General features: G+C 42.3%; 6 protein-coding genes across 13 annotated transcripts; 1 reads left to right on the top strand and 5 right to left on the bottom strand.

Moving 5' to 3' along the window:
• The first annotated feature begins 11,252 nt into the window (after positions 1 to 11,252).
• LOC124152777 (whirlin-like) lies at positions 11,253 to 75,469 on the top strand. 2 transcript variants are annotated; one of them, XM_048389035.1, is made up of 17 exons: positions 11,253 to 11,621; positions 21,936 to 22,663; positions 25,724 to 25,939; positions 35,870 to 35,995; positions 37,110 to 37,315; positions 37,696 to 37,762; positions 38,995 to 39,207; positions 39,788 to 39,883; positions 40,609 to 40,716; positions 41,329 to 41,409; positions 42,929 to 43,006; positions 44,483 to 44,725; positions 45,424 to 45,503; positions 45,862 to 45,888; positions 56,079 to 56,202; positions 69,595 to 69,744; positions 71,581 to 75,469. In XM_048389035.1, exons 2-17 carry the CDS (start codon positions 21,959 to 21,961, stop codon positions 71,812 to 71,814), a joined length of 2,754 nt encoding a protein of 917 aa, XP_048244992.1. In that variant the 5' UTR covers positions 11,253 to 11,621; positions 21,936 to 21,958; the 3' UTR covers positions 71,815 to 75,469. The 2 variants fall into 2 exon arrangements, with proteins under 2 accessions (XP_048244992.1, XP_048244994.1); XM_048389037.1 differs by lacking the exon at positions 45,862 to 45,888.
• A 3,718-nt stretch (positions 75,470 to 79,187) lies between these two features.
• Positions 79,188 to 112,774, bottom strand: LOC124152780 (AP-3 complex subunit mu-2-like). Of its 5 annotated transcripts, none has more exons than XR_007219335.1 (15): positions 112,665 to 112,774; positions 110,158 to 110,236; positions 108,697 to 108,802; positions 108,213 to 108,325; positions 106,554 to 106,678; positions 104,839 to 104,998; positions 103,943 to 104,056; positions 103,003 to 103,076; positions 102,086 to 102,191; positions 94,843 to 95,001; positions 94,065 to 94,115; positions 93,047 to 93,115; positions 88,644 to 88,655; positions 80,366 to 80,501; positions 79,188 to 80,291 (listed from the first exon to the last, which is right to left on the bottom strand). XR_007219335.1 is itself a non-coding variant. In XM_046525838.2 (15 exons), the coding sequence occupies exons 1-15, from the start codon at positions 112,697 to 112,699 to the stop codon at positions 80,362 to 80,364; spliced, it is 1,269 nt and encodes a 422-aa protein (XP_046381794.1). In that variant the 5' UTR covers positions 112,700 to 112,774; the 3' UTR covers positions 79,188 to 80,361. The 5 variants fall into 5 exon arrangements, 3 of the variants coding, with proteins under 3 accessions (XP_046381794.1, XP_046381793.1, XP_046381795.1); XR_006863554.2 differs by having other exon boundaries at positions 79,188 to 80,305; positions 80,380 to 80,501; XM_046525838.2 differs by having other exon boundaries at positions 79,188 to 80,365; positions 80,440 to 80,501.
• Positions 112,775 to 115,615: 2,841 nt separating this feature from the next.
• LOC124152737 (ATP-dependent RNA helicase A-like) lies at positions 115,616 to 164,773 on the bottom strand. 3 transcript variants are annotated; one of them, XM_048388851.1, is made up of 29 exons: positions 164,727 to 164,773; positions 162,693 to 162,819; positions 161,876 to 162,010; positions 161,049 to 161,145; positions 159,491 to 159,603; positions 158,815 to 158,954; positions 151,901 to 151,947; positions 151,021 to 151,157; positions 149,217 to 149,306; positions 148,180 to 148,368; positions 145,457 to 145,534; positions 145,212 to 145,331; positions 143,994 to 144,207; positions 143,281 to 143,363; positions 142,263 to 142,419; positions 141,141 to 141,262; positions 129,220 to 129,433; positions 128,642 to 128,736; positions 128,030 to 128,103; positions 127,353 to 127,505; positions 125,595 to 125,755; positions 124,344 to 124,455; positions 123,318 to 123,485; positions 122,345 to 122,429; positions 121,731 to 121,829; positions 121,011 to 121,178; positions 120,109 to 120,224; positions 118,643 to 118,837; positions 115,616 to 118,071 (listed from the first exon to the last, which is right to left on the bottom strand). In XM_048388851.1, exons 2-29 carry the CDS (start codon positions 162,801 to 162,803, stop codon positions 117,603 to 117,605), a joined length of 3,942 nt encoding a protein of 1,313 aa, XP_048244808.1. In that variant the 5' UTR covers positions 162,804 to 162,819; positions 164,727 to 164,773; the 3' UTR covers positions 115,616 to 117,602. The 3 variants fall into 3 exon arrangements, with proteins under 3 accessions (XP_048244808.1, XP_048244810.1, XP_048244809.1); XM_048388853.1 differs by lacking the exons at positions 159,491 to 159,603; positions 161,049 to 161,145; positions 161,876 to 162,010; positions 162,693 to 162,819; positions 164,727 to 164,773 and adding an exon at positions 156,388 to 156,445 and having other exon boundaries at positions 158,815 to 158,891; XM_048388852.1 differs by lacking the exons at positions 158,815 to 158,954; positions 159,491 to 159,603; positions 161,049 to 161,145; ... (1 more) ...; positions 162,693 to 162,819; positions 164,727 to 164,773 and adding an exon at positions 156,388 to 158,794.
• Positions 164,774 to 176,832: 12,059 nt separating this feature from the next.
• LOC124152781 lies at positions 176,833 to 184,014 on the bottom strand. Its single transcript, XM_046525840.2, has 3 exons — positions 183,421 to 184,014; positions 178,077 to 178,287; positions 176,833 to 176,974 (listed from the first exon to the last, which is right to left on the bottom strand). Exons 1-2 carry the CDS (start codon positions 183,948 to 183,950, stop codon positions 178,089 to 178,091), a joined length of 729 nt encoding a protein of 242 aa, XP_046381796.2. The 5' UTR covers positions 183,951 to 184,014; the 3' UTR covers positions 176,833 to 176,974; positions 178,077 to 178,088.
• A 13,518-nt stretch (positions 184,015 to 197,532) lies between these two features.
• On the bottom strand, positions 197,533 to 205,951 carry LOC124152738. The gene is made up of 2 exons (XM_048389835.1): positions 205,479 to 205,951; positions 197,533 to 197,768 (listed from the first exon to the last, which is right to left on the bottom strand). Exons 1-2 carry the CDS (start codon positions 205,949 to 205,951, stop codon positions 197,570 to 197,572), a joined length of 672 nt encoding a protein of 223 aa, XP_048245792.1. The 3' UTR covers positions 197,533 to 197,569.
• A 16,324-nt stretch (positions 205,952 to 222,275) lies between these two features.
• Positions 222,276 to 232,207, bottom strand: LOC124152743 (nuclear receptor subfamily 2 group E member 1-like). The gene is made up of 7 exons (XM_046525782.2): positions 232,066 to 232,207; positions 228,466 to 228,714; positions 225,475 to 225,592; positions 224,811 to 225,190; positions 224,184 to 224,576; positions 223,597 to 223,767; positions 222,276 to 223,011 (listed from the first exon to the last, which is right to left on the bottom strand). The coding sequence occupies exons 1-7, from the start codon at positions 232,094 to 232,096 to the stop codon at positions 222,770 to 222,772; spliced, it is 1,584 nt and encodes a 527-aa protein (XP_046381738.1). The 5' UTR covers positions 232,097 to 232,207; the 3' UTR covers positions 222,276 to 222,769.
• Between the last annotated feature and the right edge of the window lie 22,413 nt (positions 232,208 to 254,620).

Here is a 254,620-nt window from a genome sequence, read left to right as displayed (position 1 = left end):
CCTGTTTAAAGTGTCTTCCTAGAAATGCAGAAACAAAACCATTACGACGCTATTAATTTGAACAAACCCGGAAATTCAAGCAAGTTGCTACTAAATTAGACGGGAACAGTTTGCACAGCAATTACCAGTGAGGAAATACTTGACTGACACATGTTGAACACATAGACGCCACGACCACACCTGGAGACGCACGTGGGCCAGTATTGATGCCTGGTCTTGTTATAACCTGCCTCCATTCACCAGGTGGGCAGGTCAGGATCATTAGCTGATACGGTATGAAGCTGAATCACCAGATATTACTCATAATTATGTGCGACCAGAAGCATTAGATCTCGTTACACCCCTTTGGTAATATTACAACTGAATAAATAGTTCATGTGTGTGCCTGGGAGCGCTATCATCTTCCAAATTAGCCAAATGGCGCGTATGATTATTGTAACAGTCTTTGAAGAAGTCCGTAATCATTTTCCGATATGTTGGTACAGAAATTCCTGGCACCATTCTATATGTATTATGGGAGGGTGGAGGGGGGAGGGGGTGTTTTTTCAAGGAGCTGGAATATTAAAATCCAATTACAGCAGTACATTATAAGAAAAAAAACATTTTGCCTGAGGTTTTACACGAACAAAACGTATTGTTTAAACAAGACAGGTATCCTAAACATTATGTGTCGTGAAAACATAACTCGTTCGGCTTCTCCTTAAAATAATGTACGCCTCCGTGGTTTAATGGTAGAGCGTCCGCCCGGAGAGTGAAAGGTCCGGGGTTTGATCCCCGGCCGCGTCATACCATAGGATTTTAAAAGCTGATACTTGTGGTTACCCTGCCTGGCGCCCGGCATCAAGGGGCTAAAACAAGGACTGGTCGGCTAGGAGTCAGAATACTGTGTCTGAGTGGGGTATTCATGTTAAACTGCGGCATGGTATCTCAGTGGGCTAGCACTTTAAATCGGCATCAGCCCGGACTAGTACAGAGCGCGAAATAAGCATATGTCGGAAAGCGCACGTTAAATTCCTAATTTAAGTAAGTAAGGACTATTACAACCCGCCACACACACACACACACGTCGCTATATAAGTGCAATGATCTTGGACGCGACGTAAAACCCCATTTCACCTTTCTTCACCTTAAAACAAGTAAATAATTGTATATCTTAAAGCGGTGACATGAACCATTCTGTCTCTAACAAAAGCTCCCAGACGTGTTTGTGTAAGAAATTACACCCTGAGACGGCAAACATTATGCTTATAACGCCATGTTAAAACTTGTATCTACAGCGCCTGCCAGAGCATGTTGACATCCACGCAAGGTAAAACCTGTATTTCAGAACGTTTGTGTCAAACGTATACAATGTATGTCAAAATGTGTATTTAAAAACTTGCAAGACAAACTGTTTATGAGGAAGTATATATTCAAACCGTGTACGTCACATGTGTTTGTTTACAAGCGTGTCAGCTTGATGTGGGAAGAAAGCCTGAAGTGATGCAGGTTTTAGACGTTTAATGTCTTGGTGAAACCCAGGAGCAAGGGTATGGTTTTGACAAACTTAAAATCATAATAAAGACGTATCTGGAATTCGAACCATAGGATTATATATTCTGGCACACCTAAGGCACGTAACTCTGCAGGGTTAATTGCCACGGGACCCTGAAGTCACGGGACCTTGACCGTGCCGTCAAAAGCTTACAGGTCACCGCAATATAATTTGAATATTGCTATCTGCGGCGTAAAATACTATTCCCAAACTCGCATATTGAGAATTGTTTCGCTTCTGGTACATCTCAGAACAGTTTTCTATTGTTTTGGTCAGTTTGCCGCACTGAGCAATATTCCAGCTATATGGCGGCAGCTTTCGAGTCTGGATAAGGAAAACCAGTGATTGATATTATGAGCAACGATTCCTGTCGTCGTGGTACGATTACATTAATTAACTAAGCCTGGCCGAGCCTGACCATCTGACTCATAGTTATGTTGTCGCCCCTTAAAACAAGCACGGGTTGCCGTGGAGCAATTCTAACCCGGAATCCCCATGGAGAGACCAGCACAGCTTACTGGGGATCTATTCTAACCCGGAATCCCCATGGAGAGACCACCATAGGCTACTGGGGATCTATTCTAACCCGGAATCCCCATGGAGAGACCACCATAGGCTACTGGGGATCTGTTCTAACCCGGAATCCCCATGTAGGAACAATCACAGCTTACTGAGGATTTATTCTAACCCGGAATCCCCATGGAGAGACCACCATAGGCTACTGGGGATCTATTCTAACCCGGAATCCCCATGGAGGGACAATCACAGCTTACTGGGGATCTGTTCTAACCCGGAATCCCCATGGAGGGACAATCACAGCTTACTGAGGATTTATTCTAACCCGGAATTCCCATGGAGAGACCACAATAGGCTACTGGGGATATGTTCTAACCCGGAATCCCCATGGAGAGACCAGCACAGCTTACTGGGGATCTATTCTAACCCGGAATCCCCACGGAGAGACCAGCACAGCTTACTGGGGATCTATTCTAACCCGGAATCCCCATGGAGAGACCAGCACAGCCTACTGAGGATTTATTCTAACCCGGAATCCCCATGGAGGGACAATCACAGCTTACTGGGGATCTATTCTAACCCGGAATCCCCATGGAGAGACCAGCACAGGCTACTGGGGATTTATTTTAACCCGGAATCCCCACGGAGAGACCAGCACAGCCTTCTGAGGATTTATTCTAACCTGGAATCCCCATGGAGGGACAATCACAGCTTACTGAGGACCTGTTCTAACCCGGAATCACCATGGAGACCAGAACAGCTTACTGAGAATCTGTTCTAACCCGGAATCACCATGGAGACCAGAACAGCTTACTGAGAATCTGTTCTAACCCGGAATCCCCATGGAGACCAGCACAGGCTACTGAGGATCTATTCTAACCTGGAATCCCCGCGGCCTTTTGGGCGCCATCACAGTGGACTATCGCTTTAAGAGAATTACGGGATGAAATTCAGGCGAAATGACAGTACTGGGAATAGGTGCGCTCTTCCTCCAGTGGGTTTGAACCCACCTTATTCTACTGATCTGGCTCCGCCACACTTCCATCTGTTCCCAATCATGAAGAAAGAGATCGCTGTGTGTCGGAAAACATTCCTCAAACCAAACAGTAAATTTTCAAAAGTATGTCTTGAAAGGTTACCCTCTGAAATATACATTGAAATCTCATTTCTATTCCTAAAAGTTAAGATACGGCGGCTGTGTTATAAACTGGCCAGAATATCCTATAAACAAGACATATAATCGCCCGAGCTCGTATTGAATAAATGCAAGTCAGTAATATCCATGCGTGCAGATTCTACAGGCATCAACCTGCAGTTTACAACACACATGTGTAAGTGGGCAATGGTACTTTGTTATCCATTATAACATTCTCAGAGAGCTCAGCTGAATAGCATCGATGTAGCTGCACAAAGGACAGTCTGCATAAATCACATCTTAAGTATGTAAATGTGTTCTGTGGGCTCTACAGTAAACATACGCAATTATCATAGCTTTATCCTGCCGGCCATGTCTGCGGCAGATATTTGTGTCTGAGTGCATGGACAATATGTTGAATGTGTTGATATGCACAGCTGCGCTGTACTCTGCATTGACACAATAGGCGTATTGAACGTTAACGCCCCACATAGCTTTGCTCATTGAGCGCTGTATAATGATTTAATCAAATAGTAGTGCTTTTCATGTCCATATTGTCATGTTAATGGAACGACAACTCATCATGTTGGAATAAAGCGACACTGAGTTCTACAGAACCGGCGTCGATACCAGTTGAAATATACATTGATCAATACCTTTTTTTTTTGCCAATTCAAAGGATTAAGAATTTGTTATAGTTCTTTATACGATGCCATAAAAAATATCAATTGCAACATGAATTTCATGCAAGTGCCGCCCTGTGATCAGGAGTGTACTTGGTGTTTGAATGTACAACCAAGGGTAGCCTGACGCTGGATTTGTACCGTCCGATTAGTACGTTTAAGTCATGTTAGACCGCCTCCGTGGTCTAGTGGGTAGAGCGTCTGCTCGCAGAGCGGAAGGTCGGTCGTTCGAACCCAATAGACGTTTTTGTTTCCCTTCCTGGCGCTCAGCTTCAAGGGAATTAAACAAGGACTGGTCGGGTTGTGGTGTGTGAGGGTGTGTGAGTGTGTGTGAGTGTGTGTGAGTGTGTGAGTGTGTGTGAGTAGGGTATCTATCTTAAACTGCGTCATGGTATCTCAGTGGGCTAACACTATGAAACTGGACGAGTACAAGCATCCACACGCACGCACGCACGCACGTACGCACGTACGCACGCACGCACGGACGCACGTTGAACCCAATTTCACCTCTGCTCACCTTAAGTCGTGTGGACACATTTCAACCTGGTTAGTTACATGAAACCTTTGGGTGATGTTATGAGCAAATTTCCACGCCTACAAGGTAGACATGTGACGTACATGTAGCTGATGTGCCTGGTTACACGTGTGGTGTACATGTAGCTGATGTGCCTGGTTACACGTGTGATGTACATGTAGCTGATGTGCCTGGTTACACGTGTGGTGTATATGTAGCTGATGTGCCTGGTTACACGTGTGACGTACATGTAACTAATATGCCTGGTTACACGTGTGGTGCACATGTAGCTGATGTGCCTGGTTACACGTGTGATGTACATGTAGCTGATGTGTCTTGTTACACGTGTGACGTACATGTAGCTGATGTGCCTGGTTACACGTGTGATGTACATGTAGCTGATGTGCCTTGTTACACGTTAGATGTCCATGTAGCTGATGTGCCTGGTTACACGTGTGGTATACATGTAGCTGATGTGCCTGGTTACACGTTAGATGTCCATGTAGCTGATATGCCTGGTTACACGTGTGGTGCACATGTAAATGATGTGCCTGGTTACACGTGTGGTGCACATGTAGCTGACGTGCCTGGTTACACGTGTGACGTACATGTAGCTGATGTGTCTTGTTACACGTGTGACGTACATGTAGCTGATGTGTCTTGTTACACGTGTGACGTACATGTAGCTGATGTGCCTGGTTACACGTGTGGTGCACATGTAGCTGATGTGCCTGGTTACACGTGTGATGTCCATGTAGCTGATGTGCCTGGTTACACGTGTGACGTACATGTAGCTGATGTGCCTGGTTACACGTGTGACGTACATGTAGCTGATGTGCCTGGTTACACGTGCGGTGTACATGTAGCTGATGTGCCTGGTTACACGTGTGACGTACATGTAGCTGATGTGCCTGGTTACACGCGCGGTGTACATGTAGCTGATGTGCCTGGTTACACGTGTGACGTACATGTAGCTGATGTGCCTGGTTACACGTGTGACGTACATGTGAAATCAAGAAAACGCCGATGACGAGTAAGCCACGCAGAACCATTGTCGTTGCTAAGGACTGTTTTTTTTTATTTCACAGATAATAGATTTTATTTGGGAAAATCGTTGGTCGGTAAGTTCGGAAAAAAAAGAAGTTTCTGTCCATGTTTTTATTCGTTCTTCATATTATTTGAATATGTTGCCACATGCGCGGTATTTATGAACCTGGTGTTGTTCATACAGTTTTATGTGTTGTATATAGTGTTTGACTGGCATCCTTGAGTTGCATGCAAATTTTAATGTGTTTTATTTTTGTAAGCTTAGCTCCGGCTGATCCGTAAACCATTTTTTTAAATCGTGCCTAAATACCATTTGTGCATCGACTCTACAAAAGTTTACTGTGAAAAGAAAATGAGAAAAACACTATCGGTGTCTTACACTGGCCACTGATGATAAATGTACCCCAGGTAAGGTGTACTTATGTTTCAGATGTCGATCGATGACCTTTCTGAGCTCTGACGCCAACACATTCCATGTATTCACATTAAAGATTTCCTGAAAGACTTCATTGACCAGGCGTGGTGCGGCCAAATGGGTACCGAGCTGGAAATCTATTGAGAGGAAGCTGTAATCAAGCGAAGCGGTGTAATGAGCTATGTCCGTGACCCTGTTGGGAGCGCTAATTATAGAGCGTGCGTCAGAGCGGGAACAAAATGGTTGACGGACAACAATATTTTTCAGCCGCCCTGTACTTAGGGAAGTAGTAGCAGCAGCGGCAGAAGGGTGAATGCGTGAGTTAGCTTTACGCTGCTTCGAACAGTATTTCAGTGATAACACGGCGTGTCAGATGAATGTGGGTGGAAAGTGATTCAGGTCTGGGATGCTTTCCATCTTGTTGACTCTACGATCTGGACTTCGAACCCATAATCATAGGCAATCTCATTAAAATCAGATCTTAGTTCTCTACCGCAAAACAAAGATCTGAGGACATCCCATTACGGGTCACAACCTTTCATCCGACCAATCAGAGCGTTGCATGAAAGTGACAGTCGGAATTTGATTCCTAATCATGCAACCTCGAAAACTTTAACACGGGGTATTCCGAACGATAGTGACGGGCTTTACGACTAAATCCATACAATCTAGACCATCATCTATTAGTCATTCCAGAATATTCTTTTGTTCAAGTTTCATTTTTTTTAGTCAAGAAGTTGTCAAAATATGTTTCGAAGCGTGGTCGCTAATTTGACATTAGTGCCGTAAAGCACGAGAAAGCTACCTTCTGATTGGCTAATGTCGACTTCTTGTCATTCATTCCGTTGGTCGGTCAAAGTTCGCGAAAAGTCGGTCTGTCGTGACCCGTAATAGGGTGTCCTCAGATCTTTGTTTAGCGGTAGCGAGAACGAAGATATGATTTTAATGAGATTGCGATCATAGCTTCCTGGTGCGCCTGAGGGACGCAACTCTGCACAACAGTCACAAAAGCAACAGCAGATGTATAAGTTCTTATTATTTTGATAGACGTAGGATAGTATCAAGTAGTGGTTGTTAGGATAGTAATATCAGTAGTGAGTGGGTTTAGGTTTAATCGGGTTTAATGTGGGAGGAAATTCAGTAATGCATGTTTCCTACTATGGTGAAATCATGTTAGCAGTGAGTTTGTGAGTATGGTTTTACTCCACGTTTAGCAGTATTCCAGCAATATCACGGCGGGGGACACCAGAAATGGGCTTCACATATTGTACCCATGTGGGGAATCGAACCCGGGCATTCGGCGTGACGAGCGAACGCTTTAAACCACTAGGCTACCCCACCGCACCTCATGTTGATATAGTTGGGATAGTATCGGTTGTTTTTGCCCTTGTAGTGGGAGTGAGTGAGGGTAAGGCCGAAGTGATGTATGGATATGGTAGTGGCTAATCAGGAATCGAACCCACGACCATAAGATTCTGGCCGCCTCAAGGGAAGCAACTCTGCGTCTTCCAGTATTCACAGTGTGTCGTATGAGTCGATAGAATCGTGGACTGTGTGGTTACCATGTGTGAGTTAAAACATTAGGTGAGGTGAGGTGAAATTGGGTTTAACGTCGCGTCCAAGATTATTGCACTTATATAGCGACGTTTAAAACATTAATTCTGCCCCCACTGTAAGTGCGAGTCAATACTTAGACATCAGACAAAACATAAGCTTTAAAAAGTTTTCTTATTGACCGTCTGTACATTCGGTTCGAGTCTACACGAATTTCAACTCCCACACGAAGTAAACCTCCACCTGAACCACTTTTATTCCACCCGCAAACGACAAGTCAGCACTTTGTGAAAGAAACCCTCTCAATTCGTCAGTTTATTTGTTGACAGAATCCCAAAGCTGCAACTCGACATATGGTTGTTTGTTTGTTGTTTAACGCGCACTCAGCAATATTCCAGCTATATGACGGCGGTCTTTAAATAATCGAGTCTGGACCAGACAATCCAGTGATTGGCATCAGGAGCATCGATCCACGCACTTGGGATCGCTGACATGCATCAACCAAGTCAGCGAGCCTGACCACCCGATCCCGTTAGTCGCCTCTTACGACAAGCATAGTCGCCTGTTACGACAAGCATGGCCGGCTGAAGACCTATTCTACCCCGAATCTTCACGGGTTTCTTCGCGGGTTAACTCAACACATGATGGAGCATTGCCGGTTGCTACACTCTGGATGACACGTCATCGGCTGTTCTCGCAAGCGCCAATCCCTAGGAAGACGGTAATGTCGCCGAACGACAGTTCTAAAATCTTTATTTTGCGCTCGTCAATTCCCGATTGCACAAGTCTTGTTGTATATATATTAAAACCTGGTTACTATGGAAACCTATATAGGTAAATATTTAAGTCGGAACAAATCAATGCTTCTATGCGAAACAAATTGCTCTGAGATGTTGTGGCTGGGCTTCAAGTATACATATAGGCAATGATATACAAATAATATAGAACAGGTGTTTTCGGGTAGTTGGAATTCGATAAACGTTTACTCAATACTGTAACAGAAAGCAAATTCACTGGCAAGGTGCGATTGTTTAAAAGGAAAGTAGGCTCATGTTGATTGGCAGTCTCACACACAACATTGCTGTGTTTTCTGGTCGAGACACACAGAGAGAGGAGGGGGGGGGGGGGGGGGGGGAGGAGTTAAAGGGGGATTGTCATTACAAGAAAAAGACAGCGGAGTAGAGGGGTCGCCAAAATGTATCACAAGTAGAACGGGAGGGGCTTGTAAAATTGACAGTTCTGTATTTTACAAATAAAAAAAATAACATGTAAACATTATTCAGGGGATGTTTATTTATTCTGGGGTGGTAGTAACATAAGCCATATGACTTGTGCACCAATCCTCATTCATTTATTGAAGAAAAATATGATTAAATCATTTATTATAGAGGGCTGAAGAGACATGAAAAAATGTTACATAAAATCGGTCGGGGCCAAAATATGACACAGTCCCAAGAAGAAGAGGAAGATGGTGATTTTTATTTACATGTAACGCATTGTACATCATAACAATTACTAGATATTTCGGGTCGATGTGTGCAATGCCCGGCCAGTATGACCTATGAGACACAAAAGTCTTAAAGAAGCATAAGACAAGTATTGATGAAAAGGAAACATTAAAAATAAAAACAAATTTATACAATGTCCGCATGTCTTCCCACGTGTCCATACTCACGCCCGCATACGTGCGATCCAATATATATTAGCCGTGCACTAGAATACAGCTAGATGACGTCACTGATGCGTGCAGAGACCTTGAGATGGTGACGTCACTTCCTAAACGAGCTATGGCAGCGAATGACCAATATCTATGTGACGCGTGAAAATCGGGGTTAGAAAAGGCAACTATGCTTGTCGTAAGAATTAACGGGGTCGGTTGGTCAGGCTCACTGACTTGGTTGATGCATGTCATCGTATTCAAATTGCGTGGATCGATGCTCATGATGTCAGTCACTAGATTGTCTAGTTCAGACACGATTAATTTACATACAGCTGGAATATTGCTGAGTGCGGCGTTAAACAACAAACTGATATCTATGTTATTCATCATACCAGAATGGAGATATAATACACTGGATTATCCAGTGTGACGTTAAACGTGTCCGTAACACGCCACTGTAAAGACAGATCGGGCTAGCTTGTTGGAATTTGGAGCGAAAAGAAAGTCACCTAGGACAGTTTTTTTACAATGGCATTTCAGTAATCCAGTATGGGTTCATCCTTCGTCCAATTAAACAGTATAGTATATTCTTAATCAGATTGGTTTGGGGCTATGTTTGGTTGATTGTTGTTAACGCCGCACTCAGCAATATGGGATACGATGGCGTCAACCAAGTCACCGAATCTGACCATCTGATCCATTTAGTTGCCTCTAGCTCTAGACATTCATGGGTTGCCGGGGACATGGATTCTAACCTGGACTACACATGGATTATAGTCAGTTATTGTGCGGCGATAAACAACAAACAAATGCAAAATCCTATTCAATCTCATTAAAAACAAATCTTAGGTATACCGCCAAACAAAGATCTGAGGACATCCCATTACAGGTCACGTCAGAACGACCTTTCATCCGACCAATCAGAGCGTCGCTTACCAGATCAGGAAAGTGTTTTCTAATCATGCAACCTCGAAGGGATATTCCAAACGACAGTTACGGAATTTAGGACTTAATCCATACAATCTTGTCCATCTATCAGCCATTCCGAAAATGTTCCTTTGTTCAGTTTTCAATCGAGAATTTGTCAAAATATATTTCGAAGTGTAGTCGCCAGTTTGAAACTAGTGCCGTAAAGCATGAGAGAGCTGCCTTCTGATTGGCTAATGTCGACTTCTTGTCAGTCAATCCATTGGTCGGTCAAAGTTCGCGCAAGGTCGGTCTGACGTGACCCGTAATGGGATGTCCTCGGATCTTTGTTTAGCGGTAGCGAGAACTAAGATCGTATTTAAATGAGAATTGAAAACCTATTGCAACTGTACATGAAGCGAACTTAAAATAACTCGGCTGCACGAGCAAACGCGAATCATGTGACTCTTTCACCATGGGACTTAACTCTTCCAGACCTACCATTGATCATTTCAGTCGCAAAACATCACACTACGTGTTTTACCACAGTGAACGGGGCAGTAGACCGAGGCTTGATTTTCTTTTTTATTTGTGATAAATTAAAAGTATATTTCTAAATTTAATTTTACCTGAAAATTAGAATCCGACTTTGTCTTATCAATCAGAACCTACTAAGTAGACAACACTCTACTGAGAACACAACAGTTATCGCTGTCATGTTAAAGTCAGGCGAATATGCCACCCGTAGCTCGCACTCTGAAAGAAAATATATACTTGCTGTAAATAAAATATACTGTATATTCCAAATATGTTTATTTCCAAATCGTGATACTGTGCTATAACCCTAATCGAAAAACATAGTATATGATTTAAGGACGGAATGTTTTACGCAAGTGTTTTGTAATAATACAACAACAACAACAACAACAACAACAACAACAACAACATGCCAGGATCACCCAAACCCTCTTTGCTGCATTTATTTGATTAAAAATAATTTCATTAATATTTTTTCTCCAGTATTCCATTTCAGAGGTTCGGCGGATCTGTAAACCGATTTTGCAAAAATGGTCCCACATTTCATTTTTATGTCCCATTACTATAATGGATGGCAACATCTGCAGATGAGTGTCTACTAAATAAGGGGACATAACTCCGTCAGACTTTAATGTTTGCACGGGCACCTGTTACACGGTCACGTGATTTAATCATCGAAGTCGGGTCCGTTAGATTGATCGGGAACATGTGTGCGTATAGCACAGCAGATTGCCTTGGTTAAATATTCATCCATCTACGGGTATCGATATTTATTTATGTAAAGGCTTTTGGTGGTGCAGATTTGCTGTAAGCTCCAAACAGACTTTGTTGGCAGTTGTTAAGTTATAATTGCCCTATTCTTGAAGTTGGATGTAAAAGTGGTGTGAAGAGTTCTGGACAATATCATTTGATTGGAGTTTATCAAGTGTTCTGATTTGAGCTGCGACGTCAGTAAGTGTATGGGAATATATATACCATGTTCCGGGAGGACAAACCAACGGATGAGGAACTGGCATCGCCATCTTTGAGAGTTTGTGAACTGTTTCAACAATTCCCATCTGAAGAGCTTGTGGAGGAATGACATTGGGATACACTCGCCGTACACCATAGATTCACTGAGGTAAAATCCAATGTTCTTTGATGTCATTTTTATGCAATATTTCATGTTTATGGTAATATTTCACCATAATGTTTCAGTTCAAAGTGGATCCGGGTTGCAATATGTCTTCAGCAATCCATGCTTGCTGTAAGAGGCGACTAACGGGATCGGGTGGTCAGGCTCGCTGACTTGGTTGATGCATTTCAGTTGTCATCGGATGCCAATTGCGTGGATAGATTCTCACGTTGTCAATCACAGGATTGTCTAGTCCAGACTCGATTATTTACAGACCTCCGTCATATAGCTGGAATATTGCTGAGTGTGACATTCAACAACAAACATTTCAAAGAGCCAACTGCCATTGCTTCTTATACATTTTGATGTTGGATGATTCTGTTCCTGAAGTCAATAGAGTTAGAACTAGCCCCCACTAACCCATGCTTATCGTACGAGGTGACTAAATGCATGATGTGGTTTGGCTGGGCGAGTTGATTGATTGCATGTCATCCTACCTGATGGCATTGACTGTTCATTATGTCAATCACCGGTTCGTCTGGTCCAAATTTGATGATTTACAGTCCATCCTCATACAGCTGGGATGAGTGAGTGACTTTTCCTTCAACCTACAGTGTTTAATATGACAAAACTACTTTAATTAACAGGTATGTATTACAGATAAATATTTATCAGAGGGAAAAAATGCAGTTGAAATATTGACTTTCCTATTCAAAAATGTTCTGAACACAAGCAATGCCGTTTGACAGCCAGGATGGACATTGATTTGTTTGATGCAGTGAGTGTTGTAAGTGTGATGCTGGTATATGTGAAACATTTTGGTTATAGATGTTTAGAATCTTTTTAGGCAGATTTTGCTAGATATTTTTGAAAATACTGAATTCTGTTTTCCAGGAATATAAGGTGTGAGTTTATCAAAGATTTAACCAATATTTTCAAGATGTAGACATAATAATTCCTATATTGAGATTCTGGGTTGGAGAAGGTCTCAGCAACCTATGCTTGTTGTGTGAGGTGACTAACTAGATGAGGTGGTCTGGTTTGGAGACATCTTAAAACCTTTTCATTAAGAAATAATGATCATTGCTCTTAATATGACATGTTCGTCTGGTCAAGAATCAAATAGTAACATGACACTGTCATTGGGTTGGAATATGAATGAATATGGTGTATTTTTCTTTGGAGCCTGAGACCCTTCTTACCAGTATCAGATGGGTGTCCACAAACAAACACTGTAAATTAGAATGTGTAACTTGTTCAAGTGACATGATGGAATATGCCCTCTTGGGTAGAGTGACTGAATGTCAATCACTGGATAGCCTAGTCCTCACTATTATTTACAGACCACCTTCTTATTGTCTGAATATTGTTGAGTGTGGCATTACACAACAAAGAAACAAACAAACAAACATCAGTTGACCCTGCTGGCCAGATAATTGTTTTACTTAATTCTATGTCTGTATAATGGTAAACAAAGTATGGAGACCACAAGGCATGGTATTGGCGCCTCATGCCCAGCTCCTTGCCCTGCAGACTTCTCTTGGACTTAATTGGCAGCATCATGAATAATTAAATACATGTGCAGTAAACATTAGACAACTCATCTGATCGTCTCTATGGGAACCTGCTTGGTGTTTTATTGGTGCACTACTGGAGGTCAGAGTTCACATGTAGCCTTAGGCCAAAGACTCTCCTGAGTATCTGTCAGATGACCTTATCAGAAGAGGGAGGTATGTAAAAAATGAAATAAAAAACAGTTCAAGTGTTTAACGAGTTTTGTGACAGCTTCTTTGAGATGTGCTAAGAGATTCAGTGGAGGGTGAGCTAGTTGGGTTACTATGGTAGTATCTAGGTGTACAGATTGACTTGACACTGACCTTGGGACAACAGAGTGTGACCTTGTCTGTTAAGAATATTGTGACCTTGTCTTGGGCAAACTTGTTTCATGTCATGGTTTACATTGCTTTTGCTAGTCTGTCTCACAGTCCCTGCATCATATTATTTTCCCTTCCCAGCCCTTACACTAATAGCCCTAAATGAATCAAGTCTAGATTTTCCACAGGTTTTCTCACTGGTGATTCTTTCAATATAAAAGTTGTTTCTGTCAAAATTATGTATTTGTTATCTTTTTGCAAACCCAGTGGTTTACCAGATGCAAACTAGAGCCTGATGTCAATTATTTGAACAGTGAATCATGGGGTGTGTCTGTTTGAATCGTTACGACCAAATCAATTTTTGCCATCGTAGCCTGCACATATTTTTAAATGTTGATGTCATATTTTAATTACTTCATTACCTGATCGAAAAATAAATAAAAATAAATAGCTCATTGATGTCCATCATTTATTTATTTAAATGAAAGTCATTCTGACGTGGAGTTAAAAAACTGCCGCTGGCTTCTTGAATCACTGATAGTGATGTAGACATGGAATTGATATATAATTTTTTTAATGTATAAGAGGACCTACGTAACTAGCGGGAGACATACTGTATTCGACGTAATAAGCACCCAGGGTGCTCTCAAAATTAGAAATAGGGGGCTCTTATTAGAATATTATTTTGGTGAAAAAAACAGAGTTGAAAGATAAATATCATGGTTTATGCTGAAAGCCTGAAATGTTTATGTAGGACAGATATATTTTTCCAGAATTTAATTGCCCATAATTAAGGGTGCATATAACACATGAGTGCGTATTATGAGCGAATAAATAAGTCTTGTTGTACATTGATCAATCGGAAGGGGTGCTATTTGGTATTGTTGACTAGCCAATATCTTAGCTTATTAGAGCGGGGCACTTATTTCGTCGAATATGGTAATAGAAATAAATACTTTTATGTTTCATTTATTCCTTATCACCTGCTTTTCAGTAGGGGCAGCGGGTTCGTGAAACGAAAAATATAAAATGTGTGGCCTTAGGCTTTGTTTCAGACCAGGAAAATCCCACCCATGGTCAGGGCAGACATTTGTTTTATGGTTTCTGGTTAGTATAATTTATTTTTTGTTGTTTATACAGCAGTTGGGACCCCCTATTTCCAAGCCTGGGACCCCCTATTTCCAAGCCTGGGACCCCAATTTACATGCATGGCACCCTTAAAAAGCATGACAAAATGTTCCCGGAGTGAGTGAGTATAGTTTTATGCCGTTGATAGCATAAGTCCAGTCATAACATGGACACCAGAAATGAGCTTCACACATTGTACCCATGTGGGAATCAAACTACGGTTTGCGGTGTGATGAGTGAACGCTTTAACCACCAGGCTACCCTACCTCCTCCTTGTTCCCAGGAATCACAGTTAGGAGGGCCATGCACATACTTTGAACACTTTTAGGTTCATCGATAAATATATACACATACATTTGTGTAATTCAGCAATGTTCAGTTATTTTGTTATAATTATATTGTTTGTGCTTATAGTTAGATCAAATAAATGTTAAATCTTTCAATACCTGAAATTCCATCGAAGGAATATTTTTGTCCTGTGAGTTTTCTTTTGTTAAAATCGAAATTTCCATTTTAGGGTAGTATAGAAATAAAGCCAAATAGATTTAGAAAGCTGATATCTGATTGGCTCAAAACCCCACGCTTTATTCATTTCTATTGGGCAGTCAAAGATCGCTCGGGGTCCACCTGATGCGACCTTCTATGGAAGTGTTTTCAGATCTTTACGCAGAGAGCTATTGTGTTAGAGTAATAGATCTGATTTTAATGTGAATGCTCGCCTACTTTGCCTTCCTTCAGTTTTCAAAGTTTTGATAAGTAGGGACAGCATTTGGTGACTTGATTCCATTTGATTGAAGGAGTTGACACCATTGAAATATAACTATGTGTGTGTTGCAACTGTTAGATAAATGATTGCGTATCAGCTGATTGCGAAATTCATTTATTGACAGTTTCATTTGAAAGTGTACATACTTCTATTCATTTGGCTTTAAATGATTTAGAGGGATTATTACGAAACAGGCTTTCGGGTAAAAATACCCAAGATGTTATGTTGAAATTTCAACATACTAAGTTGAAATTTCAACATACTAAGTTGAAATTTCAAGATACATACAAAGTTGAAATTTCAAGATAATCATTTTGAAATTTCAACATAACATCTTGAATTTTCAACTTATGTATCTTGAAATTTCAAGATACTGAGTTGAAATTTCAACTTAATATCGTGAAATTTCAACTTAGTATCTTGAAATTTCAAGAAATAAATAAAAAACAAATGGCCCTAAAAGGCTTCTGTACAAATGTAAAGAAAGGGAAGGTAAAACAATATTGAATACATGTACCACTAAAAATTATGGATACCCAATAAAAATCAAAACCATGGGTAAAATTCTCAAATAACCGAAAGCTTATCCAGAACTGCATACATGAGGAAAACCGTCAGTGATGGGGGATATAGAGGTCTAACATGCTGCTTACAGCCACAAGCTGTGGTCCTGATCAATCTCAGTAAAATGGGATCTGTTACTCCATACCTCCCTGCAAGAAGGTCTGACAAACCTTCCACAGGGGGTGTCAGGTGAACTCTGACTGACCTTTGACCTCCCAATCTAAACGAAGGATGTGTCGAAGGATGTGTCGAAGATGATTCAGCTTCAGTTCTTTCTTGGTTTGGAAATTTTGATCTTAGGACAGACCAAATTATTTACTTGTTTTGTGGGAAAGGATTTTTGAAATTTGTAGATGCAGGAGGGGAAAAAATGATCATAATTTGCTCAAGTGGTCAAGGGAAACAATCAAGAATTTATAAAACCTGCAGTTGTGCATAGAATTAATGTCTGTCACATTTTAAAGTTTTATAAAAGATGGTTCGTGTTTTTCATTGAAAGTACAAACTGATTCTATCCATTCTCCATGTTTGGATTTTAGAGAGCACAGTGCGACAGTCGCTTACAGAGTTATCCTCAAGACCAAATACTTCTATAGATGTATATACATCTTTGCCAAGACATAGGAATTATGCTCCTTGACAAGGTTGAAGGACCTCCTACAATTATTACACTAACGTAACTTGACATAATGCAAGAAGAAATGGCAAAATGAACGATCAAAATGTGCAAGAACAATTTGAGTTTTGTTCATTTGTCCACCATGTTTGCTGCCATTACTCTCTGCTTCAGCAATAGGAGAAGAAACACACAATCCGACTGGCTATTGGTAGAGACATTGCAAATGGCAATAAGGCTTCCACAATGAATACATATCAGTTTAGAGTAGCCTCCCTTACTTGGAATACAGACATATCTAATAGAGTTCTACTTTGAATTTTTACCAGTGGTAAAATAGAAGACAATAAATTGGCCTGGCCTTAACAAAACAGGACACAATCATCATCTATCGGCACCATACCCGTACTGGTGGTTTTCACGAAAGTGTCAGACGGCTACACCTGCCATCTTGATCTATCGGCGCCATGCTCGTACTGGTGGTTCTCACTGAAGTGGCAGACAGCTACAACTGACATCTTGATCTATCGGCGCCATGCTCGTACTGGTGGTTCTCACTGAAGTGGCAGACAGCTACAACTGACATCTTGATCTATCGGCACCATACCCGTAGTGGTGGTTTTCACGAAAGTGTCAGACGGCTACACCTGCCATCTTGATCTATCGGCGCCATGCTCGTACTGGTGGTTCTCACTGAAGTGGCAGACAGCTACAACTGACATCTTGATCTATCGGCACCATACCCGTAGTGGTGGTTTTCACGAAAGTGTCAGACAGCTACACCTGCCATCTTGATCTATCGGCGCCATGCTCGTACTGGTGGTTCTCACTGAAGTGGCAGACAGCTACAACTGACATCTTGATCTATCGGCACCATACCCGTAGTGGTGGTTTTCACGAAAGTGTCAGACGGCTACACCTGCCATCTTGATCTATCGGCGCCATGCTCGTACTGGTGGTTCTCACTGAAGTGGCAGACAGCTACAACTGACATCTTGATCTATCGGCACCATACCCCTAGTGGTGGTTTTCACGAAAGTGTCAGACGGCTACACCTGCCATCTTGATCTATCGGCGCCATGCTCGTACTGGTGGTTCTCACTGAAGTGGCAGACGGCTACACCTGACATCTTGATCTATCGGCACCATACCCCTAGTGGTGGTTTTCACGAAAGTGTCAGACGGCTACACCTGCCATCTTGATCTATCGGCGCCATGCTCGTACTGGTGGTTCTCACTGAAGTGGCAGACGGCTACAACTGACATTTTGATCTATCGGCACCATACCCCTAGTGGTGGTTTTCACGAAAGTGTCAGACGGCTACACCTGCCATCTTGATCTATCGGCGCCATGCTCGTACTGGTGGTTCTCACTGAAGTGGCAGACGGCTACACCTGACATCTTGATCTATCGGCACCATACCCGAACTGGTGGTTTTTACCATAGTGGCAGACGGCTACACCTGACATCTTGATCTATCGGCACCATACCCGAACTGGTGGTTTTTACCATAGTGGCAGACGGCTACACCTGACATCTTGATCTATCGGCACCATACCCGTACTGGTGGTTTTTACCAAAGTGGCAGACGGCTACACCTGACATCTTGATCTATCCGCACCATACTCATACTGGTCATAATGTCACTTGTACTAACAAGTTTTAGGATTAACCAGAGACTAACATTTATTCCCAGAAATATAGCTACCTTATTTAAAAATATATATCTACAAAATGAAAAAAATAAATCAAAATTGTGCCCACAATAATGCATAATTTCAGCCTAGAGCTGAGGCGATCTAGAGTTGCCCAATCATTCTAGACTTGAGTTGGACTCCTTTTTTGGTTTATTCTCTCGGGTCTGGGAGACTAGACTAACCAATGCTTTGCCTGGTACAATACCATCACATGATATGGGACATCACTGGCTTGTCTGCTCCAAGGACTTGATACCTTACAGGTTATGTGGCTGGAATATTGTGGTGTTGAATAACAAACCAACTAACACTGATACAATATCACATTCTATAGTGAGTGAGTGGGGTTTTACGCCGCTTTTAACAGTATTCCAGTTATATCACAGTGTGTGAGCTTAATGTGGGAGGAAAGCCCGAAGTGATGCAGGTCTCAGACATGTACCACTTCGGTGAAACCCACGAGCACGGGTATGGTGCTGACAAACCTAGAAACATAATCAGGGCGACCAGGGATTCGAAGCCACAATCATAGGTTTCTGGCGTGCCCAAGGGACGCAATTTTGCACAGCGAATCGCGGCGCCTTAGACGACTGGGCCACCCGTGCCCCCCACATTCTGTAAGTGCAGTTTCTTAATACCATGAATTAGTCAATGAAATTCCTCTACCAGATCATCCATCTGGGTGAAATTACATATTCCATTCCACAGCTTCTTTTTAAATTTTTGAGTCTGGTTACCAGATAGTTTAATTTCTGTGATGAAATGTTCATCCCCCACTTGGGTGTCACACTGAGATTTCCCACTGATATTAAACTGCAATCACCCACAGCTGTGATATGGGTGAAGCTCCACCTCTCAGTCATGTCATTGATTGCGTAATAAACACGATTTGGAAGTGGACCAATCTCATTAAAGTCAGATCTTTTACTTCGATAGGATACCTCTCCGCGTGGAGACAATCTGACAATCCTCCATAAGACGTTAACACTCCAATCAGCCAGTCAGTGTCAAGGCTTCTAAATTTGGGTATGAGTGAGCATTCAGACCACCTTATCTGATTTCTGTATCTCTAAAATGAACTTAAATGGACAGTCCTGAATGTAAATTGTAAGGCTGTTTCATTATGTTCTTGTGGATATTTTATACACCCTGTCACAGAGAGGAACATCATTTATAATCCAAAAATGGCTCCCACAGGAGATATCGCTTGGGTGAGATCAAGCAATATCTACATTGTAGATATCACTGCAATGAAATTGCAACACATTGCTTTGCAGACCATTGTGACGTCAATGTTACCATGACGTCACAATCAAATGACATTGTTAATGGCTCTGCGACTGAAGCTGCTTATTACTGTCTACAAACTGAAAAAGTTGGAAGAATGATGTTGTATGATAAATCAAATCTCACCCTTGTTTCTTTTGATATAGAGAATCTCACCCGAGTGTATTTTGATATCAAATATATCAACACAAGTTGATAAAAGTGGGAAAACTCTGAGGCTTGCCGAGGATTTTTTCCACTTTTATCAATGAGTGTTGATATATTTGATATCAATAGACACGAGGGTGAGATTTTATTTATCATCCAACATCATTCTTCCAACTTTCAGTTTGTAGACAGTAATAAGCAGTGTCTTCAGTGTAAAAAGTACTGCTAACAGCTTCAGTAGTAGAGCCAGTAGTGATGTCATTTGATTGTGTCGTCATGGTAACCAATGTCATCACAATTGTCTGCAAAGCATTGTGATGCAATGTCAGTGCAGCGATATCTACAGTGTAGATATCGCTTGATCTCACCCAAGCGATATCTCCTGTGGGAGCCAGTTTTGGATGATAAATCGAGTATATCAACACTCTTTGATATACCGTATTCGATGTAATAAGTGCCCCGCTCTAATAAGCACCAACGGCGATATTTGCTGATATATTGGCTAGTAAACAATCCCAATTAGCACCCCTTCCGATTGATCAATGAATACCAGACTTATTTATTCGCATATAATACACACTCGTGTGTTATATGCACCCTTTATTATGGGCAATTAAATTCTGGAAAAATGTATCTGTCGTACATAAACATTTCAGGCTGTCAGCATAAACCACGAAATTTATCTTTCAACTCTGTTTTTTCACCAAAATAATATGCTAATAAGAGCTCCCTATTTCTAATTTTGAGAGCACCCTGGGTGCTTATTACGTTGAATACGTTAAGTGGAAAAGTGGCTTACCGAGGTGTTTTTCCACTTTTGTAAACTCATGTTGATATATTTGATATCAAAAGACACTCGAGTGAGATAATATATATCAAAGTAAAAGAACTTATTTCAGTCACATTCTTCTGAAATCTTCTAAAATTAACTTTATATTGTTTTGCTTTTTATGTCTTAGTGATTTGTCCCAATGCTTACAATTTTAACATTCAACACAATATGAAAGGAGAAATCACTATTTTCTGTGTATTTGTAATTTTTTTTATTGAAAAAGTACATCACAGAAAAGAAAACAACATGATTTGTTAATACATGTATCCCTATTCCAACATGATGGATCTTAGGTGTGTTGTTTGTAATTAGACATGTTTTATGTCTTGGTTTATGAAAACTTGGTAGGTAGGTTAAATTATTTTTATTAAAAGACATTTTTGATTTTTCTGTTCTGCAAAAGTTGACAGAACATCTTGCTAAATGCATCATTTATATAAAACTGTTCTTGCTGTTAAACATTGTATGCAGATCTTTTCGTTCAACATGATATAGTTCATGTTTGGCAGAATAGTGTAAAAATAGTGATTTAAGTACTACTCAGAGAAGGGTTCAAGTCTACTCACTTTCTCACATCCTTAAACACACCAAAACATTCTCCACCAATCTTTGTCCAAAGATATATAAAAAGACAATGAAGCAACATACTGGTCTTGATTAAAGCCATTGTTATACCTCTGTTAAGAATCTTGCAATGCCTTTGGTTAATCCGTATCACGTGATGAAACAAGACATTTCAATGTAGGCACCCAAATCACGTCGTTTCTGACACTGACCTTGCATATTGACTTGTCACATGATCAGTATTGACCTGTCACTTGATATTGACTCTCGTCTGCAAGAAAACAAGATGGCGTCTGGTATTACACAGTTCGTAGGTAACTGTAATGAAACAGAGGATGGTTTAAAGGCTTCATAAACTTACCTAGTCTAGTGGCACTAGAACATTACAGAAGTTTCTATAACATACTATCACTGTCTGCGGTATACCGGTCCACATGTTTACACACCACACTAGCATCTATATATCGTAACTTCCTGATGACTGATCACTGTCCAAACACAATGCAATATGCGTCTACTGAATCTCAACAGTCAACCTGCAGCCTGAGGGGAATGTATATCACGGACTCAGGATAGTATAGGTTCCCAGCACTCCATCATTGTGTGTATGGTTGTAGAAGGAGATGGCTAAATGGATGGGCTGGTCTACTTGGTGACTTGGTTGATTGCATGTCATTGTACCAGACAGCGTTGACATAATATCAACCACTGGTTTGTCTGGCCCAGATTTGATTATTTACAGGTGGCTGGGATATTGCTGGAATATTACCAACTGCAACTTTATATGAAAAAAAGTGGTAACATTATAAATATGGCTCAACGTGTATGAAATGTTTACTTTCAGACAATGCGTCACTGACCATGTAGATGCTACTGATGGGGAGTCTCAAGATGACAACCACGAGGCGTCGTAAAGTTGAGTCAATTCCACGCTTCAAAACCATGTCTGTGAACGTGCGTCGCCTCCATGAGGCCCTGACTGTGCATCTGGATCAACAGGAAGTCAGCACCTTCGTTGATGCCCTAAATCTGTACAACAACCAGCGAGATGTTTTTGAATTTGTCAACACTCTACGAAAAATACTGAACTCTCCTCAGAAACGACAGTTATTCCCCCTTGTTAAACGTGTCATTCCACGTTCTGATATTCAGGCATTCGAGTTACTAACAAAGGGAGGTAAGCGCTACAATACTCTTCCCCGTCCTGTTCTCTATCGGCCCCATGCGGCGGACATCGCTGTGTACAAGAAACAACACAGTCGACCTCCGAGTCTTCATGGGAGTCTTCGAGAGCGACCTCGCCATGCAATATCAAAGGTCAATGGTCTTGGACCACTCTCCAAATCGGAGGTTAAAGGTGAAGCGTTGCAAATCATCATCGGTCAGCCATCAGATGAGGAGGATGGTTTTGGGTTTACAATACGAGGCGGTGTGGAGTATGGCCTTGGGATCTACGTGTCGGCCATCGATGAGGAGGGCCCTGCAGACAACGAGGGTCTAAAGGCAGGGGACCTCATTACGGAGGCTAATGACATTTCGTTTGAGAAGATCTCACACGATGAGGCTGCCAAGGTAGGACATTTTGTTTTTATCATCCAAAACTTGCTTCCACAGGTGATATTGCTTGGGTGAGATCAGGTCTGAAATTGTTAACAGTGACATCATCAGTCACCATGACAACACTTATCTCTCTGCCACTGAAGCTAGTTAGCTGTACTTTTTACACTCAAGACACATGTTACTGTTTACAAAATAAAAGGGTTTGGAGATTAATTTTAGATGAATAGAATCTCACCCGAGTGTCTTTTTATATGAAATATATCAACGCTCATTGATAAAAGTTAAAAAGTCTGAGGCTTGATAACAAAGCATGCTCAGGTGAGACTTGATTTATTGTATGTCATAATCTTCAAATAATACTTGACAATCCGTATATCACCGACCGCCTCCGTGGTCTAGTGGTAGAGCGTCCGCCCGGAGAGCGGAAGGTTCGGGGTTCGATCCCCAGCCGCGTCATACCAAAAGACGTTAAAAGATGGTACTTGTTGTTACCCTGTCTGGCGTTCGGCATTAAAAGGGCTAAAACAAGGACTGGTCGGCTCAGAGTCAGAATACTGTGTCTTAGTGGGGTATTCATGTTAAACTGCGGCATGGTATCTCAGTGTGCTAGCACTATAAATCGGCATCAATCCGGACTAGTACAAGCAGCCCCCTCCCCCCCCCCCCCCCCACACACACACACACACACGTGCACATCGCTATATAAGTACAATAATCTTGGGTGCGACGTTAAACCCAATTTCCCCTCACCTCACCAGTATGTCACCATTCTGTTATGATATATTCCCTGGACACTTTAACAACCACAGTTTCAATTTGAGCCGAATGACATGACACTAAGCAGCCCAGTCAAATTACAGTCAGGGTTAAATCTAGACCCGTTCAGAGTCCGATATTCGGACCCAATGGTCTGCAACAAAAGTCACTAAAAATTCCTAAACTGAAAGTAAAAATTTCCTTATTCATGTTCATATAGTTTATGATGGTGGCATCACTGGCATCGGTTAATTGATGTATGAATCAAAAAATCGATGTGTAAACTGTATGATTCTATGTAGCAGAAAATTTGAACATAATTTTTTTTATTCATACCAAAAATACAAAAATAAATTTGGCAATAAAAACGTGTTATCTACAGTAGTTTAAAAACAAACAATTATATAGATCAAAATTATAAATCAAAAGCAGACAAATATGACAAGATTGATAAACATTCCAGGCGTAACAATACTTACTGTGGCGTGACATGAATCAGGTGATTGTTAAATTTATAAACATTTCTTGACACGCCCACAAACTGTCCTGTTTGGAGTGAGTGAGTTGGGTTCAATGCCGTTTTTAACAGTATTCCAGTTATAGCGCGGTGTGTCAGCTTGATGTGGGAGGAAAGCCCGAAGTGATGCAGGTCTCAGACGTTTACCACTTCGGTGAAACCCACAAGCACGGGTATGGTTCTGACAAACCTAGAAACAAAATCGGGCTAACCGATATTCGAAGCCACAATCATAGGTTTCTGGCGTGCCCAAGGGATGCAACTCTGCACAGCGAATCGCGGCGCCTAAGGTGACTGGGCCACCTGTGCCCCCCCTTTCCCGTTTGTAAATCCTGAGACAAAATTGATATTTCTCAGTATTTTCGGGAACAAAAATATATTTTTAAAAAGATTGCAGCCCCTCCCTCAGAATATCGAATGGTCGTTCCCTTACTGTGCATGGATTACAGCGTGTAGTGAGATGCTGTCAGCTATATAAACAAACCACACTGTACACCAACATCTGTACTACTCCACATGCAGGTGTGTCTGCTGCTATTACAGAAATCATGTGGCAGGCTATTCCAAGGTCACAATAACTTAGATTTTCATCCAAATCTTAAAAAATGATGTCTTCCAAGAGATGATATTCTTTATACACGTGTTGAAATCTGATATTACACAAAGCGATATCAAATGATTTGCTTCATGTGCAGGTACTTGGGAAAATATAGGGATGTCAGGTCAGGTGACAGGCAAGCAGGAAAGTCTCAATATCTATTATGGCCTAAATGATATGAATTTTATATGAGCTCACTGATCCCATTTTCAAAATTTCCATCAACAGTAAAATTTTAAACATTTATTTGTTAATTAATTACACTGTACATTGTTTCTAAATTTTGGTTAGCAGAAAACTTTTTAAACATTTAGTTAGTTCAAAGTGTTATATTTTGTAAACAAAATGTGGAAAATTGTGGAATGCAAAATTCATATTGATGTCAATAACAAGTTCTAGTTGTGAACCGATTGATCGAATTATCGATTTACCAATAATTTGTATGCCAAAATTTTATTATCAATCACTTAATCATAAAATTGATAATAAAATTGAATTCCTTGTATTCCTTGAAAAATTCATACTGTAATGAATAAATCTGTTTGTCTCTGTTTGAGATTATCTCATGTTATTGTCTCATTAAATAAGCCAATTAACAATCAGCTGTACATGCAGTTTTCCCGTCATCTAACAGTGACTCCGTTAATAAGATTCTGGGTAAGAATCGGTCCCCAGCAATCTATGCTTGTGAGAGACAATTAAATTGGACTGGGTGGTAAGCCTGTTTGATTGTGTGTTGCTGGTTCACGAAGATGAATTGTCACTAATGATAGCATCCACTGGTTTGTCTGGTCCAGACATTTAACTTTTTGCAGCGATCCCTGATGTCAGTCATTTTTACACATTTAAGAGTTGAAATTAAAAAGTATATTAAAAATCAAATCATTACACACTACCTCAGTAGCAACATCTATTTCGCTTTGTACCAACATCCCTTGGTTCATTGACGAACATTTAGTCCCAGAAACAAAGTTATCATATTTTAAGATATAATCCAAAAGGAGCCCAGAAGAATGCTTATATTCAGGCCCACCCAGAGCTGAAGCTATCAAGACTTGCCAAAATATTCTAGACTTGAGATGGATTTATTTTGTGATTTAATCTCTAGGGTGTGGGAGACTGACTTCTAGGTTCAATTCAATGAGCTGATAATGTAAACTGTTCAAATATGTGAATTACAACCTGTGATTATTTTCTCCAGATTATCCGTGCAGCAAAGCGCCTTGAGCTGTGCATCTGCCGTGTCGGTAGAATTCCTGGCACCCACGTGGTACACCAGGCCTACAGCTGGGTGGATCCCCGGGGCAGGGCAGTGTCCCCGCCCCCTGAGCTGGAGCACATGGGCCCCCATCAGGAGGTGGGGAGTCTGCGGAGTAGGAGCGGGTTGATGCTGCTGAAGGGGAGTGATGAACGGAAGGTAGGAGTTCTCTTCAGCTCGAGTACTCCAAACTTACCATGTTAAGAAAGTGTTCAAAGAAATTCAATGTCTTATTGTGTATAATACATGCAGACAATGAGGCCTGTTCCTGTTCATAAGACCAAAGACTTACTCCCCTTTAAAAGACCAAAGACTTATTCTGCTTCATAAGACCCAAGATTTATTGCCCTTCATAAGACTCAATACTTATTGCCCTTCATTAGACCCAAGACTTATTGCCCTCTTTAGACCCAAGAGTTATTTTTCCCCTTCATTTAACCCAAGACTTATTGCCCTCTTTAGACCCAAGACTTATTGCCCTTCATTTGACCCAAGACTTATTGTCCTTCATAAGACCCAAGACTTATTGTCCTTCATTTGACCCAAGACATATTGCCCTTCATAAGACCCAAGACATATTGTCCTTCATAAGACCCAAGACTTATTGTCCTTCATTTGATCCAAGATATTTTGCCCTTCATAAGACCCAAGACATATTGTCCTTCATAAGTCCCAAGACATATTGTCCTTCATAAGACCCAAGACATATTGTCCTTCATAAGTCCCAAGACATATTGTCCTTCATTTAACCCAAGACATATTGTCCTTCATTTAACCCAAGACTTATTGTCCTTCATAAGACCCAAGACATATTGTCCTTCATAAGACCCAAGACTTATTGTCCTTCATCTGACCCAAGACTTATTGCCCTTCATAAGACCCAAGACATATTGTCCTTAATTTGACCCAAGACATATTGCCCTTCATAAGACCCAAGACATATTGTCCTTCATAAGACCCAAGACTTATTGTCCTCTTTAGACCCAAGACTTATTGTCCTTCATTTGACCCAAGACTTATTGTCCTTCATAAGACCCAAGACTTATTGTCCTTCATTTGACCCAAGACATTTTGTCCTTCATAAGACCCAAGACATATTGTCCTTCATAAGACCCAAGACTTATTGTCCTTCATTTGATCCAAGACTTATTGTCCTTCATAAGACCCAAGACATATTGTCCTTCATAAGACCCAAGACTTATTGTCCTCTTTAGACCCAAGACGTATTGTCCTTCATTTGACCCAAGACTTATTGTCCTTCATAAGACCCAAGACTTATTGTCCTTCATTTGACCCAAGACATTTTGTCCTTCATAAGACCCAAGACATATTGTCCTTCATAAGACCCAAGACTTATTGTCCTTCATTTGATCCAAGACTTATTGTCCTTCATAAGACCCAAGACATTTTGTCCTTCATAAGACCCAAGACATTTTGTCCTTCATAAGACCCAAGACATATTGTCCTTCATAAGACCCAAGACTTATTGTCCTTCATTTGATCCAAGACTTATTGTCCTTCATAAGACCCAAGACTTATTGTCCTTCATTTGACCCAAGACATTTTGTCCTTCATAAGACCCAAGACATATTGTCCTTCATAAGACCCAAGACTTATTGTCCTTCATTTGATCCAAGACTTATTGTCCTTCATAAGACCCAAGACATTTTGTCCTTCATAAGACCCAAGACATTTTGTCCTTCATAAGACCCAAGACATATTGTCCTTCATAAGACCCAAGACTTATTGTCCTTCATTTGATCCAAGACTTATTGTCCTTCATAAGACCCAAGACTTATTGTCCTTCATAAGACCCAAGACTTATTGTCCTTCATAAGACCCAAGACATATTGTCCTTCATAAGACCCAAGACTTATTGTCCTTCATAAGACCCAAGACTTATTGTCCTTCATAAGACCCAAGACTTATTGTCCTTCATAAGACCCAAGACATATTGCCCTTCTTTAGACCCAAGACTTATTGCCCTTCATAAGACCCAAGACTTATTCCCCTTCATAAGACCCAAGACATATTGCCCTTCTTTAGACCCAAGACATATTCTGCTTCATAAGACCCAAGACTTATTGCCCTTCATAAGAACCAAGACTTACTCCCCTTCATAAGACCCAGGACTTATTGCCCTCTTTAGTCCTGAGAGTTATTCACCTTCTTTAAACCCAAGACTTATTGCCCTTCATTAGAACCAAGACTTATTGTCCTTCTTTAGACCCAAGACTTATTCCCCTTCATTACACCCAAGACTTATTGCCCTCTTTAAACCAAAGTTATTTCCTTCATAAGACCCAAGACGTATTCCTGTTCATTAGACCTAAGACCTATTTTCCTTCATAAGACCCAAGACGTATTCCTGTTCATTAGACCTAAGACCTATTTTCCTTCATAAGACCCAAGACGTATTCCTGTTCATTAGACCTAAGACCTATTTTCCTTCATAAGACCCAAGACGTATTCTTGTTCATTAGACCTAAGACCTATTTTCCTTCATGGTCTGTGGAGTGCATTTAACAAACATTTCATCAACCATTTTACCAGACATTGTTTGTAGAGTGGTATCAGCTGTTGAGTGATCTTAGTCAATAAACATGATTAGTGTCCAGATTTGTTATGAAGATAAAATAAATTTATTATTATGCTGCAGACTTTAATAGGAATGAAGTTAAGTTCTGAAAGTGCTCTCTTAAAAATAGAATGTATTCTATCAACGGCACACAAATGGGTCAAGTTACAGTTTCGCTTATAACAGAGATCAACACACTGTGCAGCCAGTGGGTAATTAAAATTTAATAATTAATCATCTTGAGCCCAGAACTGTTAAATAATTCAGGCCCTAGCAACCATCACATCTCTATACTGGGGAGAGAGGACAACCATTACATGTGGGGGGTCAGGCATATTGTCCGACACAATCAATCTATGCACAGGACGAGCACTGGCCTTGGTGGAGGGGAGGGAGGGGAGGGGGGGGTTGGTGGGAGGTAGAAAGTTCTTGCACAGGATGATCACTGGCCTGGGTGAGGACGGAGGGTGGGGGTGGCAGAGGTGGGTTAGATGATGGGGGTTGGGTTAGGGATGGGGGTTGAGTTAGGGGATGGGGGTTGAGTTAGGGGATGGGGGTTGGGTTAGGGATGGGGGTTGAGTTAGGGGATGGGGCTTGGGTTAGGGATGGGGGTTGAGTTAGGGGATGGGGCTTGGGTTAGGGGGTGGGGGTTGGGTTAGGGGATGGGGTTGGGTTAGGGGGAATGGGGTTGAGTTAGGTGATGGGGGTTGGGTTAGGGGATGGGGGTTGGGTTAGGGGATTGGGGGTTGGGTTAGGGGATGGGGTTGGGTTAGGGGATGGGGGTTGGGTTAGGGGATGGGGTTGGGCTAGGTGATGGGGGTTGGGTTAGGGGATGGGGGTTGGGTTAGGGGATTGGGGGTTGGGTTAGGGGATGGGGTTGGGTTAGGGGATGGGGGTTGGGTTAGGGGATGGGGTTGGGCTAGGTGATGGGGGTTGGATTAGGTGATGGGGGTTGGGTTAGGGGGTGGGGGTTGGATTAGGGGATGGGGTTGGGTTAGGGGATGGGGGTTGGGTTAGGGGATGGGGTTGGGTTAGGGAATGGGGGTTGAGTTAGGGGATAGGGGTTGGTGGTGGGTGATTGTTAATAGTTCAGGCATATTGTCCCACACAATGGCAACTGGCTTGGGTGGGGATTGGGATTGGGTGTGGCAGGGTTGGGTTAGGTGATGGGGGCTGGTGGTCGGTGATGGTGGAGAGCCATTGGCCGGATGGGGTAGTGAGTGTGGCGTGGCGTAGTTGGGGATGGGATGGTGGTAGGAAGCCCCTGCAGTGACTGAATCCATTATGAGGATAAACACACAGCTGCTCTAGATAACTAGGTGATGATGTACTTATCAGGGGCCAGTCATATATATGTTACAGACAATAGTTATGGCTGGGGATGGGGGAAGGAAGTATGTTTTAGGGGCCTCTGGAGAATGGATGGGTTCAAGCAGCACAATGCATTGAAGACCCAGTTCACACATTTGTGGACAAGCACATGGAGTAGAGTCAAACAGAAAACAACAATCTATTTGTGTATTCTTTAGTACACTCATGTAGGCAACCATCTTCCCGAGGCAAAGGAGTTTTCTGACCATGAAAGTCCAGTTTCTACCCTTGCTATACTTTGCTGTTACATTTTTCCTGGACTATTGAGTCTATGTATTCAATCAAAATCACATAACAAAATTGACCTCCAGTTCTTAAACGGCCATGCAGATTTCAGTGGATTGCAGGATTTGTAAGGCATGTGTACCATCAGCTTAGCTTCAACAGATATTTTCCAAATCTTTTCAGGTTTTTATTCCAGGTGCTGACATGATTTAATGCACCTCCCGAAGTAACACCCGTTTTATTACAATTTAGAGCTTGATTATCCATCAGATCGTTTTGATTGAGCCCCGCTATTTTGTTTCAAGCAAATGCAAGTGATATTAGAGGTCGAATCTGATTGGTCAGTAGGGCAGACATAGAAGGGACATATCCCGTAATAGCCTCTGGTGGCGCTACATTCGAGCCCAGAAATTCCAGTCTAGTTCGGCAAGGGTGGAAACTGGACATTTACAGTCAGTTAACTTCTTTTCCTCGGGAAGATAGTTGGCAACATCTCTGACATCTGTCCCTCCACTCTCCCTCAAAATCAAGTTTAGAGGGGCAGTGGGGTAGCCTAGTGGTTAAAGTATTGGCTTGTCACAGTGAAGAACCAGGTTTGATTCCCCACGTAGGTACAATGGGTGAAGCCCTTTTTCTGATGTCCTCCGCTGTGATATTGCTGGAATATTGCTGGAATATTGCTATGAGCAGTGTAAAACAATACTCACTCACTCAAGTAGAAGTACTGAACTGTTGCCTTTTGTGGTACAGGAATTTATCTGACAACTTTAATTCTGAGATTCCACAGCAACAAGTGGTTAGGTTTAAATAAGGGAAGGGTTCCTTTCTGGAGCATGACTAACAAAATGTTCAATATTTCTTTGTGCACTTGTTTTTATTTCAACCTATCATGCCTAATGTTTCTAAAATTCCATGAAAAGACACCTTTTTCAGCCAATGCAAAATGTCAAGGTGAGCTACTGAACCTAATGATATTTTTTCAAAACGACAATTGTTTTGTCTGAGGTAACAAGCACACAATGATCGATGCTCGAGACAGCTGGTTGTCACAGATACTCGTACATGACTCGTCAATAGCGACACCAACTTCTGCTGCACATGTTGCCAGCGTATACAATACCCCACAGTACAGATTGTCAAGTCTAGCTGGAGTACGGGGAGATTGATTCACATGGAGAATATATTTACTGATGCAACAGCAATTGTTATCAATATTTGGTATCTTGATCACTTTGTAAACAGGCTCTCCTGAAGACTACTTAATTATAACTGGTTTAAATTGATCAGTCTTTGGATAAGAAGGTAGAAAAGCAAATATTTGTGGTGTTTATTGAGAGTTAGGGGATCAATCACTTAAATTGCATTTACATATATTAACAATTTTCGTAATTTCACTTGTCTCCCCACCAATTGGTCATATCTAGAAATAGATATTTGAGATGATTTGGGTAAAATAATAAACCAATTAGTAAACTAGCCCTCTGTCAGTGGTAGCAGTTGACTGACTAGATTACTAGCCTGAATAGTAATAACATATGGACACTCCCTAAACAACCTGCAATTCTACTAGTCCTCAAGATGCCTTTGAGACACCTAGACTGGGAACTCTGGAATGTATCCAAGCCAGACGAGAGGCCAATATTCAGCCCAAGGTCTGTAGCAAATCCTGTAAAAATTGCCAAATAGGAATAAGAACATTCCCAATTCATGTCACTATGTATGAAAAAAGCGACAGAAAGCTCTGCAAAAAGCAGAGCTGACTGTACGATTCCGTCTATTGATCGTCAGCATTTGTTTTATGAATCACTATCAAATCAGTGATGATACCAGGTGTTCGCGAAAACGTGAGTGTATCCTGCCATCGTGTGGCACCCATCACAAACACATGCAAAGGCAAGTCAATTGTTCACCGAAAAAACACGGGAACATATGGTACATGTCAAATATGTAATTGCATCGGATATAATCTAATTCATCAAATTTAGAAGTGCCTTCCCATGTCTACCATTAAACTATCTGTTATGGCCTTGTAGAGACTTGTATCTTCCAGATAACTCAGCCAATAAACACGACAGAGAGGAAGAGGATTTGATGATAAGTGTCAGATTATTGCATAGAGATCAATGCTGAGAATGCAGTGTTGAAATACCTCTGAATTTAAGAACTAAGAATTTAGAAATAATCCAAACACTGAACAAACCAATGATATTTCCCCAAAAAATTTGCCGGCCAATGACACTAAGTTAGTAATCCTAGATAAGTCCTCGGATGTTTCTATCCTTGCTCCAGTATTCAAGAGACTGTCAGCTCTAAGAAAGCTTCATGTTCTGGAATTATGATCACAATGAAGTGTTGCAGTAGAGACTAGGGCTGCAACAATATACCTAGGTCACGATACGATACGTATCTCGGTTATTACATCACGATTCGATACGTATCTCGATATGCTACGATACACATAGTGACAATAGAAGACAAGAGATAAATGAATTAAACTTAGTTTATTAGAATGAAACATTAAATGAAAGTGAATGAATGTTCATGAGTTATAAAATATATACTGTAATGAGTATTTTAACTTAATGAATCATCTCGGATGCAGGGAGTTAACACGCCCCCGACGCCATTACGAAACTCAGGCTTCTATCTCTATTAGTTCACCCACACATGATCTGTTTTTGCAGAAGCGCATTTTGGACAGAAGTACTGATATTTCTTATCCGTTTCAGCCTCATTATAATGATAATCACACCCACCCACACGTGTGTATGAGATGACGTTCCATTGATATGTTGGATATTTTGTCTATACTGTATATTAATCAGCCTATATGAAAATTGCAAAAATAGCAGAAAATCTTCAAGCCCAATGGATCAATATTTAGACAATACCTGTGCTTTGAGTCTCATTTCAATACAAAACAATTCATGTTCCGAGAAATTTAAAAATGAAATATCAGATCTGACAAATGTAAATGTTGTTTGACACTTATTCTCCACTACAGTCGACCATCAGCAAAACAGAGCTTTTATTTCAAATGTATTTTGACTATCTTAATTAACAAAACAGTATGTTTTCTTCAGTAAACTTTGATTGGATGACCCAAACAGATCTTGAATTTTCAGAATATAACTCACAAATAGATTTATCAAATTCATCTTTATCAGATATGTTAACAGTAGCTCAGTTCTTCTGGACACCATTTTTATTATGTGAAGCTAATGTATCAAAACCAGAATCTTTCAAATTGCAACTGTATCTTTTACCAACAGTGAAATACATATACCATGACATATTTTGTATGACATGAATGTTAACTGTTGCAACTGACTTGAAAATGACATAATATTTGCAGATACACAAGAGTGCTTTGTCAAAACATTTAGTTTTGTTTGTTTGTTTTGTTTGTTTAACAGTGCACTCAGCAATATTCCAGCTATATGATGGCGGTCTGTAAATAATCGAGTCGTGACCAGACAATCCAGTGATTGACTTCATGAGCATATCCACGCAATTGGGATACGATGATGTGCATCAACCAAGTCAGCGAACCTGAGCACCCAATCCTGTTTGTCGCCTCTTACGACAAGCATAGTCGCCTTTTATGGCAAGCATGGGTTGCTGAAGACCTATTCTACCCTGGATCTTCACGGGGCTCAAAACATTTAGAAACATAATGAACTCGCTGTTTAAACAAGATTTTTTTATAGAAGGCACACAATATATTAAGTTGTAGCACTATCACGAGGGATACATGTGGTTTTATGTGTCCCGAAATAGGTTTTATACCTTGAGCCGAGTGACACTGCTACAATGAATATATCTTACCTACCTGTTTTAATCCGCCATTGTAGAAGAATTAAAACAAATTAAATTTTGATAGAAAACAGCTGTTCGATTGACCTGAGGTTAACTTGTCCAATGTTACATGACTTTCATTGACTTGGAAAAAGTGTGCAGCTTTTTGCTTCGAGGTGGGTTATAAGGGATTTATTCTCCTGCTGAAAAATCTACATACAGCCTGTCTTCTTTGTGGCGGGGTATAAGGGATTTATTCTCCCACCCAGAAATGTACTTCCCGCCCAGACAGGATGCGTAACATTTTTTTCAAGATCGCGTAAACCAATCATGATCTTATCATTCTGACATGGAGGTATGATATAGTTGTTTGTAGTATGTCACAAGAAGAAAATATTAAATACATTATTATTAATAATGATATTAAATATAGTTCTAAAACCGAAACTTTTTCAAAGCCAGATGCGTTTGAACTACTGATCAAGTTAACATGTCTGATCCAAAAATATAGATCACATCAAAATGCAGAGCTTGGAAATCATTTTACAGGATTCATTTGTTAAGTGTGTATGAACAGCCATCAAAATAATTTCATCCTCATCTGTATAATTGCCTCTCTGGCCCTCTTTAGTGCCACAGAGCATCACGATTTTGTCTGCTTACGTGGGAAGGAAAGCTTGATCCGGAGAGGAAGAACTCCTGGATCGTCAGGGATGTTCATAGACTGTTGTCACGGCATCAGTGCAGCTTGAGACAGCATGGGATTGATCTGTTTCGGAAGATTCAGCAGTCACTGCCACATCTGGACGATCAGATATCCATCAATAAAAGGATGTCTGATTGTCCAGAAAAACTTGACTGCACAATTCATTTCTCTCTCACCAATTTGTTTTTCTTCTTTGACAACTCTGCAATCTAAACTCTGTATTTTTATACTCGATCCCTCTCCTGGGCCCCGTTCCACAAAGCGATCTTAGCCCTACGATTGTCGTAAGTCTATGTTAAAATATGGGAGTTACGATCGACTTAGCGCTACAATCGCTTTGTGGAACGGGACCCTGATTCGTTATCCTGGATACTTTGTGTTCTCTGTACTCCTTCTGATACTGGGGGCACGGGTGGCCCAGTCGTCTAAGGCACTGCGATTCGCTGTGCAGAGTTGCGTCACTTTGGCAGCCAGAAACCTATGATGGTGAGTTCGAATCCCGGTTCGCTCCCTTGTTCATTGGAATTGGGCAAGTTTGGTGGGAAGGTGTGTTCTAGTTGCTTTGTGTATTGACAAAGGGACAGAAGCGACAATTAGAGTATAATTTAGTGCACTTTACTATGTAGGAAAGTATTTGTGGCTTAGTGGAGCACGAAATTTCAACAATTTATTTACACTACTTAAATATATTTTTATCAAACTGATGGGGAATGGTTGGCTTTATTATTTATTTTTTGGGAGAACAGTGATGCCATATTGAATTAGTTGATAATATATTTTAGCTCTCTGATGTACATGTATGTAACTTGAATCTGGAAAAATTGTTACATGTTGCTTTGTTCAAAAACATGTAACATCATCTACTGAATTCCATAAAAAATAAGACCCGTGAAGATTCCGGGGTAGAAAAGGTCTTCAGCAACCCATACTTGCCGTAAAAGGTGACTAGGCTTGTCGTAAAAGGCGACTTACAGGATCGGGTGGTCAGACTCGCTGACTTGGTTGATGCATGTCATTGATCCCATATCCGTGGATAGATGCTCATGATGTCAATCACCGGATTGTCTGGTCCAGACTCGATTATTTTACAGACTGCTGTCATACAGCTGGAATATTGCTGAGTGTGGCGTTAAACAACAAACAAACAAACATAAAAAATGAAAAAAAAAAAAATATATAAGCAGGTGCTCACTGCAAAATAATGTTCCTAATATTTTGTTATTGTCCCCAATTACCTAAGGCACGAAGAAAGTCACGATGGGATTTGCCTTCTTTCTTTACTTGAAGAAATACACCAGATGCATAGTCCTTACCAAACTCTGAATATCGACAAGTGGTGATATATTTCAAATTCTCCATATATCCACTACTTGCTTATATGGTTTGTGAAGTGACTCTGCTGTATTTGCAGGTGAACGTCGTCGTTGACAAGGGTGAGTGTCTTGGGCTCATGATCCGTGGGGGCCGCGAGTTTGGTCTTGGCGTCTACGTGTCCGGCATTGACCCCTTCTCTGTGGCGGAGAATGCAGGCATTAAGGTAAAGTTCTCATGGTTCTATTGTCTAAATTGAAAAAATTGGCAAACAGTGTTCCTGTTTTAGATCACATGACTACAGGTCTTGTGAGGTTACGTTGTGGCGAGATCGAGAGTCTGTCTGTCAGTGACTTTTGACTTTCACATTTTCTACATTTCCTCTGAACCCCAATACCTATGAACCTGATTTGTTGTAAACATAATTCCAGTCCAATTTGGGACATGGCTACAATGCCAGCCATTTTGGAAAATATTATTTTTGCCCATTGCCAAGTCATTTCTGCATGTATCATGAAATTGGATATACGAAATTGGATGTACAGCAAGTACATGGTATGTGAAGAGTGAGTGAGTGAGTGAGTGAGTGAGTGAGTGAGTATGGTTTTATGCCGCTTTTAGCAATATTCCAGCAATATCACGGCGGGGGACACCAGAAATGGGCATCACACATTGTACCCATGTCGGGAATCGAACCCAGGTCTTTGGCCTGACAAGCCAACGCTTTAACCACTAGGCTACCTGACCGCCCCGGTATGTGAAGAAACAAGGGACCTTCTTTGACCTTAGATATCATCTTTCCTGAATGTTCCAGAAAGATTCTCAAATTGATTTTCCAGATTTGACTGGTCCTAGCAACACATGATGGATCAAATGGTCAATCTTGGGTACTTGTTGATTTCATGTAATTGTACCCCACAACGTGGATTGCTCCTCACAATATAAATCACTAGATTGTCTGGTCCAGACTTGATTATTTACAGAACACCATCATATGGCTGGAATATTGCTGTGTGTGGCATTAAACATTGACACCATGAGCACTGATCTATGAAATTGGGATCCGATGACATGCATCAACCAAGTCAGTGAGTCTGACACCGATCCTGTTAGTCGCCTTTTACGACAAGCAAAGTCACCTTTGAAGATCAAGCATAGGTTGTTGACAACGTATTCTAACCTGGATCTTCACGGGTTTCTATCAACAAGATGGGGAAAGTGTATGTGATGTTAGATATGAAAGGGGAGCTAACTCTCCCCATCATGGCAGTAGGGATGGTTATTGGGGGAGGTGGGTTACAGTGTGTTGATTACAGTAACCGTCAAATGACCGGTTGTAGGTGGGAGACCAGGTGCTGGATGTCAATGGCCGCAGTTTTCTGGACATCAGCCACTCGGAGGCCGTCAGCATCTTGAAGACAGGTCGGCACATGATGATTACTGTCAAGGATGTTGGGAAGCTGCCATTTGCAAAAACAACGATTGACAAGACACAGTGGTTGCCACGTGACAGGCTTCCCAATCAGATGGGATCAATTAATGCAAGGTACCATATATGGCAGGTTTTGACAAATGTACTCAACTGAACACTGGACAAACGTCAAATTTCTTCAGGACCAGTAAACTTGTAGACTGAAGTGATTACAGATACTTGATTACAGCACCAATTTTGTCCATTTTCATCCACAGAGAATACCTAGTCACTTTGAAACCTGCACAAACCTGTTGCCTGGTTGTGTGTGTGGTTCAGCCTGTAATCATGGAGAATATTATGCTTATGCATGCAAACTGTATTGTACATCCTTTGCTGTTAGGTTCTGAATTTTTCAGCCATCCCTGGTTCTGTCAAGATACATATTGTCCTGCAGCAAGTATGTTGTTACAGCCCTAGTCCACATGCCAGTGTTGTTGTGTTTGTGGTTCCAGGTTGTCGTCCAGCATGAGCAGCCTGGACAAGGTGGGGCTGCAGAACCACCAAGAGGGACACGCCCGGGTAAGTATTCTACGCTGGCTGGTGACACGATCGAGACAAGAAATGTAGGCTTGAAATTGCAAGGGTGGAATCTTGGCTTTGATGTATATAGAATACTAAACGAGCTTCCGTGTAATACAAAATTTATGAAACGAGTGAATAGTTCGGGTATCTGACGAGCGAAAGTTTCATAAAATTGTTTTTATACGGGAGCGAGTTTAGTATTTTATTTATAACTGGCCATTTATAACGTTTTTAGAATTATACTGTTGAGTGTGAATAGGCTGACACCTACACGATCCACGGCATAATCCAATTGAGTTTAACACAGTAATACTTCAAACACATCAAAAGTATGAATTTAATACCATACAACGGTCCACCTTTAGAATTGAGGCGTCCGTTCCACAAAATTATCGTAGAGTTAAGGTTATCGCAACTCATATACTTTAACTTAGACCAATGACTGTCGTTGCGCTACCATACGATCACCTTGTGGAATGGAGCCTTGCACCTCCAAGTTTACAATCACGCCACAATACCCAATGACGTAATTTGTGGAATTTTGTTGCAAGATCCTTCTGCGAAACAATGCCATGTGACGTCAGCCTAGCCACAAGGTTTGCTGGGGTCATCGAGTGTGCATAAGCTCCTCTCATTGATCTATCATCTCCATACGCAATGTCGTTGAATAAGCCAAGGGATGTTGAGAGCTTTCAATATTTGTTCGTGAAACGAGTTCCTAGAGTACATAAGCATGCGTTTTGGTATTACACAATGTGTAATACAGCTGTATGTTTATTAAACGGGTGATCTCTTCACGGGCAAGTAATAAAGGCTAGTAGTACCCCATGCTTGTCATGTGATGAGGCTGGATTTCATGTAGGTATACAAATTTTACCAGGTAGATTTGGCACATCTGTTTAAGCAACTAACATCTCACCAGATTTTGTTCCCATGGGAGGTAACCTTGTTTCCATGGGAGGTAACTCAATAGCCATGGGAGATAACCCATTCCCATTGGCGATAATATCCATATCCCATATCCATGGGAGATAACCCTATATCATAGATTTCCACATTTTTCTAACCAAACCACATAAAAAGTGATAATTGTATATAATTTTACTTGTGGTAGAACTATGTGCTCACAATGTCAATCATCGGTTTGCTATCACCTCGTTTATATCTGGATGTATTACTGCTGAGCATCCTGTAAATGGCATTCACTCACACATGTGTTCTGTCTTCAGATCGGCTTCAGCAAGGGAGCAGGGTCACAGCTGATGAGGAACACAACGACATCCTGGCCTCAGAACGATGTCATCGAACAACATGCAAGGATCCTGCTCAACAGCAAAGAGCAGACAACTCTGCGCTACTATCTGAGTGAACATCAGAAGGGTACCATCCAGACAGATGGCCTGGTGTTTGCTCTGTTTGAACTACTCAACACACAGGCCAAGGTAGGACACAGTTAACATGTGGATGTAGAACTGGCGATAGTATACATTTATAGACTTTATATGAGGTCAATATCTGTTTTTATGGACCCCAAAACATCGACCTCCATAAAAACAGGTATGAGGTCATATACACTCTATAACTGCTTTATCATACGATAAAAAGACAAAAGCAGATTCAAAATAATGCTAGCTATGATAACAAATGGAGACATCTAAATGGCTGAGGTTTGGGAAATACCGTCTCCAAGTAATTCCAATTCAATTTTTAGTAATTCCAATCGATGTTGTAAAATATCAGACAGAATTTGGAGTCAATTTGCTGTGAACGTGTAACCAAGTCTTGGTCAATGAAAATCGCAGAAATCTTTCCATTATATAATAAATTGTATTTATCATATTATGGGTATATTTTCTCAGCAGGATAACGCAATGGGGAAAAAAAGGTGTTTATATGATGAGACTCTGCAATGGGCTGCTTCACAGTGAAAACAACAAAACAAATAGTATGAAGTACCAATTTTATTCAGCGAGACATGAATGTTATGATACTCAATAAGAATATTTTTTCATTTCTCCAAAGTTTACTTTACTGACTGAAATTCGCCCCTTGATCAACCTCCGAGATTTGTCACGATATGACAGACTGGTCCGCAAGAAAGAAGCCCAGATGATCCGGGTAGGTGCCGAATTCATGAGTAAATAAGACCACCTCTGATGTGGAGTGGATAGAGTGTCTGTCCAGGGAGTGGAAAGTCGGTGGTTTGATCCCTGGCCGCGTCCTACCAATAGACATGTAAAGATGGTACTTGTTGTTACCCTGCCTGGTGCTCGGAATTAAGGGGATTAAACAAGGACTGGTCGGCATACTGAGTGTGAGTCAGTATACTGAGTCTGAGTGGTGTATTCATGTTACAATCTGTCATTGTATCTCAGTGGGCTAGTCTAAAACAGGCATTAGTGTGCACTTGTACAAGCAGACACACACACACGCACACACACACACACACATGTCCCTGTGTAAGTGCAATAAACCACCACATCAGTGAGAGAGGTGGGTTTTATGCAGCTTTTGGACACTTTCCACATCACAACACAGAACACAAATTAATACCCTTGGCATGGTCATTATGGAAAACATGAACCCAGGGACTTGAGCTCTGAGGCGTTCTGACAATACCTGGGCCCAGATGGATCAGGAATTCAGACTCGCTGAATTGGTTAATTGCATTTCATCACATCTACCTCGTTGTGGTCGAGATGTCAATCACTGGAATGTCTGGTCCAGACTTGATTGTTTACAGACTGCCGTCATATAGCTGGAATATTGCTGAGTGCGGCATTGAACAAAAAACAAACATACATTGCATTCTGATGTTTTGAAAGTATTTTGTTGGTTGCCAGGACAACGATGACTGTGCTCTGATTCCTGACACCTTCTCCATGTTGTCCTTCGAGAGCACCGAGGCTTACCTCGAGGACCGGTACCGGAGGACGCTGTTCTCATCAGAGGTAACGTCATCAGTGTTCTAATCATCCTGTCGAGTTATGTGTGCACATCATTCTTTATTACACACATTACAACACATGTTCCTTCGTTGTTAAGGACGAGTAAGAGTGTGGAAGTATCACGAATACAGTATCTCCATCAAAATTCCCCAAATCATATACTGTATTCACCGTAATAAGCGCTCTGGTGATTAGAAAATTAAATTGACTAACTGGGCACTTATTAAAATCATACACGAGTTAAATTTGTTGTCGGAGATCGTGTGGTAGTAGACAAACTTAGTTTGATAGGCTTTCTGTAAAAAAATAAATAAATAATGATTTACTGATTCGTCTAGAAGTTGGTTGGGGGCGCTTCTTTGAACAGGGTGCTTAGTACGACGAAAACTGTAAATTTCTAGTTTCATCAATTTTTTGTGTTAATGCACCAGACAGGAGATAAAATACAAAATAAGGTGTTCAATTTCTTTAAAAAAAAATTATATACAAAAAATTTCATGTTTTTGAAACTATATAATGGCACATTTTTAACCAAATATTTTTTTTCTTGTGAAGCTCAGGGTTAGTTCATCCATAACCAAGACAGTTATCTCTCTGGCCTTGTTTGTATTACAGAAATCAGAACGGCGCCAGTCCGTGACAACGATGGAGCCCATGATGCTTCATTCCCCGATAGATCACTTTGACAGAGACATGGTAGGTGACACTGGTGTGAGGGCCGTCATGTAGGGGTAGACACAAACATACCCTGGCTGATAGAAGTGAAACGATACATCTTTGCACTGGTGCTTTGTGAGTTTTCATGCGCTGATACGATACATGATACATTTTTTTCTGTATCAATACAAGACGGTACACTTGCTAAAATACATTACTACTAATTCAATCACCCCTGCATTTTTGTCAGTCAGAAAAAGCCAAATGTGTCACTAAAAACAGCCACAACGAACACGTGTCTACAGCTAGCTTTTCCTTTTGAACCTGCTCTGAAATATTTATGGTCAAGACATTTCCACACTTATTTGGCGTAAATATGATTATATGCGATATGTATCGCATTGTGACCTTTGTATCGTGATACGTATCGTATCATGACCTTGCTGTATTGTTTCAACCTTACTGGCTAAAATCAGAACACACGACTGCAGTCCAGCAATGGAGTTGTACCCCATGCCAAGCTGGGTGTGAAAAAGTCCCCAACAAGCTGGGCTGGTTGTAAGAGGTGACTATATGGATCAGGCTCGGGATCTTGGTTGATTGCGTGTTATTGTACACCCGATGGCGTGCATCGTTGCTCACAATATCAATCACAGGATTATCTGGTCAGGACTTGATTATTTAGGCCGCAGTCATATGGATATTGATAGCTGTGGTGTCAACAACACACAAGCAAACAAGCTGTTTTCCATTCATCCAATAGTGCATACGGTTATTGCAACATCACTTTTGTAACTTTGTAACAATCTATGAGATGAATACTGAAATGACATCACATTGTACAGTTACTGCTATGACATCACAGACACATCAAACATTTTGATCTTGCAATCACTACCAGATAACATAATTTTGATGGTTATTCGGCACAGTCTGAAAGTAAGTCTTGAATAGTATTGTCACAGCGGAATATGTATACCGTCAAGAAATATCCACCTCTATGTGGATTCAAAATACATAATCACTGTCTAAGATGCAAAATAATACTGCCTTATAGTGTCTTTACAAGAATGTTTTTTGTATTATATGCTATAGTTTATTGTTTTGAAATGATCTTTATATCCCACAGGGTTAGAAATAACCAATTTCATAAAAATTGTATGTGCACTTGTGCAAATATCATTTATCGTGCACCAGTGGAGTGTTTCCACCATCCCGACGGCATTGTTGACGTGATTTGAATCTCACTGTGACATAAGGACGGAATGATGTCACACTAGAAACGACGTCATAGCTGATGATTGTGACTTTGACAAATTGTGGCTTTCTAGGACAGCGGTCGTGATCAGTGCATTTTTTGTAAATTGAAGCTCAAAAGGATGAAGAAGTAATGGATAATAAAGAAATTATTAAATTCACATGTGTGTCATACTGATTTTACGGAACTTGTGTAAGAATTCATATATTACCCTCACTCTAGCTTAGGGAATTTCTCACACTCGTTTTGTAAAACCAGTATGACACACATGCTAGTATAATTATCTCTATGTATGTACAGTCCCCACAGAGACGTGAGGAGTCCCTGAGAGATGCTCTGGAACAGCTGCATGGGGAGAATGGACATGACCACAATGAGGTGAGTGACATTGAGATATACGTTATAACGAGGTGAGTGACACTGAGATATGCGTTATAATGAGGTGAGTGATGCTGAGATATATGTTATAACGAGGTGAGTGACAGAGATATATGTTATAACAAGGTGAGTGACAATGTGATATATGTTATAACAAGGTGAGTGACACTGAGATATACATTATAACGAGGTGATTGACACTGAGATATGTTATAAAAAGGTGAGTGACACTGAGATATATGTTATAACAAGGTGAGTGACACTGAGATATACATTATAACGAGGGGAGTGACACTGAGATATACGTTATAATGAGGTGAGTGACATTGATATATACGTTATAACGAGGGGTGACTTAGGGCATCCTCACTGTTGTGATAATTAAAAACACTATACACAGAGGAAGGGTAAAGATACTTAATAAATGATATGGTTATAAAGGTATAATTGCAAAAACAACGGGGGCAAAGTACTGTCACAAGTCAAGTAGGGTTCAATACGTGGCCAATCATACCAAAAGACGTTAAGAAATGGTACTTGTTGTTACCCTGCCTGGTGCTCGGCATTAAGGGTCTAAAACCAGGACTGGTTGGCTCGGGGTCAATATACTGTGCCTGAGTTGGGTATTCATGTTAATCTGCGGCATGGTATCTCAGTGGGCTAGCACTATGAAATAGGCATTAGTCCGAACTAGTACAAGCAGCCACACATACACTCACACGTGCATGCACGTCTCTATGTAAGTGCAACAATCTTGAACGTGACATTAAACTATATATAGTGTCTTTTAAAGAACACAGTCAAATTCTGACGTGATAAAAATATTTTTTTTCTCAAGTCCAATAAATAGTAAACATGTGAATAATATTATATTCACACAAACCCCTTGTTTCACTTCAGGAGTCTGTGTGAATTGGAGGTGAATGCTACACAGGTGGCAGTGTTGTATAAAGTGTATTGGTTGTTGTACACTATCAAGATATAGCTTCATCATCTGATGAATAGTGTTATCGATGCTATGAACCAGTGTGATAAACTTGGGATCACAATCTGATAAATATGCAAATCAGGTCACCGGACATGAACTATGTTTTATCTCCAAACATCGTTGTCTTTCTGCTCACTAAGCTTTTGAAAAATGTCCCCCCTTGACATTTAGATAGAACTTTCCCAGCGTATGGATGATTCTGTAGACAAACATGGCTGCAGATCATTTGGTGCTAGATGATAAATGTCACTTTAACACAGTTTCTAAAGTTAATTAGTTTAAGAATGACATTATGTTATAAAGAAATTATTACCCTATGCTCTGTCCTGATGTTCAAGTCCTTTGAGAAATCCTGTTGAATTTAAAGTTGACAAATGCACCAGGAACAGGAAATTTTGAAAGGAAGATCAGTGCAATATTCTATAATGGTTAATGTTGTTCCTTTGTATTCTGTAAACTCCCAAAACTGTTTATCTTGAATATTTCAGGAGGATAACATCAGTTTTCAAAGTCAGTCAGACTCCCATGGCCCTTACCTTCACACGCCAAGGAAAACCATCCACAGGTCAAGGTCAAGGTCAAAATCTCCAAGACCATCTGTGAGGTCATTGAACATGGAACCCGTCCCTTCAACCTCAAAAGCATCACAACAAGAACACATCGTCATGGCACAGGTTCATCAACCAATGAGACTCGCATCTCAGATGTATCTTCCTCCAGTTAAACACAAGGTGAAGGTGAAATAATGTTTTATTTTCTTAACCCTGGACCCCTGGGCCGCGGAGAGCGGAAGGTCCGGGGTTCGATCCCCGGCCGCGTCATACCAAAAGACATTAAAAGATGGTACGTGTTGTTACCCTGTCTGGTGCTCGGCATTAAGGGGCTAAAACAAGAACTGGTCGGCTCGGAGTCAGTACACTGTGTCTGAGTGGGGTATTCATGTTAATCTGCGGCATGGTATCCAAGTGTGCTAGCACTATAAATCAGCATCAGTCTGGCCTAGTACAAGCAGCCACACACGCACACACGTGCATGCACGTCGCTATATAAGTGCAATAATCTTGGACGCGACGTTAATCTTCATTTCAATTCACCTCACCTCTTATCCCTTGTTTACCCAATGGTTTTATTGTGAATTTCTCAATACAATGTAAGTCCTTCTGCAGACTGCGTAAAGTTCTCCCTTACGGTCTGGCCATTACATTTTCTGGGTGTGAAGGTGTGGGGGCTCTTCTTTAAAAAGTTTGTTCAAGAAAAAATAATTTTGTTTACAAAAACAATAATAATAGTGTTTGCTGGACATGTTTGATGGCTTGAAAACTATATGTGTTGAACAGAAAGTTTATTTGTGTGTCTTAGAGCAGTGTCCGAAAAAAATGAATATCAAATGCTGATTTCCTTATTTATGCTTTCTCTTAATCTGTTTTAGGGAGAGGACAATCCAAGTGATGATAGCGGCGTTGAGCTTTATGCACATCTTAACGGTCTTCCAGTAAACAGTACCGACAGGTATGCCATTAAGTATGCTTTAGGAAAATAGCATTTTTAAGTGATGATGAAAAGTTATCATACTTCTGCTGCTTGGAGAGAGTGTTTTAAATCGTATTGAGAAATCAATCAGGTTTTTTATTAAAGGAACTTGTTTCAAAAGAAATAAAACTTTTATGTAATGATTGCTAAAAAGGTTTTGAAGAAATTGCCGACATTGATTTATTTTTTTGTAATGTAATGTTTTACCTTTTGGTAAGTGTTACAAGAGAGTTCTTCACGTGCTCTCCCTTGACAGGACTGTTGCAGACTTTACAACAGATAGTATTTCAAGCTGATTTTACTTGTAAAATGAGAAATTTGTATTTAAATGTTAAAGGCATCATGGAATGGAAATCAGAAAAAGGTTTGATAATTTTCCTTCACTTTTTGTATTTTCTTAGTGTGCTGACTAGATGTTTCATTGTTATCAAAAGTGGAACCTGCCTAAACTGGACTGCAATACAGAATTTGTTGTATAGTTCAAGCATTTGTTAGCAAGTCTCTCATGAAAACCCTGAAACAAAATCTTAAAACTATTTTCTGTTATAAGTTAAAAGACAAATTAACAAAGACAATCTTGAAATATTTTCATCGCAGAGACTAAATGTTAATCTATAGTGAATATGTCATTACCTTAGTTCTTGAACAGACATTTTACACCCTTAAGTTCCGTTGAAACACACAGCATGCAATCTGAAAGAAAGCTGTCTCTCCCAGTTGTTAGCTCACCTGCACCTAAAGGTTTATCTGGGTTTATGATGCAGTGCTTGGTCCATCAGTATATCGGTTCATTTTCAAACTACAAAACCTGTGTTATGTGTACAGAACTTTCATGTTATGGTGTCTCTTTAAACTGTGCTGTTGGTTCTGTATTGATTTATAATGGCTGCCCTTTTGAAAATGTCTCTTTTGCAATTAATCTGACATTTATCATATATGAGTTGGAAAGTATGTAGTAAAGCCTAAAACGCTCACGGCGATATTTGCTAATATATTGACTATTGAACAATCCCAATTAGCACCCCTTCCGATTGATCAATGTACACAGGACTTATTTATTCGTGTATTATACGTGTGTTATATGCATGCTTAATTGTGGGAAATTAGATTCTGGAAAAATACATCTGTCGTATATAAACATTTCAGGCTCTCAGCATAAACCACGAACTTTACAATCTTTTAACCCTGTTGTTTTTCACCAAAATAATATTCTAATAAGAGCCCCCTATTTCTTATTTTGAGAGCGCCCTGGGCGCTTATTATGTCGAATACGGTAATAATTTTACGGGGGGTGATTTTTCAAATCTATTATGACCATTAACCTTTACACAATCTCTTATAAAGCAGATTTACAAAATTCAAGCAATCTGTGTATCTGAAAAGAATGTTTTCATTTTCCTTTGAGGTCAAAGAATTTGATAGGTACGTTCCAAACAGATTAAACCTCTGGTAAGCTACTTATAAAGACTCATTACTCTAAAAACAAATAATGAAATCATTTGTCAGAACTTCAGTTTACAAATAAACATTCAGTTAAACAATTAAAAACATTATTGCTAATAATCTTTAGCTTGTTACTTTTTAGACATATTTAATAAGCTGACATTAATCTTCCAGTTGGTAGCTGATGCCAGTGTCTTACTGGATGACCAAGGGAGATAACTGCAACTTTAATGTGGTTTATACAATGGGTTCAGGCTGTTAACACGTACCACAATGGCAGTAAACTGTCAAGTTCAGACAGATTCCACTGTACTTTTGTTGTTGTCAAGTGTTCCCCACTGTGTATTTGGTTTTGCTTTGAGTATCGGTAAAGTTCCCAGTGATGCCAAGACAGCCATATCACAACCGTCCACTCCACAAGCTTCGGACAGATTACATGTTCCCTTTTGTTGCATGAGTTTGTTGTAAGTTTTGCAACGTGTTTATGGATTTACCTTACTCGTAAGCAGAAAATGTCGCCTACATATGCAGACCTTAATTGGCTTGTCTTCTGTTAATCCCATTGGCTTAACATTTTAGTGTGTTAATTTTTATAGAGATTTTATGTTTAGATATTTAGTATCCTGTGAAGATCCGGGGTAGAATAGGTCTTCAGGAACCCATGCTTGTTGTAAGAGGCGACTAACGGGATCGAGTGATCAGGTTTGCTGACTTTGTTGATGCATGTCATCGTATCGCAATTGCGTAGATCGATGCGCGTGATGTAAATCACTGGATTGTCTGGTCCAGACTCGATTATTTACAGACTGCAGTCATATAGATGGATTATTGCTGAGTGTGGCAGTAAACAACAAATATAAAAACAATCAAAGATATTTCATTGTCTGTTCACCAGTCCTTCTCATGTAACTAATTATCTCTGAATAAAATATTGTTTAAAACAGACAACCGCAATCTTGATACTGGGACCTGAGCCAGACGTGCTCATGGCTGAGATACGCTGTCAGACTTGACTGACAGTATTACAGTAAACATGGTGGGATAAGTCTCTTTTTGGTTCCTGGGGCACGGGTGGCCCAGTCGTCTAAGGCGCCGTGATTCGCTGTGCAGAGTTGCGTCCCTTGGGCACGCCAGAAACCTATGATTGTGGGTTCGAATCCCGGTTCGCCCCGATTATGTTTCTAGGTTTGTCAGCACCATACCCGTGCTCGTGGGTTTCACCGAAGTGGTAAACGTCTGAGACCTCCATCACTTCGGGCTTTCCTCCCACATAAAGCTGACACGCCGTGATATAACTGGAAATACTGTTAAAAACGGCGTTTAACCCAACCCACTCACTTACTCTTTTTGGTTCCAAAGAAATGTCACTTCTGTTTATGGTAAAGACAAACTTTGAAATAGTTACGGAAAAATGAGGAAGCCTTTGACCCAAGATGTGTTTTTTACCAATGTTTTTGCTGTTGTTCTTCATCCAGGGTTGCTCATCTTCAAACATTATAACAGTGCTTCTGGACGCCTCTAGTATCTGTTGTCTTTATGGCACATCTTAGCCTAAATTGCACATGCAGTGATTCTATTTTTGACATGCAAGTGTTGTACTAAAAACAAATTAAATTTTTATTCATCTTATAAGTTTCATGACAGTTTCTAGTTTTGTCCAGGTCTTAATTTATGATGCAAATGCCATGATTCAAAGATGCCCCTTATAATAAGTTTACAATAATTTTTGTCCTTCGAATGCTTTGAGCATGAGAATAAATGAACATTAACTAATTAAAGTTCAGTAATTAAAGTTCTTTGATCATTAATTATAACAGTAGATAGTTTCAGTACTTCCTAAATACCCCACATGTCCTCTAGGTGACCACATCTACATCCTTACCCCACACGTCCTCTAGGTGACCACATCTACATCCTTGCCCCACACGTCCTCTAGGTGACCACATCTAGATCCTTACCCCACACGTCCTCTAGGTGACCACATCTACATCCTTACCCCACACGTCCTCCTGGTGACCACATCTACATCCTTGCCCCACACGTCCTCTAGGTGACCACATCTACATCCTTACCCCACACGTCCTCTAGGTGACCACATCTACATCCTTACCCCACACGTCCCCTCGGCGACCACATCTACATCCTTACCCCATACGTCCCCTCGGCGACCACATCTACATCCTTACCCCACAAGTCCCCTCGGCGACCACATCTACATCCTTACCCCACACGTCCTCTAGGTGACCAGGGCGGTCGGGTAGCCTAGTGGTTAAAGCGTTCGATTCCCGACATGGGTACAATGTGTGAAGCCCATTTCTGGTGTCCCCCGCCGTGATATTGCTGGAATATTGCTAAAAGCGGCGTAAAACCATACTCACTCACTCTAGGTGACCACATCTACATCCTTACCCCACACGTCCTCTAGGTGACCACATCTACATCCTTACCCCACACGTCCTCTAGGTGACCACATCTACATCCTTACCCCACACGTCCTCGAGGTGACCACATCTACATCCTTACCCCACACGTCCTCTAGGTGACCACATCTACATCCTTACCCCACGAGTCCTCTAGGTGACCACATCTACATCCTTGCCCCACATGTCCTCTAGGTGACCACATCTACGACCTTACCCCACACGTCCTCTAGTTGACCACATCTACATCCTTACCCCACACGTCCTCTAGGTGACCACATCTACATTCTTACCCCACACTTCCCCTAGGTGACCACATCTACATCCTTACCCCACACGTCCTCTAGGTGACCACATCTACATCCTTACCCCACACGTCCTCTAGGTGACCACATCTACATCCTTGCCCCACACGTCCTCTAGGTGACCACATCTACATCCTTACCCCACATGTCCTCTAGGTGACCACATCTACATCCTTACCCCACACGTCCTCTAGGTGACCACATCTAGATCCTTGCCCCACACGTCCTCTAGGTGACCACATCTACATCCTTACCCCACACGTCCTCTAGGTGACCACATCTACATCCTTACCCCACACGTCCTCTAGGTGACCACATCTACATCCTTACCCCACACTTCCCCTAGGTGACCACATCTACATCCTTACCCCACACGTCCTCTAGGTGACCACATCTACATCCTTACCCCACATGTCCTCTAGGTGACCACATCTACATCCTTACCCACACGTCCTCTAGGTGACCACATCTACATCCTTACCCCAAATGTCCTCGAGGTGACCACATCTACATCCTTACCCAACACGTCCTCTAGGTGACCACATCTACATCCTTACCCCACACGTCCTCTAGGTGACCACATCTACATCCTTACCCCACACGTCCTCTAGGTGACCACATCTACATCCTTACCCCACACGTCCTCTAGGTGACCACATCTACATCCTTACCCCACATGTCCTCTAGGTGACCACATCTACATCCTTACCCCACGAGTCCTGTAGGTGACCACATCTACATCCTTACCCCACACATCCCCTAGGTGACCACATCTACATCCTTACCCCACACGTCCTCGAGGTGACCACATCTACGTCCTTACCCCACACATCCTCTAGGTGACCACATCTATATCCTTACCCCACATGTCCTCGAGGTGACCACATCTACGCCCTTACCCCACACGTCATCTAGGTGACCACATCTACATCCTTACCCAACACCTCCTCTAGGCGACCACATCTACATCCTTACCCAACACCTCCTCTAGGTGACCACATCTACATCCTTACCCCACACGTCCTCTAGGCGACCACATCTACATCCTTACCCAACACCTCCTCTAGGTGACCACATCTACATCCTTACCCCACACGTCCTCTAGGCGACCACATCTACATCCTTACCCCACACGTCCTCTAGGTGACCACATCTACATCCTTACCCTACACGTCCTCTAGGCGACCACATCTACATCCTTACACAACACCTCCTCTAGGTGACCACATCTACATCCTTACCCCACACGTCCTCTAGGCGACCACATCTACATCCTTACCCCACACGTCCTCTAGGCGACCACATCTACATCCTTACACAACACCTCCTCTAGGTGACCACATCTACATCCTTACCCCATACGTCCTCTAGGCGACCACATCTACATCCTTACCCCACACGTCCTCTAGGTGACCACATCTACATCCTTACCCAACACCTCCTCTAGATGACCACATCTACATCCTTACCCCACTTGTCCTCTAGGCGACCACATCTACATCCTTACCCCACACGTCCTCTAGGTGACCACATCTTCATCCTTACCCAACACCTCCTCTAGGTGACCACATCTACATCCTTACCCCACACATCCTCTAGGCGACCACATCTACATCCTTACCCCACACGTCCTCTAGGCGACCACATCTACATCCTTACCCCACACGTCCTCTAGGCGACCACATCTACATCCTTACCCCACTCGTCCTCTAGGTGACCACATCTACATCCTTACCCCAAATGTCCTCTAGGTGACCACATCTACATCCTTACCCCACGAGTCTTCTAGGTGACCACATCTACATCCTTACCCCACGAGTCCTCTAGGTGACCACATCTACATCCTTACCCCATACGTCCTCTAGCTAGGTGACCACATCTACATCCTTACCCCACACGTCCTCTAGGTGACCACATCTACATCCTTACCCCACATGTCCTCTAGGTGACCACATCTACATCCTTACCCACACGTCCTCTAGGTGACCACATCTACATCCTTACCCCAAATGTCCTCGAGGTGACCACATCTACATCCTTACCCAACACGTCCTCTAGGTGACCACATCTACATCCTTACCCTACACGTCCTCTAGGTGACCACATCTACATCCTTACCCCACACGTCCTCTAGGTGACCACATCTACATCCTTACCCCACACGTCCTCTAGGTGACCACATCTACATCCTTACCCCACATGTCCTCTAGGTGACCACATCTACATCCTTACCCCACGAGTCCTGTAGGTGACCACATCTACATCCTTACCCCACACATCCCCTAGGTGACCACATCTACATCCTTACCCAACACGTCCTCGAGGTGACCACATCTACGTCCTTACCCCACACATCCTCTAGGTGACCACATCTATATCCTTACCCAACATGTCCTCGAGGTGACCACATCTACGCCCTTACCCCACACGTCATCTAGGTGACCACATCTACATCCTTACCCAACACCTCCTCTAGGCGACCACATCTACATCCTTACCCAACACCTCCTCTAGGTGACCACATCTACATCCTTACCCCACACGTCCTCTAGGCGACCACATCTACATCCTTACCCAACACCTCCTCTAGGTGACCACATCTACATCCTTACCCCACACGTCCTCTAGGCGACCACATCTACATCCTTACCCCACACGTCCTCTAGGTGACCACATCTACATCCTTACCCCACACGTCCTCTAGGCGACCACATCTACATCCTTACACAACACCTCCTTTAGGTGACCACATCTACATCCTTACCCCACACGTCCTCTAGGTGACCACATCTACATCCTTACCCCACACGTCCTCTAGGCGACCACATCTACATCCTTACACAACACCTCCTCTAGGTGACCACATCTACATCCTTACCCCACACGTCCTCTAGGCGACCACATCTACATCCTTACCCCACACGTCCTCTAGGTGACCACATCTACATCCTTACCCAACACCTCCTCTAGGTGACCACATCTACATCCTTACCCCACACGTCCTCTAGGTGACCACATCTACATCCTTACACAACACCTCCTCTAGGTGACCACATCTACATCCTTACCCCATACGTCCTCTAGGTGACCACATCTACATCCTTACCCCACACGTCCTCTAGGTGACCACATCTACATCCTTGCCCCACACGTCCTCTAGGTGACCACATCTACATCCTTGCCCCACACGTCCTCTAGGTGACCACATCTACATCCTTACCCCACACGTCCTCTAGGTGACCACATCTACATCCTTACCCAACACCTCCTCTAGATGACCACATCTACATCCTTACCCCACATGTCCTCTAGGCGACCACATCTACATCCTTACCCCACACGTCCTCTAGGTGACCACATCTTCATCCTTACCCAACACCTCCTCTAGGTGACCACATCTACATCCTTACCCCACACATCCTCTAGGCGACCACATCTACATCCTTACCCCACACGTCCTCTAGGCGACCACATCTACATCCTTACCCCACACGTCCTCTAGGCGACCACATCTACATCCTTACCCCACACGTCCTCGAGGTGACCACATCTACGTCCTTACCCCACACATCCTCTAGGTGACCACATCTATATCCTTACCCCACATGTCCTCGAGGTGACCACATCTACGCCCTTACCCCACACGTCATCTAGGTGACCACATCTACATCCTTACCCAACACCTCCTCTAGGCGACCACATCTACATCCTTACCCAACACCTCCTCTAGGTGACCACATCTACATCCTTACCCCACACGTCCTCTAGGCGACCACATCTACATCCTTACCCAACACCTCCTCTAGGTGACCACATCTACATCCTTACCCCACACGTCCTCTAGGCGACCACATCTACATCCTTACCCCACACGTCCTCTAGGTGACCACATCTACATCCTTACCCCACACGTCCTCTAGGCGACCACATCTACATCCTTACACAACACCTCCTCTAGGTGACCACATCTACATCCTTACCCCACACGTCCTCTAGGTGACCACATCTACATCCTTACCCCACACGTCCTCTAGGCGACCACATCTACATCCTTACACAACACCTCCTCTAGGTGACCACATCTACATCCTTACCCCACACGTCCTCTAGGCGACCACATCTACATCCTTACCCCACACGTCCTCTAGGTGACCACATCTACATCCTTACCCAACACCTCCTCTAGGTGACCACATCTACATCCTTACCCCACACGTCCTCTAGGTGACCACATCTACATCCTTACACAACACCTCCTCTAGGTGACCACATCTACATCCTTACCCCATACGTCCTCTAGGTGACCACATCTACATCCTTACCCCACACGTCCTCTAGGTGACCACATCTACATCCTTGCCCCACACGTCCTCTAGGTGACCACATCTACATCCTTGCCCCACACGTCCTCTAGGTGACCACATCTACATCCTTACCCCACACGTCCTCTAGGTGACCACATCTACATCCTTACCCAACACCTCCTCTAGATGACCACATCTACATCCTTACCCCACATGTCCTCTAGGCGACCACATCTACATCCTTACCCCACACGTCCTCTAGGTGACCACATCTTCATCCTTACCCAACACCTCCTCTAGGTGACCACATCTACATCCTTACCCCACACATCCTCTAGGCGACCACATCTACATCCTTACCCCACACGTCCTCTAGGCGACCACATCTACATCCTTACCCCACACGTCCTCTAGGCGACTACATCTACATCCTTACCCCACACGTCCTCTAGGTGACCACATCTACATCCTTACCCCAAATGTCCTCTAGGTGACCACATCTACATCCTTACCCCACGAGTCTTCTAGGTGACCACATCTACATCCTTACCCCACGAGTCCTCTAGGTGACCACATCTACATCCTTACCCCATACGTCCTCTAGCTAGGTGACCACATCTACATCCTTACCCCACACGTCGTCTAGCTAGGTGACCACATCTACATCCTTACCCCACATGTCCTCTAGCTAGGTGACCACATCTACATCCTTACCCCACACGTCCTCCAGCTAGGTGACCACATCTACATCCTTACCCCACATGTCCTCTTAGCAACCACACCATGTATTGTTCTATGTAGGACTTCCCCTAATTTTATATGGATTTCACCTGTGTTGGTTTATAGACATTGCAGCACATACCGTATTCGACATAATAAGCGCCCCGCTCTAATAAGCACCCACAGCGTTATTTGCTTATATATTGGCTAGTGAACAATCCCAGTTAGCACCCTTTCCGATTGATCAATGTACACAAGACTTATTTATTCGTGTATAATATGCACTCATTTGTTATATGCACCCTTAATTATGGGCAATTAAATTCTGGAAAAATATATCTGCCGTGTTTATCAATTCAGGCTGTCAGCATAAACCACAAATTTACAATTTTTCAACTTCATTTTTAATCTCACCAAAATTATATTCTAATAAGAGTCCCCTATTTCTAATTTTGAGAGCGCCCTGGGCGCTTATTAGCTCTGTTTTACCCATCTCTCCATGTTGTGTAATATGCTTTTACTGTTATACATTTGGTTGAGCTCTGAGTCACAGATTTAAGATGCATGTGTGGAGTGTAAATGGGTGTTGTCAGTACATGGAGTGACTATACATTTTATGGTTTCCACATTTGAATAACCACCCTACAAAATTTGATCAGAATAAAAAAGAAATGTATTAATGTGCATATTTGTTATGCACCAATTCCACACCCTAGAGCATGCTAAAAGTGCTACATTATTATGGATCATTGTGCACTCGAATTTTATTCTCAACTCCCTGGGGAGAGTGCAACCCAAGCTGCCTGCGAGACGCTAGATGGTCAAGTTACATCACCATCTCATCCTACTGGATCCCAATTCACTGCTGGGTGAACAGAGGATGATGTCAAAGTCACTTGCCTCAGTGGACACAAAGGGAGGGGTCCAAAATATAATAATTTAATTTAATACCTACAACATACTACATTTGGTTTTGAAAAGAGGTGGGGTGGGTGGATGGGGGGTTGGGGGGGACTGGTCCAGACCCCCTACCAGGCCTCTGGAACCGCCCATGAACTAAAGTCATATGAAAAAATCATGTGTTCTTTAACTTCATGTTGATGGTACTTATGCTTTCAATGACTGAAGATTCTGCCAAGTTTCATTTGAACAAAGATTTAAAGGGACTAGACAGATACTTTTTATTTCAGGACGAAACTAGTGCCAGTTAAAGGAAATGGAATTCTAGAAAAATCAATCTGTTGCCCATCACCAAGTACCTGTTGCGAATGTCTCTCAAAACACAATACATGGGAGACAACTCTGTCTGTACTATTTCATATGCCTTCTTTCATATGACTCTTGAGATTATTTCTGTGGCAGGGTGACGATTTCAGCAGCTGCACCAGTTGACATCAACACAACAATGTCACCTAGCAATGGTCACCATGGTGACGGATATGTTGACACAAAGATGTCACCACAGCCAGCTCCTAGAAAGTCAAAAGTGAGTATTTTTAACTTTTCCCTGAATGTGTGCGTCATGTAGTATTCTATCGTGACTTTTTTTCAATCTTGCTTTCTGATTGATCTGCCTGTACTATCAAATTATGTCCAACTTGACATTTGTCACTGGTTGATGTCAACTTGATAGCGTCACATCCAATCTAGTCAATTAAAACTAATAAATAAAAATATCATATCTTCGAATTTCTCTGAAAGAGTCATTTAAGTGGTCCTGCTGGAAATGTTTCTGAATTAATTTTCAGTATTTCTCCTTGTTTATTAAGACAACTCAGTATTGAAATTGTCTGAGGAAGATGTTCTTTGAAAATAACATGGTCATCAGCAAAGAAGTGATGGAGTAAGATGAGATAAGAGTGTCTCTTCCTGGGGTGAGATGAGACAGAGATGTCTTTACCTTGGGTGAGATGAGACAGAGGTGTCTCTTTACCTTGGGTGAGATGAGACAGAGGTGTCCCTTTACCTGGTGTGAGATGGGACAGAGGTGTCTCATCCTGGGGTGAGATGAGACAGAGGTGTCTCTTCCTGGGGTGAGTAGAGACAGAGGTGTCTCTTCCTGGGGTGAGATGAGACAGAGGTGTTTTTACCTTGGGTGAGATGAAACAGAGGTGTCCCTTTACCTGGGGTGAGATGAGTCAGAGGTGTCTTTACAGGGGGTGAGATGAGACAGAGGTGTCTTTACCTGGGGTGAGATGAGACAGAGGTGTCTCTTCCTTGGGTGAGATGAGACAGAGGTGTCTTTACCTTGGGTGAGATGAGACAGAGGTGTCTCTTCCTGGGGTGAGATGAGACAGAGGTGTCTCTTTACCTGGGGTGAGATGAGACAGAGGTGTCTTTACCTCAGGTGAGATGAGACAGAGGTGTCTCTTCCTGGGGTAAAATGATACAGAGGTGTCTTTACCTAGGGTGAGATGAGACAGGGGTGTCTCTTCCTTGGGTGAGATGAGACAGAGGTGTCTCTTTACCTGGGGTGAGATGAGACAGAGGTGTCTCTTTACCTTGGGTGAGATGAGACAGAGGTGTCTCTTTACCTGGGGTGAGATGAGACAGAGGTGTCTCTTCCTGGGGTGAGATGAGACAGAGGTATTTTTTACCTGGGGTGAGATGAGACAAAGGTGTCTCTTTACCTGGGGTGAAATGATACAGAGGTGTCTTTACCTGGGGTGAGATGAGACAGAGGTGTCTCTTTACCTGGGGTGAGATGAGACAGAGTGGAGAAGGCGTCACAGCCTGGTTTGGCATTGCTACTTGGGTTGTAATGTATAATGTAAGAAAATAACAATAAACAATATACGATTATTTTTTTCCCAATTTGCTTGCTACAGGCACTTAGTTGAACATCACTGACAGACCTTAGCATAATAGCCAAACAAAAACATTTACACAGAAATATCATTTCCTGATACAATGATATGTGGAAAATACAGAAAGTACTGGATATCATATGAATGTTTATGTAATACTGTACCGACATGTTGTTACTATGGAAACGTTGCAGAATAATATCATTTCTCTTGTGACACTTTCCATCAACTAATATTAATTGGTTTCCATAGTAACACAATGGGAGTTTCTATGTAGAATAGTGGTTTCAAATGAAACAAATAAATAACAGACTGAAGGTCACATCTGCAGCAGTAGAGACACAGATTAGATATTGATGTATGTTTTATATTGTTATTAGAAAAGAATATGACAACATTCTCTATGTGACTATCTAAATGGTAAATCTCTTTATTGCCACTGTAAACAGGATAAAGACACAGTAAGTAGGGTCATTATAGGAAAACAGTAGGAGTAAGTGCCACGCCCATCAGCCATGGCAACAGGAGACACTGTTATGTTGAAATATCATGTTTTTTCCATCTCATGGACAACGCCACAAAATGTATACCGTAAATACTCTGTTAAATTGTACGCATAAATCTTTGAATGTTTTAGTATGTTTGTTACTCTGTACACTAGCATTTATTTCTAGTCCTTGGAAAAATATCATTCTTTAAACTGTAAGTACACTGGCATCTGTCTACCTTTGTGTTCATCTGTTCAATTAGAAGTCAGGAAAACAAGGTGCTCAGTGAGTAGGTCTTGTTAATCTGTGTTTCGTCATCGGCAAAGCTCAGAAACCTTGTTTTTTCAGAGAATATTAAGAATGACAAGACTCACGTCAATTGGACAGCCAATAAGAAAGCTTGGATAAATTCAGCAGTGTTGGTATTTATGGAAAATGCGCCATCCTTTGCCCATGGACTAAGTCTTACTAGGTCTTAGCGCTATGATTGTCATGAGTCTGTGTTAAAGTATGGATTTATGATCATCTTAGTGCTACGACAGTCGTTAGTCTGTGTTAAAGTATGGGAGTTACGATCATCTTAGTGCTACGACAGTCGTTAGTCTGTGTTAAAGTATGGGAGTTACGATCATCTTAGTGCTACGACAGTCGTTAGTCCATGTTAAAGTATGGGAGTTAGCATCATCTTAGTGCTACGACAGTCGTTAGTCTATGTTAAAGTATGGGATTTACGATCATCTTAGTGCTACGACTGTCGTAAGTCCATGTTAAAGTATGGGAGTTACGATCATCTTAGTGCTACGACAGTCGTTAGTCTATGTTAAAGTATGGGATTTACGATCATCTTAGTGCTACGACTGTCGTAAGTCCATGTTAAAGTATGGGAGTTACGATCCTCTTAGTGCTACGACAGTCGTTAGTCCATGTTTAAGTATGGGAGTTAGCATCATCTTAAAGTGTCAAAGATCGCTTTGTGAAATGGGGCCCAGGTCTTTTGGAAAAACATTTTTAACAGCCAATATGTTAGGCCTGTACAGTTTCTTGCTTTTATGAACTTCTTGGTTGATACGTGGGCCAACAAAAAGAGACAAAAAGATACATTTGAAAATGAATTTGAGGTTAATTTCCCAAACCTCTTTAAACCTCATTTTATTTTTTCTTTGCAAAAAACAAACATTTACTTTTCTTCTTAATTACTATGAGGAACACAAACAGACATGCCATGCACATTGGCTTGAGTTACGAAGTACAAAACAAATTTTAATTAAGTCACATTTTACATCAAATATATTACTTTAAATTTTAAGATTATTTCCTTTGCAAAGGTTAGGTTAGGCTTATCATTACCAGAATCTGAACAAGTCTGGCCTTGGCTGAGTGTTAGTAGAAGAACGTAATTAGTTTTGTAGCATTATTGGAATAATTACGGTATGTATGCTACAAATAGTGTCTGATGGGTGTCAGCTGATATTGATTTATTCAAGGACAGTAATCACCTGCTGATAATTGTCTTACCTGCTTTGTTGATGAAGGGTGTTGAACAAAAAAACATATTTTCTGGAAATTGGAATATGTGGTTCCGAAGAAGATGAGACTACAGAGAGGCTGCCAGATGTTATAATAATAAATAATAGGCCATTTATATTGCACACATTTCCACACCACACAGGGGGGTGTTCTTACTTTGCCAGCAGCTATTGTTCTTGTTTAAAAATCAGTAGCCCGTGATACTCCCTACAACTATGGGGATTAACACTATAGACTGTTTCACTTTCACTGAATGACTACAGCCAGACTACAGCCTGTCTAGGTAGATATAACACAAAAAATGTATGTAGTAGTATAGGTTTTTATTAATTATTAATTAAAAATTCCATTTATGTTCAGATGTACAAATTTTCAAGAAAATTTAATACAATATAGCTTGCAAAATTTATGTCTGGCTAAAGCAAAATCACTTAGAGTCCGACAAGGTGGGATACAGCATCACCATACTCGATGGGCGATTTAACACCAGCTGCGAGCAGTCTCTTCTCTCTGTCTAGTTTGTCATCCAGCTGGCGGTACTGGGGCATGCTTAAGGCACTATTATTACTCCGGTCACTGGATCAGTGTGCACTAAACAATCATTCTCTGCTCCCTGGGGAGTATGCAATCCAAACAGAGTGTTAAGTGCTAGAAGGATAACAACCACATTGCCATCTCATCCTACCGGGTACCCACTCACTGCTGGGTGAACAGAGGCCCATTTCGAACAGTCACATGCCCAAGGAGACACGTACCACATGTGTTACATGTGCTTCAGTGTCAATCACTGGATTGTCTGGTCCTGACTTGATTATTCATGGACCGCCGTCATATAGCTGGAATATTGCTGAGTGCTGCTTTAAACAAACAAACAAACAAACAAATTTACCTGCCCACACACGTCATACTTCAGCCACTCAATAATGTACACGTAAACCATGTTTTTCCCTTTGTTGTTGTCGTCTGAAATTCACCTGCCTGATGCTTGGCATTAAGGGGATAAAACAAGGACTGGTCAGTATACTAAAGTGGGGTATCCATGATATACTGCAGCATGGTAACTCAGTGGGCTACCACTATAAAATACTGACACACACCCATTTTACCTCACCTAACCTTCTTTAGAAATTGGCTTAAATTACCAGTCCCTTAGAAAGTCCACTGTATTGAAATCAGTTTTATTTGTATATATGCTAGATTACCTCAAGCTCCTTACAGTGCTATCTTGCTCCCTAGAGAGAGGAGAATAAATGTGTCAAGGGCTGCACGGAGCTTTTTTGTGTACTGGTTCTTGGATGGCTATGCATTGCATTACCTTTAGCTGCTTTTTATTACTTTATTTTCACATCCACAAAATAAAATTAATATTAGTAAAAGCTGTTGATTACTGACCTTAAAGTTTTAAAATGTGATTAAGTAAGAAAAGAGACGGATTCTTTTGTGAACTTATTGATGAATCTATTACTAGTTGACAGCAATATTTTGCCCTTTTGTTCAATGCCCGATACCTTTAAGAGCGAGATATTAATGCAATATTATGTGATAAGGTAACTTTGAGAACATGTAACATGAGAATTGTTTGATAGGCATTACTTAGAAGCTGATGGATGACAAAGTAGACACAATTCCCCAGTCCCCCCCCCCCCCCCCCCCCCCCCCCGGAGTGGGAACATACTTGTGTCATGTTACATGTGTGAAACGACCATATTGATGAGGTTATGTACGGTCTCGTGTATTTGATATCACGTGGGGGTCTTGATGGGGTGTTACAAGTCAGTAATCAGTAAAATTTGGAGCCTATAGTCAGTAATTATGTTTTCATGTTAGTCAATGAAAAAAACCCTTGAATAGCGGACAAGCTGTCGAGTTGAATCTAAAATGTCAGTCTGTCTGTAGGGAAAAGAAAATTGAGCAGCTGATAGCATATCAGATTAACTAGTGTAATATGAAAGAATCAAGCAATCCCTAACTTCTTTTGAGTCGTATACAAAACTCTGGTTTTGTAGTGTCGTGTCTAGTTATACAGGACTTTATGAGATGCTAGCATGATTATGATAAACAGTAAAGTTTTAATTATTCTAAGCTGATTTGTGTTGACATTTTATGTAACATATGTTAACGTTTTTTGGGGTTGTTTTCTGCATCATCAGTATACCCCAGTATGTTGTGTGAACTGATGCTCTTGAACGCATCACATGTGACATCATGGATCCATAACTCAAGATGCACCATTTGTCTCATGCAGGATCAGCATGTAAAGTTTGGAAATCACGTGCGGCATATCGCGATAAGAATAGAGGCACTCTGTGGTGATACTTGACTGAGCGTTACTTTTGTTATTAAGGGGTACACATTGGAAACATCTCTTCTTAACGTACATACTTCTCTATATGTTTCTATTGTTCGAGACTCATGAAGATCCGGGGTAGAATAATAGGTCTTCAGCAACCCATGCTTGCCGTAAAAGGCCACTATGCTTGTCGTAAAAGGTGACTAACGGGATGGGGTGGTCAGGCTGGCTGACTTGGTTGATGCATGTCATCGATCCCAATTGCATGGATCAATGCTCATTATATCAATCACTGGATTGTCTGGTCCAGACTCGATTATTTACAGACTGCTGTTATATAGCTGGAATATTGCTCAGTGTGGCGTTAAACAACAAACCACAAACTATTGTTCAAGTTTCTTTTGGTGGTGAGTATTTATACTCATTAGGAATGTATACAGAAAATGTTCATTGTGAGTGAGTGAGTGAGTGAGTGAGTGAGTATGGTTTTACGCCGCTTTTAGCACTATTCCAGCAATATCATGGCGGGGGACACCAGAAATGGGCTTCACACATTGTACACATGTCGTGAATCGAACCCAGGTCTTCAGCATGACGAGCGAACGCTTTAACCACTAGGCTACCCGACCACCCCTGTGAGTCCTGTGGGCTTCAAAGTAGTATGGGTGTTGGAATCAATGAAACTCATCTTCTGAGTCAGCTTCTTATCATGTGCAAAGATTAATATGTTTTTACATGTGCCGCATATTGACAACTTGAGACCCCTGCAATCATAAGACCCCCAAAATGTATCACTGAGAGTCGCTTCGCTCGAAAATTGATAGACCCATGTAAATTCCTGTATTTATTTATTTTTAAGTTATATATTTGCTATTGTTTTAGTTACATTATATGTTGATATTCATGTTTGATAATTGATTCTTTTTACGACATTTGATTATTTGAGTGTAAGTTTACATTCAGTCTGGTTATTTAATTGAGGCTTACGTAGGTGTTAATCTAATACTCTGCTTGATAATATCTCAGGTTTACTGGGTTTTTTTTAGGCTGATTGAAAAATGTTTAACTTTCAAAACAATATAAGATAACTTATCATACCTGAGTGAGTGAGTGAGTGAGTTTGTTTTATCACCGCTTTTAACAGTATTACAGTTAAATCACGGCGTGTCAGCTTAATGTGGGAGGAAAGCCCGAAGTGATGCAGGTCTCAGATGTTTACCACTTCGGTGAAACCCACAAACATGAGTATGGTGCTGACAAACCTAGAAACAGAATCGGGCCGAACCGGGATTTGAACCCACAATCATGGGTTTCTGGCGTGCCCAAGGGACGCAACTCTGCATGGCAAATCGCGATGCCATAGACGACTGGGCCACCCGTGCTCCCTCATACCTGAGAATGCAAGAATATTGGGAACAAGTTGTTAGAAAAACGTCTCTTCCCCACAGTCTTACATGGCTACCTTTTTCAATAACACACTCAAACTACTTCAAGAATTGATACCCATGAACAGTACAGTTCCAGTATGCTGGTTCTATGGTGCCGTCTTGTTCAAGAAACTTGTCATCAGAATCATTATGCCACACATTTTTTATTTTTCGTTTCATGGGCCACTGCTCCTACTGAAAAGCAGCTGGAAAAGAAATGAATGAAACATTAAAATATTTATTTTTATAATGTCTCCCGCTAGTGATATAAACCCTCATATAAAAAATAAAATGTTATATATCAATTCCTACATCACTCATATAATCAGTGATTCAAGAAGCCAGCAGCAGTTGAAGTGCCAATAATGAAATGAGGCACATGTTTGTGAAAAAACTTTCATAATTGTTTTGTAAATCACACTAGGTATAGTGATGTTTTTGTTACTTTTCACATCAGCATCAAATGGATGTATTTGTCTAAAGTCAAGTTTTTTTACTACCTATGGCAATTAATCATTGTGACAAATTTTAAAAACTAGTTTAATATGTTGTTTCATAATGTATCTTTTTTACTGTATTTTTGTCATTTTCATGCATAAAAATACTCTTTTAAATCCACTTTTATGTGGTTTTCAAAGAAATAAGCCTTACCAGATATTGTGAGATTTTGAAATTATGGTAAATGTCTGTCAGTGCATACTCCATTGATTCCTCTTGACAGAATGCATGGTGATTTCCCATTACCCCCGACAGTTGAACACATTGGAAGAACACATTATCCGTTTCCGACGCAAATTTTCCCGAGCTGCTAATGATGATGAGCTATCAGATATCATATTGATCCATAGTGTTGTTCTGGGGGATTAGCTTGCACTGATGCCAGCATCCGATACAATACATCATCACTGGTGGTCACCTGGTTACACACAGGGGCACCTGCTGCTGGAGTGGGCAGTCACTGACCAATGGTCAGGATCAGGCAGTGGCAGCTGGTGCTAATTCCCTAATGACTGCTTGACTGATGTGAAGGTGGACGTGGAATGTGGATATTTACAATTTGTTTTTGTGATTTTGAACCATGGAGTTTCATTCATCAAATTTGGAGGATGAAAATGTTTCTAGTTTCTACTGATGTTATTTAATTGATGAGTTAATTGTTCTTTATGGAATCAGGACAGTGGTCAGTTTTACTCCACTGGGCAACTTGGGCATCAGAGGAGATTCTGAACAGGGAGTTTGTGGTGATTTGTGATTGACGACATGCTGCAGATGGCATATGTGGTTAGGTGTGATTGATGACCGCTATTGATGGACACGTGGTAGATAGCGCTTGTTTCTTTCAGAGACCATTAACGATGAAATGATGAGACGTACTGGATCCATAGTATTTTGAACAACTGCGGTAAGAAGTGACAAATTCAGAATGTTGAATTAAATGTCGACATTTAGTTGAACAGTTGAACTGATGGATGAATTGGATCAGCAGGTGGACACTTGTGATGCATTGTTCACAATTCCTATAATTACAATTGCACAGGAACCTTGTGATGGAACGGTTAGTTGAGATACAGAAACGTGTCGTGAGAGATGTAGAAATGTATTGACAGATGACTGTTGACTACACACCACTGATGGATGGGAATACGTCATGCTATTCAAACGGACATCATTTCAGGAATCGAAGCAAAATGGGGCAGTGAATTGATATAACAGACACCAGACATTGCCAACACCACTCATCTAATGGTTTTTGGTGACTTTCACTCATCGATCACTCACTGGATCCAATGATCAGTCACACTATAGAGAAACGGTCCTGATTGTTTACGACCTTGCTATCAGCGCTGATATAGACAGTCCGGAAGGGAATATAGTGGAATGGTATGGACTGTCATCAAGTCATCCAGTGTAAATAATGAAACCAGCGACTGTGTAATGGTCAGTAGTCATGACATCACCCGAATGACCTAATGGACATGTCAATCAATTATCCATAAGCATTCATATTGCTGACAATAGTATTGACTACAGTTGCTGAAGATGGTGTTGGATGGCTGTGTTGCTGTGAATATTTTTGTTTTTGGATAGTTCAGTGACAACTTACATTGCCCTTGCCGATATTTCCATGTGTGTCCTTGACCTTCAGGGAATGTGTCCGACCGCAGCGTTATGACATCATTTTGGTGACGCCGCTTCAGGCAGCATTCACTCACTCATTGATGAATTAGTGAAGTATATGCATTGAATAAGGATTGATCAGTGGCTCAAAATATCATCAAAGTGAAACCATGGTTACCGTCATTCGATTTGGTTAAATAATAGAAAAGACTTATTATTTCTGAAATATAACAAGGAACATTGAAGACAAAATATTTAGTTGTTGAGAAAAGACAAAATTGAAACCAGTTTTGCTGTTTAAATAAGTGATGTGACAGAAATTATCTATGCTGTTTCTATAACATGTAAGGTACTTTGAAGAAAAAAATATCAACCCTTGAAAATTGTGATCATGATGGTTATGTCATAAAAAAATCTTCACTGTTTCAAAATCATATGAGAATTTGCAGGTCTCAAGAAGAAAGTATCAACTGTTGAAAAATATGATCAAAGTGAAATTGTGATCTTTACCCAATTTGGTTTTGTTACAGAATATATCCTCGTGGTTTCGAAAAAAAATTGTATGAAACATTAGAGAAAAAATGATCACCAGTTGAAGATGAAACCAATGTTACCTTCATCCAATCTGGTTATATCATAGAAAAGATTTATGTAGTTTCTTAAAGATATCCATCATCTAGACTTACTCCTTGTGTAATGGGCTTCTCAAGGTCACGGCTGTGTTGTATGTGAGTGAGATAGGAGTGGGTGTTTCAGAAACTCTGATCATAAACAACCTTAATTAATCTTGATGTCCTTCCTGGAGTTAACGCAGTGTACAATAATCTCAGGATATGCTGCTTTTTGTGGATATTCTTAATGACTTCGCAGCAGGAAATATGATACACTGTGTATGCTTGGATGGATAGTATGTCGTTGGTGTCAGGATGAAGTTGGTTGTTGTTGATGTAGGAATGATACAGATACATTTGAGGGCAAGGACCTCTGATGTTAGTGATGTCTGAAGGACAGTCTGAAAGTACAAGAATCATTTGTTACTTAACACTGTTTGATTTATGGCATATCTTTCTGTGATAAGGTTTCATAACCGAGAGTGGAGTAGAAGAAACGATCTCAGCTTATTGACCATTGTCTGTAGACCCTGATGTTCCTTGCATGGATGTGTTTGTGGGGGAATGTCATCCTCTTGAATGATGCTGTGAAGACAACTCTTGCACTATGTCTGCAATCTCGCCTCAGTTTGGATGATGAAGCTGACTGTTCTTCCTCTGTTTGATGCAGCTTGGAATGGAAGATCAGTTGAATATAGTGACGAAATGTGTCATACATCGTGACAGGAGGAGAAACTGGGCGGTAGTTGTAGTCACACAAGATGAGGATAATTGATCATAACTGAGGATAATTGATGATTAGATCCTAGGTGATGATTTTAACTGATGATTAGATCCTAGGTGATGATTTTAACTGATGATTAGATCCTAGGTGATGATCTTAACTGATGATTAGATCCTAGGTGATGATCTTAACTGATGATTATGGTGATAACTTTATCTTATAATAACGTACGATTATGACGACAACTGATGATAACTGATGATGATCATTATGGTTATGGAGGAATCTGTCGTCAAGAAGCTCGGGAAGTTCTAGTCGTGGATCTATTCACAGCAAGCGATCACCAACTGGGCTACATCAGGACTTGGTATCCGTGTAATACCCCCATTGCTTGAAGGACATTAGCAGTGTTGAAGGATGGGCTGACTTTCAGTTCGTATCAGTCCAGCTTGCCATTGTGCTGACGACGGTGCCGACCACGGGGCCGACCATCTGGATGGTGGTGGTTTGGATGGAGGGATGTCTGTCTGTTGAGCCATTCCGCATCCCCAGGCCCACGGTCTACTCCGCAGCCGATGTTGCTTATAATGAACAGCATGAGAAGGTTTTTGTTATTATTATCATTTAAATATTATAAGTGTTACTATTGTCCTTTTTAAAATAATTCTTATTCTGAAAAAATATCATGTCATTTTTAAAACATTTTTATTTATCATTATTGTTTAATATATTTATTGTTGTTATTTACAAAAATCATTCTTATTATACAAAAATATTCTTATCATATTATTTAAAAAATATATTCATTATTTTGTTATTATTATTATTTTGTACAGATTAAAATTAACAAATGCAGCAAAGAGGCTTTGGGTGATCCTGGAACAGTCAGGCTGGTTAGGCTCATCATCAGCTCAGTGTCCTTTCCCCCTCTACACGCAGCCCAGGCAGCGAATGGGACTTCTCCCAGGAAGCACTGCCTTGTTGAACCCACCTAGAACTTTTCGGAGAATGTGAAGACTCCCCAACATTGTGCAGTACCCAGATTGTCAGAAGGGCTGTATTCCTGGCAGCAAACCCGGGTACTCTCCCAGTGTCAGTCAACAGATTGGGAGGTACCAAACCTAAGGCTCTGAGAACAATGGGGAGTCAGACAACTTGGCACTTTGGATGCAAGCGTGACATTTTCAAAGCGAGGTCCACATATTTGCCACGTTTTCCTGTATCTTGTCAATCACATTAGTGTCAAAAGGGACAACAAATTCAATAATATGAATGATTTCATAGAATTTATCAAAAAGGACAAGATCAGGTTTGTTGACCTGGAAACGTCTGAGGCTGTATAGGGGCCTATTCCAAGGTATTTTGTATTTATCATTTTCCATGACGCCCTCTACATATTCTGGGTCATACCATGGATGGACCTCTGTCCAAACCACAAGCATGGCGAAGACGGTAATAAAAGGATCGAGCCATTCCATCATGTTGCTTTAGATACTGTGATTGTGCCAAAGCTTGGCATCCACTGACCATATGTTGTACAGACTCATATAATTCATTTCATATTTATGTCTTGATGCAAAATCACACATTGATGGTTTTGAGTGGGAAGAGACTGGCCCTGATAAGGCCACTTTTCAGGCCATCCGACTTCATCCAAGCATAGGAATCTACAGGGTTGCTGATCTTCTCAACACAGTGCACATCAACTTGATTCTGGTCCGATATAATATGGCCCTTCTTTTGGTTGACACTCATTTCTGTACAGTCCAGCAGTAAGGGGCCATCCACAAAATCAACACTGACATTGAGATTATGTCCCACATCCTTGGCTCGTTTATGGAAACTGTGGAATGCCTTGTTTTTATTATGAGTCTTGACATACTTCACAGTTGGATCATCAGACAAATAAATGTGTGCAAAGGTGACAATACAATTCTATCATGAAGAACCTCCGCGTTAATCAAACCACGCCCTCCCATTATGATTGGTAAATATAAGCGATTGAGGGAAGAGGGGGGGGGTGGGATCTATTGTCTGTCATGATGCTTCTTGTGAGGGTGTCAATGCTCTTTATTATTATTATTATGATTCATTCATTCATTCATTCATTCATTCATTCTCCTTTTTCTTCTTCTTCTTCTTCTTCTTAGCGGTTGCGTGTATGTGATGAAAACTGGGATTTGTACCCCTCCTTGTGTTGTGTTTGTCCTTACACTGTTGTAAATGAGAATTGGTTGGCAATGATGGCTGCCGCGTGTTCCTTATCAGTTCCCTGTTTGCCTGCACTGAACTCAGCATCAGAAGAACTTGCGAAGTGGTTGCCTGAGGTCACATTGTACAATAAACAGTAGCTTCATCCCCATCATCATAACAGGGCAGATAGTAGGCATGTGACCGTGACAGGCAGTGTGACCGTGACAGGCGGTGTGACCGTGACAGGCGGTGTGACCGTGACAGGCGGTGTGACCGTGACAGGCGGTGTGACCTGGCTGACCTGCAGCATCCTGTCCTGATAGTGTGGATTGTTGCTCATGTTATCAACCACTGGTTTGTTTTGCGATATAGCTATAATATCGCTGATTGATGTGCTTTATCACTGGGTGGTTGCGTAGCCTAGTGGTTAAAGTGTTCGCTCGTCACGCCAAAGACCCGGTTTTGATTCCTCACATTGGTACAATGTGTGAAGCCCATTTCTGGTGTCCCCAGCCATGATACTGCGGGAATATTGCTTTAGGCAGTTTAAGACCATACTCACTCACTCACTCTTCACACAGGCCAATGTTTAGTTCCTTAGCCTTTCACAAATAGCACTATAATTCCATAATACAGATTGTTTACGTTATATTCTAAAATGTTTTGACCCATGTCAACCATATTGTTTCTCAGGAGGAATCAATGAAGGCCAAGTTCAGGGAGGTGTACGGCGACATCCCACTCCACCTGGTGAGCCTGTACAGAACTAAACCCACCCTGGGGCTGGCGATAGAGGGCGGGGCCAACACCAGGCAGCCACTCCCACGGGTCATCAATGTACAGGTATGATTCCAGAGTTTTACCACACACAACCTATACACAGGAGATTATGGAGATCAATTATCGATAAATATCAGAGAAGCCACTGGTGAGGAGTAACACATGAGTGCATTGATTACTTTGTGGATGTTTGAGATATAACAAAAACAGTTGCTTTCCGTCTTCGACAATTGACATTACAGACAGTAACAAGTCTGTTTTTGTAAGTTTATGTAAGTTATAATTGATGACAACAATTTCGTATCGATAATTGTTAATATTTCTTCTCATCAGCGATAATTTCGATTATCAATGTTTTTAGCCAGCCCTAGAGACGCTAGTCGCTGTAGGCAGCTTGGGTTGCAAAGTCCCCAGGAAGTTGAGAATGATAACCGGAATGCAAACGGATCCACTGGTCGGGGAACAAATAAAACCGCATTTGAGCAGATACCAGTACCTTGATACCTGCAGTATAGAAATGTATAAAATAATAATTAGAATATATTGCTGAGTGTGGTGTTAAACAACAAACAACCAAACAAACAAAAGGGTTCACACCAGTGGTGTTTGAATGTACCGGTAACATTGGTCCAGTCAGATAGCAATTTGTCACACAGCAAAAGAAATACATTCAAAATTTAGACTTACCAAAATTCACGTCACGTTAGTAGAAGTAGACAGATTAGGATAATGTACATGTGGATTAGGGCTGGGACGGGTAACTCGGGTAATCGGGTCGGGTGGGTACTGAGTAGGACCCGGGTACCCACAGGACTACCCAGACCCGTGGTTAGTCATGTGATATATTGTTTCATGACAAAATTTCACTATATAACTACATGATTACACGACAATTTTAAGTCTTGAATGTTCGCATTTCTTCATGACTATGAAGACGTTCCTTCTGACTTATGTATGTTTGAACAAAGCTAAAACTTCAGTCAACTTCAGTGTATGCATGACCACATCGTTTTATACGTGTCTCTAAATACATTTTACCAAGGCTACTGTCAAACTATTTCAAACTGGAATTTGGTACCTATCTCTTGACACCAACAGAGGGTACCCGGGTAGGGTCGGGTAATAGGGGTGTGGGTACCCGGGTAGTAAATCAGGACTCGTCCCAGCCCTAATGTGGATGACTAATTGTTGTGTGATTGTTGGGGATGTGCTCTACTCCACCCTGGTCACAGATTAGGTCCAAAATATTGGGGCAATTTAGTATTGGTTATAATTTCGGGACTGGTCATTTATTGCAGGGTTGGGTGGGGGTGGGGGTCAGAGTTTTTTTATGCACTAATGTACAGAAAATAATGACCCTTGGATGACCCTCCCAGTGTCCTTGTACAAACAAAATGCAATTTAAAATAGAGTAGACTACCGGTATGGATAAAACGAACACGCTTATAACGAACTGACGGATATAACGCACTTACTTTGTGGTCCCGACTATTTGCAGTAGTAATGCTGTATATATGCTTATAACAAACTACGGTTATAACGAACGAAAATTATTAGTCCCTTTGAGTTCATTATAACCGTAGTTTACTGTACTTTGTATTTTATTATATACTGTCCATTTTTCATGACCCTCCCCGAATATGTGAATTTTTTTTATGGCCCTCTTCAAGAGACTGTCGTATTTTTTGGTGACCCTCCCAATTCCCTCTGATCACGCACCCTATAATATATGACTGGTACCAGACGTTCTATTGAACACATCAGATGGAATGGCAAGTTCAAGGTCACTATTTTCTTTAATTTATCTTGGTTGATGTTATACTTAAAACAATAAAATTGTTACACTTTTTTCATGTGAGAAACATTAGTTTCATCAATATTTTATATCTTGTATTTTAGCCTGGAGGATCAGCATTTGAGTCCGGTGGTTTGAAGGTCGGCCATGTGATTCTGGAGGTCAACGGTCAGACGATGGTGGGCCTTGGTCACACAGACGTAGCCAGGGCCATTGCTGAGGCCTTCAAGAACAAGCAAGCGAACAAGATGGAGTTGCTGGTCACGGAGACAGGTGTGGAGGTGAAGGGTGTTGATGCTGCCAGCGGGATGGAAGAAAAGGACTCAGGAAGATTATAGCCAGGAAGACACACCGAGGTTTACAGAGGGAGAAGTGTGTAGCAGGGTGTCAGCCACCCTGCAGTGACAACTAGTGAGAACCAGTGACAACCAGCGACAGAGCTGACCATTGTAGTCATGTGACCAAGTGTTGGTCTCCTTAGAGGATTCAGGATTTTTCGAACCATATCCAGCTCAATAACTAGTCAAGGTGTCATTTCCAAGTCAAGGTGGCTGAAAAAAAACGGGGTAGCACCCCTCCACCCCTCTGGACCTGACAGTGAACTGGGATATACCTGGAAGGACCAACCTGATGAAGACTTGTTAAAGATGAAGAATGTGGATGCTTTTGGGGGAGGTTTAGCTGTCAAATATTTATCTGAGGGATGGTGACAGACTATGGATTCAAAACAATGAATATTGAATGTGCAATTATATGTTGATGACTGAGGATCTGTTGTTTCACTGAAGTCAGGGACTGCGACCGCCTGGCGATGTGTTGTGTGGGATTCTTCAGCAAGTGGCTTATGATGGATGGCATGTGACCAGTACCTTGGAGAACATTCTACACTGTCCATACTAGTGAAGGGGTTGACTGACGGGAGTGGTCAGAGATGAAGTAGTCTTAGATGATGATGATGATGATGATGATGATGATGATGATGAATACTGTTGAAGATAATGGAATGGGGTCGCCTATACCTGGTTCAAATGGCACAATGTTCTAGGATATGGAAAACTCATTTATTTTGGATGCTCATGATGCTTCCAGTGAGATGAAAACTCATTTTAGTGGAAGGAACTCTCCATGGCATCTGTGCTTGTCAATCATCAAGCACAGGAACTTGTCTTGAGGCAATGGCGTTTGTCTGCAATATCCTCCAGGACATCACAATGTCAGTTGTTTAGTACTAATGTGTACCCCTGGGGTTCTGGGTTACGCAAGGTGCCCCGGCAGCCGATGCTGGTCGTAAGAGGCAACTTAATGAATCAGGTGGTCAGGCATGGTGACTTGGTTGCCTCCATGTCGTCGGCCCCCATTGACGTAGATCGCTGCTCACAATATCGATCAGTGGATTATGTGGTCCGGACTGGATAATCTACAGATTGCGATCATATAGCTGGAAATTTGCTGTGTGGCTTTAAACAACAAAGATTTATTTTGTTTGTTTGTTGTTTAACGCCGCACTCAGCAATATTCCAGCTATATGGCAGTAAACAACAAAGACACACACCTCTGTGTACAGTATTCACATATTCTTGGGAATGAATACATCAGCTATGTTGTTTCAGATAGACTGTATTTAGGAGCCATTGTATGATCATGATGATATCGCATGCATGCATAATGTTTTCATAAATTTCGTTAATCTTGTTTCTGGTGACTTTCTTGTCAAGATACATGAATTTATATTTATATGACGTTTTTATAGAGCTACTTAAGCGTGACCAGGTGATCTTGATCCAGATTGATGTTTTTGATATATACGTGGATCACTGTTCACATTGAATATGCTGATAGTGAATATCTGAATGGCTGTTGGGTCTTAAAAATAAAGTATCGATATTGACACTATGACCCGTGGGGATAGGATATAGAATATAAGAATATAGCACCCCGGCAGGCCAGCTTATCCTAAGAGGCGACAAAGTGGCTCGGGTGTCATTGTATTCCAGCTGCATATCAATGCTCATGATGTCAATCACTGGATTGTCTGGTCAGACTCAATTCTGTACAGGCCGTCATCGTATAGCTGTAATCTTGTGTGCAGCGTTACACAAGAAACGAACCATCAACAAATTGAGATTATGGCAGGTGTGTCATGAGAAACAAAAGCCTTACTTTAGTTGTGCTTGTATATATTGCTGTTGTGTATTAACTCCCCCGATTGAGTGGTTTTATAATGTTTTACATATATCAGTTTTAGCAACCCGGGGGGGTATATTAGATGATATTTTCTGTTTTGTGCTCTAGACCATGTCGATGTCAGTGACTTCAATTCAACACATCTTCATTATCACTGGTCACATAGCGGTCTGTCACTAACACTTGAGCCAGATCGCGTCCTCGAAGACTATTTTGATTACAAGGTCATGATAATCGGCCATTATAGAGCAAAGATGTCACTGTGTGGAGGGACATGTTCATGGAGGGTACGTTACCAGTATTAAACCCATCAATGGACGGCTGTGCACTTAATTACATTATCTGCTCCATGAGGATGATACAACCGATGGTACCTAATAATGTGGGTTTGCATTCACATTAACATTATGTAGGACGACCAGGCACTGCTGGGTGACAACAGGCATTATAAAGATGAGAATGTAAAGCCAATGGTCTATCCTACGCTACGTGTTCCAGCTCTACTGGATACAGACTAGGGTTTTGGTCATGTGGTTAAAATATAGACCTTGCAGGGTGTTACCTTGACCTACAAGGGGCGGTCGGGTAGCCTAGTGGTTAAAGCGTTGGCTCATCAAGCCGAAGATCAGGGTTTGATTCCCGACATGGGTACAATGTGTGAAGCCCATTTCTGGTGTAACCCGCCGTGATATTGCTGGAATATTGCTAAAAGCGGCGTAAAATCAAACTCACTCACTCCCTCAATTTCAATGGTCCTTACAGAAAATATGCCATGGTGTACTGTACTGTACTGTATTGTAAAGTTTAATAACTACTGTCATTACAGGAACTGTATATTTCTCATCAAGAAGTTGGTGCAATGATTAGAATTGTGTGTCCCTTGGGACGCAATATATATTTTTTTCGCATCCATTCTATACACTTACTGGACGCACAATTCCGCATCCCATAAAACCCTGCTCTTGAATCAGTAAAATGCTCCATGATATTTTTCTACTTTTGATGACAAATACTGGAAGCTTCCATCCTCTACAGTATTTTCCCATTGTTTTGATTTTTATCATCATAAGCTTCGCCCAATATTCTAAAGAGATAACACTGACACCACGTGCAGGTTTGATGAGAAATAATAACAGTGAAATTTATGCATGTCACAATTTTGGTGACCATTGCACACATTGGTACATATCTACTTGATCGATGTGTGCAATAAGCATGATTAGCATCAGTAATATGTCTGTGTTTGGGGGGTCTCTGCTGGTCTGTATTTTGTATGAAGAATCTTGCAGGTCTGCAATTCTGATGTTTCTTATACTGGATACTGGTAATACTGCCTGGTACTGTTGTTATCTGTTACCATGGTGATCAAAGAATATACTGGTAAAACTGCCTGGTACCATTGTTATGTTATCATGGTGATCACAGAGGATACTGGTGATACTGCCTGGTACCATTGTCATCTGTTACCATGGTCGGCACAGAGGATAGTGGTAATACTGCCTGGTTCTGTCATCTGTTACCATGGTGATTACAGAGGATACTGGTAATACTGCCTGGTACCATTGTCATCTGTTACCATAGTGACCACAGAGGATAGTGATAACACTGCCTGGTACTGTCATCTGTTACCATGGTGATTACAGAGGATACTGGTAATACTGCCTGGTACCATTGTCATCTGTTACCATAGTGATCACAGAGTATACAGGTAATACTGTCTGGTACTATTCTCAACTGTTACCATAGCAACCATAGATCATTTTGTCACGTCATCACAGAGGATATAAATCACATATTGTATATTACAAAAGACTTATGTTTTCATTTCACATTTAATCTTCCATCAGCATGGCATTTACATTGATTTATCTATACACCAAGAATATACAGATTCATAAATACAATTACAACATGATCAAGATATAATTGCCAAGATAAGAGAAACAACAAGTCAACAACATAGATGGGATGTTGACGATATAACAATGTTCTCTCCTTTAAAAGAGAGTGCATTCTGTTCGACACACCTCTTGAGCAGTTCTGTTGTTCGCGTCCCGGGTCGCCCCGGCTATGTTTCTAGGTTTGTCAGCACCAAGCCATGCTCGTGGCTTTCACCAAGGTGGTTAATGTCTAAGGCCTGCATCAACATGATCACTTTGGGCTCTCGTCCCACATCAAGCTGACACGCTGATGTGACTTGAATATGTTAAAAGAGGCGTTAAAACCCAACTCACTCACTCACTCACTCCTGGTTGAATTATGTGATCGTACCCCAAAAGCTTGAACAGTTGCTCATGCTGTTAATGGGCAGTCGGGTAGCCTAGTGGTTGAAGCGTTCGCTTGTCACGCTGAAGACCTTGGTTCAATTCCCGACATGGGTACAATGTGTGATGCCTTTTCTGGTGTCCCCCGCCGTGATATTGCTGGAATATTGTTAAAAGTGGCGCCAAACTATACTCACTCACACTGTCAACCCTAGTTTGCAGACAAGACTTGATTAGTGATATTTCTGTGATATTGCAGCAGCAGAAAACAACATTCACTCACTCACTCATTCCAATCTCACTGAACATGTTAATGTCTTAAGTTGTACAGCAGTTTGTCAGGAAAGCCTCCGTTGATCCAGGATGTCATTCTGGATTGATCACAAGCTGCCTTAGAACCAGAAGAGGATAAATCGGGGATACTGCCTGTCCGACAAGGCAACTGCGATCATCATAACAACGTACCGACAATCATCTCTAGATACACTTATCTCTTATTATTCCTGTATCATTTTGTAACAAACCATATTGAAATTGACAAGGGGGAGGCTCTGCTTATTAAAACCATACACAACAAGTTCAAATATGTCAAAGATCGAGGAGCAGAGATTTAAGTTCGACTTTTTTATATTAGTTACTAGGAAATCTTACACTGCTGCGTTTTCTGAAAAATCGGTAATATACACATGGACTGTCATCTATATTTGACTTGGGCACTTTTAAAGATTACTTGTAGATAGGCGATGATGGTCAGGGGGACTTCATGCTGAGATTACTGTATAATACCTTGTTATAGGATACAGTTAATTCTCACATCTACCATTACATCAAAGCTGATTGCATCTTCTGAAAACTGCCACATCCCATCAGCACCTTTCAGTCTCGAGATCAGTGTCTACTGTGATAGTGCAGTTACATGCTGAACAATGAACAAAACTGCACCCTCACACCATGGTTCAAATTATCACTGGCAGTAATGACATAATTATATTGACCATGTTCACACTAACACTACATATTAACCATTAACAACCTTTTCTTGTGCTCTGCACAAATGCAGCTGTCTTACTGAGCATCCAATAGGTACACAGCAATTGGCAATAACATTAACACTTCATCAGCCCATGGATTGTAGTCGGATGCATCTGGGCACAATCCACAAATGATCTCAGCGCTAAGATGATCGTAACCCTCACTGTTTGACTTACAATAATGTGGCGCTAAGGTTGCTGTGGGGAAGAAGGCCTGAGGAATAGGACCTTTATGTTTTGTGGAAGCTAGAAAATGACTTTTCTCCAAACGTAGTGTTTTGATCCACATGTATCTTCATGGAAGAACTGATGTCCCTCATTGTCCCACATCGCACTAAGAAGGTAGAGTGAGTGAGTGACTATGGTTTTACACCGCTTTTAGCAATATTCCAGCAATATCACGGCGGAGGACACCAGAACTGGGCTTCACACATTGTACCCATGTCCGGACTCGAACCCGGGTCTTTGGTGTGACGAGCGAACGCTTTAACCACTAGGCTCCCGGACCGCCCCCTAAGAAGGTAGACGAGCTTCCTGTGACACTGAACAAACCAATAGAGCTACTGGTCTTCTTCGGTCAACTAAAGGTGCTGCTGTACAAGCCATCCTTAGCTCTACGACTGTCGTAAATCTGTTAAGGTTTGGGAGTCACAATCACCTTAGATCGCCTTGTACAATGGCACCCAGGACATTTTAGCAAAATTCAAGCATAATGATGACCTTCGGGAGGTTGGTCCATGAATATGCATGAATTTCACGAAATACTCCTGTGATTCCACAAGCCCTTTGATAATGTTACTAGTCACGAACCTTCTGGGTAGTGTTTTTACTGCTGGTACATCCTGCAATACATCCATCATATATCTACTATTTACAACAACTAAACTAAGATTAAAACCTAGTCCCATCTATGTTCAACCCCTTCTTATCACACAAGGAACAAGTGTACTTTGACAGGAGTTCGACCAAGGCAGGTCCAACTCTATAAAACCTTTTTCACACAGGACATAGGACATACCTACTGAACTTAGTTCATATGATTTTATGACTCAGGTCACATTTTGATTCTTGCAGGAGATAATACATTTATCCCTGAATTCATGTAATATACAAAACATGATTTCTAAGTGTGCCCTTTGGGTCCCTGCACTTCTGATTTTAACCTGTCATTGGCACTACAATACAAGGAATTTAGAACACTGCAATACCTAGCACCTAGTTAAAACAAACCAACTTTATTTTTAAGCAAATCATTATTAAATTTCTTTCTGCTTTTTAAGGAAAAGAACAGGCGGATGCATGATCAAAGTAACAATACATCTCTGATACTGATAAAGCCAAGACTAATAAAGGAACTGGATTGTCCATTACATACACGTGAACACATTGGTACTGGCTTAGACGATTCATATTCTTAGGTCAACAATTTCATCAAATATGCTGGTCCAATGACAAATTCAAGTAATAATTAATGAGGACCAGGGTGGTTTGTACAAAACAACCTTAGCACTACGACTGTCGTGAGTCAATGTTGAAATATGGGAGTTACGATCACCTTAGCACTACAACTGTTGTGAGTCAATGTTGAGATATGGAAGTTACAATCACCTTAGCACTACGACTGTTGTGAGTCAATGTTGAGATATGGGAGTTACAATCACCTTAGCACTACGACTGTTGTGAGTCAATGTTGAGATATGGGAGTTACAATCACCTTAGCACTACGACTGTCGTGAGTCAATGTTGAGATATGGGAGTAACGATCACCTTTGCACTACGACTGTCGTGAGTCAATGTTAAGATATGGGAGTTACAATCACCTTTGCACTACGACTGTCGTGAGTCAATGTTGAAATATGGGAGTTACGATCACCTTAGCACTACAACTGTTGTGAGTCAATGTTGAGATATGGAAGTTACAATCACCTTAGCACTACGACTGTTGTGAGTCAATGTTGAGATATGGGAGTTACAATCACCTTAGCACTACGACTGTTGTGATTCAATGTTGAGATATGGGAGTTACAATCACCTTAGCACTACGACTGTCGTGAGTCAATGTTGAGATATGGGAGTAACGATCACCTTTGCACTACGACTGTCGTGAGTCAATGTTAAGATATGGGAGTTACAATCACCTTTGCACTACGACTGTCGTGAGTCAATGTTGAGATATGGGAGTAACGATCACCTTTGCACTACGACTGTCGTGAGTCAATGTTAAGATATGGGAGTTACAATCACCTTTGCACTACGACTGTCGTGAGTCAATGTTAAGATATGGGAGGTACAATCACCTTTGCACTACGACTGTCATGAGTCAATGTTAAGATATGGGAGTTACGATCACCTTAGCGCTACGACTGTCGTGAGTCAATGTTAAGATATTGGGAGTTACGATCACCTTAGAGCTACTACCGTTGTAAGTCTATGTTAAGGTATGGGTGTTACAATCATCTTAGTGCTAAGATCGTTTTGAACAACGGCACCCTGGTGTGTTAATGAGGCGCTTTCACACAATTGGTACCAAAGTATCCATGAGCTTGTTACGACTGTCTGTCGTCAATACATCACAGTTTTTATATACTGTGTTCGTCTATCGCTCGGCAAGGATACCCCCGGTATGTGGTGACAAACGTCTATTTTAACTGAGCCAAGGAAATGAGGAAGTGTATAACTCATGGATTACATTCCAGAGCAGTGATGATTTACCATTAAACCACTGCCACGGACTAATTTGTATATCACATGATCAGACTTTTCACTTGTTCATAAACAAATCTGCTTAAACCGAAATCAGAGCAGACAGGCCTAATGCAAGATAGACACAATTTTATGGATAACAACTTCTTTAATACTGTAAAAAAAAGCAAAAAAAAGCGACGTTTCGGTATAGATCCTTATACCGTTGTCAAGCAAGACTGATGCCTAATGCAAGCCTTTCTTTGGTCTGATTTCAGTGTATTTACTATGTATAACATTTTATAGTCACTAGGGCTGGCTTAATATAATCTATATTTATCGATAATTGATTGATATTTTGTTAACAATTATCGATCTCAATGATCTATATCGATAACCAGCCCTAATAGTCCCGATATGGCTGAAATACTACTGATGTGACTTTAAATTTTAACTCACTAACTCATTGGTCTGAGTACTTGCTGGCTTCAATCTATCAGTAGCCAGGCCACCGCTTGAATCGTTACATATCGACTACACCGCAGTGGCTGTATGTATTCAGGGTTGATGGAGGAATGTAGTTTATACAAATCCGTGAGGTATTGCCGACGTATCGTCAGAATGTCTCTGTGCACCAGACTGTCCCGTACAGCCATCCCAGTGATGATGTGCATACTCCTACATACATGGAAACCAGAAACACAAATAGTACAGTCTTTGTTGATCATGTCCCAGTGATGATGTGCATACTCCTACATACATGGAAATCAGAAACACAAATAGTACAGTCTTTGTTGATCATGTGCGAATCTGGAACTTTCCCGCCCTTGTTAAATACTTCACTCCCTTGAAAGGTTTGTATTTCTGAAAGCAGAGAATATCAACATTGTTAATGTTATATCACAGTGTACCGTATTCGACGTAATAAGCGCCCCGCTCTAATAAGCGCCCACGGCAATATTTGCTAATATATTGGCTAGTGAACAATCCCAATTAGCACCCCTTCCGATTGATCAATGAACACTTATTTATTCGCGTATAATATGCACTCGTGTGTTATATGCACCTTTAATTATGGGCAATTAAATCCTGGAAAATATATCTGTCGTGTATAATACGCACAGACTTTTCATTTGTTTCTTTTCAGGCTGTCACCATAAATCACAAAATTTACGATCTTTCAACTCTGTATTTGTTTCTCACCAAAATTATATTCTAATAAGAGCCCCCTATTTCTAATTTTGAGAGCGCCCTGGGCGCTTATTACGTCTAATACGGTATATCAAATTTGAATTATTTGAAACATTTGTATAAATGACATGAATTATACATGGATTAGCATTTGTCTGAGAAACTAAGTGAACACGTGGTCAATGACAGCGGCAGAAGAAGAAACCGAAATATTTCTAGAGTCCAAATTCTGTGGATCCATGATGTAAACAAACAATGCTTAAAGGGATTCACATGCAGGGTTAAAAATTGGCACTAGTCCTATAGTCCTTGCCAAACTGCCGAATGGTAAAGGTATCATAAGGACTAGTAGAAAATTGCCATTTTTAAGGGTTTTGCTATATGTTATCATTATAAGGACTAGTGGACGAAAACTGTTAGTTTCTAACGCTGCACATGACGACCAGTTATGTTTTCATACATTGGGCAGTGGGGTTACCAATTGGTAAAAGCGATTATTCGTCACACCGAAGGCACAAGTTTGATCCCCCAGATGGGTACAATGTGTGAACCCCATTTCTGGTGTCCACTGCTATGACATTGCTGGATTATTGCTAAAAGAGGCGTCAAAAGCATACTCACTCGTTCAGTTCCTACTTGTTCCTACAAATGTTCCTACTTGTTCCTACAAATGTTCCTTAATAACAAGGCCTACTAAATACAAAATGCTGGTGTGATGCGTCTTTCGCCATCACGGTCATGGTTCACAAGCCATTTTCCAATGCATCAGATTTGACTTTTTCACCCTTCTGTCTTAAGGTAAAATAAAGTACCTTCAAGGCATGGCCTAAATTTGACATAAACTATGGCACAGTTAGTATTATCTCAAAACTTTTGCCTGGACAGGCAGTAAAAACAAGGGTTGACTTTTAGAATGGAAAATTAGGTAATTTTTTTGGTAATCAGGAAAGTTATTTCATTCCTTTTTTTCTGATTCCTAAAACACATGAAGATGACGGCCTCCATTATCCATTTGATCATACATGTATCGATCTCCATTCAACTATGGACATACCCTGGACCTGTTCGCCACAACATCAAGAGTTTGAAATAAATAACCAATCAAAATACCACTTCTGAATACGAGTTCAGTAAAGATCAACATTCAAAATTGCAGCCCCATACGAGCGAGCCCTCGATATAGAGAACAAAGTCAGATGACTGTTTTTATTATTATTAAGTGGGAAAATATGTTATTCTGAGTAGAAGACAGAGGGATTGATAGTCATATGCTACAAGACAGTCCCAGTTCCTGTTTTTTAGATGCACACAAGGCAAGTCGAGTATTGGCAATAAATCCACTTGCTGGCCCAGGATTTATTATCATGATAGAATGGAGATGTGATCGACAGGATTATCGAGGATGGAAGATGATGGGTATGCAGGTTTGTAATAAATAAATCCTTGTCAAATGAACGATACAGATAAGGGAAATATTCATGTTAAACCACGTTCAACAAATATCTGTCCACATTATGACTGACTGACTGACTGAGTATGGTTTTACGCCGCTTTTAGCAATATTCCAGCAATATCAGGGTTGGGGACACCAGAAATGGGCTTCACACATTGTACCCATGTCGTGAATCGGACCCCGGGTCTTCGGCGTGACGAGCAAACGCTTTAACCACTAGGCTACCCGATCACCCGTCCACATTATGAATCCAACAAAGCACAATTCACTTGGTAAAGTTGATACAGAGAGTGTGTGTGTTTATCTATGCCTAACACCTCACTCAGCAATAGTCCAGTCAAATGACGCAGCCTTTAAACAATTGAGTCTGGACCAGACAATTCAGTGATTGACATTGTGAGCAATGATCCACGCTATCGGGGTACGTTGACACGCTATCAACCAAATCACCGAGAAAAACCAACTGATCTATTAAGTCGCCTCTTACAACCACCACAGTTGCAAGGGACCAGTTCTATCCCTGAATCCACATGGGTTTCCCACTCAAGTCGCTTCTTACGACTAGCAATGGGGTGGTGTGGACCCATCCTACCCCAGAACTCCATGGGAGCGACACAACAAATATTGTTGTTTCCGATGCAATAACAACATATATCATAAATGAAATATTTTAAAAAATTCAAATAAACTTAACGTTAAGATAGGATTAACAGATATTGATAACAGCTCAATATTAAAACTAAATATTAGTTCATGAGTACATGAATTTATACTGAACTACGAACATCTTGAAAACCTTTTCCCTCCATGCAAAGCAAGGTTAAGACTGAAATACATCAGCAGTCCTCTACGTTTTCAGCATGCAGTCAGTACAATCTAGCTTAAACTGTACAACAGACTACTGAATAATTAGATCAACAGCAGAGAAACCAAAGGAATCGACTGTCAACAGAAGATATGAAATCCTGTTTATGGTAAGGGAGATAACTCAATGTACATGATGTACTAATGAACATTTTTCGTAAGCAACCATTTCAATCTCATCTAATATCAGGGCCCCGTTCCACAAAGTGATCTTAGCACTATGACTGTCTTATGTCAGTGTTAAAGTATGGGAGTTACATTTGACTTAGTGCTAAGATGGCTTTGCAGAATGGAGCCCAGATCTCCTACTCCGATATGATAGCTCTCTGTGAGAAGATCTGAGGACAACCACATAGGAGGTTGCATCTGGTGAACTTTCTAATTAGCCAGTAAGCAGTGAGGCTTCTAAATTCTTCGATTGATAGTGCGAAGCATTCAGACAAGCAGACCTGACATCTGTATCTCGAAAATGAACATCAAGTATTATCCCAAATATAACATTTGTTACATTTGTCCACTTTCTGGCATTGTGTGTTCAGGAACCTCATGGGGGGAGTTCCACATGCCAAAAACATTAAGCCCCCTGTGTTGCGGATATTTCGTACATACTGTTGCTTCTGAGCACAATGGCATCTACCCCCAAAACAAGGTTAGAACTACATTTAAAAGCTTTAGGAGCCTGGGTAAAGATAAATGCCTTTGTAATGTTAAAACAATGGGGAAATTTGAAATTTGTACTAGCCCACAAGAATTTGTCTCGCGGGTTAGTGTTAATTTTTAACTCATTGAGGGTAGTTTGCATTCCAAGGCATTTTCTTTTCATAAGATTAAAATGTCTGCATCGAGGTGTTAAGAAATGAGTGAGTGAGTATGGTTTTATGCGGGTTTTAGCAATATTCCAGCAATATCACGGCGGGGGACACCAGAAAAGGCCTTCACACATTGTACCCATGTTGGGAATCGAACCCAGGTCTTCGACGTGACAAGCGAACGCTTTAACCACTAGGCTACCCGACCACCCCGTTAACAATCATTTAGAAAGCTGACATCAGACTGGCTCCAGACCGCCAAATTTAGATTTGGTGGTCGCTCAGGGATCTCCCATGGAGGTGTCCTCAGACCTTCATGCAGAGAGGTATCATATCGGAGAAAAACATCTGATTTAAATCACATGTTGATAATGAGGATAAAAATGAAATACAAAAAACATTTATATTTCTCGTCATAATGAAAGAGCTGACATTTATTTAACAGTTGATTTGGTTGGCATCTCTGATGTTTACAAATACACAGATGACAAAATGGGTGAGAATCTACTAAAACAGCTTGATATTCATCAGGATCATGCCACATCTGCTGAAACACAATCTCAAACACAATCTCGAACACAATCTCGAACAAAGGACACAACAACACAACTTAAACAGGGTGGTGAAAAGGATGACCCAGGATATTTTGAGTGGAACGTTTTCACAAGTGTCTAATCGTTTGAGTGTAAAAACCTCAAGGTGCTTTTTGAGATGAAGAAATAATTGGAAAAATATGCTGAGAACATCAGCCAATTTTGCCTAAAGCATAAGAGTGAGTATTTTGAGTGATTGGGGCTGAATTCTGTAGCTGACAAGGGCTAAGATACATCATGAACATCCAGTGAAACTGTGCTTCATTGTGTGAGTGTTAATCCATAACAGCTGGAAACTTGCTGATGCTGCATTAAGCTTGTTCATTCATTCGTTCACTCACTCACTCACTCACTCACTGCGCTGGTGAAATGCACAAGCATCAACATGGTGCTGACATACCAAAGATCAGAATTAGGTTGAAACCGTAAACAGGATCCTTGCAATGCTAAGGGACACAATTCAGTACGGCAAACTGCATCACCACACACCACTGGGTGAGTGTGTGAGTGAGAGAGTTGTCTTTTAAGCCACTTCTAGCAATATTCCAGCAATATCAAAGGGGACACCAGAAATGGGAGCCATCAAAGATCATGCACCCAATCCATTTTAGAAGAATGTTTTAAAAAGATAGAATAATGGAGCATTCCTAAGACTGGTAGCTGTCCCATGGATTGAGTCCTCACTTGAGGAATGTAGTGCTAGATTTTCATATGAATGAATAATGACTTATATATCAAAGCATTCCAACAATTATATGAGTGATGGAGTAGAAAGCAGGATGCTGATGTTGAGAGGCAGAAACAATGGTAGTCGGTGCTTCTCCTCAGGGAGAGCATGCAGCGGCGCCATGCAGTGTTCGGATGAGACTCCACCACGCACAACAGGGAAGGGGAGACAACCCATGACAACTCCCACTTGGACTGTCTGAATATACTACGGTTGGTAGTTCTCACTTAAGAGAGTTATCACTTACAGGTAGTTATAACTTACAGGGAGTTATCACTTACAGGTAGTTATCACTTACAGGGAGTTATCACTTACAGGTAGTTATCACTTACAGGGAGTTATCACTTACAGGGAGTTATCACTTACTGGCAGTTATCACTTACAGGGAGTTATCACTTACAGGTAGTTATCACTTACAGGGAGTTATCACTTACAGAGAGTTATCACTTACAGGGAGTTATCACTTACATAGAGTTATCACTTACAGGGGGTTATCATTTAAGAGAGTTCTCACTTACAGGGAGTTATAACTTACAGGGAGTTATCACTTAAGAGAGTTATTACTTACAGAGAGTTATCACTTACAGGGAGTTATCACTTACATAGAGTTATCACTTACAGGGGGTTATCATTTAAGAGAGTTATCACTTACAGGTAGTTATAACTTACAGGGAGTTATCACTTAAGAGAGTTATTACTTACAGAGAGTTATCACTTACAGGGAGTTATCACTTACAGGTAGTTATCACTTACAGGTAGTTATCACTTACATAGAGTTATCACTTACAGGGAGGTATCACTTAAGAGAGTTATTACTTACACAGAGTTATCACTTACAGAGGAAGTCACCATTTACAGAGGAAGTCACCACTTAAAGGGTGTTATCACTTAAAGGGAGTTATCACTTACAGAGGAGGTCACCACTTAAAGTGAATTATCACTTAAAGAGGAGGTCACCACTTAAAGGGAGTTATCACTTACAGAGGAGGTCACCACTTAAAGGGTGTTATCACTTAAAGGGAGTTATCACTTACAGAGGAGGTCACCACTTAAAGTGAATTATCACTTAAAGAGGAGGTCACCACTTAAAGGGAGTTATCACTTAAAGAGGAGGTCACCACTTAAAGTGATTTATCACTAACAGAGGAGGTCACCACTTAAACGGAGTTATCACTTAAAGGGTGTTATCACTTAAAGTGAGTTATCACTTAAAGGGAGTTATCACTTACAGAGGAGGTCACCACTTAAAGGGAGTTATCACTTAAAGGGAGTTATCACTTAAAGGGAGTTATCACTTACAGAGGAGGTCACCACTTAAAGGGAGTTATCACTTAAAGGAAGTTATCACTTAAAGGAAGTTATCACTTAAAGGAAGTTATCACTTAAAGGGAGTTATCACTTACAGAGGAGGTCACCACTTAAAGGGAGTTATCACTTAAAGAGGAGGTCACCACTTAAAGTGATTTATCACTAACAGAGGAGGTCACCACTTAAACGGAGTTATCACTTAAAGGGTGTTATCACTTAAAGGGAGTTATCACTTACAGAGGAGGTCACCACTTAAAGGGAGTTATCACTTAAAGGGAGTTATCACTTAAAGGGAGTTATCACTTAAAGGGAGTTATCACTTACAGAGGAGGTCACCACTTAAAGGGAGTTATCACTTAAAGGAAGTTATCACTTAAAGGAAGTTATCACTTAAAGGGAGTTATCACTTACAGAGGAGGTCACCACTTAAAGGGAGTTATCACTTAAAGGAAGTTATCACTTAAAGGGAGTTATCACTTACAGAGGAGGTCACCACTTAAAGGGAGTTATCACTTAAAGGGAGTTATCACTTAAAGGTAATTATCACTTAAAGGGAGTTATTACTTACAGAGGAGGTCACCACTTAAAGGGAGTTATCACTTAAAGGGAGTTATCACTTACAGAGTGGGTCACCACTTAAAGGGAGTTATCACTTACAGAGGAGGTCACCACTTAAAGGGAGTTATCACTTACAGAGGAGGTCACCACTTAAAGGGAGTTATCACTTAAAGGGAGTTATCACTTAAAGGGAGTTATCACTTAAAGGGAGTTATTACTTACAGAGGAGGTCACCACTTAAAGGGAGTTATCACTTAAAGGGAGTTATCACTTAAAGGTAGTTATCACTTAAAGGGAGTTATTACTTACAGAGGAGGTCACCACTTAAAGGGAGTTATCACTTAAAGGGAGCTATCACTTACAGAGGAGGTCACAACATACAGGGAAGAGGCACTACTATCAAGTATATTCTGCTCAACAAGTGGAGACAAAACATCCATATCTTTCCTCAACAAACATGGCTGACAAGAAAGAACATAGTCATAGCAAGATTAGACCAATACCACAACCAAGTGTGCTACTATGTTACACACTACATACCCAGGCAAGTCTAGCTAGTGTTAGTTCTTAGCATATACCCATCACACCTGATGTCAATGATGATGAACCTTCACTGGGTCAACCATATACGTGCTTTTTCCGCAAATACGTGCTTTTTTTCAACGCCATGCATCAAGAATAACACGATTGGCTGGAGCGAATCATGCGACATGTGAGTGAGCAACCTTGGCCTAAAACTACTTTAAACAGTAATTCACTTAAGTCAATGTACGTCAGCTTGACGAGGGAGGAAAGACGAAGTGATGCTGGACTTTGATATTTCCATTTTTGTTAAACCCACAAGCAGTGGTGGCAATCCTAGAAACATATTCTTGGTGAATCTGGCATTCCAACATGCAACGCTTAAGAGTGGAGCAGGGAAACCCATGACAGTGTGGGCATCAAACTCTGCCTGGGGTCAGTGGAGTAACCTGAGTGAGTTGTGCCAAACGTGGTATTTCAATTATATCATCATGGTGAATATAGGAATTTATTACTCTGAATCCTGGTGGCTAGGGGACACAACTCTCATTGAAAATATGGGTTGGTCAGCTGGCTCCCCATAGGAACACTTTACCCCAAAATTATTGCACCACTGCTTCATATAAGGTTGGGACTCAACCTGAGTCCACAGTCTGTTAGTGAACACCCAGACCACTGACCTACCTACCTACCTACCTACCTCTTCAAGCAGAACGATCCCAAACCTTAACACTGACAATGACTTAATACCATTAGACAAGAAACTACACAACCACACCTACAGGAACAGGAACAAGAAGAAGACATGAACAAATCCCCGCCGACGACATCCGAGTCGGGACTCCCCCAGGACTTGTCAATGTCTCCACACCAACACGTCCCCCTCGGCGTCCCGCCCATGCTAAACGCCCCACAGTTAGTGTCAAGAGGACAGTTAGGGAAGATATAACATTCACAGCAAGAGAGGAAGCAGGTACTCACTTTTTGATCACCCTGTTTAAGGCAAAATTCTTAAAACTGAGGCTCATATACAACCAAAACTACCAATTTAATACAGAACATCATTTTCGCTTTCATGTCTTCCTTGCAGATGATAATTCCTTGACCGAAAAATGGCCTATTATTATCAATTTCAAATGTGGCCCGACCGGTATGATTAATACTTTCTTACATGACAATTTGAAGTGTTTTAATCACTGGCATCTGCAGAAGACCTTGCAAATGAAATATTGCCAGTTATCAAGGAGTGTTATCTGCATGCACTGAAAAGAGGACGTTGATGTTAATACAGCAATCCATTTTTTATTTATGTTTTTTAAAATCCGGAATAAGTATCTGTGGGAAGACATGAACTCGGCATGATTATCATGATTATCATTATATAATATAAATATATATATGTATCTGTGCTTGATTAAAGATTTGGTCAGTGTTTACATGAGTAGTGGCTTATTGATCTGAACAGCTGACATCAACAATCTCCAACACGTCCTAACGATGCCATCAAGGGAGCACTACCCACAGCACAGTAGATTATTGTATTATGCATTCATTTGCAGAATTTCCTAATATTCATCAAATTATGATGCTTGGCAACCTGACTTTTCTGAGATAGCAGCTTGATGATACATATATGGTGCTGCATTTGTTTACAAGATGATCTTCTAATTATTAGACCTCTTACTACAATTCGATACATTGCTCCGTCAAGATCTGTCAGGAGAACAAAATTCTTTGTACCATTGAGCAAAACATTTGGAACAGCATGTTTGATTTCTTTAGCAGGATAACGAATGCAAATGGGCAGTTCCAAATGAAGAAAATCAAGGTCGCAACATGGCTTTCATTTTGTTTAGGGACAGGGATGGGAGAAGAAATTAACACCTACAAACTGCCACTGACAACAGATCAATTTGACAAAAATAAAGATTGAGTTTGAATTATTTTAAAAGGTGCATCTGATTGCCTGAAAATACGACACCTCCTAAGTTTTGATTGGTGGCCAAAGTTCATTCAGGGTTCACCTGGTCCTTCCACAGTAGAATCCTCAATAGGGTTTGTCAGATCTTGCAGTGAGGTATCAAATTGGCGTAAACACCTCATTTTCCCAGCAATGTCCTTCAACCAAGTGTGTTTATTCACATTGTCACTTCGGTTGTCAGCATCCCATTTTTCACACTTCTGGATCTGCCGATAACTACTTTTTTGTTCCTGAGTTTAAAATATCTTTTAATAGGGTACAAAAACAACTCCGACAAAAATTACACACTGACCAAATCATCTTTCAAGTACAAAGACAAGTATTCGTGAAAATTGAAAAAATAGCAAGTGTGGGATGACAGGGTAATCATGACATGATGAAGTGAAACATAATGAGCTGGTAATTAGTAAGAGATGAACAGGAATAACCCAATCAAAGGTTAGAACGTACAGCCGCCCTCCGAAGCCAGGTCTGTGTGGGTCACGTACTCCCATACACAAACCCGAGAAGCTACTGCAGCCAAGGAAACATTCCTCACAACCTAGAAATCCTTTTTCTTAGTAGGCCACTAGAAATTGTAAGATTTCATCCATAATTTTCAGGGAGGTTTGGTTTGTTTGTTGTTTAACAACGCACTCAGCAATATTCCAGCTATATGACGGCGAATGTAAATAATCGAGTCTGGACCAGACAATCCAGTGATTAATATCATGAGCATCGATCCACGCATTTGGGATCGATGACATGCATCAACCAAGTCAGCGAGCCTGACCACCCGATCCCGTTAATCGCCATTTACGACAAGCATAGTCACCTTTTACGGCAAGTATGGGTTGCTGAAGACCTATTCTATTCTGGAATCTTTAAGGGTTTTTCAGGGAGGAGGCATATTTTTCTAACTATCTTAAACTGTTCCAGGTATCTGCGTAAACTGATGTGATTCAAACAAAGGATGAATGTTTTGTAGGACATGAACATCGTATACTTTATCAAACAAAGCAAGATTGGAACACAAATTTTCTGTAAGTACTTGGCAACAACCAAATGTGGGAAGCTTAGAGTTTCATAGTGATTCTAATAATTATTTTATTACGCCTTAGATATCTATTGCTTTAATTTATATTTCACTTACAGTACATCGTGTTCTTAGGGTCTTTTTTATCAATAATTCAGGTTTAGGCTACACATACAAAATAATGTTTCTTAGCAATTCCAGATTGTAAAAATGGCAAGAGGAGCAGGGTTTTTTCGCCACGTTTTGGACAATGTTTTGTTTTCTGACAAAGAACAAAAGAAGACAAACTGAAGACTAATATCTGAAATTCAGAAAATTAGGAATGGCTGAATTTGGAACCAGAAAATTTAAATTATTTAGCGGCTTGGTTTAAAATGAAGACACAGCAATGAGAAACATTTCTTTGTGTGGCCTGACTAGACATTTAAACACTGTAGCACTGAGTTATGGAAGGACAAAAATGGATAGTTGACATCTTGGAATCTTAATAGAACAGGCGTTTTTCTACACCATGACAAAAAGGTCAGTGCAGATGATTTTCTCTAAGTCTTTTTTTTTCCCATTATTTATCCGTAAATGAAAGATGACCATGAATTTGGAAAATACTTTATTCCGACTGGTCCATCAGAGGTTTCATGTCAACCTTTTGTGTAAGTCGACAGATACTGTTTGCACACAACTGTTGTGTTATAATGAAACATGGATCTAAAGCACAACTCTGGAACTCATGCCATTAACACCTTCATTAAACAAACTTCCCTTGTTATTTAACATGTGTAATATACACACAATAGACAGCATATCATTATTGTGTACAGGGTAATGTATATAAATTATTGTTTCTAAACCTGGCCAATTTCCAAACACAGACACTGAATATTGATATCTTCCAACAGAAAGCATGTTAAATGTCAAAAAGAAAGGCATAGAAGTGAAAACATTTTAGAAAAATACAGAAAACGCTACAACAGGCTTCCTGTAACCATGGTAACACAAAAAGCACCTGCCATGAATTAGTAAATACATGTATCAGCCAAAGAAAAGGAAGAACTAAAAAAATAAACCATATTGTATTAAACAGAATTTTGAGCTTGGATGAACTGCACAAACTGAAACCAAGGTATAACAATTTCTAAAATCAAATTATTTACACTGATGGGGGTCTTTGTTGTGTTGATATCCTTAGCTGAGGGGCATCTGTTTAATGTCTGTGATATCTTTTAGTTCAGGGAGTTCAATGGAGTGTTTAACAGAGCGTTACGTTAGACAAGGAGTTTCGGCCAAACATGGCTATTCCTTTCTGACAGGTTCAATGTTAGACCAACAGTGTCAGCCTGATCTAGCTATTCCTGTTTGAACTAATACTTTGTTAGACCAGGAGTGTCAGACTGATCTAGCTATTCCTGTTTGACAGAAGGCAATGTTAGACCAACAGTGTCAGCCTGATCTAGCTATTCCTGTTTGACAGAAGGCAATGTTAGACCAACAGTGTCAGACTGATCTAGCTATTCCTGTTTGACAGGAGGCAATGTTATACCAACACTGTCGGACTGATCTAGCTATTCCTGTTTGACAGGAGGCAATGTAAGACCAACACTGTCAGACCGATCTAGCTATTCCTGTTTGACCGAATACTTTGTTAGACCAGGAGTGTCAGCCTGATCTAGCTATTCCTGTTTGATAGAAGGCAATGTTAGACCAACACTGTCAGACTGATCTAGCTATTCCTGTTTGACAGAAGGCAATGTTAGACCAACAGTGTCAGACTGATCTAGCTATTCCTGTTTGACAGAAGGCAATGTTAGACCAACAGTGTCAGACTGATCTAGCTATTCCTGTTTGACAGAAGACTATATTAGACCAACAGTGTCAGCCTGATCTAGCTATTCCTGTTTGACAGAAGGCTGTGTTAGACCAGGAGTGTCAGACTGATCTAGCTATTCCTGTTTGACAGAAGGCAATGTTAGACCAACACTGTCAGCCTGATCTAGCTATTCCTGTTTGACAGAAGGCAATGTTAGACCAACAGTGTCAGACTGATCTAGCTATTCCTGTTTGACAGAAGGCAATGTTAGACCAACACTGTCAGACTGATCTAGCTATTCCTGTTTGACAGAAGACTATATTAGACCAACACTGTCAGACTGATCCAGCTATTCCTGTTTGACAGAAGGCAATGTTAGACCAGGAGTGTCAAACTGACCTACCTATTCCTGTTTGACAGAGGGTTACATTAGACCAACACTGTCAGCCTGATCTAGCTATTGCTGTTTGACGGAAGGCAATGTTAGACCAACAGTGTCAGACTGATCTAGCTATTCCTGTTTGACAGAAGGTTGTGTAAGACAAGGAGTGTACTGTGTACAGTTAACGAAGATGTTGTCTTACCTCGCCATACATGTCCAGCCGATTCACTTTGATTCCCGACACAGCCAGCTGACTTATTGTAAATGTCACCTGAAAAATACACTTGAGTGAGTTAGGGGTTCATGAGTCGTCAACTGGCTATATATGCATTAGTCAGAAAATTTCCACACATTAGTCTATGTAGCCAATTTTCTTAAAAATAAAGGGGGGTGGGGTGTGTGGATGGGTGACAAGTATTGCATATCAATACGTGGGAAAGGCTTATGGTGACACAAGTACTGCATATCAATATGTGGGGAAGGCTTATGGTGACAAGTATTGCATATCAATATGTGGGAAAGGCTTATGTTGACTCAAGTATTGCATATCAATACGTGGGGAAGGCTTATGGTGACAAGTATTGCATATCAATATGTGGGGAAGGCTTATGGTGACTCAAGTATTGCATATCAATATGTGGGAAAGGCTTATGGTGACTCAAGTACTGCATATCAATATGTGGGGAAGGCTTATGGTGACAAGTATTGCATATCAATATGTGGGGAAGGCTTATGGTGACAAGTATTGCATATCAATATGTGGGAAAGGCTTATGGTGACTCAAGTATTGCATATCAATACGTGGGGAAGGCTTATGGTGACAAGTATTGCATATCAATATGTGGGGAAGGCTTATGGTGACTCAAGTATTGCATATCAATATGTGGGAAAGGCTTATGGTGACTCAAGTACTGCATATCAATATGTGGGGAAGGCTTATGGTGACAAGTATTGCATATCAATATGTGGGGAAGGCTTATGGTGACAAGTATTGCATATCAATATGTGGGAAAGGCTTATGGTGACAAGTATTGCATATCAATATGTGGGGAAGGCTTATGGTGACAAGTATTGCATATCAATACGTGGGGAAGGCCAATTGTGAGTCGAGTATTGCACATCAATATTTTGATACTGGTTTACTGAGAAACCCTGGTGACACATGCTGTCCCCGAGTCTCACAGGAAGCAGGAAGCATGGGGCTGGAACAACTGTCTTACCGTACACACAGGGTTGGACTCAGGGATAGCAGCACCCGTTTGTAGACTAATCTGAAAACACAAGCTGAATGTTCACACCACTGAAGCATCCACTGCAACACACTGAGAAAACAACCAACCCAAACAAAAGTCTTTCAATGATTCCCTTGGCTCCAGAAGAGCAAAAATCTCTCTCACAGAGAAGAATCTGAGTTATATTCACACTTTCAGCATTATTTCAGCCCTAAGACACCAAGAATGGACACGATGTGTCTTAACAATTTTGGGGATCAACCCTGGTTTTCGGTGTGACGAGCCAATGCTCGAACTACGAGGCCACACCACAGTCAACCAAGTCACCAAGTCTGACCAGCCAATCTGTCAACTCTTACATAGGTTGCTGTGATACGACTCCAATCCTGAATGGAAACTCAAGATCAAGCATACTCTTTGTATCAAGTAAAACATGTTATAACACAGAATGTGATGACCCTAGAACCAATGTATGTTTCAGTGAACTTTGTTTGTTTGTTGTTTAACGCCACACTCAGCAATATTCCAGCTATATAAAGGCGGTCTGTAAAAAATCGAGTATGGCCCAGACAATCCAGTGATTGACATAATGAGCATCGATCCACTCAATTGGGATACAATGACATGCATCAACCAAGTCAGCAAGCCTGACCATCCGATTCTGTTAGTCACCTTTTACGGCAAGCATGGGTTGCTGAAGACTTATTGTAACTGAGATCTTCACGGGTTGTTTCAGTTAAGACTGTAGAAAAGTATCCTTGCTTACATTGCCTTTGATATTTGGCAATTTAGATGCATCGATCTTGCCGACATCCCACGTCATGAGTTTGGTGACAGGGTCAAACGTGTACTTCCCCTGACTGGTGGAGAGCGTGACGTTCAGGACGGACTTTGGGAATGGCACCTCCAGTGTCACATTCTCTATCTGCAACACACAATTACAGCTGACTTAAATAACTCAGTCTTTGATCCATAACTATGTTAAAAATACATTTACATCACTGAAATGGGATAACAAAAGAAATATAAAACATTTGAACATGTTACTGTCTCTGTAGGGTGGTGTTACAATGTTTTAATTCCTAAATAGCAATGGCACCTGGGCCCACTTGCACAAAGCGATCTTAGCGCTACGACTATTGTAAGCCTATGTTAAAGTATGGGAGTTAAGATCATCTTAGTGCTAAGATCGCTTTGTGCAAGTGGCACAAGTTCACTTTATCCCATGGCAGAAAATACAGAAATGTTCTTATTTGTTATTATTTTTCATATAATGCCTATTTAGGAGCAAAGAAACCATATCTCTTTATAAATGTTAAAGAGATATGTACACCACTGTTTCTTCAGGTTGGAGACTGACTGATGATTTACCTATTGCGGTACATGTACATGTCTTGTCAATCCTACATGTAACTGGTACATTTTACAACAAATTTGTATGTAGCCAGCAGATATTGCTCCTTATAAAAGTTACTGGCCTTTCTCCAAACTGGCCTACAACTAAATGGTGGAGGCCCCGAAGTGGCCGAATCTGAGGTCATATAGCCACCTAGTTGGGCTTGGTAATTTTAGAACTCCTCACCCTCAAATCTTGGCTTCCATTTGCCTCATTTCGTGATGATTTATGAGCAAATAATGATGTTGTTGTACACAACATTACAAAATGCTGGCCATTCTACCGAGATGTCATTCTTTGAATTAACCATACACATGACCCCATCCCACCTAACTATTTTCTCATCAAAATTACATGATTCACAAGCAGTGTCCAATTAAAACAAGTATTTGTCACAGAGTGACGAAATATCCCCCGCCTGTACACCATAGTACCAAATATGAAGACAATCCAGCGATTAGTTCTTGAGATATTGTGGCAACACCGTTTTCCAACTCCAAAAACAGATTTGCCTGCTGTGACCTTGAAAATGGGGTCAAGGTCACCAAATCTGACAGGTGTATGCGGTGTCTGTATATACACTATAGTTACAAATATGAAGACAATCCAGCGATTAGTTCTTGAGATATCGCGGCAACACCGTTTTCTAACTCCAAAAGCAGATTTGCCTGCTGTGACCTTGACAATGGGGTCAAGGTCACCAAAACCGACTGGTGTCTGCGGAGTCTGTATATACACCATAGTTCCAAATATGAAGACAATCCAGTGTACAGTTCTTGAGATATCGCGGCAACACCGTTTTCCAACTCCAAAAGCAGATTTGCCTGCTGTGACCTTTAAAATGGGATGAAGGTCACCAAAACCAACTGGTGTCTGCGGAGTCTGTATATACACCATAGTTCCAAATATGAAGACAATCCAGTGTTTAGTTCTTGAGATATCGCGGCAACACCGTTTTCCAACTCTAAAAGCAGATTTGTCTGCTGTGACCTTGAAAATGGGATCAAGGTCACCAAAACCGACTGGTGTCTGCGGAGTCTGTATATACACCATAGTTCCAAATATGAAGACAATCCAGTGTTTAGTTCTTGAGATATCGCGGCAACACCGTTTTCCAACTCTAAAAGCAGATTTGTCTGCTGTGACCTTGAAAATGGGATCAAGGTCACCAAAACCGACTGGTGTCTGCGGAGTCTGTATATACACCATAGTTCCAAATATGAAGACAATCCAGTGTTTAGTTCTTGAGATATCGCGGCAACACCGTTTTCCAACTCCAAAAGCAGATATGCCTGCTGTGACCTTGAAAATGGGGTCAAGGTCACCAAAACCGACTGGTGTCTGCGGAGTCTGTATATACACCATAGTTCCAAATATGAAGACAATCCAGTGTTTAGTTCTTGAGATATTGCGGCAACAAACAGGTGGGACGTACGGACGGTCGTGAATACTATATCCCCCGCCTTGCGCTTTCGCGCGGCGGGGGATAAAAATTAAACATATACACAGAAGGGGTGAAATTTTGTAGAATTTTCCTATTCGGAATATTCTATAAGTAATACGTTACCACTGTTATACCGAGGCTGTTGTCTCCCACAACTGCTGCTATAGCGAAATCTACCACAGAGATCTCAATTACCTCATGCAGCACGTGCGTAGCCACCCAGCTGCCATGTGACACCCTTCACTCTTGTCTCCTGCGAGAGCAAGTGCTAGGGGGACGGACGGGCGGGCAGCAGCCCAGTGGTAACGTATTACTTATAGAATATTCCGAATAGAAAATTCTACAAATTACATTAAGTAATACGTTACCACTGTTATACCGAGGCTGACTACCACAGTAGGCGGTGGGGAGCACCTACAACCCGAATCCTGACTGCTAGCGTTCCTTCCGACCAGCGGAAGTAAACACCAAGGCGGAAGCACTCGATGCGCATGCACCTAGCTAGGCGTTACCCTATAGGAATACCAAAGCACTGTCAAGCGCATACCGTAAGGCTCAATCGTCATTGCCAAAACGATTGGTGACTCCAAACGGCCCCACTGGATAGGTATTTCATCGCCGCAGCGGATGAGAACACTGTATCCGCGTGAGCTTAATCTTAGATCAGGTTAAACAGTCGAAAAGAGGGAAATTAATTTCATTCAGACCGTATATCCCAGAGCAAGCCTACTTAAAGTATGCATTAGGCGCGTGACCTAATTCCAGTATTTGTAAGCATGCATCACAAGGTTGGGATACACGACAGACAATTAAAGACATAATTGTCAAAATACAAATAAGGACAAAGCACACAAAAAGCCGCCCTCACCTGTGGTGTGAGTGCGCTGGTTTGCGGGACCCCAACTCCTGTACCCACGGCAGTGGGAACAATGGAGTAGACCCAGATTGACCACCGTGCAAGGTCAGACGCCTGAGGAGTTCGGAATTGCGCTGGGCACACCCCTTAGGTGCCCGCTTGCGCCGCGATCCGCGGGCCAAGACGGTGCACACTCTCCACGACGGCATCAGCGACCTGTTTGAGGTAATGATTGGCAAAAACCGAGTCAGAACGCCAGTAACAACCTCGTAATATTCTGCGAACAGAGATATTCGAGTGTAGGGCAAATGTTGCCGCTAGCGCCCTGATCTCGTGCGGGTTTGACCCCGCTACCGGTAACCCCCGAGACCGGTACGCCAGATTGATGACAGAACGAAGCCACAACGCAATCGAGTTGCGAGTTATGTCAACCGTGCGATTAGGGTTACACGATATGAACAGACGGTCACGCCCTTGTCTACGTTCATTCGAAGCCTTAAGATAATACTTAAGGGCCCTAACCGGACACAGCGCTCTGTCCTCAGTATCAGCAGGATGTAAGATTTCTTTGAGTGATCTTACAGTGAATTCTCTCTCCGTTTGCCCGACTCTCTGATTCTTGGCGACGAAGCCCATGAGCAGGCCCAGGCGGACCGCTCCTTCGTCACCCCTATCGAATCGCACCTTGGCGACATCGAGTGCATGAATTTCGGATACACGTGCCGCCGTGGCAAAGGAGAGGAGAAATGCTGTTTTCCAAGTCACATGCCAGAACAAAGCACTATGCAAGGGTTCATACGGAGCTTCCGTAAGTGATTGCAACACCAAGGAAAGATCCAAGTGATGTGAAGACCTAGTTCGTCTATGCACCACAGCCCCGAGCTCACCTCCCCCTTTAGATGGGCGCCCCAGCCCACTAGAGAGGCGTCTGTATACAGGGTCAACGTGGCCCAGTAGGGCCGCATAGAGACTCCTGATAAGACAATGTAAGGGACCGTCCACCACTCCAGATGCGGTCGGAGCCGATCCGGGAGGGCGACGGTCGCACTGTTCACCTCCGTTGCTAACAACTGGATTAAAAACCGATGCAGCGGGCGGAGTTGGAGACGACCCCGTGCGGTGCAGTCCTGGGCTGATACAAGTAGCCCTAACAGCTGTTCCCAAAAGTGAACAGTCTGTTGCACCGCTAAGACTTTGGCAATCATCGCCTGAATTTTGTGCCACCGGTCTGGGGGGACAAAGAGGGGATGGGACACCGTGTTGAACCGACCTCCGATGAACAGCAAGTTCTGAGAAGGGGTTAACTCGCTCTTGGGGAGATTGATAATCCACCCAAATTGCTCCAAGAGCCGACGTGCGAAAACGAGATGGCGTGACAGGGTGTCCGTCATTCGATTTGCTACTAGCGAGTCGTCCAGGTACGCGAAGTACCGGACACCCCTCCTGTGGAGGAACCCCACTATGGGGGTGGTTAACCGGGGGGAACAGCCAGGGAGCGGACGTGTGAATCATTCTGAGTTCGGCACTGTCCTACTTGGGAACGAGAAATATCCTGGAGTAAAACCCCGGTGTTATGTCTGGTAGAGCTAACTCCCGTACTGCCCCTTCTCCACCAACCTGCCGATGGCATCGGCGAGGATGGGAAGATCGGTTTCCGAATCGAAACCTGCCAACGGGGCAACGGTGAGCGGCGGATTTGCTTTGAGATCAAGCCGATAGCCGTACCGAATCGTGTTGATCACCCACGGGTCGTCGAACACTTGTTCCCAATTCTCCCAGTAAGTCTGGAGTCTGGCTCCCACTGGGGAAGGAGAGGGGGCCCTGACAGGTTGCGGCAGGCGCAACTGTCCAGGGCCAAGTGACTCGGGTTCGCCTAAGGGCCAACCGAAGTTGGCGCTGTCGGCATACGAACCCCTCCAATGAGAGTCACCTGGAGGGGCCCTTGCCGTCCGTCGACGACTTGGGCTTCCCCCAGTTCCCCGTCTTCCCGCGAAAGGGCAGCTGATTGCCCATACCGGAGCCCTCAGGGCGGGGCTACTTCCCAGAGGAAGAAGAACCCGACCCCTTAGACCTACCGGCCGCAGCAGCCTGGGGCGCGCTCCGGTTAGGAGCGGCACCCAGGCGCCTATGCAGGGACCCAACAAGAGCAAGTGTGTGCCGAGAGTCCTCGGCAACGTACTCCAGGGAAGCATTTAAACTGAGCAGGCAGTTGTAAATGCGCTGGTCACGGTCCGTGGGAGAACCTTCGACCAGACGGGCCGCTGCAGCCAAGTAAGTGTCTCCGTGAGACATGGAGTGCCGAGCGAGGGCGTCCAGCTGGTGCAAGGAAGGAAGGCTTGAAACCGCGCAGCAAGGTGGATGCGGGGAAAGCCGTGTCGGAAGACTCATCGTATACCTCGGAGGAACCCACAGTCGTGGATTCCCCGCGGTACTGGCCGGGGCATGTCCTCAAAGAGGTCATAAACCATGGCCACGCGGTCCTAAACCCATAGCGGGAGCAACGGTTCGGGGGAAGGACCGGTGACCACGGGAGCCGCCGCCGTACCGGTGGACCCCGCGGCCACCGAAGTGGCCGGGGACGGAACAGCCAGCGGCCTATCCTGAGATAAGGCCGCCAGCTTGGAGTCCACAAGTTATGCAAGTAATGCAGCGACGGAATCCCCGGACAGCACACGGGCCGCCAAGAGATCCGCCGCTTTACCGGTGGACCCCGCGTCCGACCCCGCGGCCACCGAAGAGGCCGGGGACGGAACAGCCAGCGGCCTATCTTGCGATAAGGCCGCCAGCTTGGAGACCACAAGTTTCGACAACAATGCGGCGACGGAATCCCCAGACAGCCCGAGGGCCGCAAGGGGATCCGCCGCAGCCGAGGAGGTGGTACCCGCACGGGGACCCCAACCGGACGAACCGGCCACCACAGGGGTGGAGACGGACTGTACGTACAGCCGGTACCGCTCAAACTCCGCAGGCCCCAGACCTCGCACAGGATGCACCGGGTGTCCCCGCAAGGAACCCTGCACCGCGGGCAACGATCGTGGGGATCCCGGGACGACAAAAACTTTCTGCACACCCCACAACTCCGAGGAGCAGGGGTAGAGGGGGTGGATACTGGGGACATATCCATGTCAGACATTGATTGTTTGCTATAAACAAAGAACAAAACATGGTTACAACGCACGCACCACAATGATTCACAAACGAACATTTTCACAAGAAAATAAACGAGCAATGTGAACATATAACATACAGATATAACTTTTATTAAAGAAATAAGTGATGTTAACCCCCAAAACATACAAGAACAGGGGAAACGTAAAACACAACGTGCATACGCGAAACCCCGCAAGTATATAGAAAAAAGGGCGGGAAAAATTTTTCGTTTGGCGGGAAAATTATAACCAAGCGTAGCTACCGCAACGCCCCATAAAAGCACAGTTTATTAGAGAATAAACTATAATAAATATCACCAAATCTTCAAGGAACGCTTCAGCAGGAGAAACACGTCTTGCTAAGCAGACGAAGAGTGAAGGGTGTCACATGGCAGCTGGGTGGCTACGCACGTGCTGCATGAGGTAATTGAGATCTCTGTGGTAGATTTCGCTATAGCAGCAGTTGTGGGAGACAACAGCCTCGGTATAACAGTGGTAACGTATTACTTAATGTAATTTGACCAGCCAGACGTGCCATCTACTTTACATTTCACCAAGCCCTTTGTAATTTTACCAGGCCACGGGCCAACGGGCCAGCAGTGAAATCAACCCTTGAAGAAAACACTGGTACATATATATGTATGGTACATATAATGCGATGTGATGATACAAGGGATGACGGCAAATGCTTCCTTCACAGTTGACATTGGTCAGCAGAGAGGAAAAAAAATGACAATGTTCTGACAATCATTTATCGAACTTCATACATACCGTATTTGACGTAATAAGCGCAAAGGGCGCCCTCAAAATTAGATATAGGGGGCTCTTATTAGAATATTATTTTGGTGAAAACAACAGAGTTGAAAGATAAATTTTGTGGTTCATGCTGACAGCCTGAAAAGTTTATGTACGAAAGATATGTTTTTCAGAATTTAATTGCCATTAATTAAGGGTGCATATAACACACGAGTGCGTATTATAGGCGCATAAATAAGTCTTGTGTACATTGATCAATCGGAAGGGGTGCTAATTGGGATTGTTCATTGGCAAATATATTAGCAAATATCGCCATGGGCGCTTATCAGAGAGGGGCGCTTATTACGTCGAATACGGTAATCATTATCAACATTAAACAGGCTGAAAACCACTGCCTATTTTGCTCACTGTTTTTCCCAAGGTCTGTTTCGGTCCAATGGTGACATCAAACCTGCCTGAGTTTCCGTCTCGGAACGATATATTGTGTCGGAGATAAATTGGAATGGCAACAATACTGAAAATAGAATAAAACATTCATTACTACCTCAAATAACCTAATTAACAGTTCTGTTTACAGTGTATCGGTGTGTATAAGGTGACCCCACGTATAAGACGACCCCCCCTGTACACGCTTTCAAAATCAACCCAAAATCCTATACTCCGTGTATAAGGCGACCTGGAATGAAGCACATCACAAGTAAGTAAGGATAAGAAATTTATGGATGAACAACTTCTTTATTACAATTAAGAGCGACGTTTCGGTGTAGGTTCTAACACCGTTATCACTTAGTACTCCAACTTCTAAATGCCTATCAAACAAGTCACATCACAAGTGCACACACAAACCTTATATAAGCAATAAAAATATGTTTATCTTGCGTTGTTTTTTCTACGATGATTGGTCGCGCGTGTAACTCCAGCACATGTTGCCATTTTGTGTTTACACGGTACGACACCAAATTGGTGCCCGTAAAATAATCATGGCTGTTACACCAAACACTAATGAGTAGTGAAAAAGTGTGTGTCTGCGTGTGTGTGTGGCTGCTTGTACTAGTCTGGACTGATGCTGATCTTTTGTGCTCGGCCACTGAGATACCATGCCGCAGTTTAACATGAATACCCCACTCAGACACAGTATACTGACTCCGAGCCGACTAGCCCTTGTTTTAACCCCTTAATGCCGAGCGCCAGACAGGGTAACAACAAGTACCACCATTTAACGTCTTTTGGTATGACGCGTCCGGGGATCGAACCCCGGACCTTCCTCTCTTCGGGGGGACGCTCTACCACCAGACCACAGAGGCCGTGCAACAGGAAGCACTCACTTCTGGGTTCCTATGTGGTACGACATCAGCCGGAAGTGGCCATCAGGCGGCACAAATGACAAGATTCTCTCACTCTGAAATGAAAGCATAAAACTTGGTGAAAAAACTTGAGTGGGGGCTCACCATCCCAATATAAGTCTTGTTTCTTTATTGTTAAACGCCACACTCAGCTATATTCCAGCTAATAGATGGTGGTCTGTAAATAATAATAACCAGTGATTGATATCATGACCAACGTGCCACACCTTCAGGGTATGATGACACGAAAGATGATTCACCGAGCCTGAGCATCAAGCCCAAGGTCACGTTGTACGACCAGCATAGTTACTGGGGACCCATCCTAACCAGAGATCTCCACCAGTTGGGGACCCATCCTAACCAGAGATCTCCACCAGTTGGGGACCCATCCTAACCAGAGATCTCCACCGGTTGAGGACCCATCCTAACCAGAGATCTCCACCAGTTGGGGACCCATCCTAACCAGAGATCTCCACCGGTTGAGGACCCATCCTAACCAGAGATCTCCATCGGTTGGGGACCCATCCTAACCAGAGATCTCCACCGGTTGAGGACCCATCCTAACCAGAGAACTCCACCGGTTGGGGACCCATCCTAACCAGAGATCTCTACCAGTTGCCTGGTTTTGTTTGTTTGTTTTTTAACGTCGCACTCACCAATATTCAAGCTATATGACGGTGGTCTGTTAATAATTGAGCTTGGACCACACAATCCAATGATTGACATCATGAGCATCTTTCTATGCAATTAGGATACAAGGACATGCATCATTCAAGTCAGCTAGCCTGACCACCTGATCCAATAAGTTGCATCTTACGACAAGCGTAGTCACTTATTACGGCAACCATGGGTTGCTGAAGACCTATTCTAACCTAAATCTTCGCGGGTCATCATGTAAAGATCTGTGACGGATAACCCTCACCTCCCATCTCTTGAATCGGACACATGGATGGAAGCTGACATCATCCAGGAGACGAGGGTTGATGAAGGACAAGGTGAGATCCGGCATCCCACTCAGTTTGATCAAACAGTCAATCTGGTGGGAAAAGAAAAACATGATCAAACCCAACAGATAGCAGACTGGAAATGAGTGATCAAACTATCAATGGACTGTAATGACAAGTTAAACATCGACAGTCTGGACACTCTTCACTTACTTTAGGCCAAAGGATTCATCTAGGATTCAAAACTAAGTGCCCTTGGAATGGCATATAAATTTGGAAAATATTTCTTTGTTCAAAATTGGGATTTTTCAAGATTTTAACCTATTAATTTCAGAGCTATTTTAACATTGATCCAATGCAATATTGTGACAATAAGCATTTCACTTTATCGGTCCTGTTATCAGTGAAAGACAAGTCACCTTGACCAAGCCATCACATTGGTCATAACTATATCATGAATTGATTGTCTTCATTCCCACTGGGATTTCTACGGACATCTTGTGCTGACTTGAGACAGAATATCAGCCCCTGAGCAGCCATCACTTTCAAATATGAGGAAAAGTGAGCTCATTTCAAATTTATATCACTTAGACCACAAAAAATGAAGTAGTAGATATTCATCCAAACCCATTCTCAAGTACCTAAAGATGAAGAAAATAACTTTGTGTGACCCGTTCTTTGAACTGTCATGGCCATAAATTCGCCAAATTCTGTCAGCTTAAAACTGAGTGAGTGAGTTAAAATTTAACATTGCATCAGATTATTACAGCCATATACCGACGCGAACAAGTTGAATTATATACGCAATTGAGATATGAATACAAAATTATACTTCATAACAAATTGTCAGTTTAAAGACTCAGATTATGCATACATATCCCTGTATCTCCGCGATGACGGTCGAGCCGGACTTGTCAATGATGGCATCAATTTCCTCGATCACATCGAAGTAGGCCTCGTTGTTCGTGTACTTGACCCCAGTCCGGCGCCAGGGAATGTTGGACAGCTGACCAGTGGGCAGAGTGGCACTCACGCTGCAGGCAGAGCGGATCAGAAATACTAGGCCTGTATGACTGTATACCTCAATACGCTTTTCAAATGATATCTATTGCAATATTTTTTCTGTGTTCGTGTATATTGGCAAAACATTTTTTTGTTCTTATTTGTATTGTATTTATCAACTTTATTCATTTAGTAGTGTAGGCCATAGGCCAATGATACCATGGTAATTTCAGATAGTCGGAGACTCAGGGTACCAGTTGTTTCTGATACACATTGCTCTATATATGTACATCGATAGGTTTTAGATTTGTATTTGTTAGTGGACGACATTAAGGTCTTCAGCAACCCATGCATGGCGTAAAATGCGACTATGCTTGTCGTAAAAGGCGACTAACGGGATCGGGTCATCAGGCTCACTGACTTGGTTGATACATGTCATCAATCCCTATTGCGTGGATCGATGCTCATGATATCAATCACTGGGTTGTCTGGTCCAGACTCGATTGTTTACAGACCGCCGTCATATAGCTGGAATAATGCTGAGTGCGGCGTTAAACAACAAACCATCTAATACATTAAATTTGTGTCTGGTAGGATAGGTAAAATATATTGGTGCTATTAATTGGGTTCTAAGATCATTATATGTTTTACACATTGTATTGTATCAATATTGTTTGTATCTACAGAGAAATTCATTCACGAATGATGTTTCCATGACTACAAAATGGCAGCGACTGACCATGATTTATATTTACTTCAGTATGTAAAAACTAGGATCTGTATGTGCAATCAGTGCCAATCACTGTCAAACACTGTAGCTCCCGGTATATTACAATACAGATACCTGTATCACAATATACTGCAATACAAATGTTAGGCCAATACACAGCCCTCATAAATACCATGGAGAATTCTTACCCACCTCTTCATGCACCAGTGGAACATGGAGATATTCATGATGCTAGCTTTGGTTGCTTCTTGTTTTAGTTTTGTTTTGCGTGTTGCTTACTGCCGCACTCAGCACTATTCCAGCTATATGACGACAGCCTGCAAACAGTTGAGTCTGGACCAGACAATCCAGTGATTGGTACTGTGAGCATCGATCCATGAGGTCTGGGTACGATGACACAAAATCAACCTAATCTGACAGCCTGATCCATTTAGTGGTTTCTTACAACCAACATAGGTTGCTGGGGAACTATTCTAACCCGGAGTCCCCATGTGGTGACTCTGTTAAAATCACCAAAAGGACAAACCGATAGAAGTTGATTTAGACTTCTAGAGGTGGTGGAGCAGTCTTGTGGTTGCACATTGTGTGAAACCCAATTTTCTTGTTCCCATGTGATACTGCTGGAATTTGTGAAATGGAGACTAAAACCAAAACAACTCTCTCTATTTATGAGACCTGTTTCTCAATCCACCAGAAGGAATGGTGGTAATTTGAATAGCACAGGGTCAAGGATACAAGGGGAGACGAAAAACAGCACAAAAAGTAACACTAACAAGGTCAAGGATATCAGGGGAGACAATAGCATGAATGGTAATACTAAAGTTAAAGAGTGAAGGCCAAAAGGGGGGACAACTGACCTGGTGGACTTGCCGGTGACTGTGTCCGTTATGGTACGGAGGAAGTTGGGAGGTTTGATGAGTTCCTTCAGCACGTTTGACTCCACGGCCAGTGGGAAGCCATTGTCCAGCATCTCGTCCAGGAGCTGAATATAGTAGGGTACAGCAATGGTCAACAGGTGCACATCTCACCAGCAATATTGACCAATGTTTCCATAACACTGCATATTAACTGAACAGAAGGAAACAGTTGTTCTCGGTTTGTTTAGGTACAGCTCGTCCAAATACACTCATCGATTAACTTGGAAGTGCTCGCCCAAACACACCCGATGCTATACCACTTGCGCATGTTCTTTTTTGTCATAACCTCAAAGTTAAATGTAAAGGAGATAGAACATTGGAATATTTTGCACAAAATTGATGCCAATTTAGGAGATCAAATTTAGTGTTTTCAAATTTGAGGTGGTCTAACTGTAGATCAGATACCTCTTCTCGTTATTTGGAATGGAGTGCTTCAGATAGTGTTCCGATAATAAATCTTGACCTTGAGTAATATTTGTAACATGTTGCACTACCTGTGACCCATTGTGGAACTTTCTCAGATAGCTGACCTATTTACACATGTGCAATTATGCATTCCAAAAGAATACTGTTCGTAAAGTCTCCTTGTCTGCATGGTAGAATTACTATTGAAATACCATGAATACATGTACAGCAGTTCAAGTATTGTGTCAGTCTGGCTACCTGATCATGATGAGGAAGACACATCTCAAAACCTTACCTCATAGACTATAACATTGTGTTCCTTACCTCATAGACTATAACATTGTGTTGCTTACCTCATAGACTATAACATTGTGTTCCTTACCTCATAGACTATAACATTGTGTTGCTTACCTCATAGACTATAACATTGTGTTCCTTACCTCATAGACTATAACATTGTGTTCCTTACCTCATAGACTATAACATTGTGTTCCTTACCTCATAGACTATAACATTGTGTTCCTTACCTCATAGACTATAACATTGTGTTCCTTACCTCATAGACTATAACATTGTGTTCCTTACCTCATAGACTATAACATTGTGTTGCTTACCTCATAGACTATAACATTGTGTTCCTTACCTCATAGACTATAACATTGTGTTCCTTACCTCATAGACTATAACATTGTGTTCCTTACCTCATAGACTATAACATTGTGTTCCTTACCTCATAGACTATAACATTGTGTTCCTTACCTCATAGACTATAACATTGTGTTCCTTACCTCATAGACTATAACATTGTGTTCCTTACCTCATAGACTATAACATTGTGTTCCTTACCTCATAGACTATAACATTGTGTTCCTTACCTCATAGACTATAACTTTGTGTTCCTTACCTCATAGACTATAACATTGTGTTCCTTACCTCATAGACTATAACATTGTGTTGCTTACCTCATAGACTATAACATTGTGTTCCTTACCTCATAGACTATAACATTGTGTTCCTTACCTCATAGACTATAACATTGTGTTCCTTACCTCATAGACTATAACGTAGTGTTCCTTACCTCATAGACTATAACGTAGTGTTCCTTACCTCATAGACTATAACATTGTGTTCCTTACCTCATAGACTATAACATTGTGTTACTTACCTCATAGACTATAACATTGTGTTCCTTACCTCATAGACTATAACGTAGTGTTCCTTGAGCTGGGACTCGGTGCATTCACTGAAGTAGTCCTCGAATGTGTCACAGATCCGGTGTAGAAACTCCACCACAAACAGCGGGGGAACTGATACATAGACAGGGTTGTACTGGAGGCTGAATATTACATCCAACACACATAAACATGAAGAACTGATGCAAGTCTGCTCCACTGTTAGTCCCGTTTGACACAGTGAGTGAGTGAGTGAGTGAGTATGGTTTTACGTCGCTTTTAGCAATATTCCAGCAATATCACGGCGGGGGGACACCAGAAATGGGCTTCACACATTGTACCCATGACAGGATTCGAACCCGGGTCTTCGGCGTGGTGAGGGAACGCTTTAACCACTAGGCTACCCGACCGCCCCCGTTGGACACAGAAAAATATGGATGTTGGAATGGTGGGAACGTTTAAATTAAAGCATGTACTAATTGCTACATGCTGATATTCCTACTCACCCTCAGTGGTGGTGACAGCCACGAAGTAGAGGTTGTTCCTGTAGATGTTGATGAGGTAGTGGTGGGGGGTGGGGATGACTGGCGGCACATCCTCAGGGCAGGAGGCCTGAGAAAGAGAGACCGACATCATCACTGTTAATGCCAGTCCAATAACCAAAACCAACCACACATTGCTTCTTTTATTCTTCCTCAGCTTACACCACTCACATAAAAACAACCTGTCATGCCGGCCGGCACATGCTTACACACTTTCTCACAACACAAGATTTTCCCAGCAGCCCCACTAGCTTAGCAGATGATATATCAACAATCACCTACACCAGCAGTGCATGATAAAGGCTCTGTGGGGCCGACATGATATGCATTACCGTATTCGACGTAATAAGCGCCCCTCTCTAATAAGCACCCACTACGATATTTGCTATATATTGGCTAGCGAACAATCCCAATTAGCACCCCTTCCAATCAATGTACACAAGACTTATTTATTCGTGTATTATACGCAATCGTGTGTTATATGCACCCTTAATTATGGGCAATATAAATTCTGGAAAATATATCTGTCGTGTATAATACGTACAGACTTTTCTTTTGTATCATTTCAGGCTGTCAGCATAAACCACGAAATTTACAATCTTTCAACTCTGTTTTTTTTTCACCAAAATTATATTACAATAAGAAACCCCTATATTTCTAATTTTGAGAGCACCCTGGGTGCTTATTACGTTGAATAAGGTATTTAGGCAAACAGTCTGTGACTTTAGCCACAAGTTCGAAGACAAAAATCGAGCAAAATTACTTCTGGTCTGTAAGATCACCTTACACAAATCATATACTACGTGAACAGAAACAAATAGTTGTTCCCGGTTTGTCTTGGGACAGCTCGACTAAACACTCGTCGTATAACACCTTGAGGTGCTTTTGTGAATCTTATGAGTCTGATGCCATGTATCTCATGACAGACTACATCCAACAACTTAACATTGACTGCCGACATATTATCGTTGACAGACAACATCGATAGGACTCCAGTCAAGAGTTTACTTTCCTAAAATAAAAATAACTTCCATTATCAAGAAGAAAATTCACCTTTATTCATTGATTTATGCCAAATTTGACAGTTTATTTATTATTTTTTCACAATCATTTTCAGGTCATTCTGTAACAAGTACAACTGTCAGTAACTGTACGTAATATTTCATATATACAGTAAACTATGGTTATAACATTTGTATAACAAACTCAAAGGGACTACTATTTTTAGTTTGTTATAACAGTAGTTCGTTATAAGCACATATACAGCATAACTACGGCAAATAGTCAGGTCTAAAAAGTTAGTTCGTTATATCCGTCAGTTTGTTATAAGCGTGTTCGTTATAACCGTAGTTTACTGTGATATAAAATAATTTCATAACTAGTACTCTCAGTACTAATAACAGTCTCACCGCATATCGAGCTCACCTTATTCTGGGCTTCAAAAAAGTAGTCACATATTGATTTGTGTATCACACTTTTCCAATGCTTTTCCATGAACACATCTCTGAAAAAAACAACAATGAACAAAGGTAAGTAAGACAGTGTCGTAACCAAGGGGACCATCTCGCCATACCTCACAGGACCTGATTATCAAAAGATGAAAGGCCACCCTATCAAGCGTAAAAAGCACAAGAAATAACATTTTATTTAAGTTTTGATTCCAGAATTTCAACATTAAGTCATCGGAGTTGTGAGGTTGGTCATTCTGTAAATGTCTCCAATAAAAGACATCTATCCATTGTAACATCATCTTCACTTATTTCCAATAATAAGATCTTGTATTCAATGACTTGTCATCCTGATCACTGGTGATAATAACATTTGGGGGGAAATTCAAAGAGCCTGGGCAAGACTAAATTAGATCAGTGTGTCATCATACTGACATTTCAGGCTTTATTCAAACCCTGTACACCTTGCTAGTAACACATGAATCTCATAATACAGCAGAGACATTATTTTTTCAAGACTAATCCAGAACCTTATTTAACACGTCCTCAGAAATGGTAGCTAGTCCTGCTTGAAAAGACAAAAATGTTTACAATGTCTATATTTTCTGTCGGTTTGATTTGTAGCAAACTGAAGCATTGAGAACTGGTCCAGTGTAATACTAATAGCCCTCAAATCCTCAAAGTCGATGAAGACTACCTTAATTGCACGTTTACTTGTCCTCAGCACAAGACAACTCAGTAGTCTTGTGCTTGCAGACTACTGTGAATTTCGAAGGCTGAATGTGAAATATTTATTGTTTGGCAAATCTCCACCTTTTGCTTCCCACCCCGACTGACCTGGATGGTGGCACCTAATAAGACCCCTAACTTCCCCAAACAGACTTTCAAATACGAAAGCAATTCAGTAAATTATTTCAGGGTGTATAGCATGACTCTATATTATCATTGGCTCAATATTATCACGGTAAATTAAATTGGTAAATCTTGTAATCCACACACCCTGTCGACTGTTTACTTATGGGAATCTAAGCATGATATTTCATTGCTTGATCAAATACTGGACTCGTTGCGGTATGTCACGGCTACTTGTAAGTATACACGTTAACTTTTTAATGATAGTTTTTTGGAATGTTTTTGAAGTGAAATTACCCCTACCTGTTTAGACGAAGTCCCTTGACCCAACCTAGGTCGTATGCATACTGACTATGCATAATCCAAACAGGAAGAAATATAAACAACATAAACCACACGTATCACACCACAAAATAGCCATACTGCAATACAGAGTTGACCGCCCTTGAAACGCTAATGACAGGTACTTTGTTCACTGAACTCAGTAGAGACTATCAGCATCGATCAATCCTAATTTATGTGTCAATAAATTTGAACAAAGAACAACAAACATTTGGCGTATGACATATTCAAAAGGTTAGTTAGCATGCACCATTATGAACCATTATAAATAATATAGCAATAATATAGCATATGATCTTACTGAAAATAAATGAGTAACTAAACCAGGGGCAACTTTCCAGCATAATGACAGAAATTGACTGACCATGCGATCCGTTTTAGACTCGTTTTCGACAAGCATAGGTTACTGGGGACAGGGCGTAAATATGAAAAGGGGAAACATTGACTTGATAGGTATTGAATGGAAAATTCATTTATGCTAATACTGTAATCGTGCACATCACAAGTGCATATCCTGAGCAATCTCATTAAAATCAGATCTTAGTTCTCGCTATCGCGAAACAAAGATCTGAGGATATCCCATTAAGGGTCACGTCAGAATGACCTTTCATCCAACCAATCAGAGCGTCGCTTACCAGAGCATGAAAGTGACAGCCGGAATGTGTTTTCTAATCATGCAACCACGAAATATTTAACGACAGTTACGGGTTTTATGATTATATCCATACAATCTAGGCCATCTATAAGCCATTCCAGAATATTCTTCTTAACAGTTTTAATTTTTTTAATCGAGAATACGTCAAAATATGTTTCGAAGCGTAGTCGCCAGTTTGAAACTAGTGTCGTAAAGCTCGAGTAAGCTGCCTTCTGATTTCTTGACGGTCATTTCAATGGTCGGTCAAAATTCGCGAAAGGCTGTTCTCCGTAATTGGATGTCCTCAGATTTTTGTTAACGGTAGCAAAAACTATGATATGATTTTAATGAGATTGATTTCCTGAATAAAAGATATCTTTACGTCCTGACTTGTGTGCAAGAGATGTGCTTTTTAGGTAGAATTACGTCACAGACTATGGTTGTGGGGATTCTTCTATTACCGTTTTCGGTTGTTGAAATTATTTTACGTTGTCGATCGTGTTAATGAAATCACAAGTGTGTACAAGAGGCATAAACCTCCCACCCACATGACCAAACGTCACGGGTCTAATTTACGGATCGCTAAAACCTGGAAACAAAACGCGTCAAACATGTCTTTGCTATAATAAACACACAACGTATTCATGATGCCATACCCGCTGTTATTAATGACGAAAAGGCTGTGAATCATCGTGAAATATGCCACATAGAAGACGGTCTCAAGAGACGGAAGAACAACCAAATACTAGGGGAAGTTACTCTTGTCATTTCCGTTTGAAGTTAAAATATCGAAAACGTCTGCATTTAAAGGTTCCGAGTTCGAATCCCTTACTATCGAGCACACATATTTACTTTTTATTTTGTTTTGTTTTGAAAAATGTTTGCTCGGGTATTTTGACGTAAATACCCTTACATCCCCACGTGGTTGGAGGTACCAGGGCAGGTTCTTTTTGCAAAGTGTAACATACAAATAGAACATTCAATATGGTCTCTGATTCAACATTACACAATGTTATGTTCTGTGAGGTGATCATTACACTCACTTTAAAATATGTTATAGTGTTCTGACAATTCCTTTGTAAAATGATCAAAGTGGTAGTTGCCTTCTGTTCCTCAATATATGTAAACAAAAAATTTTGCAATCATCAAAAAATAATTTACAGCTGCTGTGTGAGAGTTTTCTGAGATTTTTTTAGCACCAACTGGCTTAAAAGTCAGTGATAACAAAAATGCCATATGACAATTTTAGTATATTAAACACATTCCTTCAAAACTAGTTGACAGTACCTCCAGAAACATACATGGTAACTGCTCAGTTGTATCAATTTCTCCACACAGCTTACATGTTTAATGGTTTTTTATATTAATTCTATGCATATACTTGTGACATCTTAATAATTAAAAAAGGTTGCTATTGTTCATCTGCTTGATCTAAGTGATCTACTATTGTTGTGGACAAGAAGATCAAAGAAATATTTAGACATCAAAGGGATCGTATCAAGATGAATACCATTGACAAGTGAGAAACTGTGAGCATTTACTGGAGTGACGGACTTTATATTAATTAAATTGTGTCCAACTGTCCTTTTAACAGCATTTACAAAAACAGAATATTTGTGTTGCGATATATTCAAATTATATTTTCCACTTATTGCATTTTTAGAAAGAAATATCCCACTTTAATCCAACAGTTCCCTTACAAAAAAAATAACCAGCTTACAAAAAACGTGAGTGATCGCAGCTTATCAAAAACATTTTAAACAAAAATGTTCAAAAGACATTGAGTCTGGAAATATCTGGTCTACACAACAGCTGCTTGCTCAGGTGTTCCATGTGATATCATCTGTGTCAAGAACAGCTGACTGCTCAGGTGTTCCGTGTGATATCATCTGTGTCAAGAACAGCTGACTGCTCAGGTGCTCCATGTGATATCATTCCTGTCAAGAACAGCTGACTACTTAGGTGCTACATGTGATATCATCTGTGTTTAGAACAGCTGACTGCTCATGTGTTCCATGTGATATCCAAGTCAAGAACAGCTGACTACTCAGGTGTTCCATGTGATATCATCTGTGTCAAGAACAGCTGACTACTCAGGTGTTCCATGTGATATCATCTGTGTCAAGAACAGCTGACAACTCAGGTGTTCCATGTGATATCATCTGTGTCAAGAACAGCTGACTGCTCGGGTGCTGCATGTGATATCATCTGTGTCAAGAACAGCTGAGTACTCAGGTGCTCCATGTGATATCATCTGTGTCAAGAACAGCTGACTGCTCAGGTGCTCCATGTGATATCATCTGTGTCAAGAACAGCTGACTACTTAGGTGCTCCATGTGATATCATTCCTGTCAAGAACAGCTGACTGCTCAGGTGCTCCATGTGATATCATCTCTGTCTAGATCAGCTGACTACTCAGGTGCTCCATGTGATACCATGTGTCTGGAACAGCCGACTGTTCATGTGTTCCATGTGATATCATCTGTGTCTAGATCAGCTGACTACTCAGGTGTTCCATGTGATATCATTCCTGTCAAGAACAGCTGACTGCTCAGGTGCTCCATGTGATATCACATGTGTCAAGAACAGCTGACTGCTCAGGTGCTCCATGTGATATCATCTGTCTAGAAACAGCCAACTGTTCATGTGTTCCATGAAATATCATCTCTGTCTAGATCAGCTGACTACTCAGGTGCTCCATGTGATACCATGTGTCTGGAACAGCCGACTGTTCATGTGTTCCATGTGATATCATGTGTCTAGATCAGCTGACTACTCAGGTGTTCCATGTGATATCATGTGTCTCAAGAACAGCTGACTGCTCATGTGTTCCATGTGATATCATATGTGTCAAGAACAGCTGACTGCTCAGGTGCTCCATGTGATATCATCTGTGTCAAGAACAGCTGACTGCTAAGATGTCCTATGTGATATCATCTGTGTCAAGAACAGCTGATTGCTCAGGTGTTCCATGTAATATAATCTCAATATAGAACAGCTGACCGATTAGGTGTTTCATGTGATATCATCTCTTTAGAACAGCTGACTGCTCAGGTGTTCCATGTGATATCATCTGTGTCTGGAACAGCTGACTGATCAGGTGTTCCATGTAATATCATCTCTTTAGAATAGCTGACTGCTCAGGTGCTCCATGTGATATCATCTCAGTCAAGAACAGCTGACTGATTAGATTTTTCATGTGTTGACTGCTCAGGTGTTCCATGTGATATCATCCCTGTCTACTCAGGTGTTCCATGTCTAGAACAGCTGACTGCTCAGGTGTTCCATGTGATATCTGTTTAGAACAGTTGACTGCTCAGGTGTTCCATGTGATATCATCCCTGTCTTGATAGAACATGTGACTGTCATGGTAGAATGGAGAAAAACATAGTGATTTCAATGTTGAGTTAGGTTACCTTCAGATTGAACTCTGCTACATTCAAAAGCTGAAGCACATTTGGTTCACATTCAATTTGGCATGGTAATCTTCCTTGCTCGAGGTAGTCACTATCCACTAGAAGCCCTTTGTTCTCTAGACTACCCCCAGCCCAATAGCTTTTCTGAACTACTGTGTCCAACATTCAATGATAAAAGAACAAAATCAACATTCTTCATGAACATTTATTTCACATATAGTTCAACATCTCATTGTGCACAATAAGTCAGATCGTGTAAACAAACTCAACATAGTAAACAGACAAAAGTGGTGGACCACAACTTCACTTCATCGCTATCATAAAATCACTTAATACTTAAAGTCTCAGTGACAACAAAGAAAAAAGGATTCTAAGAAATGGTAAAAATACCCAAATTCCATTTCTCCAACACATTGCCATGATGAACACATTTCCAAGGTCACTCCTTGTTCAATAGAAACCCAATGTACTAATAAATATGAGGACAATATTTCACAAATTTCAAATAAATCTGTAGTGCCATATCCATACTTCAATTAATATAAATAAATTGATTCCAAAATTTAGGGACAGACTGAATAATTTCCTTCCTAAAGTAGTATGGTTTTATATTGATTTTGGCAATATTGCGGCCATGTCACACTAAAAATGGGTTCACATATACCCATGTTGGGAACTGAACCCAGGTATTTAGTTTGATGAGCCAACACATTAACCACAAGGCTACCCACCTACTCCAAGTAAATGAATAAAAAAAATGAAAAATTCACAAACTAACATTGAGAGACCGTGGTTTAATGCTACTTTGGAAAGAAGTTCAAGCATGCCACTGCTTCAATTGAGAGGAAAGCCCGAAGTGATGCAGGTCCTAGACGTTTACCACTTTGGTGAAACCCATGAGCTGACAAATTAGAAACAATCAAGGCGAGCTGGGATTCGAACACATAATCATTGGTTCCTGGTACTCCTAAGGGACACAACTCTGACAGTGGAGTGCAGCTCCTAGGGCAACTAGGCCACCGTGACAAATGATGAAGTTCTGTCAAAATCTCACACGATGACATCATCAAAAAGCCTGGAATCAATAGTCACCCACATTGTGCACTAAAATGAGTGAGTGAGTTCGGTTTTTTACGCCGCCTTTAGCAATATTCCAGCAATATCACGGCGGGGGACACCAGAGATGGGCTTCACACATTGTACCCATGTCGGGAATCGAACCCGGGTCTTCGTCGTGACGAGCTAACGCTTTAAACACTAGGCTACCCGACCGCCCCATGTGCACTAAAAGTGTTTAAAATTCCTGCAGACACCCGGACTGGCAATTCTAATACAATCTGAATAGTTGCCAGTCCTGATGTTTTTAACACTGGCAAATACAGCTTGTGACGGATGGTTAGGAAGAGAGTATCTTCAACACTGGTATAATCATAAAACTGTTATGTGAATCTGTATGTGCAGATGATTAATACAAAGTTTGCAACATGAAGTAACGATACAGAATGAAGCGAGTTGTGAATGCAGAGATGCTAACTCCAAATTGATGAAGTTAGGAATATGTGGGATAACTGTGGCTTAAAATTAGTATTTATTTTTTCTCATTACTAATCACTATCAGGAATACTGTATTCTTTTGACAAAGATTAATTCATCTTTTGATCTGGCTGCATCTTATCTGCCAAACTCTAAGTATTGAAACCTTCCCATCACAAGAAGCACAAGTTACTTCTAACTGATAATCAGTGTGTTCTAGTTGTGAAACTTCTTGTAGCAAGGGCAATAATTGTTGTCTATTTTGTTCGACAAAGTTCAAAATATGTTCCACATAATTGTATTGTTTCAATATATTAGCAGATTTGTGCTATATGATTAATTCCACCCAAACGGAAACGGCTGTTATCACTGTGTATCTCGAAGAAGTCCCAGGCCAAGTATTGAATCAATGTTGGTCTACACGTCACGTTCGTGACACATCTCAGTAGAAATCTTTGTCTTACACTTTGTAACAAACACAGACAAAAATGTAAACAATCTTCAGTTTCATCCGCGTAAATGTTTCAAATGAAACATTCATGAACACATCCAATCCAGTATGTCTGGGTCCATAAAACATCCATGGTCTCTTGTGCACAACATTGTAAGTTCTCAGTTGTAGAACAGGGATGATCCTCCATCAAATTAGTCCTGATCTCCACCACCACTTCCTCCGCTGCCACTTCCTCCACCAAAGGAGAAGCCCCCACCCCCACTCCCAAATCCACCTTGCTGCCCACCTCGGAATCCCCTTCCACGTCCAAATCCACCCCCACCTCCACCCCCACCTCCGTATCTACTTCCACCCCCACCAAATCCTCCTCCTCCTCCTCTCCCACCCCGACCACCTCCGTAACCGCCCCCTCCATATCCTCCTCCTCCTCCTCCCCGGCCACCTCCGTAACCACCACCGCCATAGCCACCACCACCTCTTCCACCCCCATATCCTCCTCCTCCTCCCCCCCGACCCCAATACCCTCCTCCCCCACTGCCATGTCCTCCTCCACCATATCCCCCTCTCCCTCCACTGTATCCACCTCCTCCTCCTCCACCAAAGCCCCCTCCCCCCATCCGGGGCACTTTGGCGGGGGGTCCTCGCATGTTGTTGCCTCCCCTGTGAAGAAAACATCTTGTTATCAAATCTACAAGCACACATGATATGCTCTGAATGTGAAAGTAAAATAAAGTATGCAAGTTGATTGGAAATGACTACAACAATATTAAGTTACTTTAAATATTAATCATGAAATTAATGTCACCAAATTAATTTGACTGCTGACACCGAGCCAAAACAGTGTCAAGAAACTATACTGAACAAAAAAAGTTAGGGATGAAGAATATTTTTTCGGATATTTTTATGAAATTGTGTGCTCAGTCTTAACTACAAAAAATATGCCAACAATATTGATTATTACTAAATTTGTTTGTTCAGTACAGATAGAGGGGTGTCTGCATGACAACAGAAGCAGCCCAATTCTACCTGCTCCCGAATGACCAAGAACTTTACAGCAAGGAACACGTATCATGAACCCTCTGACTTTACCAGATCATATGACGTCTGACCTCACCAGTATCTACATTCATATTGAATTCCCTCAAATGCAGAACATCTTTTCTAGCTATTCTCAGTAAACACTTCCAGTCAGGTAAAACATAGGCTGCAAGGACTGTTTCACTGTACTCACGATTCCTGGCTGAGCCCAAAGCGGCCAGCGTGTGGGCGGGACATGACTCTCAGCACAGCCAGAAGACACTCCTCCTGGGGCCCCGGCTCCGCCACACCCTCCGGCTCCTTCGTTGACCGCACCATCAGCGCCTCCAGCAGTGGGCGCAACGCAACCACACAAGCTGCCGCATCATACTCCATGCGGAGGTTGATCCTGAAGTGACACATTGACATCTCAGCAACACAGTGACATCTCCCTTTCTGAAAGCCAGATTCTAGTCCTGAACTTCCCCCTCCCCCCCAACCATACTCCTATCTGAACATCCTGAAGTGACACAACGACATCTCAGCAACAGTGACATCTCCCTTTCTGAAAGCAAGATTCTAGTCCACTCACCAGTTGTCCAGCCCTACCATGTCTCCCTGTAAAGTGACACTCACCAGTTGTCCAGCACTACCAAGTCTCCCTGTAAAGTGACACTCACCAGTTGTCCAGCACTACCATGTCTCCCTGTAAAGTGACACTCACCAGTTGTCCAGCACTACCATGTCTCCCTGTAAAGTGACACTCACCAGTTGTCCAGCACTACCATGTCTCCCTGTAAAGTGACTCACCAGTTGTCCAGCACTACCATGTCTCCCTGTAAAGTGACTCACCAGTTGTCCAGCACTACCATGTCTCCCTGTAAAGTGACACTCACCAGTTGTCCAGCACTACCATGTCTCCCTGTAAAGTGACACTCACCAGTTGTCCAGCACTACCATGTCTCCCTGTAAAGTGACTCACCAGTTGTCCAGCACTACCATGTCTCCCTGTAAAGTGACTCACCAGTTGTCCAGCACTACCATGTCTCCCTGTAAAGTGACTCACCAGTTGTCCAGCACTATCATGTCTCCCTGTAAAGTGACACTCACCAGTTGTCCAGCACTACCATGTCTCCCTGTAAAGTGACACTCACCAGTTGTCCAGCACTACCATGTCTCCCTGTAAAGTGACACTCACCAGTTGTCCAGCACTACCATGTCTCCCTGTAAAGTGACACTCACCAGTTGTCCAGCACAACCAAGTCTCCCTGTAAAGTGACACTCACCAGTTGTCCAGCACTACCATGTCTCCCTGTAAAGTGACACTCACCAGTTGTCCAGCACTACCATGTCTCCCTGTAAAGTGACACTCACCAGTTGTCCAGCACTACCATGTCTCCCTGTAAAGTGACACTCACCAGTTGTCCAGCACTACCATGTCTCCCTGTAAAGTGACACTCACCAGTTGTCCAGCACTACCATGTCTCCCTGTAAAGTGACACTCACCAGTTGTCCAGCACAACCAAGTCTCCCTGTAAAGTGACTCACCAGTTGTCCAGCACTATCATGTCTCCCTGTAAAGCGACACTCACCAGTTGTCCAGCACAACCAAGTCTCCCTGTAAAGTGACACTCACCAGTTGTCCAGCACTACCATGTCTCCCTGTAAAGTGACACTCACCAGTTGTCCAGCACTACCATGTCTCCCTGTAAAGTGACACTTCGGGCCCCGAACAGCAGGAGTTGTAGAGGTGTGGCCATCGTCATCTGCTTGCAGGAAACGGCCCTGGTTCTGATCTGCAGCAGGGACATCAGCATCAAGAGTTAAACCATCTAACTTCAGCGACGTCCAAATCCTTTCATGTTTTTAATCAAGGTGCTCACATGATTTGATGCATTTCGCGATGTAAGACTCGTTTTATCACAATATAGATAATGATTATCGATCAGATCGTCCTGACTGGGCGCCACCATTTTGTGTGAAGCAAACGCAAGTGATACGAGAGGTGGAATACGATTGATCCATAGGAGAGGCTTAGAAGGGACACAATTGGTAATAGCCACTGGTGGCGCAACGATCGAGCCAAGTAATTCCAGCCTAGTTCGGCAAGGGTGGAAACTGGACTTTTAAAGTCAGTTAACTCCCTTGCCTCGGGAAGATGGCGACAAGTGTGTTGTATGTGTTCAATCTCAAACTTGAAATATGATTTGAAAAAAAAATATACATACAAAATAGTTAAAACAGTATACTTTTAAATCAACGACTGCACTTTTTTAAACTTTAAATTTAATGTAATCATGCTTATCTGTAAAACATAAGGCCCAACTCCAACTCCATCAAATGATAAACTGATATTACATAAGACATATATACACACAATGCCATTTAGAAAGTGGTCAAATGTAACAAATGTTATATTTGGGATAACACTTTCTTAGTAAAGTACAGATTCTCGTACTTTTTTTAGTTGAGTCCCATCCGGGATTTCCAAAGCAATACATAAGGGACATCTCTAAAAGCTACATCTCTAAAATCCTGGCCATGAAACTTTTTGACAAGATCCTGGTTTACCAAGAACTAACCTTCTCTCCAAAGATGAAGAAGGGTGACGGGAACTTGACCTCGAAGTTGCTGCAGTTGACCGACGACTTGTGTACGAGGGCGGCTCTGCTCTCCGTGGTCAGCACTTTCCGCTTCTCCTTGTGGTAGCACACGTTGGGGTACAGCCCCATGGACAGCAACGTGATGGCCTGCACCACACACAGGCATTACTTAGTGTTTAACAAGGCAATCGGCAATACTCCAGCTATATGACGTTGTGCACATGTCGAGTCAAGGCCAGACCAACCAGAAGTTGATATTATGAATGTCTCACGTCAGGATAGAATGACATGCCATCAATTAAGTCAATGAGTCGGACCACCTGGATGCCGTTGTACAAAGCAATCTTAGCACTAAGGTGATAGTAAATCCCATACCTTAACATAGACTTATGACAGTCGTAGTGCTAAGGTAGTTTTGTATAACGGCACCCTGATCAATTTTAATTCTCTCTTATGACCAGCAGAGGTTGAATGCAACCAATTGCAACCCAGAGTTCCCATCAGGGCATAGCAACATTTGGAATGTTAATTAACGAATAACATATTCAAAATTATCTAGGTGTCACACCGTTCACGACAATAGTTACAGCTCAGCCGAAAATGAGGCTTTACGTGAGGTCATAGTTCACCACAAAAGGTACCAACACGTAGAATTGTTCCAGAATTTTGTTTCAGAATAAACTTGGAGTGACCACTCACAATGTCCAGTCTGTTGTCCGGCCCGGTGAAGTTGAAGCCCATCGGCATCAGGCTCTCGTCCGGGAAGCCTGCATTCACCAGGATGTCGCGCAGCTGATTCTGTCACCATAGTAAGAAATATAGCAACATATACTCACAGCCAAAAGTAACGCGAACCATAGAAATATATAGAGAAATATGTACACAAGAAGAGATGTTTCCAATGTGTACCACATAATGACAAAAGTAACAATCAGTCAAGTGTCACCGCAGAGTGTCTTTATTCTTACCACGATATGTGCACGTAATTTCCAAACTTTACACTCTAATCCTGCATGAGACAAATGGTCACAGATCTATGATGTCAACAGTGATGCGTTCATGAGCATCGGTTCACACAACATAGCAGTATGTTCATTTGTGTGTCAAACCAATCTAATATCTCTTGAATATGAGTAATTCTTCATATATTAACTTAAATGTATGATATTCGCATTTCTTTTGTCTTCTCTTCCTTAAATATAGCAAAAAAGTAGTAGACATCTTAAGACAAAAAAACTAGATATAAAACTCTGGCCTACTTGGTGACCTTTTGATTGAGAAAAGTGTCAAGGCCATTGTGACTCATGACCTACCTTGGCTTCAGACGTCATGCGTAGTGTTTGCAGCGAGAGGGACTTCTGGTCACAGAAATACATCTCACTGTCCTCACCGCCCGATCTGCAACACAAACAGTCTCACTGAGAGTTGTCTCCCTTGCACCCCTATTACACAAGCTCCTTCCAAGCCCGTGGCGCCTTCCTTACACTCTCGGTAACATCGCTGCCACCAGTGTGGGCACGGACATTACAAGAATCTTGAAATTTGCCCAAATGTAGTCATATTTATATTTTTGTTTATGTCTTTGGGAATGCTATTACCGTATTTGACGTAATAAGCGCTCAGGGCGCTCTCAAAATTAGAAATAGGGGCTCTTATTAGAATATTATTTTGGTGAGAAAAAAAGTTGAAAGATCGTAAATTTCGTGGTTTATGCTGACAGCCTGAAATGTTTACAGAATTCAATTGCCCATAATTAAAGATGCACATAACACACGAGTGCATATTATACACGAATAAATAAGTCTTGTGTACATTGATCAATCGGAAGGGGTGCTGACTGGGATTGTTCACTAGCCAAATATTAGCAAATATCGCCGTGGGCGCTTATTACGTCGAATACGGTATAGTGAATTTTGAAAAGGTTTACGACTGACCACATTTCTCAGATGAATTTAGCTTATTATTTGTTTGATCAGATTGGTTCGATATAGCAGACGAACGGAAAATCAACCAACTTTCCCCTTACATTCTTAAATAGCACTACATGATAGTGGTAATGAAACCGAAATTCAAACAGACAAACATAAAAGGTCAATACAACATACAACATAGAATGGAAGGGATCCAAGGACACTAACAAAACTTGTGAGTCAAGAGAAACCATACAAAATGTCAGGTGGAATGCAAAGGGCCATAACTCTGTAATCATATTACGTGCAGACCACTAGAACATATATAGCCAAAAATTTAACTGACCAATGGTGAAGACAACTGAGATGTCAGTACCTGGCCTCCTCCCACAGTTGGAAGGCGTTGAGTAGCGCCACATGGTCGCTGCATCGGCTCCCGGACAGACTCTTATGCACCCAGCCCAGACGCCGCCGGTCGGTCGGTGTTATGAAGGGCTCAGGGAATGTGGTACTTGCAGCTATCGTGCACATCGCATCTCCAACACTGAAGCAAAGACTTGCATTAAACACACACTCATTCACAGTCTTCAAAATTCACACAAGTCCGCTAGCCTGAGACTACTTATTTGGTATCCTGATAATGAGTGAGTGAGTATGGTTTTACGCCGCTTTTAGCAATATTCCAGCAATATCACAGCGGGGGACACCAGAAATGGGATTCACACATGGTACCCATCATGCCCATGTCAGGAATCAAACCCAGGTCTTCGGCGTGACAAGCGAACGCTTTAACCACTAGGCTACCCGACCGCCCCTGGTATCCTGAGAAAAAAAAAAATATTATAAAAAAATCAAAAAAAAAAATCCATGGACTGGTCATACACATGCTCTTTATAAACTTCATTTAGTACTTGTAATGAATATTTGATCACAATCAACTAAACGTCTGTTAACTTTAAGGTTGTTTAGGTCTAATGATCCTGATTTTTTTTAGTCTGTCCGTCGATCTCACATTAAGGAGTCAATCAAGTCAGGCACTGATTTTCCACACCTCCTATCACGCTTTCCTTGACTGCTAGGATTACAGTGACAATAGCATCTGCTATAATAACTTGATCTAAACTGGAAAAAGTCTTCACAAGATATTCCATATGTCCCAATATATCAGTTAAACAAAGAAATCCTTGTGAGTATGTCACTATATTATATAAAATATTTGTCCTTATCTCACTGTATTGTTAAATACAAGGTTATTTCAATTCTTCTACATTTATCTATGGAAGGCACATGACTCATCCTACACTACAATATTCAAGCATTGCCAGATTTCTATAGTGCACCAATGTACCAGTTGTGACAGAAAGCTGAACAGAATGTGATTCTCTGTCCTCGGATCACTTACTAGAAGATACATCCAAAGATGATCATCTTGCCAAGCCGGGGCTCGATGGGAAGTTTGGCAAGGATCTTCCCCAGGGGTGTCAGCTCGTCATTCGCGTCCAGCGCTCGCATATCTACAACACGCAGACAAGTTGAATCCTGACAACCCTACTTTGACAATCTCAGAGATACAAACTAAACGATGTACATCATGACATGATGCAGCTTAGACAGTGACACGTTGTTGAAAGGAATGGACATCGGAGTGAGTTTGGTTTGATGCCGCTTTGAACAGTATCCCAGTTATATCACAGCGTGTCAGTTTCATGTGGCAGGAAAGCCCGAAGTGATGCAGGTCTCAGACATTTACCACTTTGGTAAAACCCATAAGCATGGGTATGGTGCTGTCAAACCTAGAAACCTAGAAACCTAATCAGGGCAAACCAGGATTCGAACCCACAATCATAGGTTGCCGTTGTACATAGCGACCTTAGCGCTAAGGTGATCGTAACTCCAATACCTTAACATAGACTTAGCATTAAGGTGATCGTAACTCCCATACCTTAACATAGACTTAGCACTAAGGTGATCGTAACTCCCATACCTTAACATAGACTTAGTGCTAAGGTGATCGTAACTCCGACACCTTAACATAGACTTAGCATTAAGGTGATCGTAACTCCCATACCTTAACATAGACTTAGCGCTAAGATGATCGTAACTCCCATACCTTAGCATAGACTTAGCACTGAGGTGATCGTAACTCCCATACCTTAACATAGACTTAGCGCTAAGGTGATGGTGACTCCCATACCTTAACATAGACTTAGCACTAAGGTGATCGTAACTCCCATACCTTAACATAGACTTAGCGCTAAGGTGATCGTAACTCCCATACCTTAACATAGACTTAGCATTAAGGTGATCGTAACTCCCATACCTTAACATAGACTTAGCGCTAAGTTGATCGTAACTCCCATACCTTAACATAGACTTAGCACTGAGGTGATTGTAACTCCCATACCTTAACATAGACTTAGCGCTAAGGTGATCGTAACTCCCATACCTTAACATAGACTTAGAGCTAAGGTGATCGTATCTCCCATACCTTAACATAGACTTAGCGCTAAGGTTGTTTGGCACACCAGCACGCAGAGATCTAGATAACGGTTTGAACCACTGAGTTTTTACTCATGTAATGAGGTTGTGCTGTACAGGGTGTGTACATGGCTGTACAATCTTTCATCACCATCGTGACACTGTAGCCACCTACCTCGCAGAGTAGCTTCAGCTTCAATGACGGCATCCAGGGGTGGGGGCTCCACGGCCTTGGCCAGGAACTGGGCAATCGGACCCAGTCTTAGTAGTTTGATTGACAAGGCAAGCTCATGGAGAGGAGTACGGAAAATCTCGGGTGTTGTGTGTTGGTCCAATCTTGAAGAAAATATTTAACAGTTTGAGTTTCGTCAAAAGAATATTTAATGAAAGGTGACTAAATATATTGTTTGAGGCAACAGGGAGTGAGTTGGATTTTATGCAGCTTCTAGTTATATGCCATCAATATCATGGTATTGTCTTCACAGATTGTGAAGCACTATGTGAACATGACTGGCGGATACTGGGCTTCCCCTTTGAGTTGCAGTCCCCAAAACAGTTATAGGCAATGTCGAGATGAAACTACTCTTACATGTTAAATCTTGCCTTGCCACACAGGTGGAAAGCAAAGCCGGGCCTCACTCGACCCCTCTTACTTGTCAAATCTGGCCCTGCTACACAGGTGGAAAGCAAAGCCGGGCCTCACTTGACCTCTCTTACTTGTCAAATCTGGCCTTGCTACACAGGTGGAAAGCAAAGCCGGGCCTCAATTGACCTCTCTTACTTGTCAAATCTGGCCTTGCTACACAGGTGGAAAGCAAAGCCGGGCCTCACTCGACCTCTCTTACTTGTCAAATCTGGCCTTGCCACAAAGGTGGAAAGCAAAGCCGGGCCTCACTCGACCTCTCTTACTTGTCAAATCTGGCCTTGCCACAATGGTGGAAAGCAAAGCCGGGCCTCACTCGACCTCTCTTACTTGTCAAATCTGGCCTTGCCACAAAGGTGGAAAGCAAAGCCGGGCCTCACTCGACCTCTCTTACTTGTCAAATGTGGCCCTGCCACACAGGTGGAAAGCAAAGCCGGGCCTCACTCGACCTCTCTTACTTGTCAAATCTGGCCTTGCCACAAAGGTGGAAAGCAAAGCCGGGCCTCACTCGACCTCTCTTACTTGTCAAATCTGGCCTTGCCACAAAGGTGGAAAGCAAAGCCGGGCCTCACTCGACCCCTCTTACTTGTCAAAACTGGCCCTGCTACACAGGCGGAAAGCAAAGCCGGGCCTCACTCAACCCATCTTACTTGTCAAATGTGGCCCTGCTACACAGGTGGAAAGCAAAGCCGGGCCTCACTTGACCTCTCTTACTTGTCAAATCTGGCCCTGCTACACAGGTGGAAAGCAAAGCCGGGCCTCACTCGACCTCTCCTACTTGTCAAATCTGGCCTTGCCACAAAGGTGGAAAGCAAAGCCGGGCCTCACTCGACCTCTCTTACTTGTCAAATCTGGCCCTGCCACAAAGGTGGAAAGCAAAGCCGGGCCTCACTTGACCTCTCTTACTTGTCAAATCTGGCCTTGCCACAAAGGTGGAAAGCAAAGCCGGGCCTCACTCGACCTCTCTTACTTGTCAAATCTGGCCCTGCCACAAAGGTGGAAAGCAAAGCCGGGCCTCACTTGACCTCTCTTACTTGTCAAATCTGGCCTTGCCACAAAGGTGGAAAGCAAAGCCGGGCCTCCCTCGACCCCTCTTACTCGTCAAAACTGGCCCTGCTACACAGGCGGAAAGCAAAGCCGGGCCTCACTCGACCTCTCTTACTTGTCAAATGTGGCCCTGCTATACAGGTGGAAAGCAAAGCCGGGCCTCACTCGACCTCTCTTACTTGTCAAATCTGGTCTTGCTACACAGGTGGAAAGCAAAGCAAGGCCTCACTCGACCTCTCTTACTTGTCAAATCTGGCCCTGCTACACAGGTGGAAAGAGAAGCCGGGCCTCACTCGCCCCGCTCGCCCCCGTCGCTGCTCCAGGTTGGTCTTGGATGCCCACACAGTGGCATAGTTAGTCATGTTGTTGTGGGACGTGAACAGCTTCATCTTGGCTCTGGAATGATAGGATGGATGTAAAGATGCCAGTCACAAACTGAGTGCATCCATGTATAAGTGTGTGTATGTATGTGTGTGTGTGCATGATGTGTGTGTGTGTGTTCGTGTGTGATGTGTGTGTGTGTGTGTGTGTGTGCGTGTGCATGTGACTATCTGTTTAGGAGCGGATTGGTGTTTATGTGTGTGTGTAAGTGTGTGTGAGAGTTTGAGAGTGAGTGTGTGTGTGTGTGTGGGTGTCTAGGAGTGAGTTTGTGTTTATATGTGTGTGTATGTGTGTGAGTGTGAGCATGTGTGCTTGTGTGTGTGTGTAGGTTTGTGTTTGGAGGGGGAAGCTGGCATGGGTTAGGGTGGCGTGGATGTCTAATGCACCATATAAGCATGCATGGAAAGTATTGTACTCAATATATGCAAACTGTTGTGGAGGAACTTTTTAGGCACCCCTTGTATGGTGGAGAATGGGACCAGGGAACCTATAACAATCGTACAGATAGTCAAGCAAGGAATCCACAACACACAACCTACTTGCAGGAGTCGATGACAAACACAACATCATCTATCGTCACACTGGTCTCAGCAATGTTGGTGGACAAGATGATCTGAAACATCACAAGATGGCAGAGTTATTGCTGCAGTCAGCAATTTCACGGTTTCACGGTGAGTGAGTGAGTGAGTTTTACGCCGCTTTTAACAGTATTCCAGTTATATAGTGGCGTGTCAGATTAATGTGGGAGGAAAGCCCGAGGTGATGCAGGTCTCAAGACATTTACCACTTCGGTGAAACCCACGAGCACGGAATGGTGCTGACAAACCTAGAAACATAATCAGGGTGAACCGGGATTCGAACCCATAATCATAGGTTTCTGGCGTGCCCAAGGGACGCAACTCTGGGCAGCGAATCTTAGCACCCTAGGCAACTGGGCCACCCGTGCCCCCGGATGGAAACTGAAATACTTATGTAGCGGTATTATATTTGAGCAATCTACTCAAGCTTAGTTTCACATCTGTAGTTGGTGACTTCGTCTTGTATGGATCAAAGACTCGGTGTTGGTCAAAATTCAGAATCTTAGGGGTTGGTACAACTCAAATACACACATGATGGCACATTGTTTAAACTGTTTAGTTGAAAACACCTACCTTGGTGACTCCATCTGGCACGGGGTCAAAGACTCGGCGCTGGTCCTCCCTGGGAATCTGGGAGTGAAGGGGGAGTACGCGATACGATGAGCTTCCTGGGAACACAAACCATGATAGTGTCAGGGAGATCTAACAGACTTAGGGTCACCAAATTTATGACCTTTCTGGATCCGGACAAATGGCAACGAGAAAGTGAGCTAAAGAGTTGTCATAGTTTTCTGATATTATTATTCTTCCTACGCTGCTTAAACAACTGTGAGACATACATGATGTCACAGTAGAATGCTATGATGCTATGTTTTGTTTGTTTGGTTTGGTTTGTGGTTTAACGCCACTCTCAGCAATATTCCAGCTATACGACGGCAGTTTGTAAATAGTCAAGTCTGGACCAGACAATCCAGTGTTTGATATCATGAGCATTGATCCATGCAATTGGGATACAATGACATGCAACAACCAAGTCAGCAAGCCTGACCACCCGATCCCGTAATCGCCTCTTACGCCAAGCATAGTCGCCCCCAGGATTGCTATGTGAACTACACTGCCTCGGAGTATGAAAATAGATGCTATTGACTGACCAAACTCGGGACTGCCCTCCAGGTGCTTCTGCAGGGAGAAGATGAGGTTCCAGCCCGGCAGGAAGACCAGCACCGCCCCCGGCACCTTCAGCTGCTTCAGGTACCGCAGGATGGACTCGATCAGCTCGAACGACAGCTCCTTCTCGTTGAGCTGCGCCATGGCCACCTTGGTCTGTGGGCTGTAGTCACCCGACAGAATCAGGTTGCAATTCTCCTGAAGAACATGAAGTGATGAGAAGGTGTTACATCATAGAAAGTTGCAGCTGTTCTCTACAACAAATTATAGTGGAATATGCTTAAACCAGACGCACGAGAACAATAGTGTAATATAGTGAGGTCCAGATTAGTGAGAGTCCCAGAGAGTTGCAGCCATTGCCGTTAGGACTGGCAAAAAAGATTGATAATCGGAATTATCATTGTTCGGAATTATCATTGTTTCGGAATTATCATTGTTCGGAAGCAATATTATCGATTATCGATAATACCTTACATAAACTATTGTAATGAAATAAAGATTAGATTTACCAAAACAGACTTGTTATTGTCAATAATATTAATTGCTGAAGATGGAAAGTAACAGTTACTCTTTTTGTTATATGTCAAATGTCCACAAAGTAATCCCTGAATAAATGTGCCACCACTCCCCAGTGGAGTGAAATATGTTGATTTCTTTACGATTTTTGTCTTTTGCATATTTGCTCAAAGATAATTCACCAATATTTATCGATAATTGATTGATATTTAGTTAATGATTATCGATCTCTATGATCTGTATCGATAGCCGATATGAAGATCAACGACACCACAAGCAAATACAAACATCTGTGACGTTACACAACAACCTTTGAAAGCATATATTTATGTTCTGCGAAAAATTTGTAGAATTTTCCTATTCGGAATATTCTATAAGTAATACGTTACCACTGTTATACCGAGGCTGTTGTCTCCCACAACTGCTGCTATAGCGAAATCTACCACAGAGATCTCAATTACCTCATGCAGCACGTGCGTAGCCACCTAGCTGCCATGTGACACCCTTCACTCTTGTCTCCTGCGAGAGCAAGTGCTCGGGGGACGGACGGGCGGGCAGCAGCCCAGTGGTAACGTATTACTTATAGAATATTCCGAATAGGAAAATTCTACAAATTACATTAAGTAATACGTTACCACTGTTATACCGAGGCTGACTACCACAGTAGGCGGTGGGGAGCACCTACAACCCGAATCCTGACTGCTAGCGTTCCTTCCGACCAGCGGAAGTAAACACCAAGGCGGAAGCACTCGATGCGCATGCACCTAGCTAGGCGTTACCCTATAGGAATACCAAAGCACTGTCAAGCGCATACCGTAAGGCTCAATCGTCAATGCCAAAACGATTGGTGACTCCAAACGGCCCCACTGGATAGGTATTTCATCGCCGCCGCGGATGAGAACACTGTATCCGCGTGAGCTAAATCTAAGATCCGGTTAAACAGTCGAAAAGAGGGAAATTAATTTCCTTCAGACCGTATATCCCAGAGCAAGCCTACTTAAAGTATGCATTAGGCGCGTGACCTAATTCCAGTATTCGTAAGCATGTATCGCAAGGTTGGAATACACGACAGACAATTAAATGCATAATTGTCAAAATACAAATAAGGACAAAACACACAAAAAGCCGCCTCACCTGTGGTGTGAGTGCGCTGGTTTGCAGGACCCCCACTCCTGTACCCACGGCGTGGGAACATTGGAGACGACCCAGATTGACCACCGTGCAAGGACTGACGACTGCGGAGTTTGGAATTGCGCTGGACACACCCCCTAGATGACCGCTTGTGCCGCGATCAGCGGCCCAAGACGGTGCACCCCCTCCACGTCTTCATCAGAAACCTTTCTGAGGTAATGATTGGCAAAAACTGAGTCAGAACGCCAGTAACAACCTCGTAATATTCTGTGAACAGAGATATTCGAGTGTAGGGCAAATGTTGCCGCTAGCGCCCTGATCTCGTGCGGGTTTGACCCCGCTACCGGTAACCCCCGAGACCGGTACACCAGATTGATGACAGAACGAAGCCACAACGCAATCGAGTTGCGAGTTATGTCAACCGTGCGATTAGTGTTACACGATATGAACAGACGGTCACGCCCTTGTCTACGTTCATTCGAAGCCTTAAGATAATACTTAAGGGCCCTAACCGGACACAGCGCTCTGTCCTCAGTATCAGCAGGATGTAAGATTTCTTTGAGGGATCTTACAGTGAATTCTCTCTCCGTTTGCCCGACTCTCTGATTCTTGGCGACGAAGCCCATGAGCAGGCCCAGGCGGACCGCTCCTTCGTCACCCCTATCGAATCGTACCTTGGCGACATCGAGTGCATGAATTTCGGATACACGTGCCGCCGTGGCAAAGGAGAGGAGAAATGCTGTTTTCCAAGTCACATGCCGGAACGAAGCACTATGCAAGGGTTCATACGGAGCTTCCGTAAGTGATTGCAACACTAGGGAGAGATCCCAGGCCGGTGCCCGAAGGCGGCCCTTCTTAAGATCGTGCTGTTTGAAATCCTTGATAATACCCGGTATCACCGGCTCTTTTGAGAGACTGGTACCCATAGCAACGTCCCGTACTGTAGCAACGGACGAGACATAGTTGGCAATGGAACCCCCGGAGAGTTTCCGGGTCTCTCGCAAGTGAGACATGAAACGAGCAATATCCTGCACAGATACCTTATCTGGCGAATGAATGTGATGATTACAACACCACTTCGTGAAAATAACCCAACGTGCATTATACACCTTCTGGGTAGAATCACTATGCATACTAACGTATGCCCGAGACGCCCGGCGAGAAAAACCTTTACTCCTCAGACGCTCGGTGACAACATCCACGCGTGCAGATTGAACTGCCCTGCGTTTGGATGAAGCTGACGGGTGTGAGGGTGGATCAAGAGATCCGGTCTCACAGGCAGTGGGAGTGGCGACTGCGTGACCCGGGTCAGCAAGTCGGGGTACCACGATCTGTTCGGCCACATGGGCGCGATCAGTAACATTCGACAGCGAACTCCTCGAAGCCGGCTTAAAATGTGTGGTATCAACGCTGTCGGCGGGTAAGCATAAGCGTCCAAGCCCGTCCAGTCTAACGCGAGAGCATCGTGATCGATGGCCCTCGGGTCCGGGACTGGTGATACAAACAACGGGAGTTGATTGTTGAACCGTGTTGCGAACAGGTCGACCATCGGACGACCCAAACGTTCGCACAGCCACTGAAACACTACTGGGTTCAGCATCCACTCTGTGGGGCTCGGATCCTGAGGCCTCGATAGAGCATCGGCCAGTACGTTCCGCACACCTGGGATGTGACGGGCGCGTATCTGGCACGGGACACTGTCCACCAGAGCGTAAAACTCGAACGTGAGATCGAGTAGCGAGTGACTGTGGGTTCCCCCCAGTTTGTTCACATAGGACACTACCGTCGTGTTGTCGGTCGACAGCATGAGCTGGGCGTCGACGAGACGATGCTTCCAGTGATTGACTGCGTTGATCACTGCCTTGAACTCGAGACAATTGATGTGAAGACCTAGTTCGTCTACGCACCACAGCCCCGAGCTCACCTCCCCCTCTAGATGGGCGCCCCAGCCCACTAGAGAGGCGTCTGTATACAGGTTCAACGTGGCCCGGTAGGGCCGCATAGAGACTCCTGATAGGACATTGTAAGGGAGCGTCCACCACTCCAGATGCGGTCGGAGCCGATCCGGGAGGGCGACGGTCGCACTGTTCACCTCCGTTGCTAACAACTGGATTAAAAACCGTTGCAGCGGGTGGAGTTGGAGACGACCCCGTTTGGTGCAGTCCTGGGCTGATACAAGTAGCCCTAACAGCTGTTCCCAAAAGTGAACAGTCTGTTGCACCGCAAAGACTTTGGCAATCATCGCCTGAATTTTGTGCCACCGGTCTGGGGGGACAAATAGGCGATAGGACACCGTGTTGAACCGACCTCTGATGAACTGCAAGTTCTGAGAAGGGGTTAACTCGCTCTTGGGGAGATTGACAATCCACCCCAATTGCTCCAAGAGCCGACGTGCGAAAACGAGATGGCGTGACAGGGGGTCCGACATTCGATTTGCTACTAGCGAGTCGTCCAGGTACGCGAAGTACCGGACACCCCTCCGGTGGAGGAACCCCACTATGGGGGTGGTTAACCGGGTGAACAGCCAGGGAGCGGATGAAAGACCGAATGGGAGTACAACCCACTCGTAGTGCCTGCCTTGAAAGACAAACCTGAGATACTTGTGATGATCCGAGTGAATCGGAACATGCAGATAAGCATCCTTCAGGTCGATCGAAGCTAGCCAGTCGGCCGGCATGATCAGTGCTTTCAGGTCCGTCAAGCTCAACATTCTGAACTTGGGCGGTTTGCGCAGGTAGAACTCGTTGAACGATTTCAAGTTGTGAATCATTCTGAGTTCGGCACTGTCCTTCTTGGGAACGAGAAATATCCTGGAGTAAAACCCCGGTGTTATTTCTGGTAGAGCTAACTCCCGAACTGCCCCCTTCTCCACCAACCTGCCGATGGCATCGGCGAGGAAGGGAAGATCGGTTTCCGAATAGAAACCTGCCGACGGGGCAACGGTGAGCGGCGGATTCGCTTTGAGATCGAGCCGATAGCCGTACCGAATCGTGTTGACCACCCACGGGTCGTCGAACACTTGTTCCCAATTCTCCCAGTAAGTCTGGAGTCTGGCTCCCACTGGGGAAAGAGAGGGGGGCCGGACGGGCTGCGGCAGGTGCAACTGTCCAGGGCCAAGTGACTCGGGTTCGCCTACGGGCCAACCGAAGTTGGCGCTGTCGGCACACGAACCCCTCCAATGAGAGTCACCTGGAGGGGCCCTTGCCGTCCTTAGACGACTTGGGCTTCCCCCAGTTCCCCTTCTTCCCGCAAAAGGGCTGCTGAGAACCCTTACCGGAGCCCTCAGAGCGGGGCTTCTTCCCGGAGGAAGAAGGACCCGACCCCTTAGGCCTGCCGGACGCAGCATCCTGGGGCGCGCTCCGCTTCGGAGCGGCACCCAGGCGCCTATGCAAGGACCCCACAAGATCCAGTGTGTGCCGAGAGGCCTCGGCAGACACAGCGGCCTGTTGTTCCTTCAGAACCCCAGGGATCTTGTTATTAAACAGGGTCCGAGCAGACCAAGGCTGCGAAAGGAGCACCTCCTGATTGGCAGCGTCCAACCCTGAAGCAGCCCGGCGAGAAAAACCTTTACTCCTCAGACGCTCGGTGACAACATCCACGCGTGCAGATTGAACTGCCCTGCGTTTGGATGAAGCTGACGGGTGTGAGGGTGGATCAAGAGATCCGGTCTCACAGGCAGTGGGAGTGGCGACTGCGTGACCCGGGTCAGCAAGTCGGGGTACCACGATCTGTTCGGCCACATGGGCGCGATCAGTAACATTCGACAGCGAACTCCTCGAAGCCGGCTTAAAATGTGTGGTATCAACGCTGTCGGCGGGTAAGCATAAGCGTCCAAGCCCGTCCAGTCTAACGCGAGAGCATCGTGATCGATGGCCCTCGGGTCCGGGACTGGTGATACAAACAACGGGAGTTGATTGTTGAACCGTGTTGCGAACAGGTCGACCATCGGACGACCCAAACGTTCGCACAGCCACTGAAACACTACTGGGTTCAGCATCCACTCTGTGGGGCTCGGATCCTGAGGCCTCGATAGAGCATCGGCCAGTACGTTCCGCACACCTGGGATGTGACGGGCGCGTATCTGGCACGGGACACTGTCCACCAGAGCGTAAAACTCGAACGTGAGATCGAGTAGCGAGTGACTGTGGGTTCCCCCCAGTTTGTTCACATAGGACACTACCGTCGTGTTGTCGGTCGACAGCATGAGCTGGGCGTCGACGAGACGATGCTTCCAGTGATTGACTGCGTTGATCACTGCCTTGAACTCGAGACAATTGATGTGAAGACCTAGTTCGTCTACGCACCACAGCCCCGAGCTCACCTCCCCCTCTAGATGGGCGCCCCAGCCCACTAGAGAGGCGTCTGTATACAGGTTCAACGTGGCCCGGTAGGGCCGCATAGAGACTCCTGATAGGACATTGTAAGGGAGCGTCCACCACTCCAGATGCGGTCGGAGCCGATCCGGGAGGGCGACGGTCGCACTGTTCACCTCCGTTGCTAACAACTGGATTAAAAACCGTTGCAGCGGGTGGAGTTGGAGACGACCCCGTTTGGTGCAGTCCTGGGCTGATACAAGTAGCCCTAACAGCTGTTCCCAAAAGTGAACAGTCTGTTGCACCGCAAAGACTTTGGCAATCATCGCCTGAATTTTGTGCCACCGGTCTGGGGGGACAAATAGGCGATAGGACACCGTGTTGAACCGACCTCTGATGAACTGCAAGTTCTGAGAAGGGGTTAACTCGCTCTTGGGGAGATTGACAATCCACCCCAATTGCTCCAAGAGCCGACGTGCGAAAACGAGATGGCGTGACAGGGGGTCCGACATTCGATTTGCTACTAGCGAGTCGTCCAGGTACGCGAAGTACCGGACACCCCTCCGGTGGAGGAACCCCACTATGGGGGTGGTTAACCGGGTGAACAGCCAGGGAGCGGATGAAAGACCGAATGGGAGTACAACCCACTCGTAGTGCCTGCCTTGAAAGACAAACCTGAGATACTTGTGATGATCCGAGTGAATCGGAACATGCAGATAAGCATCCTTCAGGTCGATCGAAGCTAGCCAGTCGGCCGGCATGATCAGTGCTTTCAGGTCCGTCAAGCTCAACATTCTGAACTTGGGCGGTTTGCGCAGGTAGAACTCGTTGAACGATTTCAAGTTGTGAATCATTCTGAGTTCGGCACTGTCCTTCTTGGGAACGAGAAATATCCTGGAGTAAAACCCCGGTGTTATTTCTGGTAGAGCTAACTCCCGAACTGCCCCCTTCTCCACCAACCTGCCGATGGCATCGGCGAGGAAGGGAAGATCGGTTTCCGAATAGAAACCTGCCGACGGGGCAACGGTGAGCGGCGGATTCGCTTTGAGATCGAGCCGATAGCCGTACCGAATCGTGTTGACCACCCACGGGTCGTCGAACACTTGTTCCCAATTCTCCCAGTAAGTCTGGAGTCTGGCTCCCACTGGGGAAAGAGAGGGGGGCCGGACGGGCTGCGGCAGGTGCAACTGTCCAGGGCCAAGTGACTCGGGTTCGCCTACGGGCCAACCGAAGTTGGCGCTGTCGGCACACGAACCCCTCCAATGAGAGTCACCTGGAGGGGCCCTTGCCGTCCTTAGACGACTTGGGCTTCCCCCAGTTCCCCTTCTTCCCGCAAAAGGGCTGCTGAGAACCCTTACCGGAGCCCTCAGAGCGGGGCTTCTTCCCGGAGGAAGAAGGACCCGACCCCTTAGGCCTGCCGGACGCAGCATCCTGGGGCGCGCTCCGCTTCGGAGCGGCACCCAGGCGCCTATGCAAGGACCCCACAAGATCCAGTGTGTGCCGAGAGGCCTCGGCAGACACAGCGGCCTGTTGTTCCTTCAGAACCCCAGGGATCTTGTTATTAAACAGGGTCCGAGCAGACCAAGGCTGCGAAAGGAGCACCTCCTGATTGGCAGCGTCCAACCCTGAAGCAGCCCGGCGAGAAAAACCTTTACTCCTCAGACGCTCGGTGACAACATCCACGCGTGCAGATTGAACTGCCCTGCGTTTGGATGAAGCTGACGGGTGTGAGGGTGGATCAAGAGATCCGGTCTCACAGGCAGTGGGAGTGGCGACTGCGTGACCCGGGTCAGCAAGTCGGGGTACCACGATCTGTTCGGCCACATGGGCGCGATCAGTAACATTCGACAGCGAACTCCTCGAAGCCGGCTTAAAATGTGTGGTATCAACGCTGTCGGCGGGTAAGCATAAGCGTCCAAGCCCGTCCAGTCTAACGCGAGAGCATCGTGATCGATGGCCCTCGGGTCCGGGACTGGTGATACAAACAACGGGAGTTGATTGTTGAACCGTGTTGCGAACAGGTCGACCATCGGACGACCCAAACGTTCGCACAGCCACTGAAACACTACTGGGTTCAGCATCCACTCTGTGGGGCTCGGATCCTGAGGCCTCGATAGAGCATCGGCCAGTACGTTCCGCACACCTGGGATGTGACGGGCGCGTATCTGGCACGGGACACTGTCCACCAGAGCGTAAAACTCGAACGTGAGATCGAGTAGCGAGTGACTGTGGGTTCCCCCCAGTTTGTTCACATAGGACACTACCGTCGTGTTGTCGGTCGACAGCATGAGCTGGGCGTCGACGAGACGATGCTTCCAGTGATTGACTGCGTTGATCACTGCCTTGAACTCGAGACAATTGATGTGAAGACCTAGTTCGTCTACGCACCACAGCCCCGAGCTCACCTCCCCCTCTAGATGGGCGCCCCAGCCCACTAGAGAGGCGTCTGTATACAGGTTCAACGTGGCCCGGTAGGGCCGCATAGAGACTCCTGATAGGACATTGTAAGGGAGCGTCCACCACTCCAGATGCGGTCGGAGCCGATCCGGGAGGGCGACGGTCGCACTGTTCACCTCCGTTGCTAACAACTGGATTAAAAACCGTTGCAGCGGGTGGAGTTGGAGACGACCCCGTTTGGTGCAGTCCTGGGCTGATACAAGTAGCCCTAACAGCTGTTCCCAAAAGTGAACAGTCTGTTGCACCGCAAAGACTTTGGCAATCATCGCCTGAATTTTGTGCCACCGGTCTGGGGGGACAAATAGGCGATAGGACACCGTGTTGAACCGACCTCTGATGAACTGCAAGTTCTGAGAAGGGGTTAACTCGCTCTTGGGGAGATTGACAATCCACCCCAATTGCTCCAAGAGCCGACGTGCGAAAACGAGATGGCGTGACAGGGGGTCCGACATTCGATTTGCTACTAGCGAGTCGTCCAGGTACGCGAAGTACCGGACACCCCTCCGGTGGAGGAACCCCACTATGGGGGTGGTTAACCGGGTGAACAGCCAGGGAGCGGATGAAAGACCGAATGGGAGTACAACCCACTCGTAGTGCCTGCCTTGAAAGACAAACCTGAGATACTTGTGATGATCCGAGTGAATCGGAACATGCAGATAAGCATCCTTCAGGTCGATCGAAGCTAGCCAGTCGGCCGGCATGATCAGTGCTTTCAGGTCCGTCAAGCTCAACATTCTGAACTTGGGCGGTTTGCGCAGGTAGAACTCGTTGAACGATTTCAAGTTGTGAATCATTCTGAGTTCGGCACTGTCCTTCTTGGGAACGAGAAATATCCTGGAGTAAAACCCCGGTGTTATTTCTGGTAGAGCTAACTCCCGAACTGCCCCCTTCTCCACCAACCTGCCGATGGCATCGGCGAGGAAGGGAAGATCGGTTTCCGAATAGAAACCTGCCGACGGGGCAACGGTGAGCGGCGGATTCGCTTTGAGATCGAGCCGATAGCCGTACCGAATCGTGTTGACCACCCACGGGTCGTCGAACACTTGTTCCCAATTCTCCCAGTAAGTCTGGAGTCTGGCTCCCACTGGGGAAAGAGAGGGGGGCCGGACGGGCTGCGGCAGGTGCAACTGTCCAGGGCCAAGTGACTCGGGTTCGCCTACGGGCCAACCGAAGTTGGCGCTGTCGGCACACGAACCCCTCCAATGAGAGTCACCTGGAGGGGCCCTTGCCGTCCTTAGACGACTTGGGCTTCCCCCAGTTCCCCTTCTTCCCGCAAAAGGGCTGCTGAGAACCCTTACCGGAGCCCTCAGAGCGGGGCTTCTTCCCGGAGGAAGAAGGACCCGACCCCTTAGGCCTGCCGGACGCAGCATCCTGGGGCGCGCTCCGCTTCGGAGCGGCACCCAGGCGCCTATGCAAGGACCCCACAAGATCCAGTGTGTGCCGAGAGGCCTCGGCAGACACAGCGGCCTGTTGTTCCTTCAGAACCCCAGGGATCTTGTTATTAAACAGGGTCCGAGCAGACCAAGGCTGCGAAAGGAGCACCTCCTGATTGGCAGCGTCCAACCCTGAAGCAACCAGATACGACTGGCGCCGAAGAAAATGGCACGTGCCGGAAACAAAGGCCGAAGCCCCGGCAACGTACTCCAGGGAAGCATTCAAACCGAGCAAGCAGTTGTAAATGCGCTGGTCTCGGTCCGTGGGAGAACCTTCGACCAGACTGGCCGCTGCAGCCAGGTATGTGTCTCCGTGAGACATTGCCAGCAGGGTGTCCAGCTGTTGCAGGGTACCTTGAGGTACCGAGGCAACCGGTGGGGCACGGACCCCCAAACGCTCCACATGGGCTTCCGCAGAAGGACCAGCCTCGGGAAAGGCAAGGTCATGTACTGGGAAAGACCCTTTTCTCCACGACGGGGGAGGTAACGGGAGACCCCGACCGGAGGCATCCGTGAAGGCCTTCTCCAAAGAAGGCTTAATCCCGCGCAGCAAGGTTGATGCCGGGAAAGCCTTGTCGGACGCCTCATCGTATACCTCGGAGGAACCCACGGAACCGTGGATTCCCCGCGGTATCGGCAGGGGCTTTGGCATGTCCTCGAAGAGGTCATACACCATGGCCACGCGGTCCTTAACCGATAGCGGAAGCAACGGTTCAGGGGAAGGACCGGTAACCACGGCAGCCGCAGGCGTACCGGTGGACCCCGCGTCCGAACCCGCGGCCACCGAAGAGGCTGGGGACGGAACAGCCAGCGGCCTATCTTGCGATAAGGCCGCCAGCTTGGAGTCCACAAGTTTCGACAATAATGCGGCGACGGAATCCCCAGACAGCCCGAGGGCCGCAAGGGGATCCGCCGCAGCCGAGGAGGTGGTACCCGCACGGGGACCCCGACCGGACGAACCGGCCACCACAGGGGTGGAGACGGACTGTACGTACAGCCGGTACCGCTCAAACTCCGCAGGCCCCAGACCTTCGCACAGGATGCACCGGGTGTCCCCGCAAGGAACCCTGCACCGCGGGCAACGATCGTGGGGATCCCGGGAAGACAAAAACTTTCTGCACACCCCACAACTCCGAGGAGCAGGGGTAGAGGGGGTGGATACTGGGGACATATCCATGTCAGACATTAATTGTTTGCTATAAACAAAGAACAAAACATGGTTACAACGCACGCACCACAATGATTCACAAACGAGCATTTTCACAAGAAAATAAACGAGCAATGTGAACATATAACATACACATATAACTTTTATTAAAGAAATAAGTTATGTTAACCCCCAAAACATACAAGAACAGGGGAAACGTAAAACACAACGTGCATACGCGAACCCCGCAAGTATATAGAAAAAAGGGCGGAAAAAAATTTCCGTTTGGCGGGAAAATTATAACCAAGCGTAGCTACCGCAACGCCCCATTAAAAGCACAGTTTATTAGAGAATAAACTATAATAAATATCACCAAATCTTCAAGGAACGCTTCAGCAGGAGAAAACACGTCTTGCTAAGCAGAGTGAGTGAGTGAGTATGGTTTTACGCCGCTTTTAGCAATATTCCAGCAATATCACGGCGGGGTGCTAAGCAGACGAAGGAGACAAGAGTGAAGGGTGTCACATGGCAGCTAGGTGGCTACGCACGTGCTGCATGAGGTAATTGAGATCTCTGTGGTAGATTTTGCTATAGCAGCAGTTGTGGGAGACAACAGCCTCGGTATAACAGTGGTAACGTATTACTTAATGTAATACAAGTAGTAAATTGCTATACATGTTTATTTTGTAAACATGGTCAAAAATGATTGTTTTTAGAATTTCATCCAAATATTTCAAATGTCTGGTTAATCTGTAGCATGTACAGTGAAGCACACACTATTTACGCCACTGACAATACCAGGATAGTGATAAAAGCTACGGTCAAGGGCTCCAAATCAGGAGCCCTGTCAGAAACAAGAAACACATTTACATGCTGGCCTTCCAACCCATGTACTCGTAGAACCTAACCTCTTGCTCTTCATCTCCAGGGAGGTCGTCCCCCCCTCCTCCTCCTCCTCCTTTCTTTCTCTTCCTGTCATTCGGGGGCGGGACGAAGTTGAGCATCTGGATGCAGTCCTCCAGGTAATACTCTGTACAGAAGCAGGGGAGGGCCTCACATGACACGACAATCAATCATCAAGCTGTACATACATGGAGTAAATTAAGTCAGGAAGTCTGTCTGTCTGAGTATGGTTTTACACCGCTTTTAGCCATATTCCAGCAATATCACGGCGGGGGACACCAGAAATGGGCTTCACACATTGTACCCATGTCGGGACTCGAACCCGGGTCTTCGGCGTGACGAGCTAACGCTTTAACCACTAGGCTACCTGACAGCCCCACGTTAGGAAGTGGTTAACTGGGATGTCCATGAGGACAGCAGCCTGTTAATACTGGTGGTTGATGGCATGAGCATCAGCTCATGACAACTGGGTACAAGGACAATCAGCCAAGTCTGGCACTTTGACCACCCAGAGTTCACACAGGTCAGCTTTTACTGTAACCATGGTGATGAGAAACACTAATCCTCATGGGTCGGAAACGAGGGGACAACCATAATTATTCATGCAGGTCAAGTTATTCCTCAGGTGCACCAAGTATGACCTCGTTCTGACCATGTACCAAGTATGACCTCGTTCTGACCATGCACTCATTTTGATCTAGTGCTGACCTTGCACCAAGTATGACCTCGTCCTGACAATGCACCCATTTTGATCTAGTTCTGACATTGCCTCAAGTATGACCTAGTTCTGACCTTGCACCAAGTATGACCTAGTCTTGACCATGCACCCATTTTGATCTAGTTCTGGCTTGCCCCAAGTATGACCTAGTTCTGACCTTGCACCAAGTATGACCTAGCTCTGACCTTGCACCAAGTATGAACTACTTCTGACCTTGCCCCAAGTATGACCTAGTTCTGACCTTGCACCAAGTATGACCTAGTTCTGACCTTGCACCAAGTATGGCCTAGTTCTGACCTTGCACCAAGTATGGCCTAGTTCTGACCTTCAACCAAGTATGACCTAATTCTGACCTTGCACCAAGTATGACCTAATTCTGACCTTGAACCAAGTATGACCTAGTTCTGACCTTGCACCGGGAAGACCCGTCCGTACACTTCCACTACTTCGCAGTCTCCGAAGTAGTCCTGGAATAGCGACGTGTCCACAGTTGCCGACATCAACACTACGCGAAGCTCAGGGTAGGTTCGCACCATGTCCCTCAGTAGCACAAGCAGGAAGTCAGTCTGCAATACAGAGGCAGTCAGTGTTTCACTTCAAAGTTCCAATATCCCTGCCATGTTGCAGCGGTCTCTAAATGACAGAGTCAGGGGCTGACAACCCAGCTCATGATATTATGACCAACACTCCATGCCAACAGGGTATGATGACATGCAATGAACCAAGTCACTGCAATACGGAGTAATGCAGGGTAAGTTAAAAAATATTTGAAATACTTGAAATATTTAAAAAAGTATGGGTACTGGGGACCAGTTCTGTCAGGGGCTGGAAAGTGAGTGAGTGAGTGAGTGAGTGAGTGAGTGAGTGAGTGAGTGAGTGAGTGAGTGAGTGAGTGAGTGAGTGAGTGAGTGAGTGAGTGTGAGTGAGTGAGTGAGTGAGTGGGGTTTAATGTCGCTTTTAACAGTATTCCAGTTATATCACGGCGTGTCAGCTTCATGTGGGAGGAAAGCCTGAGATGATGCAGGTCTCAGACGTTTACCACTTCAGTGAAACCCACGAGCAGGGGTATGGTGCTGACAAACCTAGAAACATAATCAGGGCGACCTGGGATTCAAACCCACAGTCATAGGTTTCTGGCATACCCAAGGGAAGCAACTCTGCACAGCGAATCGCGGTGCCTTAGACGACTGGGCCACCCGTGCCCCCAAGTGAGTGAATAGGTGGGTGGGAGAACATTACATGTTGTTAACAGTTATTGAGAAGTGATTTATGTCGCCTTCACTCATATCATTGTATGTCAGCTTAATGTTCAAGCAAAGCATTTCGACAAGTAAAATTAACAGCAAAGTCATGCTTCCTTTTTTGTGTTAGATATTGAAACAGTGTATGATTACATGAGAAAATAACCATTACAACAAGCTACATACATTGATATCTCTCTCGTGGATTTCATCAACGATGACATGAGACACGCCCCTCAATCCTCCTTCCAGCCTCCTCAGCAGCGTTCCTGGACAAGTCAACAACATCATTATACATCAAGTCATGCAGTACATTGTATCAATCTTACAGAGTCTTCATGCAATTTTTTTCAACATTATTTCAGGTTTCCAACAAGTCTAACAATACATAGACAGGAGCTGAGTGACATTCAAGCATTCGTGATTATCCAGTGGATCATATCTCCATTCTGTTATGATGAATACCATGGGCCCGATCACCACCCTATCTTTGTTTCAGAAGTGATGTCACCACTGCCATCTCTGCTATCAATATTAAACTTTGCACAGAATTCCTCTCAGTGAAATCATCAACCAATCAAAATGCCTCATTGAATGTGAGTTTGGAACAGATCGACATTCAAAATAGTGGCCTCGTCCGGATGTACCCTTGACATATGTATTAAAATTTAGAAAACTTAAAGTTATATAAGCTGGAAAAGAATTTTTACTGGGTACTAAGATAGGGGTGACGTGCATAGGGACGTGCATGCACTTGTGCGTGGCTGTATGTACTGGTCAGGGCCCATATTGGTTTTATAGTAGATACACCACTCAGACACAGTGTACTGACTCTGAGCCGACCAGTCCTTGTTCTATTCCTTTAACCCTGAGCACCAGGGTGTACCAGTGATACTCACCAACGGTACAGTACAGCAGAGCTCCATACGGTCGAGGCAGGACAGACTCAAATCTGACACTGTATCCAACAGACACGCCAAGGTTCTCACATCTCTCGTTGGCGACTCGCTCTGCAATAGACACGGCACTCAACCTCCTGGGCTGTGTGACGAAGATGCCACAATCGGCACCGCGACCCTCGTTCACCATCTGGTCCAAGATGAACTGCGGCACCTGATACGTCAACATCATATTTGTGAGTGAGTGAGTGAAGGTTGTTTGTTGTTTAACGCCACACTCAGCAATATTCCAGCTATATGACGTCAGTCTGCAAACAATCGAGTCTGGACCAGACAATCCAGTGACTGACATCATGCACATCGATCTACACAATTGGGATACGTTGACAGGCATCAAACAAGTTAGCGAACCTGACAACCCAATCCCGATAGCCGCCTCTTAAGACAAGCATAGTCGCCTCTTACGACAAGCATAGTTTGTTTGTTGTTTAAGGCAAGAATGGGTTGCTGAGGACCAATCATAACTCGGAATCTGAGTGAGGTAGGGACACTGGTAGGGAATAGGACTTTTTGTTTTGGGGGGCATTTGCCCCAATAATTGTTATATATTGCCGACATGTGGTCAAAAGTCAGATGAGGTTATGCAACAATGGTCGTGGTGGGTGCGTGACCATGTGCAGCAAGAATGACTCGGGACAGGTTTTAGGGATTCCCTCCAGCCCCACACTGAAACATGTTACATGTTGTTTGTTTGTTTGTTGTTTAACATTTCACTCAGCAATATTTCAGCTACATGATGACGGCAGACTGTCAATAATTGAGTCTGGACCAGACAATCCAATGATGTTTATTGTGAACAAGTATCCACATCGTCGGGGTACCCCGACCCAACATCAACCAAGAACCAAGTCTCTGATCACCTGATCACCTGATCCAGATAAGTGACAGGTCCCTCTCCTCAATTTCCCCCCAGCTGTTTGTTTGTTTGCACAGCAATATTCCTGCTATCTGACGGTGGTCTGTAAATAATCGAGTCTGGGCCAGACAATCCAGTGATTGACATCACGAGCATCGTTCCACGCAATTGGGATCAGCCTGACCATACTCGCCTCTTACGACAAGCATAGTCGTCTTTTACGGTAAGCATGGATTGATGAAGACCTACTCTACCCTGGATCTCCTCCAGATGAGTGACAGGTCTGCTGTCTTTCCACCCACCTGTGTAGTCTTACCACACCCAGTCTCCCCCCGGATGAGTGTCACAGGGCTTCGCTGTATCGTCTGGAGGATGTAGTCGTGGGACTCGAACACCGGCAGCTTCGACCGATCGGACATCATCTACAAAACATGTCAACAACCAAGACATGAATGTCTGACGTGATCAAATTACTTGAGCAATGTGTGTGCGTGGCTGCTTGTACTAGTCTATGAAAAGTTTGAACAAAACATCCGACTCTACGTACCCTCTGAAGCTGCTCGTCACGGTTTCGCTGGTCCTCCAGGGAGGTGTAAAGGTCCTGACTCACTTGCTCCAGACTGGCCTGGCAAATGTACACAACATTTATACAGCTGGCATGAAATACGTCTTATATCTCCATGTCATAATGATGAGATCTGATTGGTCTATGTGATCTTGATAAAATACAGTGCAACCCATCTTGGAGGGAATAAATTTCTGAGTCGGGGAATAAATCACTTATACCCCGCCACGAGCAATGCAGGCCACACATGTATTTCTGAGAGGCAGACTAATACCCTTATACCCCGCTTTCAAGCAAAAAGCCGCATTCAATGAGTCAATGGAAGTCACATGAATTTTGAATTTGTGTTAATTCTCGTAAAACGTCATATTAAAACTCATGGTTTGAAGACATGTTAAGCTTGAACAGATAGCTGGAACGCAAGTCTGAGCATGTGCAAAACGAGGTAAATCGGACTGACTTGATGATATGTCGGTGCGATAGGACGTACATTCAACAATTTTGTTCTATAGCTCTTCAAGGTAGGACATAGTAGAACCACTTTCAACCCGTGTCTCACCATTGCTAGTGGTCCTAACTTTCAACCAGTGTCTCACCATTGCTGGCGGTTCTAACTATCAGCCAGTGTCTCACCATTGCTGGTGGTCCTAACTTTCAACCAGTGTCTCACCATTGCTAGTGGTCCTAACTTTCAACCAGTGTCTCACCATTGCTGGCGGTCCTAACTTTCAACCAGTGTCTCACCATTGCTAGTGGTCCTAACTTTCAACCAGTGTCTCACCATTGCTGGCGGTCCTAACTTTCAACCAGTGTCTCACCATTGCTGGCGGTCCTAACTTTCAAACAGTGTCTCACCATTGCTAGTGGTCCTAACTTTCAACCAGTGTCTCACCATTGCTGGCGGTCCTAACTTTCAACCAGTGTCTCACCATTGCTGGCGGTCCTAACTTTCAAACAGTGTCTCACCATTGCTAGTGGTCCTAACTTTCAACCAGTGTCTCACCATTGCTGGCGGTCCTAACTTTCAAACAGTGTCTCACCATTGCTAGTGGTCCTAACTTTCAACCAGTGTCTCACCATTGCTGGCGGTCCTAACTTTCAAACAGTGTCTCACCATTGCTAGTGGTCCTAACTTTCAAACAGTGTCTCACCATTGCTAGTGGTCCTAACTTTCAACCAGTGTCTCACCATTGCTGGCGGTCCTAACTTTCAAACAGTGTCTCACCATTGCTAGTGGTCCTAACTTTCAACCAGTGTCTCACCATTGCTGGCGGTCCTAACTTTCAAACAGTGTCTCACCATTGCTAGTGGTCCTAACTTTCAACCAGTGTCTTACCATCGCTAGCGGTCCTAACTTTCAACCAGTGTCTCACCATTGCTGGCGGTCCTAACTTTCAACCAGTGTCTCACCATTGCTAGTGGTCCTAACTTTCAACCAGTGTCTTACCATAGCTAGTGGTCCTAACTTTCAACCAGTGTCTCATCATTGCTGGCGGTCCTAACTTTCAACCAGTGTCTCACCATTGCTAGTGGTCCTAACTTTCAACCAGTGTCTTACCATCGCTAGCGGTCCTAACTTTCAACCAGTGTCTCACCATTGCTAGCGGTCCTAACTTTCAACCAGTGTCTCACCATTGCTAGCAGTCCTAACTTTCAACCAGTGTCTCGCCATTGCTGGCTGTCCTAACTTTCAACCAGTGTCTCACCATAGCTAGCATTCCTAACTTTCAACCAGTGTCTCACCATTTCTAGCGGTCCTAACTTTCAACCAGTGTCTCACCATTACTAGTGGTCCTAACTTTCAACCAGTGTCTCACCATTGCTAGCAGTCCTAACTTTCAGCCTGTGTCTTACCATCGCTAGCGGTCCTAACTTTCAACCAGTGTCTCACCATTGCTGGCGGTCCTAACTTTCAACCAGTGTCTCATCATTGCTGGCGGTCCTAACTTTCAACCAGTGTCTCACCATTGCTAGTGGTCCTAACTTTCAACCAGTGTCTTACCATCGCTAGCGGTCCTAACTTTCAACCAGTGTCTCACCATTGCTAGCGGTCCTAACTTTCAACCAGTGTCTCACCATTGCTAGCAGTCCTAACTTTCAACCAGTGTCTCGCCATTGCTGGCTGTCCTAACTTTCAACCAGTGTCTCACCATAGCTAGCATTCCTAACTTTCAACCAGTGTCTCACCATTTCTAGCGGTCCTAACTTTCAACCAGTGTCTCACCATTACTAGTGGTCCTAACTTTCAACCAGTGTCTCACCATTGCTAGCAGTCCTAACTTTCAGCCTGTGTCTTACCATAGCTAGCGGTCCTAACTTTCAACCAGTGTCTCACCATTGCTAGTGGTCCTAACTTTCAACCAGTGTCTCACCATTGCTAGAGGTCCTAACTTTCAACCAGTGTCTCACCACTGCTAGCGGTCCTAACTTTCAACCAGTGTCTCACCATTACTAGTGGTCCTAACTTTCAACCAGTGTCTCACCATTGCTAGTGGTCCTAACTTTCAACCAGTGTCTCACCATTACTAGTGGTCCTAACTTTCAACCAGTGTCTCACCATTGCTAGAGGTCCTAACTTTCAACCAGTGTCTCACCATTGCTAGTGGTCCTAACTTTCAACCAGTGTCTCACCATTGCTAGAGGTCCTAACTTTCAACCCGTGTCTCACCATTGCTAGCGGTCCTAACTTTCAACCAGTGTCTCACCATTGCTAGTGGTCCCTCGTCTATGTTGCAGTTGGTCCAGGGGTTCCAGTTCGACTGGGGTGGGGACCAGGGCACCACCCCCGGGGTGCTCCGCTTGGGGGCAGGCTCAAACTCATCCAGGGAGACATGAGAAAGGAGGGACACGGGAGGGACCGAGCCATCCTCCGCTGGTAGAGGGGGTTGATGAGGCTGACAAAATATCATTGAAGACATCAGCAACTACATCATGTCCTACTGCTTTACCACTCCCAGGCACTAACCTCTTACAGAATTTTTGGGTGATGTATCGTCATCTAAATGGATTGATACATACAAGACTTTTCCTTCTGTATTTGGTTGGTTGATTGGTTTGCTGTTTAACGCCGCACTCAGCAATATTCCAGCTATATGACCGCGGTCTGTAAATAATCGAGTCTGGACCAGACAATCCAGTAATTAATATCATGAGCATCGATCCACACATTTGGGATCGATGACATGCATCAACCAAGTCAGCGAGCCTGACCACCCGATCCCGTTAGTTGCCTTTACGACAAGCATAGTCACCTTTTACGGCAAGCATGGGTTGCTGAAGACCTATTTTACTCCGGAATCTTCACGGGTCCCCTCTGTATTTCAGACTGACCTGATTCAATATTTTGAAAAATGACAATGAATCCTAATCAAACACAGCACCTGAATCTTTTTCAAATTTTCCAAATTTAGGATTGACTTGTGTGTACAATAGAAAATAAGGCCTGTCCTTATACAAAGTGAAATATCCTAAACAAGTATGAAGCTTTCGACTCAAAATGGAAGTGAAAAATATAAACCCTAAGAGTGAGTGAGTGAGTTTGGTTTTAAGCCGCTTTTAGCAATATTCCAGCAACGTCACGGCGGGGGACACCAGAAATGGGCTCCACACATTGTACCCATGTCGGGAATCGAACCTGGGTCTTCAGCGTGACAAGCAAACGCTTTAACCACTAGGCTACCCGACCACCCCTAAACCCTAAGAAACATGGCTGTCATGGTGAACACACAGAAAACCCACTCACCCTGGGAACTGGCTGAATACCCCATTTGTCCAGCACCTGCATGATCTGGGTCTGTAACTCGGGGCTGACAGCAACATCATAAGGCTCCAACTACACCAACAACAACAACAACAACAACCGTTTTTCACTGTTCTCAGAACAAAGAGACAGATTCACAAAACCACATTTACCACAATAGTACCGAAACCATGTGCTTAACTACACTCAATAAATACCTCTTTGTTTCATCATGGCCCCGAGGTTTTATTCTGATTTCTATACATTTTGTCTTGGGGTGTCATTTTTGGAACATTTAGAATTAATATACTGATACTCAAACAAATTATACTGACTTCCATGAAACCAGTCCTTGTTTTAACGCTTTAAAGCCAAAGTCCAGGTAGGGTAACAACAAGTACCATCTTTTATTATGACATACTTGGCATCATTCAAACAACTGATAGTATATTCTCTTACAACCAAAATTACTCTTAAAGGGCAGAGCCACTTTGCAAATTTCAATATTTTAGCACATACATATTCATAAATGCTGGACCAAAATTAAATTTGAAAAACAAAAATAGCCTAAAACAGACAAAAAAACTGACAGACAAAATCCTCCGCCAACATGGCCAAATGAAAAATTCTGTCTCTGTCGGGATTCCCTTTACTGGTGTAAAAAACTGTTTCCCGGTTTTGGGCAAGTACAATTTTAATGATCATGATGATTGTGCCACCTCCCTGTCTGCCTCAGCCTTTTTAATTGGCTCATCCATTTAATTTGCATGTCCATAACTTTTATCACAACATATAGTAACAACATTGAAGATGCCTTCAGCATGTTCAGTTGATATTGATATTCGCAACAAAATCGCAATCATTTTTTCCACTTTACTTGCCCTTTAAAGCTAAAGTAGTAGAGTAGGTTCATGATTTTTATTGAAACATCAAGTTGGTTGCCGTTTCATTTCTTTGTAGTCATTTCAAGAGACTGTACCTTGTTCAACCTCAATAAAAAGCACTGATCTCAAACATATTGACTAAGGTATTGTTATTCAGGCAAATACCAGTGACCATTAAATAGTTTTTGAGTAGATTTGATCTTGATACAACAATAATGAGTGAGTATGGTGAAACACCCCTTTTAGCAATACTCCAGCAATATCACGGCGGGGGACACCAGAAATGGGCTTCACACATTGTGAGTGAGTGAGTGAGTGAGTGAGTATGGTCTTACTCCGCTTTTAGCAATACTCCAGCAATATCACGGGGACACCAGAAATGAGCTTCACACATTGTACCTATTCACACATTGTACCAATGATACAATAACTTCTTTGAGGGACATTTAGAAGTTGGAGTACAAAGTTAGGATAAGATATATGGATCAACAACTTTTCGGTGTAGGTTCAAACACTGTTAGCAAACACTTGCTCGATAACGAGCAAGTGTGTAATAACAGTGATAGAACCTACACAAAAATGTCCCTCTTAATTGTAAGAAAGAAGTTCTTCATCTGTGTATCTTATCTTTACTTTGATACAACAAAACACCAGATTATAAATAAAAACACACCAAATATACACTAGTTTGTTGATGTAAGATTCAGCTCAATACAATTTTCCTTGTTTCCATAACAAGTGACCAAAGTTAGGACTTTCAACATTGAATTAGTGAAAGTTTCCACTACTTTTTTAGACTACACATACAATTCCTTCTCAGTTACAGGATATACAGACAGACAGACAGACAGACAGACAGACAGACAATCAGTCACTGGACGTGGCTTTCAAAATGTTGGTCAGACTGACCACCTCCAACACACCTGTTCCGAATCCTTCTTCTTCTTCAGACCTGTGTAAGGCTCGATGACGTTCATGTGATAGAGTTGTCGGACGAGGGACAGAGCGCAGGACTTGGAGGCCACCTGCTTGTTAGATCCATGTTCTTGTGCATGGATGTCTGGGAACAACAAGCTTCATGTCAATTTGGAATGCTCGGGATCCAAAGCCCTATCTCAGCAACATTTCATCGAAAGTTTGCTTCACACATTGTAGCCATATCGAAAATTGACTCAAATCTTTCCCATCATACAGGAATATACATAAACCTTTAATATTTCCCATTATACAGGAACATCTCATTATAACATTATAATTTTTCCCATATTAACACATATATAAATATTTTCCCAGCATTCAGGAATATCTCCCAGCATAACACTTGAATATTTCCAGGCAAAACTCTTTAATATTTCCCAGCATAACACTTTAATATTGCCCATAACACTTTGATATTTCCCACCATAACTCTTTAATATTTCCCATCACAACACTTTAATATTGCCCATCATAACACTTCAATATTGCCCATCATGACACGTTAATATTGCCCATCATAACACTTTAATATTGCCAATCATAACACTTTAATATTGCCCATCATAACACTTTAATATTGCCCATCATAACACTTTAATATTGCCAATCATAACACTTTAATATTGCCCATCATAACACTTTAATATTGCCCTTGATAACACTTTAATATTGCCCATCATAACACGTTAATATTGCCAATCATAACACTTTAATATTGCCCATCATAACACTTTAATATTGCCCATCATAACACTTTAATATTTCCCCTCATACAGGAAGAGTCCCCATCAATCCCTCCATTGCCAACAGCCACTAGCGACTTACTTGTGTTCATTTTCTTCACATAGAAGTTCATCTCAGCCATGAAACTCCTACAACACAAGCAAACAGTCAGTTAGTGCATCCCCCGGCACCAAGTCAGGTGTGTGACACAGAATAGTGCATCCCCCGGCACCAAGTCAGGTGTGTAACACACAGAATAGTGCATCCCCCGGCACAAAGTCAGGTGTGTAACACACAGAATAGTGCATCCCCCGGCACCAAGTCAGGTGTGTGACACACAGAATAGTGCATCCCCCGGCACCAAGTCAGGTGTGTAACACACAGAATAGTGCATCCCCCGGCACAAAGTCAGGTGTGTAACACACAGAATAGTGCATCCCCCGGCACCAAGTCAGGTGTGTAACACACAGAATAGTGCATCCCCCGGCACAAAGTCAGGTGTGTAACACAGAATAGTGCATCCCCCGGCACCAAGTCAGGTGTGTAACACACAGAATAGTGCATCCCCCGGCACCAAGTCAGGTGTGTAACACACAGAATAGTGCATCCCCCGGCACAAAGTCAGGTGTGTAACACAGAATAGTGCATCCCCCGGCACCAAGTCAGGTGTGTAACACACAGAATAGTGCATCCCCCGGCACCAAGTCAGGTGTGTGACACACAGAATAGTGCATCCCCCGGCACCAAGTCAGGTGTGTAACACACAGAATAGTGCATCCCCCGGCACAAAGTCAGGTGTGTAACACAGAATAGTGCATCCCCCGGCACCAAGTCAGGTGTGTAACACACAGAATAGTGCATCCCCCGGCACAAAGTCAGGTGTGTAACACACAGAATAGTGCATCCCCCGGCACCAAGTCAGGTGTGTGACACACAGAATAGTGCATCCCCCGGCACAAAGTCAGGTGTGTAACACAGAATAGTGCATCCCCCGGCACCAAGTCAGGTGTGTAACACACAGAATAGTGCATCCCCCGGCACAAAGTCAGGTGTGTGACACACAGAATAGTGGATCCCCCGGCACAAAGTCAGGTGTGTGACACACAGAATAGTGCATCCCCCAACACCAAGTCAGGTGTGTAACACACAGAATAGTGCATCCCCCGGCACCAAGTCAGGTGTGTAACACACAGAATAGTGCATCCCCCGGCACCAAGTCAGGTGTGTGACACACAGAATAGTGCATCCCCCGGCACCAAGTCAGGTGTGTAACACACAGAATAGTGCATCCCCCGGCACAAAGTCAGGTGTGTAACACAGAATAGTGCATCCCCCGGCACCAAGTCAGGTGTGTAACACACAGAATAGTGCATCCCCCGGCACAAAGTCAGGTGTGTAACACACAGAATAGTGCATCCCCCGGCACAAAGTCAGGTGTGTGACACAGAATAGTGCATCCCCCGGCACCAAGTCAGGTGTGTAACACATAGAATAGTGCATCCCCCGGCACAAAGTCAGGTGTGTGACACACAGAATAGTGCATCCCCCGGCACCAAGTCAGGTGTGTGACACAGAATAGTGCATCCCCCGGCACCAAGTCAGGTGTGTAACACACAGAATAGTGCATCCCCCGGCACAAAGTCAGGTGTGTAACACACAGAATAGTGCATCCCCCGGCACAAAGTCAGGTGTGTAACACAGAATAGTGCATCCCCCGGCACAAAGTCAGGTGTGTAACACACAGAATAGTGCATCCCCCGGCACAAAGTCAGGTGTGTAACACACAGAATAGTGCATCCCCCGGCAGAAAGTCAGGTGTGTAACACAGAATAGTGCATCCCCCGGCACCAAGTCAGGTGTGTAACACACAGAATAGTGCATCCCCCGGCACAAAGTCAGGTGTGTAACACACAGAATAGTGCATCCCCCGGCACAAAGTCAGGTGTGTGACACACAGAATAGTGCATCCCCGGCACAAAGTCAGGTGTGTGACACAGAATAGTGCATCCCCCGGCACCAAGTCAGGTGTGTGACACACAGAATAGTGCATCCCCCGGCACCAAGTCAGGTGTGTGACACACAGAATAGTGCATCCCCCGGCACAAAGTCAGGTGTGTGACACACAGAATAGTGCATCCCCCGGCACAAAGTCAGGTGTGTAACACACAGAATAGTGCATCCCCCGGCACAAAGTCAGGTGTGTGACACACAGAATAGTGCATCCCCTGGCACAAAGTCAGGTGTGTGACACACAGAATAGTGCATCCCCCGGCACAAAGTCAGGTGTGTGACATACAGAATAGTGCATCCCCCGGCACAAAGTCAGGTGTGTGACACACAGAATAGTGCATCCCCCGGCACCAAGACAGGTGTGTGACACACAGAATAGTGCATCCCCCGGCACCAAGTCAGGTGTGTAACACAGAATAGTGCATCCCCCGGCACCAAGTCAGGTGTGTGACACACAGAATAGTGCATCCCCCGGCACAAAGTCAGGTGTGTGACACAGAATAGTGCATCCCCCGGCACAAAGTCAGGTGTGTGACACACAGAATAGTGCATCCCCCAGCACCAAGTCAGGTGTGTGACACACAGAATAGTGCATCCCCTGGCACAAAGTCAGGTGTGTGACACACAGAATAGTGCATCCCCTGGCACAAAGTCAGGTGTGTGACACACAGAATAGTGCATCACCTGGCACAAAGTCAGGTGTGTGACACACAGAATAGTGCATCCCCGGCACAAAGTCAGGTGTGTGACATACAGAATAGTGCATCCCCCAGCACCAAGTCAGGTGTGTGACACAGAATAGTGCATCCCCCGGCACAAAGTCAGGTGTGTGACACAGAGAATAGTGCATCCCCCGGCACCAAGTCAGGTGTGTGACACACAGAATAGTGCATCCCCCGGCACAAAGTCAGGTGTGTGACACACAGAATAGTGCATCCCCCGGCACCAAGTCAGGTGTGTGACACACAGAATAGTGCATCCCCCGGCACCAAGTCAGGTGTGTGACACACAGAATAGTGCATCCCCCAGCACCAAGTCAGGTGTGTGACACACAGAATAGTGCATCCCCTGGCACAAAGTCAGGTGTGTGACACACAGAATAGTGCATCACCTGGCACAAAGTCAGGTGTGTGACACACAGAATAGTGCATCCCCCGGCACCAAGTCAGGTGTGTGACACACAGAATAGTGCATCCCCCGGCACCAAGTCAGGTGTGTGACACACAGAATAGTGCATCCCCCAACACCAAGTCAGGTGTGTGACACACAGAATAGTGCATCCCCCAACACCAAGTCAGGTGTGTGACACACAGAATAGTGCATCCCCCGGCACAAAGTCAGGTGTGTGACACAGAATAGTGCATCCCCCGGCACCAAGTCAGGTGTGTGACACACAGAATAGTGCATCCCCCAGCACAAAGTCAGGTGTGTGACACACAGAATAGTGCATCCCCCAACACCAAGTCAGGTGTGTGACACAGAATAGTGCATCCCCCGGCACAAAGTCAGGTGTGTGACACACAGAATAGTGCATCCCCCGGCACCAAGTCAGGTGTGTGACACAGAATAGTGCATCCCCCGGCACAAAGTCAGGTGTGTGACACACAGAATGGTGCATCCCCCGGCACAAAGTCAGGTGTGTGACACAGAACAGTGCATCCCCCAGCACAAAGTCAGGTGTGTAACATACAGAATATGACACACCATTTGACAGAGTTACAGAAGACCTTTAGATCAGTATTAATGTACACACCATCAGGTTCGTCAGTCAGAGTGGTGTTGTCTGTATACACCAATATCTGGATGACATCCTAATAAAATATATCGTGGATGCAAATTGACAGAAATATGACGTATGTTTTACAATATAAACATCAGTATAAATTTTTCTGAGGTTAAAAGAAAGAATGAAGACATAATGAAATACCGTATTCAACGTAATAAGCGCCCACAGCGATATTTGCTAATGTATTGGCAAGTGAACAATCCCAATTAGCACCCCTTCCGATTTATCAATGTACACAGGACTTATTTATTTGTGTATAATATGCACTCGTGTGTTATATGCATCCTTAATTATGGGCAATTAAATTCTGGAAAAATGTATCTGTGGTATATAAACAGTTCAGACTGTCAGCATAAACCACGAAATTTATCTTTCAACTCTGTTCTTTTTCACCAAAATAATATTCTAATAAGAGCCCCCTATTTCTAATTTTGAGAGCGCCCTGGACGCTTATTACGTCGAATACAGTATACATCAAGCTTACACAAGTAACAGATCACAAATAGCAACACAATTATTTAAGGATCTATTTGTTTGGTTGGTTTTTGTTTGATGCCACACTCAGCAATATTCAGCGATTTGACATAGGCCTGTAAAAAAATCAAGTCCGGATTAGACAATCCAGTGATTGAAACTGGGAACAATGATCCATGCTATCGGGGTACAATGCCACACCATCAACAAAGTCACAGAGTCTGACCAACCGATCTATTTACTCGCCTCTTACAACAAGCATAGTTTCTGGGGTCCCTTTCTAACCTGGGGATGTTTCATGATAATACATGACACTCACCTGTCAGTTAGTTTCCTGACTCAAGAAGATGGTCCCGAGCGTCCCCCACCACTGGGCCCTAGATCATGGAGAAACAACCTCAAGAATGCTGAGCAACACACCAGTCAGAGAGCTCCATCCATAGCCCCGCCAGTGACGTCACTGATCAAGCTATGTCATCAGCCTACGCATCCTAACAACAGCATCACTCAAAGAACGGTACCTGATCATCAAAACTTCAGCTATTTCACCGATTCCACTGTTTTTCAGTTGCATTAAACGATGTAATAATGTTTATTAAAATCAATTCCTGTATATCAGCTGGTACATCAAAATCTTAATGTTACTTTTTAAGTAAATAATTTCAAGAATAATACTGTTTCCTGGGTATTTTTCTGAAGTTTACTCAACAATTTGAGATGCTTTTGATTAATTTGATTGGTGTATTGCTGAACACACCTCTGTGCGTGGTACACGGCTGATTCTCTATCAGCAACAGTACCACAAATGATGAAGGTTGTTTTTCCATGATCCCAGCAATGACCAAGGCATCAATCGCTGGACGGCCGACACACCATTACATAGGATCATCCTCGATTATCCAGTGCATTACTTCTCTGTTCTATTAGTAAGGAGATTTCTATGACGATGAACCCATTCGCTACTGTGGCTTTTGAGTACAAGGGTTGGTCAAAAAGTTCTAAGCCTAACAAAACCAAAAATTGTGAAAATGTTTTTAATTTTATTTTTAAACATAATCTGAATGCTTCTCAATACACTTCTTATATTGACAATGAAGCACTTATTTCGATACACTTGTGGTCATCAAGTTCTTGTCAAAAACTTGATGACTGGTAGATACTCGTTCTTTTCTATTACTGTGTCAAATGGACCCCTATCACGTTCAACTGGCTGTGACTAATACACAAACGGCCTCAACACTTGCCATGAACGTCTCAAACAATGTTCTACATTGACTAGATCACTTTGTTATTGACTAGACCACTTTGTTATTGACTAGATCACTTTGTTATTGACTAGATCACTTTGTTATTGACTAGATCACTTTGTTATGGCCCACAGCTGAAAGTTAGTCAGGCTTAGAACTTTTTGACCAGCCCTTGTACAGATGATTTAGGGATGTCACTTCCTAAAATAATCCTTGGTAGCAATTGGATTCAGGGTATTTGTCACAATAGAGTGGAGATATAATACACTGGATTACCGAGGATGCTAACAAGAACAATACACAGTCTCCCATCATCCAAGAGAATGGCTGACAAAATGTTGTTTAGTAAACAAATTCTTGTACGTGCTTTCAGAAAACAGAATTATAAATTCATTTTGTTTTGTATCACAACTTGACCTATTTGAAGTGTAGCCAGGATATCATGGCATTGCCATAACTTGGTGAATTGACTCATATGCTCTTAGGTCATAGGACCACGAGGCTGATATAAAAGACAGATTGGTTTGTCCACAATCTGGCGCCACTAGTCTCATCTGGCACCGGGCTGTGTCTTGTCGGTCCATCAACCTTCTATCTTGTGTTTAACCCTGGGACCCTCCCCGCTTGTGGTCTGTGTGTATCTTGTGTTTAACCCTGGGACCCTCCCTGCTTGTGGTCTGAGTGTATCTTGTGTTTAACCCTGGGACCCTCCCTGCTTGTGGTCTGTGTGTATCTTGTGTTTAACCCTGGGACCCTCCCTGCTTGTGGTCTGTGTGTATCTTGTGTTTAACCCTGGGACCCTCCCCGCTTGTGGTCTGAGTGTATCTTGTGTTTAACCCTGGGACCCTCCCTGCTTGTGGTCTGTGTGTATCTTGTGTTTAACCCTGGGACCCTCCCTGCTTGTGGTCTGTGTGTATCTTGTGCTTAACCCTGGGACCCTCCCCGCTTGTGGTCTGTGTGTATCTTGTGCTTAACCCTGGGACCCTCCCTGCTTGTGGTCTGTGTGTATCTTGTGTTTAACCCTGGGACCCTACCTACCCGCTTGTGGTCTGTGTGTATCTTGTGCTTAACCCTGGGACCCTCCCCGCTTGTGGTCTGTGTGTATCTTGTGCTTAACCCTGGGACCCTCCCTGCTTGTGGTCTGTGTGTATCTTGTGTTTAACCCTGGGACCCTACTGGCTTGTGGTCTGTGTGTATCTTGTGTTAAACCCTGGAACCCTCACTGGGTGTGGTCTGTGTGTATCTTGTGTTTAACCCTGGGACCCTCCCCACTTGTGGCCTGTGTGTATCTTGTGTTTAACCCTGGGACCCTACCCACTTGTGGTCTGTGTGTATCTTGTGCTTAACCCTGGGACCCTCCCCACTTGTGGCCTGTGTGTATCTTGTGTTTAACCCTGGGACCCTCCCCACTTGTGGTCTGTGTGTATCTTGTGTTTAACCCTGGGACCCTCCCCACTTGTGGCCTGTGTGTATCTTGTGTTTAACCCTGGGACTCTCACCGGTTGTGATCGGGGCCCATCATGGAGTATTTGTAGTCTGTGTGTATCTTATGTTGCTGCAAAAACTGATGAAGTCGACTCTTGGCGTTCTCGAGCGTCCAGTTGCCATGGAGATCAGCATTCAGGTCGACATCCTCGGACTGAAAGTCATAAAGATTTCTATTATCTAAGCACAAAAAAGCACTGAGTAGTCACTTGTGAACCAGACTGTTAATCAAAACACAGATAGAAAATGCTGATTTAACTCTGACATCAAATGGAAAAAAGCCATCTGCGGCAGTAATTTTGGCACATAATCCTTCACTGACTGTCAAGTTTTCAAGTCGCTCAGGAATCTGGAATTACAACCAGTGTTTGAAATAATCATAAACTCCAACAAGACAGTCAGGCAGGGGACCCATAAATGTTGCCTGCCCATCTTCAACCTGCCTGCATTCAGACATAATATGCATTGAAATATCGCGAAAAATAAGAGACAAATCACATCTTGATTCAGTTGAAATAATGCAAACAATTACTTGAGAATCTACAAGGAGTTACTGAATACATAAGTTGGCTTAAAATTTGCTGCCAAATAGTTGGGCAGGTGAAGGAAAATTTCATGCAGCCCGACGAAAAAGTTACCAGCCATGGACAGACGGGCAGACTGTTATTTCGGACACTGATTACAACGTACCTCTTCCATAACTTTCTTATCAGCAGCCAGCCTGTCGAGGTATGCTTGTGGCGGCCCTCTCTGGTACATGGGGAACTCCCGGGGTGCACCCATTGGCTTGCTGTCAGCGCCACCTGCAGGGGGAGACAAGCGTGAATGATGGAGCTTTACATAGATAAGGTAGAATATTCCATCATACTCTGGATATTTTTTTAATATTTGTAAACTTGTCATACATTACTCCTTAATGCCATCACTGCCTACCTTTTGACAGTAGTGATGCTGTGATTGACCCTGCTGAAGAAAGAAAAGTGCTGTTCCATTCACAAGCAGCAGGCCCCAGAACACCATTCAAAGGTGCTCCTGTCAATGTGTTATCGCTAGTATGAGCCCCTCCAACTCAAGGTTGTTGACATGCCATGTGCACTGTGCGCCAGACCACAGCCCTGACACTATCTGTGCACCTCAAACCTGCAGAGATGCGTCTATGATTAGGTGTGACACTGGGGATAGCTCTGTTAAGGAGGCACCTCCTACGACGTTCGACTCTACCGTCCACCAACTGGTAGAGCGATGGATACAGATGGGTCCTGTCGCCTGGTATGAGGAGCTAGGAACTGTTGGACCAGTCATAACTGCAACCGACCCCTGATTGTCAAGTCCTGAGCTGACATAAGCACGACCCCTGATTGTCAAGTCCTGAGCTGACATAAGCACGACCCCTGATTGTCAAGTCCTGAGCTGACATAAGCATTCCCAAAAGCACCTGCCATTGGTGACGTGTAAGGGGCTGCTGAAGGGCGGGGCACAGATGACGTACGATTTTCATCCACCTGTCATTGGCATTGATAAGGGTCTAGGTCTGTCTGAAATACCTGTACCTTAAGATGTTGAGAGCATATGTGTCTACCATACCGATACTGGTGTGTCGTCTATTGTGACGACTGGAGGTGGGAGATCCCAGTAGAGATTGTCCATTAGATCAATGTAATTTATTTTTATGTTTACCCCTCCGGTCCCCGTTCCTACCCTGAGAACTACCCTTACGAGATTGACAGGAGCCTTGGCCACTGCCACTGCCCCTGCCTCATCCTTTACCTTGACAGGAGGACTCATCATTGGTCCGGTCCTTGAGGGATGAGCACCTGGGTCCATAATTCCCTGACTTTGACTCATGTTTGTCAAAGTTCTGGGATATATGTTTCAGAGCCTAGTGTGCTGTCTCTTCTTGAGCATAACTTGAGACTTTGGTATGCATGTCATTTATTTGGCCATTAAAAAATGTTGAGATCGAGAATAGCTGATCGAGCAGCCTGCGCTTAAATTTAGAATCCCAATTGGATAAGACACCCCAGGCGGCAATATGACAACACCAGATGCATGGGTAAGTATAGAATGTGTCAAAAATCTGATTTTAGAGGGATTCAGGGAATGGTTTTCTAATATTTGAACATGAGCAAGTCTTTCACCCCAAACTGATTTTAATAGATGTACCTAAAAAACATTCTGGTGCCTGGCAATGATATAGACAGAGTGAAGTCACTATCACTATGTGTCACCAGGTGAAAATATAACTTACCAAGAGTCTGGTGAGGCTGGAGACGTCCTCCTGGTAATCCAGGTGCTTCTCCAAAGTTATCTGCCCCTGGCTGTGGTGGCGCTGTAGTCAGCTCCAGCTGTGGCAAACAGTGGGTGAGTGAGTAAGTTTCAATGGTCCTTTGATTAGTATTTCACTTGTAATATGGCGTGTCAGGATGGGAGGAGAGCCCAAAGTGATGCAGGTCTAGACATTTACCACTTTGGTGAAACAAGCCAAACTATCTGATCCATATCATTTGTGAACTCACAATTATAAATTTGTTACAAAGATGTACAGGACTTTATTATTATTATTTTTAATACAGCGTTAATACTAGTCAGATTTGTGACCTGTTTTCAGAAGTAATTCAAAACAATGTTTGTTGGTTGGTTTGTTGTTTAATGCCGCACTCAGCAATATTCCAGCTATATGACCGCGGTCTGTAAATAATCGAGTCTGGAACAGACAATCCAGTGATTGACCTCATGAGCATCGATCCACACAATTGGGATACGATGACATGCATCAACCAAGTCAGCGAGCTTGACCACCCGATCCTGTTAGTCACCTTTTACGACAAGCATAGTCGCCTTTTACGGCAAGCATGGGTTGCTGAAGACCTATTCTACCCCGCAATCTTCACGGGTGAAACAATGTTTGTAAGCATTACGATATTAGGATATTTGTAGTGGTAGATTACTCTTGTATCCTTGTAGTTTGTGAACTATGGCAAGGACTGCAAACACAGGCTTTGAAGAAATCTGCCAGTTGCTGCCTACTGCATTACCAGCAGGCTGTCAGACATTATGTCTTGTCTGATGTCTCACCCCAGGTATTTCGCTGGCTACCATTTCCGATCTGCGGACGAGATACTGACAGAAGTCTCTGGCAGCGTTGGCCTGTGCATCCTTCTTGCTGGTGGAGTTCCCCACACCGACATAGTCGTAGCCGTCAACACGAATCTAGAGGACAGTCAGAACATTATGCAATTTCAGGGTGCCAAATTCCTCAAAGTAGTAGTAGGAGAAGTACTTGGTTTTGGTTTGTTGTTTTATGCCGCACTTGGCAATATTCCAGCGATATGACTACCGTCTGTAAATAATCGAGTCTGGACCAGACAATCCTGTGATTGATATCCCGTTAGTCGCCTTTTACGACAAGCACAGTCGTCTTTTACGGCAAGCGTGGGTTGCTGAAGACCTATTCTACCCCGGATCTTCACGGGTCAGTAGTAGTAGTAGTAGTGATATATAGACTCAAAAGTATCATGATATTTATTATCCAAAAATGATCTCTACAGGAGATATCGCTTAGGTGAGATCAATGAACAAATGATGAAATTGCATCACATGCTTTGCAGACCAAAGTGACGTAATCAGTTACCCGAGTACCTGAGTTACCCGGCCCAGCCCAAGTATCATAACACGAAAACTCATGATGCATCGGTGCACCAATGTATCGTGTCATCCCTAATACCTCTCATTTGTTACCAGTCAGTGAAGACTACCATTACAATTGAATTGTTACTTGTCAAGCATGTCAAGACCACAAGCAGGTAGTGTTGGGCGAGCAGATTAGTTTGCATTTCGAAGGCAGAGATGGTGCTGATATGACCAGGATATTTTGGTTGTTTGTAGAACATACCTCACACTTGAACCTCATGCGATGTTTGGGTCCCCCAGTACTGAAGTCATAGTCTGGGGTCACCTTCTTCTTCCCCAGCCAGGCATACAGGAACTGCTTGATGTCACCCATACTGTCTCACTGACTCCTGAAACCAAGAAACAAGCAGTGACATCTATCTATTGGTAATTTCAATATCAATATACATGACTTGCTATCTATTGCCTTTCGCTGCTCTTGGTTGCTGCGCTATCTATAGCGTTCACAGTTCAGTTTTATTCCCTCCCACCCACCCCTACCTTGCCTCTTGTCAATTCTCAAATGTCACTGTCCATTTGCATGTGTGGATTATATTATAATAATGTATGTTTCTTTCTTCAGAATAAACGTTTATGGCAAGCATAGCATTTTGGGCCACAATTAATGTATGCTATATTTTACGTGTCATTCATATCACCAAATTTATAGGCTCCTGCTCTTCAGTGGGAACCTTCCATCCCTCTGCTCATCAGCGGTTGGGATTCCAACTTTTTGGCTTATTCAATTTCTGCCCGCTTTTCAACGGGACATGTATTTTTTTCTTACCGCTATTGCTGCTGGCGAAACTGGTCGCCAATCGCTGCTGCTGCTGGCAACTCAAGTTGCCCATTTAACTACCTTTGCTTAAATACCCACAAGTACTGCCTCACCTAGACCTTTCACCAAATATATTCTTCTCTTATTTATTTGGCCTGCCTGGGCAACATGTCCTTTCAGGCCTTTCGGGAGGTGTGTGTTTCAATAAATGATATATATTGACACAAAAGTATAATAATACATCGATTTATAATAAAATAAATTATTCTGTATGTGTATAGAAGAAATGTACCTATGAAGAGCTGCTATTAATCCATTATAAGTTTAAAAGTGAATTTTCTGCCACTTCCTTGCCCGTCTGTACTACAAACTTTTCTAACTTTGGTCAAAATGGCAGACGTCATGGAGAATACTTCAACCTTTTCAACATTTTAGCCGAAATGCTTATCTTGGCATTTGAGTATTCACTAAGTGCACAGTTCTAAAGAATACCAAGATGATTATCAGGATGGATATAACTGCAGATGGAGGTACAATATGCCAAGCTAAGTAAAATACCTTAATCAAAGTGGGCCTATATTTTTAGATAGTTTTTATCAAATTTCGAGTTTCACACACACAAAAATTACCCACCAAAATATAGGTAAACAATTAGGTACTGATCAGTGGTTAAACGAGCAATGATTGTTTGTGATAGCACCCATGGTAGGCTAAGTAGATTATTAACTCATTAACTAAGCTGAACTTCAAGTTGGCAACATGAGCTTGATCCTCTGTCCGGAACTAGCCTAATTGAAAACCAAAATGTGTGCCCAGTTAAGCGCAGTACTCCCTATGATCCTTTTTCCATGCAACAATCCAACAACCAATTTTTTCAAGAAAATCCTGAAAATACAACTATAAAGCCCCCTACGAATGGGTGTGAACATATAGGCCTATTACCAGATTACAGAGACAACTGATGATGTTGAGAATATCAAAATCTACTTTGACAATATGTCGTTTGGGTTATCATAATTCAATTGACTGTGTTTACTCTCGACCTAATTATCACCTGAAGGATACATAGGAAGGTATTGACATTTTCAGGTACTTTTTACTGTTCCCGTTTTGAGATAAAATTGAAATCACCTAACGTTTCTGTTACTGCAACTTATTTTCAGTTTGTTCGGTTTGTAAACATAAGTAAACAACATGGAACAGGCATGCCCGTTGATGCAAGACCGGCGTTGCAATGCACAGGTACATAAAACAAATTAGGTACAAACATTGCCGAACAGCACAAAAGATAACTGATCGAAAACAGGACAAAGCATGTTTTCAAACTATGCAAAGGCGTGCATGCAATATTCTACTTTCGACCAAAAGCATAAAGTCTAGTTTTGATATAAAAGAAACATTCTTAAAATAGACATCACAAAAGAAGTGAATATAATCAAAGAGATGTCAAATGTATCCATAGAAAGCACCACAGTCTACCTCTTCAAAAGAAGGAAGCCACACGCGATAAAGGGAGATAATTTCCGGAAGCGGCTTTGACTGGGACCTTGCCAAACTGGATGCAACAAAGATGGCCTACAGATTTCACTAAACGGCTACATATTGTTACAGTTCGCTGAAAATGTACATTTGGTATTTTACAGCAATTAGATGGGACTAAAATGTCTCTAAAGTGTTCTTATTTAGGAGATAAACATACTGTGTTTTCGAATGAATTTGGGACTGAACGCACAACATTACGTTTAAAATGTTAAATTTAGCGCGTTTGAATCTACAGGTAACCTAACTCTACGTTGAAAACACAGTATGTTTATCTCCATTCTAAAGTGACTAAATAAAACGCGAACGCGAGATATACTGATTTAGTTGTTAACGTTATTTGGCGTTGGTTGACGCTGGCGTACATGCGGCGTCCCAAACGAAAAACATCACATAGATATTCAATTGACCGGGGCCGTGAACATCCGGGGTAGAATAGGTCTTCGGCAACCCATGCTTGCCGTGAAAGGCGATTATGCTTGTCGTAAGAGGCGACTAACAGGAGCGTGTGGTCAGGCTCCCTGACTTGGTTGATGCATGTCACCGTATCCCAATGGCGTAGATGCTCAAGATGTCAATCACTGGATTGTCTTGTCCAGACTCGATTTTCTTTACAGACCGCCGTCATATAGCTTGAATATATTGCTGAGTGGTGCGTTCAACAAACAAACAAACAAACATACATGTTCAAAGGGGTTGAAGTCCTCGGTGATACTGCTGGACACTTTATGCCAGTGGTTACTCATATATTAGACTTGGCCTGAATTAATGATCTAACATATAACACAGGACGATTTTTATCTATTGAGAAATCCCTAAGGTTATGCCCATTCTGTGACATTGTTGTCAAAGATGAATACCATTTTTTGTTTATTTACCCCATATATATATATATATATATATATATATATATATATATATATATATATATATATATATATATACGGAAATCTAAAATACAAGTACTTACCGCAGTGGTCTTTATCTCATTTATCTCATTTTAATGTTATAAGATTGTCTTCATTACTGTCCTGCTAGGATACTCTAATACAACATCAACTGGCTTTGTAACATACATGCGTTTGTGTTACGAAATGAATTGTTACCTTGCCTTTGTATCTTATAAAATGTGTCGTGTAACTCCGTTGTATATGGGCATGTAGGCTTTTATACAACAAAGAATTGAATGAATTGAATGCCATTGATGTCTGCTTGTTTGAGAAAATCTAGAGTACTATAGTGCTACTGGTTGTGTGAGCTTTCTGAAGTGTGGCGTTAAATTTTTGCCGCTCAAACCATGATGCTGCCGCCACCAATTAAAACCATTCTTCTTTATAACACGAGTGCATCTGCATAAACGTTAACGGATATACTCAAGTCCCACCCACCACCGGCGAATGGTGGCAGAGAACACGGCCTGTATAAATCCGCGGGTTGACATTGTTGCTAACAGAAAAAAGTGCTTGCAGCCGGTGACGGGTCATTATGCACAGCACTATAGTGGCAAAAGTTGTTTTTCACGTGCAACTGGTCACGTTGCCATAATGCCGCACGTGTTTTCAGCCATACTTGTTAGCAGTCATTAACAAAAAAAGAAAACACAAGAAAACAAAAGTCTTTACGGCCATTTGTCATGCCACGCCTTTCAAATGTGCAACGTGAACGTGCCATCGGCATGTTGCAGACGGGAACGTCCGTAGCTGAAGTCGCAAGGTCGATGGGTTGTAGTCGACGGACTGTTTATGATTTACAGACGCGTCTACAGCAAACGGGTACCACCGCTGATCGCCCTCGGCCAGGTCGACCACGTGTGACGTCACATGCAGAGGATCGTCAGATTGTCTTACGTCACCACCGATTTTTTTACGGCTACATCAACCAGAAATGAACTGTTTAGGGGTAGACTGAGTGCGCAAACTGTTCAAAACCGTCTGAGAACTGCTCACCTTCAAGCACGACGGCCATACTGCGGGCCGATTCTGACTCAATTACACAGACGTCAACGTCAATTGTGGGCACAGCGACACTTACGATGGACTCAGAGGAATTGGAATCAAGTCGTCTTCAGTGATGAATCCTAATTTAATCTTCGATTTGCTGATGGTAGGGCGAGGGTGTGGAGGCGCCGTCATGAACGTTACGCCCAGTGTTGTGTGAAGGAAGTTGACAGATTTCGAGGCGGAAGTGTCATGGTGTGGGGTGCTTTCTGTGGCAATGCACGTTCCAGGCTTCTTGTCATCCGTGGCAACCTCAACGCTGCTGCTTACCGCGACCAGGTACTGGCACCAGCACTTCTGCCTTTTATGGCAGCACATGGACCCGGTTTGATCTTTCAACACGACAATGCCAGACCCCACACAGCAATTTTGACAAGGAATTTCCTTCAGAATGCCGGAGTGAACGTCATGGACTGGCCGTCAAGGTCTCCCGACCTCAATCCCATCGAACACGTCTCGGATGCTCTTGGCAGAAGTCTGCGCACTCTCCAGAACCAACCACTGCATTTGCAAGATCTTGGCACCGTTTTGCAGCAACAATGGCGTCGTCTTCCCAATCATGTGTTCACAAGCATCACAAGGTCCATGCGGAGGCGTTGTGTGGCAGTTGTCAACGCACATGGTGGCCATACACGCTACTGAACTTGTGTGCCATCAGATTCTCGTGCTTGGGACTTATGATTTAAACTGTTGATGTTATTACCGAATACCGTAGGTGCTTGGAACAAATTATGGTTACCACCGTTAATTAAAATCCTTCTTTGGACATTAATGATTAAAAATTACCTTCTCTGATACATTTGTCCGTTGTATATCATATATGGGATTACTTTTAAAAATGTGAAGTTTTTAATTTGACTCAGTATATATCGCTGGAATATTGCTGAGTGCGGCGTAAAACAACCAACCAACCATCTTTGCTTGCATTATATGTCAGTCTCCATTGGCAAGCATATTGATGTACAGTCTGTAAGGACATGCATAGGCAACTACTTGTTGAGCTTATGAGGGTCGTGTCATCCGCGAGTAGGACTACTGGGAAGTGATCACGTCCAAGCATAACACCATGTTTCAAATGGTCAAGGCGAATTAAAATCTCGTTAATATACACAAGGAACATCCAGGCGCATAGGCGCGTCCTTGTCCTACACCTTGTCCGATTGGGAACGGTCGACTTGTCTCGCTGGCATATCTGACACATGCAGTAGCTTCGTGATACGACTGACGTATGATATGCCAGGCTTTCCCTTGCACACCGAGGATTTTTTTCGATGTGCTTTTTTTCTCTTTTCATTTAACGTGAAATACATTCTATATATGGGGTCTATTCATGATATATATCAGGTATATTATCAAAGACGTGCCGAATTGCAGCATTTTAAAAGATATTTCGCTCCAATGATGAGAGTGAGACATTTTGCCTTACAGAATACTCCTGCCTGTAGTTTAGGTATGCTCCAGTGACTATTGGTTCAATGAGTGTGGCTTAACGCCGCTTGTACCCACAGAAAGTGTACTACTTACCACAAAGTTACCATAAATCCTCCAATAATCTTTTGACTTGTATTTATTTCGGACATACCGTTGTCCCGTCGTCTATTCGTGGCATTCGTTGTTTTAAATAAAAACATTTTCCCATGTTGTTTCACATGTCTCTTTTCCAGGTATCTTGTTGCGTCGGCTGAGCCGGGGTTTATTCTAAAATAAGCAGGGGTCCCTTCGGCACATGTTTAAAAACCATTAAAGATTTAAAAAGTGACATTCGCTTGTCAGGAGTCTTCAGCGGACTCACGTCAATTAGATTGGAAATTGGATTCCATTGAGGAGAATAATAAACTGTTAATATTTATTGTGAGTGCTTAACTTCCATCTCACGCTGTAATGTGTTTAATTTTGAATTTCCAACGTGAGTAGCGTTAATTGCCGTGTAAGTTAATAAGCTGTGCAATGTGAAACTAAACATTCGACGATTGCTGAACTCATGCCTTTTGCTCTTCGTGATATTTTAATTCTAAGATTTTTCAGTTCAAAATTGGACTTCGTTCAAATGTAGGTAGGGCACTCCCGAAATGCTACCTTTTGCTATTCCGGTTGGTTGGTTGGTTTGTTGTTTAACGCCGCACTCAGCAATATTCCAGCTATATGGCGGAACTCTGTAAATAATCGAGTCTGGACCAGACACTCCAGTGATTGATTTAATGAGCATCGATCCACGCAATTGGGATCGATGACATGCATCAACCAAGTCAGCGAGTCTGACCACCCGATCCCGTTAGTCGCCTTTTACGACAAGCACGGTCACCTTTTACGGCAAGCATGGGTTGCTGAAGACCTATTCTACCCCGGAATCTTCACGGGTCTTTTGCCTTCCGGAACTAGGCTGGACACAAACACGATGTTTGCGTCACTTTAACATTTTCCATAGATTTTCAAACTACCTACGTGCACATTTTGGAAATAATCCAAAAATATTAGGCGTGTACAGTAAACTACGTTTATAACGAACATGCTCATAACGAATTGACGGATGTAACGAAAGGTTTTTGATCCCCGTGCATTTGCTGAATATTTGCTGTAGAAATGCTTATAACGAACTACGTTCATAGCGAACTAAAATTAGTGATCCCTTTGAGTTCGTTATAACCGTTCTTTACTGTACTTTCTTTTGTACTTCATTTTATGACGGTCGAGTGTTTCTTGCCAACTGCAGAGTACAGACTAGTCCAAAAAGAAGAGACCGTTTTGAATTTTTTGCCGTGTTCCAAACATTAGAATAGAAATGCCAGTTTGATTCTGTGCTCAGTATCATATACTTGTTGAAACAGGCGGTGTGACTCACCCCGAGTGATAGGCCGCGGAATTCTTGTTATGTCAAGGCTGTGGCCTGGAATAATATAGGTTTTTGTGAACGGTTACTGTCTTTTTATCTTACACATGTTAACCGAATTATTTAGATAGGACAATATGTGTTAGCTATGAAAGCTTTTCAGGGTAAAAACCATAGGCGGAGATTTTCGGATGTTTGCTCGAATTTGAGCTCCGCTGCCGCCGCACTTACGTTGTTGGTTTGTTGTTAACGCCGCACTCAGCAATATTCCAGCTATATGACGGCAGTCTGTAAATAATCAAGTCTGGACCAGACAATCCAATGATTGACATCATGAGCATCGATCCACGCAATTGGGATCGATGACATGTATCAACCAAGTTAGCGAGCCTGACCACCCGATCCCGTTAGTCGCCTTTTACGACAAGCATAGTCGCCTTTTACGGCAAGCATTGGTTGCTGAAGACCTATTCTACCCCGGAATCTTCACGGGTCCGCCGCACTTACGACATATGCTGGAGACTTCCTATCTGATACACTTCATATTTATCCCTGGGGGTGTTCCCGACATATTGTTACATGACATGGAAGGTCTTGAAAGGCTTGTGTAAACGAGAACTTGTGTATTTATTTATGAATACATTGTCGGTATGTTATGTAACGCAGACTAATCCTTGAAGGTCAAGATCACTCATTGTGAGACGAGCTTTAAAAAGTTTGTGTACAAGAAAACAACTTGACTATCTATTGCTTTCACTTTTGGGTGACCTCCATATAAGAGCAAGGTCACAAGAGGTCAAGTAATAATAAATGGTTAAAATGTCAGTTTTAGTCATGAAAATGCTATTTAAAATAAAAATAAAATGCTATGTAATCCGTTAAGACAAATCAAAACTCACATGTCATCATTTGCCAAATGTCAAGGTCGCTTTGAAGGTCATTCATTTTTTAAATGACTTGTAAATGGTTTTATACAGTTTCTTTTCGTTTTACGACGCAAAATTGCAGCTAGATGACGGTGGCATATACATATAAGAGTCAGGACCAGACAATCCCGTGTTTGCTTTTTGTGAACAACGATTCAAGCTGCAATGAACCAAGTCACCGACCACCCGATCCACAGTTCAGGAAATATTGTTCGAGGGTTTGGAGACTTCATATCTGTAACACCACCGACATGAGTTTCCTGCAGGTTAATTCCCGTACACTCCCAAGTTTAGCATTACAAGTTCACAATGCCCGTGAAGATCCGGGGTAGAATAGGTCTTCAGCAACCCATACTTGCCGTAAAAGGTGACTATGCTTGTCGTAAGAGGCGACTAACGGGATCGGGTGGTCAGCCTCGCTGACTTGGTTGATGCATGGCATCGTATCCCAATTGCGTGGATCGATTCTTATGATGTCAATCACTGGATTGTCTGGTCCAGACTCGATTATTTACCTACCGCCGTCCTATAGCTGGGAAATTGCTGAGTGCGGCGTAAAACAACAACTTATTTCCTAAATAGGTAAAGATAGTTTTTACAATCTTAATTGAACATGCAAGGGAAATAAACACTCCCAGAAATAACGTTCACCCAAGGAATGAAGGTTCGATTTTCTGTGCCTACATAAGTTTTCTCTTGTATTAAAAAAAAGATCTCTAATGATTTGCCATAGCGTGTAATTCAATCAACTGAAATTAGGATATAATGTTATATTTACTGTAATTTTGTTATTATTACAAAACAGAAGTTGGAGATGGCGGCGCCGGTGGCCACCCAGGTTGTGCCGGGGGAGGGTCCCAACTTGCGAGTCTCGTTCTAGTCACAAGTCACTTCTAACTGAAAACAGACTCGCTGACTTGGTTGATGCATGTCATCGATCCCAATTGCGTGGATCGATGCTCATGATGTCAATCACTGGATTGTCTGGTCCAGACTCGATTATTTACAGACCGCCGTCATATAGCTGGAATATTGCTGAGTGTGGCGTTAAACAACAAACAAACAAGTTCACAAGATGCCCAAACGTCTCAGCTGAAACATGTTTGTGAGACGTTTCCTCTTTATCATTGTTCAGAATTCAAGGATCCTATTGACCAGTCGTAGTCTTATAAACAACCATCGTCAGCAGTAGAAGGGTTAACTAGGGTAACCTATATATATATATGCTCAAAAACAACAAAACATACATGCATGAAGTAAAGTGTATTGAGAAGATCAATATATCAGCATAATCAACACTGAAAATGACAATCATACGGCGACCGAGAATGACGCCAGAGCCCCCCAAAGTTGGGTGTGGTACAAAACTCGAGCTTTCAGAGTACATAAACAATCGCTCACGTTCAATAACAAGTCATTTGTAGCGTGTGTGACCACCAAATGCCTCAATGCACGCAAAAACTCTTCGACGCAAAGAAAAAGTCAGTCGTCTGATGAGGTCACGTGGGATTTGACGCCATTCTTCTTGGAGGGCCAAGATCAGTTCTTGCCGGTTGGCTGGAGAGTGTGGTCGTTGTCCAACACGACGATCTATCAAGTCCCAGAGGTGTTCTAGGGGGGACGTGTCGGGTGAGCGTGCAGGCCACGGTAGGACGTTGACGTTGTTGGCTGCGAGGAAGTTAGTGACAATTCTGGCTGTACGGGCACTAGCGTTGTCATGCTGATAAATGACACCACGTGGCTGCTGTTGGAGAAATGGTAGGACAACTGGACGAAGAATGTTATCCATGTAACGCTGAGCTGTCAAGTTTCCGTCAACGATGACCAGCGGTGTCCTCTCCTGCCCACAGATCCCTCCCCACACCATGACACTCCCTCCACCATATGGAAAGACCTCCTGCACGCAACACGCCGCCGTTCGTTCACCCCTTCGGCGGTAAACACGTTGTCTTCCATCAGCCCTAAACATACAGAATCGACTTTCGTCAGTGAAGACAACCCTCTGCCAGTCACGTCGTTGCCAACGTCGTACAGTCTGGGCCCATCTCAATCGCAGACGACGATGTTGCGCTGTCAATAGCTGTCCTCTGTATGGTCTAAAAGCCCTGATTCCATGAGCCCTGAGTCTCCTGGCCACTGTCTGTCGACTAACCCTGTGACCTAAGGCATTTGTCACCGATGACGTTCACTGTCAGGAAGCGATTTCGGAGGTGCAAGGTACGCAAGTACCGGTCATCATGGGGCGTGGTCACCCTGGGTCTGCCTGTTCTTGGCCTGCCAGCGGTCCGCCCTGTCTGTCTGTAACGTTGCATCAAGTTAGTAACGGCAACACGGGAGCAACCGAAGGTTCGTGCAAAATGGGCATGGGTGGCTCCCATCTGTACCATACCCAAGGCTCGTTCACGTTGTTCGACTGTGAGTCGTGGCATTTTTTAATTTTTTTTTTATCACTGTGGATGTCTGACTTGCCGCTGCAATCGTTTTATACCCTTACCCGCACGTGCATTTGCAGTTGTCCCTGGTGCACGTGTTTTTCACTTTTTCGCGTGTTATCTCGCAAACATGTAACAGACGATTAACATTTTCTGCATACACTATTGTTGTATTTAGGTTATGTGTTTTAGATAGACTTCATCGAAGGGATTTAAAAATTACCCACCATCTGCGCGATACACCTACTATATTTTAAATTTAAAGGTTTCGGACGTTGATTTTTTTTCTGTTGCTGCCATTTTTTTGGACACTTTTTATTTATCACAGAACGATTCTGTGTCCTGGACATCGCATATTCTTAACGGGACTGTGTACACTACATTCCTCCATCATCCGTAAACCCATACGTCCGCTTTGCGATGTAGCTTGTGAATCAAGCTACCCTTGGTTCCAGCGACAGGAAGCCTGCGAGTGCCTAGACAAATGAACTGTCAGATCATCTCGACAATATTTCTCGTACAACGTGTGCCACAGCGTTTGGTCTCGACATTGCTTCATTGTCAGGTAACGGTAAGGTTCGCACAAAGTTCATGCAGTGATAAGAGCTCTTTTGGCTTACAGAGAGTTATGCACGGCCTCATTTCATTAGCTGAAAAGGTACTGCCGAAAAGAATGAGATGAGATGTGAGTAAGTTTATCCAGCGGATTTAGTGCTTTCAGTCACTCCACATTGCCTTCTTACCTAGATGGCCAGGTAGTCTGCACAAGATGGGACTGCGACTATGATTGTTTACAGTCTCAGTGCTGCTCATCCTCGTTGGTGATGATGTGGAGAGTAGTTCCGACTCACCGAAAACAAGACAAACTACATTTGATGGAGAGTTGAGTATGTCAGAGCTAGTATAAAAATAAGAGATCTGCGCCAAGAAATAAGTGAACATTTCTCAATCTTGACAAACAGTACATTTTGAAAGACATTTGGCAACACTGGTGGATACTAAGGAATAGAAGCCCTGTTGTAAAAACTAAATTGCAGCTGTGGACTTGACTATTTATTTTAACAAATTCTTTTAGGGTTGCATATGTGTCTAGATGATCGAGTCTTACATGATTATTTGATAAAAGTGTCTTTTGATATCAAATATATCAACAATCGTTGATAAAAGTGGCAAAAATCCTCGGCAAGCCTCGGAATTTTCCACTTTTATCAACTCGTGTTGATATATTTGATATCAAAAGACACTCGGGTGAGATTCTCTATTTATCATCCAAAACTAGCTCCCACAGGAGACATCGCTTGGGTGAGATCGAGCGATACATACAGTGAAGATATCGCTTCAATGAAATTGCATCACAATGCTTTGCGGACCATTCTGACATCATTGGTTATCATGACGTCACAATCAAATGACATCACTAATGGCTCTGCTACTGAAACTGTTGGCAGTACTTTTTACACTTAAGCCACTTATTACTGTCTACAAACTAAAAAAGCTAAAAGAATTATGTTGCAGGATAGATAAAATCTCCTCATATCTTTTGATATCAAATATATCAACACTCGTTGATAAAAGTGCTACTTTTATCATCTCGTGTTGATATATTTCATATTAAAAGACACTCGGGTGAGATTCTCTATTTATCATCCAAAACTGGCTCCCACAGGAGATATCGCTTGGGTGAGATCAATGAAATTGCACGAAAATGCTTTGCATGGTTACCATGACAGCACAATCAAATGACATCACTAATAACTCTGCTACTGAAGCTGTCAGAGGTTACGATTGCTGGGCAATGGGCGTTAAAACTCTATCATCTAAATTTGGCTTCGGCTATGTGTGGGTTAAAATATAACTTGTATAAATTGATTAAATTTGAATATTGTTTCGAAGTGTATTTATCTGCAGTGACTCTACCTAAGTAAAGAATAGCATTAGCAACATTCCGATATTCTAACCATATTTTTATGATCAATAAGGTCAGAGTGAGTGAGTGAGTATGGTTTACACCGCTTTTAGCAATATTCCAGCATTATCACGGCGGGGGACTCCAGAAAATGGGCTTCACACATTGTACCCATGTCGGGAATCGAACACAGGTCTTCAGCGTGACGAGCGAACGCTTTAACCACTAGGCTACCCGACCGCCCCTCAATAAGGTCAGAAAGCTTGCTATACTAAGAAATGAGCGGCTTTGTCCACAATGTGTAACACTACCAGTCAATTGAAGCCGAGTACTTTGTCTCGTATGTCCATTTTATCATTTGTGACATGACTTGATTCTGTAAGTTTCCTACACTTTTTTAAATTTCAACAGTTGCTAACGTCGCGCAGTATATTTGCTATAAAATATTGGCATGAAAAAGCGATGTATATTCTTGTTTCAAGGTGCATCTGTATAACTGTATGTCGCTCCACATCTTGAACCTGATTATATTAGTGTACTGTTTAATGGGCCGGTGGCCTCTTCACTGAAATAAACCAACTCACTCCAGGTTCATCCAGAAAAGATTGCAATCCCGTGGCGCCCGTGGAGATCTATAAGATCTTCAGGAACCCACGCTTGTCGTAAGAGGCGACTAACGGGATCGGGTTGACAGACTCGCTGATTTGGTTGATGCATGTCATCGTATCCCATTTCCGTAGATCGATGCTCATGATATCAATCACTGGAATGTCGGGTCGATTAGTTACAGACCGCCGTCATAGAGCGGGAATATTGCTGAGTGCGGCGTTAAACAACAAACAAACAAAACGACACCCGTGCGGGTCCCTGTTCAAGGGATATAACTCTATGGATATGCAACTTCTTTATCACAATGGATGCGACGTTTCGGTGCAGATACTAACACCCTTATCAAACAAGAGAAGCATTGTCCACACTCGGATTACTCACTTGCTTGATAACAGCGTCAGCAGTCAATGCAATAAAGAAGTTGTATATCCATAGAACTCTCTGCCTTGTTCATATTACCAACTTCTAATGGCACTTAAAGCAGTTGTAAATCACTGGGTTGTCTGGTCAAGACTTGATTATTTACAGGTCGCCGTCATGTAACTGGAATATTGCTGAGTGCAGCTTTAAACAACAAATACTCGAACAGTGACTGAGCCTGACTAACCACTCCACATCTCGATCGGCTCGTTCCAGTATGACACATAGGGGGTACTGGTAAGCTACTCGGGCCTGTCAACTCAGTGACATCATGAGCATTGATCCACGCAATTGGGATACGATGACATGCATCACCCAAGTCAGCAAGCCTGACCAACCGATCTCGTTAGTCGCCTTGAAGCAGTGCAAAATCCAAAAAAATTAAGTTTGAAACTGTTTGTACCGCCTATGCGTTTGTCGTTTTTTGGAGAGTATATTAACTAGCCCCCTCTGTGGTACGACATTCATAGAAGAACTGAGCAGATAATTTTTGTTAAAAAAAAATGTAGAGGCTCATTTTGTGACCACAAGTAAATATACAAATACTCAATGCATGGAATTAATTTGCGAAGCAGTATTACGATTTGAGATGAAGTGAGGTGAGGTGAAATGGTCGTTCAAGATTTTGCATTTATATAGCAAAGTGTGTGCGTGTGCGTGTGTGTGCGTGCGTGCGTGTGCGTGTGTGTGTGGGTGCGTGTGTGTGCGTGTGTGTGTGCGTGCGTGTGCGTGCGTGTGTGTGCGTGTGTGGGTGCGTGTGCGTGTGTGTGCGTGTGTGTGTGTGTGTGTGTGGGTGCGTGTGCGCCTGCATATAACCCTGGTGTCTTAAGGACTCTGCACAAGGAATTGTGATGCTCACTTTGGAAGCTTGGCGACCAGTGCCCTTCACCTATAGTGATAACGTAATAAGAAAGGTACGCAGCAAAAGCGACAAGAACATAAATGGATTTTAATACGAACACTTACAAAAACGTAACATCATGGAATGGCTACGTCGGTGTATCTGTGAACGTTGTATTGTGCGGCTGACGTCGTAGTTGGTGAACAGCGTCCTCTCCACCCTGGAACTGTCTGAGGTGAGTGTACGACAGTATGATTAGTAACTGTGAGTTAATTGCAATGACATAGCCTGATATAATAAGGCTAGAAACTAAAATAAAATAGGCCTGATAAACAAACATATGATAAGACAATATACCCTCAACAGAAAACATATAGACAATATACCCTGATAAGAAGACTTATGGTGTAAGTCTACTATTTGAGTAATCATGCTCTTTGACAGAATCATATTCCTTAGTACCTACATATTCTACATTCACGTGATCCTAGGGGGCACGGGTGGCCCAGTCGTCTAAGGCGCCGCGATTCGCTGTGCAGAGTTGCGTCCCCTGGACACACCAGAAACCTATGATTGTGAGTTCGAATCCCGGTTCACCCCGATTATGTTTCTAGGTTTGTCAGCACCATACCCGTGCTCGTTGGTTTCACAGAAGTGGTAAACGTCTAAGACCTGCATCACTTCGGGCTTTCCTCCCACATTAAGCTGACACGCCGTTATATAACTGGAATAATGTTAAAAGCGGCGTTACACCCAACTCACTCACTCACTCACGTGATCCTATTCAGGAAATCTGCTACATGGTTCACGGATCCCTTTAAACACCTGACTGTAAATCTACAAGGCTGTGTACCCAAGGCCAAACACAAGAATGCCAATGGCTAATGATCTGTTTCAACAATTATGACTGGCCATATAAATATGTTCTAAAATTATTGACTGACCAAACAAGAGCCAATCACTCCTGTTCTGTGACTGCATAGCTTCTCCCACGTGTCTACAATGTCCTACTAGCATATGCACATGGAAACAGCTGATCTCGCGTTCCTAGAGGAGCAGAGAACCGACTCCTACATCATAGGCATCAGTTAGTTCTTAGAACGTCTTTGAAAAGTCTGGAAGCTTCAGAATTGGCTCACTGGAAAGCTTTCTCTTTCCCGTGTCAAATGCATTTTGTTGTGGCGCTTCCCATCGCAGATGCTTGGAACAGTTCTTCTTAAAGCACACACACACACACACACACACACACACACACACACACACACACACACACACACACACACACACACATTCTATTTGTGAACATTAACGTATTATGAGACGAAGACTTACAGAAACGTAACATTATGCATAGCACGGCGATGTTGGTGTATCTTTGATCGTTGACTGCCACATCTCGACGTGACGACTTTGTACTGTGCGGGTGATGTTGTCGTAGTTGAGGAACAGCGTCCTCTCCACCCTGAACCTGTCTGAGGCGAGCCCCAGGGGTAGCGCTCCCCGGTGTATCCTTACAGAGGTGTAGTAGGCAGGGGACATATCTCTGGAAAACATCCGAGAAACATCAATATAAAATATATACTCAACCAACGCATATGTGGTTTTCAAGAGATTCTGTGACTCCTACAAGGCTATATAACTCATAAGACATGTGCGTGTGTTTGAAAATTACAAAGTGAAACAGAGGTCACCAAACGTTAACGTCACTATCTGAAGAATAACACTGCTTACAGCTGGGACAACCTGAGAACGTAAGAGAGAGTGAGTGAGTATGGTTTTACGCCGCTTTTAGCAATATTCCAGCAATATCACGGCGGGGGACACCGGAAATGGGCTTCACACATTGTACCAATGTCGGGAATCGAACCCGGGTCTTCTGCGTGACGAGCGAACGCTTTAACCACTAGGCTACCCGACCGCCCCGAGAACGTAAGATTTCTTCACGATAACACACATCTATTAAGTTACCCTGGATATGAATAAGATCATAAGTTTTTAGGGCATAAGTTCAAGCACCAAAAATCATGACGCTTCCCCCTTCGAATCTGTCGCATATTAGGTATAGCGTTCATTCCGATCTGAGCCCAATAGAGTTTATATGGGGTTTCGTCGGAGGTGACGTTGGACGATTGACTACAACGTTTAATTTGCGGGATGTTTTGAAAGTTGGTAAATGAATCCCTTGGTAGGGTAACAGTAGAGACATGGCAGCATTGTTTTAACCCCCTTTACACAGGGCTGCGACCTTTGTGCCACCTTTGAGAGATCAAAAACTTGCCAGAACGCTCAATGGTCGCCTAAACCCAGAAAATCATGTTTCTGTGTAACTGCTCCAGCAGTTGTTCAGCAGTAACTGCTCGAGTTGTTCAGCGTCTGCAACCACAATGAAACACTGCAGGTACAAGCCCTCTATTTATAGGCAGGCTGAGGAGGCATTACAGGTAGCTCAAAGGAGGCAGAAAAGAGGCAGAAGAATTGCCATGGTATCTCAAGGGTTGCCGTGCTCGCCGAATTGAGGCACGGCGGTCGCCACAGTCATCGTTCAGTGCACCCTGTTGGTCGCCCAAAGGAGGCACAAGGGAGGCAGAAGCATCTCCCAGATCGACGGGAAAAATTACCTGGCGACATTTGGGCGACCGCTGTGCCCCCCTCTGCCTCCTTTGAGCCACCTTTGAGCAACCAATCTCTTCGGCGACCTTTGTGCGACTGTTTTGAACATGTTCAAAACTTCACGGCGACCATGGCGTCCATGGCGATGTCTGAACTCCTGTGTACCACCTTGGAACGACCGAGGCAACCATTCTGCCTCCTTTGAGCTTCCAACGACGACCTGGCAAATTTTATTGTCGCACACGGGAGGCACAAAGGTCGCCATCCTGTGTAAAGGCCCCATAATAGACGTCAACGTGATAGTGTCAGGATACTGGCCACGTTGTAGACTTCAGCAAGCAACAGTCCCAGCTATAGTTGTGACCAACAGCAGTGACACAAGCGATTCCGACAACGAGGGCTGTGACATGAGCGATTAAATTTATCATGAGCCAACTTCTCTTATGCTGCCATTCCCTGTACCGTTGTGCAAAACGTGTTTGCACTGTTCTTCACACCGTTGTGCCCACCGCCCATTCGTGACCAACTCGTCCCATTCCGGGAAAAGCCGAATGTAGACTCGTGCCCCTCTCGAATGTTTCCATTTTCGCGTGACCGCCTCCGTGGTCTAGTGGTAGAGCGTCCGCCCGGCGAGCGGAAGGTCCGGGGTTCGATCCCCGGCCGCGTCATACCAAAAGACGTTAAAAGATGGTACTTGTTGTTACCCTGTCTGGCGCTCGGCATTAAGGGGATAAAACAAGGACTGGTCGGCTCGGAGTCAGTATACTGTGTCTGAGTGGGATATTCATGTGAAACTGCGGCATGGTATCTCAGTGAGCTAGCACTATAAATCGGCATCAGTCCGGACTAGTACAAGCAGCCACACAAACACACACGTACATGCACCTCGCTATACAAGTGCAATAATCTTGGACGCGACGTTAAACCCCATTTCACCTCACCCCACCATTTTTGCGTATGGACACGAGAACCACTTCAAACAAGAACGATAACTCTTATTCTACCCGCGTCTTGTAATAAAATTGAAGTAGGCATATTCCTGATGTAAAAGTATTGAACCTCTGTGATATAAATACTAGTATATACTTTCATGGATAGCGTTGGCAAATAGTACACACATTTTAGACGAAGTAATTACAATTATGAAGGAATGCCATATCCACCATGCCTGAGAGGTGTATAGACGTATGTCTAAACATACACCAGTAACATAGTGAGACCATGTTATTATTCAAACCCCGTGGGGATTCCCATGTATCCTAGGCATCTCGTTCGAGGCGACTTCATGGATTCAGAATCGGTAACTTCGTTAACTGGTGCCATCTCCCCTCCACCGCGTGGATCGTTGCTTACAATATCTATGACTGGTTTTCCTGGAGATGTCTCGATTAAGTACGAGCAGCCGTCATATAGGTGGAATATTGTTCAGTGCGGCGTTAAACAACAAACAGGATTTAATATTCAAAACGCGTTCAAATTTAAGGTGTTCAGAAAAAAGGAAGAATTATTACAGTCTTATCAAATAAAGTAAGCTGAGTAGAAACTATGTTCTATATATAACATAAATAGCTTAAACTGATTAAATAGTGTGGAAGTAGCATACTGGTCGTTTACAGATTAGATAACCAAGATTATATGTACGTCATCCATTTAGGCAGTTTAAAACCAGTAACATTTATTGCAATACGTTTTCATGATAATAATATAATATGATATAATATGATATAATATAATATAATATAATATAATATAATATAATATAAGGTGAAATGTGGTGAAAATGATAGGCGAATCATCATTTGTTGAAGCACTAGTTATGGAAGTGGATTGTCTCTATAAATGTCACTGCTAGCTGGTGTACATTAAATTTATATCCCAGAGCAATGTCCGATAAAGTCATATTTATGAATAGTATGATAGTCATTTGATACACAAACCATACTCAGCTGAGCGGACATAGACCTACATCGTGTATTTTTTTACATGGGCTTGAATGCCATAACAAATGTGAATCTCCATAGATACATGTTCAGTTTACTAATTCTATTATTGCAGTATATTCTATTCTATTATTTTTTAAAAGTAGAAAACTTAGTAGGCTCGCACTTCGGTAAACCTACAGTGAACCCTGAATCCATTCCCGCGGTTCTTGCGATCGCAAATTACCCGCCCTTGATTTCAGTAACATTTTACCCACCAATCAAGCGTCGACATAAGGAACAGGGAAATGGGTAAAGGAGGTGGACACATTATTGCCATCAAAAATACCTTTGAGGAGTTTTTTGCGTGTCAGTCAGGTTTTCAATGTTGAATTTCTCGCAAGCTTTATCGTAATCAATGGGACTGGCCGTCGTGTTGTTGATATCGCCAACCCAACATTAGGGCTGGTTTGTAGCTCGCGTTATGATTGTCCGTTAGACTGAGTAAAGTAACAAATCAAATTGGCTAGGGAAAATCAAGGGCGGTCAATTTGGTGTAGGTCTATCGAAATAGAGGATGACACTGCACCTGATGGGAGCTCCGACAATGTTTTGGGTAAAGATGTTTGCTCTCGGAGCGAAAATATATGTCATGAAAAAAATATTCTGCCTGAAAGAAAAAAGACAGATGGCGTTCGATAAGACATGGCAGTGCCATGTCTGTGTTATTCTACCGATAAGGGCTAAATTGTGTCACTGACTAAAACAAATTTTCTGGTATTGTTTTCATGTAAACAATTCTGACGTGTGTTTCAACACTTTCAATGGGATATATTCAAACATAACATTGCATTGTGTTCAAGTGCATATTTGACAGTTTATGCTAAAATATGCATGAGATAGGCACAGGGGTCGCTTAAAGTCATCAGGAAAAATGATTAAATGTGAAAATAATGCACACAAATCCCCATGCTCTGGAAAAAAATAATTATGAAACCAATTCCCGAACTCAGTCTTGATAAATATCCTTTCTAACTTCAGCAGTTTCTGAGAAAACTGGTCCCTATTGCAGACGCTATGCACTTTGTAAAATAACATGATGGATCAAGGGCACAACTGTGTGTGCTCAAAATAAAAAAAGAATATAGCAAGGGAAGTAACTCTGTAAAAGAGTAGTGTACAGGACCAATGTGCGATGACAGTCTTGACAAATATCCTATTGATAAGCTTGCAACGTTTCATTTATGTTACGTGAATAGTTTCTGAGAAAACCTGTTCCCAAGGCAGCCACTATGCACTTAGTTGAAAAGCACGAAGCAAGGGTCATAACTCTGTAAAAAACATAACTACGGGACCAACTTTCGAACTGTCGAAAGTATCTCTTATGTAAAGGATGCAAACTTTCATTCATGTAATTTCAGAAGTTTCTGAGAAAACAAGGGCCATATCTCTTCATGACCTGTTATATCAATATGTAAGATTTCATTTCTCTAACTAAAATAGTTTTGAAGAAAATTTGTCCCCTTTGAGAAGCGGACGGACGGACGGAAAGACAGAAGGACGGACGGACGAACTCCGTTCCTATATCCCCTGCCCCACTTCGTGGCGGGGATTATAATGACAGGTACGTATAGTCAGAATATGGCGACCATATGTACAGTAATATATAATAAGACATATTTGAGTTTTGCATCCAGTGTTAATATTTGTTTGTTTGTTGTTTAATGCCGCAATATTCCAGCTATTTAACGGGCGGTCTGTAAATAATCGAATCTGGACCAGACAGTCAAGTCACTGACATCATGAGCATCGATCTACGCAATTGAGATACGATGACATACATCAACCAAGTCAGCGAGTCTGACCACCTTAATCCGTTAGTCGCCTCTTACGACAAGCAAGGGCTGCTGAAGGCCAATTCGAACCCGGATCTTCACAGGTTCCAGGAATAATGAACTGACCATGCATTGCTCGCTTAATCTCAGTTGTGTGTACACGGTGTCTCCCTCTACTATAACACGATCAGAAAAAAAACTCACCTGATACATGTATACGTTTAACCTGATCAAAATATAATTACCAAAAAAGATGTGGCTTGAAAAACTGAGCCAGAATAAGGCGTAAGCAGTAGGAAAGCAGTCGAGTACCTTATTGCATTGTCGTGAATCTTAAGTTGATTCCATTTCTGTACTGCTCGGGGGTGCCGGCACACTACAAGGTCTCCCCAGTTACCCCCCGGGATTCTCTCTGCACTGCAGTAAGCCATGATGTCCTCCTGGTTGCATAACTCGGCTGTAAGCACAGCATCCATCTGCCAGACCTCTTGTTCCACGCTGTCGTCCACAGTGTCTTGCTTCTGGCCAATGAATCCTACAAAGTACAGAAAGCTGTCCCCGGTCTTTGCCCTCTCTCTATATTCCTCCAGCAAACCAAGCCCATGAGGAAACACTACTCTTGCCTGATTGCCATTGTCCATGTGTTTAAAGTACTGCAGCATTGTCTTGTCATCGTGCTTGGCCACTAGTTCCAAATCCATCTCTTTGTTGATGAAGTCGAGGCATGTTTTAAGAAAGGTAAAGTCGTCTTCATAACACGAGAGATTCTTCACATCGCTCATTTTGTAAAGTTGTTCAGAGATCACTGGAACACACTGGTGTGGTGACAGATCGTGGAACATATATAGCACATCTCTTATCTTGTTAAAAAAGATAAACCCAGCTAGTTCTCGGTAAAAAAGCAGGCTATCAAATGTGATTAAAGTCATTCAGTTTGTTTTGTTTGTTTTTTGCTAAACGCCGCACTCGGCTGTCGTGTCTGGAACAGTGAGTGAGTGAGTGAGTATGGTTTTACGCCACTTTTAGCAATATTCCAGCAATATCACGGCGGGGGACAGAAAAGGGCTTCATACATTGTACCCATGTCGGGAATCGAACCCGGGTCTTCGGCGTGACGAGCGAACGCTTTAACCACTAGGCTACCCGACCGCCCCTCGTGTCTGGAACAGACAATCCATGATTGATATCATGTGCATCGACCCATCGTCTAGCCAACACTGAATAGTAGACAGTGAGGCTCGGTGTCTCTTTAATACGGTGGTCCTGACATACACAATATAGATAATAACAGACCTTGTACTCAGCCCAACCTGTATTTTCGTTTGCCAAAATGTTCCCAGCGAAACTATGCCTACATCGAATTTTCTTTCAATAGCAACCCTATGCTGGTCAGGCATCTGGTTCATTTGCCGCGATGTCTGAATACCAATGATTAAATCACCATGGTTACAATTTTATACTCTAGACAGCTGCACGCTACGCGTTATTGTCAATGTAACCTGTATGTCAAAATGTAGTATGTAGGATCGCTATGTATTATGCTTCAAAGAAGATTATCCCTTTTTACTTTGGATCTGGACCGCCTCCGTGGCCTAGTGGATAGAGCGTCTACCCGGAAGGCGGAAGGTCCGGGGTTCGATACCCGACCACGTTTTTTTTCCAAAAGACGTTAAAGGATGGTACTTGTTGTTACCCTGCCTGGAGCTTGGGAATAAGGGGCTAACACAAGGACTGGTCAGCTTGGAGTACTGTGTCTGTGTGTGGTACCCATGTTAAACATGAATCTCATGGTATCTCTGTGGGCTAGCACTATAACATCGGTCCGGACTAGTAAACGCAGACCCACACGTGCATGCACGTCGCTATATAAGTACAATAATCTTGGGGGTCACGGGTGGCCCAGTCGTCTAAGGCGCCGCGATTCGCTGTGCAGAATTGCGTCCCTTGGGCACGCCAGAAACCTATGATTGTGGGTTCGAATCCCGGTTTGCCCCGATTATGTTTCTAGGTTTGTCAGCACCATACCCGTGCTCGTGGGTTTCACCGAAGTGGTAAACGTCTGAAACCTGCATCACTTCGGGCTTTCCTCCCACATTAAGCTGACACGCTGTGATATAACTGGAATACTGTTAAAAGTGGCGTTAAACCCAACTCACTCACACACTACAATAATCTTGAACGTGACGCAACTTCACGCTTTCGTTGTTTTTTGTATGGAAAAGTACGTATCTGTCTATGGTATCAATCGACTGTTAGATAGATCAAAACATTTTATTGAGCAAAAACAAACCCCAAAGGTTGTGATTGACTTTAATCAAATTTGATGACTTAAACTTCCTAAACCTGGCCGTCAGCTGGTTTTGTATACAGTGCCACAATATGATGACGTCGCTGTTTCAAAAACGAATAAAATGTATCGAAAGTGTTACAACGTTCTTATTTCAGACAGACAGTTTATCAGTTATTTAGGCATCAAGACCCATTATAGTACAATGCAGATTGCATCTGAACATTTGTCGCGTGATATACATGATTAGATTATAAATTGTATTTACACCTCGGTTCACATATACATTTAAAGACATACGCCATAGTTTATTTTAAGTACCGTTTCTCATTTCATCCCATTCTACAAAAGGAAAATTTTGAAAAGATAATGATCATAGATAAATGAAACTAATGGAATTATTTGTCCTAAAAGGGAAAGCAGAAATGAAATTGGATTACGAAAGTAAAACTAGCAAAAAACGTTAATATATACGTTTTTCAGTAATTATATCTTTCCTTTTTTTTTTTTTCTAGCTACATCATGGAGGAACATGTCGTTTAAACTTGTTAAATAAACACAAGCATACATTCATATTGCTCCTGGCCAAACTGTTTTTTACAAATGTTATCAATGACACAAAATAAACAAGAACACAGTATTATCACTATTCCCAACCGTAGGGCACATAAGGAGTTTGTTTGTTCGTATAGTAGTGACCAATAATTGATTGAGTGAGTGAGTGAGCGCGTTGGGTTTAACGCCGCTTTTAACAGTATTCCAGTTATATCGCGGCGTGTCAGCTTAATGTGGGAGGAAAGCCCGAAGTAATGCAGGTCACAGACGTTTACCACTTCGGTGAAACCCACGATACGGGTATGGTGCTGACAAACCTAGAAACATAATCGGGGCGAACCGGGATTCGAACCCACAATCATAGATTTCTAGTGACCAATAAGGAAGCTCAATGAAATGTGAAATTGATACACACAAAAGGCCCCTTCTTTTGGAAAAATGATTTATGATACCAATTTCCGAACTCTTGGCAAATATTCTTGGAGAGGCATGAAAACGTTCATTCATGTAACTTCAGTAGTGTATGAGGATATTGTCCCATTTCACGCAATATGCACTCAGTTGCAAAGCATGGAGCAAGGCCCGGAAGTCTGTAACCAAATAACAACGAAACCAATTTTCGATCTCATTGAGATCGTGACCAGTAAGATCAGTGCGTAAAATCTCATTTCTCAAAATAGTTTTTGAGAAAATTGGTCAACATTGATCCTCCATTACTATATCCCCCGCCTCACCTCGCGGCGGGAGATAACTAAATATTAATAAAAACGTATGTAAATTATATCGCATTGATCGAACTATTTGATAATTTAGATAATGCAGGTTAAAAAAGAATATGATGAAAACTTATTAAAACATCAAAACGACATCACATTACAATGAAAACATTCAGAAATCGATTATCTATTAATTTTGTGCAATTTCTATAAATGATTTTGTTATTAATTCAACCATTAGAGATTCTAGTGTATATGTGGCTACAAAATTATAGAGGCTGTTTAATCTTGGATCCATTTTGACAGCTTCTCACTGTAAAACATTTATTGTTTTGTACAAAAACCTAAGCGTTTACCCATTGCTGACACTACAGATGACGTGTCAATTAAACAGACTTGCGATAGATTATCATACGATAATCGAGAGTACAACCCATATAAATAATTTGTAGATCCAAATTTATATAGATCCTATATCCATTGCAGAATGTTGGAAATACGAACCCTGTCGTTTTACGATAATATATTCCATTTTCTGCGAAGATTCACAATGTGTATTTGATATCTTCATACATAATTGGTCATAAGTCATGTTCCACAATCACAGCATGTTACACGTGAATTAGACACCGCAAATACCATTTCAGCAAAGCAATCACAGCGCCATTATCACAGTTTCAATAAAAAGAAAAAAACCCTGAATTTTACAGCACATCGTTTCCATAAGCAGTAAACTTAGATACAAAAGGGTATTGCTGTGATAATTCAGAAGTACTGTTAATGTTTTCAGTAATTGTATTATGTTTGTATCGTGTGTACCATCGACAGAGGCTTGGTTTGGTTTTGGTTTGTTGTTTAACGCCGCACTCAGCAATATTCCAGCTATATGACGGCGGTCTGAAAATAATCGCGTCTGGACCAGACAATCCATTGATTTATATCAAGAGCAATTGGCTTCGATGACATGCTTCAACCAAGTCAGCGAGCCTGACCACCCGATCCCGTTAGTCGCCTTTTACGACGAGCATAGTCACCTTTTACGGCAAGTATGGGTTGCTGAAGACCTATTCTACCCCGGAATCTTCACGGGTCGACAGACGCTTGGGCCGAGGTACCTCATTTGAAACTGACCTTGACACAATTTGTTTACAATATGGCGTCAACTGACGTTACGACATGGAGACAACACTTCTGAAATCTCCTCCTGCGACAGAGTGAGTGAGTGAGTTGGGTTTAACGCCACTTTTAACAGTATTCCAGTTATATCACGGCGTGTCAGCTTAATGTGGGAGGAAAGCCCAAAGTGATGCAGGTCTCAGACGTTTACCACTTCGGTGAAACCCATGAGCACGGGTATGGTGCTGACAAACCTAGAAACATAATCGGGACGAACCGGGATTCGAACCCACAATCATAGGTTTCTGGCGTGCCCAAGGGACGAAACTCTGCACGGCGAATTTCGGCGCCGTAGACGACTGGGCCACCCGTGCCCCCTCCTGCGACAAAATGTGAAACGGTTAGGGTAATTCATTCACACGGTCAGGTAGTGTGATCAATCACACGTGACTCTTAGTCATTTCATGGGAAAAAAAGCCTCACTTATTTGTCAAAACGAGCGAGCATGAAGGACAACTGGTAGACAAGAAATCGCGGCACAGCTATGATAAGATCCGAACGTGCCCTGTCGATCACTTCCGGCTTAGCCATTCAATGTTTACGTGTTGATCATGAACTTCCCGCCCATTCATATACTTTATACCACCTTAATATTAACAATCACATCTATCTTTCCATACACCTGATTTGAATATTTTCAATCAGCATCATAAACTGTCGGTTCTTCTCTAGCGCCATGCTAAACACAGTCGAAAAACGAAAGAAATATGTACCCGGTAATACTTGAACAAAAAAACATCGCGGCTTAAACGTCAGTATAGTCTTACGCCAATTACCGTTTAGTGGGGAAAAGAACAAATTTCTGTCCAGTCTGATCAGATTTCTCTTTCAAACTGGCTGTCTGATACTAAAATAGTTACGTGTATGTGACATGGGAGCAAATTCGGGCAGGACACACTCACCTTTTCGCGACCACCTGGTATCCTTACTATTTGATAGTAATTCATTAACACATGTTCAAGATATAGTCGGAATTGTACAATCGACTCTGGTTTATCCAGAGATTTCTATTGGATATGGAAAGGGTTTTTGTCACTTTATAACAAACAAAATTGTGTGCTAAAAGTACCCCCATGTTAAAAAAACCCCATAACCAGCCTCTTGCAAAATTGTTAAATTTGAGTTTGATTTCCAGTCAAATGCCATTCTTTGCATGTAAAGTAGTTGTCCGTAAAGTAGCCTCTGAAGGAACCAAAACAACATGGCACCTACCTGTGGTCTCTCCCGCCCATAGAGGATTGTGTCAACACATCGTCCCAACAAACAGTAGCTCCGGTAATTATTTGAAATACAGACTCATAAGCATTGACTTTTTCATCATTTGCACTTCAAACTTCAGTCATGAGTTTGTTCAGGATTGTGTCGTTGGATGACGTGATGAAAGTAGGATAGAGATGTTGCTGGTCTAAACTGTTGGAAAGTGTGGACGATCTATAGATGACCTGTGATACCTGAACATCCTCAGTTTCTGTTGAAAGTATTCCCCAAAAAAGGGCTGGCTTCTTCCGTTCCCTGCGAGTTCATCTGCAGGTTCACACAGGCGTCATCTCGAAACGTTACATGACAAGGAAAGTTTTGGATTCACAAACTCATGGAAATTTACTCCCAGTGATCACTGATAAAGATCTGCTCCACCAGTCCGGCTGAAGGAGGTCAGATGTTCATGCAAGAGCTCAACAAGGCTATGCACTTCTTGCAGTTGTTTCAGGATGAGAACTCCGTGTTACATCCATTGCAAATGTGAACACATGTGTGAAAACAGAATGCCGCTTAATAACAGTCTGTAATCGATTAATGGTCCCATCTGTTACTACAGCATATACAAGTACAGACTGAAATAAACTGTTTGAAGAGCTATCAACTTCTTGTCAATGATGGATACAAGTTGATTTTACTCTTTGAAACTGATGAGAAAACTTGACTTTTTAAGGATGTGTACCTGACTGTGGTACCTGACTGTGGTACCTGACTGTGGATGTGTCCCATTGAACTAACTGAACGTACCTTTTACTGCTCAAAGTATCTTCTACAATCATAAAGTAGCTGCAAATATTCAAGTTGACGAAAAAGACCAAACTTTCGATAGTTCATGCAAGTCTGACTTTGCCACAACTGACCTTGACCTAAATTTCATAAAATATAAACCCAATTCCATTTTCAATCATTATAATCTGTATTTGTTTACCAAATCTGGGAAATAATCACCATTATTTGTTCACATCATGGTTAAGGCCTTCGTGAAGAAATCATTTTCCCCTTTTCTACCTTCTTTGTCTCAATAAATAAAATGAGGAGAAATATAACTGCGTGGGGCTGATTTTGGTTTGGTGTGAAATGGCGTGAATTAATATGCATACCATTCATTTCAACATAAAATGTGTTTGTTATAAAAAATGTCCAGGTGTTCCAATATTTCTGCCTGCCTACCACGCCGTCGGGTACATTGGTTCACAGTCACCCAAGTCACCGAGCCTGGCCACTCATTTGGTCCCTCTTGCTGCCAGGATATGGGGACCAATTCTAATTTTGGAGGATCTAGGATAGAAATATAAACTGAGTCTATATAGCGCTTCTTTGTGCTCTTGAAAATCTGACATAGTTGTGAAAATGAGCTACGTTTAAGCTAACCGTTGCTATGAATTGTAGATCCAATACCAACTGGACCCGTGAAGATTCCGGGATAGAACAGGTCTTCAGCAACCCATGCTTGCCGTAAAATGCGACTATGCTTGTCGTCAAAGGCGACTAACGGGATCGGGTGGTCAGGCTCGCTGACTTGGTTGATACATGTCATCGATCCCAATTGCGTGGATTGATGCTCAGGATATCAATCACTGGATTGTCTGGTCCAGACTCGATTATTTACAGACCGCCGTCATATAGCTTGAATATTGCTGAGTGCAGCGTAAAACAACAAACCAACCAACCAATCCAATACCAACTGGCATGTCACACATCATTGACGGTTCTCCGACAAGCATGAAATTCATTATGTGGTAAAGACTGAAACATCACATACTAACATAACTGTCGACGCCCTCTATAAGCAGACAATCCTGCCCTGAGTCTGACTCAAAATTACAGCAGGAGCAGCCAAGCGCAGAGTATTCGTGATGGTAAATTCAATTAAGTTCATTGTAACACGTGTTGTATTATTATATATATATATATATATATATATATATATATATATATATATATATATATATACCGGAAGGATCTATGTTAGTTAGTTTTGATGTTGTTAGTTTGTATAGTAAAATTGAAACTGAGCTCGGACTGGAAGCTATCAGATACTGGCTGAACGAATACCGCCATGAAATATCAGATAGATTTTCGGATGAGTTTATCATTGATGCATTGAAGTTGGTTATTACCAATAACATGTTTTATTTTGATGGATCTTATTATTCACAAAAGAAAGGAGTAGCCATGGGTACTAAGGTAGCCCCTACGTATGCAACCCTTGTGTTGGGATTTTTAGAGAATATGTTTTATGATAAGGTGAGAGATACTCTTGGTAAATCTATGAAAGAACAAATTGAATATTCATGGAAAAGGTTTTTTAAGGACTGTTTTATCATATTAAAAACCAGTGAAAGTCAACTTACAGCTGTTCATGAAATTTTAAATTCACTTAATGCGTCACCCAATTTCACTATGGAAAAAAGCGAATCCAGTTTAATCTTTCTCGATGTAAGAATCAATTTAATATCTGGGAGATTTGTACAAACTGATATCTTTTATAAAGATACTGATACGCACCAATATTTGGATTTCGGATCATGTCACCCGTATCATACAAAACGAAATATCCCTTACTGTCTCGCAAGACGTATTTGTACCATTGTTTCTGGGAATGATGTTAAAACTACCCGCCTTGCTGAACTTAAGAGTTTCCTACTGCATCAAAATTATCCCGCAAAGCTAATTGAAGATACCACACAGAAGGCACCAAGTATTAAGCAACTAAAACTGGGAGGAAAGTCTGAAGAAAACAACATGGGGAATAATTTAACTCTAGTATCTACCTTCAACCCTAATCATGAAAAGACATTATCCATGGTTCAACGATACCTGCCTAATTTGAATCAAAGTATTAAAATGGAGAAGATTTTGAGCAAATACAAAATTATCAACAGCCAAAGACAACCCAAAAATCTTAGAAAGATTTTGACAAGTTCTAAATTTGATTCTGTTGTCATCACTCCACAGTTTTCTAAGTGCGGAGACAAACGTTGCCTAACTTGCAGCAATATAATTGAAAGCTGTTCAGTCCAAATTACAAAGGACACTAAATTTACTGTAAAACAAAATATGACTTGTGATGACTAGAAATGTTATTTACTTGATTGTTTGCAGTGGATGCAGTGAAAAGTATATCGGAAAGACAGAACTTAAATTAAAAAGAAGAATGAATCTTCACCGTTCACAAATAAAGCAGCCACACAACCGCACGATTCCACTCAGTGAACATTTAGAAGCATGTGGAAACGGCAACTTTTTAGTTTTCCCGCTATATATAAGCTAAATTTTGATCATGAACGTAAATGGTTTCAAAAAGAGCAACATTTCATACTTAAATGTGTGTGTGTGTGCCAAATAGTTCACCGACCTCCATATTGACTTGGCAGGGATATTCTGCATATGCCGGAAGTGGTGCGGCTCAGTGTTTAATCGAGACCTGGCGTTTATTGTTTTCTTATACTCCGGACCCCGACGTTTGATCGAGGTCCAACGTTTATTCGAAACCCAGCATTTAATCGAGGAAATACGGTAGCATTAATACACATATTGCTCTCATCTCACACGTGGCGTAACGTTTGGGACAGGTAAAAACTATTCCTCTCGGGACAACACTTTCAAACGTCGGCTCGCTGACTTGGTTGATGCATGTTATCGATCCTAATTGTGTGGATCGATGCTCGTGATATTAATCACTGGATTGTCTGGTCCAGACTCTATTATTTTACAGACCGCCGTCATATAGCTGGAATATTGCTGAGTGTGGCGTTAAACACCAAAACCAACCAACCAGGAGTGACACAATGCTGAAGATGTATATTTACCTTGCAGAAACTTGCACGTCGAATGAAAATTGTCCTGGTGTAACAATGTTAGGCAACAGCAACACATCGCCGGACGCTCGTCCAAACCTGTTTGAAAAGAAATTGAGACACTCGCTGTCAATTTACGTGCTGGCACGACAACATGCCAGCTGCTAAATTTAACGCTCTGTTTGTCTGTATTACTACAGCTGTGATGAATTTATTTGAGGGTGACGTTGTGAAAACTGCACACGCTCGTTTACACACAATGAATGTTTCATATTTCACACTTTTTAAGTCTAAAACTTCCCTAACTGGATATATAAATATTTAAAACCAATAAGTTGATGATGGGTAACTAATACCTTGGCAAAAAATATTGGATATGCGCATTTGTTGAAAACGTCAATGGCAGCTATTTAGGTCACCGTGCGTATTTGGTTATAAGTGAGTGTCTGTGTGAATTGGTGTGAGCGCCGCTTTGAACGCAAGTTATATTGAGTGAGTATATTGTTATGCAGCTTTTAGCAATATTCCAGCAAAATCATGGCGGGGTACCCCAGAAATGGACCTCACACATTGTACCCATGAGGGGCATCGAATTCGGGCTTTCAGCAGGACGAACGAACACTTTAACTAATGGGCTACCCCGCAACCCTTCCAGCTATATCAGGGTGTGCCAGCTTAATGGGTGAGGAAAGTCCGACATGATATTAGCGAGTCTCGACAGGCTGTAAATAAGGGAAGAGTGATGTTGACAGCCCTGACCAAGTCAGACCGAACACAGACCAAACACTTCTGTTGAGAATGTAGAGGGGAAAAGGCTTCACCTTGAGCACCGTGTTTTCTTTAACTCCTGTGATATAAGCCACTATAAAGCGTAGATAGATATAATACTAGTCAATAGATGTAAAATATTTTTAGTAACTTTAGAAGTGCTTTAAAAGTTATTAACACGTGTCGTGTCAGCCCTTTGACATTCGCGAATATCCACTCCCAGAAAACACCCTGTGTTGGTTTAATATAAATGAGTAAAGGTTAACTAGGGAGGTCTAACACGTTAATTAATGAAAGAAAGGTCGTCAATACACTGTCTCTCCTGCCAAGGACATCACAACCCCAAGGTCGATGAGAAACCTTCTCATCAAAGATTTTAGGCCATCCCGATAAGAACGTGCCCTGTCGATCACTTCGGGCTTGGCCATTCAATGTTTTCGTGATGATCATTAACTTCCTGCCCATTAATATACATTATAAAATAATTTAATATTAACGATCACATCTATCTTTCCATATACTAGATTTGAATATTTTCTGTCAATCAGCATCACGAACAGAACGATAATCTGCAATGTCGTTTCCTCAAAAGCGCCCTGCTAAATCGCCATGACACTACAGTCAATAGAAATATGCAATACTTGAACAAAAAATGTGAATTAAGTGAGTTACGATGTATAGTCACATCGGCAATATTTCAGCTATGTCGTGACTAAATCAAGTTGTACAGTAATAATACATAAATATGACGTTTAATCGAGGTCCAACGTTCATTCGAAACCCAGCATTTAATCGAGGAAGTACGGTAGCTCCCATACACATTTCCCCCTCATGTTACACATGGCGTAAAGTTTGGGACAGGTAATAACTATTCCACTTGTTTCCTATCCTGTAAGTATGTCCCAGTACACACTCACCATTACCCGTTGGGAGTCCGGGATAGAAGAGGGATAGTCCTAAGAGGCGACTAAATGGATCGGGTGGTCAAGCCGACGACGTGTGGATCGTTGTTCGCGATATCAATCACTGGATATTTCTGGTTGACAATCGATTATTTACAGGCCGCCATCATATAGCTGGACTATTGCTGAGTGTGTTTGGTCGCTAGCTGAACAGCTTGACCATGAACGGTGTGATGATTCTCGAGAGAAATGAAAAAGCCTTCACATGTCTTCATCAACAAAGAGGTGGATTTGGAACTAGTGGCCAAGCACGATGACAAGACAATGCTGCAGTACTTTAAACACATGGACAATGGCAATCAGGCAAGAGTAGTGTTTCCTCATGGGATGAATGTGATGAAGGAATATAGAGACGGGAAAATGATCGGCTTTCTGTACTTTGAAGGATTCATTAGCGAGAAGCGGGACACTGTTGGGGAAAGCATGTTCCTCCCTCATCCCTTTTTTATTCAATGAAATTCAAACTAGTCCTTCCTCCACACTTTTGAAAATATCTGCATAAGAAATATTTTTTTGCAGCGTTTATACAGCGTCAAATGAAGATGATAGTTTGTTCGCCTGCAACGGGCGTCCCTGGTATGGTTGGTTGGTTGGTTGGTTGGTTTGTTGTTTAACGCCGCACTCAGCAATATTCCAGCTATATGACGGCGGTCTGTAAATAATCGAGTCTGGACCAGACAATCCAGTGATTGAAATCATGAGCATCGATCCGCGCAATTGGGATCGATGACATGCATCACCCGAGTCAGCGAGCCTGACCACCCGATCCCGTTAGTCGCCTTTTACGACAAGCATAGTCACCTTTTACGGCAAGCATGGGTTGCTGAAGGCCTATTCTACCCCGGAATCTTCACGGGTCTCCCTGGTATGGCGTGTGCTTCCGTTAGCACTAGCTCATGTCAGCGTTATTCCGTTCTGCACCGTTAAAGAAAACATATATTAGCAGCTGTATTTGTAGTTTAGATAAAGTTATATGGACGAATGGTCATGTGGCATGTGATGTTATGTTGACTGCCTACAATAGACATCGTAATGGCTAGATACCCTCCAATAGCTTTCAACTAATGCCCAACCTCCAATAGCAACACTCTGTCCTTGGTTGTTGCAAGAGCCTACCCGGTGGTCAGGTTAAAGGGGAAGTGTACACGCAAAAATCACTTTCTTTCTTTTTCTAAACAAAACGCAATTTTAGAATTAATTAGTATCTGTGTTTTTGTTATGGAAATAGAACACTTGGTAAATGTGAAAAATATAAATCGTTTTAATGCAAAAAATATGTTAATTAAATATGATGTTTTTATATTTTTGTCTATGACACTTCTATGTTAACACTTTTAATGTGGAAAAAGTACAAGAAAAATTGGTTCATTTCCGTGTGAACTTGCCCTTTAAGTGACGTCGCATGTTGCGTGTCATCGTACCTCGACTGCGTGGCAACCACCTACTTACCCTAGTGTACCGCCAGTTGTCACATCTGACTCGAGCTAAACACAAGCTAACATTCAGTTAGGCTAATATGTGCGCCGTTAGTGTTTTTAAATACTATTTCAATATTCTAGCAGTGTTTGTAAGTTAATTCATTCCGCTCGGAGATTTAGTGTATGAATAATTTTGTCACACACACAAATCGTCAGTTTAACGGTTTGGTTGAACAAGTTATGTGTTTTAGGGGCAATATTTCTGTATATTTTGTTTTGTTTACGCCGCACTCAACAGTATTCCAGCTTTATTAGTAAGTGAGTGAGTTAGTTTTAACACCGACGTGGACAGTATTGCGGTTATATAACGGCGTGTCAGCTTGTGGGAGGAAATCCCGAAGTGAAGCAGATCTTAGAGGTTTACCAGGGGCGGTCGGGTAGCCTAGTGGTTAAAGCGTTCGCTCGTCACGCCGAAAACCGGGGTTCGATTCCCGACATGGGTACAATTTGTGAAGCCCATTTCTGGTGTCCCCAGCCGTGATATTGCTGGAATATTGCTAAAAGCGGCGTAAAACCATACTCACCCACTCACTTAGAGGTTTTCCACTTTGGTCAAACACACGAGCATGGGTATGTGAAGCGAACTGAGGCGCCTTTGGTGACTGGGCCATCCGTGCCGCCCCTTGTTATACGAAGGCGACCAGTAAATAATCGAACCAGGTAATCCACTGGTTGATATTGTGAGCAACGATCAACGCCATCGGGGTACGATGACACGCAGTCAACCAAGTTTGAGATATCCAGAATTGGTGTAAGGATATTTAGAATTGAATTATCAGTGTGTGTACAAAAAGCTCATACGCCTCTTGCTGAGAAGTTGTTTGATCAAGGTAACAACAGTCAAGGCTCAGTAAATCTTTCAATAAGTTGTCGAATCTGAGACCAGAATACTGTCCGATTCTATTTCCCATTTCGAATTGTAGCGTCTGTTCCTGTGTTTTCTCGGGTGAACAATTGACTTGCCTTTGCAAGTGTTTGTGACGGAACAGGATAAGTTGTGGGGCAGGATAAGCTCACCCTTTTAGCGTACACCTGGTATCATAACTATTTGAAAGTGATTCATAAACATTTTCATGATATAGTCGGAATTGAACAACCGAGATTTCTAATAAATATGGAAAGGGTTTTGTCGCTTTTATATTTCTGACTGGTAAATCGTCACTCAAAAACAAAACCTCGACGTTTACTACCTTGGTGAAACTGACGAGCTTAGATAAGTTGCTGAAAGATCAAGGAGCATAATCGGGGCGAATACAGGATTCGAAGCCACGACCATGCAAAACCAGGCTGCTAAGGGACACAACTCTGTCCAACGAGTTTCGAGTCTTTATCAGACCCCTAGATCGCCAATGTTCTGCACCATTGAATAATACAATAAAAGCACACAACAGAACAGACAGGACTGAGAACCGAGTTTAATACGCACACTATGATACAGATACAATTACAAAACTTGACATAATTAAGCATAACAAGGCGACGTCGGTGTATCTTTGAGCGCTGACTGCCACATCTCGACGTGACGACGTTGTACTGTGCGGGCTACGTTGTCGTAGTTGAGGAACAGCGTCCTCTCCACCCTGAACCTGTCTGAGGCGAGCCCCAGGGGTAACGCTCCCCGGTGTATCCTTATAGATGTGTAGATTTGTGGGGAGATGTCTCTAAAACATTGGGAAAAAGTCCTGAACCAGGCTTCAGTTGCTTGTTTGTTTGGTGTTTAAAACCAGTGATGGATAATATGAGCAACGCCACAAGCTGTTGTGATGATTTTACACGGTATATGTACGCCATGTCAGTAACATGTGATTTTCCTGCTATTTGATAAATTGTTGGATGACCTTATGACATATTTATCAGTTGGATGATGTTGGTTATGTTCATACTTCTACAGGGACGGTGGGGTAACCTAGTGGACAAAGCGTTTGCTCGTCACGCCGAAGACCCGGGTTCGATTCCCCACATGGGTACAATGCGTGAAGCATTTTATTTGGTACACCCACACCCACACCCACACCCACACGGGTTACACCCACAGGGGCCACACTCACGACCACAGGGGCCACATCCACACCCACACTCACACAGGCCACACCACACCAAAACAGGCTACACCCACAGGAGCCACACCCACACTCACACAGGCCACACCACACCCAAACCGGCCACACCCACAGGAGCCACACCCAACCTGGTCACACACGCTTCTTGGAAATGGGTCCCACTGAGAGGGTATGTAAGACCACGTCTTTCAAGGTATATTTACTTCTTCTTTTTAATAGTAGTATATGTGTAATTTTACTGTTTGGCTAAATTTGTCAGTCATCGCCAACAACTGAAGGGATAATGTAAATCCGACTGGGGTCCCAGCGCGGTGATCCACCTTCATTTGGTGGCGATCTATAGCCTGTTTTTATAATGTGTTGTTAAATGATTAGTTAGTTATCTATTTTTACTTGTTCTCAAACTAGTTTTACGAATGTCTGTGATGTTCTAGTTATTATACTGCTCTTTGTCAGCAGAATTTTAAACAGTTTAATATATATTGTTCATATCAAATTTTGTTTCGTCACGATATGGCTGAAATATTGCCGATGTGACGTTGAACTTAACTCACTCACTCACTCACTCTTGGAAATGGAATGACAGACAGTTGACTACATTTCTTGGAATTTGTAACGTGAGGTAGAAACAATTTCCGACTATTGAAGGTTCGTTAGGCCTAACTTTGATGAAATATATTGTTTGACACTGTCGAGGCTCAAAGGCTTTTGATCGCGAAAACTTTGTTGACACAAACAGTCGAACTACAACAAATGTGACTTTTAACGAGTGAGTCAAAGCATGGCATTTATGATATATGTATCTATTCATTGTCAACTAAAGTTCATTTCAAGGCGTCAATAGCGATAACCTGACCGTGGTTGCTGTAAATGACGGCGAGTTGTGCGATCTTCCGATCCCTTTACGCACGATTTCGCCAAAATTAATCTAAACTATATTGAATGAACTTTTGAATAAAATAAATAATAAATATTTCAAACATATGTCAAGGTATACAACGAACATATTTTTATAACCAGATAGTGTAATAACAGGATTAAATTGCGGACTTCATTGCGGATTTGTTGATTGGTATTTCAGGCGTTTTTTGGCGATGGGGACATTGACATCGTGTCAGTGACTTGAGTTTACTAAAAGTGTATATAAATTTTGTTACCTCACACGAAAACTGAGCTAGCGCTATATTGAAAAGCGTAATAGCGAGGGATCACTGTACGTGAACCTGCAGTCTTTGTTTCAAGTGAGTAAGCTAGTGAAGGATAGAGTAGCCTCCCTTTGCCTCATAAGCACCCACAGGGGTATCTTCAATAACAATTTTCATTGCCAGTACCGCACATGTCAGGTTGTGTTACAGCGGCCTATTTTACGTTTCTTCGGCGGTGGGGACAAACCTATAAGGAAGGCGGAGAGGAATTCTGAAAATTCAAATGAATCTATATCGGCCAAGAATAAGAAGTATGACGAATGTAAACGAAAACGAACATTCATCGCTGCGTGGAAAGACCATTCCCTTGGGTTGCGTATAATGACAGGGCCGAAGTCACGAAGTGCACCAACTGGTCCAAGTACCCAAACATACAAGCTTGCAATCGAAAGAGAACTTTTATTGATGGATGTTCAAATTTCAGAATTGAATATTTGAAAAGTCACAATACATCAGATGTACATTTGCAAGCTCCTCACAGCGATAGTCCGTTCGCGGAGCTGTCTATACTATCGCTGCCACCAGTCAAAACTCCCCACTGTGATAGGTGGCCCCAACCATGCTTGACTTGAACTCGCAACTGAATGACCGTTATGTTTACAAACAAGCCGAATACAATTACCGCTTATAAATTACTTACTTTGTTAGTCAATTTGAATATCTATTTCATTAAAAGTATCATCTTTAATTGATATAGTAAGAATGTAAGGGAGAAATTGGTTGATTTTCCGTTTGTCTGCAATCTCGAACCAATCTGATTATTTAAACAATAAAGTCAATTCATCCAGAAAACATGGTCAGTCGTAAACCTTTTCAAAATGAAATATGATGGCATTTCCAAAGACATGAACAAAAGTATAAACGTTACTACATATGGGGTCAGGGGGCAAATTTCAAGATTCTTGTAATGGCCGCGCCCACACTGGTAGTCGCGATGTTACCGAGAGTGTAACGAAGGTGTCACGCGCAGGGAAGGAGCTTGGTACATTTGGCGTGTATGTCATGAGAGAGACAGACAATGCAGAAGATAGAAAAATTATTCATTACTGTATTCCGTGTTGCTTTACCGGGGGAAACCGCTCAGTGATTTTGAGTATAATTTACACCTACTTGACTGTTGGTGTCGACATTGGAACCAAATATAGGAATATTTCAGGTGCACGCGAGTGTATCAAAGCCATCGCATTTTCTCCCCAGAAGGAATGTATTCCCGAACTGAAGAAAGCCAGATTTGTGATGGAAGCACAGACAGTGTCATCTTGGAACAAGAAACTGTCTTTATAAGTTATGTAAGCCATGGTCAACCAGTATCCTTCCATGCAGGAACAGTACCTCTCGAACAATGCCATGCTGATGGTGTGCTAGATGGAAGTAGAAAAGCTGTTGAATTGAATCAGTTGGAATATGTTTTGCTGATCTGTTGAGTACTACAGAAGCAAGTGGCCCTACTTTAATATCCGTGAATTATGATTGCGCTTCCGTAATACTTGGCAGCAAAGATGGTGTAGCAGCAAAAATATGCAAATATACAAGACATGTTGTACCAGTGTATTGCGTAGCACATAAGCTTGAACTGGCCTTATTGGATGCTGTCAAACATTTTCCTAGTCTGTCAAATTTTGAAGATGTTTTGAAACAAGTTTTTAAGTTTTACCATTTTAGTCCTAACATGAGAAGGGAACTCAAGTCAGTGTCTGAAACATTCAATACTGATCTTGCCAATCTTTCTGATGATGGCTTGCGAGCAAAATCCGAGCTGTTAGAGCACTGAAGATAAGCTTTCATTCAGTACTCAATCACTTTGAAAGTGTGGCCACTGGTAGATCAGATCAAAGTGCCAAGTGTCAGGGAGGGATGGCTGAGGAAAATGAAGACAGTTTCATTTGTGAATACAATGTGCATCCTTCTTGATATCCTCCCCATCCTCACAGAGGTGTCTCTTGTCTTCCAGAAGGAAGACCTTCTCATTATTGAACTCCCTTCAGAAATTGAGGGTCTTGTCATGAAGCATCTTCACTGTAGAATTGGACCCGTGAAGATTCCGGGGTAGAATAGGTCTTCAGCAACCCATGCTTGCCGTAAAAGGTGACTATGCTTGTCGTAAAAGGCGACTAACGGCATCGGGTGGTCAGGCTCGCTGACTTGGTTGATACATGTCATCGATCCCAATTGCGTGGATCGATGCTCATGATAGCAATCACTGGATTGTCTGGTCCAGACTCGATTATTTACAGACTGCCGTCATATAGCTGGAATATTGCTGAGTGCGGCGTTAAACAACAAACCAACCAACCACTGTAGAATTGATCCTGTTGGAGCAGGGGGGGGGGGGGGGGGGGGAGTATGGAATACTATTAAAAAAATGTACAACCATGAGAAATCCTCTTTTAATGGTGTGAAGCTATAAATGGGGTGTGCCCCACTGTCATCTTTAAAGAGGATACACTCCTCATATCAGTTGTTGATGGCATCATCTCCAACTTAGACAAGATATTTTCATGCTTCAAACAGAAGCCTTTAAGCATTTGTGTTTAACTTTACAGAATGGCCTACTCAAGGAAAGCCCTTATCTGTGAATGGTAGCACCGACCTCTCAGAGTTGATGGAACATTTCGCTGCACTTTTCTCAGAAGAGGAAAGAAAACAAATGTCCAAAGAATTTATTGACCTAATAGGGCACCTGAAAGGATGCACCAGACCAGTTCTTGACACATACCAGCGGCTGCTCGAAAATACACCTCACAAGTTCTCACAACTCATGCTTGTGGTTTGTCCAGGAACGTCTATTTGTCACTTTGTCATACACTGACAATTATGTCACATGGTTCAAAGAAACTTTCAGATTTTGATCCAAGACCTGCCATTATGGAATGGCTTCACAACACACCAGGATCAAGGCATATCTTGTCTTTAGTGAAAGAGGCTAAACCTGAGCCTGGATCATGCAGCAGCAAATGTGTTGATTAGACTGTCACTCACTGTGTACATGAGATGTAGAGTAAACATGGTAAATAAATGCGACAAAAGGGTCAGATTTAATCTTTTTTTTACAGAAATCCATTGGAGACAGGTGTATCTGTTATTCCAGTTCAACAACAGTCACATTTTACTGAATTTATTAGCTTGATTGTGGGCAAGTAAATTTTAAAATAGGGCAAGTAAGAATGTTGGTCATACTTGCCCTTGGTCAAGTAACATTTGTCATAGATTGTCCACTCCAGATTTGTCAAAGAGTGGTGTTGATTTTTATGCCTGTTTGTGAGACAAATCCCACTTGATAGTATATACTTGTAAAATAGGCCAAGCCGCATCATTGTGAGATTCCATTAAATAAAAAACACCCCTGCACCCTCCCACCTCCCCATGGTTTATTCTCCCTGCAGTGTTTTATTGTACGACAAACAACTTCCACTCATCGTTTATTCCTTAAATACTATTATTGGTTTGTAGAGGAGGGTTGATATTTTAAACATGATATATACTTCTGGGTTGCCAGCTGTAATGGAACATTAACAGAATGATATTAGAAAAAGCTCTCTGAAGCAATGGCACTCAACGATCAAGTTTATGGAGGGACAAAAACACGAAAAGTCTCCAGTTATTATAATGATTAAGGGATTCTTTTTACTGCAGGAACGTAAAACACTGCACATTAGATATAAATCATACATTTCCAATTATATCTATGAATTGTTTTGGTGACGGGCAGGATGTGCTTACCGTTTTTTCGAACACCTGTTGTCGTCATTGATATTTCATTGCTCCATTCATGTAACTGAATCTGTTTCGGCAGATAATCGAGAATGATTACATTATTATTATATTTATTTGAACTATTATAAACCTACTTAATTATTACATGGACTTGTAAAGGACAAGGTATGATAAGGCCACTTTTTGGTCAACAGGTTCTGGAAAACATCAGAAACAAGGATCAATAAAAAAAATACCGGGAATGAACAGGGTGACAAAATCAATGAAGAATGTTGAAAAGGGCAATGTTGTGTGTCCCAAAGCAGAAATGCTTGTGGAAATAGTCGGATGAAAGACTTTTGCAATCAAGTGACCTTTATGCCGTTACCGAGACGCCTAGTATGACATAATTTAGTGTCACGTGACTATGCAAGCCGGGTAATATATGGTACCGCCGGCTACTGCCGCGCTCGCCAATCTTGGCGCCGATCTACGAATAAAGGCCTTTCCCTGTTAGCTTGACACCACTGACTTTGCGGTTGATGATGGTGTTGCTTCAATAAATTATCATCAGATCCCGTTAGACCAGAGACTAGAGGTGGTGACTAGAGACACATTGCATTCCCTGGCTACAGGACCGCCTCCGTGGTCTTGTGGTAGAGCGTTCGCCCGGAGAGCGGTAGGTCCGGGGTTCGATCCCCGGCCGCGTCGTAGAAAAAGACGTTAAAAGATTGTACTTGTTGTTACCCTGTCTGGCGCTCGACATTAAGGGGATAAAACAAGGACTGGTCGGCTCGGAGTCAGTATACTGTGTCTGAGTGGGGTATTTATGTTAAACTGCGGCATGGTATCTCAGTGAGCTAGCACTATAAATCGGCATCAGTCCGGACTAATACAAGCAGCCACACACACACACGTGCATGCACGTCGCTATATAAGTGCAATAATCTTGGACGCGACGTTAAACCCAATTTCACCTCACCTCACCCTGGCTACAGCCGTCTTCTGCTTTCAATCGTTCGACGATGTTGTTCAGTCATTATTCAGTTACTCACTGCATAACGACTTGGTTGATGTGCATACATTTCGGCAGTTGAGAATGTCATCACTTCTATGAGCCTATACATGATTTACACGTGTTTATTCAATGAAGCCAGAATACATTGTTGTTTGTCTGACTCATAAATATACTTACTCAAACTCAAAAACCCACTACAGGTGAACACCAAGCGAACTTTGACCGCCCAATCAAAATGAAGGATGCAATTCTAAACCGATTCCCGACTCAGAACATATATTTCCGGATAGTACAGTGTCACCCTTTGGGTGTAGTGAGTGAGTTTATAGCCACATCGGCAATATTTCTGCTATATCGTGACTAAATCAAGTTATATAGTTATGATACACAAAACTGAACTATAAAACCTGTCGACGAAGGACAGTAAAATAACTAGATTATCACAGACGTGGATTTAAGTTAAAACGAGCATGCACCATATAAATTGAACTATTCATAATATAACAAAATAAAAATGCGCTAGACATCACCAGCAACCAAAGGTAACGCTCAGGGCTCAAAGTTCACGCAATACTCTACGGAGAGCAATGTCAGGATTCTTTGATAGCCCCGATTATGATCCGCAGTGTGTCAGCAGGATAACTTTGGTACCCGTCATCATAGAGGTAAATATCTTTTTATTTTCATCCAATGGAAGATGAAGATGGGCGTTGTAAATCCCATAGCGCACTGACGAGTCGATATATAACCACTAGTGAGGTGAGGTGGGGTTAAACGTCGCGTCTAAGATTATTGCACTTATGTAGCGACGTGCACGCACGTGTGTGTGTGTCTCTGTGTGTGTGTGGGTGTGTGTGTGTGTGTGTGTGTGTGTGTGTGTGTGTGTGTGTGTGTGTGTGTGTACTAGCCGGTTTATAGTGCCAGCCCACTGAGATACCATGCCGCAGTTTAACACAAATACCCCACTCAGACACAGTATACTGACTCCGAGCTGACCAGTCCTTGTTTAAGCCCCTTAATGCCGAGCGCCAGGCAGGGTAAGAAAAGGTTCCATCTTTTAACGTGTTTTGGTATGACGCGGCCGGGGATAGAACCCCGGACCTTCCGCTCTCCGGGCGGACGCTCTACCTCAATACCACGGAGGCGGTCTATAACCACTACTAGTGACATAGAAAAGTTGATGTAGCCTGGTGGCTGAAGCGTTCGCTTGTTTCACCAAAGGCCCGGGTTCGATTCCGACATGGGTACAATGTGGGAAGCCAATTTCTGGTTTCCACGCCGTGATTTGCTGAATATTGCAGAAAGCGGCGTAAAACACACCTCACTAAGAAGCAAACTGATATTAAATGATGATGAGATGCGGTAACCACAGCTTAATATTCACATAATGCCTACCTGACTGCCTTGTCGTGAAACTTGGCATTGCGCCATTTCTCCACCGCCTTGGTGTCGCGGAATATGACCAGGTTCCCCCAGTTTCCCCCGGGCGTCCTCTCGCCACTGACCGCCGCCATGATGTCCTCGTGGTCTCTAAGTTGAGACAATAAGCAATCGTCCATCTCCCACAGATCTTTCAACCCACTCTCATCAACGCCATTCCACTGGTTCCCGATGAAGCCCACAAAATACAGGACGCTCCCCGAAGCCTGGCCTCCATCCCGCAACTGTTGCACAACCCGTGCTCCATGGGGCAAGATCAGCTTCGACTTACAGCCGTTCTGCAGGTGCGAGAAGTACCCCAGCTTGCACCTGTTGTCATAGTCATTCAAGTCGCCAGTGTTGTCTAGTTCCTGGTTGAGGAAGTCGAGGCACAGCTTGAGAAAGCTGAAATCATCTCCGTACGTTTGAATGCTTCTTGCCTCAGTCATGGTGACTCTCAATGGTTCGTTTATCATCTTCGTGTGCTTATATACCCCACGTGAATAGGCGCAGCTTGTTGTTATCTGATATTTATTGTAAGTAGGCTAACTTCCGTAGGCTAGTGCCAAAACGTATAATTTAACATATGTTGCCATACATTAACTCTCTGGGTTTGGCAGTATATTAGTATAAGGTTATTGAAACCATATTTATAAACCTATTCATTGGGATCGCTATTAAGTAAGAGACTTCTTTCTATAGGCATTAATACCTATTGTGAGGTTATACTTTCCAGTCGGGTTAAATCTCATAAACAGGGACGTTGTAATGTCCCTGGGAGTTTATATAATATCCAAGGGGTTTTATATAATGTCCTGGGTATTTTATAAATACAACTTCCGTTCAGATTGTAACATGTAATGAAATGTAAAATCAAATGACAAATGTTTTCTCTATATTCCCGAGGATCGAACTCTCAACCTTCATATCTGTAGCCCAGTGAGTGTACCACAAGGCTACAGAGGTGTTGATAAGCCTCACTGGTTTTTAGAATGTCCTTTTCAAGATCCGTACGCCAGCAACAAATGTTCAAGGCGCGTTTCCTATGGCTCATGGAAAGTATGTTCGAAACATAAAAATGTTGATAAATGTTTTAAATTTCTTTTCTTCGGTTTATAAGTATGGAAAAACACTTTCCCTCGGTTTTGGTAGACAGAGCATGCCCTGGGGGTTGGGAATAACCGCGGGGGCTTCGCCCCCTTGGTTTTTCCCTCTCCCCAGGGCATGCTCTATCTACCAAAACCTCGTGAGCGTGTTTTCTCATATACATAGACACTGAATATCAGACCGTGAAATAATAAATGCTATACAGCATTTGAAAACTGGCAAATCACCGGGACCTGTCCTCTGTTATTACTCTTCTATAAGCTTCTTTTTAACCATATTCTTGAGACAGGTCAATTCTTGGACTTATTGTCCCATTACATAAATCTGACTCGAAGGATAACCTTTACATATATTTAATTCTCATGAAAAGGATTAGGCACAAGTTATCACAACTTAGAACGCCGTCTCCCATAGATTTACATGTATGCTTATTTACAGTTAATAAATCAAATGACAGAAAGGAAAGAATGAATTGCCATGTTAGACATTATAAGTAAAATATTCATATCAATGATTGAATCTCGAATAAACCTTTGGATCTCCACACAACAGATACTGTCAGAATGCCGAGCAGGGTTTCGCGAAGATTACTCAACGATTGATCACATATTTACTTTATTTTCACTGACACATATACTGAGTCAAATCAAAAACTTCACATTTTAAAAATTAATCTCATATATGATATACAACGGACAAATGTATCAGTGAAGGTTATTTTTAATAATTAATGTCCAAAGAAGGATTTTAATTAACGGTGGTAACCATAATTGGTTCCAAGCACCTACGGTATTCGGTAATAACATCAACAGTTTAAATCATAAGTCCCAAGCACGAGAAGCTGATTGCACACAAGTTAAGTAGCGTGTATGGCCACCATGTGCGTTGACAACTGCCACACAACGCCTCCGCAGGGACCTTGTGATGCTTGTGAACACATGATTGGGAAGACGTTGACTCCCGCATTCTGAAGGAGATTCCTTGTCAAAATTGCTGTGTGGGGTCTGGCATTGTCGTGTTGGAAGATCAAACCGGGTCCATGTGCTGCTATAAAAGGCAGAAGTTCTGGTGCCAGTACCTGGTCGCGGTAAGCAGCAGCGTTGAGGTTGCCACGGATAAGAAGCCTGGAACGTGCATTGCCAAAGAAAGCACCCCACACCATGACACTTCCGCCTCGAAATCTGTCAACTTCCTATACTCAATACTGGGCGTAACGTTCATGACGGCGCCTCAACACCCTCGCCCTACCATCAGCAAATCGAAGATTAATTCGGGAGTCCATCGTAAGTGTCGCTGTGCCCACAATTGACGTTGACGTCTGTGTAATTGAGTCAGAATCGGCCCGAAGTATGGCCCTCAGTCTACCCCTAAACAGTTCATTTCTGGTTGATGTAGCCGTCAAAAATCGGTTACGGAGGTGACGTAAGACAATCCGACGATCCTCTGCATGTGACGTCACACGTGGTCGACCTGGCCGAGGGCGATCAGCGGTGGTACCCGTTTGCTGTAGACGCGTCTGTAAATCATAAACAGTCCGTCGACTACAACCCATCGTCCTTGCGACTTCAGCTACGGACGTTCCCGTCTGCAACATGCCGATGGCACGTTCACGTTGCACATTTGAAAGGCGTAATGGCCGTAAAGACGTTTGTATTCTTGTGTTTTTCTTTTTTTTGTTAATGACTGCTAACAAGTATGGCTGAAAACACGTGCGGTATTATGGCCACGTGACCAGTTGCATGTAAAAAAACACTTTTGCCACTATAGTGCTGTGCACATGATTTTGATCGATTCACCTGCACAAAAACGGTGTTATCTGAAGACAATACGTGGCCATTACTGTTTAAATACACAATAAGGGCCCACACTGATAACTGGTCAAAATGTTAAAACTTTAGGATTGTGAAGTTTTTAATTTGATTCAGTATACATGTATGTAGAAGATGTATACCATGTTTTATTGATATGTCCAGTATATGAAGATATAAGAATCAAATACCTGCCCTACTATTATTATACGTATCCATTACACAGAAAATTTGTACAGTTAGTGAACAGCAAAAATAGCCACATTCTTCTCAGACTTGCATTTTTTGTTTGTAAGATATTTGAAAGAAGGTGATACATTGAATATTAATATAACTGTGTACATCTATTCAGCTACAATATAATCAGTATACAAGTGGTGCTCCTCGACGAATTTTCCTACAACAAAATGTCATTGTACGTTTGGCCTCATGGCCACCCGTGCGAAATAAATCTGTCTATCTGTCTATAGACACTGAGGTTGAAGGATGCAGGTCTCAAACGTTTACTATTAAGGTGAAATTCACGTGCACGTGTTTGGCGCTGACAAACCAAGTATTAGTATCAGTCCGATTCGAACCCAGTATCACAGATACCCCATGAGACCTACATGCATCATGCTAGTCTAATTGATTATGTAATACGAGGCTGCATACAAATTGTAAGCCACGTGGAGCTGAAGATGCCGTCACACATGTCCTTCACATGCCTCAAACATCATCAGTACACAGAGCAAGAGGCTGAAATCTTCACCAGCTGAGCACGCACTCAAATTATTGTTTGTTTGTTGTTTAACGCCACACTCAGCAATATTCCAGCTATATGACGGCAGTCTGTAAATAATCGAGTATGGGCCAGATAATCCAGTGATTAACATCATGAGTAACGACGCAGTTGGGGTACGGTGACATGCAACCTGACCACCCGATCCAGTCAGTCGCCTCTTACAAGCAAAGTCGCCTTCTACGGCAAGCATGGGTAAGTGAACACCTATTATACCCGGATCTTCACGGGTCACACTGAAATTATTCACCAAAAGTATTCATCATCAGTTAGAACTGATCATGAATTGAGACAAGAACAATGTATTAATGATTCTACGCTATGATAAAACTGAACAATTGAGTAAGTGAGTTTAAATGTAACGTCGCATCGGCATTATTTCAGCCATATAGCGACGAGAACTGAACAATTAGTTGCCCAGTCGTCAAAGGCGCCGAAATTCGCTGTGTGTCCCTTATGCGGGACGGAATGCTGTTACCGTGGGATATAATCTCGAAATTCGCCTTGTATTTGTTTCTATGTTCACCATTCCTTGGCTAAACGTCGAAGATGCATCACTTAGGGATCTCCTCACACATCAAGCTGACACGCTGTGACCTAACTGACATATTGTTCATCGAGGGGTCAATCTAGTTTGGTATAGACAACTTGACCTCCCGTATAATTATATATTAGGTTTTTCTCTTCTATGGACATTTGAATTTAATAAACTGCCCTCAAAACTAAATGATGCAATCGAAATAGTAGTCAATCATTGTTCTTTTCAGTGACGATTTAAATAGATAGGAGTGCGTGTACATAGTCAGGACCTCGTGGTAAGTCTTGCATCACCATGTGGAAAGTGACAGTTCAAGGAGCTAATGAGGTCAGAGCTTTTGAGGTCGACTTTCATCATCCTATCTTGAGATGATGAAATAAGCCGAGTTCTAGAGCCGGTAGTTCCCATGTACTGGTGTCTCGTGACTGTGTCGCTTACAATACATGCCCAGATGCAATGGCCTCAGGAATATCACTGTCTTTTATAGATTATGTGTACAAGATTTATATGGTTAAACCTTTTTAACTCGAATCTCGACATCCTATACCTGTCGAAGGAGATGTCTTTACTGATCGGGTGGTTAGGCTTGGTGACTTGGTTGATCTGCTGTTATCGTATCCAAATTGACTCAGTTCACATGTGCCTCGGTTTATCCAGCAGGGAATGGGTACCCGATATGAGGTGGATGTAAAAACCTGCACGCGCCCCTAGGCAGCTTGGATTGTATACTCCCCAGGGAGTTGAGAATGATAACTGGACCAACTGGTCGGGGAACAAATAAAACCGCATTTGAGCAGATATTATTATCATTAATAACAATAACATTAACAACAACAACAACAACAATAATAATAATAATCGGAACGATGCTCATGATGTCAGCCACTGGATTATTCGGTCCAGATTTGCCATGATATTGCTAAGTGCGGCGTTGAACTACAACAAACATGAATGTTGACATATGCTCAGTTTATTTTAGAGTACCCTGCCCTTAGAGTGATGCTGTATTTTGGGCAGGAAGGTGAGGTGAAATTGGGTTTAACGTCGCGTCCAAGATTATTGCACTTATATAGCGACGTGCATGCACGTGTATGTGTATGTATGGCTGCTTGTACTAGTCCGGACTGATGCCGATTTATAGTGCTAGCTCACTGAGATACCATGCCGCAGTTTAACATGAATACCCCACTCAGACACAGTATACTGACTCCGAGCCGACCAGTCCTTGTTTTAGCCCCTTAATGTCGAGTGCCAGACAGGGTAACAACAAGTACAATCTTTTAACGTCTTTTTGTATGACGCGGCCCGGGATCGAACCCTGGACCTTCCGCTCTCCGGGCGGACGCTCTACAACAAGACCACGGAGGCGGTCTTGGGCAGGAAGGGTTGAATAGCCAAGCGGTTAAAGCGTTCGCTGGTCACGCCGAGGCCCCGGGTTCAATACCCCCATGGGTACAATACATACTTTCAATTTGATAGGTCTCTCGACGTTATGATGCTGGAATAGTAAAATCGGCGTAAAGCAATACTCACTCACTCGATCTAGGGCAAGCGATACATGGGAAGAACGTGTCAAGGTGCTCGTGTAGTGTTTCGTCATCAACGGAGGAACTGCGACAGGCGAGTTTACACGCCAAAATCGCGTGTAATATTCTACTGACCCACTTTCCTTGATAAGACTTAGTTCAGTCTCACTTATATAAATATTTCATTCCAGTTACATAAAGAGTCACATGGTACATAACACTAGTAGCAAAGATCTGAATACTGACTGACTTTAAATACTGAATTGTACGTTGTGTTGCAGGGCTATTTGTGATGCTCGAAGTTAAATTATAGTTATTATTTTGAATGGAAACCAGATATAAATTTTTTAGCTGTTTAGGGTAAGTGAGTGAGTGAGTTAAAGTTTACGTCGCATCGGCAATATTTCAGCCATATCGTGACGAGACAAAAAAGACATTTATAATATATATTTAAACTATTTAAAATTCTGTCATCGAAGGACAGTATAATAACTAGAATATCACAGAATTCACCCCCTTCGAAGGGATATCACCCCCTTCGAGTATATAGTTACTAACAATCTCAGTTATTGATTCATTCTACCAATTGTAAAAGTGAATTTATTTATTTACAAATCATAGTAATCGAAATTTATGAATCAATTCAATTTCCTTTAAATAAACCAAGAATTAGATGAGAACATACCTGATTAAAAAGATCCTTTATGCCTTAAACCCCTTGTGGTGGAAAAATCAATGCAGTCAAGCAGGACATGCTTGATTCTTTCATCAAAAGGGATGCAGCATGAAGGATCCTCGCCTTTTAATAAATATTCATGAGTATATCAAGAATGGCCAATACGACATCGTCTTAATACGACCTTTTCAAATCTGGATTGACAACACAAGTAGGTATAACCGATATTTGCTTTTTATACCCACTTGGGTGTCCCACTTCTTCTGCATTAGATCTCTGATGAAACATTTAATTACAGGTTTATAATCACTATATGGTATAAGAAGTGGGGTCACATATTTTTTGAGTGCTGCCTTAAGCTTTAGCAGCAGCATGAACCATTTTGTTACCAACGATAGCTGTTTAGGGACTATGAACAGAACTGATTAGAATTTTGTTTCTTGGGAATAGTTTCAGAGTCTTTGATTACTAGAAAAAGCGCTATCTTACGCTGCAACAGTTGCGTGTTTCATAGAGATGTGATATGCAGCAAAGCTTTTCATGCATCTCAAGATATCTCAAAATAGAATTCAGACCTCAGACATATACGTACTTACGGGTGAGCTACGAGCCCGTAACATATCTCAGTCGCGACCACGACGATGACGACTCTGATGATGACATCCATCTTGGTGCGGGGTAAAATATGAGAGTAGGAATAGACAATGTGACTTGAACAAGTGAGCATCAGAATACAGAGAGGTCGGTTTCCACAGTGCTGAGGTGGGGTGGTGAGGTGAGGTGAGGTGAGGTGAGGTGAGGTGAGGTGAGGTGAAATAGGGTTTAACGTCGCGTCCAAGATTATTGCACTTATATAGCGACGTGCATGCACGTGTATGTGTGTGTGGCTGCTTGTACTAGTCCGGACTGATGCCGATTTATAGTGCTAGCACACTGAGATATCATGCCGCAGTTTAACATGAATACCCCACTCAGACACAGTATACTGACTCCGAGCCGACCAGTCCTTGTTTTAGCCCCTTAATGTTGAGCGCCAGACAGGGTAACAACAAGTACCACCTTTTAACGTCTTTTGGTATGACGCGGTCGGGGATCGAACCCCGGACCTTCCGCTCTCCGGGCCACGGAGACGGTCTGTGGTGAGGTGAAATACGGATTATCGTCTATGAGCGACCTTATTGTGTAATATCCGTGTACGGGGCCGGTTTACTACATTAACTAATTCGTCACCACTCGCCCCTTTCCGTAACCTGCAAAAAGACTCGTCCCCCTATCGATGAATGCTATGTGCGAAAATACGACAAACCAATCAGAATGCGCGTATGACTTCAAGTACTTCGATCCTTCAGGAATATTTTTTGATTTTACACATGTCTTGCGTTTAAAAATATATTGTATAATAGTGTAAGTTCTGATGTTTTTTCAATGGCATCTGGGATGTATACTATATATGGGGGAATATGTCGTTATTCGGCCTGTCCCGGAATAACACGAGTTGGTCACGAATGTATTTAATTATATATTGGAGGTGAGGCTAGGTGAGGGGAAATGTGGCTAAACGCAATCGCGTTCAAGATTATATAGCGACGTGTATGCACGTGCATGAGTGCGTAAAACAAAATGTTTCAGATTATATTGTTTATTCACTTTCTTGATGTAAAGAGCATTTCTCGCAGAAGCACGATTGATGGGCGTGTGGTGAGTGATGACAATTTCGAAATGGCTGCCACGGAGCTATCATTTTCTTTCCATTTCTCGTTACCAATGAAACAACATAAAACATTTAGACTATAAACGTATGCATTAAATAAAACATTGCATATAATCACTGATAGCTCTTCAGTTTTTAATATATCATGTTCCATCCTCTTGCTTCCAGTAACTTGGTTCGAATCCCAGGTTTGATGCGATTATGATGCTTTCTTTGTCAGCACCAGACCCGTTCGTTTTGAGTTCAGCAAAGTGGAAAACATCAACGACAATCGTCCTAAATAACCTCAAAAACAATGTTGAAAGAGGCGTTAAAACACTTGTTCAGATCTTTCTCTTACCCCCTCCACATCTTACCCCCTTTGAATTCATAATTTACGACAAGGATGGTTAATTGAGGTTTACTTGTTCAGGGATGTGGGAGACAGTGAAGGTGCCAGTTGGGACCCTCCCCCGGCACAACCTGGCCACCGCCGCCGCCATCCCCAACTTCTGTTTTGTAATTATAACAAAATTACAGTAAATATAGAGAATCTCACCCGAGTGTCTTTTGATATCAAATATATCAACACGAGTTGATAAAAGTGGAAAAATTCCGAGGCTTGCCGAGGATTTTTGCCACTTTTATCAACGAGTGTTGATATATTTGATATCAAAAGACACGAGGGTGAGATTTTATTTATCATCCAACATCATTCTTCCAACTTTTTCAATTTGTAGACAATAATTAGCAGTGTCTTCAGTGTAAAAAGTACTGCTAACAGCTTCAGTAGCAGAGCCATTAGTGATGTCATTTGATTGTGACGTCATGGTAACCAGTGACGTCACAATGGTCTGCAAAGCATTGTGATGTAATTTCATTGCAGCGATATCTACAGTGTAGATATCGCTTGATCTCATCCAAGCGATATCTCCTGTGGGAGCCAGTTTTGGATGATAAATAACATTATATCCTAATTTCAGTTGATTAAATTACACGCTATGGCAAATCATTAGAGATCTTTTTTTTGAATAAGAGAGAAAACTTATGCCGACACGGAGAATCGAACCTTCATTCCTTGGGTGAACGTTATTTCTGGGAGTGTTTTTTTCCCTTGCATGTTCAGTAAAGGTTGTAAAAACTATCTTTACCTGTTTAGGAAATAAGTTGTTGTTTTACACCGCACTCAGCAATTTCCCAGCTATATGACGGCGGTCTGTAAATAATCGAGTCTGGACCAGACAGTCCAGTGATTGACATCATAAGCATCGATCCACGCAATTGTGATACGATGCCATGCATCAACCAAGTCCGCGAGGCTGACCACCCGATCCCTATAGTCACCTCTTACGACATGCATAGTCGCCTTTTACGGCAAGCATGGGTTGCTGAAGACCTATTCCACCCCGGATCTTCACGGGCCGTTTAGGCTTGTAAATACTATGTTTACTTATTTAAGAAATAAGTTCTTGTTCAGCGCCGCACTCAGCGATAATCGATATATGTAAATAATCGACTCTGGACCAGACAATCCAGTGATTGACATCATGAGCATCGACCCACGTAATTGGGACACGATGACATGCATCAACCAAGCCAGCGAGCCTGACCACCCGACACTGATGGGTTGCTGAATACCTATTCTACCCCAAATCTTCACATGTCCCTTGTGTTGGAGTACTTTCAAACTTTTAGTTTTCATTTGGTGTTTGCAGATTGATAGTCAGTTGTTGGGGATTTTCCTGGGCAATGGCTGACAACAGAATGGACTGTGAGGACGTCTTCAAAGTGGTAGCGATAGGTGACCAGCCTCAGTGGCCACAAGCCTCAGCCTCCAGCTAGCATTGGCGACCACGTTTATCTGGTGTTACCTCTCTAGATGTGGTAAGTAAAACTGAAATTATTAACGAATCATCTATACTCCAGGAATTAATTCTTTCTGATTTACAGCTCACTTTAACAGTTATGTCAGTGCATCGTCCGTCCACTATCACCAACTTTAAGGACAGCACAGATCTGATCGTCATGTTTGTTTATTTATGTGATTGAATAATTCTGAATTTAACAAAATAATGTTTCTTCTTTAGGTGTGGTAACAGGTTACCTTCTCCAACCCCTGCCAGTTACACCGCTTCATGTACAGGAATGAACCTACTCTAATATACTCCATATACATGTATCTTATCGCTAAACTATACAAAGCAGTTTATCAATCGTCACAACCAGCATGCTCCAATGATGCCAACTTAACACGTTGGGGTTATCAGGATCTGTTTTGTATGTTTAAAACTTGGCACAATGTCTTGCTTTTGACACGATCGTCCACTTACAAGTCCCTGATGGTGTCCATATGTCCCGATGACTCTGCAGCTCTGAGGTGTTGAGGGGGTTTCATGTTTCATGGCTCACATTCCTTACTGACACACCTGCTTACACCTTCTAGTTGAATGATGACTCGGTTGTATTCACAAGCATCTTCTCGGGTAATTGTGTTTGGTGAACGTCTTTAGTAAGGGGGTTGCTGTGACAGATTTTTACATAGGAAGATTGGACTCGAACTGAAATGAGCGTGTTAGCTCTCACCGGTATGTCTGACAACGTATCAAATTACAATTTACATTTGTATCAAATTACAATTTATTGAAACATACTTGGGAGTCCCACTTCTTTTGCATTAGATCTCGGATGTAACATTAGACCACAGGTTTATTATCGCTGTATGGAATTTAGAGTGGTGTCACAGAGTGCAGCCTGTAGCAAGGTTATTACGTAATTCAATGATGTCGAGTAAAACTGGATGCTGACACGAAATAAATTTCAATAGCCTGAAGATAGGACAGAGACTCTGAAAAAGAAATGAATTGCTAGTGTTTAGACTGTTTAATATAATCCAGAGCTGTTAAAATGACCTTTGATTCGGCTGTAAACATGGAAGGGTTACCTGGTAATCTAGCTGATAGAGTTTTGGATCCAACGACTGGCGCTGACAACAGCGCCACCATCCTTGGATCCATTTGTAAATATTGATTTATAAGTATTGCATGTATTTCTTAACTGATTATATTTTTGTTGGTACTGTAATTGTTTCTGATTTCTTTAGTTCGTCAATGAGAGGTCTACATGTGGCTTTACCAATTGCAAGGGGGAGAAGACAGCAACTGGAAAGGAGATATAGTTGCAAGTTCAATGTGAGCAGCAGAAATAAATGGTTTAATTCTTTTTACAGGAGCCGGAATAAGAGATGACTTTTTACTATACAAATCCCCATAAAAGGATTAAACACACAGCTGTATGCAGGATTGGACTCACTGGATTGTAACTTTGTGATATACTGTAAAGATAGATTAAGTGATGGCTCATCGGCTTCAACGTACAGACTGTCAATGGGAGAAGTTCTGAAAGATCCAAGACAAAGTTTTAGACCTTGATGATGTAAAGGATCGTGTATTTTGAGGTTACTTTTACAAGCTCCACCATAGATTATGGAGCCATAATCGACGTTAGAACCGACAAGTGATGAATATAAGTGAAGGAGGAGTGACTGGTCCCCTCCCCGCTTTGAAGAAGAACTTCTTTCAATAAATCCAATGACTTCAGACATTTAGCTTTCATATATTTAATATGTGGTAAGAGAGTAAGATGATGACCAAACATTATTCCTAAAGATTTAACTTCCTTTACAACTTTAAGTTCAAGCATATATTTTCGACAGAAATGAATGCAATTTGTTTTGACTTAGAAAACCTGAATCCGTTCTGCTCTGCCGAAACATTGATTTTATTTGGACAAAGTTGTAACTGTCTCTCAATCGTGAGCATATTTTTACCTCGACATGATAAATTTCCAGGTCGTATCGTACGCTATTTCTATATCGAAAAATATTGATACCGCATGTTGTTTAATATTGATAGCATTTTTCACAAATGTCTCCAGTCAAACCAAGTGGCCAACGGTACTTCTATTTTTTCTAAAGATCTTTTTTAATATTTGTTAAAAGATTATTGGTTTCTAAATACCATACAAGTCTGTTATTTACCATTCTTTCCATGGTCTTGCAAACACAGCTTGTATGTGATATTGGTCTATAATTAGAAGGATCAATATGATCACGGCCAGGTTTTGGTATTGGAATTATGACAGCACTTCGCCACGATGAGGGGCAATTACCCGTTGTCTAGATTATACCAAACATAGTTAACAATGTCTCTAAACAGGAATCTGGTAAATGTTTAAATAATAGATAACGGATATTATCAGCACCTGTAGAAGTATCATGAACTTGCCCTAGGACGGTATGTATCGATTTCATTATAATCCTCGCCATTATCAGAATTAAAATTAATTTTCTTTCTTTCTACTTGTTTTTTAACTTTCGGAAATTTTGAGGTAGATTTTGATGGGGATGAATGTTTAGCTACAGTTTCTCCCGATTTATTTGCTATATCAGTTTTAGTAGTTAATAATGTGTCACAATCCTTAAGATGGATTTAGAACCTTTACCTTTAACCCTTTGCACCATGGGGCACGGGTGGCCCAGTCGTCTAATGCACCGCAATTCGCTGTGCAGAGTTGCGTCCCTTGGGCACGCCAGAAACCTTTGATTGTGGGTTCGAATCCCGGTTCGTCCCGATTATGTTTCTAGGTTTGTCAGCACCATACCCGTGCTCGTTGGTTTCACCGAAGTGGTAAACGTCTGAAACCTGCATCACTTTGGGCTTTCCTCCCACATTTTAAACCCAACTCACTCACTCACTCCGTTGCACCATATTCCAAACCTTAGACATTGGTGTTCTGGTATATATTTTCGAAACATAGTTTCGCCAAGATTGATTCTGATTAAACGTACGACGAGCTTTTGCATTTAACATTATTATTTAACAATTTATTTAAGTTATGGACGGTTGTGCGGTGGAGGAAATATTTTTCTGCCTTTTTCCTAGCTTTGTTTACAATCAGTGTTGAACCATGGTTTACGGCGTGCCGATTTGTAGAGGACTTTGGAATACATTAATTGACAATGTCATTCATAACGTCAGAAAAAAGCTGAATAAGATCAACAATATCCCTGAAACAATCAGGATTTATTTTGTTTGTGCTTAAGGTTTGAAAATAAAGGCCAGTTTGCCTTTGTAAAATTCCATCTCGTTGAAGGTGAAATATCAGAGGGATTTATTGTTTAATGATAGTTTTACCACCAGCAATGGGGTGCTGGGGACACATGCTATACAACCCAGGGTCCCCACCGGGGAATTATACATGTATATATAGATTACTGAATAAACTGTCTGTACTATATATTGTGGCTATGGCGACCTGTGAATAATCGAGTCTTGACAGTCCAGTGCTTGACATGATGAGCATCGATCTACGCTAATGGAATACGAGGACACACATCATTCAAGTCAAGACTCGATTATTTACAGACCGCCGTCATACAGCTGGAATATTGTTGAATGCAGCGTAAAACAACAAACAAACAAAACAAACCATAAAACTGCGCAGTCAAAACGTTGAAATAATATACTGATATCAGTTTTGATGAAATATATTCGCTCAGTATGTGCTTTTGTTTGACAATCTCAGTAAACAATTGTCATGGTAACCATGACGTGTTTTGTATTTTTATTAAAATATTTTGCATACTTTGCTACCTTGATAAACAGCCCTATGAACAGTAACTTATTTGTTTGTTTGTTGTCCTGATGTCCTGTTGTCCTGTTGTCCTGTTGTTATTGGGCGTTAAGGGTTTCATTAGACAGTTATTGATCAGGACAAATATCAGTCCTCAGTACGTCCCTGGCTCTATAGGAAATAATCATGAAATTCTTTTTGTCAGACTGCGTTAGAACCAGATTGAATGACACCGCTTAGAACAGTATTCCAGTTATATCACGTCATGTCAACTTAGTGTGTGAGGAAAGCCCGAAGTCGTACGACGTTTACCACTTTGGCGGAACCCACGAGCACGGATATGGTGCTGACAAACCTAGAAACATAATCGGGGGTGTCCAGACTCATAGGAATCGGGCATATCCAAGGGACGTAACTCTGCAAGGGAATTCCAGCGCCTTAGACGAATGGGCCACACGTTCCTCCCCTTATAACCAGGACACAAATACACAACATTTTTTCGACAAGACTTACACTAAATAATGCAGGTCTCATACTGGAGCATGAACAGAATAGAGCCTTGGTTGAAACATACTACTCCTCTTTTCATAGGGACATTTTTATCTTTCCATGATACGCAAAACTAAAATGTTGCAGCCTCTGCTGGTCCAGTCAGATAGTACCATGGTGGCGGATGTGTGAGACATCTGTTTATTTACATTATGTGGTGATGTAACTATCGCAAGACACTCCTGTGGGTGACACAAGACTTTGGTCCTGGGTCTGCCAATGCAGCTAGTGTGCATGCTGTAAACCCTTGGAATTGATCAATACTGTGGAGCAAATGGTGACAGGTGTTAAGATGGCTGATGACAGATATTCATCAGGTGTGAAGATCTAGGTTAAAATAGGTCTAACCCACACGTCCCGTGACAATTTTGGGTTAGAATTGGATTTCAGCAACCCATGCTTGCGTTAAGAGGCGACTAACGGGATAGGGTGGTCAGGCGCACTGACTTGCTTAATATATGTCATCGTATCCAAATTGCATAGATCGATGCTCATGATGTCAATCACTGGATTGTCTGGTCCACACTCGGTTATTTACAGTCCACCGGGGGGCCCGGGGGGCCCAGTCGTCTAAGGCGCCGCGATTCGCTGCGCAGGGTTGCGTCCCTTGGGCACGCCAGAAACCTATGATTGTGGGTTCGAATCCCGGTTCGCCCCAATTATGTTTCTAGGTTTGTCAGCACCATACCCGTGCTCGTTGGTTTCACCGAAGTGGTAAACGTTGGAGACCTGCATCACGGGCTTTCCTCCCACATTAAGCTGACACGCCGTGATATAACTGGAATATTGTTAAAAGCGGCGTTAAACCCAACTCACTCACTCACTCACAGTCCACCGTCATATAGCTGGAATATTGCTAAGTGCGGCGTTAAACAACAAACAAACAAACAAACGCCATTCGGCACAGGAACTTGTTATTGGTCAGTTTGTGTGAAATACAACCCCGGGACAGTGTAAGTAAAGTGACGTGTCTAATACAGTACCCGAACCGTATGTAACTCTAACTAATAACGAGTACATGTGCACTCAGCATACGTTATCTCCATGTGCCGTCATGAGTGTCAGTGAAAAGATGACCTACAATGACAAATGGGAAAGTATGCCTCCATCGTCCCTGTGCCCTTCTGTAAAAGCTGAATCTGACCCTGTAGCGTGAAAGCTTGTTTGTTGTCCTGTAAGCCACCTGTTGATACTGATCCAGATACCTGTTGTTCTCACTCATGTACTGTAATTCGAAGACTCTACCGCTTTCAATAGATGGACGGAAGTTAATAAGAAAATGCGTTACTATGGTGTACGGTGGTATTCTCTGACAATGTTATTATAACTTGCATGTGTTTAATATGTAATTATTCTTCATGCTATACCTTGTAACTCGCTTATGTAGCAATATAAGTATATATAAATATGAAAATCTGCACCACCTGTCCCAGAAAAGCATCCGCCTCTGTGTAGATACAAATGAGTTGATCAGAATATGGAGAGGTCGGTTTGCACAGTGTCCGTTGTGTAGTATAATTATACAACAGGAGTTCAAACAGGATAATCTGGTGGCAGAGGACGGGTTAGGCAGGGTCCACTTTGTATAGGGTATACAACGAGGTAATGCTCGGGACATTCGGAATACTTAGAGGCCAGTTTAGTCGGAGTTCGGTAAGTATAAAAATAGGGCTTTTATCACTTTTATCACTTATGTATGCCCTTCAGGCACACCTAAGTGTGGATATATTTTATATTATTATTATTATTACTAGTAGTAGTAGTAGTAGTAGTAGTAGTAGTAGTAGTACCTTTCATACTGTCATCGGAACTCGACTTGTTGGGACTTGGTGACCTCCCTTTGCTAATCGCTGGTGATGGTGTATCCTTGACCTTCGAAGACGTTTTCTTCACGTCATCGTCGTTCGGTAAGTAGAGACTAGGTATTGCCATAAGATTTTAAAACAAGGGAGGACCATGTTACTGAGACGTAGTGTCATCAAGTGATGTATATTTGTGACCCACCAGGAGAATAAGGACCATATGGGTAGGATACAATTGTGCTGTGACGTCATAAAGACGTTTGACGTCAACTTACTTCAGTAAATATCGCCATGTGTGCGGTCGTACAAACATATCTTATTTTTCTCTCGTTAGTTCGTAATTGTAATAAAAACATTATTTCAAAACCTTTCATCATACATGTCTACTTTCAATTAATTATATCTAAAAACTGCAATTATTTCATAAACATTTTTAGTCGGGAAATGAGTCTAAATGTTTGATGCCATATACCTTTGTAATAAATAAGTATTGAAGCTTGTGAATTGTATTTTGGGTTCCCGAGATACTGTAGGTTTAATATATAATGAGAAGTCAAAATGTCATTTTTTTACCCATAAGGTACCTTATCTCATGGTTGGTCACATTTGTCGAAAAAACACTGAGAAGAAAACAGTTTCTTTTTCATACTTGTGTGTTTATTGCACTATATTAGGCCACACTGACCACGTGATACATACCACATGATATGCTATATACATGATATATACAACTGTTCATAATACACATTATTACACGAGACTGGCTATGTACAAGCTATATACACGACAACATACAACATATACCATGTACACATCACGTTGCCAATAACAACTTATCATTAACAAACAGACACCCATCACGATATCAACAATAATCGTCACATCGATGGTTCATGACCGGACATTGAAATATAATCAATAAAATATGGCAAAGACTTAAATATATTATGATTCAAATGACTAGACGGATAAATTGCACTTCAGAACGTGTTTGTCACGTGACTTATGTCCATTTCAACATGGCTGCCTTGATCTACATTTCGCCGCCATGACATGAACCTTGACTCGTTTCCAACAACGCATGCGCAGTCAAACTCAACAATATTGTCTGCACTATTTTCCACAACCAGAATGTCAAGATGGTTTTTATCAAGATGGTTTAACTCGACTTGAACATATCACACAACAGCCTCTCGATGGGAATACTGCCGATTGTACGTCGGAAGAATATCTCCTCGATTGTTCTGGAACTAATTGTTCTCAGCGCCGGAAGGAGAAGAAGAAGCTTTCCGAACCTCATCTTACTCGCGGGATGCTGGGTAAACGTGTACTCGCTGAGCATGAGTGTGGCCTGGTCTTGTAGTGTCTCCACCTGGAGGGAATCTCGCAAACCACGGGTTTCTGAAACAGGGAACACGTGTATTCAAGTTGTTGCAACTATGAAAATAGATGGCTGGCTGAGTTTAATGTACGTTAATTAACCCGTGAGTCTCTGTTATAACATCTATTGAGAATTGTGCTCACAAATATATACAGGAGAGTGAGTGAGTGAGGTTTTACGCCTCTTTTTGCAATACGCCAGCAATACCACGGCGGGTCACCAGAATGGTACACATTCAGTGAGTGAGTAAGTATGGTTTTAGTCTCTTTTAGCATTAGACTTGCAATATCACGGCGGGGGACACCGGAAGTGGGCTTCACACAGTGTACCCATGTGGGGAATCGAACCTGGGCCTTCGGCGTGACGAGCGAACGATTTAACCACTAGGCTACCCCACCGTCCCGCTACGCATTGAACCCATATTGTGAATCGAAACCGGTCTTCGGCTTCAATAGCCAACGCTTTCCCCATCGTCTCATTTATACTGATGGCAAAATGTTGTTTCGGATAACATAATGCAATAGATGAATTATATCATAGGTATAAATATATTATTTCAATGGGAAAACATGGGAGTCTGATTTGTGTACAATAACACTACTCACCACACTTAAAAAGGACGATTGCTTTCAGACAGGCATATTCCGTAGCATCCACTCGGAGGTTGTTGAATCTCGCGATGACGTCCTGCAACAACCGAATCTGCGTGTACACTGTCGATGACTTGTCCGACGTCTGTGTCTCCGTCGTCATACCACCAGCAGACAGAAGAGAAGCTGAAAACAAGATCGAGAAACGTTAAGCTGGTAATTTCCAACATTCTTCAGGCAATAACGATATATTGAATTCGTTCATAAAATTTTACTAAAACTGATATTTTACGAATATTTTCTAACGAGCGTTTGAAAAATATGAACGCAAACCACGCATAAGTTAGGGCTTGATCTAGGGAATCTTGCACCTATACGGGACCTTCCATAAAAAATAATCAACTTGCAATATTTTCTTTAACTCGGAAAATGCGATAACCCTTTCCGAAATCATTAGAAACAGATGCTAAAAGCTGAGTCCATTGTTTGATTCCGACAATAGCATGAGCATGTGTTTATGGATCACTATTAAATAGTGATGAAACCGATTGTTAGTGAAAAGGAGAGCGTATCCTATTATTATAAACATTAATTTTATTTACCTGCATCAATGGGCAATGCCCACTGAGCTGCGCTGAGAACGAACAGTTCATTCCATGACTCCTCCAGTAAGATGGCCTGATCCCGGAACGGAAGGTGTAGGAATGATGGGATATTTCGTGCCCACTTCACAGACATGAATAAGAGACGAGCTGCAGTTTCGTACGTATTCTCGGCAGCCGCATTGACGTACGATCCGTGATCAGCGTTTGTTTGGAGGAGATGAAGATGAGTAGGGAACTGTGGAGGAGGGGGAGGGACGGCGCCACCGGGGGTAGAGGTCTTCATGCTGTAGGGGGCGTGGAAAGAGGAGGCTGACGATGTGGATGAGTTTGGTGTTACCATGGATACAGAGGGCATGGAAGTATCAGAGGAACGGTTGGAAGATGGTGAATCTGGACAAAAAGGACAAATCGTTGTATTAAAAAAAAAATTGAAAGAAATGTTGAAACATTTAATGCAGCATAATATAAAAAACATTCTTATGATATATGGCATTCTGATATCCTGTGTTAAAATAGAACTCTGACTTGTATACCCTTCAGGCACGCCCAAGTGTGGATATATTTTATATTTGCAATTCTTCTTCTTCTTCTTCTTCTTCTTCTTCTTATTATTATTATTATTACCTTTCATACTGTCATCGGAACTCGACTTGTTGGGACTTGGTGACCTCCCTTTGCTAATCGCTGGTGATGGTGTATCCTTGACCTTCGAAGACGTTTTCTTCACGTCATCGTCGCTCTCTGTGTGACTGCTGTTGCTGCTACTGATGCTCTCGTTCATGGATGGCATTGGAGGAATATGTGGAGGAATCCCGTTGGCTAGTCCGGTCATGTGTATCATGTTGCTTGGCAAGGTAGGTGGGGTCAGTCCAGCGCCAGCCAACAGACTGTTCCGTCTCTGCTGCTCTGCCAGCTGAAGATGAAGCTGGGAGAATGCTGGGTAACCATACTCGGGTGCCATAGCAACGGGAGAGCTGTATTGGGGGTACTGGGGGTACTCGAATCTGTGAATAGATCAATTCTAAAATCAATACACATAAAACAATGTTATTTAGAAGCAGTCACATAAACACTCTCCATCATCGAATGAGTTAATATAGGTAAATAAAACATATACGACACGTCATAAATTACGAACTGGCGAGATAGGTCTGATAAGTGATGCGTATCACTCAGAAGATCAGGTTCGATTTCTAACAAGATGTCATGGTGACCTGTCCTGTTCTGCGAAGAAGCAGTGGACTGAAATCATCTTAAAGACAATCTTCCAGATGGGTGAACTACTTACCTTGTACGGTCCATGAAATCAGTCAGCGGTGCGTAAGCCTGCTTCTCGTCTAATCTGATATTGTCTGGACTGTCCCTCTTGTACTGATAGCATCGGGGAGCGCGTTCGTGCTGCACAGCTGGAACAGAGCCACAATAAGATAACACATCTACAAAACATACACGCACACCAGCTGTCGATAGAGCTTCATACATGCTATTGATCCGATACATTTGATTATAATTTACTAAAACAAATAAAACGTTTCTTGCGTTTTAACAGAATGTTTTAAGTTACTGTTTTCTCATTTCTTCAGTGATGGTTTGACAGAGGAAAAAATAATACTGCAAGAATAAAAGCAAAGGCTGGTTCTTATCTGTTTTTCCGAAACTACCTCTGATCAATATCAACCACAGCGTGTTTAACCGATTAATTATTTATACTCTTATAGACTGTCTTGTTGGTTTTGATTGAGTCTAATTGACTTACAAATGAAATGCAAATGTTCAATATATCAGGTAGCCTTGGAGTTAAAGCAAAAGTTGGAGTGGCCTTTATGGCGGCTCTGATTTCATACGTTCTAGGGCTATAGTCAGGAAGCTGGCAAGGGAATCAATAGGTTCTTTACAAAACTTGGATCGGGTAGAGAGCGCGGAGTGAGATGAATTGAAAGCAAACAAGGCACGCTGTCATGTTCCCAGCTCACAACGACAGGAATGGCGGTCATATGAACGCGGCTCCATGCCTCGGTGCAAACATTTCCCTCAGATAAATATCAAACCACCTCTTCATATAATAAACAGGCAAAGGTAATTGACGACGATAATATTCAATAAAATTGAATCATCGTCATTGACGGCCCTTGAAGTTCTCACATAGTTCGTTTCGCTTGCTCCAATCTCTAATTTTCGATATCTGACGGAAGTCACGTGTAGTAAATGCGGTGACAGGAGACCACTCCAAGTATCGTTAGTAAGCGACGCCTTTGAATCGGAGTAACGTTCCGGATTGATCGAGGGCCCGGGAGGGAAAGGGGCGGGGAGGGGAGCACTTGAGTCCTGCGGCATTTGCCTCTTAACGCCGAGTGTTTGTCTCTCAATTATCCGCAGTGCCGGTGCACGCGACTCCTTTGAATGTGACCGTCTGCAGGTGCGACACTGAACCTGAATAAGACTACCGTTATAATTTTACCCCTCCACAGTTTTAGATGCACAAAGGGAGGTAACTTTAGACGCTAAGTGAATCGACTGAGTTTACCTGTGGGTTGAGGAAAAGTGGTCATGATGCATTAATCTGTCCGGTAAATACAAACACGTGTAGATCTCGCAACGGGCGAGAGCAGAACGTGGATGCGCGCGCATGGAAGTGTCATATGATGATGGAGTTAAGCGATGAGTTTTGAGACAGGCATAAGCCCCTGACAGGTGTATTTAAGACAACAAAGGGAATTAGTTGGCTATTCACTTAATCATATTTCCATCATTCTTAAAATCAACCAACAGCCGTCTGGAAATTATTCCCAGGTCATGGATGCGAGGTCAATAGTCTGAAGGTGTTTATTCTGTTTTGAATATAATTATTTGTTTGAATTTCTAATTCATCGACAGACGATAATCTTATAGTGAGAACGAACAGCTATTTGACGTGACTTGGCGGAGATCTCGCGAGAGTGTCAAGTCACGTGCAAGATCGAATGGCTCGTGCAAGAGAAATCGGAAACCGGGACCCCTGAGAATGATCAGGTGATAATACCGCGGAACTTCATCAAAACTGATACAAAATCGAAAACCAGAACTTGCATTCATATCCGGGAAATGAAACCAGATGTTTGCATTCCAATTCGTGGTTTTGACCCCCCAAACATGATTACTGAACTTTGTGACTGAAACCAATCCACTGTGTGTTTGGGAGCTTAGAAGGACGGACGTGACAATTGTTTAATTGGGATAATGGCTCGCTTAGTTAGACGAACAAACAGCGTGGAAGTGATTGTTGAAACAAACCCATCGATATATTGAGCAACGGGCTATTTCTGTGGGATGTTGCTATCTCGAGTATCTCTGAACGTCCGCACCACACGCTCCTCACCAACACATCAGATCACTCGCCGTACCTCGACAATACCTCTACAATACCTCGAGGAAGCATTACATTCGAGTTTAGTGATTGATGTGGTGTGTACATGTACTTCACATCTACACACACACGCGCTATAACTGTACAGAACCATATATTTTTGTTTTTTAGCGCCGCACTCGTCTATATGACTACGGTCTGTACATAATCGAATAAATAATCGGGCCAGACAATTCAGTGATTGACATCATGAGCATGGCTCCGAGTTATTTGGATACGATGACATGCATCAACGACATCAGTGAGCCTGACCACCCGACCCCATAAGTCGCCTCTAACGACAACCATATTCGCATATAGACCTCGTCTCTACCTACCTATCTACCTACCTACCTACCTACCTACCTACCCACCCACCCATCTACCTACATACCTACATACCTACATACAGTACTGATGAAAAACATACAGAAATTCTGCAGCATGCACATGCATATGATGCGTGTTTTCGAAATGCACTAAAAACATACACAGGTAATCATTTTACACTTATCGCAGGGAGATTTAGATTAAAGCGCTAACATTTGGTTTGACGGGGTTTCAAATTAGAATGATGATAATATTGCTCCAAAACTTCGAACCGACATATAATCATACATACTTTTTGTACACTATTAACTACCCATGATGACGCAAGCATGTTACATTATTTTCTTAACCAGACGCAATTTCTTTCCCCGTAGCATTTTGAAAGACGATTTGAAAGAAACTTTCTTCGCTAAATCGTCATTGAAACCAGTAAATTCGCTTCTGTAAATTCTATTTTTCCCAAAATCCAACTTTACAAAACCCACTAATTTCAAATAATTTCTTTTACTGTTTAACGATGAAAAACGTTTAAATAATGAATAAAACTCAACGTTCAAAGTTACATACCATCCCTATTCATCTTGACCTCCAAACACTTCTTGAAGCGGCATGCTTGACACTGGTTACGGCGGGCAACGTCGACGATGCAGTTGCCATTTTCTTTGCAGACGTAGTCGAGGTTCCTGCGGATGCTCCGTTTGAAGAAGCCGCGGCAGCCGTCGCAGCTCTGTACGCCGTAGTGTTTCCCGGAGGCCTTATCGCCACACACCAGACACAAGGCATCGGGTTTCTTCATACTTAAGCTGCTACTGTCAACTGTGTGAAAAATGATTTAATGTCAGTCATAGTATCTTGATTAATAACCATCCTCATATTTGTCTTACATACATCGCTAAATATGCCATGTGATTTCGTTGAAAATGAACGAAAATTCAGTTATTAATAATGATAATGAAACTACTACTACTACTACTCCTACTACTACTACATGTATAAAGCGCATAACTACTTAAGTATGCTAAATTATTCGTCAGTATTTAGAACGAAAAAATTAGACTGACTTCTTTGTTTTACATACTTATCCAGGGTTACATCACCCCACCCCACTAACACACACACCTCTTGTATAATCAATAAATATTGAAAAAGTCTCCCCCCAAAAAATCCAGGGTTACTTCACACACACACCCCACACCCACACACACACCTCATGTATAATCAATAAATATTGAAATAGTCTCCCCCTACAAAACGTTCCAATCGTACTCCGTGGGTTTTTGTCATATAACATATCTAATCCCTATCTAACACGCACGATTTATGATTTCCGTATCCGAGTCCTGCGCTTGTATCAAAATCATATCGTTCAATTTCATATAATAATTTACCAAACCGATCCGAGTACCAACTCATTCGCACCTGTCGCCCCTCACACTGACCCTAGCGGGTCTCAACCGTCAACCTAGGTTTAGCCTTAATCACCAGGGGTAGCAGAACGTTGAACAATCCCCTTAACTTTCCGTAATCCTGCCATCTTTAGCTAACATTGCGTTCTATTGAGGGCTGATGACTTACATTGTTATAATAAACTTCCCCAGTTATTTCGTTTCGCAGTATGGTGTAACTGATTACTACATTACAATACACGGAAGCCCGACCGGGCAGTATTTAGCGTCATCTCATTACGGTTTAGGCTGGACCAGTTGATTTCTATTCATATTTTGTCGATATGTATAGTAATCTTTGACAATGTGATCCTTTAGTTTCTTGAGAATTGGCCTCATAGGTAGGTAATGCCAATTAATATATCAATCCGTTAATCTTGACTACCGGGTATGTAATAATGTCGCATCCTTGTGGAAATTATTATTATTATTATTAAATTTGAATGTGTATATTTTCATACATGCACTAATATATGCCTAACAATTTTGCATGATGGAAATAACTTCTTTGATAGGCATTTTGAAGTTGGAGTACTAAGTAAGGATAAGAATTTGCTTGATAACGGTGTTAGAACCAACACCGAAACGTCGCTCTTAATTGTAATAAAGAAGTTGTTCATCCATAAATTCTTATCCTTACTTATGATAAAAATAGCAAAGGAAAATAGCCTTATTCCTCGCGATGCGCATGGTTTAACGCTCGTCGACAAAGTTATTTGCATCTTTATTAATCTCTTTAAAAAGAGACCTCAGCGCAGTGTATTATGGTAACTAAAGGCAACTTTCTTGGTTCCTAAACCATAATAAATTAAATTAGACAATCGTTTGAATTTTAATTGTTGTAACCGTTGGAAAAATAAGTTTGTAAATTTATTTTACCGGGTCTTTTGTATCACCAACTTTGATGCGAGTATACCACTCCTGAAATCTTTATAACTTGTACCTAACTCCAAAGGTAGTTATCAACAGATGGTCTACAGCTAATAGTCCATGAAATCTAGTTCACAGTTATTATACAATTAAAATCATGTCCTACTCGCACGTAATATTTCGTTGAAAAGTTAATTAATATTAAAGTGAATGGACATTTCGTTGTGTAACAATGAACCTCATCATTATCATCAGCATCATAACAATACAGGGGATTAAACTTATCACGCAAGGTACCATAAGTACACGAGAGTCACACCTGTAATCACATCATCAAAGAAAACGCCGATGTGTTTTTTACCTGAAAGCAAGGTGCAAGATACCCAACTGAAGTAGGTAGCTGTGTTATATCTACACCCGCGTTAAGCCCCCTCCCTTCTTGGGGATATGATGATCTAATCCTCCGGGGCTTTACTTAAACAAACACATGTTGCATCCAATGGCTGTTTGAACGAAAAGAGTCACTTTCGTTGCTCGACTGATCGTCAGCTTACGTTTCAATTAAGGTTCCCGGGGAACCTTTTGTTTCTCAAGTGCATGTGTGTATTTTCTTAATTCGGTTTGTTAATTCGCCGGGCTTATCAAGCTCAATCGGGAAAGGGGCGAGAGTGTTTTATTAACTCAGCGTTTAGAGAAGTGATTAACCCGTTGTTTTAATGATTTTACTTTCAGGTGTGATAGTAAACACAAGTGCGCTGATATTGTTGTAAGAGGTGTTACCTGGTTCTAACAGGTTTATAGACAGTTAATTATATTTCAGGTTTACAGAAGCTGCTCTGAAATGCTATATAATTTTTGCACCAAAAATCACCAAAAGCGATAACAAGAGTTGAATGAAATACAAATATATCGCCCCTATTTATAGATATGGATTTGATATACCTCATTTGATTATCTATGAGTATCAAATTGTTCTGAGCGGCAGAAAACTATGCAGATTTTATTAATAAACAATTTTATTAATCAACGCCAGAGAATAATCAGTCTATACTATTTTCCGAAACAGATTCCATTGAGTAAAAAGCCAACACAGCAGTAAAAATTATATGACTGGATCAATGAACCTCAATGACACCAGGTGTTCGCGAAAAGGGTAAGCCAAAGATAATCACAAAATCCTCATGTTTTATATTACGTAGTAACATCATTTTTGAAAGAGAAACATATCTATAACTGAACGTAAAAAACAATAACTGTTGAAACTTCATTTTAATAAAATTTTCTATTTAAAAAAAATCAAATTAATGCATAGGATCTAAACACCAATCAAATGTACTGATTAAATATAAACAGAGAAATAATTGCAAATATTGGCCGTATGTTATTACGTATGAAACATATTTGGAATACATTTATTTAATAGCATTTTAATAGGCTTACTCTCATTAAAAAAACTCCCAAAACAATTATTTAAATGTAAATAATATCACAATTCATTTGTAAACGATTCATGCCAATTTAAGCGCCGTCGCAAATGTAGAAACTGTTATCATTTGACAATAGTTAAATTGTGACCAAAATGAAATTTTCTCTTTGATGACAGAAAACATTTACCATGTGTCAAAATATATTTAAAATTGACTTCGTATATATCTAAAAGTAATACATATTAATTTAACAATTATTAGTTGAAGATAATATCTATATTGAATTACATACAATCAAACTAAAATATATTGTTGGTTGTAATTTTAAACATCGACTAAAATGATTCCCAAACGAAGTGAACTATATATTTTGTAAACCTTAAATTTCATTGATACACATAAACAGAACGTATAAATAAACTTACCTATACTCTCCGTACCAACAATTGCGCTCATTGCTCAACTTCTCAATCGGATGTAAAAAAGCCCGACAATTTCCGAGCGGATTGTATTTCAGTTTGAATGTATCTTTGATCGCACTGGTAATGTCTTGTCAAGTCACTGACGTTCCAGCCTAAGTTAAGAATGACTGATCGTCGCTTCAACCCACCCTTATACCACCAACTCCTGGGAATTTGCAGATGGGGACGACAAAGAAATGGAGCGATCTGATTGGTCGACACGCCCCCAGCAAAGCGGTTTCATTCAGGACCAATTTAAGTTCCTCATCCTACCACCGGTGTCCAATTGAGGTTCTGTTGGTTTAATGCGCAATACCCCGTGACCAAACATCTAGAATGCTCACTTCTCAAACAATAGCACCCTGATTGATAAAGCTGGCCTCGCTTGATCGGCAAGCGAACAATACAATCGGGTATTCGCCGCTATTTTGTGGTCATCAACTCCAAAGCGGGCTTTCAGCTTTTACCCTGTTGTACGTTTAACGCTGATCTTTGTACGGGGATAATGCACAGAAAATATTGCTCTACGGGGTGTTCATTACGGGCGGGAAACGCTTACAGGCGTAAAGGGGTAGGCTTACTATACACAAGCGTGAACTAAATTACAGAACTTGGCCAAATATTTTATTTGTCATTATTTTGAATTTAAGGATGTACTATGTAAGGTAATTATCATAAATAAATCGATTTAACGCAATTGCGGATTTATTAAAAATGTTGTGTGACATTTATATTTGGAATGAGATGTGTTTGTCAGATTTATGCGTTACGGAAGGACGTTGTATTAGTGTTTAGAATAAGATACTGTCATTTGGGGTATGGAAGACGAATATGATATATATAAGAGATGATAGTGTTAGAAGAAATGCAGAATGGAATACATGCACATGAACAACTGTACACGATGTATACAATTGCAATAAAAGGATTAATAAACTTGATTCAACTGATATTAACCAACATATTTTATTGGTGTCTGTAACGAAGACACTTAACGTTCAATGATTGTCAAACAGACAATTCCTTTTCACTGATTCACCTACCTGAGATAAAAGTAAGAAAAAACCGATCAGTGATTATCTGTGGATTAAAATTCACAGGGCGACAAAACTGCCAACAAGACTATATAGAAAATGGAACGATTTCAACTTTCTTATACAGTAAACTACGGTTACAACGAATACGCTTATAACGAACTAACGGATATAACGAACTAACTTTTTAGTCCCGACTACTTGCTGTAGTTATACTATATATATGCTTATAACGAACTAAAATTAGTAGTCCCTTTGAGTTCGTTATAGCCGTAGTTTACTGTAGTCAACTTTCCTGTTTATGTCGAGCAATATTCCAGCAGCCCCAGCCCTAAGTGTCTACGTTTCACAATTTCATAGGTACAATCGAGCATGTTTATTCATCCAAAATATCAAAGAGCGTCATTAGGCTCTAGCGCAAAGGCTGCTTGTTCAGGGTGACAACATTTAAGGCCTCGGAAATTTAAAAAAAAGGTTTATGGTGGGCATGTGGAGGACATTTTCCAAATTGACGCATCACTGAGCAAAATTATGTCAGATGCAATTCCCTATTTTGACTTGTCGCATACGAGCTATTTTTCAGGTGAACAATTGACTTGCCTTTGCGTGCGTTTGGGGCGGGTGGCACATGTGAGGCATGATACGCTCACCTTTTCACGAACACCTGGTATAATCACTGTTTGAACGTGATTCATAAACACATGCTCATGATATAGTCGGAATCGCACAACCAACTCAGCTTTCAGCAGGAATTTCTTATTATTGTAAAAAGGGTTTGTGGCTTGTGAGTATTAACATATCCCCACTTTAATGGAGCGACTGACGTGACATACGTGTGTACATTCGGTTACTTTCATTGTTATATCGTAATTAAAACTGTTGTAATGTCTCAATTATCCAGTAAGTTTGCTTTTTACTCCGCTTTCGGGAATATTCCAGCAATATCACGGCGGGGGACACCAAAATGAGCTTCACACATTGGACATTGTACCCATGTCGGGAATCAAACCCGGGTCTTTAACCTTTAGGTTACCCCACTTCCCTTAGTATGTATACATTAAAAATCAAACCATTTATATCACCATGGCATTGTGATAGGTAATTTTACAGAAAATATTTGAAAACAATTGTAGATCCAATAATTTGAATTGCCCATTTTCGTGTTGTTGTGTCGTCATCGTTTTTCACTCAGCTATCTGTTCTGCTGGGATGTTTTCGATAAATCGGCCGCGGACATACTGTGTGTTCTAAACATTTAGCGTCTCTACAATACTATTAAACGGTCGGCCCTCATCTTACACCACACACTGCAGACAGACGCACAGCCTATTGTCGTATTTCCTCCACACTGTACACGCATCGGTAACCCACGATCAATGTTCTGACTTCTCTATCACGATAAGTTCTGTGTTCAAGAACAGAACTGACCAGATCATGCTTTCTACCGGGCTGAGATACAAAATAACAACACGCTGACACTGGTCTCGGATTGAGGTTTTGCAGGGAGAACTTACAAATTCATATCGATAATATGAGATAATTCAAGGGCGGATTCAGCATTTTAAAAGGGAGGGGTAAAAAAAATCAAAATCTTCTCAGATAAATTGACTCCCTACAACATACTACATTTGGCACCCCCGCCCTCTGGATCCGCCTATATAATTTCCCATCGCGATTTTGCCACCATTTTCAAAGACTAAGTCAAATTTGACTTACGTTCACAGAGCGTTTCCATTTTCACACTATAAATCTTGGGTTTTTATCGTTTTTCATTTCTAATTTAGCAGAAATGTCTTATGATTGTGTAAAGGTTTAAGGTTTTGACGCTTTTATTTACATGTATTGTGCTTGAAACATTATTATATCGCAAGCATCTCATGGTTTACATTTTGTTGCATGCACGAATTATCGTACACAGAAATTTGGTTATAGAAGAAGTGACTAAAATGGGAAGATGATTACATACTTCCGAACTTACATGAATTAAAGTAAAATCAGTTTTCTAATAAGTTAATAATGTTCAAAGAAAGAAATATATCCATTGACTGAAATCAATCAGTTGCGATCAAATATCAAGAACATGTAGAATATCGAGTAATTCACGTTGCGTCATTTGTCTGCCCAATGACACATTGTCATCCTGATCGTACTGCGTGTCCACACAATACAAGTATCCCAGCGCATCCCTTACGTGTGTGTGTGCGTGTGTGTGTGTGTGTGTGTGTGTGTGTGTGTGTGTGTGTGTGTGCGTGCGTTCGTGCGTGTGTGTTCTTTCGATTATAATCGTGTATTATTCTTGCCAATTTATATAATGGATAATTTAATGATTTTAAGTGCCTCATAGATCCTTCATGGGTCGGCTGATGTTTTTTATATATCATACGTATGTATACGTGTAATGTTTTTTATTGTCTTTAAACACCAGGTGGCACTGTAATAAAATAATTTTCCTCTTCTTCTTCTTTACGGATGTAGTTAGCTGTTCTGTATGTTTGTTTGTTGTTTAACGCCACACTCAGCAATATTCCAGCTATATGACGGCGGTCTGTACGTAATCGAGTCTGGACCAGACAATCCAGTGATTGACATCATGAGCATCGATTCACGCAATTGGGATACGATGACATGCATCAACCAAGTCAGCGAGCCTGACCACCCGATCCCGTTAGTCGCCTCTTACGACAAGCATAGGTTGCTGAAGACATATTCTAACCGTGATTTTCACATGAGTTTTGTGTACAAATATAAGAACGTTTCGAACGGGTTTCAAACATAATTTGAGCCATGTACATAAAAACGATGATATATAATTTAATGACATCTATTTAATTATTTTTTATGATTTTAAATTTACTGTTTTATTTCATTTTACTGCTTGATATACCTTTATAATGATTATGGATGTATGGATGGTGCTCATAGGCCCAGAACGAGGTATCGATCGTCAACCAACAATAATTACTTTTTTTAAACATGCAGCTGAACTGTATCAATGTTGCATGTAGTTTTACCAATTCGTTACTGACAACAGCACGGTTGGTACTGACGTATACATAGTTCCATCAACATCATTTTTTTATGATTTGAAGATTGTCGTTCTCTTCAATTCATATGACTATAAATGTTTTAAAATGCAATAGATCTTTTTTCGTCCTTCCAGCTATTTATTTCTACACATTAACTGCCCCATTTCTACAGCATAACATCAATTAAGAAGACGGGATTCAGACAATTAAGAACAATTAATCCCCTTTCTTGGCGATTCCCCCCGAGAGGGTGTTTTATGACCCCGCAGTGACACCATAACCGCGAAATGTATCATTGTGCCTGCTTTAGCTGAGCGGAAACCCACACATGGCGATTAGCTAAAACATTAATCTCTCCTTAGGCAGTCTCTTTAAGACTAAATGAATATGTAGCTTCCTCAAAATGGTTGTTGCGATTGCGAAGATGTGGCGCTTTTACTTTCATGTGTTTAAGATATATATGTCATTCCTCCATTGGAAATGAATAGCACTATTTTTTTCAATGTCCACTTGTAAATACTGAAAGATATTGTTTTATAAAAAGCACGCTTCCACCAACATCCCAAGTTCTTTAAACTGCAAGAACTCTTTAATGGTCAAAAGATATCAGCTTTTATTTTTTTGTTTTTAAAACCGCACTCAGCAATATTCCAGCTATATGACGGCGGTCTGTAAATAATCGAGTCTGGACCACACTCAGTGTCTTATTCATATAAAGGTTATTTTTTCTTGCATGTTGAAATATAGATGCAATAGTGGTACATATACACTGGAAAAACATTAAGCACCGCTTTAAATATATATCCAATGAAATCGTCTTTTTATCAAATAAATCGTACCCTGTATTCTTTTCGAACGAAACACAATTTTTGTATCGCGATTAGCTTTGTTAATTTTTCCGCTTCAGATACAAAACCAGACATTTTCTCCTTAAAAAATATGAGCCTGAATCGTTTTTTTAGAAAACACTTTGCAACTTTTTTGTGCAGGCAACTTCCTTTTTTTTCAACAGGCTGAAGCAAAAAAATTTTTAAAGACTTTTCAAGAATCTGAGAAAGCTGTGGATGCTAAGCAGTAGAACATTCTGTTTACTGTAGATAAACATGACTGGGGATAATGTTTACTTCTGTTATCAATAGGCCGTTTGTGTACCAACTGTGTTAAAGATGAAATACACTTTTTTGTAACTTGTGATCGTTACTCAGACCTACGTTACATTTGTTTTCATTCTATTTCTAGCAACGTGGCGACGTCCGGTGTGGCAACGTACAGAAGAGTGATCATGCAATCACGAAGTTACATTTTAATTAATTTATCATAACAAAAAAAGACATGAACCGTTTAATAGCAACTCCCCGCCAAACTGATTGTACTGGATCTAATACAAAATAAATAAATAAATAAATAAAAACGATAAAACCCTTTCTATAATCTCTGCTTAGCATTACTGTCAATTACAAACCTTTTACCCTTCTTATCTTGAATATTTAGCTTGTTCTAAAATAAAAGCAACATAATCCTGTCAATATTCCAAACATATCCCTGCTACAAGTCCAGATTTATTTCAGCCAACAACCCATAATTAACCGACAGAAAGTTAACTTTCTGCATTCATTGAGCTGAATCAATAATATTTATTTCTCAATTCGTAAATTCTATCAAATGTGAGAAAAATACTTGAAGGCATTCGCGATCAAGAGATAAAGTATTTTCCATTCTCCCAATGAAGACAAGCATATTAGTCGCATCAGCGCTTTTACCCGTTTGAACTCGAGCTGTCCTCAGCACATTTAGTTAAACTATTAACTCTTTCAATTGTGATCCACTTGACCTAAGGCCTTCACTTCTTGGGTTCAATTAAAGCGCGCTTTGGGTTTAACTTTATAGCCCCGTCTTCACCTGAGACAATGGGCACACGCGCAACGAGTGTCTTAATCCATCATATAATATCTTAATCCACCAATCTCCTAGTGAAGATTATTAGCCGCTTTAAATTAAAGTTTATTTGAAAGAGGAAAAATAATGTTGAAAATACCGTTTATTTTTATTTGATGGTTTTAACCTCTTAAAAATGTTTCCCTGAAGAAAGACACTGAATTTCAGTATTTAACTGCGGAACGCAATTCCTCATTAGGGAAATAGTATTACATTACGGTTTAAGTTAAAAGTTCGTATACAATATATACTATATATAATAAATATCAGAAGCGTGACTGCATGTTATTATACTGCATTTATGAATGTTCCAGCAGCTTGTAAATAACTGAGTCTTATCCATGCAAACCAATGATTGATGGCATGAGCACCAAGCCCATCAGGACATACTGTGGGCCCAGGTATGCAGGGGAGACGGACATCCGGCCTGTCAATCTACCATGGTCGCTCGTTGACTCGATGTGCACATTTCCTATTGTTCAAAATACTGTATTTGATTCTGTTACATTTACAATACCGCCGTCATATAGCTATATATCATATAAACAACAAACAAACAGAACATTTACAGCAACCGATTCCCGGATGGATACGCTCGCTGACTTGGTCCAGACTCTATTATTTACAGACCGCCGTCATATAGCTGGGATATTGCTGAGTGCGGCGTTAAACAACAAACAAACAAAACATTTACAACAACCGATTCCCGGATGGATACGCTCGCTGACTTGGTCCAGACTATTATTTACAGACCGCCGTCATTTAGCTAGAATATTGCTGAGTGCGCCGTTAAACAACAAACAAACAATATCCGATTGAAATTTCAGTCCTCGTTTACGACACAATATTGGTAGTATTGATAACGCTTCCCCCATTCGTTCTTCGATTAAATTATCTGTATGCCACAACTGGGGGTACGGATCGATACGTTACAAACGTCAGCCAGTGTGCTCTGCAGAATTTACAGCCCGCTTTATCTCCTTTTGCAACAAATCATCTCACATTTTAAGAATCTATTTTCCGATCCGTCCACATAATTTTCACCACTATCTTGCCGTTAATGCCGAATGGGTGAGTGAGAGAGTTAAAGTTAAAGTCGTTTCGTTATTATTCCAGCCACATAGCGGCTGATGCCGACTGGAATCTGTTTCAACAGATAATTGATGGTTCTCGAGCGTTTACGTTTTATATTTACTTGAACTGGGTCGATGTTTCTGCTGGGAGACTGCAATGTGCGACTTGCATCATAAGTTCATTGTTGACCCGTGAAGATTCCGGGGTAGAATAGGTCTTCAGCAACCGATGCTTGCCATAACGGCGACTAACGGGATCGGGTGGTCAGGCTCGCTGACTTGGTTGATGCATGTCATCGATCCCAATTGCGTGGATCGATGCTCATGATATGAATTACTGGATTGTCTGGTCCAAACTCGATTATTTTACAGACCGCCGTCATATAGCTGGAATATTGCTGAGTGCGGCGTTAAACAACAAACAAACACAAACACAAAACTCTCATTTATTAATTATGCCTAGTCAACTGCAAAAGGACACGTGAATATCCGGTCTAGAACAGGTCTTCAGCAACCCATGCATGCCGTAAAAGGCGTCTATGCTTGTCGTAAGACGCGGCTAACGGGATCGGGTGGTCAGGCTCGCTGACTTGGTTGATGCATGTTATCGTATCACAATTGCGCGGATCGATGCTCATGTGCTCATGGTGTCAATCACTGGATTGTCTGGTCAAGATTCGATTATTTACAGACCGCCGTCATGTAGCTGGAATATTGCTGAGTGCGGTGTTAAGAAACAAGTAAACAATTTACCCCCCCACCCCCTCCCCCACCACACACACACACAAATATCAACTAGCCTGGACATAAGCCATCGTAATTCTTTACTCGAAATTTTGCTTCCTTTGTTTTGTTCAAAAATACCATAACCGTATTTCGCGTGTTTCAATAACGTGCTATATGTCCGCTATATGTCCGCGACATGCGTCTGCTATCTGAGGTATATTCCACATTAACGTTATTTATTCTAATATGTATTCGTACAATTTAGGATTTGGGCGAAGCTTTGGGACACGTTACACTCGTAGTAATATCCCATAAACTCTGGATATTGCAAAAACATGTTTACAAGGCGTCTATCCTAGGTAAGGAACACATTCTGGAAGAACACTAGTTCTCATTCAGGGCGACTGAGGAGGCAAGCTGATTACTCGCACCGGTGAACTGTATTATAGATCTAAGTCGGAAACATTACGTCGAACAATTAACCTAAACTCAACATACTTTAACTATACTGAACCGCAAAAGAAACGTCCCCCCAAGTAACATTGCATGAAAAGTTGTCATTTAAATATCAAGGCAATTTTTGTCAAAGTTTCTAAAATTTAACACTACCTTGTCAAAGTTTCTAAAATTTAATATTACCTTGTCCGGAAAAATGAAATTTGATGATAAAAAACCCCAAAGCAGATGACAATAAAACCGATCGCCCAAACGCATCATGGCAACTGCCAAGGTTACCCGATGCACGTGCGTTCCGTGCAAATTGAAATGCACATGCGTTCCCCTATTTCTTGCCCTATAAAAATCCACCCAGATCGGTTAACATTCAATCGTTATTGAATTGCTACAACATCCCAAGATTAACAAGAAATCAGCGACACTAAGCCCTTGAACGATTGCAAGCTGGACAAACCGCCTGGCAAGTAGCCAATGCATTTCAAGTCCACATAAGGACCATATACAGGCTCCAGCAACGGTACCAGACCACCAACACTACAGATGACCGACCACGTAGTGGAAGACCAAGGGTCACCACCCGACGACAGGATCGTCAGATCGTACGACAGCATCTTCAAGATCGCTTTGTTACTGCTCCGGAAACTGCTCGACAGACCATGGGGACACCAGCGACACATAAGTGCGGACACCGTGCGTCGACGACTGACGAGCAGACACCTCCACTGTCAAAGGCCACACTGAGGACCCATTCTGACACCACGTCATCGCCGGGACCGTCTACAGTGGGCAACATAGCACCAGCATTTGCGCCACCAGCAGTAGAGAAGAGTAGACGACAGCAGACGGCAGAGAGAGAGAGAGAGAGAGAGAGAGAGAGAGGGAGAGAGAGAGAGAGAGAGAGAGTCTGGCGACGCCGCGGGGAACGTTATTCGGATGCTTGCGTTGTTGATTGAGAGAGACGCATTGGGTGGTCCGAGCATCATGGTGTGGGGTGGAATTGGTCTTGCACAGAGGGTCGGCCCTGTTCTCTTTCAGAACATCGGTCCAGGGAGAGGCATTGGTGTCACAGCAGCTCGGTACATTGATCAAGTCTTGCGACCACACGCCATACCTCATTTGGCACGTCGCCGCAACCACGAGTTTCAACATGATAACACCCGTGCCCACACTGCGAGAGCAACAGGAGACTTTCTCCAGCAGAATGGAATCAGAACCATGCAGTGGCCTGCCCTCAGTCCCGATTTAAACCCCACTGAGCACCTGTTGAACGAGATTCAAAGACGGCTGAATAACGTCCGACAACTGCAGCTGGACTGCGTCAGGCATTCCTCAGAGTGTGGGCTCAAGTGCCTATGGCCTTCATCAACCGCCTCATCCTTTTAATGTATCGACGTTGCACGGCAGTCATCAATGCACATGGCGGATACTGACTTGTGATGCCATTTTCTCAGCGACTAGTGTTGAGATTCACTTTAAGAACATTTGACACTTTAATTTCAACCTTGATGATCAGTTTTGCCAAGTTTCAACACTTTAATGTGGCCACGTCACGTTTTAAGTATTTTTTCATATAAGTTAGATATATTAGATGTTTCATTTTAGCTTCAAACTTTACATACAGTACACTACAAACCGTCAGAGTTATACAAGCCCTCAATACAATAAGCCAAGCCCTGCACCCTGCATTTAACAATAGCCACCTTACTGGGTCAGGCCAGGTTCTGACCCATGCGTTTGCACTCTGCACACGTTTCCTTTGTCTGTCTGCTTCAGTTTCTTGGACATGTTGTGTCATCGAAAGGAGTCGAAGCAGATCCAGATAAAGTACAACATATCAATGATTGGCCTTGTGCTATAACACCAGAGCAAGTTCGTCAGTTCTTGGGCTTCGCTGGTTATTATCGTAAGTACGTGAAGGACTTTGCCAGAATTGCTCAACCACTCTCAAGCCTCATACCAGCTCCCCAAGGAATGCAAGAGGACCAAGAAGAAGACCTTCGTTTGTAAGCCATGGTCTTAAAGTAGGAACAAGAGTCGGCTTTTCGAACACTGAATGAGGTACTTTCATCACCACCAGTCCAAGGATACCCAGACCACACGAGAAGTTTTGAGCTGCATACCGATGCCAGTACTCACGGACTTGGCGCAGTTCTACACCGGAAGACATAAACTTGCGGACCAGGCCAGGTTCTGACCCATGCGTTTGCACTCTGCACAAGTTTCTTTTGTCTGTCTGCTTCAGTTTCTCTGGTCAGCTTACTATCTATTTTTTATTTAGTTTTAAAGGTTTCTGTCCGGCATATCCTGTTGGCAGTCTTACACATATGTTTGAGGAGGTGACCTTGTTTTGTATTGTTTTCCCTAATATCAGCCCCTTTCTGATTGTACATTTAGAAGATCGTGTACATTTACGGAACTCGGTGTTTGTGTATTGAGGAGTTCATTATCCCAGTTAGTTTATTTTGTTTGTGTATTCATATACTGTATATGGTCTTGTACATATTGTATTTCTTAAGAGGTGTTAGATTAATGCATCAGTGTACAATAAGTTAAAGTGAAGTAGGTATTTCAACTATCAGGACAGTTGGTTGTATGTGGAATGTTTTTCATTTAAATCTAAAATGTATCGTATTGCATCTATACAATATGTTATCGAGTAAAATACTGCCTTACCAGTATACTCTTTACAAAAGTGAATTATTATTTCAACATTTTCTAAACCTATAACTGTCTGAATGCGGTATGGAATAAGAACGTATGTATGGGACATCTGTTGTTTTTATATCTTATTTTATGTGGCCATTATTAGTTTTGTCAAGGTTTTATTTCAACTTGTTATAGAATGACGTGATCTTAACCAACCTTGAACGTGACTGCGCTCCTAAGAGTTAAGCTCATACATGGATCGTTATATATTTTATTGTTTATATTGGTAATATTTCTTTATTGAGAGAAATATTGACATGATTCATCAATTATATTTATTCATATCTACTATTTATCTTGGTATTTATGGGTAATCATGGAATTGATTTACTTATATAAATATATATATATATATATATATATATATATATATATATATATATATATGGGTCAAACTAATGACTAGTATCTAGTTATTCTTCTAAATCAATGGTTTCGTGTGAATGTAATGTCTTCACATAGTTATTACCAATGGCAATGTTATATAGTTATTCAGAAATAGTTAACAACCTACTATTTGTATTTAAGGATTTATTCATGCTGGTGCGTATGTGCTAGCTGATAGGATGAAGTCTTGTGAAGTAATTGTGTGTAATCTCCACGAAAGCTTTATTATGGTTTTACCAAAGTACGTATGATGTTTCTATTATATTTTCAGGGTTTATTATTATATGCACTCTCAAGAAAGATGGCTGTCATTTGAATTGACAAGTAGCGTCGTGTTGTGTGTGCCCCACCAACATCCACCCCATAACCGCTACTACATTAATATGTCTCAAAGTATGTTTACAGTGTTTGGACAAAAAAGGTTTCTCATATATCTATACATGGTGACATTTCTTTTGTGGTTCAGTGTATTAACTCTTCCGTTGTTAAATAGTTAACCCCAGGCATTTGCACTTTTTCAACTAAAACGTCTTTATTCTTTATTGCACCGGATTGTTTAAGTGAGTTGTTAGAAGGACATTAAGACGCTTTTTTGTGCCCCGGCTCAAAGAAATGAGAAATATATTTGCATAATTATTATCATTTAAAAATAGCATTTCCCATCTAACGTGAAAAAACCCCGTCACTCATGTGACCACTGTCTAAGTGTGTAGTCAACTAAATGTTCAGTCATTTGTCTCAAATAGTGTATATTTTTGTGGTACGACTATCAATGTACCATATACCACACACGTCATCGTCGTATCTCAATCGCGTGGATCGATGTTCATGATGTCAATCACTGGATTGTCTGTCCAGACTCGATTATTTACAGACCGCCTTCATATAGCTGGAATATTGCTAAGTACGGCGTGAAACAACAACCCAACCAACTGTAGTTGGTAAATTTGATTAATTGATTTATAGATTGAACATGCGACAAATGAAAATGTAATCTCCGTTTTTAATTACCCTTTTTTTAATGTCCGACGTTTGATCAGAATTTAAATATAAATATAGGAACAGCTTCTATAGCCAGCCATCGGAATGAACGTTAACCCCTTTGTGATTCTCGGATATATTTTCACTCCGTGTTAAGCCTCGTGCTGTTGACAGAAAAATAGTTTATCATTGTGTCACATGTTGTATGTACAGTTTGGCGCGATAAAGATAATTATAAACTATACAACATAAGGTCATTAGCCGAGATAACACGTTGGACAATAAATCCCATTTGATAAAATACATCTAAAAGTAAAAGTTGACAGATCCGTGAAGATCCGGAGAGAAAAGGTTTTCGGCAACCCATGCTTGTCGTAAAAGGCGACTAACGGGATCGGGTGGTCAGGCTCGCTGTCTTGGTTGCCTTGTCATCGATCCCAATGGCGTGGATTGATGCTCATGATGTCAATCAAAGGATTGTCTGGTCCAGACTCGAGTATGTACAGACCGCCGTCATACAGCTGGAATATTGCTGAGTGCGGCGTTAAACAACAAACAAACAAACACTAAAAGTTGACATAGTCAGTTATTTCATTAGAGCACACGCCAAGGGAGGCATGACTGCGGCATTGCCACTACAGCGGGGTCCAAGTCCTCGGCACTGACACGACACCGGGTCAATGGATACATCATTGACAGATGACTCCGAAAATCAATTTTGACGCCAGTAAATAAACTTTGTGCAATGTCTCATTTTTCGCACCGATGCCTTTCAAAAGCGACAAACCCCTTCCATGTTCATAAGAATTCTCTGCCAAAGCAGTCGATTGTACAATTCCGACTGTATCGGGAGCATATGTTTATGAATCACCTTTTTTCAGGGCATCGACGTTCAGCTTGTCTCGTGAACAATTAATGTTTATCGGTAAAGAAAACTGAGGATAATTTTTGTTTCAGGCTTTATTTCCAGGTACAATTTATTATTAAATACAACTACAAAATGAATGCGTTGGTTTAGATTTGTTGCCATAAAGGGTCGTAGCCATTCAATATCTGCATCGTATTATAATGCCCAAATATGTTTGATAAATTGTTTTTAAATATAACATTGTGTACATGTGTACATCAACTTAAGTCTCGTTGCTATATGGCTGAAATAATGCCGATGCGACGTTAAATTTAAATTAAGTTTCATTTATACTCACTCACTCAATATCTGCTTCGATATGGCTATTTTGTATTCCTTTCAAATATGCTTCTGAAACCTCACTGTTTCACTCCCGAACAAATGTGCTGATTGGTCATGTTTTTGCTCGTCGTCTCTGCGTGTTGCACGTGCAGTGTCAGTTCATCGTGCTCCGTGGTGAACTCGGGATCCCGGCACGAGAAATCCGACCCCACCTGTGAATAGAAACACAATCAACCGTGTTTTGACACACTGATGAGTGTGGTGTCATGTCGAGAAAATCACCGACCGGCGATCTCGTATTTTATAGGGACCATACAACGTGTTTATTTCAAACTCCATAAAAATAGCTTCGTTGTAGAATTTCATACCGCACAGTTTGTTTGTAATAAGTATAAAAATCCCAGACTCTTGGTTTTAGCTGAAATGTTTAAACTGTAGGACGAATCGCATAAAAAAATCAATATTTTAACCCCATGTGTCAGCTGCTTGGCTAGCATTCACTGATGGCCTCACTGACTACGTATATGATGTGTTTATTTGTTGTTATTTAACACGCATTCAGCAATATTCATCTACATGACGGTGGCCTGTAGATAATCGAGTCTGAAACGGCCCAGTGCTTAATATTGTACACCCGTGAAGATCCGGGTTAGAACAGGTCTTCAGCAACACATGCTTGCCGTAAAAGGCGACTATGCTTGTAAAGGGCGACTAACGGGAGTAGTATAGGTCATCTAGGGATCTGGTGGTCAGACTCGCTGACTTGGTTGATGCGTGTCATCATATTCAAGTTGCGTGGGTCCTCGTGTCAATCACTGGATTGTCTGGTCCAGACTTGAGTATTTACAGACCGCCGTCATATAGCTGGAATATTGCTGAGTGCGGCGTTAAATAACAAAGAAATAAACACAAATAATGTGCGTCAACGAGCCTGACCACCCGATCCATTTGGCCCCCTCTTAAACTAACATATGCTACTGGGGACCAGTTCTAGCCCATAATCCACACGAGGATTGACATACCGAAGCACTTTGAAAATGTCGATTGCATTTTATGATTTAAAAAATAAATGAATACAGCGAATGTTCATTGTCATATTATTACAAAAAATCACGTAAAAGGCAACTAACGGGATCGGGTCGTCAGGGTTGCTGACTTGGTTGATGCATGTCATCGTATCCCAATTGCGTGGATCGATGCTCATGATGTCGATCAAAGGATTGTCTGGTCCAGACTCGAGTATTTACAGACCGCCGTCATATAGCTGGAATAATGCTGAGTGCGGCGTTACACAACAAACGAACAAAAGAATCGACTTAAGATAGTGAGTTTTGTTTAACGGTACTTTGAACTGTATTCCAGTTATATCATAGCGTGTCAGCTTAATGTGGGAGGGAAGCCTGAAAGGATGCAGGTCTTGGACGTTTAAAACTTGGATGAAACCCACAAGCCGGGTATGGTTTTGACCGTCTAGAAATAGTCTGGGATTTTATCCGAAAAAAACCAAAATTGCAACGAAAAATCTTGACAAAATAGTTATTCTTCAGACTGTTGAAAAAAGAAAAGAAATTGCCTACCACAAAAAAAAATACTTGGTAATCTTATTAAAAGAAATCAGGCTAATAGTTTAAAAAAAATAAAAAAAATAACTGATCTGTTTTTGTAGTTGTAGCTGGAAAAATATCTATACAAATTATCTCGATACAAAATCCCAGTTATATCCAGACGTTACACATAGGCACCTAGCTATATGAAATAAGCATTACAATTGTGAAAAACAAAGAAATTTATTGTGTAATTAAAATTTCATCCACTATATGTTATTCTTTTTTCACGTGCGCATCGGTGTATTTATGCTGTTGATATTAGTCATTGGAATTAATGTTTCTATCCTTATATTACATACACGCTAAAAGGATCGAAATTGCGTCATAAAGGGGTGGCCGTTAAATTCACATTTGTCATTCATACAAGTTTTTTCTCATTTCATTCATATCACAACAATCCTATATTTCATGAACCCAATTAACGAAAGCTAATACGGGGAGAAGAAAGCTCTTGCCATAAAACACGGAAATCATAAAAAGTGAAAAGGAACATTTTCTTGTAGCGAGAATTGTATAAAAGTCAGCCCGACAGGAATCTTTATTAATATCGTCGTCAGCACAATCTCCGACAGCAAAACCAAATGTAGGTGACAAATTACAAGCGTGCATATGTTTATTATCATATTCAAAGATCTCACAAAATTAATCCTAGCCAATGTTTTCATATCTAAAGGCATATTGAATTTACAATCTGTATTCCCGTTACCGTTTCCCCCTCACAATTCAAACATAGCTGGGTCAATTTTGGACTGATTTTCCAGGCCCCAGAGCGTGTTAAGACAGCGTTATCAAGTAGCGAGGCATGCGTTTCACCCTCCATTTAAGGAGAGTTTAACAAGGGGGACAACCCTTCTATTCTGCAACCGCTAGTTAACTGGCCATTTACGCAACTTTCCTTTTGTTGACAGAGCGAAGAAATATGGCGAACGTCGGATCATGCAGATACAATTAGTTTAACTGGAATGTTCTTTAATTGGACAATACAACAATCCATCCGCTCGGTGACTTGGGGAAGAAGCCTCCGGTACGTACACTGGAGGATATCGGACGTGGTTTGGCCTGCCTTTGGGGTAATTAATAAAAGCCAACTCTCACCTTAAGTGTTGATTGCGGTTTTAATTGGAAAGAATTGACAAATCGCTTGGCGTGAAATTGTCATTACTGTTTGGAGAAGCTGGAAAAAGGATAATTTGGTCTTTAATAAAGCTCCGAGATGAATACTCCGACTCGCCGTATTAATTGCTTCATATTGAAGCCTATGTGAACGACCACACTTGTCGTCTTTGCTTTAGAAACTACAAACGACTCTTTGCCGCCCCTTGTCCCGGGTCTGCTCGGGGCGCGAGTAAGTACCGGAGGCTGAGCTGTGTTCTGGCGTGCCGTGACGTCAGTGTCCTTGACAACGTCGCTAAACAAGAACATGGGGTGAAAAGACTCGCCGCCGTTTGTCTTTGGCACGTGGCATGAGGTGTTAATCGTTCGTGCGGTTCAGAGAGCTGCGCACCGCTATTGTGAGGCACTTCAGCCGCTCAATCGTGTTACACGCGCGCTCTTTACCAGTCCCACAGAAATTCAACAGATTCACACGCGAGTCTTTTGGCTGTCACTATTTAATTGTTTGTATAGGATGTTAACATGGCGGTATGAGTGTGCCGGCCGCGAGAGATGGGCTCTCACCGCAAAGAATAATGACAGAACAGAGACCCAAAACCAGCACAAAGATTGTATATTGATCTTCCAATCAATGGCTGCGTCTATCAGAGAAACACCGTCTTCAAATCCCCAGCTCCCCACCTCACCAGTAAGGGTCAGGTTTTAATTGGAGAGGTTTTTTTACGACATGTCAGCCAAGAGCCCTTTACACATGAGCGGGAGATTGGATGAACGTTCAAACACGCGGATAGGGGGCGCTGTTTCGTTGAGGAGCAGACGAGAGATGATGAGAGGCAAACGACTTCCCCTTAGCTCCCGCAATGCATTGTGGGAGAGATAATTCATAAGGCGAGTGGTCCACTTGACAATTTGCGAGTGACAGAGGCAAGTTAAGCTCCATTGCTATGTGCACGGCGGCAAATTAACGCCGAGGTAGAGGAAAAGCCAAACGAAGCCAACTATTAGATCAGTTTGACAAGCGGAAGTGTCTCAAAAAGTTTTTTGCATGAAAAATTCATGTCAAGATTTCTAGTCAAGAAACTGTCACCCTAACGTTTTCTGTGATTAGGTAGAATTCTGATTCTTCAAAGACAAGATGTCGCGTTCTCTGTGTATTAAAACGTATCTGTTTATTTTCTCGTTGCTTGACGTGGGGAATAACGACGTTATTAATACAAGCATGTATGTACGCTTATAAAAATCACGCGATGATATGAACATACCAAATGTCAGAACTCAACCAATATAAGCATAACTGCGGGTACCTTACCTCCTCATTCGTCCTTAGTTTAATATCAGTTTTTCAAACTGCAAGGTAGAACAAAATATACACAAGAAAATTGGATTTGCCCCCAAATTACAAAGGTTATACATACGTAACTGGGCTGAAAACAGTCACCGAAACACTGAAAACACGACTATGATACCCGAATGAAATGTATTACAATCGAATAACTCGTGAAGATTCCGGGGTAGAACAGGTCTTCAGCAACCCATGCTTGCCGTAAAAGGTGACTATGCTTGTCGTAAAAGGCGACTAACGGGATCGGGTGGTCAGGCTCGCTGACTTGGTTTATGCATGTCATCGATCCCAATTGCGCGGATCGATGCTCATTAAATTAATCACTGGATTTTCTGGCCCAGACTCGATTATTTACAGACCGCCGTCATGTAGCTGTAATATTGCTGAGTGCGGCGTTAAACAACAAACCAAACCAAAAAAAACCCAATAGCGATTGTCATATTTCTCCCGTTTTTGGATGCGATAGTTCGACCATCGTGTTTATCTGCGTTGCCCTACTACACACCTATGGGGAACAACTCACTAGACACTCTCCTCTAAAAAATAACGTCATCCAGTGTACGATGTCATCAAGTTGCGAGCACATGTTCGAATCTCCAGAAATGACGCCATGATAGAACAATGATTTATTGTGAAATAACCCACGCTGCGTTCTTCATTGTTCCCTGCGATTTATCGCGTAGCAATCTTATATAATAAAATATAAGATATGAACTAGATAAATAATAAAACAAAAAAAAATACACTGGTCGGCATTAGGGGCTGTCTAGCTGGATACCCGGGACTTTCTCCCGTCTTCAGCAACCCATGCTTGTCGTAAGAGGCGAGTGACGGGATCGATTGGTCAGGCTCGCATGTCACCGTGTCCCAATTGCGTACATCGATGCTCATGATGTCTATCACTGGATTGTCGAGTCATGACTGTCATATTTACAGGCTGTCGTTATTTAGCTGGAAAATTGCTGCGGCGTTAAACAACAAACAAACCGGGAGTCCTCTCTCGACTACTAACCCGAGTAGACGTGCACCTTGTTGGTTCGTAATCTGATAGAAAAACACGAGTTTGTCCTGTTCCTTATTAGTCGAACCATGAGCGACAATAATTATGCTTTCTCTTATGAAGTGAGATAAGTTTCCAAGTTCTTTGGGGCTGGCGACGGGAAGAAGTAGACAAACATAAAAGTTGTAAAATACTTTTGTGTGCCTTGTGTGTGAGGAGAGCTTGACATCTGAGTGGGTGATGGAATTCACCTGCTCGTGATGTAGAATTGTGGGGTGTCTGTGTCCTTCTATGTATGCCAGTCCCAACGGGGAGATTATGATTGGAAGTTCTAAATGTATATATTGGTAAATATAAATTCTTCGGTAGTAAAGGGTATTTTTCTATTTTCGACATCTTTTTAACATGTTGATAATATATTTGTGGTCCTTTTGGACTTTTTAGCATATCGTTTCACCTGGTTTGAAGGAACTCCTCCCTTCAAGAATGTGTTCAGCTTTGGTGATTATTGGGTTGTTACTAGACACGGGTTACTGGCCAATAATATCTATATTTCTAACTTAAGGGTTCGATACCGCGCAGTTATAAACTGAGAGGCACAAGAATATACACCGAGTTTGTGTTTTTAATTGTTAACTGTTTTGAAATTGTGGACTTTTCTTAAATTTGATTCTATTTAACCATTACTTATTCCTGCAACAGTTTGTGTAAATTGGCTTTAATGAAGACTAGGGTAAGAAAGGAGTTTGCAACCGCATGACATTTAAATTTGTGCCGATATAGATTTTTTTTCCAAAGATAAGATGTCTACGATGCCCATCAACTGTAGTTATTTTTTATTTTTTTGTGGTAAATTAAAAAAAGTTTTCAATCAACATGTATTATACAAAATTAGATTTATGTAAATATATTCTTTGAATACTGACCTAACGCCAGTTCAGTTCCTTGGTATAGATATAATATCGCAAACTTAAGATATTTTCATTTGAGAATCCGACATATTATAGAATTAACTGAGACGTTTAGTTTTGTTTTGCTCCTCAATATATACACGATTTAGTTACATTTGCACTTCATGTTGCTACGCTACTATACTGTTCGTTTGTAACTTTAATTTTGAACGGTTTTATTGCTAATTTTCATCAACCATGAAATGGCTGCAATCTTTTGAAATGAAAGAAGTACTTTTTCGATAAAGCCCACAGTTCTGAAACATAGCAAAAGACTGATAATACCATAGTGTCCAATGCTCTGACGACGAAGTCCAGAGTGTGGCCAAATTTATGGGATTTCTATGGTAAACTATACAACTTAAGTTGTATTTTCAGTTTGATAGTTTTGAGTCCACACAAGTCTCTTTGTATACACTGCGTTCCTACACGGAACGGACGCGGGTCTATTCTAGTTAAATAATAATAAGGTCGTATAACCCACGAAAGTAAAAGAAGTCCATCTCCGTGCATGGGTTTTGTGCGAACCCTATGGGTTGCCTTACTAACGCTGAGTGATTGGCCGCAAATTTGTAGCACAGGTTGCTCGAGGTAATAATGATAAATATGATAAATTATTAGAAATTGGAATCAACTTCTAAAAAAACCAACAAAAATATTAATAATTGTTTTTATAAGAAATAAAATTAATAAGAAATACTTATAAAATAAATCTCCTTTTAGTACAAATTCTTACAAAAAAGAAAGAAATCATAAATAATAAGTTATCAATAATAAGAGACCCGTGAGTGAGTGAGTGAGTGAGTGAGTGAGTATGGTTTTACGCCGCTTTTAGCAATATTCCAGCAATATCACGGTTGGGGACACCAAATGTTTCCGCAGGTTTGGTATATATGAGATAAGATTGGCACCAATACGTTTGAAATACTCAGAGAAATACATGCGAAATCAACGAGTTGTGTGTCATGTGATTTCCTTTCATGACCATATGCAGCAATATCACGGCTGGGGAGACCAGAAATGTGCTTCACACATTGTACCCATGTCGGGAGTGGAACCCGGGTCTTCGGCGTGACGAGCAAACGCTTTAACCACTAAGCTACACGACCGCCCCTGACCTGTGAAGATCCGCTTTAGAATATGTCTTCGGCAACCCATGCTTGTCGTAACAGGCGACTATGCTTGTAAGAGGCGTGTTGGTCTGGGTCACTGACTTGGTAGGTGCATGTCATCGTATCTCAACTGAGTGGATCGATGCTCATGGTATCTAACTGGTCCAGACTCGATTATGTACAGACCGCCGTCATATAACTGGACTATTGCTTTGGGGGGTCGAGTCCCATTCGGGATTCGAACCTACACTTTAAAGTGATGCACCCTTTCGCCAGCACTCACAGCCAGCGACCTAAACCACTGGGCCACCGATCAGCATGGTCATAAGGACTCCGTGAAGTCTTGACGATGAAGGATCGAATGGGGTATTGATCATGCCTGCTCTGTAGGTCTGGGAGGGATCCAAAAGCCAGTCTCGCCTCCATGTTGGCGTGGATAGAGCTTCTGCTCGGAGAGCTAAGGTCACTTGTTCATTCCCGACCGAGTCATACCAAAAACGTAAAAGATGGTACCCTGCCTAGCATTCTGAGTCAGTATATTGTGTCTGGGCGGGATATCCATGGTAAAACTGCGGCATGGCATCTCAGCGAACTGGCACTTTACAACCGACAATATAAAGCCAGGACTAGGACAAGCAGCCACCCACGCACGTCCATGCATTTCACTAAGGGTAAAACAATCTTGAAAGCGATGTTAAACCCATTTCACCTCACCTCAAGCGTCTGTTAATTTCGCGAAAGCCGTTGACACTGCGTCTATTCGGTTCAATGCTGGCACAGGGGCAACTCACTACCTTATGCCAAATACCAAAGGCCGAATGCTAATCATTCAAAGGGTACATGTGCATGAAACGGTCATTATTAATCAGTATTAGAGACCCGGCGTCTTATAGGGGAAATAGGGTAAACATATGCGTAGCGACTTTGCAGATAGAAGTAATCGGTAATTCCGAAATTACAGCTCGGCATTAAGGGGTTAAAACAAGGACGTCGCAAAATAAGTGTAATGATCTTGAACGCGACGTTAAACCCCGTGCCACCTCATATGCAAAGTGACATGGCAGATAGAAAAGTAATCGGTAATTGCGAAGCACCTTCCTGTTGTGCGTACTCAAACCAAACAATTGGGAAACGAACAACGTCCCGATACAACCGACAACGTCTAATACCTCCTTTTGTTTGTTTTGTTTCGTTGTTATACGACATCATGAGCATCCATCTGCGCAATTGGAATACGATGACATGCATCAACTAAGTCAGCGAGCCTGATCACCCGATCAGGTAGGTCGTCTTTTACGGCATTCATGGGCCGCTGAAGACCTATTCTACCCCGGATCTTCACTGATCCTTCCTAGTCAGTGAGGTGAAATGGGGATTACAGTCGTGTTCAAGATTATTGCACTTACACAGTAACATGCATTCACACGTGTGTGCGGCTGCTTGCATTAACCCGGACTTCCATGCCGGCTTTATGGTGCTAGTCCAGATATACAAAAGCGCCAGGCACAGAAGCAACAAGTACCATCTTTTAACGTATTTTAGTATGACTAGGCCAGAGGATCGAGCCAACAACCTACCGCTCTGTCCAGACTCGATTATTTTCATCTCGCCGTCATAGAGCTGGAATATTACTGGTATGACAGACACTGAACAAAACAACAAATAGTGAAGCCCTACTGAGAGAAGCGAACGTACAATACCATAGGAGCGGTTTGTTTACTGCGTGAGGTGAGGTGAAATGGGGTTTAACGTCGCGTCCAAGATTATTGCACTTATATAGCGACGTGCAGTCACGTGTGTGTGTGTGTGTGTGTGTGTGTGTGTGTGTGGTTGCTTGTACTAGTTCGGACTGATGCCGATTTATAGTGCTAGCTCACTGAGA

This window comes from Haliotis rufescens, unplaced genomic scaffold (genome assembly GCF_023055435.1).
Source record: "Haliotis rufescens isolate VD_foot unplaced genomic scaffold, xgHalRufe1.0.p SCAF_8, whole genome shotgun sequence".
Classification (NCBI taxonomy): Eukaryota; Metazoa; Mollusca; class Gastropoda; order Lepetellida; family Haliotidae; genus Haliotis; species Haliotis rufescens.
This window is presented reverse-complemented; position numbering and strand designations above follow the sequence as displayed.

What these genes read in the sequence shown, in the direction of transcription:
- LOC124152738 (XM_048389835.1), bottom strand. Translation starts at nt 205,951, where the DNA reads ATGACTGAGGCAAGAAGCATTCAAACGTACGGAGATGATTTCAGCTTT. An exon ending in TTTCACGACAAGGCAGTCAG is followed by an intron (nt 197,769 to 205,478) that starts GTAGGCATTATG and finishes CCAATGTTTTAG; the next exon opens with AGACATCTCCCCACAAATCT.
- LOC124152777 (XM_048389035.1), top strand. Translation starts at nt 21,959, where the DNA reads ATGCTACTGATGGGGAGTCTCAAGATGACAACCACGAGGCGTCGTAAA. An exon ending in CGGAGAATGCAGGCATTAAG is followed by an intron (nt 35,996 to 37,109) that starts GTAAAGTTCTCA and finishes GACCGGTTGTAG; the next exon opens with GTGGGAGACCAGGTGCTGGA. An exon ending in GGACGCTGTTCTCATCAGAG is followed by an intron (nt 40,717 to 41,328) that starts GTAACGTCATCA and finishes TTTGTATTACAG; the next exon opens with AAATCAGAACGGCGCCAGTC.
- LOC124152743 (XM_046525782.2), bottom strand. Translation starts at nt 232,096, where the DNA reads ATGAGCGCAATTGTTGGTACGGAGAGTATAG. An exon ending in TGTTGGTACGGAGAGTATAG is followed by an intron (nt 228,715 to 232,065) that starts GTAAGTTTATTT and finishes TTTTTCACACAG; the next exon opens with TTGACAGTAGCAGCTTAAGT. An exon ending in GATTTCATGGACCGTACAAG is followed by an intron (nt 225,191 to 225,474) that starts GTAAGTAGTTCA and finishes ATCTATTCACAG; the next exon opens with ATTCGAGTACCCCCAGTACC.
- LOC124152781 (XM_046525840.2), bottom strand. Translation starts at nt 183,950, where the DNA reads ATGTTCCACGATCTGTCACCACACCAGTGTGTTCCAGTGATCTCTGAA. An exon ending in ATTCACGACAATGCAATAAG is followed by an intron (nt 178,288 to 183,420) that starts GTACTCGACTGC and finishes GATGTTTTCCAG; the next exon opens with AGATATGTCCCCTGCCTACT.
- LOC124152737 (XM_048388851.1), bottom strand. Translation starts at nt 162,803, where the DNA reads ATGGGTGACATCAAGCAGTTCCTGTATGCCTGGCTGGGGAAGAAGAAG. An exon ending in CTGGAGATGAAGAGCAAGAG is followed by an intron (nt 129,434 to 141,140) that starts GTTAGGTTCTAC and finishes CATGTTCTTCAG; the next exon opens with GAGAATTGCAACCTGATTCT. An exon ending in ATGGTAGTGCTGGACAACTG is followed by an intron (nt 118,838 to 120,108) that starts GTGAGTGTCACT and finishes GTGTCACTTCAG; the next exon opens with GATCAACCTCCGCATGGAGT.
- LOC124152780 (XM_046525837.2), bottom strand. Translation starts at nt 112,699, where the DNA reads ATGATTCACAGCCTTTTCGTCATTAATAACAGCGG. An exon ending in TTCGTCATTAATAACAGCGG is followed by an intron (nt 110,237 to 112,664) that starts GTATGGCATCAT and finishes TGTTTTTTTCAG; the next exon opens with AGATGTGTTCATGGAAAAGC. An exon ending in TTTTTGAAGCCCAGAATAAG is followed by an intron (nt 108,803 to 110,157) that starts GTGAGCTCGATA and finishes TCTCTTTCTCAG; the next exon opens with GCCTCCTGCCCTGAGGATGT.